The 254,570-nt window shown below is 46.2% G+C and overlaps 1 long non-coding RNA gene and 1 other non-coding gene across 2 annotated transcripts; one reads left to right on the top strand and one right to left on the bottom strand.

The window, feature by feature from the left end:
- Positions 1-98,159: 98,159 nt before the first annotated feature.
- On the bottom strand, positions 98,160-254,151 carry LOC134894161 (uncharacterized). The gene is made up of 4 exons (XR_010171756.1): positions 253,734-254,151; positions 125,497-125,610; positions 119,829-119,943; positions 98,160-98,771 (listed from the first exon to the last, which is right to left on the bottom strand). It is a non-coding gene; the product is annotated as an uncharacterized LOC134894161 (long non-coding RNA).
- On the top strand, positions 207,741-207,859 carry LOC134936438 (5S ribosomal RNA). The gene has a single exon (XR_010180492.1). It is a non-coding gene; the product is annotated as a 5S ribosomal RNA (ribosomal RNA).
- Positions 254,152-254,570: the final 419 nt, after the last annotated feature.

The following is a 254,570-nucleotide window of genomic DNA, read 5'->3' as shown; positions in this document are numbered from 1 at the left end:
ATCATCCAGTCTATACTAGCAGACACAGTACGGTAGTCCACGGCTGTAGCTACCTCTGTGTCGGCAGTCGCTCGTCCATAATTGTATACCTACCTGTGGTGGTTTTTTTTTTTCTATCTTCTTCATACTAGTAGTTTAGGAGTCTGCAGTGCTGACAGTGTCCAGCAGGTCTGTCATTATACAATATATACCTGTCCTGCAGTAGTGATATATATATATATATTTTTTATATCATTATCATCCAGTCTATACTAGCAGACGCAGTACGGTAGTCCACGGCTGTAGCTACCTCTGTGTCGGCAGTCGCTCGTCCATAATTGTATACCTACCTGTGGTGGTTTTTTTTTTTCTATCTTCTTCATACTAGTAGTTTAGGAGTCTGCAGTGCTGACAGTGTCCAGCAGGTCCGTCATTATACAATATATACCTGTCCTGCAGTAGTGATATATATATATATTTTTATATCATTATCATCCAGTCTATACTAGCAGACACAGTACGGTAGTCCACGGCTGTAGCTACCTCTGTGTCTGCAGTCGCTCGTCATCCATAAGTATACTAGTATCCATCCATCTCCATTGTTTACCTGAGGTGCCTTTTAGTTGTGCCTATTAAAATATGGAGAACAAAAATGTTGAGGTTCCAAAAATAGGGAAAGATCAAGATCCACTTCCACCTCGTGCTGAAGCTGCTGCCACTAGTCATGGCCGAGACGATGAAATGCCATCAACGTCGTCTGCCAAGGCCGATGCCCAATGTCATAGTACAGAGCATGTAAAATCCAAAACACCAAATATCAGTAAAAAAAGGACTCAAAAATCTAAAATAAAATCGTCGGAGGAGAAGCGTAAACTTGCCAATATGCCATTTACCACACAGAGTGGCAAGGAACGGCTGAGGCCCTGGCCTATGTTCATGGCTAGTGGTTCAGCTTCACATGAGGATGGAAGCACTCAGCCTCTCGCTAGAAAAATGAAAAGACTTAAGCTGGCAAAAGCACAGCAAAGAACTGTGCGTTCTTCGAAATCACAAATCCACAAGGAGAGTCCAATTGTGTCGGTTGCGATGCCTGACCTTCCCAACACTGGACGCGAAGAGCATGCGCCTTCCACCATTTGCACGCCCCCTGCAAGTGCTGGAAGGAGCACCCGCAGTCCAGTTCCTGTTAGTCAGATTGAAGATGTCAGTGTTGAAGTACACCAGGATGAGGAGGATATGGGTGTTGCTGGCGCTGGGGAGGAAATTGACCAGGAGGATTCTGATGGTGAGGTGGAGACACCTGTTGTCCGTGGGAGGAATATGGCCATTGACATGCCTGGTGAAAATACCAAAAAAATCAGCTCTTCAGTGTGGAAGTATTTCAACAGAAATGCGGACAACATTTGTCAAGCCGTGTGTTGCCTTTGTCAAGCTGTAATAAGTAGGGGTAAGGACGTTAACCACCTCGGAACATCCTCCCTTATACGTCACCTGCAGCGCATTCATCATAAGTCAGTGACAAGTTCAAAAACTTTGGGCGACAGCGGAAGCAGTCCACTGACCAGTAAAACCCTTCCTCTTGTAACCAAGCTCACGCAAACCACCCCACCAACTCCCTCAGTGTCAATTTCCTCCTTCCCCAGGAATGCCAATAGTCCTGCAGGCCATGTCACTGGCAATTCTGATGAGTCCTCTCCTGCCTGGGATTCCTCCGATGCATCCTTGCGTGTAACGCCTACTGCTGCTGGCGCTGCTGTTGTTGCTGCTGGGAGTCGATCGTCATCCCAGAGGGGAAGTCGTAAGACCACTTTTACTACTTCCACCAAGCAATTGACTGTCCAACAGTCCTTTGCGAGGAAGATGAAATATCACAGCAGTCATCCTGCTGCAAAGCGGATAACTGAGGCCTTGGCATCCTGGGCGGTGAGAAACGTGGTTCCGGTATCCATCATTACTGCAGAGCCAACTAGAGACTTGTTGGAGGTACTGTGTCCCCGGTACCAAATACCATCTAGGTTCCATTTCTCTAGGCAGGCGATACCGAAAATGTACACAGACCTCAGAAAAAGACTCACCAGTGTCCTAAAAAATGCAGTTGTACCCAATGTCCACTTAACCACGGACATGTGGACAAGTGGAGCAGGGCAGACTCAGGACTATATGACTGTGACAGCCCACTGGGTAGATGTATTGACTCCCGCCGCAAGAACAGCAGCGGCGGCACCAGTAGCAGCATCTCGCAAACGCCAACTCTTTCCTAGGCAGGCTACGCTTTGTATCAACGCTTTCCAGAATACGCACACAGCTGAAAACCTCTTACGGCAACTGAGGAAGATCATCGCAGAATGGCTTACCCCAATTGGACTCTCCTGTGGATTTGTGGCATCGGACAACGCCAGCAATATTGTGTGTGCATTAAATCTGGGCAAATTCCAGCACGTCCCATGTTTTGCACATACCTTGAATTTGGTGGTGCAGAATTATTTAAAAAACGAGAGGGGCGTGCAAGAGATGCTGTCGGTGGCCAGAAGAATTGCGGCACACTTTCGGCGTACAGGCACCACGTACAGAAGACTGGAGCACCACCAAAAACGCCTGAACCTGCCCTGCCATCATCTGAAGCAAGAAGTGGTAACAAGGTGGAATTCAACCCTCTATATGCTTCAGAGGTTGGAGGAGCAGCAAAAGGCCATTCAAGCCTATACAACTGAGCACGATATAGGAGGTGGAATGCACCTGTCTCAAGCGCAGTGGAGAATGATTTCAACGTTGTGCAAGGTTCTGCAACCTTTTGAACTTGCTACACGTGAAGTCAGTTCAGACACTGCCAGCCTGAGTCAGGTCATTCCCCTCATCAGGCTTTTGCAGAAGAAGCTGGAGACATTGAAGGAGGAGCTAACACAGAGCGATTCCGCTAGGCATGTGGGACTTGTGGATGGAGCCCTTAATTCGCTTAACAAGGATTCACGGGTGGTCAATCTGTTGAAATCAGAGCACTACATTTTGGCCACCGTGCTCGATCCTAGGTTTAAAGCCTACCTTGGATCTCTCTTTCCGGCAGACACAAGTCTGCTGGGGTTCAAAGAACTGCTGGTGAGAAAATTGTCAAGTCAAGCGGAACGCGACCTGTCAACATCTCCTCCTTCACATTCTCCCGCAACTGGGGGTGCGAGGAAAAGGCTCAGAATTCCGAGCCCACCCGCTGGCGGTGATGCAGGGCAGTCTGGAGCGACTGCTGATGCTGACATCTGGTCCGGACTGAAGGACCTGACAATGATTACGGACATGTCGTCTACTGTCACTGCATATGATTCTCTCCCCATTGAAAGAATGGTGGAGGATTATATGAGTGACCGCATCCAAGTCAGACAGTCCGTACTTATACTGGCAGGAAAAAGAGGCAATTTGGAGGCCCTTGCACAAACTGGCTTTATTCTACCTAAGTTGCCCTCCCACAAGTGTGTACTCCGAAAGAGTGTTTAGTGCCGCCGCTCACCTTGTCAGCAATCGGCGTACGAGGTTACATCCAGAAAATGTGGAGAAGAAGATGTTCATTAAAATGAATTATAATCAATTCCTCCGTGGAGACATTCACCAGCAGCAATTGCCTCCACGAAGTACACAGGGAGCTGAGATGGTGGATTCCAGTGGGGACGAATTGATAATCTGTGAGGAGGGGGATGTACACGGTGATATATCGGAGGATGATGATGAGGTGGACATCTTGCCTCTGTAGAGCCAGTTTGTGCAAGGAGAGATTAATTGCTTCTTTTTTGGTGGGGGTCCAAACCAACCAGTCATTTCAGTCACAGTCGTGTGGCAGACCCTGTCACTGAAATGATGGGTTGGTTAAAGTGTGCATGTCCTGTTTATACAACATAAGGGTGGGTGGGAGGGCCCAAGGACAATTCCATCTTGCACCTCTTTTTTCTTTCATTTTTCTTTGCGTCATGTGCTGTTTGGGGAGTAGTTTTTGGAAGGGCCATCCTGCGTGACACTGCAGTGCCACTCCTAGATGGGCCAGGTGTTTGTGTCGGCCACTTGGGTCGCTTATCTTACTCACACAGCTACCTCATTGCGCCTCTTTTTTTCTTTGCGTCATGTGCTGTTTGGGGGGTGTTTTTTGGAAGGGCCATCCTGCGTGACACTGCAGTGCCACTCCTAGATGGGCCAGGTGTTTGTGTCGGCCACTAGGGTCGCTTAGCTTACTCACACAGCTACCTCATTGCGCCTCTTTTTTTTCTTCTTTGCGTCATGTGCTGTTTGGGGGGTGTTTTTTGGAAGGGCCATCCTGCGTGACACTGCAGTGCCACTCCTTAGATGGGCCAGGTGTTTGTGTCGGCCACTTGGGTCGCTGAGCTTAGTCATCCAGCGACCTTGGTGCAAATTTTAGGACTAAAAATAATATTGTGAGGTGTGAGGTGTTCAGAATAGACTGAAAATGAGTGGAAATTATGGTTATTGAGGTTAATAATACTTTGGGATCAAAATGACCCCCAAATTCTATGATTTAAGCTGTTTTTTAGGGTTTTTTGAAAAAAACACCCGAATCCAAAACACACCCGAATCCGACAAAAAAAATTCGGTGAGGTTTTGCCAAAACGCGTTCGAACCCAAAACACGGCCGCGGAACCGAACCCAAAACCAAAACACAAAACCCGAAAAATTTCCGGTGCTCATCACTAGTACTAATAAGTCTCCTGTGCTCAAGCATGGACACCACTAAAACCTGGACTGTAATGATGGAGTTTAGGAAACTCTGGTATAGATTGCTATTACCGATGCAAATATGTGATCATAATAGAATGGATGTAAATGGTATTACAAGGAGATGAATCTTCTGTGCTATTTTTATTGGATTATAAAATTGTTACAATTCTTATTAAAACCACTTATCGGTGATTACTTGACATAGCAGATGGGAAACACAAGGTAAGGTTATTAAATAACGAGACTGATGCTGTAATTTGCATCTAATTAAATTAAGTACATTTTAACTCAGATCCCCTTCTATGTACTCCCCTTCTGAATCCATACAATGCTGCATCAACAGGGCAAGATATACTGTACAGTAAGAGTCAAGCAAAAAAAACCATTACATTCAGTGATAAGCCACATACAACAACATAGATCTCAACAATTTCCATGGGCATCCATTATAATATACAGGCGTTCATATAAGTCAAGTCTTGTGTAGAACACATACATAATGCTTGGGCATAAATATAAGTGATACACAATTAAAATCAGAGGTAAACGAAAACGGTGTTTGGCACTGACCCATCAGGAAACGTAATGAGAGGCCTTTGTTTTCATCTTTCTTTCTTTAACTCAGTAACTGTTCCAAATGGTTTCCCTTGAGTACAGATTTGACTATAGGGAAAAGAAAGAAGTCACACGGTGCTAGGTTTGGCGAGTATGGAGGATGTTTCTCGGCCAGCTACTGCTTCACAGAGAGAGCAGTGTGGGCTGGTGCGTTGTCCTGATGGAGGATGAAACCATTTTTGCACAACTCTGGCCTCTTCTGATTTTTTCATGCAAAATTTCTAGCACATTTGTGTAGTAATGAAGATTCACTGTGACACCTTCTGGTACCCAATCTGCCAAAATAACACTCTTGATAGCAAGGAAAACAATTAACATGGCTTTGAATTTGCTTTGACGTGCTTTCTTCATTCTTGGTGATGATGGTATATTCCAGGGCATTTTGTCTCAGGATCGTACTGGAAGATCCATGTTTTATCACACGTAATAACTAGAGATGAGCGGGTTCGGTTCCTCGGGATCCGATTCCGAACCCCCCCGAACTTCACCCATTTTACACGGTTCCGAGGCAGCCTCGGATCTTCCCGCCTTGCTCGGTTAACCAGAACGCGCCCGAATGTCATCATCCCGCTGTCGGATTCTCGCGAGATTCGTATTCTATATTAGGAGCCGCGCGTCGCCGCCATTTTCACTCGTGCATTGGAGATTGAACGGAGAGGACGTGGCAGCATTCTCTCCCCTGAAAAGCTCCGTAATCTGTGCTCAGTGTGCTGCAAATATCTGTGCTCAGTGTGCTGCAAATAATCTGTGCTCAGTGTGCTGAAAATATCTCTGTTCTCTGCCTGAAAACGCTCCATATCTGTGCTCAGTGTGCTTCAAATATCTGTGCTCAGTGTGCTGCATTGTGTGGACTGGGGACCACCAGTATAATAATATATACTATTCTATAGCTTCTTTACTGCTTGTCAGGACACATGTGTCACAGTTACACCGCTCTGTACTGATATATATATATATATACAGTGATAAAGCTAAATATTTATCTTATATAAAACCCTTTATGAGGTCTAAGAACACTGTACGCTATTTACGTATGGAGTACCGTAAGGGTACGCACGTTGCGTAACAATCGCTTAGCCGTGGTCGAGACGCTCAAGCGTCACGTTCGCTCACGGCCAAGAGATCACAGGCAGGCACGCTATTGGCTGCCGACTAACGTAATGATTCGCTATAGCGTAGCGGACGCTCGGGACCACGAGGAGATCACCAGCGGCGCTGACGCTCACAATGTTAAACCTTTATATCTAAACCATAAACAATGTAATATGCAGTAAAACCTTAGTGTAGAGATAGAGTGTAGATGCAACCTTGTGTAGCCTGATTATCTTAAAAGCTGTTCGAGCGTCACTGACGCTCTGAAAATACTTAACACTATGAGAAATACACAGATACCTGGGCTTAGGGTCCAACGCCTTATATATATATTATGAATGTTATACTTGCAAAAGAATTAATACAATACAAGTCATACACTACAATATAACATAGACTAACTAACCAGATAACTACACAGGAAATACAATATAATACAATTACGTTTGCAGGAAGATTAAGAGAGAAAGGGGAGAAGAGAGAGAGAGAGAGATGGCCCACAATAACAAGAAATACAATATGATTGCGGAGAAAAACTTACGCACAAAGGGGAACGATCGCATGCGCCTCTGGACATCCAGCTCCCGATTATCAGCAATGAGAACCGTTGAAGAGTGAGAGCTGGATGTGATCGGCTTGTCTATTTATGCCCCACACACAATACAATTCAATGGTCCCTACAATCTCATTGTTCATTGGACACAGGAACTCCTCCTCGCATTATAACAAAAGGTCATAGGTTGATTCATACAGGTGGGCTGTGACGATTTCCAACTGCTCAGGTGGGTGGGAAACTAGGTTTCCCGCCGCATGGATAAGTAATTGCAAATAATAGTAAATGGACATAAACTTCTTATGTCCATAACTATTCGCACGAGCGATTTATACGCTTCAAACCAACACCGGAATATTGCTAATTAAATACTCTTCCGATGGATACTAAACACCACTGTATTACTCCTGTCTGACCCTTCGTATCAAACAAAGAGGGATTTCTCCGTACATGAACATTCTACATTAACCAAACTTTCAGATTCTATCAAAGGGACCATAATCTACAAAATACATTATATGTGAAAATATGTAACGAAAGAGTCGCCCGCTAGACGCATACAATCTCTACCGTAAATGCGCATACCGTGCGCCTGCGGGTGCCCGCAACAGCGAGTATGCGCACGCACGGGAGAGCGCACGCATGCGCAGCAGGGACACATATGAGGTGCAAATATGGCAGTGTGCATCGTGATATTTTTCTGACTTTGACAGTCCACCCTTTGGCAGTCAACAATAACTGCCATTTCCTAAAACATTTCAAAAAGAGAAAAATATATGTCAGGGGTTAATACATTTCCATGGTTGGGTAAGGGAGGAGAGAGGAGAAGGTGTGAAGAGGGTATGACCTAGTGAGATAGCAGAAGCATGTGTGTATGAATCCGTGTTTGGGGGTCATGTATCATCGTGCCGTACGTGTTTTAAATCAAGCTTCGAGGTATTGCGAAGTATACATTTGAATTCCTTCTTATCCCGTGGTACGGGTCTGTGGATGGGCTGTCAAACTTTACCGAGCTCTTTTCGGGTTTTGGTTGCAACAAAATGGGGGAGCACATTTTAGTTGATGATACATGAATGGGGGAATATGTGATTGCTGATATCTGTGCCTGTATTCCCTATCGACTATGTGTGTAATTACCTGAAGGTTGTAGAGATGAAGAAAAGACATAATTACGGTAAATGCAGTGGTATTCTATGTCAGGTTAATGAACATTTGTCGGTTGAAGTCTTGTTCGGTGTCTGTTGAATGCAGTCTTCTTTGTGCTTTTGCCAAAAGGCGTGTGGGCAAAAAGCTTGGTCAATGTCCATAGGCTTACAAAAGTGTTGGGCTAGCGTAATTTTAAAATTTCTAGGGAAACTGGGGGTCTATGGCATTGTTCATCAAAATCTGTGTGTAAGGTTGTCAAAACTTCTTCTTTAATCCATCAGTTGTCTGTATACCGGATCATCAAATTCCTCGTCAAAAGTGGGTCTTTTTACCTTGGAAAAACCAGAAAAACAGGTGAAAGAAACGGACCGTAGAAATCGCATTTTCATCACATCATTGTTTCTACATTTGGGTCATAAATCAAATCCATTGGAATTACAATTTCCTCACTCCTTAAACTCATTACCCTGGTACGACGTTTGCACTTCATTAAAGCCTGACCGCATCTAAATATCAAGCCAATGGATATGACAACACCTAAGATACATAGAAGAAACTTCCCAACATCCATTATGACTCCTTGAGCCCATTCTCCTAAACCAGAGAACCAATTTCGCGGGTTCAACCATGACACCCAACCAGTCAGCTTATTACCTACAGCAGCAAGAGTGAGATTGTGTCTCCTGCGAAATTCCCACTTCAATTGGAGAATATCGTCCATCTTTTGGTCTATGACCTCGACCGGGTCCTCGGTGCTATTCGTTATATATGTGCAGCATTTCACGCCGTACTGCGTTGCCAGTGTGACACAATATCCACCTGTTACTGCCGTGAGATAATTGAGAACCATTCTATGCTGGACCAGTTCTGTTTTATAAGCTTGAAGTTCTCTTCCAGTATACCTGAACGTGTCATCATACATTTCTGTGATATTGTCTAACAAATTTGCAAGCGCAGATATGTATTTATAATTCAACACTCCTCTGGCGGTGCGAGTGATGTCTAACGCGATTAGAAACTGAATCCCGGTGGATTCATGGATCATGTCAGAGGCCGGATGCTCTGTTCTTTCTATCAGGTGCCGTTTAACTACGTGCTCGTAGTGGGTATGAGTATAAGGAGCTTGGGCAACACGGTGAATATCTTTCATTTTGGCATGTGATACAGTCATTACTTCAGGCAGTACTTTTCCAATATAACACAATCCTTCAGAGTTTGGGGCAAGCCACTTATACGCCTTCCTCCCGCATATGAAATATGCATCATCGGGGAGAACATATGGGACGGAGTAGGACATAACCATATTACACATCTTCCATGTGATATCTCCTAACCCTAATGCTCCCATCTGTTTAGTACACGTATCAGTTTGTACGATATGTGCGCAGTATCCTGGTGATACCTCTCCAACTCTCGTAATCCTACTTCCTAGGGTATACCTATATCGGAAAGATTTTTCTCTACTGGCTATGTGGCGTATAAGTTCTGTATCTGTAGGCATTCTATCTGCTCTATATGAAAAGGTCATGGTTTGGTTACTCCATGACACTTCCCAATTTCCCGGCTTTCGGGGATTGGTAATGTTAAAACATATTAGGGATCTATCCACATGATATTGGTGGAGCTTCAAACTAGGAGGACTGGAGATATTAAACCTCCTGTCCACCGGTCTCCCACCCTTTAGCTCAAGTACCTCCCCTATCGTTAAAGGAAATGGTACTAGTCCTGATTTGCTATGACCTTGAGGTACTTGAGAGCATACCCAACAATCTGTTTGATTTAACACACTACCCACTAAGGAGTGATAGTCACTCAATGGATGCCGGTCCATGTGGATATTAAAACTGGATTGGCATTTCTTGATGCACCCATCCTCAACTACGTTGTCACAGAGCCTACAGATACAGTTCTCTTTTCAGCTAACACTGTTTACAAATAACATGGCTGCTAGATCGTTTCCGGTACTCGCCTTTTGCTTGGTGGTTGTGTTGTTATTGGAAATTTACACCTCTGTCTCAGTCATCGGGATCTTTCTGGATCCTTTCTCGACCTCACTGGTACTCTCGCCGGAACAGACTGCTCTGGTCAACATCATGGTCAACAGGAAAATCCATATCACAGTCTCTTTGGGCAAGTCCATCTTACAGGAGGAGAAAAGAAGAAATTTGTAATGGGGGTACAGAAAATCAGTTTGAGGGGGAGAGAAACTTGTTACGATAATTAAGTTCTCTAGTCTTTGTCGTTCTTCCTGTTCTGTTGTTATCTCAAAGGTGCTGTCTCTCAGTCTTCCAAACGAACACTCCGGTGATGCAATCTTTCTTCCAAACCAGCGATCTTTCTGTAAGGAGCAAAAAATCTTGCATTACCATTTGTCTAACTGAGGTGTGACATACCATCTTTAAAACATAAAAACATGAGTGAGAAGAGAGAGAAAACAAAAAAAAACAACAAGAGAGAGAGAGAACCGTTCATATATGTATATATCACATAAATCAACAATAAACAACAACAGGGAAAAACATTTTTCAAACATTTTTAAAACATTGTCAGATCATCAGGCTGTCATATCTACATGTCCAATGGTTTCCTTGCGCAGTCCCTCCCCCCAGCACCTCCATATTCCACTGTCTGTATCTGGCCAGAATACATTGATGCGGATAGGTCATGCTGGGGTTTGGTAGACTTCTGCAAAGACCAAGCAGACATGCAATGTTTGAGTCCTACCAATAATTGTCAGAGATGGGGAGAGAGAAAAAAAACATTTCACAGATACATTTACAACGTTTCACCCGGTCATTCCTGTGTCTTCAGGGAATGACCTCCCAATTTATTAACTATAACCTCAGGCTTACCATCAGTCCTAATGATCACCTTTCCTGACTACATATCATGGGTGTGGCTTAAAATTCTTCCTATATGATCCCTGATTGTAATTTGGTGTGTCATTTTCATTGTCTAGGGGGTTTGACCTTACGTGGGATGTTACAGTTACTGGCATAATGCCCTTCTCTTTTACAATGATAACAAACCCTGGGCTTCCTCCAAGTGTCAGTGAAATGGGGCCTTGGTTGATTTGATGCCTCCTCAAACGCTTGGATGCTCATCACCATCAACCGTTTTCCCTGTACTTCCCTGCTTCCTTGGATATCATGGTTATGTTGTTGTCTAGGGGGTTTATATACCTTCTGTAAATTTCTTGATCTACAATCTCTTGCATAATGGCCTTCCTTCTGGCAATTATAACAGATTTCCACATTTAAATTTCTCGCAGGGGTTTGGGGCTTATGCTGGAGTGGTCTTGTGGTTAGGGCCTGTTTACTTGCGGCCATTAACTTATCACTTTGTGACTCCCTGTGCCTGGTGATATTTCGATCATGATCAATAGCGGCCTCTCTTAATGCGGCCACTGAGATATTTCTCCAGTTTGGATTGGTGATCTGTATCCTTGTTCTCAATACCTCCTTTAAACCATTCATTAGCACAGATACTGCTACTTCTCTGTGCGGTGCACTTGTTTCAATGTTTTCTATACCCGTATACCTAGTCATGTCCTGTAATGCCCGATGGAAATAATTAGAAGTACTTTCCCCTTTGTTTTGTCTTATGGGGAAGATTTTGTTCCACTCGACAATGGCTGGGAAATATACTTCCAACTGTCGGTTGATCTGCTTAATACATTCCTGATTGTGTTCCTCCGTACAAGGTACCTCCGTGTCTAATTTACAATCAGCAATAAATTTCGCAGGGTCAACACTGGAGGGCAAACATGCCCTCAGCACTGTCCGCCAATCTTTGTTGGTGGGTTCTGTTGAGTTTCCTAGTTCTTTAATGAACTTTTGACATGCGACTAGATTTTTCCTAGGATCAGGAAATTCAGACATAATTGATCTCAATTCGGTCCGGGACCAGGGACAGCGCATTGCACTGTCCTGGACGGGAATGGTTCCCTGATCGTCAGTCTTCCCTTTGGGGACTGTGATCACCCTGACAGGACTAAACTCAATTACATCACCTTGTTTTGGTCTTACAATATTGGGTACATTTGTTTGTGCGAGATATAAAACATTGTACGTACCTGTGGACACGACCTCACCTGACCCTCCGTTAGGGGGTTTGATTATTGCCTTTACCGATTTGGTCGCGTCCACCTGGATGTCTTGTGTGATGGCTGCTGGAAGAGGTGCCGACATCGTGTTGGGTTCACTTTCTTGTTTGTATTCCTGAGGGAAGTTTGACATGGGGTGCAACTTGCACGGGTTAATAGTTGTACATTTAACAGCATTACAATTATCATTGTTATGTTTATTACACTTATTCTTATCATCTATACTACAGTTGCTAAGTGCGTTTTTATTGTTCAACATTGTGCCTTTCTCCGCAACCATAATCCTTTCCATTGCCATGTCTCTCCTCCCAAGATGAGAGTCAGATATGTCAGTTAACTCTCTTTGCAATTCACTTTCCTGTTGCCATAACTGCAAATAATCACAATGTTTGATCCGTCTCTTTGCTGGTTTAATAAGACCTATCCTTCTCCTTAGATTTAGTAACACTTCTGGGCTAAAGCTACCTATTCTTGGGAATTTCTCCCCGTCATGTACAGTCATTCTTTCCCATTCATCACATAAAATTTCTGTGTGTCTTCCGTATTTTTCACACATTACATACCTTGCCGACCCGACTGGTCGGTTTACAGAATCAACCCGAACCGAGGTTGATCGCCCCCTTCCTGAACAACTGGCCCCCATAATTTGCAGGTGTTGCTTGCTCTACCTCTGACCTTTATATCAGGGTGTTCAGCGAACCCTTACAAAAAAACGAAATATTCAAAGATAGGTTGACGGTGAAGTTTACCGAGCACCTCACTCACTCGCCCACGCCGACCAATATGCCCACACACTGATATAGTGCTGGCGTACTCGACCCAGGGCCCCTATTAACCTTAGTTTACTGGAACATGTAGGTATGATCCGAAGAGCATTAACCCTTTCCAGTAAAGGTGGGGTTGTCGGATAGTTCTAGAGTGACCAGCGAACTTCCCTTTTTGAAAAAATAAAAAATTACACAAATCACGTTAGAATGTACAAATAGCGTTTGTGACCGGGTTTGTACACAAATGGTACTGGTCAGGTTACTAACTAATGCACACAATTACGTGCGGTACAGTCGTTCAGCACATAAGCAACTAATCTTATGTACGGAGCGACCAGTGGAATCGACATTCGGCAGCTGCGAATTCCTTCAGCCTGAGCTTTATTGTCCTATATGGGTGTTGCACCAACCCTTCTTGGTGTTGTGCCTTGTCTCTATAGCGGACTTCTTTGTACCTAGACCTCCTGGTCTGTTATACGACCTCCTGGTCTGACCTCCTGGTCTGCTATACCTCCTGGTCCGCTACACTCTAATGCTCAAATTTTATGTTTAACCAGGGATGCCTCCCTAGCCACTGTGCATGTCACTTACACGTATGTACCTTCACGAGAACTCGATGATTTCTGTGGTTCAATCCCCAAAATTGTAAAAACAAACACTCACTCACCACATATACACTTTTGTTTCTATTTCTATTTCTGCGCAGAAATTTTCTTTAGACCAGATGTGTTGTAAATTTGGAGAAGGATCTGTTAATTTAAATTTCGAATACTAAAATAAACTTGCGCTATTTATCACCTGTTGCGCTATTTATCGCCTGTTGCGCTATTTATCGCCTGTTAAAAATCAACACTATCGTGTGACTTGAGTTACGTGGGCGTACCCAGACGCTCCGTTGCGTAATTTACGCTGCGTGCGTCGGCTTTTGCGTACGCAAGTCTCAGCCCTTTGTTAGAGACACGCGTACACAAAACCAATGTCCACCGTAACACAATGTACACATTTATCAATGTAGATGATCCTCGATCCTCTACTGAACCCCACACCAATCTCTCCTTGTACCTTTAGGTAGAGCTGCGTGTGTGCTTTACACTTTATCCCTTAATATTACTTTTACACTTTAACTATAAAATAGCGACAAATCTCTCTTAGCACGTTTTATCAATTTTAAAATGGCAAACAGGAGAGTGATATATGAAAATACACGAAAAAGAAATGCAGATATGCGTGTGTGCGTACGCAAGATAGAAAAAAAAAAACAGTTTTATAAGACACTAGCGTGTTGTTCTTACCTCCGGTTCCGGATTCCCTCAGCACCCTTTACTAAGCGAAGCAGACGCTTATCCCGTCAGCACTGCGAAGAATATGATCTCCCGCCCTTTGCTGATGGATAATGTCTGCTGAAATGACCTAGCAGAGATATGTGAAGGACAGGACGAGCCGCCAATTGATAAAGCTAAATATTTATCTTATATAAAACCCTTTATGAGGTCTAAGAACACTGTACGCTATTTACGTATGGAGTACCGTAAGGGTACGCATGTTGCGTAACAATCGCTTAGCCGTGGTCGAGACGCTCAAGCGTCACGTTCGCTCACGGCCAAGAGATCACAGGCAGGCACGCTATTGGCTGCCGACTAACGTAATGATTCGCTATAGCGTAGCGGACGCTCGGGACCACGAGGAGATCACCAGCGGCGCTGACGCTCACAATGTTAAACCTTTATATCTAAACCATAAACAATGTAATATGCAGTAAAACCTTAGTGTAGAGATAGAGTGTAGATGCAACCTTGTGTAGCCTGATTATCTTAAAAGCTGTTCGAGCGTCACTGACGCTCTGAAAATACTTAACACTATGAGAAATACACAGATACCTGGGCTTAGGGTCCAACGCCTTATATATATATTATGAATGTTATACTTGCAAAAGAATTAATACAATACAAGTCATACACTACAATATAACATAGACTAACTAACCAGATAACTACACAGGAAATACAATATAATACAATTACGTTTGCAGGAAGATTAAGAGAGAAAGGGGAGAAGAGAGAGAGAGAGAGATGGCCCACAATAACAAGAAATACAATATGATTGCGGAGAAAAACTTACGCACAAAGGGGAACGATCGCATGCGCCTCTGGACATCCAGCTCCCGATTATCAGCAATGAGAACCGTTGAAGAGTGAGAGCTGGATGTGATCGGCTTGTCTATTTATGCCCCACACACAATACAATTCAATGGTCCCTACAATCTCATTGTTCATTGGACACAGGAACTCCTCCTCGCATTATAACAAAAGGTCATAGGTTGATTCATACAGGTGGGCTGTGACCATTTCCAACTGCTCAGGTGGGTGGGAAACTAGGTTTCCCGCCGCATGGATAAGTAAGTGCAAATAATAGTAAATGGACATAAACTTCTTATGTCCATAACTATTCGCACGAGCGATTTATACGCTTCAAGCCAACACCGGAATATTGCTAATTAAATACTCTTCCGATGGATACTAAACACCACTGTATTACTCCTGTCTGACCCTTCGTATCAAACAAAGAGGGATTTCTCCGTACATGAACATTCTACATTAACCAAACTTTCAGATTCTATCAAAGGGACCATAATCTACAAAATACATTATATGTGAAAATATGTAACGAAAGAGTCGCCCGCTAGACGCATACAATCTCTACCGTAAATGCGCATACCGTGCGCCTGCGGGTGCCCGCAACAGCGAGTATGCGCACGCACGGGAGAGCGCACGCATGCGCAGCAGGGACACATATGAGGTGCAAATATGGCAGTGTGCATCGTGATATTTTTCTGACTTTGACAACAGTAAATGTAATATATATACTATTCTATAGCTTCTATACTGCTTGTCAGGACACATGTGTCACAGTTACACCGCTCTGTACTGATATATATATATATAGTAATACAGGTTGAGTATCCCTTATCCAAAATGCTTGGGACCAGAGGAATTTTGGATATGGGATTTTTCCGTATTTTGGAATAATTGCATACTATAATGAAATATTATGTTGATGGGACCTAAATCTAAGCACAGAATGCATTTATGTTTCATATACACATTATACACATAGCCTGAAGGTAATTTTAGCCAATATTTTTTATAACTTTGTGCATTAAACAAAGTATGTGTACATTCACACAATTCATTTATGTTTCATATACACCTTTGCCCTCATTCCGAGTTGATCGCTCGCAAGGCGATTTTAGCAGAGTTGCTCACGCTAAGCCACCGCCTACTGGGAGTGTATCTTAGCATCTTAAAATTGCGAACGATGTATTCGCAATATTGCGATTACAAACTACTTAGCAGTTTCAGAGTAGCTCCACACTTACTCGGCATCTGCGATCAGTTCAGTGCTTGTCGTTCCTGGTTTGACGTCACAAACACACCCAGCGTTCGCCCAGACACTCCCCCGTTTCCCCGGCCACTCCTGCGTTTTTTCCGGAAACGGTAGCGTTTTTTCCCGCACGCCCATAAAACGGCCTGTTTCCGCCCAGTAACACCCATTTCCTGTCAATCACACTACGATCGCCGGAGCGATGAAAAAGCCGTGAGTAAAAATACTATCTCCATTGTAAAATTACTTGGCGCAGTCGCAGTGCAAATATTGCGCATGCGTACTAAGCGGAATTTCACTGCGATGCGATGAAAAATACAGAGCGAACGACTCGGAATGAGGGCCCTTATACACACAGTCTGAAGGTCATTTAATACAATATTTTTAATAACTTTGAGTATTAAACAAAGTTTGTGTACACTGAGCCATCAGAAAACAAAGGTTATACTAGCTCAGTCTCACTCAAAAAAGTCCGTATTTTGGAATATTCCGTATTTCGGAATATTTGGATATGGGATACTCAACCTGTATATACTATTCTGTAGCTTCTATACTGCTTGTCTGGACACATGTGTCACAGTTACATCGCTCTGTACTGATATATACAGTAATATATATACTATTCTATAGCTTCTATGCTGCTTGTCAGGACACATGTGTCACAGTTACACCGCTCTGTACCGATATATATATATACAGTAATAGATAAATTAGATATACTATTCTATAGCTTCTATACTGCTTGTCAGGACACATGTGTCACAGTTACACTGCTCTGTACTTATATATATATATATATATATATATATATACATACAGTAATATATATACTATTCTATAGCTTCTATACTGCTTGTCAGGACACGTGTCACAGTTACACCGCTCTGTACTGATATATACAGTAATATATATACTTTTCTATAGCTTCTATACTGCTTGTCAGGACATGTGTGTCACAGTTACACCGCTCTGTACTGATATATATATATATATATATACAGTAATATATATACTATTCTATAGCTTCTATACTGCTTGTCAGGACACATGTGTCACAGTTACACCGCTCTGTACTGATATATATATATATATATATATACAGTAATATATATACTATTCTATAGCTTCTATACTGCTTGTCAGGACACATGTGTCACAGTTACACCGCTCTGTACTGATATATATATACAGTAATATATATACTATTCTATAGCTTCTATACTGCTTGTCAGGACATGTGTGTCACAGTTACACCGCTCTGTACTGATATATATATATATATATACAGTAATATATATACTATTCTATAGCTTCTATACTGCTTGTCAGGACATGTGTGTCACAGTTACACCGCTCTGTACTGATATATATATATATATATATACAGTAATATATATACTATTCTATAGCTTCTATACTGCTTGTCAGGACACATGTTTCACAGATACACCACTCTGTACCATGGGGTATAGACGGATCCGCAGGAGCTTGGGCACACTATAAAGACTTAAACTGGGTGTGAACTGGCTCCTCCCTCTATGCCCCTCCTCCAGACCTCAGTTAGACTTTGTGCCCAGGAGTGATGGGTCACACACTAGGGGAGCTCTCCTGAGTTTCTCTGAAAGACTTTATGTTAGGTTTTTTATTTTCAGGGAGACCTGCTGGCTACAGGCTCCCTGCATCGTGGGAGTGAGGGGAGAGAAGCAGGACCTACTTCTTCTTAGTTTAAAGGCTCTGCTTCTCGGCTACTGGACACCATTAGCTCCAGAGGGTTCGATCACTTGGTGCGCCTAGCTGCTTGTTCCCGGAGCCGCGCCGTCAATCCCCTCACAGAAGCCAGAAGAAAGAAGCCGGGTGAGTATTGGAAGAAAAGAAGACTTCAGTGACGGCAGAAGACTTCAGTAACGGAGGTAACAGCAGCGGTAGTGCTGTGCTCCATGCTCCCACACTCCAACGTTTCTCAGGGTGCAGGGCGCTGGGGGGGAGCGCCCTGGGGGCAGGTTACTGAGGGACTAAATGCTGGCGGGGGGACATATTTTGATGCCTGGGCAGGGGGTATGTTCACCCCGCCAGTGGGCCGCAGGGGGGAGCGTCAGCGGTAGCGCTGCGCTCCCTGCTCCCACACATACCTTCGGCCTGCAGGGTGCAGGACGCTGGAGGGGAGCGCCCTGGGCAGCTGCGAACGGGAGGGAGCAGCAGCGGTAGCGCTGCGCTCCCTGCTCCCGCACTCCACCGGCCTGTAGGGTGCAGGGCGCTGGGGGGGGGGGGGAGCGTCCTGGGCAGCATATAACGGGATATGTATAAGGTACTCAGTAGATCACTGGCGGGGGGACATACTTTGGTGCCCACCCCGCCAGTGCGCCGCAAATGGGAGGGAGCAGCAGCGGTAGCAGGGCGCTGGGGGGGAGCGCCCTGGGCGGCATTTATGGATGGATCCCGGGCACGGGGACATACCCGGACACCGGGTGTCGTCGCCCCGCCAGGGTACCGCATCGTGCAGGCTGCGCTCCATGGCTCCCACACACCAACGGCTTCCGTGGGTGCGGGGCGCAGGTGGGGCGCCCTGGGCTGCGTTTGAACATAAGGTGATTTATACAGGGGGTTACCCCCTGTATATAGAGTCCCCAGCTGGATTTAGATTTATATATTTATATAAGTTGAGCGGTCTTAAGCGCGCCCGGAAGGGGCGGAGCTTAGCCCTCACAGGGAATCAGCGCTATTTTCTCAGGTTCCCCGCCAGGACTTGCTGGATAGTGAGTTGGAGGGGGGGCACAGTGTTTTAAAGCTATATGGGTGTCATATAGCCTTAGGTTTGATAATGGGCGCATAATCACTCTTACATTACATATTTTCAGTGCTTCCCTGTTTGTACCCACTATTGGTTAGTCGACATGTGTCGGCAGGTGTGGGGACTTGTGACAAGCTGCTGGGGGGTTAACTGTCGGCTTCGCCGGCGCATGGCAGTACTTGATTAGGGAAATTAAGTATGAGCAAAGTGGTGTTTGTGTGATTAAAACAGTAAACACGATAGCGGAGATACAGTTGTTTGGGGATGCCCTGTCGGCATCAACGGTATTTCCTGGGTAAAAAAATTGTCAGGCTGTTATTGCCTTGTACCTATATATTTATATATTTTTATTGGTATATGTGGGGGAGTCTTATCGGAATTGTATTTGTATCCTTCCCTCGAACCCCTCGGGGTTCCGTGATTATTTTTTGCCCGCTTACTATTCCTTGCTGTCGACATTTACTACGTTTCTGTCGACTTTAACGTTCCTGGTAGATCCACATCAGGGGGATGTCAGTGCATGGTCATACACATTCACAACACATTACAGTCACTAGGGACCTGACGGGTCTGGACAATCCACTTGCGTATAAGTTATATCTATATGTATGTATATGTAGATATAAGTTTATATATGCATGGTTAGGATATGGGTGTTGTATTGTGTATTACATGATGTATATCCATGAATGCTGAAATAATAGTATTCTTATCATGTACTGGTCGCTCTGTTGATTAAGCTCTAGATTGGCCGTGACAAGTTGGTTCGATCCTCTCAAGGAGTCCGAATATTCTTCTCTTCAAGTCGCGGAGAGAAAATGATGACAGTCAACTCCTGGCCGACGCAGAGCCCGGTCGCAAGGGATCATACACCGGCAGCTAAGTGAAATTTTATTTCTATACTTTGACCTTGTTGCGCTGTATGCACATGAGGGAGTGTTGTATTCGGGTAGGCATCCGATAGAATTACCCTACCCAGTGTAGGTAGGCTTGTCTATGTTTGTTCTACCTTATAACATTGCAGCAGGCTGCCACGTGACAGAGGTGTGACCGGAAGAATGCGGAGGATCTCTCCGGGAGATGAGGGAGGAACGTATACAGCTGTTTGGTGGCCTATGGTCAGTCAATCTCGGCGGACTCCTCTGGTAAGTCTAACTTCGTGTGTTAGCCTCTTTCACAATGGTTGGAGACGCATTCTTTTGTGGGATGTGGTCATTTTAACCGGTTCGATACAGTCCTTTTTCTTGTTCTGGGTAGTCAGGGGAAGGTGAAAAGGTAAGAGTTCTGCAGCTTTGTTGGGTTCGCAGAAGTGGATGTCGTTTTCTGTTTCCTCCACATCCACCACTTGTCGCTGAGTCTATCGGGCTGGTCCCCGCTCCGGCGGGCACTTGTCTACTATGGTTCAATTGGTCCAGAAATAGACTGGGACCTGTGGGTTTTTTATAGAATCCAAAGGGGAACATTTGGAGTTACGGTTGTTTCCCCTTATTGTTATCTAATAGTTCTTGCCATTCCATTCTGGAAGGGAAGATGGTACACGACGCTGTACAGAGGGGATCAGGACATTGTCCGGTGGGCCCTGTATAAAGGTGCAAATCGTTGGTTCTCTCTGACTGTTCTTCGACACAGGGATTGGCTATTGTTTCCAACGACACTGAGGTTGGAGGTGGTTTTCAGAGTAGATAATGACCGGTAAAAGTTCAGTGTTTTTCCATGAGAAAAGAGGTCTGAAGATCCAGGGTTGGATCGGTTTTACTGTGACACTTCATCAAGGTGTTCCGTTACTTAACCGGTTGGCTGCGGCCGGAGAGGCCTTTTTTGGTGAGAGGCTTTATTGCCAGAGTGGTTTTCAAGAGACCAGTTGGAAATGTGGTCCGGGTCTCACCTGCACACGCACATGTATATAATCATAACGGCCAGGACATCGCTCCTGTGGTGTCTGCTCGGTTCTCTCCTTCTAGAGGGATGAGGGCAGGGCCGGTGCTAGAGTGTTTGGCGCCCTCCTGCAAATAATAAATTTGCGCCCTCCCATCCATAAAAAAGGGATAGCGCGCACTGCAAAAAGGGATGTGCTCACAAAAGGAAGGGCGTGACCACAATGGTATCCACAATTGAAATTACGCAACACAGTATTACAATCTTATGCACATTAACCCAAACGTAGTGTCCCTGATTCATATTATGCCACATAACAGTGCCCCTTATTCACATTTAAAATAAATGACAGGGCCAGTTCTAGATCTCGAAGAGCTCAGGGCAATAGTTTCCTCTGGCCATGCTCAGAACAGGGACAGTGCGCGCCGAAGGCGCGTGCCAAAAATATAGGGCCACAGAATAGTACCAGTTCACATAACCCCACACAGTAGTGTCCGTTAGTCACATTACACCACACAGCAGTGTCCGTTAGTCACGTTACACCGCACAGTAGTGTCCGTTAGTCACATTATCCTGTACAGTAGTGTCCGTCATTCACACTACACCGCACAGCAGTGTCCATTAGTCACATTACACCGCACAGCAGTGTCCGTTAGTCACATTACACCGCACAGTAGTACCCTTATACACCTTACGCCATACAGGAGAGCCGCTATTACACGTTACGCCAGAGTAGAGCCCATTATACTCATTATGCCAGGTACAGCCCATTATACACATTATGAAGGTCATTGAGACCCCGCTGCAATAGCGGCCCTCACCGCAGTTTGCCAGTGGCAGCAAACTGCATGCGCAGTGGGATGAGGCCACACACATTGCGGTCGCTTCCCCAATGGATGCAACCACAATGTGATTGATAGGCAACAGCGTAGCGGAGTTAAGGTGTTGCGGGGGTGACGCCGGTAAAAAAGGGGGCAGGCCAGGACGTCACACACAGCCGCTCCCATAAAAAATGGCTGCTGACCAAGCTGCACTGCCAGGGGTCATCCTTAGATCAGATGCGTCCTCAATCAAATTGCGGATGCATCGGGAGGCGGCGCCACACATGCTGGGCGGCCTTGCCTTGTGCTGGGCGGCCCTCAGCATGTGCAGAGATGAACGCAGATCTGGCTGCATATACACCATCTGCGTTCATCTCTGAATGACCCCCTATGTCAGGTACAGCCGTCATTCCCACCACAATGCGGCCCAAGTACCTGCAGGAGGTCCCGGCTCAGGCGCTGCTCCTTCTCTCCCTTCTCCGCCTCCGGTTTCTTGCAGGCTCCGTTACTTCAGCGGCTGTAGGATGTCAGAGGTGATGACGAGGGGGGAGCGGGTACTAATTACCTGGGACTTATGGAGTGGCCCAGCATGGACCCTGGTCTGCTGCACTCCCACCACCATCCCTCTTTACTGGGCAGCAGCATAAGGCTTTCATCCTGGGAGCACAGCATATGCTGCTAATGCTGAGCCTCTGCCTGTTCCTGTATAGGTGGGGAGGGGGGCGGAGGGTGATCACACTGATAATGTTCCTACACTGAATTCACCCTGCCTGAGGGGCTGGCCGGGGGCTCAGGGATCATCAGGCGCCATTAAGATTTAAAAAAAAAAAAAAACGTTTTCCATGAGGGGGCGTGGCCACGCCTCCCGCGATTAGGCCACGCCCCCAATACAGTTTGGGACGGCGGCGGGCGGCAGCGGAGCTGTGTGAGGGGTGAGTCTGCACAGTGCCACTGCCTGCAGTCTCACTGGGGAGGAGGAGGGGAGAGAGCCACGCTACCCGCTGCCAGCGCTGCTAGCTGTCATCCAGACTGACAGGCGCAGCAGCAGGGTAGCAGAGCAGGGAGAGCGCCTCTTCACCTCAGCGCCTCCCTGCATTGCATACCCTTGCTGAGCGGGTAGCGCCGGCTCTGGATGAGGGTTCGGGTTCCGGGTGTAGATCCTGGTGTCCGTGCATACAGATCTCCGGGACGGAGGAGCAGTACTTGCAAGGGACGTGTTTCCAGGGGATAAGGTCGAGTTGGAAAGCTTGTGTGCTATAAACTTCTGGAATTAAGAGTTAGTTTCGACACACATAGTCTTCGTGTTCTGCCCGTGTTAGTTCTGCTAGATGACTTGTCAGCAGTGACACAAGTAAACCGCTATGGCGGAACAAGGAGCAAAGCGGAAATGGCACAGTTTTGCCGTTGGGTGGAGAGTCTGGTAAACGCTATACTAGCAGTCTTCGTTCCGGAGGTGAACGACAGAGAAATAGATTTCCTCTGCTGAAGCGGTCTCCATCCAGAAAAATTCGGTCGTCATCAAGAAGTTTTCACAGACGTGACAAGTCTTTGGTGATTGTCGCAATTGGATATGTTGGCATCTCGCCTCAATGAGAGGCCTCAGGGATATTGTTCCAGGTCAGGGGATGCTTAAGCTATAGCAGTGGACAACCTCGTGACACTGTGGTTTTTAGTTGGTCTAGGTGGCCTCTCCGCTTTCATTTTTGTTTGAAGGTGATAAACGTAGGATGAACAAAGGTTCAGGCGATCCTCTTGGATCCGGTCTAACCAAGGAGGGGTTGCTTTCCAGGTTTTCATGATTTACTCATAGAAGATTCCTGCCCTTTTTCTCTACGTGAGGATCTGTGACAACAAGATCAGGGCGCGTTTGAGGACTTACCGCGGCTGCGTCTGACGTCGTGGCGGTGGAATGCCATATCCTAAGCAGAAAGGGTGTTCCCAGTGTAGTCCTTTCCTCAATTCTTCAAGCTAAGAAAGAAGTAACGGCTAAGCTTTACCACTGTAGTGGGCGTAACTATGTGTTTTGGGTGTATCCAGGAAGGTTCCTATGGAAGTCTTTCAGCTAGGTCGTTCTTATCCGTACTTTACAAACCAGTGTAGATGCAAGTTTAAGGTTGGGAGTGTGGCCTAATACTTTCTTTACAAAAATTTCTCTCTTGGAAAGTGGTCATGCTCTTGGCTTTGACATCCGCAAGGCGGGTGTCAGAAGTGGTGGTTTTGTTGTATCACAAGAGCCTTGTTTGATCTTTCATGTGGATTGAAAGGAATTGAGAACTCGGTTAGTAGTTCTGCCGAGAGTGTTTTCTGGGGTTCGCAGAATTTGGCCTATTTTGATGCCGGCGGTTACTTAGGCATTAGCTGATTCAAATTCTCTCGATGTAGCCAGGGATTTGAATATTTAGGTCGCCTTTTTGGTTCAGATTGGAGAAACAGGGGCTCTGTTTGTCTGATATGTTCCCAGTATGGTTTGGGTGACTGTGTTATGCAGTCGGTTACACGTTGGATCTGTGATGCTATTTGGTATGTTCGGTCTACGGCTGGATCGCTGTCACCGTTGTCGGTGGAGGACCATTTTACTGGGAAGATGGGCTCCTCCTTGGAGGAGGCCCGAGGAGTCTCGGCGGTTCAACTCTGCTGAGTGGATACTTGGTTGGGTTCAAATGCGTTTGCTATGCTCTACAGGTTTGATACCCTGGTTGAGGGGGACCTTTTGTTTGCTCAATCGGTGCTGCAGAGTCGTTTGCACTCTCCCGCCCGTTCTGGAGCTTTGGTATTGACTCCATGGTCCTTTTGGAGTCCCCAGCATCCTCTAGAACGTATGAGAAAAGAGGATTTTGGTACCTACCGGTAAATCCTTTTCTCTTAGTCCGTAGAGGATGCTGGGCGCCCGTCCCAGTGCGTACTGTGTCTGCAGTTGTTTTTGGTTACACTTTAGTGGTGTTTCTTCTCTGTCAGGCTCTTGCTGATGATGTTCAGGCCATGGCATGAGGTATCTTATTATTGGTTGTGTTGGCACACAGGTTGTGTTACATATTCTCTCAGCATGTGGCTGTGTCTTTTTCATGCCGTAGACTGGTTTTCTATTGAATGCCACGTTCTGCGGTCTGTTCGTGGTGTGAGCTGGGATGACACTCACCGTGTTTATAAAATTCTTTCCTCGAAATGTCCATCTCTCCTGGGCACGGTTTCTAACTGAGGTCTGGAGGAGGGGCATAGAGGGAGGAGCCAGTTCACACCCAGTTTAAGTCTTTATAGTGTGCCCAAGCTCCTGCGGATCCGTCTATACCCCATGGTCCTTTTGGAGTCCCCAGCATCCTCTACGGACTAAGAGAAAAGGATTTACCGGTAGGTACCAAAATCCTCTTATTCTATAGCTTCTATACTGCTTGTCAGGACACGTGTCACAGTTACACCGCTCTGTACTGATATATATATACAGTAATATATATACTATTCTATAGCTTCTATACTGCTTGTCAGGACACGTGTCACAGTTACACCGCTCTGTACTGATATATATATATATATATATATATATATATATATACAGTAATATATATACTATTCTATAGCTTCTATACTGCTTGTCATGACACATGTGTCACAGTTACACCGCTCTGTACTAATATATACAATAATATATATACTTTTCTATAGCTTCTAGTATTACAGTGCAGCATTTTGATGACCAATAGTATACATATATAGTACAGTATAGTAGGCCATTGCTATTGATATATTACTGGCATATAATTCCACACATTAAAAAATGGAGAACAAAAATGTGGAGGGTAAAATATGGAAAGATCAAGATCCACTTCCACCTCGTGCTGAAGCTGCTGCCATTAGTCATGGTCAAGACGATGAAATGCCATCAACGTCGTCTGCCAAGGCCGATGCCCAATGTCATAGTAGAGAGCATGTAAAATCCAAAAAACAAAAGTTCAGTAAAATGACCCAAAAATCTAAATTAAAAGCGTCTGAGGAGAAGCGTAAACTTGCCAATATGCCATTTACGACACGGAGTGGCAAGGAACGGCTGAGGCCCTGTCCTATGTTCATGGCTAGTGGTTCAGTTTCACATGAGGATGGAAGCACTCATCCTTCCGCTAGAAAAATGAAAAGACTTAAGCTGGCAAAAGCACAGCAAAGAACTGTACGTTCTTCTAAATCACAAATCCTCAAGGAGAGTCCAATTGTGTCGGTTACAATGCCTGACCTTCCCAACACTGGACGGGAAGAGGTGGCACCTTCCACCATTTGCACGCCCCCTGCAAATGCTGGAAGGAGCACCCGCAGTCCAGTTCCTGATAGTCAAATTGAAGATGTCACTGTTGAAGTACACCAGGATGAGGATGTGGGTGTTGCTAGCGCTGAGGAGGAAATTGACAAGAAGGATTCTGATGGTGAGGTGGTTTGTTTAAGTCAGGCACCCGGGGAGACACCTGTTGTCCGTGGGACGAATATGGCCATTGACATGCCTGGTCAAAATACAAAAAAAATCACCTCTTCGGTGTGGAATTATTTCAACAGAAATGCGGACAACAGGTGTCAAGCCGTGTGTTGCCTTTGTCAAGCTGTACTAAGTAGGGGTCGTTAACCACCTAGGAACATCCTCCCTTATACGTCACCTGGAGCGCATTCATCAGAAGTCATTGACAAGTTCAAAAACTTTGGGTGACAGCGGAAGCAGTCCACTGACAACTAAATCCCTTCCTCTTGTACCCAAGCTCCTGCAAACCACACCACCAACTCCCTCAGTGTCAATTTCCTCCTTAGACAGGAACGCCAATAGTCCTGCAGGCCATGTCACTGGCAAGTCTGACGAGTCCTCTCCTAACTGGGATTCCTCCGATGGATCCTTGAATGTAACGCCTACTGCTGCTGGCGCTGCTGTTGTTGCTGCTGGGAGTCGATCGTCATCCCAGAGGGGAAGTCGGAAGACCACTTGTACTATTTCCAGTAAGCAATTGACTGTCCAACAGTCCTTTGCGAGGAAGATGAAATATCACAGCAGTCATCCTGCTGCAAAGCGGATAACTCAGGTCTTGGCAGCTTCTGTGGTGTTAAACGTGTGTCCGGTATCCACCGTTAATTCACAGGGAATTAGAGAATTGCTTGAGGTACTGTGTCCCCGGTACCAAATACCATCTAGGTTCCATTTCTCTAGGCAGGCGATACAGAGAATGTACACAGACGTCAGAAAAAGAGTCACCAGTGTCCTAAAAAATGCAGTTGCGCCCAATGTCCACTTAACCACAGACATGTGGACAAGTGGAGCAGGGCAGACTCAGGACTATATGACTGTGACAGCCCACTGGGTAGATGTATTGCCTCCCACAGCAAGAACAGCAGCTCGTTCCTAGGCAGGCTACGCTTTGTATCACCGCTTTCCATAAGAGGCACACAGCTGACAACCTCTTACGGAAACTGAGGAACATCATCGCAGAATGGCTTACCCCAATTGGACTCTCCTGTGGATTCGTGACATCGGACAACACCACCAATATTGTGCGTGCATTATATCTGGGAAAATTCCAGCACGTCCCATGTTTTGCACATACATTGACTTTGGTGGTGCAGAATTTTCTAAAAACGACAGGGGCGTGCAAGAGATGCTGTCGGTGGCCCGAAGAATTGCGGGCCACTTTCGGCATTCAGCCACCGCGTGCCGAAGACTGGAGCACCAGCAAACACTCCTGAACCTGCCCCGCCATCATCTGAAGCAAGAGGTGGTAACGAGGTGGAATTCAACCCTCTATATGCTTCAGAGGGGTGTAGTACGGCTGACCGGCGGTCTCCTGACCGCCGGTCAGCTTACCGACGCCGGGATCCCGGCAGCATACCGACGCCGGGATCCCGGCGGGGAGGGGCGAGTGTAGCAAGCCCCTTGCAGGCTCGCTGCGCTCGCCACGCTGCGGGCTCGGTGGCGACCTGCTGTCGCCACGGGTTCTATTCCCACTCTATGGGTGTCGTGGACACCCACGAGTGGAAATAGTCCCTGTTGGTCGGCATGCCGACCATCGGGACAGTGACCCGTCAGGCTGGTGGAGGAGGTCATGTGACTGTCGGTCAGCTGACCGGCGGTCACATGAATACCACCCCTTCAGAGGATGGAGGAGCAGCAAAAGGCCATTCAAGCCTATACATCTGCCTACAATATAGGCAAAGGAGGGGGAATGCACCTGACTCAAGCGCAGTGGAGGATGATTTCAATGTTGTGCAAGGTTCTGCAACCCTTTGAACTTGCCACACGTGAAGTCAGTTCAGACACTGCCAGCCTGAGTCAGGTCATTCCCCTCATCAGGCTTTTGCAGAAGAAGCTGGAGAGACTGAAGGAGGAGCTAAAACGGAGCGATTCCGCTAGGCATGTGGGACTTGTGGATGGAGCCCTTAATTCGCTTAACCAGGATTCACGGGTGGTCAATCTGTTGAAATCAGAGCACTACATTTTGGCCACCGTGCTCGATCCTTGGTTTAAAGCCTACGTTGTATCTCTCTTTCTGGCAGACACAAGTCTGCAGAGGTGCAAAGACCTGCTGGTGAGACACTTGTCAAGTCAAGCGGAACGTGACCCGTCAACAGCTCCTCCTTCATATTCTCCCGCAACTGGGGCTGCGAGGAAAAGGCTAAGAATTCTGAGCCCACCCACTGGCGGTGATGCAGGGCAGTCTGGAGCGAGTGCTGACATCTGGTCCGGACTGAAGGACCTGCCAACGATTACTGACATGTCGTCTACTGTCACTGCATATGATTCTGTCACCATTGAAAGAATGGTGGAGGATTATATGAGTAATCGCATCCAAGTAGGCACGTCAGACAGTCCGTACGTATACTGGCAGGAAAAAGAGGCAATTTGGAGGCCCTTGCACAAACTGGCTTTATTTTACCTAAGTTGCCCCCCTCCAGTGTGTACTCCGAAAGAGTGTTTAGTGCAGCCGCTCACCTTGTCAGCAATCGGCGTACGAGGTTACTTCCAGAAAATGTGGAGAAGATGATGTTCATCAAAATGAATTATAATCAATTCCTCCGTGGAGACATTTATCAGCAATTGCCTCCAGAAAGTACACAGGGACCTGAGATGGTGGATTCCAGTGGGGACGAATGAATAATCTGTGAGGAGGGGGATGTACACAGTGAAAGGGGTGAGGAATCGGACGATGAGGAGGAGGTGGACATCTTGCCTCTGTAGAGCCAGTTTGTGCAAGGAGAAATTGATTGCTTCTTTTTTGGTGGGGGCCCAAACCAACCAGTCATTAAAGCCACAGTCGTTTGGCAGACCTTGTCACTGAAATGATGGGTTTGTTAAAGTGTGCATGTCCTGTTTATACAACATAAGGGTGGGTGGGAGGGCCCAAGGACAATTCCATCTTGCACCTTTTTTTTTATTTTTTATTTATCTCTGCATCATGTGATGTTTGGGGCTAATTTTTTTAAGTGTCATCCTGTCTGACACTGCAGTGCCACTCCTAGATGGGCCAGGTGTTTGTGCCGCCCACTTGGGTCACTTAGCTTAGCCATCCAGCTACCATGGTGCGCCTCTTTTTTTCTTTGCATCATGTGCTGTTTGGGGACTATTTTTTTAAGTGCCATCCTGCCTGACACTGCAGTGCCACTCCTAGATGGGCCAGGTGTTTGTGCTGGCCACTTGGGTCGCTTAGCTTAGTCATCCAGCGACCTCGGTGCAAATTTTAGGACTAAAAATAATATTGTGAGGTGTGAGGTGTTCAGAATAGACTGGAAATGAGTGGAAATTATGGTTATTGAGGTTAATAATACTATGGGATCAAAATGACCCCCAAATTCTATGATTTAAGCTGTTTTTGAGGGTTTTTTTTTTTTTAAAACCACCCGAATCCAAAACACACCCGAATCCGACAAAAAAATTTCAGGGAGGTTTTGCCAAAACGCGTCCGAATCCAAAACACGGCCGCGGAACCGAATCCAAAACCAAAACACAAAACCCGAAAAATGTCTGGTGCACATCTCTAGTAATAACCTTATCTAAAAGATGCAAATCTGCTTGAATTTGTTCTAAAATGTCTGTACAAATTAGCTTTTTCAATTTTCTTTCTGTTCGGCAGTCAGCAACCTTGGAACCATCTTAGCACAAACTATTGTCATGTTAAGATATTTATGAAAAACTTGCCTAACAGTTTCTTTTTGACGATGTTTACCACTACTGCTATCATTCGGAGTCAACAGTCAATTCAAACAATTTTCTACATTTTCATTTGTTTTTGATCTGCAAAGCTTTCCGGGACGTTAACCACTTAACTGGCATGGTCAAATCACAAGCGACCACCCCACCCCACTGTGTTCCCCAGTTTTTAACGAGGAGATCCACTCTGCAGATGTGCATAATATTTAAAAAAAATACTTTTTAAACTATGAATACTATTTTTTTAAACAATGTTATGAACATTTTTGAAGGGAAAAATCGTCAGTTAAGTGGTTAAATTAACAACCACTTACTTCAGAGAGAGATGTCTCACTATAAGCATTGGGGCAGGGGCCCCTTCAAAATGTTACTGTGGAGCCCACAAAGTTCTAGTTACGCCACTGAAAACAATACTGAATTGCAATATGGCTGAAGAATATGAAATGCAGCAGCCTTATGGGAAGAGTAGTGGCAATAGAGTAATAAAACAGACATGGAGTTGGAAGAAAATTGGGTATGCGTTGCTTCAAATTTGCATTGTTAAAACTTTATTGTTAAATTAATATCCTGACATTAGACACTTCCTGCTTGCCTCACACAGCCCACTGTGAGGAGGAGCAGTTACAGACAAAATCAGAGCTGGAGAAGGCACCCAATGGTAAGTGATATTTGATCTTAGTAATATCTGGGTTTTCTAGCACCACCTAGGCTCATAATATAGCCTGCTTTCAGGCAGAAGTCAGAGATATCCCTTGTGTGTAGTACATATTGAAAAGTGATATCTACTGTACTGTTATTATCTCTGCCTTTTATGTTTTTCCCTCTTCTCTCCCCTTAGTACATGTACCCCTAATTCACCAGCTACGTGATCACTGGGCCCAGGGCCGTAACTATGTGTGTGCCAGCGGTGCCTTGCACACAGCGCAACTGCACTGTGGGCGCACCATCTGGCATCACCACCCGCACGGCCACTGCCCGCTCCCTCAGCTCTCACTGCCTCCCGCTGACTGCTAACCGCCGCAGCAGCGTTGCCCTGATCAATTTATGTAAATAAGCCGCGGCTGCTATTTTAAGGCCGGGCACTGGATGAGGATTTCTGGGTTGCCGTGCTGCGCCTCCCCTCCCTTCCCCATTCCCCCGGCTGGGCTGTGCCGCTATTCCCAACCCGGTGGGGGCGTCAGTCAGACACTTACATTATCATGGCATACTGTAGCCCATATATATGATCCCGAGGAGAGCCGCTGCATAATGTACTACAGAGGCAGACTGCCTCCAGCTATGTCCGGCTGAGACCTCTCCCGGAGAGGTCTCAACTGGACATGGCTGGAGACAGTCTGCCTCAGTAGAACAGTATGCAGCGGCTCTCCTCTGGATCAGGCTCTCCGGTTCGTGTTTATTCTGTAGCACCTGGGCAGTGACATCAGCTGTTCCTGGCCTCCCGCACTGTCACATGACTGATGCTGCAAGGATGCGCTGTTGCCTGAACATCGCTTCCTGGGAAACAGAACGTGGAGCCGGAGCTGAAGAGACAGAGAACAGGAAGAAGACGGCCTCTTTCCTATGTAAGCATATAACTACCGGGGATCGGGGGAGCGAATATAGCAATGGGGGAGGGGGAGCACACAGCGGAATATAAGTGGAGGGAGCTTTATTGTGTTGGCTACAAATGAGAGAGATGGAGGGGGCGGGGGAGGCGAGGAGCACAAATACAGAAGATGGGGGTTGGAGAGGTAAGTGGCACAATAAATAAACCCCAAATAACAGGTGTGCTGTAGTAAGGTAGTATCTCTTCCGGTCTCTCCTCTTCCCTCTTTCTTTTTCTCTCTTGCTTCCCTCTCTGTCTCTCTCTCTTCTTGACACTTTTTCTCCCTGACACAATGGGGTAAATTTACTAAGAATCATATTTTCCCGTTTGAGGTCAAAGTTCAATCACGAATGACATCGAAAGTGTAAATATGCAACTTTTTGAATTGATTACGACTAATTTACTAAGCTGCCGTATTCTGCATTTTCGGGCTTTCCGATGTCGATGTTATTCGGTTTTTTTGGCAGTGTTTTACGTGAGTGACTTGTAAAACACTGCCGACTTTAATACAATGAATCTCGGCCGGATCTGAGAGATCCGTGCTGGGCTTCATTGTGCACCTTGTAAAAAAAAAAAAAATGTTTAAATGTAAAAAAAAAATTGCGTGGGGTCCCCCCTCCTAAGGCAAACCAGCCTCGGGTTCTTTGAGCCGATCCTGGTTGCAGAAATATGGGGAAAAAATGGACAGGGCTTTCCCCATATTTAAACAACCAGCATCGGGCTCTGCGCCTGGTCCTGGTTCCAAAAATACGGGGGACAAAAAGCGTAGGGGTCTCCCGTATTTTTGAAACCAGCACCGGGCTCCACTAGCTGGACAGATAATGCCACAGCCGGGGGTCACTTTTATACAGTGCCTTGCGGCCGTGGCATCAAATATCCAACTAGTCACCCCTGGCCGGGGTACCCTGGGGGAGTGGGGACCCCTTCAATCAAGGGGTGTGTCCCCCCAGCCACCCAAGGGCCAGGGGTGAAGCCCGAGGCTGTCCCCCCCATCCAATGGGCTGCGGATGGGGGGCTGATAGCCTTTGTTCAAAGTGATTGATATTTTTTTTAGTAGCAGTACTACAAGGCCCAGCAAGCCTCCCCCGCAAGCTGGTACTTGGAGAACCACAAGTACCAGCATGCGGCAGAAAAATGGGCCCGCTGGTACCTGTAGTACTACTACTAAAAAAATACCCCAATAAAGACAACACACACACACCTTGAAAGTATAACTTTAATACATCCATCCACACCTCCATATACACATACTTACCTTATGTTCCCACGCAGGTCGGTCCTCTTCTCCAGTAGAATCCATGGTGTACCTGTACAAAAAATTATACTCACATAATCCATGGTTGAAGGCTCCTCTGCTTGTAATCCTTTTGTAATCCACGTACTTGAAAAAAAAAAAAAAACGGACACCCGACCACGAACTGAAAGGGGACCCATGTTTTCACATGGGACCCCTTTCCCCGAATGCCAGAAACCCACTCTGACTGATGTGTCAAAGTCAGAAAAATATCACGATGCACACTGCCATATTTGCACCTCATACAGGTCCGCGCTGCGCATGCGTGCGCTCTCCCGTGCGTGCGCATACTCGCTGTTGCGGGCACCCGCAGGCGCACGGTATGCGCATTTACGGTAGAGTTTCTGTGCGCCCAGCGTGCGACTCAATTGTTATATATTTTCACCATATAATGTATTTTGTAGATCATGGTCCCCTTGATAGATTCTGAAAGTTTAGTTAATATAGCAAGTTCATGGACAGAGAGATCCCTCTTTGTTTGATACGAAGGGTCAGACAGGGGTCATATAGTGGTGTTTAGTATCCATCGGAAGAGTATTTAATTAGCAATATTCCGGTGTTGGTTTGAAGCTGATTGATCGCTCGTGCGAATAGTTATGGACATAAGAAGTTTATGTCCATTTACTATTATTTGCACTTACTTATCCATGCGGCGGGAAACCTAGTTTCCCACCCACCTGAGCAGTTGGAAATGGTCTCAGCCCACCTGTATGAATCAACCTATGACCTCTTGTTATAATGCGAAGACGAATTCCTGTGTCCAATGAACAATGAGATTGTAGGGACCATTGAATTGTATTGTGTGTGGGGCATAAATAGACAAGCCGACCATATCCAGCTCACTCTCTTCAACGGTTCTCATTGCTGATAATCGGGAGCTGGATATCGAGGCGCATGCGATCGTTCCCCTTGTGCGTAAGTTTTCTCCGCAATCATATTGTTTTTCTTGTTATTGTGAGCCATATCTCTCTCTCTCTCTCTCTCCTCCTCTTTCTCTCTCATTTTCCCTTAAACGTAATTGTATTGTATTTCCTGTGTAGTTATCTGGTTAGTTAGTCTGTGTTATATTGTAGTGTATGACTTGTATTGTATTATTCTTTTTGCAAGTATAACATTCATATAAGGCGTTAGACCCTAAGCCCGGTAGTTGTGTATTTCTTATAGTGTTAAGTATTCTCAGAGCGTCGGTGACGCTCGAACAGCTTTTAAGTTAATAAGGTTACATTGTGTTGCATCTACACCCTATCTCTACACTAAGGTTTTACTGCATATTACATTGTTTATGGTTTAGATATAAAGGTTTAACATTGTGAGCGTCTGCGCCGCTGGTGATCTCCTCGTGGTCCCGAGCGTCCGCTACGCTATAGCGAACCATTACGTTAGTCAGCAGCCAATAGCGTGCCTGCCTGTGATCTCTTGGCCGTGAGCGAACGTGACGCTTGAGCGTCTCGACCACGGCTAAGCGATTGTTACGCAACGTGCGTACCCTTACGGTACTCCATACGTCAATAGCGTACAGTGTTCTTAAACCTCTTAAAGGGTTTTAAATAAGATAAATATTTAGCTTTATCAATTGGCGGCTCGTCCAGTCCTTCACATATCTCTGCTAGGTAATTTCAGCAGACATTATCCATCAGCAAAGGGCGGGAGATCATATTCCTCGTAGTGCTGTCTGGATAAGCGTCTGCTTCGCTTAGTAAAGGGTGCTGAGGGAATCCGGAACCGGAGGTAAGAACAACACGCTAGTGTCATTTAAAACTGTTTATTTCTATCTTGCGTACGCACACACGCATATCTGCATTTCTTTTTCGTGTATTTTCATATATCACTCTCCTGTTTGCCATTTTATAATTGATAAACGTGCTAAAAGAGATTTGTCGCTATTTCATAGTTAAAGTGTAAAAGTAATATATTAAGGGATAAATTGTAAAGCACACACGCAGCTCTACCTAAAGGTACAAGGAGAGATTGGTGTGGTGCTCGGTAGATGATCGAGGATCATCTACATTGATAAACGTGTTAGTTGTGTTACGGTGGACATTGGCTTTGTGTACACGTGTCTCTAACAAAGGGCTGAGACTCGCGTACGCAAAGGCCGACGCACGCAGCGTAAATTACGCAACGGAGCGTCCGGGTACGCCCACGTAACTCAAATCACATGCTAGTGTTATATTTTAGCAGGCGAAGAGGTGGCAACGCGATAAATAGCGCAAGTCTATTTTTAGTGTCCGAAATTTAGACTAACAGATCCTTCTCCAAATTTACAACACATCTGGTCTAAAGAAAAAAATTTCTGCGCAGAAATAGAAATAGAAACAAAAGTGTACATGTGGTGAGTGAGTGTTTTACATATAAGTTTATACAATTTTGAGGTTGAACCACAAAGAAGTCGAGTTCTCGTGAGGTACATGCATGTAAGTGACGTACATGGTGGCTAGGGAGGCATCCCTTGGTTAAACATAAAATTTGAGCATTAGAGTGTAGCAGACCAGGAGGTCACACTGTAGCAACAGACCAGGAGGTCTTATAACAAGACCAGGAGGTCCAGTTACAGCAGACTAAGAAGTCCGCTATAGAGACGAGTAGCACAACACCAGGAAGGGTTGGTGCGGAACCCATATAGGCCATAAAGCTCTGGCTGAAGGAATTCGCAGCCGAAATTTTCGATTCCGCTGGTCGCTCCGTACATAAGATTAGTTGCTTATGTACTGAACGATTGTACCGCACGTAATTGTGTGCATTAGTTAGTCTGACCAGTGCCATTTGTGTACAAACTGGTCATAAACACTATTTGTACATTCTAACGTGATTTGTGTAATTTTTTTATTTTAAGGGAAGTTCGCTGGTCACTCAGGAACTATCCAGCAACCAATAGTTACTGGAAAGAGTAAGTGTTCTGCGGATAACCCTCGCATGTTCCAGTTAATAGAGGTTCAGGTCGCAGGGGCCCTGGGTCGAGTACGCCAGCACTAGAGCAGTGTGTAGGTCGTATTGGTCGGCGTGGGCGAGTGAGTGGGGTACTCGGTAAACCGCCACCGTCAGCCTATCTTGAACATTTTGGTTTTGTAAGGGTTCGCTGAAGACCCTGATTGAAGGTCAGAGGTGGTGAAAGCAACGCCTACAGGTATGGGGGCCAATTGTTCAGGTAGGGGGCGATCAACCTCGGTTCGGGTTGATTCAGTGAACCGACCAGTCGGGTCGGCAAGGTACGTAATGTGTGAAAAATACGGTTCACACACAGAGGTTTTATGTGATGAATGGGAGAGAATGACTGTACATGACGGGGAGAAATTCCCAAGAGTAGGTAGCTTTAGTCCAGAAGTGTTACAAAATTTAAGGAGGAGGATATGTCTCATTAAATCAACAAAGAGACGAATCAAACATTATGATTATTTGCAGTTATGGCAACAGGAGGGTGAAATACAGAGAGGATTGGCTCAGGCGGCGGGATCTAACCCTATCAGAAAACTGATAGCCACGGCCCCACCGCCACCATACATATCAGGAGAGAAATTGGTTGCGGAGAATGACGCACTAGGGTGTAACAAACAAACACTTAGCAACTGTGTAAATGTTAATAAGTTAACCAATGCAAGTATTAACCCGTGCAAGTTGTACCCTGTTTTGAACTTTCCCCAGGAGTGTGATCAAGAGGACGAATCGGCAACAATATCAGCGCTCTCTCTAGCAGCCACCATAGCAGAAACAACAGTAGGCACGGCTCCATCCCCGAGATTAGTAACAAAGGCCCCTAGTGGAGGGATAGGTGAGGTCGTATCAACGGGTAAGTACGGCACCATACACTATGCTGAAACTGTTTCACCACAGGCTGTAGAATCTACACAGAATGATGTTGTTAGACTTAATCCTGTTAGGGTAATAGCAGTGCCAAATGGGAAAACGGACACTTCAGGAGTCACTCCTGTTAGGAACATTGCCATGTACAGCCCGTTTTCCCGAATGGAATTAAGAACCATAGTGTCTGAATTCCCTGACCCTAGGAAAGATTTAGTTGCTAGCCAAAAATACATCAGAGACCTAGGGAACACTTTAGAGCCAAATAACAAAGACTGGCAGATATTGCTGAGGGCATGTTTACCTTCTAATGTCGACGCAGCTCAATTTTTAGCTGACTGTGGATTAGATCAGGATGTACCTCTTACAGATGTGTACAACAAAGATAATGTAAAAAGAATAAGTTTACAGTTAAAGGAGTATTTCCCAGCTGTAGTTAAATGGAACAATATATTCTCCATTAAACAAAAGGAGTCAGAAACAGCTGCAGAATATTTTCACAGGGCATTATTAGAGATGGCAAAATACACAGGCATAGAGGACATTAAAACAAACATAAACCATCGAGAAGTAGCAGTATCTGTACTAATGGATGGTTTAAAAGAAGCATTAAAGACAAGGGTACAGACCACGCAACCATGTTGGCGAGGTCTGTAGGTGGCTACTTTGAGAGAGGCTGCTATTGATCACGACCGGAATATCACCAGACACAGGGAACTACAAGGTGATAAATTAATGGCCGTAAGTATACAGGCCCTGACCACAAGGCAGCCTTTGTATAAATCACCAAACCCTGTGGGTAAGTCAAATGTGGTAACTTGTTATTCTTGTCATAGACAGGGACACATGGCACGAGACTGTAGAGTGAAAAATTCACAAAACTCATACCAACCCCCTAGACAACGACACGACACACGACATTGGGATCAGGGTCCGCAGAAACGGAGTTATGAGCCACATGCAGGGGAAACAAAAAGATACCCCCCGAACAGAGACTGGCAAGCCTCTGGTAGTTCCCATTTAACCCCTTCACAGGTGGTTGCTGCCAGCGGGATTCAGGGAGGTCACCATACCCAATAGGGGTGTGGCCATACCTGTAATCTGCAGCCAGTAAAATTGATTGCAAGTCTTGGAAGTGAACCCGAAATTGCAGTTAATGTAGCTGGTAAATCATTAAACTTTCTTGTGGATACGGGGGCGGCCAAATCAGTGATAAATTCGACAGTGGGCATGAGAACCACTGGTAAGACAATTCCAGCCATGGGAGTAACGGGAGTAGTCCAGCATTACCCTGTTAGCAAACCAGCCGAGATTACAATAGGGCCTTTACATACCAAGCATTCCTTTTTGCTGGCTGCATCGGCACCGACTAATCTCCTGGGAAGAGACTTATTGTGTAAAATGGGGTGCGTCATTTATTGTACTCCTGAAGGTGTATTCTTGGACATACCTGAGAATCACGCTCAGGAAGTGCGAGACATGTTAGACTCCCCATCAAAATTAATGTCACATACCATTATGACAAATAGGACTCCATCCCAAGTAGAAGAAATGACATCCCAGATACCAGAGTCACTTTGGACTAAAGATGGACAGGACACTGGATTAATGGCAAACGTAGCTCCGGTAGTTGTACAAGTAAAAGATGGTAGGATAGCTCCAAAAATCCCACAGTACCCTCTGAAGCCAGAGGTGGAGTTAGGAGTGTATCCCGTAATAGAGCGCTTGCTACAACAGGGCATTCTGGTAAGAACATCCAGCACTGCCAATAGTCCCATCTTCCCTGTGAAAAAGAGTGGGGGGAGGGGTTACCGGCTAGTGCAGGATCTAAGGGGGATTAACAAAATAGTTGAGAGTCAGTTCCCCGTAGTGCCAAATCCAGCTGTCATCCTTATGCAAATCCCTCCCACTGCAAAATTTTTCACTGTTATTGACCTCTGCTCCGCTTTCTTTTCGGTACCTCTGCACCCTGACAGCCAATATTTGTTCGCATTTACATACAGAGGAGTCCAATACACATGGACTCGATTACCACAAGGTTTCATAGATAGTCCAAGTATATTTTCTCAGGCTTTGCATGATTGTTTACAGTCTTTCCAACCAGGGAGTGGATCAATATTGATACAGTACGTGGATGATTTACTCCTGTGTTCAGATTCATTGGAAGCATCCCTGAAGGATACGAAACAGCTCCTGTTTCATCTTTCAGACACAGGACACAAGGTTTCCAAAGACAAGTTACAATTATGCCAAACTAAAGTAAAATATTTGGGACACTGTCTAACACAAGGACTGAGACACCTGACCGCTGATAGAATTCAAGCAATTAGAGACATGACTCTGCCACAAACCCAGCAACAGATCAGAACGTTTTTAGGAATGTGTGGGTATTGCCGTAACTGGATCCCAGGATTTTCCATTCTAGCGTTACCTTTGCAGGAGATGGTCTCCTCAAACAAGCCTGATCGGATTTCGCATACAGACGAGTCCGAAATGGCATTTGAGAGACTTAAACAGTGCCTAACGCAGGCACCAGCATTAGGTATGCCAGACTATGGGAAACCCTTTGAGCTGTACGGAACAGAAAGTGCTGGTTGCGCGGCAGGCGTCCTAACCCAAAAGCACGGTGATGCCAGCAGGCCAGTAGCATACTACAGCGCTCAGCTAGACACGGTAGCGCGATCCCTCCCCACATGCTTGCGAAGCGTTGCTGCGATAGCATTGCTAGTAACGAAAAGCGAAGATGTAGTGCTAGGTCACAACCTCACAATTCATACACCACATGCAGTGTCAGCCTTGCTAAATTCTGCCCAAACCAGGCACGTCTCATCAGCGCGGTTTACAAGATGGGAATTGGCACTAATGGCCCCCGTAAACATCACCATAAGGAGATGCAGTGCATTAAATCCTGCAACATATCTCCCAGGTGTGCCTGGACAGGCACAAAGGGTGGAGGATGAGAGTGGTGGGGAAGGAGGATTTAATACAAAGGAGGACACACATGATTGTATGGAATATGTGAACCAAAATTTCACCGCAAGGCCTGACATCAGTGACAACCCACTGGAAGATGTAGATCTAACTTTCTACACGGACGGTAGTTGTCACAGACAGTCAGACTCGGGAGACTTGTGTACTGGATACGCAGTCGTAGATGACCAAGACACCATAGAAGCAGAACCGCTAGGCCCACCTCACTCAGCCCAGGTTGCTGAACTGGTCGCCCTAACCAGAGCATGTGAATTGGCTAAGGGCAAATCAGCCAATATCTACACCGACTCTAGATACGCATTCGGGGTAGTCCATGATTTCGGAGCCCTATGGCGCCTCAGAAATTTCATGACGGCAGCTGGTACACCGGTAGCGCATGCAGCTCACATTAAAAGGCTTCTAACAGCAATACAGGAACCCGACAGAGTGGCTGTTATCAAGTGTAAAGCACACACATATAGCCAGGACCCAGTATCACTTGGTAACAGCCGAGCAGACGAAGCAGCTAAGTTAGCAGCTGGTACCCCCAGACAGACAGACACCACACAATTGATGGTATTTAATACCATCAACACACAGAAGTTGTGTGAAATGCAAAATTTGTGTTCCACACAGGAAAAGGCAGTCTGGAAGGCAAAGGGATATGGCCAGGAGTCCTCAGGACTCTGGACGGATGGACAAGGTAAACCAGTGGCCCCCAGAGCATATCTTCCATGTTTAGCTGAGGCAGCTCACGGGCTGACTCATCTGGGCAAGGAGGGAATGTGCAAGTTGGTAAGAGCATATTGGTGCGCCCCAGGATTTTCATCTCATGCGAGTAAGAGAGCAATGTCATGCCTTACCTGCCTGAGAAAGAATATCGGAAAGGCAATACCAACAGAACCATCTCATATCCCACCTACAGGCGGCCCTTTTCAGGTAATACAGATTGACTTTATTCAATTACCCCCTTGTCGAAATTTGAAATATGTACTTGTTTGTATAGATGTATTCTCAAATTGGGTCGAAGCGTTTCCTGCGGCCACAAATACCGCTATGTTTACTGCTAAGAAAATTGTGCAGGAATTTGTATGTAGATATGGTATCCCTAGAATAATCGAAAGTGATAGGGGTACCCATTTTACAGGTGATGTCTTTCAAGGATTGTGTAAGTTGATGGGAATTGATAGCAAGCTGCACACTCCATACCGTCCACAGGCGAGTGCGAAGGTGGAAAGAGTGAACAGCACTATTAAAAATAAACTGAGCAAAGTTATGGCAGAGACAGGATTGACATGGCCAGAAGCTTTACCCATTGTACTGTACAGCATCAGAACCACTCCCAGGTCCCCTCTTAATCTGTCTCCCTTTGAAATCTTGTTTGGTCGACAACCGCATGTTATGATTAACCCTCAGGATGATTTGAAGTGTAACAATGAAGTGACTGTAAAGTACCTGGTTAACATGAGTAAACAGTTAAGGAACCAAAATGATAATTTGAAGTTAGTGATTCCTGATTTACCATATAGTAATTGTCATGACATTGAACCTGGGGATTATGTAATGATACGGAATTTTCTACGCTCAGGTTGCCTTATTGACAGATGGGAAGGACCATACCAAGTCTTATTGACTAGCACTACAGCATTGAAGGTTGCCGAGAGAGAGACTTGGGTTCATTCGTCCCACTGTAAGAAGGTTGCTGATCCAGAGAGGTCCCGTGATAAGGAACAGACGGTAGAGGAAGTTGTATCACTGGAGTGTCTGTTCCAAGAGGACTGAGGCGGCACCTGAGCATTGAAGATCACAAGATCGAAAGCAGTTGTCGATTCCCTGTTCCCTTTTATTGTTTTTCTCCACTTCCCATCCCCTCTCCCTCAATTATTTTTTTCCCCCTTCTCATTCTTCTCCGTTTCCTCCTATAAGATGGACTTGCCCCAAGAGACTGTGATCCGGATTTTCCTGTTGACCATGATGTTGACCAGAGCAGTCTGTTACGGCGAGAGTACCATGGAGGTCGAGAGAGGTTCTGGAATGGGTTCTGATGACAAAGATGGAGGCGTAGATTTCCAAGAACAACATAATCAACAAGTAAAGGCGAGTATCAGAAAACGATCCGATAGCATTGACAATAGAAGGAATTGTGAAGGATTGTTAGCTGAAGAAAACTGTATCTGTAGGCTCTGTGACAACGTAGTTGAGGATGGGTGCATTAAGAAATGCCAATCCAGTTTTAATATCCACATGGACCGGCATCCCTTGAGTGACTATCACTCCTTAGTGGGTAGTGTGTTAAATCAAACAGATTGTTGGGTATGCTCTCAAGTACCTCAAGGTCATAGCAAATCAGGGCTAGTACCATTTCCTTTAACGGTAGGGGAGGTACTTGAGCTAAAGGGTGGGAGACCGGTGGACAGGAGGTTTAATATCTCCAGTCCTCCTAGTTTGAAGCTCCACCAATATCATGTGGATAGATCCCTAATATGTTTTAACATTACCAATCCCCGAAAGCCGGGAAATTGGGAAGTGTCATGGAGTAACCAAACCATGACCTTTTCATATAGAGCAGATAGAATGCCGACAGATACAGAGCTTATACGCCACATAGCCAGTAGAGAAAAATCTTTCCGATATAGGTATACCCTAGGAAGTAGGATTACGAGAGTTGGAGAAGTATCACCAGGATACTGTGCACATATCATACAAACTGATACGTGTACTAGACAGATGGGAGAATTAGGGGTAGGAGATTTCACATGGAGGATGTGTAATATGGTTATGTCCTACTCCGTCCCATATGTTCTCCCCGATGATGCATATTTCATGTGCGGGAGGAAGGCGTATAAGTGGCTTGCCCCAAACTCTGAAGGATTGTGTTATATTGGAAAAGTACTGCCTGAAGTAATGACTGTATCACATGCCAAAATGAAAGATATACACCGTGGTGCCCAAGCTCCTTATACTCACACCCATTACGAGCACGTAGTTAAAAGGCAACTGACAGAAAGGACAGAGCATTCGGCCTCTGACATGATCCATGAATCCACCGGGATCCAATTCCTAATCGCGCTAGATTTCACTCGCACCGCTAGAGGAGTGCTGGATTATAGATACATATCTGCGCTTGCAAATTTGTTAGACAATATCACAGAAATGTATGATGACACGTTTAGGTATACTGGAAGAGAACTTCAAGCTTACAAAACAGAACTGGTTCTGCATAGAATGGTTCTTAATTATCTCACGGCAGTGACAGGTGGATATTGTGTCACACTGGCAACGCAGTACGGCGTGAAATGCTGCACATATATTACGAATAGTACCGAGGACCCGGTCGAGGTCATAGACCAAAAGATGGACGATATTCTCCAATTAAAGTGGGAATTTCGCAGGAGACACAATCTCACCCTTGCTGCTGTGGGTAATGAGCTGACTGGTTCGGTGTCATGGTTGAACCCGCGAAATTGGTTCTCTGGTTTAGGAGAATGGGCTCAAGGAGTCATAATGGATGTTGGGAAGTTTCTTCTATGTATCTTAGGTGTTGTCATATCCATTGGCTTGATATTTAGATGCGGTCAGGCTTTAATGAAGTGCAAACGTAGTACCAGGGTAATGAGTCTAAGGAGTGAGGAAATTGTAATTCCAATGGATTTGATTTATGACCCAACGGTAGAAACAATGATGTGATGAAAATGCGATTATACGGTCCGTTTCTTTGACCTGTTTTTCCGTTTTCTCCAAGGTAAAAAGACCCACTTGGACGAGGAATTTGATGATCCTGTATACAGACAACGGATGGATTAAAGAAGAAGTTTTGACAACCTTATACACAGATATTTGATGAACTATGCCATAGACCCCCAGTTTCCCTAGAAATTTTAAATTTACGCTAGCCCAACACTTTTGTAAGTCTATGGACATTGACAAAGCTTTTTGCTTGCACCTTTTGGGCAAAAGCACAAAGAAGACGGCATTCAACAGACACGGAACAAGACTTCAACCGACAAATGTTCATTTACCTGACATAGAATACCACTGCATTTACCATAAGTGTTCTTTATCTTCATCTCTACAACCTTCAGGTAATAACACACATAGTCGATAGGGAATACAGGCACAGATATCAGCAATCACATATTTCCCCATTCATGTATCATCAACTAAAATGTGCTCCCCCATTTTTGTTGCAACCAAAATCCGAAAAGAGCTCGGTAAAGTTTGACAGCCCACCCACAGACCCGTACCGCGGGATAAGAAGGAATTCAAATGTATACTTCGCAATACCTCGAAGCTTGATTTACAACACGTACGGCACGATGATACATGACCCCCCAAACATGGATTCATACACACATGCTTCTGCTATCTCACTAGGTCATACCCTTTTCACACCTTCTTCCCTCCTCCCTTACCCAACCATGGAAATGTATTTACACCTGACATATATTTTTCTCTTTTTGAAATGTTTTAGGAAGTGGCAGTTATTGTTGACTGCCAAAGGGTGGACTGTCAAAGTCAGAAAAATATCACGATGCACACTGCCATATTTGCACCTCATACAGGTCCGCGCTGCGCATGCGTGCGCTCTCCCGTGCGTGCGCATACTCGCTGTTGCGGGCACCCGCAGGCGCACGGTATGCGCATTTACGGTAGAGTTTCTGTGCGCCCAGCGTGCGACTCAATTGTTATATATTTTCACCATATAATGTATTTTGTAGATCATGGTCCCCTTGATAGATTCTGAAAGTTTAGTTAATATAGCATGTTCATGGACAGAGAGATCCCTCTTTGTTTGATACGAAGGGTCAGACAGGGGTCATATAGTGGTGTTTAGTATCCATCGGAAGAGTATTTAATTAGCAATATTCCGGTGTTGGTTTGAAGCTGATTGATCGCTCGTGCGAATAGTTATGGACATAAGAAGTTTATGTCCATTTACTATTATTTGCACTTACTTATCCATGCGGCGGGAAACCTAGTTTCCCACCCACCTGAGCAGTTGGAAATGGTCTCAGCCCACCTGTATGAATCAACCTATGACCTCTTGTTATAATGCGAAGACGAATTCCTGTGTCCAATGAACAATGAGATTGTAGGGACCATTGAATTGTATTGTGTGTGGGGCATAAATAGACAAGCCGACCATATCCAGCTCACTCTCTTCAACGGTTCTCATTGCTGATAATCGGGAGCTGGATATCGAGGCGCATGCGATCGTTCCCCTTGTGCGTAAGTTTTCTCTGCAATCATATTGTTTTTCTTGTTATTGTGAGCCATATCTCTCTCTCTCTCCTCCTCTTTCTCTCTCATTTTCCCTTAAACGTAATTGTATTGTATTTCCTGTGTAGTTATCTGGTTAGTTAGTCTGTGTTATATTGTAGTATATGACTTGTATTGTATTATTCTTTTTGCAAGTATAACATTCATATAAGGCGTTAGACCCTAAGCCCGGTAGTTGTGTATTTCTTATAGTGTTAAGTATTCTCAGAGCGTCGGTGACGCTCGAACAGCTTTTAAGTTAATAAGGTTACATTGTGTTGCATCTACACCCTATCTCTACACTAAGGTTTCACTGCATATTACATTGTTTATGGTTTAGATATAAAGGTTTAACATTGTGAGCGTCTGCGCCGCTGGTGATCTCCTCGTGGTCCCGAGCGTCCGCTACGCTATAGCGAACCATTACGTTAGTCAGCAGCCAATAGCGTGCCTGCCTGTGATCTCTTGGCCGTGAGCGAACGTGACGCTTGAGCGTCTCGACCACGGCTAAGCGATTGTTACGCAACGTGCGTACCCTTACGGTACTCCATACGTCAATAGCGTACAGTGTTCTTAGACCTCTTAAAGGGTTTTAAATAAGATAAATATTTAGCTTTATCAGATGTCTAAGTGGGTTTCTTCAGCCAATCTTTCAGGTCAGCGGTTGACCGAAAGTGACCTCACCGCTGACCTGAAAGTTCCCACCATTGGTTACAATGGAGCGCATAGGCGCTACATTGTAACACTGCCGTGTGCCGCATGTCAGACAGTACAGGATCACACAGCCGATCAGGAGGGTGCCACAACGTGGCGCTCCCTGATTGGCTGAAGAAACCCACTTAGACATCAGTCAGAGTGGGTTTCTGGCATTCGGGGAAAGGGGTCCCATGTGAAAACATGGGTCCCCTTTCAGTTCGTGGTCGGGTGTCCGTTTTTTTATTTTTTCAAGTACGTGGACTACAAAAGGATTACAAGCAGAGGAGCCTTCAACCATGGATTATGTGAGTATAATTTTTTGTACAGGTACACCATGGATTCTACTGGAGAAGAGGACCGACCTGCGTGGGAACATAAGGTAAGTATGTGTATATGGAGGTGTGGATGGATGTATTAAAGTTATACTTTCAAGGTGTGTGTGTGTTGTCTTTATTGGGGTATTTTTTTAGTAGTAGTACTACAGGTACCAGCGGGCCCATTTTTCCGCCGCATGCTGGTACTTGTGGTTCTCCAAGTACCAGCTTGCGGGGGAGGCTTGCTGGGCCTTGTAGTACTGCTACTAAAAACAATATCAATCACTTTGAACAAAGGCTATCAGCCCCCCATCCGCAGCTCATTGGATGGGGGGGACAGCCTCGGGCTTCACCCCTGGCCCTTGGGTGGCTGGGGGGGGGGACCCCTTGATTGATGGGGTCCCCACTCCCCCAGGGTACCCCAGCCAGGGGTGACTAGTTGGATATTTGATGCCACGGCCGCAAGGCACTGTATAAAAGTGACCCCCGGCTGTGGCATTATCTGTCCAGCTAGTGGAGCCCGGTGCTGGTTTCAAAAATACGGGGGACCCCTACACTTTTTGTTCCCCGTATTTTTGGAACCAGGACCAGGCGCAGAGCCCGGTGCTGGTTGCTTAAATATGGGGGAACCTCTGTCAATTTTTTCCCCATATTTTTGCAACCAGGGCCGGCTCAAAGAGCCCGAGGCTGGTTTGGTTTAGGAGGGGGGACCCAACGCATTTTTTTTTTGAAAATTTATAACATTCCCCCCCCCTTCCCACTGAAAAACATGGACGAATCTCATGGATCCGTGCATGCCTATACAAACACGGGATAAAAAAGCAGGTCTGTTTTTTTTTAGCACTTTTTCACGATTTGTATTTTAGCACGGCAGTGTTTGGCTATTGTCGGCAGTGTTTGTGTTTTGCACTTTTTAGTAAATTCCCGATTTCTACCAAATTGCAGGCGTATTTGACCGATGGTGTATTGATTCGTGATTTTTTTCCTAGGACTTCCAAAATATTACGAATGCCCTCATCACTGCCGTGATTTTTGCTTAGTAAATTACCGAGATGACACTTTGAAGAAAAAACGGCATCTCGGTCAAAATCGGGACCTTAGTAAATATACCCCAATCTCTCTCGGACATTGTCTCTTTCTCTCCCCCTGACACTCTCTCTCTTCCTATATTTCTTTTCTGCCTGCCGTAATGTGTAAAAGGGAGTTCTGCCTGCCGTAACGTGTAAAATGGGGCTCTACTTGGCGTAATGTGTGACAGGGGCTCTACCTGGCATAATGTGTGTAAGTGGCGCTACTGTGCGGTGTAATTTTAATATTTGAATAATGGAGACTACTGTGCAGCGTAATATAAATTGGTATTATTTTGTGTCCACGCCCCTTCCCCATGAAGCCACACTCCTATATTTTGCCTTATTTGCTTTATTTTTACACTGCAATTTAGGTTTCAGTTTGAACACACCCCACCCAAATCTAACTCTCTCTGCACATGTTATATCTGCCCCACCTGCAGTGCACATGGGGGGTAATTCCAAGTTGATCGCAGCAGGAAAATTTTTAGCAGTTGGCCAAAACCATGTGCACTGCAGGGGAGGCAGATATAACATGTGCAGAGAGAGTTAGATTTGGGTGGGTTATTTTGTTTCTGTGCAGGGTAAATACTGGCTGCTTTATTTTTACACTGCAAATTAGATTGCAGATTGAACACACCACACCCAAATCTAACTCTCTCTGCACATGTTAAATCTGCCCCCCCTGCAGTGCACATGGGCCCTCATTCCGAGTTGATCGCTCGGTAATTTTCTTCGCATCGCAGTGAAATTCCGCTTAGTACGCATGCGCAATATTCGCACTGCGACTGCGCCAAGTAATTTTACAATGAAGATAGTATTTTTACTCACGGCTTTTTCTTCGCTCTGGCGAACGTAGTGTGATTGACAGGAAATGGGTGTTACTGGGCGGAAACACAGCGTTTTCGGGGCGTGTGGATAAAAACGCTACCGTTTCCGGAAAAAACGCAGGAGTGGCCGGAGAAACGGGGGAGTGTCTGGGCGAACGCTGGGTGTGTTTATGACGTCAAACCAGGAACGACAAGCACTGAACTGAACGCAGATGCCGAGTAAGTCTGAAGCTACTCTGAAACTGCTAAGTAGTTTGTAATCGCAATATTGCGAATACATCGGTCGCAATTTTAAGAAGCTAAGATACACTCCCAGTAGGCGTAGGCTTAGCGTGAGCAACTCTGCTAAATTCGCCTTGCGAGCGATCAACTCGGAATGAGGGCCATGGTTTTGGCCAACTGCTAAAAATTTTCCTGCTGCGATCAACTTGGAATTACCCCCATGGTTTTGCCCAACTGCTAACAAATTTGCTGCTGCGATCAACTCTGAATTAGGCCCTAGGCCCACTGCCTGTGGTGGATGTGTCTGTCCTGCCGTTATCAGCAACAATGCACCAAAAACCAAACCGATTTCCAATACGAAGTTCAGCTGCTGATGTGCCCTATAGACATAGAAACCTGATTACACTCTGTAACTGAATGTTTGACTATGTTTTTCATATCTTTATTCTTAGTAAATTACAAACGTGATATGTTGCAAAGACAAGATTATTTCACTTGAATTAATTTATTGATAACTATTAATCTTTATTTACAAGGCACCACAAAGTTTCTGCATAGACACGCAAGAGATATGCTGTATACAAAAAGAAAGTCAGAATTACAGAGCATGAGGACAATACACAACAGATAAGCACAGCATAAGCTCAAAGCCAATGAATAAAAATGAATATAACATCATGCAGTAGGTGGGTAACAGGGGCATACCGGATTACAAACATACACAAAAATAACAAGCAGGCAGAATAAAAATGATTGGATGTGATTCCAAACAAATACTTTTTATAATAAAATATGATTTTCTTTCTACATATGATGGGGAGATGTGATGCTAATGGTGTGTACACACGGTGCTATTTTTTTTCTTTCGATTTTGACTATATAGTCAAAATCGCAAGAAAAGTTAGTGCAAATCGCAAGGTGTTATGCCGCTTGCGACCCCGATTCGATCCCGATGCACGGTCCCGCGGGGTCGGCATCACAAGAAAAGATAGACTGTGCAGGCAAGTCAATCCTTGCTAGATCGGTGTACTATCTAGTTCATATCGCAAGTGTTTCCACTAGCTTGCGATACCGATCTGCGTCATCCCAGCCACTCCCCACCATCCATTTTCTTCATTCACTGCGTGGAGGCTGAGAAGATAGCACGTGTAGCAGTGGGCTGCTGAAAAGATCTGGAAATACGGTAAGTATCAGCAGCGGGGTGGAAGGGGCAGTGTATCTGGCACTGGGGGCAATGTATCTGGCGCTGGGGGGTGCAGTGTATCTGGCACTGGGGGCAATCTGGCGATGGGGGGTGCAGTGTATCTGGCACTGGGGGGCAATGTATCTGCCACTGGTGGGATTGTTTCTGGCACTGGGGGGCAATGTGGATCTGCACTGGGGGGCAATGTATCTGGCACTGGGGGGGATTGTTTCTGGCACTGGGGGCAATGTGGATCTGGCACTGGGGGGAAATGTATCTGGCACTGGGGGCAGTGTGTTCCTGGCACAGTGGGGGAATTGTGTATCTGGCACAGGGGGCAATGTTGATCTGGCACTGGGGGGATGTGTCTCTGGCACAGTGGGGGCATTGTGTATCTGGCACTGGGGGCAATGTATCTGGCACTGGGGAGCAATGTATCTGGCACTGGGAGCAATGTATCTGGCACTGGCGGGCAATGTATCTGGCACTGGGGGGCAGTGTGGGTCTGGCATGGTGGGGGCAATGTATCTGGCACTGGGGGCAATGTGGATCTGGCACTGGGGCAGTATGTTCCTGGCACAGTGGGGGCATTGTGTATCTGGCACTGGGGGGGGGGCAATGTATCTGGCACTGGGGGAATTGTTTCTGGCACTGGGGGGCAATGTGGATCTGGCAAGGTGGGGGAAATGTATCTGGCACTGGGGGCAGTGTGTTCCTGGCGCAGTGGGGGCATTGTGTATCTGGCACTGGGGGCAATGTTGATCTGGCACTGGGGGGATGTGTTTCTGGCACAGTGGTGGCATTGTGTATCTGGCACTGGGGGGAAATGTATCTGGCACTGGGAGCAATGTATCTGGCACTGGGGGGCAGTGTGGATCTGTCACGGTGGGGGCAATGTATCTGGCACTGGGGGACAGTGTGGATCTGGCAGGGTGGGGGCAATGTGTATCTGGCACTGGGGGCAATGTGGATCTGGCACGGTGGGGGCAGTGTGGATCTAGCACTGAGGGCAGTGTGTTCCTGGCACAGTGGGGGCATTGTGTATCTGGCACTGGGGGCAATGTTGATCTGGCACTGGGGAGCAATGTATCTGGCACTGGGGGGATGTGTTTTTGGCACAGTGGGGGCATTGTGTATCTGGCACTGGGTGGCAATGTATCTGGCACTGGGGGGCAATGTATCTGGCACTGGGGGCAATGTATCTGGCACTGGGAGCAATGTATCTGGCACTAGGGGGCAGTGTGGATCTGGCACGGTGGGGGCAATGTGGATCTGGCACGGTGGGGGCAGTGTGGATCTGGCACGGTGGGGGCAATGTGGATTTGGCACGGTGGGGGAAATGTGGATCTGGCACTGGGGGCAATGTATCTGGCACTGGGGGGCAATGTATCTGGCACTGGGTGGCAGTGTGGATCTGGCATGGTGGGGGCAATGTATCTGGCACTGGGGGCAATGTGGATCTGGCACTGGGGCAGTGTGTTCCTGGCACAGTAGGGGCATTGTGTATCTGGCACTGGGGGGTCAATGTATCTGGCTCTGGGGAAATGTTTCTGGCACTGGGGGGCAATGTGGATCTGGCACTGGGGGGAAATGTATCTGGCACTGGGGGCAGTGTGTTCCTGGTGCAGTGGGGGCATTGTGTATCTGGCACTGGGGGGCAATGTATCTGGTACTGGGGAGATGTGTTTCTGGCACAGTGGGGGCATTGTGTATCTGGCACTGGGGGCAATGTATCTGGCACTGGGAGCAATGTATCTGGCATTGGGCGGCAATGTATCTGGCACTGGGGGGCAGTGTGGATCTGCCACGGTGGGGGCAATGTATCTGGCACTGGGGGCAATGTGGATCTGGCACGGTGGGGGTAGTGTGGATCTGGCACTGGGGGCAGTGTGTTCCTGGCACAGTGGGGGCATTGTGTATCTGGCACTGGGGGCAATGTATCTGGCACTGGGAGCAATGTATCTGGCACAGTGGTGGCATTGTGTATCTGGCACTGGGGGGAAATGTATCTGGCACTGGGAGCAATGTATCTGGCACTGGGGGGCAGTGTGGATCTGGCACGGTGGGGGCAATGTATCTGGCACTGGGGGACAGTGTGGATCTGGCACGGTGGAGGCAATGTATCTGGCACTGGGGGCAATGTGGATCTGGCACGGTGGGGGCAGTGTGGATCTAGCACTGAGGGCAGTGTGTTCCCGGCACAGTGGGGGCATTGTGTATCTGGCACTGGGGGCAATGTGGATCTGGCACGGTGGGGGCAATGTGGATCTGGCACTGGGGGCAATGTATCTGGCACTGGGGGGCAGTGTGGATCTGCCACGGTGGGGGCAATGTATCTGGCACTGGTGGCAATGTGGATCTGGCACGGTGGGGGCAGTGTGGATCTGGCACTGGGGGCAGTGTGTTCCTGGCACAGTGGGGGCATTGTGTATCTGGCACTGGGGGCAATGTTGATCTGGCACTGGGGGGATGTGTTTCTGGCACAGTGGTGGCATTGTGTATCTGGCACTGGGGGGAAATGTATCTGGCACTGGGAGCAATGTATCTGGCACTGGGGGGGCAATGGATCTGGCACTGGGGGCAGTTTGGATCTGGCACGGTGGGGGCAATGTATCTGGCACTGGGGGACAGTGTGGATCTGGCACAGTGGGGGCAATGTATCTGGCACTGGGGGCAATGTGGATCTGGCACGGTGGGGGCAGTGTGGATCTAGCACTGAGGGCAGTGTGTTCCTGGCACAGTGGAGGCATTGTGTATCTGGCACTGGAGGCAATGTTGATCTGGCACTGGGGAGCAATGTATCTGGCACTGGGGGGATGTGTTTTTGGCACAGTGGGGGCATTGTGTATCTGGCATTGGGTGGCAATGTATCTGGCACTGGGGGGCAATGTATCTGGCACTGGGAGCATTGTATCTGGCACTGGGGGGCAGTGTGGATCTGGCACTGGGGGGCTGTGTGGATCTGGCACGGTGGGGGAAATGTGGATCTGGCACGGTGGGGGCAATGTGGATTTGGCACGGTGAGGCAGTGTGGATCTGGCACGGTGGGGGCAATGTGGATCTGGCACGGTGGGGGCAATGTTTCTTGCACTTGGGGCAATGTTGATCTGGCACGGTGGGGGCAATGTATCTGGCACTCGGGGTCAATGTATCTGGCACTGGGGGGTAGTGTGTTCCTGGCACTGGGGGGCAATGTGTATCTTGCATGGTGGGCCATTTGTGTATCTGCACCCCCCATATGTTGTTTAATATTAATAGTATTTTTAGGCATTTTGTATGTGAAAGTTGTATTTTGATGCCGGGGTCCACATTAGTACCATGGGGTATAGACGGGTCCACTAGGAGCCACTGGCACTTTAAGAGTTTAACAGTGTGGACTGGCTCCTCCATCTATGCCCCTCCTACCAGACTCAGTTTAGAAAATGTGCCCGGAGGAGCCGGTCACAGCTAGGGGAGCTCCATAGGAGATTTTCTAGTTTTATTTTTTTCATTAGAGTTTAGGCACAGGGAGGCTGCTGGCAACAGCCTCCCTGCTTCGAGGGACTTAGGGGGGGGAGTACTGTCCAACCCTGAGAGGTTAATGGCCACTATATCCGCTGACAGGACACTGAGCTCCTGAGGGTGATGATCGTTAGCCGCCCCAGGCGACCTTCCACTCCCGCAGTATGCCGCCACCCCCTAATGTGGATCTGGCACGGTGGGGGCAATGTGGATCTGGCACTGGGGGCAATGTATCTGGCACTGGGGGGCAATGTATCTGGCACTGGGTGGCAGTGTGGATCTGGCATGGTGGGGGCAATGTATCTGGCACTGGGGGCAATGTGGATCTGGCACTGGGGCAGTGTGTTCCTGGCACAGTAGGGGCATTGTGTATCTGGCACTGGGGGGTCAATGTATCTGGCTCTGGGGAAATGTTTCTGGCACTGGGGGGCAATGTGGATCTGGCACTGGGGGGAAATGTATCTGGCACTGGGGGCAGTGTGTTCCTGGTGCAGTGGGGGCATTGTGTATCTGGCACTGGGGGGCAATGTATCTGGTGCTGGGGAGATGTGTTTCTGGCACAGTGGGGGCATTGTGTATCTGGCACTGGGGGCAATGTATCTGGCACTGGGAGCAATGTATCTGGCACTGGGCGGCAATGTATCTGGCACTGGGGGGCAGTGTGGATCTGCCACGGTGGGGGCAATGTATCTGGCACTGGGGGCAATGTGGATCTGGCACGGTGGGGGTAGTGTGGATCTGGCACTGGGGGCAGTGTGTTCCTGGCACAGTGGAGGCATTGTGTATCTGGCACTGGGGGCAATATTGATCTGGCACTGGGGGGATGTGTTTCTGGCACAGTGGTGGCATTGTGTATCTGGCACTGGGGGGAAATGTATCTGGCACTGGGAGCAATGTATCTGGCACTGGGGGGCAGTGTGGATCTGGCACGGTGGGGGCAATGTATCTGGCACTGGGGGACAGTGTGGATCTGGCACGGTGGAGGCAATGTATCTGGCACTGGGGGCAATGTGGATCTGGCACGGTGGGGGCAGTGTGGATCTAGCACTGAGGGCAGTGTGTTCCTGGCACAGTGGGGCCATTGTGTATCTGGCACTGGGGGCAATGTGGATCTGGCACGGTGGGGGCAATGTGGATCTGGCACTGGGGGCAATGTATCTGGCACTGGGGGGCAGTGTGGATCTGCCACGGTGGGGCCAATGTATCTGGCACTGGTGGCAATGTGGATCTGGCACGGTGGGGGCAGTGTGGATCTGGCACTGGGGGCAGTGTGTTCCTGGCACAGTGGGGGCATTGTGTATCTGGCACTGGGGGCAATGTTGATCTGGCACTGGGGGGATGTGTTTCTGGCACAGTGGTGGCATTGTGTATCTGGCACTGGGGGGAAATGTATCTGGCACTGGGAGCAATGTATCTGGCACTGGGGGGGCAATGGATCTGGCACTGGGGGGCAGTGTGGATCTGGCACGGTGGGGGCAATGTATCTGGCACTGGGGGACAGTGTGGATCTGGCACAGTGGGGGCAATGTATCTGGCACTGGGGGCAATGTGGATCTGGCACGGTGGGGGCAGTGTGGATCTAGCACTGAGGGCAGTGTGTTCCTGGCACAGTGGAGGCATTGTGTATCTGGCACTGGAGGCAATGTTGATCTGGCACTGGGGAGCAATGTATCTGGCACTGGGGGGATGTGTTTTTGGCACAGTGGGGGCATTGTGTATCTGGCACTGGGTGGCAATGTATCTGGCACTGGGGGGCAATGTATCTGGCACTGGGAGCATTGTATCTGGCACTGGGGGGCAGTGTGGATCTGGCACTGGGGGGCAGTGTGGATCTGGCACGGGTGGGGAAATGTGGATCTGGCACGGTGGGGGCAATGTGGATCTGGCACGGTGAGGCAGTGTGGATCTGGCACGGTGGGGGCAATGTGGATCTGGCACGGTGGGGGCAATGTTTCTTGCACTGGGGGCAATGTTGATCTGGCACGGTGGGGGCAATGTATCTGGCACTCGGGGTCAATGTATCTGGCACTGGGGGGTAATGTGTTCCTGGCACTGGGGGGCAATGTGTATCTTGCATGGTGGGCCATTTGTGTATCTGCACCCCCCATATGTTGTTTAATATTAATAGTATTTTTAGGCATTTTGTATGTGAAAGTTGTATTTTGATGCCGGGGGTCCACATTAGTACCATGGGGTATAGACGGGTCCACTAGGAGCCACTGGCACTTTAAGAGTTTAACAGTGTGGACTGGCTCCTCCATCTATGCCCCTCCTACCAGACTCAGTTTAGAAAATGTGCCCGGAGGAGCCGGTCACAGCTAGGGGAGCTCCATAGGAGATTTTCTAGTTTTATTTTTTTCATTAGAGTTTAGGCACAGGGAGGCTGCTGGCAACAGCCTTCCTGCTTCGAGGGACTTAGGGGGGGGGGGAGTACTGTCCAACCCTGAGAGGTTAATGGCCACTATATCCGCTGACAGGACACTGAGCTCCTGAGGGTGATGATCGTTAGCCGCCCCAGGCGACCTCTCACTCCCGCAGCATGCCGCCACCCCCTAACAGAGCCAGAAGATTCCGGTGGCGAGTGAGTCACCGGCGCCCCGGCAAGCGGTGAGACGGTGTGAAGATGGCGGCAACAGGGTGGGATCGCAGCACTAACTGCGCTCCGGAGGCTCAGCGGTACACAGTGCGGCGCTATGAGGGGCGCCCTGAGCTAACGCCTATATCCTACACTGGTCACTCAGGCTGTCAGGAACCTCGGTAACGCTGCCAGCACCATACCTCAGGCCAGTATAAAGATGTGAAAGCGGGAAGCAGCGCCATGTTTCAGGGGGCGGAGCTTCTCAGAGCGGACCCAGCAGCGTTCAGCGCCATTTTCCTCCCTACAGATCCAGCTACAGAGACGCTGACAGGGAGAGCTGTCCCTCCACTCGACTCCAGCTATCCTGTGCGGTACAAAGGAGTTGTAGAAAGGGGAAGGGAGGCTGTAAATTCCTGTGTAGTCTATTAAGGGTACACAGTCAGCGCCAGGTTTTTTGTTATATCTACCTTATTAAGCGCTGTGTGTGTGCTGGCTCCAAGCTCTGTGTTTCTCTGAAAGTTCTTGGGGAAAAATGGTGTCTGACATTTTCCTGTGTGAGTGTGGTGTATGTTTCTCACATAACCATGTCCAGGGACTCTGGGGGTCATTCCGTGTTGATCGCTAGCTAAAAATGTTCGCTGCACAGCGATGATGCAAAAAAATTTCACTTCTGCGCATGCGTATGTGGCGCAGTGCGCACGCGCGATGTACTTTCATAATGGCCAATGTATTTTCACACAAGGTCTAGCGAAGCTTTTCAGTCGCACTGCTGGTCGCAGAGTGATTGACATGAAGTGGGCGTTTCTGGGTGTCAACTGGCCGTTTTCAGGGAGTGTTCGAAAAAACGCAGGCGTGCCAGGAAAAACGCAGGCGTGGCTGGGCGAACGCAGGGCGTGTTTGTGACGTCAAATCAGGAACTGAATGGTCTGAAGTGATCGTAAGCGCTGAGTAGGTTTGAAGCTACTCTGAAACTGCACAAAATTATTTTGTAGCCGCTCTGCGAACCCTTCGTTCGTACTTCTGCTAAACTAAAATACACTCCCAGTGGGCGGCGGTATAGCGTTTGCACGGCTGCTAAAAACTGCTAGCGAGCGATCAACTCGGAATGACCCCCTCTGTGTCTTATGCTGCAGAGGATATTTCTTCTCCAGAAGAATCTATTCCATGTACCCAGGAATGTAATGCATTGTCTCAGATTCCTATTAATGAGCCAGAATGGCTGACTTCTGTTAAGGGAATGATCTCTCAGATCTCTACTAGGGTAGCTCATACTGAGACGGAAACTCAGGTTTTAAAGAATTCTATGACTGTTTGGTCAGGTTCTGTTCCTATTCCTTCTCAATCCTCTAACATATTCCCAATGAAACGTGCACTTGCCCAGATTATGCAAAATGACACGGATACAGAGTCTGACACGGCAGACAGTGATGGGGATGTGCTGAGGGGGGCAGCATCCCTGGCTAAGGGGGTGCAGCTCATAATTGAGGCCATTAGAGATGTGTCACACATTACTGACACACCACCTGAGCAGGTTGAGGAGGCTTACTTCACAGACAATAAGAAAGCCTCGCTAACCTTCCCCGCGCCTAAAGAATGAAATGCTTTATTTGAAAAATCCTGGCAAACCCTGGAGAAAAACTTCCAGATCCCCAAGAGGGTTCTGGTTGCTTTTCCCTTCCCGGATGAGGAAAGAAAAAGATGCACTGCTTCAGGGGTGGCATTAAGGCCTACTATTGCCTGTGCATGGATCTCAAAAGATATAGTAAAGTGGTCAGGCACGTTACTAGAAGACTTAGATACAATGGATAGAAGTGACATTGAACTGTTTTTATGTAACATACAGGATTCTGAGGGGTTCATGGTGGAATCCATGAAGGACCTGGGTACGCTGAATGCACGGATATCTTCCATGTCTGTCTTAGCTCGCAGGGGACTCTGGCTACACCAATGGTCGGCGGACGCAGAATCCAGGAGAAGTGTGGAGAACCTACCATACACAGGTCAGGCTCTGTTTGGGGAAGCGTTGGATGCATGGATTTCCACGGCAACCGTGGGTAAGTCACCGTTTCTTCCCTCAGCTACACCTTCTACGAAGAAACCCTTTTCTTCATCCGCATCGCAGTCCTTTCGGGCCGCTAAGACAAAAAAGTCCAAGACCCCTACCACTTTCTTTAGAGGTGGGCATGCAAAATCCAAAAAGCCTGCACCTGCAGGCTCCCAGAACCAGAAGCCTGCTTCTGGTTCCTCAAAATCCTCAGCATGGCGGTGGACCGCACAGCATGGAGGACGGTCTGGTGGGTGCGAGGCTCAGACGTTTCAGCCACGTCTGGGTGTCGTCCGGCCTGGACCCCTGGGTACAGGATATTGTATCCCAGAGGTACAGACTGGAGTTTCAAGAACTCCCGCCTCACCGATTCTTCAAATCAGGCTTGCCAGCGTTACTGACAGACAGGGCTGTCCTACAGGAAGCCATTCAAAAATTGGAAAGGTCAGCGGCCATCGTTACAGTTCCACCGCATATGCAAAACAAGAGTTACTGTTTGAACCTTTTCGTGGTACCGAAACCGGATGGCTCGGTCAGACCGATTTTGAACTTGAAATCGTTAAACCCTTATCTGAGGGAGTTCAAGTTCAAAATGGAGTCTCTGAGAGCGGTGATCTCAGGTCTAGAGAAGGGGGAGTTTCTGGTATCGCTGGATATCAAGGATGCGTAAGTCCACATTCCGATTTGGCCGCCGCACCAGGCTTATCTCAGGTTTTCACTGTTAGACAGTCACTATCAGTTTCAGGCACTGCCATTCGGTCTCTCCACGGCACCGAGGGTTTTCACCAAGGTGATGGCAGAGATGATGGTTCTCCTCCACAGGCGGGGAGTGAACATGGGGGGTCATTCCGAGTTGTTCGCTCATTATTTTTTTCTCGCAGCGGAGCGATTAGTCGCTAATGCGCATGCGCAATGTCCGCAGTGCGACTGCGCCAAGTAAATTTGCTATGCAGTTAGGAATTTTACTCACAGCATTACGTGGTTTTTTTCTTCGTTCTGGTGATCGTAATGTGATTGACAGGAAGTGGGTGTTTCTGGGCGGAAACTGGCCGTTTTATGGGTGTGTGCGAAAAAACGCTACCGTTTCTGGGAAAAACGCGCGAGTGGCAGGAGAAACGGAGGAGTGTCTGGGCGAACGCTGGGTGTGTTTGTGACGTCAAACCAGGAACGACAAGCACTGAACTGATCGCACTGGCAGAGTAAGTCTCGAGCTACTCAGAAACTGCACAGAGAAGTCTTTTCGCAATATTGCGAATCTTTAGTTTGCAATTTTGATAAGCTAAGATTCACTCCCAGTAGGCGGCGGCTTAGCGTGTGCAAAGCTGCTAAAAGCAGCTTGCGAGCGAACAACTCGGAATGACCCCCATAATTCCATATCTGGACGATCTGCTGATAAAGGCGTCGACCAGGGAGACCTTGTTACAGTCCATTGCTCTCACGACTCGTCTGCTCAGGGAACATAGGTGGTCATTCCGAGTTGATCGCTCGCTAGCAGTTTGTTGCAGCCGTGCAAACGCTATGCCGCCGCCCACTGGGAGTGTATTTTAGCTTAGCAGAAGTGCGAACAAAAGGATTGCAGTCCGGCTACAAAATAATTTTATGCAGTTTCAGGGTAGCTTCAGACCTACTCAGCACTTGCGATGACTTCAGACTGTTCAGTTCCCGCTTTGTTGTTACAAACACACCCTGCGTTCGCCCAGCCACTCCTGCATATTTCCTGGCACGCCTGCATTTTTCAAACACTCCCTGAAAACGGTCAGTTGACACCCAGAAACACCCTCTTCCTGTCAATCACTCTTCGGCCAGCAGTGCGACTGAAAAGCTTCGCTAGACCTTGTGTGAAACTACATTGTTCTTTGTAATAGTACGACGCGCGTGCGCATTGTGCCACATACGCATGCGCAGAAGTGCAGTTTTTTTGCCTCATCGCTGCACAGCAAACTAATGCAGCTAGCGATCAACTCGGAATGACCCCCATAGTTGGATCCTGAACCTTCCGAAGTCACATTTGGAGCCGACAAGGAGATTGTCTTTCCTGGGGATGATCCTCGACACGGAAGTGCCAAGGGTGTTTCTACCGGAGGAAAAAGCGTTGGTGATTCAAACAATGGTCCGGGATGTCCTGAAGCCGCCGGGTATCGGTTTATCAGTGCATTCGCCTTCTGGGGAAGATGGTTGCCTCCTACGAGGCTCTACAGTACGGAAGATTTCATGCTCGATCCTTCCAACTGGATCTCCTAGACAAGTGGTCGGGGTCTCATCTACATATGCACCTGAGGATACGTCTGTCGCCAAAAGCAAGGATTTCACTCCTCTGGTGGCTGCAAATGTCCCACCTTCTGGGGGGCTGCAGGTTCGGGATTCAGGACTGGATTGGGGCGCAATCACTCAGGGGGGGACCTTCCAAAGAAGGTGGTCAAGTCTGGAATCCAGTCATCCAATAAACATTCTGGAGCTAAGAGCCGTGTACAACGGTCTTCTCCAAGCGGCACATCTTCTGCGAGATCATGCCATTCAAGTACAGGTGGACAATGTAATGACGGTGGTCTACATAAACCGACAGGGTGGAACAAAGAGCAGAGCTGCAATGTCAAAGGTAAAAAGGATCCTCCTCTGGGCAGAAAAGCTGGTGCTGTCAGCAATCTTCATTCCAGGAGTAGACAACTGGGAAGCAGACTTCCTCCGCAGACACAATCTCCATCCATCGTAAACTGCAAGAAAATATTTAGTAGCAATTCTGTTACTCTTTCGTTCGCTATTCTGCTAAGCTAAGATACACTCCCAGAGGGCGGCGACCTAGCGTTTGCAATGCTGCTAAAAGCAGCTAGCAAGCGAACAACTCGGAATGACCACCTTAGTCCCTTGTCGAAGATCCATTTTAGTGAGAATCTGCCTTTGTTTTTAATGAACTGTGGCTTCAACTCTACTGAGAGTGAAGTGAAGCACTAGGTGAGTAATACTAATAGATGTTTTATTATTAATATTATTATTATTATTATTATTATTATTATTATTAATAATAATAATTTTGATGTGAGGGTATATTAGCATTCATTTTGTAGAGTTGTATTCATTTACAATGTATTATATTCATTTGGTAAGATGGTCAAGATTGATTTACTTAATGATGTGGGTATTTTAACATACAGCTCACTGCATTACTGCGTTTTATTATTTTCATATTACATTTATATACCTAATATATACCTATATTTTTATGTTATTCCAAAATCAAACTCTTTACAATCCTGCATTTGCCCCTGACCTACTCAAAGCTAGAGAAAGAACTGGAAGACAAGAGTCAGAAACGTTCCTAGAGTGGAGCGGTCTCCAAGTGTAATTGCTATGGCATGTATTAATCGCAACTACATAGAACCCCTATACAAGTGGCTGAGGAAGGTGATGGGCTTGTGGCTGAAGAAGGTGAGGGGCTGGGCAGTGGATGGTGGTAGGGCTGGGGCAGAGGATGGTGATGGGACTGGGGGCTGAGGATGGTGATGTGGCTGTGGGTTGAGGATGGTGGGGGGGGGCTGAGGAAGGTGATGGGAGCTGTGGCTGAGGAAGGAGAAGGGGCCGTGGCTAAGGAATGTGATTGGGACTGTGGCTGAGGAAGGCATGCACCTAGAGTTGACTATGCAGCAGCTTGACATCATAGGTCACATAACCACACATTGTCCCTGTCTGCGCTGAGGCAGGCTGTGACGGAATATGATGGGGCTGAGGAAACTGATGGTGATGGGGGCTGAAGAAAGTGATGGGGCCTGGCCTGGTCTGGACTCTCTGGAGGAAGGCAGTCACTGGTCTGGACTTTCTGGAGCGACTGGAGGCTGGTCTCCTGCGATTAGCTCTGCAGCTATCTGTGACAGCCCAGCAGGTGAGGTCAATCTTCTGTAGGGAAATACAAGATACCTTGATTCAGTCATTTAAAATAAAACAACATTGATTCCCCCAAATCAATATTTGTTTTATTTTAAATGATTGAATCAAGGTGTCTTGTATTTTTTTGTGTAGGCCAATGTGTGTGTGTTTTTTTCCCTGTGGGGGCCAATGTGTGTGATTTGTTTCCTGTGGAGGACATTGTTTGTTTTTCCTGTTGGGGCTTTTGTGTTTTTTTCCCATGGAGGTCAATGCTTTTTCCCCTGTTGGGGACAATGGGCCTAATTCATGGTTGAACGCAAATGTAAATTAGCAAAAAGCAAAAGCAAAGTTCCAATCAATTCCAAAGTGAACGCAAATCTGCACACAGAAAAAAAACACACCCACAGTGCAAACTAACACAAAAACAAAACAAATACACAAAATAGGAGTCACCCTGAAAGCCATGCAAACTAGCGTTAGAAGCAATTATACTGCCGTTTCTTTGAAGAGTAGCATTCATTTACATTAAGAGAACCTCTGCCTTAGAGGTCTATTTATTAACATTAGTTTTAATAAAATAATGTGAAAAAGGGTGTTTTCACACCCTTTTCACATTATTTTAGTATCGCCTGAATGTATTAAAGGGCATTTGGAGCAGTTTTCATGAAAAACTGCTACAAACCCTTAAATTCACTTTTTTTTTAGTAAGCCACATCGCATTCCCCATACTTATAATGGGAAATGTGATGTGGCCAAATGTACAAAAAAAAAATGTGAAAAAATACCGCAGTGTGCCCTGTGATAATCTCGCCAGCTCAGGCTGGCGAGATCACAGGGCAGCACTGCAATCTGCACCCTTTTGCCCAGCTTTCTTTGCAGAGAAAAGCTGAGCGGGATCCAGCTCCAGAGATCAGCTATGTCTGTCCGATGGACACACAAGCTGATCAAAGTGTAAAAAGAAAAAAAAAGTAAAACAAAAACCCATACTCACCAGACCCTCCAACATGACCCGCCCCACTAGGTACAAAATGCTCTGTTCCTGGACTTCCCTCTTAATTTATGATTTCCATCACCTGTGTTGAACTAGTTAAATGATAAGAAAGCTGTTTCTTCACAGGTGATTGCAATAATAAATTAAGAGGGAAGTCCAGAAACAGAGCATTTTGTACCTAGTGGGGCGGGTCATGTTGGAGGGTATGACTCACCTGTCCAGGAAGCCGGTGTCCACTGCTCTGCTGAGCACTGCCGGGCGCCGTGTCCCCCATATGCTGCAATGTGACCCCCAGTGCAGTAAAGTGACGCTGCAAAGCAGCAGCGCACTTTACAGCACCGGGGGTCACCGCAGGAGCAGTGCGGACCGGACTGGTAAATATATTGATCTGCTGGGGGGGTCCGCGGCACGCGGGGGTAGTCGCGAAGGGGAAGGGGGGTCGTCCGGGTGGCGGCGGTAGCGGCGACGTCGGTGGGGCGGCGATTGCCATCACTTGTGGTGAAACACCTTTCTTATCAATTAAGTAGCTCACCACAGGTGATGGCAATCATACATTACCAGGAAAGTCCAGGAACAGAGCATTTTCTCCCTCATGGAGAGGGTCAGGTAGGCAAGTATGACGCTACGACTTTGCAAAAATGACCAATTATAATAAGTGATAATAATGAACTCAGATACTATATTATCTATAGGGATCTATAGATAAAAATACTTGTATATTTTACATGAATTACAGAGATCATGCTGTCTACAATGTATTTTATACTGCAGGCAATAACGCCTCACTTTTGGCTTAAAGAAGACAAAGCATATAGCTTAGCTGTTCACATTTCTTAGTTTTTTTAAATGATGTTCATCTTTCCAGGAATGTATATTTTAGCTGTTTCTGCTCATGATGTAGGCATATGTTCTAGAGGAAGTCAGTATGTAAACAAGGAAGGAGGGAAAATGACATATGCACCGAGAGTTGTATCAACTGAATCAAACTCTATTTATTGTTTTAACTTCAGACTTTAGGTCTTTCGGAAAATGTAATCAATGATTCATTGATCTCTGGGCGTTTGTTAAACACGTTTAAATAAAAAAAAGATGTGAGCCCTGATTAAATTCCATAAGAGTATGATTAAGAACACTGCTAGGCCTTAAAACAAAAAAAGAAATATAATTATTGCTCACTATGTAGCAAATGTAATTTCCATGTCATGTGTATTAAACAGAATTTTCAAGTACATACGACAAAGATTTTTAATTTAAATGTATGGCGAATATTCACCAGATCTGTCTCCTTTACCTGGATCATGCAGTGTGAAGGAATGGAAACACTGACAGAATATGGTACCCTTGAATTTAATTAGACATAGCAGGAAGGCATATCAATGTAATAGACTTCAATTAGCCTTTTCCGTTTAAAGGAAACACCACACAGTAATGCTTATCACATGTGATTAAGCATTTCTGCTTCAGATTTAAGTTTGGTTCAGTGATGACATCTTTGGGATAATTTCCACTCATCACAAAAGCACATCAGTGCCATGCCTAACCAGTTACAGACGTTTATGTGATTGGTAGTCCACTGGATCGTGATCAACTATTATTTGTGAAAGACTGAAACCATGGATGCAGTAACAGTGTTATACTGTACGTAGGCTAAGAGTGTAGAATTTAATGATATGTCAGTTTATTGCTGTATACCATACGGTTCCGGTATGAATGGTCGACCATGTTATGGTCGACAGTCATTAGGTTGACCACTATTGGTCGACATTGGCATGGTCGACACGTGAAAGGTCGACACACGAAAAGGTCGACATGAGTTGTTTTTTTTTTTAAAAACTTCTTTTGGTGTCGTTTTCTGCGTAAAGTGAAGGGGAACCCCAGTTAGTGCACTGCGTCCGCTCGCATGGATCGCTTCGCTTGCCATGCTTCAGGCAAGGTGCCTCGCTCCGCTACCGCTGCGCTCGGCACAGATTACCGTTCCCGATCATAGTCCACGTGGATCGTAAAGTATGGAAAAGTTCCCCAAAATATTTTTTTTTAAATAAGACTCATGTCAACCTTTTCATGTGTCGACATTTCATGTGTTGACCATTTTCATGTGTCAACCATGTGTCCATGTCGACCATGTCAATGTCGAACAATAGTGGTCGACCTAATGAAGGTCGACCATAACATGGTCGACCATCCAAACGGATACCATACCATACTTACCTACTTTGTGGCTGCTCCCTCCAGGAGGGAGCAGCCAGGTCACACAAGAGGGGGCGTTGAGGAGGCGGTACTGGAGTGTGGTGATGTGTTTGCATCATCGTAGCCACGCCCCTACTCTGTAATGCCCACATTATTGGTATTGCAGCGCGGGGGGACGGGGCTATGATGACGCAAATTAGCGCAATCACGTCATCGCCCCACCCCTTTTTTCTATTTAACAGGCTGAAAGTGGTGGGGGCGTGGGGTGCAGCGGGAGGAGTGCGAGGTGCGGTGGGGGGCGAGCGGGATGCGGGAGACTTGCCCCCTTCCACGGGGGGCCGGGAGTGCCACCCTAATTTCGAGAGCCTCCCGGCCTTTCCGGGAGAGTGGGCAAGTATGCTGTATACTATACCTTATGCTTCTGGTTCCTGGTGAATTCATATAGCAGTGTATCTGACATCACAGGTCAGAATAGCAGGTACTGTATGTAACGGTAATACTTGATAAACCAGATTACATATTGCATACTTATTACTTAGGGCAGTATGGTTGGTGTAATGGTTAGCATTACTGCCTCACAGCACTGAGGTCATGGGTTTGATTCCCAACAAGGCCCTAACTGTGTGGAGTTTGTATATTCTCCCTGTAATTGCATGGGTTTCCTCCCACAATCCAAACATCTACTGGTAGGTTAATTGGGTCCGAACAAAATAACCCTAGTATGAATGTGTGTGCGTGTACATGTGGTATGTAATATAGATTGTAACCTCCACTGGGGCAGGGACTGTGAATGGGCAAATATTCTCTGTAAAGCGCTGTGGAATATCATACCTCTCACCATGACCGTCAATGCTCTGCTCCTGGACTTCCCTCTTAATTTATGATTGCCATCACCTGTGCTGAAACACCTTTCTTATCCATTAACCTGTTCAACACAGGTGCTAGCAATCATACATTAAGAGAAAAGTCCAGAAGCAGAGCATTGTGTCCCTCCTGGAGAGGGTCATGTTGGGAGGTATGGAATATCAGACCCTCCAACATGACCCGTTCCACTAGGTACAAAATGCTCTGCGCCTGGACTTCCCTCTTAATTTATGATTTCTCTGACGTCCTAAGTGGATGCTGGGACTCCGTAAGGACCATGGGGAATAGCGGCTCCGCAGGAGACTGGGCACAACTAAAAGAAAGCTTTTGGTCTATCTGGTGTGCACTGGCTCCTCCCTCTATGACCCTCCTCCAGACCTCAGTTAGAATCTTGTGCCCGGCTGAGCTGGATGCACACTAGGGGCTCTCCTGAGCTCCTAGAAAAGAAAGTATATTTTAGGTTTTTTATTTTCAGTGAGATCTGCTGGCAACAGACTCACTGCTACGAGGGACTAAGGGGAGAAGAAGCGAACCTACCTGCTTGCAGCTAGCTTGGGCTTCTTAGGCTACTGGACACCATTAGCTCCAGAGGGATCGAACACAGGGCCCGACCTCGATCGTCCGGTCCCGGAGCCGCGCCGCCGTCCCCCTTACAGAGCCAGAAGCAAGAAGATTGTCCTGAAAATCGGCGGCAGAAGACTTCGGTCTTCAACAAGGTAGCGCACAACACTGCAGCTGTGCGCCATTGCTCCTCATGCACACCTCACACTCCGGTCACTGATGGGTGCAGGGCGCTGGGGGGGTGGGGGCGCCCTGAGCAGCAATATTAACTCCTTGGCTGGCAAAATAATCACAATATATAGTCCTAGAGGCTATATATGTGAAAAATACCTCTGCCAGGATCCATAAAAAAGCGAGAGAAGCCCGCCGAAAAAGGGGCGGGGCTATCTCCCTCAGCACACTGGCGCCATTTTTCCCTCACAGCTCCGCTGGAAGGATCGCTCCCAGGCTCTCCCCTGCAGTTTCAAGACTACAAAGGGTAAAAAAGAGAGGGGGGGGCCACTAAATTTAGGCGCAGCAGTGTGTGCTGGCATACTCTCTCTCTCTGTCTCCCCAAAGGGCTTTGTGGGGTCCTGTCCTCTGTCAGAGCATTCCCTGTGTGTGTGCGGTGTGTCGGTACGGCTGTGTCGACATGTTTGATGAGGAGGCTTATGTGGAGGCGGAGCAGATGCCGATAAATGTGATGTCACCTCCTTCGGGGCCGACACCTGAGTGGATGGTTATGTGGAAGGAATTACGCGACAGTGTCGACTCCTTACATAAAAGGTTTGACGACATACCAAATATGGGACAGCCGGCTTCTCAGCCTGTGCCTGCCCAGGCGTCTCAAAAGCCATCAGGGGCTCTAAAACGCCCGCTACCTCAGATGGCAGACACAGATGTCGACACGGATACTGAATCCAGTGTCGACGACGATGAGACTAATGTAACTTCCAATAGGGCCACACGTTACATGATTGAGGCAATGAAAAATGTGTTGCACATTTCTGATGTTACCCCAGGAACCACAAAAAAAGGGTATTATGTTTGGAGAGAAAAAACTACCAGTAGTTTTTCCTCCATCTGAGGAATTAAATGAAGTGTGTGAAGAAGCGTGGGCTTCCCCCGATAAGAAACTGGTAATTTCTAAAAGGTTACTAATGACGTACCCTTTCCCGCCAGAGGATAGGTCACGTTGGGAAACATCCCCTAGGGTGGATAAAGCGCTCACACTCTTGTCAAAGAAGGTGGCACTACCGTCTCCGGATACGGCCGCCCTAAAGGAGCCTGCTGATAGAAAGCAGGAGGCTATCCTGAAGTCTGTATATACACACACAGGTATTATACTGAGACCAGCTATTGCTTCAGCATGGATGTGCAGTGCTGCAGCTGCGTGGTCAGATTCCTTGTCGGAAAATATTGATACCCTAGACAGGGACACTATATTGCTAACCGTAGAGCATATTAAAGACGCAGTCTTATACATGAGAGATGCACAGAGGGATATTTGCCGGCTGGCATCTAAAATAAGTGCAATGTCCATTTCTGCCAGGAGAGGGTTATGGACTCAGCAGTGGACAGGTGATGCAGATTCTAAAAGGCACATGGAAGTTTTGCCTTATAAGGGTGAGGAGTTGTTCGGGGATGGTCTCTCGGACCTCTTTTCCACAGCAACAGCTGGGAAGTCAGCATTTTTACCCCATGTTCCCTCACAGCCAAAGAAAGCACCGTATTATCAGGTACAGTCCTTTCGGCCCCATAAGGGCAAGCGGGTTAAAGGCGCGTCCTTTCTGCCCAGAGGCAGAGGTAGAGGGAAAAAGCTGCAGCATACAGCCAGTTCCCAGGAGCAAAAGTCCTCCCCCGCTTCCTCCAAGTCCACCGCATGACGCTGGGGCTCCACAGGTGGAGCCAGGTACGGTGGGGGCCCGTCTCAAAAACTTCAGCAATCAGTGGGCTCGCTCACGGGTGGATCCCTGGATCCTTCAAGTAGTATCTCAGGGGTACAAGCTGGAATTCGAGACGTCTCCCCCCCGCCGTTTCCTCAAATCTGCCTTGCCAACAACTCCCTCAGGCAGGGAGGCAGTGCTAGAGGCAATTCACAAGCTGTATTCCCAGCAGGTGATAGTCAAGGTGCCCCTCCTTCAACAAGGACGGGGTTACTATTCCACAATGTTTGTGGTACCGAAACCGGACGGTTCGGTGAGACCCATTTTAAATTTTAAATCCTTGAACACATATATAAAAAAATTCAAGTTCAAGATGGAATCGCTCAGGGCGGTTATTGCAAGCCTGGGGATTACATGGTATCACTGGACATCAAGGATGCTTACCTGCATGTCCCCATTTACCATCCTCACCAGGAGTACCTCAGATTTGTGGTACAGGATTGTCATTACCAATTCCAGACGTTGCCGTTTGGTCTATCCACGGCACCGAGGGTATTTACCAAGGTAATGGCCGAAATGATGATACTCCTTCGAAAAAAGGGAGTTTTAATTATCCCGTACTTGGACGATCTCCTGATAAAGGCGAGGTCCAGGGAGCAGTTGTTGGTCGGGGTAGCACTATCTCGGGAGGTGCTACAACAGCACGGTTGGATTCTAAATATTCCAAAGTCACAGCTGGTCCCTACGACACATCTACTGTTCCTGGGGATGGTTCTGGACACAGAACAGAAAAAAGTGTTTCTCCCGTAGGAGAAGGCCAAGGAGCTGTCATCTCTAGTCAGAGGCTTCCTAAAACCGAAACAGGTGTCGGTGCATCACTGCACGCGAGTCCTGGGAAAAATGGTAGCTTCCTACGAAGCAATTCCATTCGGCAGGTTCCATGCAAGAACTTTTCAGTGGGACCTGTTGGACAAGTGGTCCGGATTGCATCTTCAGATGCATCGGCTGATAACCCTGTCTCAAAGGACCAGGGTGTCTCTGCTGTGGTGGCTGCAAAGTGCTCATCTTCAAGAGGGCCGCAGATTCGGCATACAGTACTGGGTCCTGGTGACCACGGATGCCAGCCTTCGAGGCTGGGGGGCAGTCACACAGGGAAGAAACTTCCAAGGACTATGGTCAAGTCAGGAGACTTCCCTACATAAATGCCCTAAGTCAGGCAAAACCCCTGCTTCAAAACCAGCCGGTACTGATCCAGTCAGACAACATCACGGCAGTCGCCCATGTAAACAGACAGGGCGGCACAAGAAGCAGGACAGCGATGGCAGAAGCCACAAGGATTCTCCGATGGGCGGAAAATCACGTGTTAGCACTGTCAGCAGTGTTCATTCCGGGAGTGGACAACTGGGAAGCAGACTTCCTCAGCAGGCACGACCTCCACCCGGGAGAGTGGGGACTTCATCCAGAAGTCTTCCAACTGATTGTAAACTGTTGGGAAAGGCCACAGGTGGACATGATGGCGTCCCGCCTAAACAAAAAGCTAGAAAGATATTGCGCCAGGTCAAGAGACCCTCAGGCGATAGCTGTGGACGCTCTAGTGACACTGTGGGTGTACCGGTCGGTTTATGTGTTCCCTCCTCTTCCTCTCATACCCAAGGTACTGAGGATAATAAGGAGAAGAGGAGTAAGAACTATACTCATTGTTCCGGATTGGCCAAGAAGAGCTTGGTACCCGGAACTTCAAGAAATGATGTCAGAGGACCCATGGCCTCTGCCGCTCAGACAGGACCTGCTGCAGCAGGGGCCCTGTCTGTTCCAAGACTTACCGCGGCTGCGTTTGACGGCATGGCGGTTGAACACCGGATCCTGAAGGAAAAGGGCATTCCGGAGGAAGTCATTCCTACGCTGATTAAAGCTAGGAAAGAAGTGACCGCAAACCATTATCACCGCATTTGGCGAAAATATGTTGCGTGGTGTGAGGCCAGGAAGGCCCCAACGGAGGAATTTCAGCTGGGCCGTTTTCTGCACTTCCTACAGTCAGGGGTGACTATGGGCCTAAAATTGGGTTCCATTAAGGTCCAGATTTCGGCTCTATCGATTTTCTTCCAGAGAAAACTGGCTTCACTACCTGAAGTTCAGACTTTTGTTAAGGGAGTGCTGCATATTCAGCCCCCTTTTGTGCCTCCAGTGGCACCTTGGGATCTCAACGTGGTGTTGGATTTCCTAAAGTCACATTGGTTTGAGCCACTTAAAACCGTGGAATTAAAATATCTCACGTGGAAAGTGGTCATGCTGTTGGCCTTGGCTTCGGCCAGGCGTGTGTCAGAATTGGCGGCTTTGTCTTGTAAAAGCCCTTATCTGATTTTCCATATGGATAGGGCAGAATTGAGGACTCGTCCCCAGTTTCTCCCTAAGGTGGTATCAGCCTTTCATTTGAACCAACCTATCGTGGTGCCTGCGGCTACTAAAGACTTGGAGGCTTCCAAGTTGTTGGACGTAGTCAGGGCCCTGAAAATTTATGTTTCCAGGACAGCTAGTGTCAGGAAAACTGACTCGTTGTTTATCCTGTATGCACCCAACAAGCTGGGTGCTCCTGCTTCAAAGCAGACTATTGCTCGCTGGATCTGTAGTACGATTCAGCTTGCGCATTCTGCGGCTGGACTGCCGCATCCTAAATCAGTGAAAGCCCATTCCACGAGGAAGGTGGGCTCTTCTTGGGCGGCTGCCCGAGGGGTCTCGGCTCTACAACTTTGCCGAGCAGCTACTTGGTCGGGGTCAAACACATTTGCTAAATTTTACAAGTTTGACACCCTGGTTGAGGAGGACCTAGAGTTTGCCCATTCGGTGCTGCAGAGTCATCCGCACTCTCCCGCCCGTTTGGGAGCTTTGGTATAATCCCCATGGTCCTTACGGAGTCCCAGCATCCACTTAAAACGTCAGAGAAAATAAGATTTTACTCACCGGTAAATCTATTTCTCGTAGTCCGTAGTGGATGCTTGGCGCCCATCCCAAGTGCGGATTGTCTGCAATACTTGTATATATTTATTGTTTAACTAAAGGGTTGTTGTTGAGCCATCTGTTGAGAGGCTCAGTTATTGTTCATACTGTCAACTGGGTATAGTATCACGAGTTATACGGTGTGATTGGTGTGGCTGGTATCAGTGGCGTAAGTTCGTCACAGTTGCCCGGAGGCAAGAAATATATTGGTGCCCCTCTATTTCCTATATTAAGATAAATATATGTATGTATGTGTGCATATGTGTGTATCTATCTATCTATCTATCTATCTATCTATCTATCTATCTATCTATCTATCTGTCTGTCTGTCTGTCTGTCTGTCTGTCTGACTATCTGTCTATCTATGTGTGTGTGTGTGTGTGTGTGTGTGTGTGTGTGTGTGTGTGTGTGTGTGTGTGTGTGTGTATATGGAGTGTTCTGAAAAAAAATTATATACTGTATTTATACATTTGATTGTCTTTTATTTTAAATCACACATTTCTTAGCAGTCATACCCAGGATTAGAACCCATGACCTGTTACACTAACAGCAGACACTTTGCTGATGGAGTTGCTCCTGTAGAGGAAGCATGAGAATTCTAACTATATGAAGTTACATGAAATTGTCAGAGGAGTATCTTCATATAGTTAAAATTCTCATATTTCCTATACAGGAGCAAACAGCTTCATCAGTAAGGTGTCTGCTTCCAGTGTAATAGGTTGTGGTTTCTAATCCTGGGTGTGATACTTGTAAAATGTGTATATTCAGTATAATAAAGAGGGTGTGATTTGTAAGGTGCAGGGACCAGTGAGGAAGTCGGCCACTGAAAATTAGAGATGTGCACTTGAAATTTTTCGGGTTTTGTGTTTTGGTTTTGGGTTCGGTTCCGCGGCCGTGTTTTGGGTTCGACCGCGTTTTGGCAAAACCTCACCGAATTTTTTTTGTCGGATTCGGGTGTGTTTTGGATTCGGGTGTTTTTTTCAAAAAACACTAAAAAACAGCTTAAATCATAGAATTTGGGGGACATTTTGATCCCAAAGTATTATTAACCTCAAAAACCATAATTTCCACTCATTTTCAGTCTATTCTGAACACCTCACACCTCACAATATTATTTTTAGTCCTAAAATTTGCACCGAGGTCGCTGGATGACTAAGCTAAGCGACCCTAGTGGCCGACACAAACACCTGGCCCATCTAGGAGTGGCACTGCAGTGTCACGCAGGATGGCCCTTCCAAAAAACACTCCCCAAACAGCACATGACGCAAAGAAGAAAAAAAGAGGCGCAATGAGGTAGCTGTGTGAGTAAGATAAGCGACCCTAGTGGCCGACACAAACACCTGGCCCATCTAGGAGTGGCACTGCAGTGTCACGCAGGATGGCCCTTCCAAAAAACACTCCCCAAACAGCACATGACGCAAAGAAAAAAAGAGGCGCAATGAGGTAGCTGTGTGAGTAAGCTAAGCGACCCTAGTGGCCGACACAAACACCTGGCCCATCTAGGAGTGGCACTGCAGTGTCACGCAGGATGGCCCTTCCAAAAAACACTCCCCAAACAGCACATGACGCAAAGAAGAAAAAAAGAGGCGCAATGAGGTAGCTGTGTGAGTAAGCTAAGCGACCCTAGTGGCCGACACAAACACCTGGCCCATCTAGGAGTGGCACTGCAGTGTCACGCAGGATGGCCCTTCCAAAAAACACTCCCCAAACAGCACATGACGCAAAGAAGAAAAAAAGAGGCGCCATGAGGTAGCTGTGTGAGTAAGCTAAGCGACCCTAGTGGCCGACACAAACACCTGGCCCATCTAGGAGTGGCACTGCAGTGTCACGCAGGATGGCCCTTCCAAATAACACTCCCCAAACAGCACATGACGCAAAGAAGAAAAAAAGAGGCGCAATGAGGTAGCTGTGTGAGTAAGATAAGCGACCCTAGTGGCCGACACAAACACCTGGCCCATCTAGGAGTGGCACTGCAGTGTCACGCAGGATGGCCCTTCCAAAAAACACTCCCCAAACAGCACATGACGCAAAGAAAAATGAAAGAAAAAAGAGGTGCAAGATGGAATTGTCCTTGGGCCCTCCCACCCACCCTTATGTTGTATAAACAGGACATGCACACTTTAACCAACCCATCATTTCAGTGACAGGGTCTGCCACACGACTGTGACTGAAATGACGGGTTGGTTTGGACCCCCACCGAAAAAGAAGCAATTAATCTCTCCTTGCACAAACTGGCTCTACAGAGGCAAGATGTCCACCTCATCATCATCCTCCGATATATCACCGTGTACATCCCGCTACTCACAGATTATCAATTCGTCCCCACTGGAATCCACCATCTCAGCTCCCTGTGTACTTTGTGGAGGCAATTGCTGCTGGTCAATGTCTCCACGGAGGAATTGATTATAATTCATTTTAATGAACATCATCTTCTCCACATTTTCTGGAAGTAACCTCGTACGCCGATTGCTGACAAGGTGAGCGGCGGCACTAAACACTCTTTCGGAGTACACACTTGTGGGAGGGCAACTTAGGTAGAATAAAGCCAGTTTGTGCAAGGGCCTCCAAATTGCCTCTTTTTCCTGCCAGTATAAGTACGGACTGTCTGACGTGCCTACTTGGATGCGGTCACTCATATAATCCTCCACCATTCTTTCAATGGGGAGAGAATCATATGCAGTGACAGTAGACGCCATGTCCGTAATCGTTGTCAGGTCCTTCAGTCCGGACCAGATGTCAGCATCAGCAGTCGCTCTAGACTGCCCTGCATCATCGCCAGCGGGTGGGCTCGGAATTCTGAGCCTTTTCCTCGCACCCCCAGTTGCGGGAGAATGTGAAGGAGGAGATGTTGACAGGTCGCGTTCCGCTTGACTTGACAATTTTGTCACCAGCAGGTCTTTGAACCCCAGCAGACTTGTGTCTGCCGGAAAGAGAGATCCAAGGTAGGTTTTAAATCTAGGATCGAGCACGGTGGCCAAAATGTAGTGCTCTGATTTCAACAGATTGACCACCCGTGAATCCTTGTTAAGCGAATTAAGGGCTCCATCCACAAGTCCCACATGCCTAGCGGAATCGCTCCCTTTTAGCTCCTCCTTCAATGCCTCCAGCTTCTTCTGCAAAAGCCTGATGAGGGGAATGACCTGACTCAGGCTGGCAGTGTCTGAACTGACTTCACGTGTGGCAAGTTCAAAAGGTTGCAGAACCTTGCACAACGTTGAAATCATTCTCCACTGCGCTTGAGACAGGTACATTCCACCTCCTATATCGTGCTCAATTGTATAGGCTTGAATGGCCTTTTGCTGCTCCTCCAACCTCTGAAGCATATAGAGGGTTGAATTCCACCTCGTTACCACTTCTTGCTTCAGATGATGGCAGGGCAGGTTCAGGCATTTTTGGTGGTGCTCCAGTCTTCTGTACGTGGTGCCTGTACGCCGAAAGTGTCCCGCAATTCTTCTGGCCACCGACAGCATCTCTTGCACGCCCCTGTCGTTTTTTAAAAAATTCTGCACCACCAAATTCAAGGTATGTGCAAAACATGGGACGTGCTGGAATTTGCCCATATTTAATGCACACACAATATTGCTGGCGTTGTCCGATGCCACAAATCCACAGGAGAGTCCAATTGGGGTAAGCCATTCCGCGATGATCTTCCTCAGTTGCCGTAAGAGGTTTTCAGCTGTGTGCGTATTCTGGAAACCGGTGATACAAAGCGTAGCCTGCCTAGGAAAGAGTTGGCGTTTGCGAGATGCTGCTACTGGTGCCGCCGCTGCTGTTCTTGCGGCGGGAGTCCATACATCTACCCAGTGGGCTGTCACAGTCATATAGTCCTGACCCTGCCCTGCTCCACTTGTCCACATGTCCGTGGTTAAGTGGACATTGGGTACAACTGCATTTTTTAGGACACTGGTGAGTCTTTTTCTGACGTCCGTGTACATTCTCGGTATCGCCTGCCTAGAGAAGTGGAACCTAGATGGTATTTGGTAACGGGGGCACACTACCTCAAGAAATTGTCTAGTTCCCTGTGAACTAACGGCGGATACCGGACGCACGTCTAACACCAACATAGTTGTCAAGGCCTCAGTTATCCGCTTTGCAACAGGATGACTGCTGTGATATTTCATCTTCCTCGCAAAGGACTGTTGGACAGTCAATTGCTTGGTGGAAGTAGTAAAAGTGGGCTTACGACTTCCCCTCTGGGATGACCATCGACTCCCAGCAGCAACAACAGCAGCGCCAGCAGCAGTAGGCGTTACACGCAAGGATGCATCAGAGGAATCCCAGGCAGGAGAGGACTCGTCAGAATTGCCAGTGACATGGCCTGCAGGACTATTGGCATTCCTGGGGAAGGAGGAAATTGACACTGAGGGAGTTGGTGGGGTGGTTTTCGTGAGCTTGGTTACAAGAGGAAGGGATTTACTGGTCAGTGGACTGCTTCCGCTGTCGCCCAAAGTTTTTGAACTTGTCACTGACTTATTATGAATGCGCTGCAGGTGACGTATAAGGGAGGATGTTCCGAGGTGGTTAACGTCCTTACCCCTACTTATTACAGCTTGACAAAGGCAACACACGGCTTGACAAATGTTGTCCGCATTTCTGGTGAAATACTTCCACACCGAAGAGCTGATTTTTTTGGTATTTTCACCAGGCATGTCAACGGCCCTATTCCTCCCACGGACAACAGGTGTCTCCCCGGGTGCCTGACTTAAACAAACCACCTCACCATCAGAATCCTCCTTGTCAATTTCCTCCCCAGCGCCAGCAACACCCATATCCTCCTCATCCTGGTGTACTTCAACACTGACATCTTCAATCTGACTATCAGGCACTGGACTGCGGGTGCTCCTTCCAGCACTTGCAGGGGGCGTGCAAATGGTGGAAGGCGCATGCTCTTCACGTCCAGTGTTGGGAAGGTCAGGCATCGCAACCGACACAATTGGACTTTCCTTGTGGATTTGGGATTTCGAAGAACGCACAGTTCTTTGCAGTGCTTTTGCCAGCTTGAGTCTTTTCATTTTTCTAGCGAGAGGCTGAGTGCTTCCATCCTCATGTGAAGCTGAACCACTAGCCATGAACATAGGCCAGGGCCTCAGCCGTTCCTTGCCACTCCGTGTGGTAAATGGCATATTGGCAAGTTTACGCTTCTCCTCCGACAATTTTATTTTAGATTTTGGAGTCCTTTTTTTACTGATATTTGGTGTTTTGGATTTTACATGCTCTGTACTATGACATTGGGCATCGGCCTTGGCAGACGACGTTGCTGGCATTTCATCGTCTCGGCCATGACTAGTGGCAGCAGCTTCAGCACGAGGTGGAAGTGGATCTTGATCTTTCCCTAATTTTGGAACCTCAACATTTTTGTTCTCCATATTTTAATAGGCACAACTAAAAGGCACCTCAGGTAAACAATGGAGATGGATGGATACTAGTATACTTATGGATGGACCAGCGACTGCCGACACAGAGGTAGCTACAGCCGTGGACTACCGTACTGTGTCTGCTGCTAATATAGACTGGATGATAATGAGATGAAATTAATATATATATATATATATATATATATAATATCACTAGTACTGCAGCCGGACAGGTATATATATTTATTATGTAATGACTGATGACGGACCTGCTGGACACTGTCAGCTCAGCAGCACCGCAGACTGCTACAGTAAGCTACTATAGTAGTATGTATTAAGAAGAAAGAGAAAAAAAAAAACCACGGGTAGGTGGTATACAATTATGGATGGACCAGCGACTGCCGACACAGAGGTAGCTACAGCCGTGGACTACCGTACTGTGTCTGCTGCTAATATAGACTGGATGATAATGAGATGAAATTAATATATATATATATATAATATCACTAGTACTGCAGCCGGACAGGTATATATATTTATTATGTAATGACTGATGACGGACCTGCTGGACACTGTCAGCTCAGCAGCACCGCAGACTGCTACAGTAAGCTACTATAGTAGTATGTATCAAGAAGAAAGAGAAAAAAAAAAACCACGGGTAGGTGGTATACAATTATGGATGGACCAGCGACTGCCGACACAGAGGTAGCTACAGCCGTGGACTACCGTACTGTGTCTGCTGCTAATATAGACTGGATGATAATGAGATGAAATTAATATATATATATATATATAATATCACTAGTACTGCAGCCGGACAGGTATATATATTTATTATGTAATGACTGATGACGGACCTGCTGGACACTGTCAGCTCAGCAGCACTGCAGACTGCTACAGTAAGCTACTATAGTAGTATGTATCAAGAAGAAAGAGAAAAAAAAAAACCACGGGTAGGTGGTATACAATTATGGATGGACCAGCGACTGCCGACACAGAGGTAGCTACAGCCGTGGACTACCGTACTGTGTCTGCTGCTAATATAGACAGGATGATAATGAGATGAAATTAATATATATATATATATATATATATATAATATCACTAGTACTGCAGCCGGACAGGTATATATATTTATTATGTAATGACTGATGACGGACCTGCTGGACACTGTCAGCTCAGCAGCACCGCAGACTGCTACAGTAAGCTACTATAGTAGTATGTATCAAGAAGAAAGAAAGAAAAAAAAACACAGGTAGGTGCGGTATACATATACAATTATATATATATTATATACAATTATATATATATATGCAGACGAATTGGCGGCACTCAGAGACTCAAACAAAGCTGCAGATAGCGTGCTTTATTATCAACGTTTCGGGCCTTGACCCGTCGTCAGGAAATAGCATATATATATATATATTAAACTGGTGGTGATTAATTAAACTGGTGGTCAGGTCACTGGTCACACTATCAGCAACTTGCAAGTAGTACTCCTAAGCAGACAATCACAATATATACTGGTGGTCAGTGTGGTCACAATGGCAGTGTGGCACTCTGGCAGCAGAGTGCCAGCAAAAGTGTGCACTGTACGTTAAAATATGTACTCCTGCTCTCAGACTCTAACTGCTCCCCACTGTCAGTGTCTCCCCCACAAGTCAGATATACAGTCACACTATCTATCACTTCAGCAAGTAGTAGTACTCCTCCTAATGCTCCCCAAAATTACTAAAGTAGATAATACTGTGTCTCTCTCTACTCTAGTCTCACTCTCTATAAACGGAGAGGACGCCAGCCACGTCCTCTCCCTATCAATCTCAATGCACGTGTGAAAATGGCGGCGACGCGCGGCTCCTTATATAGAATCCGAGTCTCGCGATAGAATCCGAGCCTCGCGAGAATCCGACAGCGGGATGATGACGTTCGGGCGCGCTCGGGTTAACCGAGCAAGGCGGGAAGATCCGAGTCGCTCGGACCCGTGTAAAAAAACACGAAGTTCGGGCGGGTTCGGTTTCCGAGGAACCGAACCCGCTCATCTCTACTGAAAATACAGCGACAGCTATCAATTAACTTAATTCAATGGTGTCACAGAATGGGAGGAGAGGTGCCCCCCTCCAGAGCAGGAGCCTGGCGGCAGATGACTCCGTTGCCTCCCAGAGTTCTGCCTCTGGCTGGTATGAGTCTTACCCGGGATTCAAAATCCTTCCTTATTGTGTCAGCTCTTCCGGGCACAGTATCCTAACTGAGGTCTGGAGGAGGGTCATAGAGGGAGGAGCCAGTGCACACCAGATAGACCAAAAGCTTTCTTTTAGTTGTGCCCAGTCTCCTGCGGAGCCGCTATTCCCCATGGTCCTTACGGAGTCCCAGCATCCACTACGGACTACGAGAAATAGATTTACCGGTGAGTAAAATCTTATTTTCCATCACCTGTGCTGAACTAGTTAATTGATAAGGAAGCTGTTTCTTCACAGGTAATGGCAATAATAAATTAAGAGGGAGGTCCAGGAGCAGAGCATTTTGTACCTAGTGGAGTGGGTCATGTTGGAGGGTATGGAATATGTGTGCGCTATAAATAAAGGCCCATACACATGGTGAGATTCGGGCTATGCCCGATTCTCACTATGCGACAGGGGCTAGGTCGGCATCACAAGCACATAATGAGTGTGCTTGCGATACTGACTATGTGCGATTTTGACTAAGTGTCAATTTTTACTATCTCTTCTATAAAGATAGTCAAAATTGACTTGCCTGCACAGTCTATCTTGGCTTGCGATGCCGACCGCATGGGTCCGCGCATCGAATCGGGATCGCAAGGTGACTTTTCTTACGATTTTGACTATATAGTTAAAATTGTAAGAAAATATCTCACCGTGTGTACATGGCATAACAGTAATAGATCATACCTTCCAACACGGGGGTGGTCTTCAGGTTGCCGAATGTCGGGATCCCGGCGCACAGTATACCGGTGCCGGAATCCCGACACCTGGCATACCGACAGATATTCTCCCTCGTGGGGGTCCACGACCCCCCTGGAGGGAGAATAAATAGCGTACCGTGCCCGCAGCGAGCCCGCAAGGGGCTCATTTGCGCTCGCCACGCTGTCGGTATGCCGGCGGTCGGGCTCCCGGCGCCGTTATGCTGGTCACCGGGAGCCCGGCTGCCGGCATACCATACTACACCCACGGATGCAAGTCTCCGAGGCTGGGGAGCTGTCACACAGGGGGAAAGCTTCCAAGGAAAATGGTCAAGTCAGGAAGCCTGCCTTCACATAAACGTTCTGGAATTGAGAGCCATTTACAAAGGTCTTCTACAAGCGGTACATCTTCTTCAAGATCATCCCGTGCAGATCCAGTCGGGCAATGTAACAGCAGTCGCGTACATAAACAGGCAAGGCGGAACGAAAAGCAGAGCGGCAATGACAGAGGTGACAAGGATTCTCCTCTGGGCAGAAAGACATGTTAGAGCTCTGCCAGTAATTTTCATTCCGGGAGTGGACAACTGGGAAGCAGACTTCCTCAGCAGACAGGAACTCCATCCAGGAGAGTGGGGCCTCCACCAAGAAGTCTTCGCAGAGGTGACAAGTCTTTGAGGAGTTCCTCAAGTAGACAGGATGGCATCTCGTCTAAACAAGAAGCTTCAGAGGTATTGTTCCAGGTCGAGAGACCCTCAAGCAATAGCAGTGGATGCACTGGTGACCCAGTGGGTGTTTCGGTCTGTATATGTTTTCCCTCCACTTCCACTGATTCCAGAAGTTTTCAAAATAATAAGAAGAACAAGAGTTCGAGCAATCTTCATTGCCCCAGATTGGCCAAGGAGGGCTTGGTATCCAGATCTTCAGGAGTTGCTCATAGAAGATCCTCGGCCTCTTCCTCCTCGAGAGGACCTACTACAGCAGGGGCCTTGTGTATCAAGACTTACCGCGGCTACGTTTGACGGCATGGCTGTTGAGCGTCGGATCCTAGCCCGAAAGGGTATTCCCAAGGAAGTCATCCCCACTCTTATTCAGGCCTGGAACACTCCTTGTTCCAGGTTACTCCGTGAGGATCAGTACCGCAGTGTATTTCAATCTCCCTCCAGAGCCGTGCATAGGAGCCCAGTTTGACTGCTGCGGCTCGGAGATCCCAGCCCGCAGCTTTCTACTTACACAGCTCCAGCCTCAGCCGCTCTAACACTGCCTGGCGGCACGAACGATAGGCTGGCTGTTGGTCAGTGCATTCGGCCTGACCCCTGCTATTACTCCGGCTTCACCAGTCTTCAGTCTCCGTGTGGGAGACACGGAGCTTTCAGATGCAACATTGTCTGGGTGAGGACGGATAAAACAAGCTCCCTGCGCGCCGCAGCACCGTTCTTTATTCATCGCTGAGGCTCTGGTGTTCAACATTTCCCTGGCCAACGGGATAGCACCAGGGAGCAGGCATCGAAAGCTCCTGCCCAGCGTCAACAGGTGCATGTATTTCCATTCATCATTTCATTCGTTCATACTGGCTGAATAACGTATTCAATTTGTGCCATATGCAAAATTCTTTAAGCACACAACTGTGAGTTATCCATTTGGAAATCACCTTGCAGCTGCACATTTTAGTGTACACATTGAACTCTGCACAATCCGGGACCCTCTTGATAATATTGGTGATCGAATCTCCATTATTTGTTTTTAATTGGTGCTAAAATCATATATCAGGTGTTTAGCCATAATATATTGTTTATCAACATTATTGTGATGTTTTAACATTGTATCACATCCCCGGGAGTTTGCTGTATTGTATGTTATTTACATTTAATAAATGTTTCTCATTATCTGATTGTCAAGCGCCACTTGGTTTTTTGTTACTTCCACATAAACCAACCTATTGTGGTGCCAGTAGCTACTGACACTTTCACTGAGTCAAAGGCTCTAGATGTGGTTAGAGCTTTGAAGATTTATGTCGCAAGAACAGCTCGGTTATGGAAAACAGAGGCTCTGTTTGTCCTGTATGCTCCCAGCAAGATTGGGTGTCCTGCTTCTAAGCAGACTATTGCGCGCTGGATCAGAGGGACAATTTAGCACGCTCATTCTACGGCAGGCTTGCTGGTACCGATGTCGGTGAAGGTCCATTCTACTAGGAAAGTGGGCTCATCCTGGGCGGCTGCCCGGGGCGTCTTGGCTTTACAACTTTGCTGAGCAGCTACTTGGTCAGGGTCAAACACATTTGCTAAATTTTATAAGTTTGACACTTTGGCCGATGAGGACCTCAAGTTTGGTCAATCGGTGCTGCAGGGTCATCCGCACTCTCCCGCCCGTACTGGAGCTTTGGTATAACCCCATGGTACTGAAGTGGACCCCAGCATCCTCTAGGACGTATGAGAAAATAGGATTTTAATACCTACCGGTAAATCTTTTTCTCCTAGTCCGTAGAGGATGCTGGGCACCTGACCCAGTGCGTACTTTACCTGCAGTTTTTTCTTTATAGTTACACAAGTTGTGTTTCATTTGTTTTCAGCATGTTGCTGTAAATCAGGGCTGGCCAAACCGGTCCTCGAGATCTACCAACAGTTCATGTTTTCCAGGCCTCTTGGAGATCTGTAGAATTGTCAGTTAGGAATGAATGCAGCACATCTTAATTAGTAATGACTACACCTGTGCACCAGCTTGGTGGTCTGGAAAATGTGAACCGTTGGTAGATCTCGAGGACCGGTTTGGCCAGCCCTGCTGTAAATGGTTCATGTCTGTTGGCGTGTGTCATGTTGAATGCCATGTTGTGCGGCATGGTTGAGGTGTGAGCTGGTATGAATCTCACCTTTAGTATAAAAGTAAATCCTTTCCTCGAAATGTCCGTCTCCCTGGGCACAGTTCCTATAACTGAGGTCTGGAGGAGGGGCATAGAGGGAGGAGCCAGTTCACACCCTTGAATAGTCTTAAAGTGCCCATGGCTCCTGCGGAACCGTCTATACACCATGGTACTGAAGTGGACCCCAGCATCCTCTACAGACTAGGAGAAAAGGATTTACCGGTAGGTATTAAAATCCTATTTTTATTTAATTTAATTGTCACTTGACAATGACTTCTGATGAATGCGCTGCAGGTGACGTATAAGGGAGGATGTTCCTAGGTGGTTAACGTCCTTACCCCTACTTATTAAGGATTGACAAAGGCAACACACGGCTTGACACCTGTTGTCCGGATTTGTGGAGAAATAATTCCACACCGAAGAGGTGGCTTTTTTGGTATTTTGCCAGGCATGACAATGGGCTTTCTCATCCCACAGACAACAACTGTCTCCACTGGTGCCTTATTTAAACAAACCACATCACCCTCGGAATCCTTATTGTCAACTTCCTCCTCAGCGCCAGCAACACCCTTATCTTCATCCTGGTTTACTTCAACAGTGACATCTTCAGCACTTGCAGAGGGCGTGCAAATGGTGAAAGGAGCCACCTCTACCCGTCCAGTGTTGGGAAGGTCAGGCACACGCAACCGCCGACACACTTGGACTCTCCTTGGGGATTTGTGATCCCATCTTAGAACGCACAGTTCTTTGCTGTGCATTTGCCAGCTTAACTCTTTTCATTTTTCTGGAGGGAGGATGAGGGCTTCTATCGTCATGTGAAGCTGAACAACTAGTCATGTACAAAGGCCAGGGCCTTAGCCATTCTTTGCCACTCCGTGTCATAAATAGCAGATTGGCAAGTTTTACGTTTCTCCTCGGACCATTTAAATTTCTTTTTTTGGGTCATTTTACTGAATTTTGGCTTTTTGGATTTTACATGCCCTCTACGATGATATTGGGCATCAGCCTTGGCAGACGATGTTGATGGCATTTTATTGTCTATGTCATGATTTGTGGCCGCAGCTTCAGCACTAGGAGGAAGTGGTTCTAGATCTTTCCCTATTTTATCCTCCAAATTTTTGTTCTCCATAATTTTTCTGGAGTTATATAACCATGGGGGTAATTCCAAGTTGATCGCAGCAGGATTTTTTTTAGCAGTTGGGCAAAACCATGTGCACTGCAGGGGAGGCAGATATAACATGTGCAGAGAGAGTTAGATTTGGGTGGGTTATTTTGTTTCTGTGCAGGGTAAATACTGGCTGCTTTATTTTTACACTGAAATTTAGATTGCAGATTGAACACACCACACCCAAATCTAACTCTCTCTGCACATGTTATATCTGCCTCCCCTACAGTGCACATGGTTTTGCCCAACTGCTAAAAAAAATCCTGTTGCGATCAACTCAGAATTACCCCCCATATGCGGCACAGGAGAGCGTATCCCTACACCACACAGGGCAAACCCTATAAAAATGATTTGGATAATAATAACCCTTTTATTTGAAGTTATTATAATAATGCAGCACAGGAGGGCGTACCCCTAAACCACACACACACGGCAAAGCCTGTAAAAATTATTTGGATAATAACCCTTTTATTTGGAGTTATTATAATAATATGCAGCACAGAAGAGCGTACCCCTACACCACACAGGGCAAACCCTGTAAAAATCATTTGGATTAAATATTAATAACCCCTTTACTTGGAGTAAATAATATACAGCATAGGACAGCACCACTGGAGTTATACGGCAGTACAGCTGGTGTTATACAGCAGTACCGCTGGTGTTATTCGGCAGTACCCCTGGACTGGACTTATACGGCAGTACCCCTGGACTGTACTTTTATGGCAGCACCACTGGACTGGAATTATACTGCAGTACCGCTGGACTTATACGGCAGCACCACTGGACTGGACTTTTACAGCACCACTGGATTTATTGCCCCTGGACTTATACGGCAGCATCACTGGACTGGACTTATACGGCAGCATCACTGGACTGGACTTATACAGCAGCAGCACTGGACTTATGGCAGCACAGGACACCACCACTGGAGTGATTGGGCTGATGCAGCACAAGACACCACCACTGGACTGGACTTATATGGCAGTACCGCTGGACTTATACGGCAGCACCACTGGACTGGACTTATACGGCAGCACCACTGGACTTATGGCAGCACAGGATACCACCACTGGAATGACTGGACTGATGCAGCACAAGACACCACCACTGGACTGATGCAGCACAAGACAGCACCACTGGACTGGATTTATATAGCACCACTGGACTTATGGCAGCGCAGGACACCACCACTGGACTTATGGCAGAACAGGACACCACCACTGGAGTGACTGGACTGATGCAGCACAAGACACCACCACTGGACTGATGCAGCACAAGACAGCACCACTGGACTGGACTTTTACAGCACCACTTGACTTATTGCCCCTGGACTTATACGGCAGCATCACTGGACTGGACTTATACGGCAGCATCACTGGACTGGACTTATACGGTAGCACCACTGGACTGAACTTATACAGCAGCAGCACTGGACTTATGGCAGCACAGGACACCACCACTGGTCTGATGCAACACAAGATAGCACCACTGGACTGGACTTATATGGCAGCACCACTGGAGTTATTGCAGCACAGGACACCACCACTGAACTTATGGCAGCACAGGACACCACCACTGGACTGATGCAGCACAAGACAGCACCACTGGACTGGACTTATACAGCAGCACTGGACTTATGGCAACACAGGACACCACCGCTGGAGTGACGGGACTGATGCAGCACAAGACACCACCACTGGACTGATGCAGCACAAGACAGCACCACTGGACTGGACTTATGCAGCACCACTGGATTTACGGCAGCACAGGACACCACCACTGTGACTGGTCTGATGTAGCACAAGACACCACCACTGGACTGATGCAGCACAAGACAGCACCACTGCAATGATACAAAAGAGCAGGTCGCCACCCCACGCGCCACGCCACTTTCTCACACATACAATGAGGAGACACGTCCTCTCGCTACACTCTCCAGGACTGGAGTGACAATGGCGGCGACGCGCGGCTCCTTATATGGAATCCAAAACCTGCAAGAATCCGACAGCAGGATGATGTTTTTTTGCCTCGTTTTGGTTTCCGAGCCTGGCTGAAAAACCCAAGCCAGACTTAGTTCCGGACTCGGAGCGTGAAGTTCGGTGGGGTTCAGTTCTCAGTGAACCGACCCGCTCATCTCTAATTTTTATGTGTATGAACTTTCAGATTTCTTTCCACAACCAGGGAGGGTAAAGTTACTCCTCGCTATATGAAATAAGCCATTGCTAGATTCATTGATATGTATTTTTTAATGGTGTTCTTGAAAAGCATGGTATTATATTACCATATGATTTATTTCTATTGTATTCCACTAAATATGTTCCTCCGGCATATTATTCTCTTGCACTTTACAATGAGGAACAAACAGTAATAAAACAAGACTGGGTAATAACAGACAGACAGGGACAGGGACAAGTGTATGTATACAGATACTAAACTGCTAAATACTAATAAACTTGGGGCTTGTGTGTGTGTGTGTGTGTGTGTGTGTGTGTGTGTGTGTGTGTGTGTGTGTGTGTGTGTAATATATATATATATATATACAGCATGAATCAAAAGTGGCAGTACACCCTATTGTTTCAAAAACTGTGTAGGAGATGGCAAAACAAGAATACTCCAGTAAGGTATGGGTGAGTTGGGCTATCACACACACACACACACACACACACACACACACACACACAAAACTTTTGCCATGTGCGCCACAAGGGCTAGAACTGGCCCTGATTGTAAACACCACTGGGACAGGGCCTGATTTCAATGACCAATTATTCTCTGTAAGGTGCTGCAGAATATGTGTGCGCCATATAAAAAACGGCTAATAAATAATAAATAAAGAGCGTTTGTCAAAGCTGGGAAACTGGTTGAGAGTCTGGCTGGGTTAGGGGCACCTCAAAATCTTGGATGTGAGCAGTAAGTGACCAGGGTGAACTAGCGGCGTTGGTCAGAGAAGGAGAGAAGACGGAAGGGGGTGTGGAGAGTGTTATATTTTATAATGACAAAGTGTTTTGTTTGAGTATTTATTCAATTAAACTTTATTTCAAATTGTTTCTTTGTGTCTTTTTTTATTACTATTTAGGTATAATGGGAATAATGGGAAGGGGTCTTAAGGATACCACCCCAGGGTCCCAATCTTTTTTTATTATTTTAGGTCCAACAGCTCGGTGTCTCCCTGTTATATTGGCCTGCGGCTGGTTTTAAGCATAGCAGTGGACCTGATGCTTGTGGTCTTCATGTTGTGATAGAAACAATCCCAGATTGTGCAGTGCTGGATGGGAGTTTGGGAGTTGTTCATGCAGATCTTGACTAGCATGTGATAAAGTAGAAAACAGTACTATTAGTACAGAGGAAAATGCATGTTATTATCAACAAGGCGAACAGTGTGGCTTGTCCGCAGGGTTTACTCAGTCTAGCACATTGGTTCTCAAACCCCACAGTGCAAGTTTCCTAGTTCTCCAGAATCAAAAGTTAATTAATTATCTTCACCTAGGGTCTTTAAAAATGTGTCAGTAAGCAATAAATACACCTGTGCTCCTGCTGGGTGATCTTGAAAACGTGAGCTCTTTGGGGTACTGGCGACCGAGTTTGAGAACCTTTGGTCTAGCACAGGCATGTCCAAACTACGGCCCTCCAGCTGTTGAGAAACTACACATCCCAGCATGCCTTGACACAGCTTTAGCATTCTCTGACAGCAAAACTGTGTCAGGGCATGCTGGGATATGTAGTTTCACAACAGCTGGAGGGCTGCAGTTCGGACATGCCTGGACTAGCAGTTACTCAACCTGCCATCTTTTTATGTGTATTCTCCAAGTCACCAGTTTGGAAAGGGACTTAGGGGCTGATTCAGGTTAGATCGATAATCGCTATCCAACCGCAAAAATTGCTAAAAGTATGCAAATGCATGTGCAGCGCCCGTCCTGCACATGTGTCCATATTTTCTACGGGGGGCCGCAGAAAATGCGATCACCTCTGCCTGTCAATCAGGCAGAGGTGTTCGCGGGGCGGGGTGGTGGCAACGCTCCATTTCCTAGGCGGAGACAGAGCGTTGTGGGGGCAGAGGCAGGAAAACGAGAGCGGCGGCGTGGAAATGGGGGCGTGGTGTGGGCATGATCGCGGCTGCATAACGTCACATGCAGGTGCCGCGATCAGAAAGATGGCAGTGGATCTCCTATGGGTGCAGCCAAGCTGCACAGGCAAGAGGCAACCTTAAATTCTATGATGAAGCAGTCACAATTTCTGCTTAATCAAAGGGGGTGAGGCGGCGGTCAGCATGCTGGGCGGCCTTGTCCTGCAATGGCCAGCCCCCAGCATGCGTTCACATGGATTGCAAATTCTGCTACTTTGCAGAACTTTCAATCCAATCTGAATCAGGCCCTTTGATTGCTCCTGTTTGGAAAACCCCTACAGCAGCGTTTTTTTTACAACTGCTGTGCCGCAGCACACTAGTGTGCCGCAAGCAGTTGTCAGATGTGCCGCCACCCGCCCACCACAGATGCCTACCACCCCAATGCCAGCTGCAGCAGTCACTGCTTTGGGCTTGGGTACCGCAAGGCTCTTCCGCGGCGTGGACCTACTGTATGCTGGCGCGGCGTGACTCATAGGTCACGCCTGCCATGTGACGTCACCTTCCAGCCTGCCCGCCCTGCCAAGAGCTGCTCCGTGGTACTCGGCTCCGTCCTCACTTATCCGATGCCGGCTCGGATGGAATGCTCCATGCTGCTCTTCACTGCTCCAGTGGTGAGAGGGAAACTTAACATAGTAACATAGTATTTGAGGTTGAATAGAGGCAAATTGCCCATCGTGTTCAACCTGTTTTAAGTTGTGATGATTCTACATACTTGCAAAATAATGTTTTATGACTGGTTAGCTGCTATAACTCATGTTACCCCCAGATTAACCACGTTGATATTTTAAGTATTATTCCTACAGGACTTTGTATATGGTATCCCACTGATTGCTTTATCAGAACAGTGCCTCCAACCCTCTAATCAGATAAACCTGGGGGTCAAGAGCATTTGCTAGAATCTAATTACTATTATTAATAACATATTTGGCCATTTGGTTGTCACCTGCCATCAGATGTTATGTTTATGTGTTGCGTTTGCTTTTGATGTGATATGATTCAGTTTACACTGTGATGAAGGATCATGTATTAGATGATGGAACATCTTACCTGCCATGATACAGATGTATAATAGATCTGATCTGGAAGATACGTTACTTAACTCTCTGATGTGTTGTCTTCTGGACTGACCATCAACAACTGGCATTGGCTCAGCATGCACAATTATAGAACCTATTTGCCTCAGCCTTTATGATGTCATAACGGAACAGTGGTGCTCTCATCACCTCCAACAGCCAATCAGAAACCGTTTTAAAGGGAATATAATTTGTAATGTGTCTGCCTGATTTAAAATTCTTTCTATAGCTTTTGTATTAAAGGCAAGAGCAGATGTTCATGTGCAATTATTTACTGCATATATACATTTTTTATAACATGAACTTTCAGATTTCTTTCCACAACCAGGGTAAAATTACTCCTCGCTATATGAAATAAGCCATTGCTAGATTCATTCATATGTATTTTTAAATAATGTCCTTGAAAAGCATGGTATTATAGTATATTACGATATGATTTATTTCTATTGTATTCCACTGAATATGTTACTCCAGCATATTCTATTGCACTTTACAATGGGGAACAAACAGTAATAAGACTGGGTAATAACAGACAGACGGAGAGGTAAGAGGGCCCTGCTTGCAAGCTTACTATCTCAGATTTTTTAGTACATGTAACAAAAACATTTTCCTGAATTTTAAAGTTTTTATTTACATTATTTTTGTTTTCAAAAGGATGGCTTGTCTAACTTTGTAAACAATTCTTCATCTTAAGTCCTGATGATACATTGAATTTATTATTTAATATTTAAGTTGAAAGTTTGGAGATATTCTTTCGATTGTTCTGCATCCTGGGCTTAATTTAGACCTGATTGCAGCATCAACATTTTTCTCTAATGGGCAAAACCATGTGCATTACAGATGGTACAGATATAACATGTGCAGAGAGAGTTAGATTTGGGTGGGGTGTGTTCAAACTAAAATCTAAATTGCAGTGTAAAAATAAAGCAGCCAGTATTTACCCTGCACAGAAACAATAAGTTAATACTTGTATTTGTTGAAATAATGAAAAGAAAAGAAAAATGTGGGTGGCCTATCACTTTCTATTGCAGATCAGAGTTACTTAAAGCCAAGTTTCCCAAACTACGCCATTACAGTCCAGGTTATAAGGCCATCCATGCTTACGTCCAGAATGTTAAATCAAATTGCCTGTACTAATTAATAAATGAAATCACCTGTGCTCAAGCATGAATATCCTAAAAATGGCAAACTTTGGGAAACTCAGAAAAAATAGTATGTAAAAAAAAATACATAATTAGCTACATTATCTATTATATAATGATAGAATGATGATAATTGTACCATTATGGGCAAATAATCTCTGTAAAGCGCTGTGGAATATCATACCTCTCACCATGACCCTCTCCAGGAGGGACACAATGCTCTGCTCCTGGACTTCCCTCTTAATGTATGATTGCCATCACCTGTGCTGCAACACCTTTCTTATCCATTCACCTGTTCACCACAGGTGATGGCAATCATACATTAAGAGAAAAGTCCAGAAGCAGAGCATTGTGTCCCTCCTGGAGAGGGTCATGTTGGCAGGTATGGAATATGTGTGAATATAAATAACAGTAATATATAATAATAATAATAATAAATATTTAGCAAACGTAAAATATTCTCTGCCTTATGTGTGCAATTGGTCCTCAGGGACGTTTCTTGGGGCAGGCTAGCAGTGCAACCGCACTGGGCGCCCGCCGCGGCACTAACTGTTGCTCCCTGCTTCCCCCTCCTATTTCTCCCCGAGTAACCCGCTCGGGGGGCGGAGTTTCACGGAATGACGCGGTTGCGTCGTTACGTCACGACGCAACCCCGTCACTCCGCGAAACTCCCCCCCCCCCCGAGCGGAGTACAGAGGGGGATCCAAGTTAGGAAGCGGGAAAGGCCGGCGCGAGGAGCGACTGGTGAGGCGGGCCGAAGAGCGGTAATCGCCTCTGTAAGTATTCTCTCTCTGTCCCTCAATGTGTAAAATGGGGACACCTGCCGTAATGTGTGAAATGGGGACTCTTGCCTGCCGTAGTGTGGGGATTTAATGTATCAAGGGCATTGCGGTGTGTGGCATAATATGGTGCAGGGGGCATTACTGTGTGGGGCTTAATATGGTAGAATTTTTTTTTCCTGTGGTGGTCGTGATCTGTTGGAGCAGGGTCAAAAACTGGATTGTGAGGTAGTCTTTTCAGACGAGGCCATGCCCATTTAAATGAGGCCAGACCCATTTAGATGAGGCCACGCCCCTTTACGGGTGCACGCGCAAGTTTTTCTTTTCTTCATCTAGGTGTGTGTGGGGGGGGGGGACATTCTTTTTATGTCATGGGGGGGGGGCGCATTTTTAAATCTCGCACTGGGAGCCAAATTGGCTAGAAGCAGCCCTGTTGGTCCTTACTGCAGTCCCACCTCCTACACTTGGAAGCTATGTGCTTGTATTACATTTGCATAGTAACTAACATAATGGCCTATTTTGTAGCAATATCACTAGTCTGTGTGTCGTGGCAGTACTTTATTTTTTTATTATTTCCAAACTTTCAGCTATTTTTTTTATTGAACCCAATGTGAACAGATGAGAGAATTTCCCTAACAGTAATAGCAATACATATACAACCTAGTATTAGAGCATGAAATATTTCTCTTTATAGGGGTATAAGAAATTCTACATTTGTATAAAATTTATCTTCTGTAAAACTTGCATACAGAAATTTGTCATTGAGAAAAATTTAGGCCAGTAAAACAGGCTTGTACGTCTATCTGGAAAGTAATATCATGCTTTGTCACTGTTATGTATAGCCTTAAGTAAACTAAACTTTTGACTTCAATTGTGAAATGAATCATTTGCCTTAAATGGCTTACTTATTCTATTCTTAATAAGGCAATTGCGATGAATATTTCTGGCAAGTTAACAATAAATTCTAAACAAAATAAGTCCTGTCCTCCTTCTGTATCATGGGTTATTTTATAGCCTTGTAAAACATGTGTTGCTATAGACTTCCATAGTAATGACAGATATGGTGATACTGTACTTGCTTTGTAGTCTTCCATTGTTCATCTGCCTAACACTCTGTGGGCGGGATTCAATTATTTTCACCCCTTTCACACCGGTTCTGTTTCTGCCCTCAGGGGCGTGGTATAATTATTTCAGCTCGCTACCCCCGGAGTAGGGAGGCACCCAACCCTTTACACAGCTAAACCTGATGACTATGGGCACAATTTGCGCAATAACGGAGATCATTTTAGAAATGAAATTGGGCGTGATATATCATTTGAATCCCACCCTATGTCTCACTTCTTACACATGGCTGCCTTCATAAATGCAAATGGTGGGGAAAGCAGAGTGAGATATTTTTGAGCAGTCCATCCAAATCTAATGAAGAGACTCCTAAACTTTGTAAGCAGTTTCTCTTCTACACAATTCAGTTGACTTATATCTTACATGTAAGTTGTGAATAAAAGTCCAACAACTGCATTTGTGAAGTGACAAAAGTGTATTTGTTGACAATGCACAGATATTTATGGAAGTGATCAGATTTGTACAGAGAATGTTATCTCAGCACACTTGCATGGCATGCTAGGAGAAAACCACAAGCATTGCAGTGACCAGGCTTCTCAGGTACAAGCAGAATGGACCTTGTTTAGGTGTGTTATGCCAGCCTGTACTTATACAGTATGTCCAGGTAAGTTGTAGCTGGCATGTTAGTTACAGTTTCTACCAATGACTGAATATAAATGCGATAATAGCAGGTGTCTCTTCAACGTGCAGTGCTGGACTGGCCCACACGGGTGTAGGGGAAATTCCCGGTAGGCCCCACTCCTATAGGGGTGGAGCAGGATCATGGATGAACTGGGATGGGGTTTTTTTTCCTATGGAGACTACACCCATATTAGCACTCCTGCTAATCATAGTGGGTTGTCCTGATACACCCCTGTAGCTTTCTTTATAAAGGCGCCCTGTTCTTTGCATGTCCTTTCTAAGGGTTGGCCAAGTCCATCTGTGTTAGCTGGCCACACCCCATCTGAGGGATGACCACATCCCTTAAGCTTAGGCCCATGTCACTGCATTCCCTGGTGGGCCCTTCATGGCCCAGTCCGACACTGTCAATGTGCTACATTGGTATAACTGTATCCAGTCTTTTAAACTAATACCCCTTTTTCACCTAAAATCCAGGTCCAACCAGGGTAACAACGCGCTTTCAAGCCGTGTTACATTGGCTTGAAACCCTGTTCACACTGCAGACTGGATCTGGGTTAGTGGCGGGTCTTCCCCCCCCGCTGGCACTTGGAGTTGACATCATCTTCAAGTACCAGTGAGCTGGATCTCCATAGGCTTTTTTTTTCACTGGATCCAGGCTATTTTGAAGGACCCTTTTCCACTAAGGATTGACCCAGGTAGACACGGCAATAACCCGGGTTATTGTGACAGTGAAAAAGGGGATTAATACACATTTGGCATATCAAACAAGAAAACTAGCTAACTGAAAGTTTCACTAATCTTCTGTAAGCAAATAACTTACAGAAGACGTAAACCGATTCTTGTTGAGAATGTTGAAATAAATTAAAATAAATACTTTGTTAGAGTATGCTTACAAATACTGCCCTAGATACCTTAAATATAAAGTATATACAACATTTGTCAGTTTAAATTTAAAAAGAAAAATAATGATGTGAAATCAACAAAAGCATTAAAATATATTTCTGGTTATTCAGGTTGGAAACTCTGATATAAACATTGTGAATGTTATTTAGCCTGGTAGACAGTATAACAAAACAATAAGTTTATTATCCTACTGAGCTTCCTACATTTTATTTTGGTAAATCATTTTGCCCATCGGATCAAATGTTTTTTGTGTGTTTGATTTGTAAACTTTAGGTACAATTAACAAAATTATTTTATTGTTATCAGACAATATACAGGAATGCATGTAAGTCATTGGTTACCAATTATGTCCGGTCGCACCCTGGGGTGCCTCAGGACACTTGCAGGGGTGCCTCAGGTTGGTGGTCCAGGAACAATTCAAATTATTTATGGTCAATGTAATAGGCAAAACCAGTGCTGGTGACTGCCAATCAGAAAATATGTGGATAAACAGAAGAAAATCCTGTTCCTCACCACGTAATTGAACATAAGGATGACATATAACCACAGTTTTCTTAATTTAATATTTTTTTCTAAATTTCTCATAATTGAACATAAGCATGACATAATATTGTTTTCTAAATTTCTCATAAAATAATACTTTTGTCCTAGGGTTGCCATGAAAACAAAATCTAATACCTTAGGGCGCCGTGATTCAAAAAAGTTTGGGAACCACTGTAAGTCTTTGATGCATATCACAAACAGTGTACTGTAGGAGCTACAGCAAATGTGAGGCTCTGGTGTGCAATCTAGTCAAGGTAATACAGTCAGTAAGAAGTGATGTATTTATCAATAACAATTTCATTTTTGCAAACGCATTTGAGATTCCAGAATTGTCATTCTGCAGTAATTTGCAAATGCAGGGTGACTGAGAAGAATGCAAAGATACTACTAAATGCAACCACCATAATACACACATACATCTATCATCAAATTGCGCCAATATGATTGCCATGCCTTGTGCCACACATTGTTATGCTTATGATTATCTGCTACATTATACCAAATCCTTTGCAACAAAAATACTAATCCTAAGTACAGTACCTAGTACACTAAAAGTGAATTTGTATGAGACTTAGATGCAAAAATTCAGGAAAAAACATACAATCTTGGGAATTGCTATCTGCAGCGGACTGTCTATGTCATGCATTTTGCACCATGTGGCATAGAAAGCATACTGTACTGTAGTAGGTGCACGAGGACACATCTGTAGGTCATCAAATCACATGATGACTTCATATTGTGGTAAAATAATATTGTTTTTTTCTTGTGTACCTTTCTTGTGACATTGGTGGCATCAGTTAAACAATGAGTCTGTTTCTATAATACCAGACTGCATGACTTTTTGGCTGGGTCTACTCTAAGCACTTACCCGTATTCAGTCTCCGTGTCCTGTTTATCCATGCGCATACAATACTGTATTGAAGTGGGCGGGTGTCATGGATCCAGATCACTCTGAGTACTTGGAATCAGGTTATTGATTTTATTGTTTCTCAATATTCTATCAATAAGCAGTTTATACTACTCCCTTTCCTGGCGAGTACAGTACATACTGGACTTTAATGCCTAAACATTAAAACCTGACAGGTGAAATGAATAACATTGATTATCTTGTTATAATGTCACCTGTCAGGGTTTGGGATATAATAGGAAGGAAGTGAACAGTCAGTTCTTGAAGTTGATGTGTTGGAAGCAGAAAACAATGGGCAATCATAGGAATATGAGCGACTTTGAAAAGGGACAAATTGTGATGGCTAGATGACTGGACCAGAGCATCTCCAAAATGGCAGGTCTTATGGGATGTTCCTGGTATGCAGTGGTTAGAATATACCAAAAGTGGTCTAAAGAAGGACAACTGGTGAACCGGCGACAATATGGGTGCCCAAGGCTCAATGATGGAGAGTAAAACTAGCCTGTCTGATCAGAACCCACAGAACACATAATGGAACACAATTTGCTGAAAAAGTTAATGCTGGCTATAATATAAAGGTGCCCTGTTCATCGTAACTTGCTGCGTAGCTACAGATCAGTCAAAGGGCCCTTGCTGACCCCTGCCTACTGATAAAAGCACCTTTAATGATCACGGAAGCATCAGAATTGGACCATGGAGCAATGAAATAAGGTGGTCTGGTCTGATGAGTCACATTTTTGTTTACATCATGTGGATGGCCTTGTGTGTTCTTTACCTGGGGAAGAGTAATTAGCGTACTCCACTGTCAACATTGACAAGTGTGGATTCATTTTTGTTAAGATAGGTCTGTATGATGATATTACAGAAGAAGAAATTAGAGTTGCTTTACAACACGTTAAATTAGATAAATCTCAAGGTCCTGATGGACTGAGTGGTGAATATTATAGAATATTACGTGATAGTTTTACACCGATACTTAAAAATCTATTTCACTTACTCTTTAAAGGTAAAGCTATTTATAATAATTTTAATGAGGCCCACAACATTTTATTACCAAAACCGAATAAAGACCTAGAATTGGTGGAGTCATTTAGGCCAATAACACTTCTAAATGTGGATTTTAAATTACTGTCAAAAATTGTCAACACGATTACAAGCCATAATGCCATCGATGCTTACACAACATCAGTTGGGATTTACATACTGAAGACACTCAGTTTTTGGTATTAGATCAGCTTTGTCGGTGGTTGTGGCAACAAACTCTTTAAAGAAACATGACAACATGCTTTTGAGTTTAGATGCAGAAAAAGCATTCAATAAAATTTCATGGAAATACCTGTATCAGATATTAGAAAAGAGAAATTTTGGCTCTTGTTTTACCAATTTGATTAGATTTTTCTATAATGAACCTAAAACTTTTTTCCAACTACCAAAAAATATATCCTTATTATACTCAACATATCGAAAATAATTAACAAAATCACGGACGAACTTAAAAAATTGAGTAATTTACAACTTTATTTTATGGGTAAAGTTCAATTGATAAAAATGGCAGCTTTCCCTAAATTACTCTTTCCGCTACAGGTCTTACCATTGATTCTTACTACTAAAGATGAGAAGTCTCTCAATGCTACATTTTGGCAATTCATTTGGAATGGTAATAAGCCAAAAATTAGTCTAAAAATTTAGCAAAAAAGAAAATATGAAGGTGGTATTAATTTTCCCCATTTATTGTTTTATAATCAAGCTGCTATATGCAGATACATAAAAGATGGGATCTCTATTCATAATATTTACACTAATGCTACCCTAGAGCAACAGCTTATTCCTGAGATTTATCTTATTGCTTTTCTACATATGGCTAAAAAAGATATCCCACATTCCTGTCTCGATCCTTTATTAATGTCCACAAGATCGGTGTGGTGTAGGCTGCGAAAGAATTGGAAATTACAATACCAACATTCTTTATTTCTTTCTTTTCTGGGTAAAGAGGAAAGGCACATCAACCTTTTCATTCATAGAAGGATCTAGGTCTATCCTTTATTAGAAATTTAACTATCTCCTCAAATGTCTCAGGAACAAATTTTTGAAAAATATAACTTTACAAAAAAAATAAAATTTTTGCCATATTTCAGGCCAAACATTGGGGGTCATTCTGAGTTGATCGCTCGCTAGCAGTTTGTAGCAGCCGTGCAAACGCTATGCCACCGCCTACTGGGAGTGTATTTTAGCTTAGCAGAAGTGCGAACGGATGTATCGCAGAGCGGCTACAAAGTTTTTTTGTGCAGTTCAGAGTAGCTCAAAACCTACTCAGCATTTGCGTTCACTTCAGACTGTTCAGTTCCTGTTTTGACGTCACAAACCCGCCCAGCGTTCGCCCAGCCACGCCTGCGTTTTTCCTGGTACGCCTGTGTTTTTCCGAACACTCCCTGAAAACGGTCAGTTGACACCCAGAAATGCCCACTTCATGTTAATAACTCTGCAGCTACCAGTGCGACTGAAATGCTTCGCTAGACCCTGTGCAAAACTACATCATTCGTTGTGCCCGTACGACGCGTGTGCGCATTGCGCCGTATACGCATGCGCAGAACTGCCGATTTTAGCCTGATCGCTGCGCTGCGAACAAATGCAGCTAGCGATCAACTCGGAATGACCATCCTTATACGCGATGTGTCTTGCGCAGCTCAACACCTACCGACTGGTGTAATGGTTTAGATAATGCTTTTTTACTACCTTCGCATCCTTCAATCCAGTCTTTTACTTTTATTCATTAGTCTGCTCTCCTTTATTCTCTCGAGAATTTTGTACGAGGATTTCAGCCTGGCATGAACAATTTCCTCATATACAACTAGATACAATCATATCTACTCACATTTTCAATGAAATCTTTATGCAGTCTCATATAAAGAAATGTTACTCAAAATATTTTATAGAGGATATTTATCACCTACGAGAGCAAATCGTATAGGTATTACTGACTCCTCTAACTGTCTAAAATGTTGATCTATGGTGGTCATTCCGAGTTGTTCGCTCGTTGCCAATTTTCGCTATGCTGCGATTTGCTGCTAAATGCGCATGCGCATGGTACGCAGTACGCATGCGCTAAGTTATTTAACTAAAAACTTAGCAGTTTTGCTGGTGTTGGTACGTCACTTTTCAGTCGCACTGCTGATCGGCAAATGATTGACAGGAAAGGGGCGTTTCTGGGAGGTAACTGAGTGTTTCCCGGGAGTGTGCTAAAAAACGCAGGCGTGTCAGGGAAAAACGCGGGAGTGCCTGGAGAAACGGGGGAGTGGCTGGCCGAACGCAGGGCGTGTTTGTGACTTCAAACCAGGAACTAAACGGACTGAGCTGATCGCAATCTGTGAGTAGGTCTGGAGCTACTCAGAAACTGCAAAGAATTATTTAGTAGCAGTTCTGCTAACGTTTCGTTCGCACTTCTGCTAAGCAAAGATACACTCCCAGAGGGCGGCGGCCTAGCGTGTGCAATGCTGCTAAAAGCAGCCAGCGAGCGAACAACTCGGAATGAGGGCCTATATCAGCTAATCTTTTCCATAATCTTTGGGGCTGCCATGCAATCAAACAATTTTGGAAACAAGTTCCAACATATCTAACATTGGCCCTCATTCCGAGTTGTTCGCTCGCAAGGCGATTTTAGCAGTATTGCACACGCTAAGCCGCCGCCTACTGGGAGTGAATCTTAGTTCCTTAAAATTGCGAACGAAAGATTCGCAATATTGCGATTACACATCTCGTAGAAGTTTCAGAGTAGCTTCAGACTTACTCGGCATCTGCGATCAGTTCAGTGCTTATCGTTACTGGTTTGACGTCACAAACACACCCAGCGTTCGCCCAGACACTCCTCCGTTTCTCCAGCCACTCCCGCGTTTTTTCCGGAAACGGTAGCGTTTTTCCCCACACGCCCATAAAACGGCCTGTTTCCGCCCAGTAACACCCATTTCCTGTCAATCACACTACGATCGCCTGAGCGAAGAAAAAGCCGTGAGTAAAAATCCAAACTTCATAGCAAATTTACTTGGCGCAGTCGCAGTGCGGACATTGCGCATGCGCACTAAGCGGAAAAACGCTGCGATGCGAAGAAATTTTCCGAGCGAACGACTCGGAATGACCTCCATAGTCTCTAACATATCACAGGATTGTTAATTAACACCTGAATGGGCGGTATTGGGAATTTTAAGTGCAAACATGAAACTATCTTTTCCATCAAAGAAACTTTTCATTTCGGCAGTAGCCCATAAGTGTATCTTACATCAGTGGATCTCTCCTACTCCTCCTAGTATTACAATGTTCCAGGGAAAAAAAAATTATCTTTAAAATGTACTGGATAGAAACTTTGTTGTACAAAGAAACCTGTAAAAAAAAAAAATGTTCTTATTATGGGACAAATATATAGATTCTCTACCACATGAAACAAAAGTGCAGATACATAAGTGCTTTTTAGGCTTTTATTACTTCGAAGACTGCCTGATGACCAGATTCTTTACTATTTTGTCTTATTCTTCTTCTCTTCTTTCTACTTCCCTTTGTTTCCCTTACATTTCTTCTTTTTTTCAGCTCTTTCTTCTCTCTTTTATATTAGACATATGCAATCAATAACTGTTAAAATAAAAACAAATTATTTTGTATGTTTGATGTTCAATTCTGATGATATGCTTCAAGTTACATTTTGTTTTAATAGAAAATTGGAAAGATTGGTCTTTTATGAAACATCTGCATTTCTATATCGCAACATACCACAGCTTATGTTAAAATATTTACATTGTTTAAACAAGTAAATCTTATGTACAATTTAAATTTGTGTAAAAGCATTTGTTCCTTTTACAAGTGGCGATGTATGTATATGGACAACCTTTCCACAATAAAAATTATTTTTTTAAGTTTAATTAAAAAACACGAGTGTGAGATGCAACATGGGGAATCACATTGTTTAGAGTTAGGACCACTCTTAGCAGAAGCGCTGTGAAGTGGCGAGTGGCTTATCGTATTTGCAAATGTAACTCTGACTTCTGCATTTAACAAATAAAAAGCTGATCAGCATATGCTGATGACTTATTATTGTATTTTAATAATCTTCATGTAGTGCTCCCTGGTTTTCTAAAGCTCCTTCATGATTTTGAACTTATATCAGGGTTTGTGATTAATAAATCTATGACAGAGGCCTTGTACTCTGGTGCTTTAGAAAATTGGAATGGCTCATTCCGTTCTAGGTGGGCGGAAACCTCACTGATTTATTTGGGACTAAATCCCTTCTGACCTCTGTGCAGCTAACCTTCCTAGGGTTATTACCTGCATCCTAGTCAGGGACGTGCAGTCAGGGGAGGCAGGGGAGGCAGTGCCTCCCCTGTCATTCTCCTCTGTCATTAATGAATACAATAATATAAAGAAGATACTTATGACACATATTCTGTGTCCTAAGTATATGCTTTATATTATTGTATAATTTCTACATTTGAAAATAGGTAAAACATTTTTTTAGAGTCACCGAGAGCGGTGCCTCCTGTGTATAATGGCAAAGAGCCGGAAGCGGGGGGTGGGCAGGGGGCGCGACCAAGGACAGGGCTGTAAAAGCCCATTGAAAAAAACAGGTTAAGCGGCACCAGTGTGAGTGCCTCAGTGACAGGGGCGTGCTTTCAGCCCATATGAAAGCACGCCCCTGTCGCTGATGCACATATGATTGGGCACTAGAAATTGATCTCACCCGCTGGCCGCTTCCGTTCCTCCGGCCAGACCCTCTGCAGCTCCGCCGAAGAGACCCTGGTGGCCTCTGCTCCCCTGACCTCTCCTGCCTAGCGGTTGCATAGATCGACGGGCGCTGGTGAACTCAGCACTGCTAATCACCAGCTCACAGCCGGCGCCTCTCATCAAGCTTCCCCCCCTCTCTGTTGGTGACGCTCATCTCCCCCCGGCTCACCGATGGTCACGCACCCCCCCCCCCTCCCGCTCACCACCGCTGGGTGCCGCACATCAAGCCACCGCCGCCCACCGCTGCCTTCCCCCTCGGCTCAGCTATGGTGCCGCTCACCCCCCACCCCCCCGGTCAGCGATGGTCCGGCAAATCACCCGCTCATCGTTGGGTGCCGACCCCCCCCCCCCGCTCAACGGTGGTCCAACAAATCCCCCCCACTCAGCAATGGTCCCGCAAATCACCCCCCCCCCCACACTCAGCGATGGCCCCGCAAATCACACCCCTCGCTCACCGCTGGGTGCCGATCCCCCTCCGCCCCGCTCAGCACCCACAGCTCACCCCTCATCACCCCCAGGCACACACCCCCAGCTCATCACCCACAGCTCACCTCTCATCACCCCCAGGCACCCCCCCCTGCTCATCACCCACAGCTCACCTCTCATCACCCCCAGGCACCCTCCCCCCTGCTCATCACCCCCAGGCACCCTCCCCCTGCTCATCACCCACAGCTCACCTCTCATCACCCCCAGGCACCCCCCCCCTGATTATCACCCACAGCTCACCTCTCATCACCCCCAGGCACGCCCCCCCCTGCTTATCACCCCCCCAGTTCAGCGCAGCTCCCTGCTCATATCCCCCCCCCCCCCTCACTGCCGCCCGCCGTTTCCCGGCCAGCTAAGCTGAGCTCTCAGCTGGAGGGAGCGCAGGGGAAGCTGTAATGCCGGGCCCGGGGCTTCACTGACACTATTCTGCGCTCACCCCCCGCTGGCGGCTCATTGAGTGTCGGCTGGGGGAAGCTGCAGTGCTGTGCCTGGGGCTCCACTGAGACTGCTGCGCTCACCCCCGCTGGCGACTCATGTGATGTATGTATACACCACATGAGCCGCCAGTGGGGGTGAGCGCAGCATAGTCATACACCAGATGAGCCATCAGCGGGTGTGAGCGGGTGACTACAAGGACCTGTATATGGCAGGTTGCCCCTCATCATTTTCCATGGGTGCATGCTATTTTGCCTTCTCTCCCCTCAGCTCCATCCCTCCCCCCAAGCGGCTCTTCCGTAGTGTAACGTGTATAAGTGGCTATCCTGTGGTGTAACGTGTATAAGCGACTCTCCTGTGGTGTGATGTGTATAAGCGGCTCTTCCGTAGTGTAGCGTGTATAAGCGCTTCTACTGTGGTGTAACGTGTATAACCGGCTCTTCTGTGGTGTACCGCTCCTGATAGGCTGCCGGTCCGCAGAAGATTTGAAATAGTAGCGCCGCAGTCATAGGAGCCGCAGTGCCGCCAACAACAGCCTCCTCCTCCTTACACAGCTGCCACCCTCTGCCTCCTCCTCGCTATACCTCCGCCACCCTCAGCCGCGCGGCCACCCTCAGTCCTTCTCTGCACCTCTGCCTCCTCCGAACCATGCCGACCACAGCATCCTCATCCACTGCACTGCAGACAACAGCATCCTCAGCACCACCGCTACTAAAGAGGTAATCTTACCCTGCTGCCTTTCTCTCTCCCTAGTCCCTACTGTATGCCCTTGCTGTCCCTCTCTCTCACTCTCCCTGTCCTTCTGTCACTTTCCCTGTCGCTCTCTGTCACTCACCCTGTTCCTATGTCCCTGCTGTCACTTTCCATGTCCCTCTCTCTGTCACTCTCCCTGTCCCTGCTGTCACTTTCCCTGTCCCACTCTCTGTCACTCTCCCTGTCCTTATGTTCTTGCTGTCACTTTCCCTGTCCCTCTTTCACTCTCCCTGTCCCTGCTGTCACTCTCCCTGAATTATTTCTCATTCCATGTGAATTTCGGCTCATACCGTGTGCTATAATGTGAATTTCGGCGCATACCGTGTGCTATAATTTGAATTTCGGCTCATACCGTGTGCTATAATGTGAATTTCGGCTCATTCAGTGTGGTATAATGTGAAATGGGCACCAATACTAGACAGTATAATGGGTCCTACTATTGTGGTGTATAAGGGGTATATGGTGTGGTAAACTACACTGAAGGACACGCCCCCTTATCCGTAGCACACTCGCCTTCGGTGCGTACATAATTGCAACCTTCACTTTTCCATATCCCCACTTCAAAATTCCACTTCAACCACTGTGAGGGATGGTATCAGAATCCTGGCGCTTGAGATGACAACTGTCAGAATACCGACAGCGTCATCCCGATGTGCAGGATCCCGACAACCCCCCCAAACCCTGCAGCCTGTTTCTAAACTGCGCCAGGTAGAGCCCATTCCTAGACTGGTACTGCTGGCCAGGGATGACTCTACTTGTCTCCAGCCTCCACCACAAGCAGCAGCGCAGCTGTTGGGAGACCTGCTGCTGCTGGCGGAGAATGGAGGTGAGCAGAGTCTGTCCCCATTGAGAAGTTCGATAGACTTTTTGGAAAGCAGCCACTAACCCCTATTGCACACTGTAACTGAAGCCGCTGCGGCCGCTGTAATAAATCCTTTACCTACGTACTCTGTCCCCAGTTAGCGTACACAGTCCCGTACTGTGCACGCACTTTGCGTACACACGCCGGAATAGCTGTGCAGCTTACACTCCATGCATACACACAGACCGACACGCTGAGAGCACGAGGCAGCTCTAGGTGTGGCAATTACACTATACAAACGCTGAACAGAAACTGAATGCGACACCAGTATTTGATTGTATGTTGTGGTCCAAAGCAGCAACAAGTAATAATATATTTGTAAAAGGGGATTACAATAAGTTAAAATATAAATGGTACAACACAATACAATTCAATCACAGAGAGAGAGTCACACCCAATGATACATACGTTTGTTCGCCTGCGCAACCCGGATACGGTCCTCTAGTGGATCTGGCAAGATGACCTTAGAGCAAGAGAGAGAGAGAGTGACCGGCCCAGGTGCAAGGTTTATATACCCTTTCCCAAAATACAATACAATGGGGTTGTATGCTCTCCACCGATTGGTTGGAGGGATGGTCGTTTACAGTACAGGAGAGGTCATTGGTCGGTTTGAAGAGATGGGCGATGCCTTGATCCAGGGGTGTATACAGCTGGTCAGCTCTGGATTCCCACCGCATACCAAGTACATAATAAACACAAATACACCTTTAATCTGCCTTTGCGAATAACTATTCGCAACGACATGCGATCTTCTCCAAACCAACACCGGATTATTACTCATAATTATCCAAACACGTAGATACCATGCATGATGCTCTGATCAGTTACTGTCCCCTCGCATACTGTAAAGGTGTATAATTCCCTTGTTGTGCCTTGTAAATAAGTAAAAGTTGCATGAGGGGAAAGTGGAGACTATGTGTGATGTGTGTACAAAGTTTGGGAAATATGTAATGTGTGACAGATATTTCCATGTTCATTAGGTTACTTTGTTATGTTATCTCCAAGCAACATGATCCTACACATGAAATGACCAACCATTCTCAAGATACAAACAAATATATATATATATATATATACATATATATATATATATATATATATAATTCCAAGAGTTTTGACTATAAATGTTATACCTCTGATCTATAAATGTAAGTTGTCAGCTGTTAGTGATTTGTATCAGCAAGGCTTGTGTTCTTTGTATAGTATATTTGTCTCCTATTGTCCTGGTTTCTATTAAACAATGACAGTCTGATTTTGGTTGTCTTCAGTATACACTCTGAAACAATAAGGATAACTAGAGATATTTACTTTCCTCACAGATCAGGGTGCCTGTTTCATGATCACAAACCTTTGCGTAAACAAGACATGTCTTGATATATTCAAGACATTGTTTTAGAAGAATGTGTATGTGTGGTTTGATTAGCTTGTGTGTGAACAGTAACTTGCCTTTGAAGATTACACAGTCTGTACAAATTCTGTACTATAAGGATAGAATATGGAACATGGCTTTGGGGGCCTTTCTATGTGATTGCGTATGTCACCGTATTTACCCATACCCCACGCTAATACGCAGGGCTTCATGAGCCAATGTATGCAGCGTCCAGGTTTGCGCACGCACGGCTAATACGCAACCGCACAGAAGCCACTCTAAATGGTGTCTGTATGTGTAGTGCGGGTTTGTAATATTTTCCGACTTCGACACCATGCTGCCCAAAAGGAGGCTCTAGAATCTGCCCCCTACTGCTGTAGTGCAGGTAGGAAACACAAGCACAGCAGGCACAGCCAGGGGTGGTGATGACATGATGTAGTTCTATGAATTTTATGAGTAAAGGGGCCCCAAATCGGTGTGTTGCTTAGGGGGCTAAACTCGCCTCTGGCAGCGGACATAGCGGCGGCTTTAGTGGGCATGCCTCACCAGCCACTGACCTCACTGCACGCCACTGATCCTAGTTGACTTTCAAGCTTGGAAACATTTACCACTTACTTATATAGGCAGATGTCATTTAATAAAGATGATTTCCTTCCTCAGGTTATTGTACCTTAATCTAATGTTACCTTTATTGTTAAAGGACTGATTTGAAAATATTAGCTAAGGCCATTTACAAATTCATCTGGACAGACAAAAAGAATATATTTATGTAAATTTTGTGAATCTCCAGACTGGGAGGTAATAATCTTCCTTGCATTAAAAATGATATTCTTGCTGTAAACTATCTACATGCTTTTGATTGGCTAGGAAACTCTGCCAAATTTGCTAATAAAAGTTTGGAACAGGCCTTTTGCCCTGACATTTCCCTCTTGAGTCTTTTACCCAGTGCTAGGGTGTTCAGCGCCCCCCTGCAAACTATAAATTTGTGCCCTCCCATACTTTACAAAGGGACAGCGCACATAATGCTCCCTGTAGTGGTGCCGCTTACACACGTAACGCCCCCTGTGGTAGTTCCACTTATACACAAAGCCCCCTGTAGTAGTGGCACTTACACATGTAACTCCCCCTGCAACAGTGACGCTTACATACGTAAGTGACAGGCGTGACAGGCACAGCAGCCAGCAGCAGCAGGGGCCCAGGCGCAGCAGCAGGGATGCAAAGCAGGGAGAGCGCCTCTCCAACCCTGGCGTCTTTCCTGCTTTGCATCCCTTTGCTGAGCTGGTAGCGCCGGGCCTGCATGAGACCCATGACTTTCCAATCTTCATTCGCTAGCAATGTATTACTAACTACCCCATGTGCAGCATGTCGCTAATCCTGCTCCAGGATGGGTATTTTAGCTCACACTACTATTTTTGCTCCCTCTATATTATAATACAATGTATTGAGCATCCTCAGTCTCTGGCTCACCTTTATTAAATGAGTGGAGCCTACAGGGTCTCCGCTTAGTTTTCCAAATTTTGGATGAGCAGACACTTAAACTGCTCCTCTGTTACTGACTACAGGAGACGTTTTCCCACCTCACTATTTATTTATTTTTATATGACCTAATCTGTAGCTTTGTGACTATATTACTCTCTAAGTCAATGGAAGCTGATAGAACCCATGTGCTGAGCTGCACCGCTGCCCTGAAGGAAGCTGTTCCCTTTTGAGTATTCATATTAAACGTTCTAATAAGTTAGACAAGGTGCAGTCCGGTATTGCCAAATGGGCAATAGATTTTCCCACCATTCGTCTTCAAACTATTCTCACTGCTTATACGCGCCTTAACAAAACTCTTATCTCTGCCTCTTACACAGAAATGCACTACAAGCTCCTACACTGTACTTACTATAACCCCAAATTACGTTGTTTAATTAGTGTTCTGATTCTAATTGCTTTAAATTTCACGCACCTGGACCTCTACCACTGCACGTGGAGCTGCCTAGAGGTTAAAACATTTTGGTCCATTATTCATACATATATTAAAGATTCTTTGGGTATATCCATTAATATTTCTCCTTAATGAGCACTCTGGGACATATACTTAACCTCCTAACAGCCCAAGCCTCCTGTGGGACAGTGTATTTTATTAGCTAAAATCGCTGCAGTGGAGAAGAAAACCATTCTCTCCCAGGGTTTCCTCAGATACCTTGACACTAACTTTGCTAATGCCACGTATTACCACGTATTTCTTACCTGTTGCATATGGATTGGCTAGAAGTCTCAATTAATAAGGAAAAACGGGCTGTGAAATTCTTTGCAACCTGGTTACCGTATGTACGTATCTTACCGTCCCCTATGAAGGACACCCTCCGCCGAACAGTTATGTTAACCTCCTGGTACAACTTAGTACAACTTGGTAATCTCAATGGCATGTCCCCCGTTTTAGGTCACATTTTTGTATTGTACTGCATGTCTATTGTTATGTGCAGTTCTTCAATAAAATCCTTAAAAATAAAATACAAATAGAAAGCGGTCTTTTTTTGCTGGTTTACAGCAGTGTACAGGGGGAGTCTTTTTCATGTCTATGTAACCCTCCCTCCTCAGCACCTGCTCCAGCCCATAAATCGATTTCAGCAACTTCCATTTTACGAAACATGTTAGTTATTAATGTCATTAAATGGGGTGACACAATGCTCTGACAGCAGCGCGACCACACACGTTGCACAGTATATCATCAGTGTTAGGTGCCACGGTCCGCGGCGCCGCTCGGTCTGCTTCCGAGCGACGCTCACGGCCGCCGCACCTCCCTCCCTGCCCGCCCGGCGCCTAGCAATGCCAGGACGCCATGCGTACTGTAGCCGCCAGGTCCCTGGCAACGCTAGGACGCCGGGCGCCCTCAGCCGCTGGGTCCATAGCAACGGGGACGCCATTGGCGGACCGCGTTCCCCGTTGCCAGATAGGATTGATTGGTTGCTCGTGCAGCAAGGCAGCTGCACGGAAACTAGTAATTAGGGTCTGGGGGCTGGTCTTGCTGGCCCTCCTGTCATTGGCCAGCAGGGTCTTTTTTTTATAGGAGCCAGCACACTGCAGTCTCGCCGGTGATAGCTTCCTGTATGCTGTTCTTGCCTTGCAACGTCTGTTCCTGGTCAGCTGTATCGATCCTGCTCCCTGTGCTCCTGAGTTCTGGAGTTCTGAAGCCGGTCCTGGGAATCCTTCCTGTCCAAGTGAACCTGTTGCGGTCATCTGGGGGTTCTCGCTTGTTGGGGTTCTCTCCCGGTTTCGTGAGTAGCGGCTTCTGCCGCGTGTTGCGGCCTAGGCCGCTTAGTCCTTGTTTTACTTTTGTATTGGTGGTTTTTGTGGAGGTTTCCGCTTTTCACTGTCCTCCCCGGAACTTGGCAATGCCGTGTGGGGGAGAGGACAGTGGTATCTTTTGTAGTTCTTTTCCTTTGGCGGCGTGCCGCACATATATTTAGTTTTAGGGTAGTTAGTAGCCCCTAGCTTCTGTTTGCTTTAGTTAGAGGTCCCCTTGTTATTATCCTGTCTCGGTTCACGCCTTGTCTCACTCTAAGACCTGGGGGCATCGGAGTTGGGCAGACCTAATCCGCCCTTCAAACGTGGCTGCCGTGGGCCCAAGAAACCATAGTTACTCAGGCATGAACTGACCACACGGGTAAAACAACGGAGGTAGGGTGCTAGGGGCTATTCCCGTACCATCCCTTATTTCAGCGTCACGTCCTGGTGCTCTGGACTCTCTACACAACATCTCTCTAGTTCTGAGCATCAGGAACGTAACATTATCACCGGCCCAAAAAATAAAAAATAAAAAATAATAATAATATTAAGAGTTATTTGTTTTTGGTGGGCCTTGAAATTCGGCCTCATGAATCCGGCAGTATTAGGACCGAATCCCAGCCAGCTTTTGGCCAACCAGATTCAGGAACTAACTCAGATGGTTCAGGATCTTACTCTTCGGGTGAGATCGCAGGAAGATCTTTTGCGAGCCTCCCCGAGTATAATTCCAGAACCAAAGATACACCTTCCTGACCGTTTTTCAGGTAACCGAAAGGATTTTTTTTAATTTCAAGGAAGCTTGTAAGCTTTATTTTCGTTTAAGGCCCCGATCCTCTGGTACTGAGTCTCAACGGGTCGGGATTGTGATGTCTTTACTACAAGGCGATCCGCAAACCTGGGCTTTTGGGTTAAAAGCCGATGATGTTGCCTTGCTATCTGTAGATGCCTTTTTTAAGTCTCTAGGCCTTTTATACGATGACCCTGATAGAGAAGCTTCGGCTGAGAGCCACCTGCGTGCACTTAAGCAAGGGAAAAATCCAGCAGAGGCGTATTGTACCAAGTTTCGCCGTTGGTCGAACGACTGTGGCTGGAATGACCCGGCCCTGCGCAGTCAGTTTCGCCTCGGTTTGTCTGAAGTTATTAAAGACAGTCTCCTGCAGTACCCCGCTCCAGAGACTTTAGACAAACTCATGGAGCTTGCTATTAAAATTGATCGTCGTCTCCGGGAGCGGAGGGCTGAAAGAGGAGCTAGTTTCAGGCCTAGTCCATGTGTGTATACTTTCCCTGAGGACGTCGAGGAGCCCATGCAAATGGGTCTCTCCCGGCTGTCCCCAGAGGAAAGAACCAGAAGGCTAAATTCTGGTCTTTGCTTGTATTGTGGTGGCAAGGGACATATCGCACGTAATTGCCCGAATAAGCAGGGAAACACTCTGACCCAGTGAATTGTGAGGGGGTTCACTTGGGTCTGCAGTTGATCTCCTCTAATGATTCCTTATTAGTTCCTGTAAAAATTTCCTTTGGTAGCCTCAGTTCGTTGGTGTCGGTGTCACAATCCTGACTGTAATTCTCATATTTGGTGACTTACCCCTGCTTTCTGTCCTGGATCCTGTGTCTTTTCACTCACGGAGTTAAACAGCTTGTCAGCACTGAGTTTCCTGAGTTCTCTGCCTGAGAGGTAATCAGCTCCACCTGTGGTGATCTCCTGTGTGAGGCTGAATTCAGTAATCTAAAAGCAAGCATCCTGTGTTTTGCAGAAGTCCAGGCTTCAGTGTTCTCTTGGCCTGCTAGGCCTCATTCTACATCACAGCCTTGGCTAGAGTAGTCACATGACAGTGACATCACCTAATCCTGCCCACCAATCATCAAGGACCAGGAAGTATAAATCAGGAGGCTGAGTTGGAATCTGGGCCATTTCCTCGTGTCACATACAGCCTTGTGAGAGTCTTTATGCTGAGCTCCCTTAAGGTAACCATTGTACCTAAGTTCCTGTGGAAACTCTGTTCCCTTGTTCCTGTATGGTTACTTGTGTGTTGCCATTTGATTTCACCATTTCCCTGAGTCTCAATGTAAAGGCACAGCTGCAATGTTTCGTCTTAAAGGCACAGTACTGAATTCCATGTTCTCCACTGAAAACCACAGCTGTCGTGTTTCAGTTTTACTACTGTTGTAGTTGGGATCTCCAGAGCTCAGTACTTCCGTGCTTCCAACACCTCAGTACCTCCGTGCTTCCAACACCTCCGTGCTTCCAGCACCTCAGTACCTCCGTGCCTCAGGACCTCCGTGCCTCCGTGCCTCAGTACCTCCGTGCTTCCAGCACCTCCGTGCCTCCGTGCTTCCAGCACCTCCGTGACTCAGCATCTCCGTGCCTCAGCACCTCAGTACCTCCGTGCCTCAGGACCTCCGTGCCTCCGTGCCTCAGTACCTCCGTGCTTCCAGCACCTCCGTGCCTCCGTGCTTCCAGCACCTCCGTGACTCAGCATCTCCGTGCCTCAGCACCTCCGTGCCTCAGTACCTCCGTGCTTCCAGCACCTCCGTGCCTCCGTGCTTCCAGCATCTCCGTGCCTCAGCACCTCCGTGCCTCAGCACCTCCGTGCCTCCGTGCCTCAGCACCTCCGTGCCTCAGTACCTCCGTGCTTCCAGCACCTCCGTGCCTCCGTGCCTCAGCACCCCAGTGTCTCTACGCACTCCAGTGTCTCTACGCACCCCAGTGTCTCTACGCACCTCAGTGCCTCTACGCACCTCAGTGCCTCTACGCACCTCAGTGCCTCTACGCACCTCAGTGCCTCTACGCACCTCAGTGCCTCTACGCACCTCAGTGCCTCTACGTACCTCAGTGCCTCTACGTACCTCAGTGTCTCCAAGTACCTCAGTGTCTCCAAGTACCTCAGTGTCTCCAAGCACCTCAGTGTCTCCAAGCACCTCAGTGTCTCCAAGCACCTCAGTGTCTCCAAGCACCTCAGTGTCCCCAAGCACCCCGTGCCCTTTAGCACAGTTGTACCTGTTATTCTTCACTGATTCATCAGCGCCTTTCCAGTTCTGTCTTTCAGGAGACCTTCAGCGCCCACACGTGCTTCCTGTCTGCCGACCTCATCCTGCATGAGGAGAACTTGGATTCGGCCATCTCTGCCGCGGTTCCTCTTCCCAGTCACCGGAAGAGACCCCGAGTCCACAACACTTCCAAAACCAGGTCAGTGGTGGTATTCGTGTAGTCCTCCAGTCGCCCGCGCAGACTTCGCTAGCACCGGGTTCACAAAAACCTTAGTCATGACAGTAGGAAATGGCCCCATGGACCCGGCCGAAAGTGTTAGTCTGACGCATGACCTCCTAAGCAAAATTGCAGGACGCTTGGAAGGTCTGGAGTCGACTCAGCATCAATTGGCACAGTGTCTGCAGCGGAATTCTTTCTCCAGAGATTCTCTGACCTTCTGCTCTAAGACTCCTGACCTACTGCAGATATTCTACCAGATGTTATTACAGTTACAAGAACTTTTGCCTAGTATTCTCTCTGTGATGCCTGATCTCCTCAGGAATACTACCAACGTTGTTGACCCTGTTTTGTCCCATCCAGTTAATAGAGTCTCTTCCTCTGCGCAAGGGAAAGTTTTTCATCAGAGCTATCCACGGCCCAAGCTCTCTGAAGCTGAACGTCAGCGGCGTAAGGAGCTACATCTCTGTCTTTACTGTGGAAATTCTGGTCATTTTGTTAAAGACTGCATTCTTCGCAAGCCAGGGAATGGTGACAAATCGCAGTATCACAGTGCTCATGTCTACAAGTCATCCACAGTAGCCGATCCTGCTACTGCTGACGGGGGTATCAAGATGGCTACTCGGAAAGAGACTCAAATTTATGACTGGGGTCCGGTGATTAAAAGACCTTATCCCAAGTTGGGTGTCCAGAGAAGAATATTCAAGCCATTTAGAGTCACAGAGGAGTCAGAGTGTCCAGCCCCAGGGGGGGCGTCCGTGTCTTCAGCCCCAGGAGGGGCGTCTTCAGAGTGTCCAGCCCCAGGAGGGGCGTCTTCAGAGTGTCCAGCCCCAGGAGGGGCGTCTTCAGAGTGTCCAGCCCCAGGAGGGGCGTCTTCAGAGTGTCCAGCCCCAGGAGGGGCGTCTTCAGAGTGTCCAGCCCCAGGAGGGGCATCTTCAGAGTGTCCAGCCCCAGGAGGGGCGTCTTCAGAGTGTCCAGCCCCAGGAGGGGCGTCTTCAGAGTGTCCAGCCCCAGGAGGGGCGTCTTCAGAGTGTCCAGCCCCAGGAGGGGCGTCTTCAAAGTGTCCAGCCCCAGGAGGGGCGTCTTCAGAGTGTCCAGCCCCAGGAGGGGCGTCTTCAGAGTGTCTAGCCCCAGGAGGGGCGTCTTCAAAGTGTCCAGCCCCAGGAGGGGCGTCTTCAAAGTGTCTAGCCCCAGGAGGGGCGTCTTCAGAGTGTCCAGCCCCAGGGGGGGCGTCCGTGTCTTCAGCCCCAGGGGGGGCGTCTTCAGAGTGTCCAGCCCCAAGAAGGGGTTCTTCAGAGTGTCCAGCCCCAAGAAGGGGTTCTTCAGAGTGTCCAGCCCCAGTGAGGGGTTCAGAGCGTCCAGCCCCAGTGAGGGGTTCAGAGCGTCCAGCCCCAGTGAGGGGTTCAGAGCGTCCAGCCCCAGGAGGGGGTTCTTCAGAGGGCACAGCCCCAGGAGGGGGTTCTTCAGAGGGTCCAGCCCCAGGAGGGGGTTCCGAGGGTACAGCCCCAGGAAGGGGATCCGAGGGTCCAGAGCCAGAGGGTCTACAGAGTGCTGCCCAGCCAGAGGGTCTACAGAGTGCTGCCCAGCCAGAGGGTCTACAGAGTGCTGCCCAGCCAGAGAGCCTTCAGAGCGCTGCCCAGCCAGAGAGCCTTCAGAGCGCTGCCCAGCCAGAGAGCCTTCAGAGCGCTGCCCAGCCAGAGAGCCTTCAGAGCGCAGACCAGCCCCGTGAAGAGAGGGCTCTTGCCTCAGCCCAGCCCCTTGAAGTGGGGGCTCTTGCCTCAGCCCAGCCCCTTGAAGTGGGGGCTCTTGCCTCAGCCCAGCCCCTTGAAGTGGGGGCTCTTGCCTCAGCCCAGCCCCGTGAAGTGGGGGCTCCTGCCTTGGTTCAGCCCCGTGAAGAAAGGACTCAGTCCGTCCCGGTTCCAGCCGGTCCAGCAATACTCCAGGCCCAGCCTGGTCAGTCCGTCCCGGTTCCAGCCGGTCCAGCAATACTCCAGGCCCAGCTTGGCCAGTCTGTTCCGGTTCCAGCCGGTCCAGTGTTACTCCAGGACCAGCCTGGTCAGTCTCCTTTGGTTCCAGCCAATTCAAGCATCCCCGGATCCAATCCAGTCCTACTCGTCCAGTCAAAGATTTCTCCAGTTTCAGCCTCTAAGCTTTCGTCTGATGGTTTACCACCTATTTACTTCGATGGAGATTTACTGCAATATGCCGCTTTGGTTGAACAATTTCTGTCTCGGATGGAGTCTGATCCTTCAGGTGCAGTAACTCCTTCCAACGTTACTCGATATCTGTTCCTGGCATTCAGAGGAAGAGCTTTGGAGTGGGCCAACATGCTTTTTGAGAGTAATGATCCTGTGTTCCATGACTTACAGAATTTTAGTAATGCTGTGGTTAAAGAATTTGGTCCTAAACCTATGGAATCTGACTCGGTAAAGAAATCAGGCTCTAAAGGGAATGCAGAAGGAAGTTTGTGCTGTCCTCCCAGGGATAATCTAAGAATCTCCTTCAGTAAGAATCCGACCATTAAAATTGCTCATGTTGGAGTCTCTCCTAGCCCAGAGAATTTAAATCTCCAGTGCACCTCATTTTCATCTGCAAACTGTGTATCTATAGGAGATTCATATCTTCCATTAGACTTGGACTCAGACTCTGAATTTGATCCAGTCCATGATGCTACTCCTTTCTTGGGAGCCCCCATGTTTTCTAAGGAAGGTTTTTCTTTACAGGAGATCCCGCGGTCCTTGGTCAAAACCAAACGTTCCCATAAGAAGAAGAGGCATCAACAAAGGTCCTAAATTCTTCTGTATGAATTTCTCAAGTTCCCCTAAGATTGGATGGGTGTCCGGAGTCCACCCTCGAAGAGGGGGATACTGTCACAATCCTGACTGTAATTCTCATATTTGGTGACTTACCCCTGCTTTCTGTCCTGGATCCTGTGTCTTTTCACTCACGGAGTTAAACAGCTTGTCAGCACTGAGTTTCCTGAGTTCTCTGCCTGAGAGGTAATCAGCTCCACCTGTGGTGATCTCCTGTGTGAGGCTGAATTCAGTAATCTAAAAGCAAGCATCCTGTGTTTTGCAGAAGTCCAGGCTTCAGTGTTCTCTTGGCCTGCTAGGCCTCATTCTACATCACAGCCTTGGCTAGAGTAGTCACATGACAGTGACATCACCTAATCCTGCCCACCAATCATCAAGGACCAGGAAGTATAAATCAGGAGGCTGAGTTGGAATCTGGGCCATTTCCTCGTGTCACATACAGCCTTGTGAGAGTCTTTATGCTGAGCTCCCTTAAGGTAACCATTGTACCTAAGTTCCTGTGGAAACTCTGTTCCCTTGTTCCTGTATGGTTACTTGTGTGTTGCCATTTGATTTCACCATTTCCCTGAGTCTCAATGTAAAGGCACAGCTGCAATGTTTCGTCTTAAAGGCACAGTACTGAATTCCATGTTCTCCACTGAAAACCACAGCTGTCGTGTTTCAGTTTTACTACTGTTGTAGTTGGGATCTCCAGAGCTCAGTACTTCCGTGCTTCCAACACCTCAGTACCTCCGTGCTTCCAACACCTCCGTGCTTCCAGCACCTCAGTACCTCCGTGCCTCAGGACCTCCGTGCCTCCGTGCCTCAGTACCTCCGTGCTTCCAGCACCTCCGTGCCTCCGTGCTTCCAGCACCTCCGTGACTCAGCATCTCCGTGCCTCAGCACCTCAGTACCTCCGTGCCTCAGGACCTCCGTGCCTCCGTGCCTCAGTACCTCCGTGCTTCCAGCACCTCCGTGCCTCCGTGCTTCCAGCACCTCCGTGACTCAGCATCTCCGTGCCTCAGCACCTCCGTGCCTCAGTACCTCCGTGCTTCCAGCACCTCCGTGCCTCCGTGCTTCCAGCATCTCCGTGCCTCAGCACCTCCGTGCCTCAGCACCTCCGTGCCTCCGTGCCTCAGCACCTCCGTGCCTCAGTACCTCCGTGCTTCCAGCACCTCCGTGCCTCCGTGCCTCAGCACCCCAGTGTCTCTACGCACTCCAGTGTCTCTACGCACCCCAGTGTCTCTACGCACCTCAGTGCCTCTACGCACCTCAGTGCCTCTACGCACCTCAGTGCCTCTACGCACCTCAGTGCCTCTACGCACCTCAGTGCCTCTACGCACCTCAGTGCCTCTACGTACCTCAGTGCCTCTACGTACCTCAGTGTCTCCAAGTACCTCAGTGTCTCCAAGTACCTCAGTGTCTCCAAGCACCTCAGTGTCTCCAAGCACCTCAGTGTCTCCAAGCACCTCAGTGTCTCCAAGCACCTCAGTGTCCCCAAGCACCCCGTGCCCTTTAGCACAGTTGTACCTGTTATTCTTCACTGATTCATCAGCGCCTTTCCAGTTCTGTCTTTCAGGAGACCTTCAGCGCCCACACGTGCTTCCTGTCTGCCGACCTCATCCTGCATGAGGAGAACTTGGATTCGGCCATCTCTGCCGCGGTTCCTCTTCCCAGTCACCGGAAGAGACCCCGAGTCCACAACACTTCCAAAACCAGGTCAGTGGTGGTATTCGTGTAGTCCTCCAGTCGCCCGCGCAGACTTCGCTAGCACCGGGTTCACAAAAACCTTAGTCATGACAGTCGGCCTTCGTCGACAGTGGAGCTGCGGGAAATTTCATGGATCTTGGTTGGGCTCAGGCTTTGGGCGTTCCACAGATACCTTTGGAAAAACGTATCACCATGCACGGCTTGGATGGTGGTCCGCTTTCTAATGGGGTAATCACTCACCGCACACCTCCAGTACAACTGACAGTGGGGGCCCTACATTCGGAGAAAATCGAATTTTACCTTACCCATTGTCCGGAGTTTTGGGTCACCCCTGGCTTGCCTTTCATAATCCCACCATAGATTGGCGGTCTGGGGAGATTTCCCGATGGGGTCCCTTTTGTGTTAAGGAATGTATTTCCCGTCCAGTCCGGGTTGCGGCAGTCACCCCAGAACTTATTCCTTTGGAATATCAGGACTTTGCCGACGTTTTCTCCAAGGGTAATGCGGATATTCTGCCTCCTCATCGGTCCTATGACTGCGCTATAGACTTAGTTCCCGGTGCCTCTTTGCCTAAGGGGAAACTATATGCCCTGTCTGGGCCGGAAACTACGGCAATTAATGATTATGTACAGGAGAGCCTAATAAAAGGCTTAATTAGGCCCTCGAAATCTCCATTGAGTGCAGGGTTCTTTTTTGTTGAGAAAAAAGATGGGTCGCTCAGACCATGTATTGATTATCGGGCTCTGAATAAAATTTCTGTTAAAAACACCTACCCCTTGCCACTGATTTCAGTACTGTTTGATCAGCTCCGGACTGCCGTTATCTTTTCCAAGATCGATCTTAGAGGGGCTTACAATCTCATCCGAATAAAATCTGGGGATGAGTGGAAGACGGCTTTCAGCAAACAGTCGGGACATTATGAATACCTGGTGATGCCGTTTGGGCTGTCTAATGCTCCTGCTGTATTTCAAGATCTCATTAACGACGTCCTTCGCGACTTTCTAAGAAAGTTCGTAGTCGTTTATTTAGATGACATTTTGATTTACTCTGAGTCTTTTGAACAACATATTACCCATGTGCGACTGGTCCTTCAGAAGTTACGGGAAAATAATTTATACGCCAAACTGGAGAAATGTGATTTCCACATCACAGAAGTGTCCTTCCTGGGGTATATTATTTCTCCTAAGGGGTTTTTCATGGAACCAAAAAACTCCAGGCCATCCTAAATTGGGCACAACCCACGAACCTAAAAGCAATTCAGCGCTTTTTAGGGTTTGCAAATTACTATAGGCGTTTTATTCATACCTTCTCAGATTTGGTTGCTCCTATTGTGGCATTGACTAAAAAAGGAGCGGACCCTTCCAATTGGTCGCTTGAAGCCAAGTCTGCCTTTCTGGCCTTAAAGCAGGCCTTTGTCTCAGCTCCAGTACTCAGACACCCTTACCCGGATCTCCCCTTTATTGTCGAGGTAGATGCCTCAGAGGTTGGAGTGGGGGCTATCCTTTCTCAGGAAGACCCGGAGTCTCAGGAATTACACCCATGTGCCTTCATGTCCAGAAAATTCTCCTCCGCAGAATCCAACTATGATGTTGGTAATCGAGAATTGTTGGCAGTTAAATGGGCTTTCGAGGAGTGGAGGCACTGGCTGGAAGGAGCAAGGCATACCATTACGGTGTTAACTGACCACAAGAACCTGCAGTATATTGAGTCAGCTAAACGGCTTAATGCTCGACAGGCACGTTGGGCGCTGTTTTTTACTCGTTTCAGGTTTATTATCACCTTCAGGCCCGGTTCCACGAATACAAAAGCCGATGCCCTGTCACGTTGTTTTCTTCCGGTTCACAATAACCACCCGGCTACTACCCCCATAGTCCCATAGTCTGTCATCCAGGCTGGCCTCACACAGGATTTATTTACACAGCTAGTCCAGCTTCAGCAGCAGGCTCCCAAAGTCACTCCTGCAGATCGTCTCTTCGTCCCTGAATTTCTGAGAGGCACTGTTCTAGCTGAGTTTCATGATAATAAGGTTTCTGGTCATCCGGGTATCACTAAGACCTTGGAGTTAATCTCTTGCTCAGTGTGGTGGCCTAATCTTTCTAAAGATGTAAGGGAATTTGTCCGTTTCTGTCAGGTTTGTGCTCAGTACAAGGTATCTTGATCGTTGCCGGTCGGGCAACTCATGCCTTTAGCTGTTCCTCTCAGGCCATGGTCACATATATCCATGGATTTCGTGGTGGACCTTCCTCTTTCAGCTGGATTTCGAGTCATTTGGGTGGTAGTAGATCATTTTAGTAAGATGGCCCACTTTATTGCTCTCCCCCGATTACCCTCTGCTCAAGGGTTGGCAGTTTTATTTCTCCGCCATGTGTTCAGGCTCCATGGTTTGCCCAGGGATATTGTCTCTGATCGGGGACAGCAATTCATCGCCCGTTTCTGGAAACGTTTTTGTGCCTCATTAAATATGAAACTCTCATTAACATCTGGGTACCATCCACAGTCTAACGGACAAACTGAACGTGTTAATCAGTCGTTAAAACAGTATTTACGGCTATATTCGGCCAAACTTCAGAATGATTGGTCTGAATTTCTTCCTTTGGCCGAGTTTGCCTATAATAACTCTTGTCATTCTTCCACCAAGGAGTCCCCATTCTTTTCGGTCTTGGGCTTTCATCCTAGAGCCAATTCTTTTTACCCTCATTTTCCAGTCTCCTCGTTGACCTTAACTTCCCGTCTCAGAATGATTTTTGAAAAAAGGTGCACCTTGCCCTTAAGAAGGCTGCCTTCCGAGAAAAATGTTTTTCTGATAGGTTCCGACGCCCATGCACTTTTAAGGTGGGAGATAAGGTGTGGTTGTCAACCCGCAACATCAAGCTCCGACAACCCTCGGCTAGATTGGGACCCATATTTATTGGACCGTTCCTTATCGTTAAGAAGGTCAACCCAGTTGCTTTTCGGCTACGCTTGCCTAAATCACTCAAAATTGGCAATACTTTTCCCTGTTCCCTTCTGAAGCAGTATTTTTCTTCCAGGAGATTCCCTCGGAAGACTTCCCAGGGTAGACCTCCGGTGGATGTTCAGGGGCAACAAGAGTTCTTGGTGGAGAAGGTTTTAGATTCCAAAGTTTCTCGGGGCCGGCTTTATTTTTTGGTTCACAGGAAAGGCTATGGCCCGGAAGAAAGGTCTTGGGTCCTGGATAACGATTTACATGCCCCTAAAGTTAAGAGATTATTCTATCAGGAATTTCCTCAGAAACCCGGCTTTAGGGTTTTTTTAACCCCTCCTCAAGGGGGGGGGGGTACTGTTAGGTGCCGCGGTCCACGGCGCCGCTCGGTCTGCTTCCGAGCGACGCACCTCCCTCCCTGCCCGCCCGGCGCCTAGCAACGCCAGGACACCATGCGTACTGTAGCCACCGGGTCCCTGGCAATGCTAGGATGCCAGGTGTCCTCAGCCGCTGGGTCCATAGCAACGGGGACGCCATTGGCGGACCGCGTTCCCCATTGCCAGATAGGATTGATTAGTTGCTCGTGCAGCAGGGCAGCTGCACGGCAACTAGTAATTAGGGTCTGGGGGCTGGTCTTGCTGGCCCTCCTGTCATTGGCCAGCAGGGTCTTTTTATGGGAGCCAGCACACTGCAGCCTCGCCGGTGATAGCTTCCTGTATGCTGTTCCTGCCTTGCAACGTCTGTTCCTGGTCAGCTGTATCTGGTCGATCCTGCTCCCTGTGCTCCTGAGTTCTGGAGTTCTGAAGCTGGTCCTGGGAATCCTTCCTGTCCAAGTGAACCTGTTGCGGTCATCTGGGGGTTCTCGCTTGTTGGGGTTCTCTTCCGGTTTTGTGAGTAGCGGCTTCTGCCGCATGTTGCGGCCTAGGCCGCTTAGTCCTTGTTTTACTTTTGTATTGGTGGTTTTTGCGGAGGTTTCCGCTTTTCACTTTCCTCCCCGGAACTCGGCGGTGCCGTGTGGGGGAGAGGACAGTGGTATCTTTTGTAGTTCTTTTCCTTTGGCGGCGTGCCGCACATATATTTAGTTTTAGGGTAGTTAGTAGCCCCTAGCTTCTGTTTGCTTTAGTTAGAGGTTCCCTTGTTATTATCCTGTCTCGGTTCACGCCTTGTCTCACTCTAAGACCTGGGGGCATCGGAGTTGGGCAGACCTAATCCGCCCTTCAAACGCAGCTGCCGTGGGCCCAAGAAACCATAGTCACTCAGGCATGAACTGACCACACGGTAAAACAACGGAGGTAGGGTGCTAGGGGCTATTCCCGTACCATCCCTTATTTCAGCGTCACATCCTGGTGCTCTGGACTCTCTACACAACATCTCTCTAGTTCTGAGCATCAGGAACGTAACAATCAGAGATATAAGGCTGACAAGGTCTATTTACATACAACAAGTTTGATGCAGGAAGCAATTTAAATAACCCACACACACTGAATTGGCATTCTAATTATTTTGTATTGTAATTTTGCTATAACTCTCCCCTTAAGCTGCAAGAAAGAAAGAAAATGAAGCATTCAAGCTTACTATGAAATAAGCAGTTTATTTAAGCCAATGTCAAAAAAGACAATTTGACAATTTGTAATTTTTTTCAGTTTATTAAATGACGTGAAAACGTGATTTCTGAAAACATTTTACAATGTCTTTCCTTTCTTTTTCCACTTTATAAAGAAGTGTAAAAGTCTAAAGGAGAACACACATCTAAACACATATTTACAGAAGTTAATGATTGCCTGTGATTTAGTTAACTGGATGATGTGATGCAGTCTATAGCTGCCATTAATATGTAGCTCCCATGCCCAGGATCCAGAGAGGAATGAAGTATAGTGGTAAGCTAAACCCAAATCATATGATGTCCATACATAAATTCTGCTACCTGTGTAACTTCTCTCTTTCTCTCTCTCTTTTCTCTTTCTCACTTTGGGGTCTATGTATTAAGGGTCATTCCATGTCAGTTCACCCAGGCATGACACGCACCGACTCAGATTTTCATGATACTTTGTACACTTGATACTGTACCACCACATATCTACTAACCAATGTCATTTTTTTCTTCTCTAGACCTCACAGTTTTTGAGATATAGGGGGGTCAAAGTTTAGAAAACTTGCTGGGAAATTCCACTCCTGATGCTCCATTTTTTCATAGGTTTACCTGGAAAACAAAATCACATTTCAGTACCTAATCCACATATCACTTTAAAATGTTCACCCTTTGTCAATCAAAAGTTGGATATTCCAGTAAAAATGTTTTATCAATCTTGCCTGACTCCAAGAGTTCATTATACATTCCTTTACTTCATACCTATGTTAATTTGCCATTTTCACAATTTTTTTCCCCTGGAAAGAGGGAGATCTATCTCTTAATTGTGACTGCAGGGAGAGTATTGTGGAGATCTGCTCAACACAAGGCTACTTACAGTACTTGCTCCAGAAAACACACATTGGTATGTACAGTATGTAGGGCTCAGTGTGCAAGAATATGAACATTTCATTGATTCTGAAATGGTCGATGCATTCACTACACATTCTGTGTCCAGTGCCTGTATTTAGGGTTGATGGGTGATTACAGCCTGTAAAGAAGCCCTGACCGTCTTTATTCCGGCCTTCACTCTGTCTAACAGCCCCCCTCATTCATTCTATGCCTCTCAGATTCTTCCATTCACTGGCAGCCGCCCTTAGCTCTGCCTTCTTAGTCTGTATGAGCTGGCGGATGGTAAGACCAGACAGGCACTGCGGAGAGTACACAGTAGGCTCTTCTTGGCAGCAGGAAAGGGAGCGTGACTTGACATCGACTTTACGCTCCCGGTAGCCTATAAACATTGCTATTGATATCACATGCTTCCTGGTTTTAAGTTACTTGCACATTGCCTTTTAAAGGTAAGACATCCACCAAGCATAATAGATATAATCAGGGCCATTTCTAGACATCTTGACTTCCAGTGCGAACAGTACAAAGATGCGTCTCCCCCATAGTTAGTTTAAAAATTAAACATTTGCACACCCACTTTTCTCTTACGTCCTAGAGGATGCTGTGGTCCATTTTAGTACCATGGGGTATAGACGGTTCCGCAGGAGCCTTCGTCACTTTAAGACTTTTCAACAGTGTGAACTGGCTCCTCCCTCTATGCCTCTCCTCCAGACCTCAGTTTAGAAAATGTGCCCAGGAGACTGGATGCACACTAGTGGAGCTCTACAGAGCTTTGCTGGAAAAATACTTTCTTAGGTTTTTTATTTTACAGGGAAGCTGCTGGCAACAGCTTCCCTGCTTCATGGAACTTAGGGGGGGAAGAAGGAACCAACTTCTCAATTAGTTAATGGTTCTGCTTCCGCTGACAGGACACCATTAGCTCCTGAAGGGTACTGAACACAGCCCAAGCCTGGCCAGCGTTCACTCCTACAGCACTGCCGCCACCCCCTAACAGAGCCAGAAGTCAGGCTGGTGAGTATATTACTGGAGTCCTGCAGAGAGGGGATCCTCCGGTCATCGTTGGCGGCATACAGGTACACGTGCACGCTGCGCGCCATGTCTCTCAGCACAAGGGTGCAGAGCGTGGGTGGGGGGGGGCGCGCTCTGAGGGCATGTTTTAAAACCTTACTCTCACTGGCAAAAAGGGTACATACATGTACAGCCACTGATATGCCATCCCCAGCCAGTATAAATATTACATTGCTGAGGCTGAAGGGCGTGGCTTCTCCTCAGACTTGCCAGAACACTCACTGGGTGCCATTTTCTCCTGCAGAAACTCCAGTATGAAGCTCCTGAACGTTGTTTCTTCTCATGACAACGCTGAAACAAGTACAGGGTGTTATAGAGGGGGTAGAGAGTGTTCATTATAATTAGGTCTGTGGGCCTATTATTGGTATATACGCTGTAAGTGGGTAATATTTCCACAATTCACAATAAGGCGCAGTATGTGGACTGGCAAATCCTTCTGTGTCTCTCTGACAGACTTTAGTGTGGGTCTGTCCCCAATAGCTCCCCTGTGTGATAGGTGTGTGTGTGTGTGTGTGTGTGTGTGTGTGTACGTACAAGAGTGTAACATGTCAGACATTGGGGAGGGTTCTTCCCAGGAAGAACCCATTTTAGATGCACAAGAGGGTAATGTGGATCTGGATCCTAAATCCAAAAATATACTGGTAGGTTAATTGGATCCCAACAAAATTAACCCTAGCATGAATGTGTGTGCGTGTACATGTGGTAGGGAATATAGATTGTAAGCTCCACTGGGGCAGGGACTGATGTGAATGGCCAAATATTCTCTGGAAAGCGCTGCGGAATATGTGCGCGCTATATAAATAACTGGTAATAAAATAAAATAATAATCCTTGGGTATTGCGGATAGTATCCCAAGGGTACAAATTAGAATTTCAGGGCCTGTCCTCATGCCGATTTTTCAAATCAGCCTTACAAGCTTCTGTTCAGGACAGAGCAAAAGTGCTGAACGCAATACAGAAATTATGTCAAGACAACATAATTTCCTTAATTCTTGTGTCACAACAGGAAAAAGGCTTTTATTCAAGCCTGTTTGTAGTGCCAATACCGGATGGCTCGGTCAGACTGATTTTAAACCTAAAGACTCTAAACCTTTATTTGAAAAGGTTCAAATTCAAGATGGAATCCCTGAGAGCGGTGATTTCCAGCTTGGAGGAAAAAGAATTTCTGGTATCGATGGACATCAAAGATGCTTATTTACATGTTCCCATCTACTCTCCGCATCAGGCATACCTGAGGTTTGCGGTGCAGGACTGCCACTACCAGTTACAAACATTGCCTTTCGGGCTCTCCATGGCTCCGAGAATATTCACCAAGGTGATGGCGGAGATGATGGTTCTTCTTCGCAAGAAAGGAGTCAAAGTCATCCCATACTTGGACGATCCCCTCATAAAAGCGAGATCCAGGGAGAAACTAGTGCAGAACATTGCACTTTCCCTGACAGTGCTTCAACAGCATGGTTGGATCATGAACCTTCCAAAATCACAATTGGAACCCACAATGAGGTTATCAGTTCTGGGAATGATATTGGACACAGAAGCACAGAAAGTGTTCCTACTGGTAGAAAAGGCTCTGGAGATCCAGAGAATGGCCAAACAAGTTTTAAAACCAGCATGCGTATCGATTCATCAGTGCATCCGCCTGCTGGGGAAGATGGTAGTGGCCTACGAGTCTCTACAATTTGGCCGATTCCACGCCAGGGTGTTCCAATGGGACCTACTGGACAAGTGGTCCAGATCCCACCTACACATGCACCGGAGGATAATCCTGTCAACAAAAGCCAGTATTTCACTCTTGTGGGGGCTTCAAAGTTCTCACCTCCTGGAGGGACGCAGGTTCGGGATTCAGACTTGGATCCTGGTGACCACAGATGCAAGCCTCCGAGGTTGGGGAGCAGTCACGCAAGGGGAAAGCTTCCAAGGACGATGGTCAAGTCAAGAAGTACTCCTTCACATAAACATTCTGGAATTGAGAGCTGTGTACAACAGCCTTCATCAAGCGGCACACCTTCTTCAAGGTAGTTCCATACAGATCCAGTTAGACAATGTAACAGCAGTAGCTTACATAAACCGCCAGGGCGGAACAAAAAGCAGAGCGGCATTGGCAGAGGTGACAAAGATACTCCTCTGGGCAGAAAGACATGCAATAGCTCTGTCAGCAATTTTCATTCCGGGAGTGGACAACTGAAGAATGGGGTCTCCACCCAGAAGTCTTTGCAGAGGTAGCAGATCGTTGGGGCGTTCCTCAAGTAGATATAATGGCATCACGTCTCAACAAGAAGCTTCAGAAATATTGTTCCAGGTCGAGAGACCCACAAGCAATAGCAGTGGATGCACTGGTGACCCAGTGGGTGTTTCAGTCGGTGTATCGGTTCCCTCCACTTCCACTAATACCAAAAGTTCTCAATATCATCAGAAGAACAAGGGTTCAAGCAATTCTCATTGCTCCAGACTGGCCAAGGAGGTCTTGGTATCCAGATCTTCAGGAGTTATTACTGGAAGATCCTCAGCCTCTTCCTCTTCGCGAGGACCTGCTTCAGCAGGGGCCGTTTGTTTATCAAGATTTACCGCGGCTGCATTTGACGGCATGGCTGTTGAGCGCCAGATCCTAGCCCATAAGGGTATTCCCAATGAAGTCATTCCCACACTTATTCTGGCCAGGAAAGGGGTAACGTCCAAACATTACCATCGTATTTGGAGAAATTATGTATCTTGGTGTGAATCCAAGAAGTCTCCTGAGGTGGAGTTTAAATTAGGACGTCTTCTCCTATTTCTACAGGTGGGTGTGGATGCTGGCTTGAGATTAGGGTCTATCAAGGTCCAAATTTCGGCCTTGTCACGACCTGCCTTGGGCTACTTTCTCTAACTTACTGACTACGCTGGTAAAGGATTTACCGGTAGGTAATTAAAATCCTATTTTTGACCCTGCACTCCCAGACATTGGCCACCACAGGAAAAAAAAGACCCTGATTCATGCCCCTTACATTATTTGGCATTTGTCCTCCTTATAGTAATGTCCCTTACACATTATGCGACACACCAATATTCCACTGATAACATTAAGTGCCCCTTGCACTATGTTATGCCCCACACAGTAATGCTCTTTGTTCCATATTGTGCCCCACATAGTAATACCCCTGACACCATATTATGCCTCACAGTTATGCCCTTGACACCATATTATGCCTCACATAGTAATGCCCCTTACACCACATTATGCCCCACACAGTAATGCCCCGAAACCATATTATGCCTTGCACAGTAATGCCCCTTGCACCATGTTATGCCTCAAACTGTAATGCCCCTGACACCATATTATATCCCTACACAGTATTGCCTCTGACACCGTAGTAAGCCCGAGGTGAGAGAGAAAAAGAAGGCTCTTGTGTGGGCGCACTCTTAGTTAATTGAAAAAAAAATTCAATAGATTTTAATTAGTCATAAACAGATAATGTTAAAACATAACTTTTAATGGATATTATTTAAAATTCATATGATTACCCATTGAAAAACATCGGATCCAAAATAAATCAGTGATGAAATAAAATATAAATGAAAAATGTGGAAATGTTCTGGTCCTGTCTCACGGAATGTGATAAGAAAGGTTGTAGACACTTCAACGTCCTACACCCATTTCAGCCTGACCAGTACAGGAAATCTGTATTAATGAGACCGCAATGTGGTCAATTATATATTATATCTGTATTGAACAGGTCAAAGAAATAATGCATGAGACATTAACTAGTTCATGCCGGTCACCAAAGAAAATTGCACAAGTGTATTATAATTGTGAAAGACTCAAACGGTCTTATTTAATTATAGTATGCCCCACAGTTATGCCCCTGAGATCATGTTATACCACACAGTAATGATCCGTGCACAATATTATGCCCCACGCAGCAATGCCCCTTGCAACATATTATGGCTCACACAGTAATGCCCCAACATCATATTATGCCCCACATTTACGCCCCTGACACCATATTATGCCGCACACAGTAATGCTCCTTGTACCATATTATGCCCTACACAGTAATGCCCCTTGCACCATATTATGCCCCACAAGGTTATGCCCCAAAGGCGCGCACTGAAAAAGTGGGTTTGGCCACATACTGAAAGGGGTGTGGTCACAAAAAATGGTTGTGTCAACATGATACGCCACCCGTTTTTCATAACTCTGAGAACATTCCTTTCCATTGCATATGCACCTTACCTATATGATGGTTTCGCACAATGTGGAACCTCTGAAGAAATGCATTCTTCTTGGGAAGATGACATATTCAGTTGGTATTCACTATTCATGTAGATCATATCATCCAGAAGATGCCTGTTTGTGTAGGAATAGAACATGGTCATCACCATACAATAGCGGTTCAACCAGACTCATGCCCCATCTGTCACTTTCTGCCCCCTGCACAGAGCCGGCCCTAACCAATATGATGCCCTAGGCAAGATTTTGGCTGGTGCCCCCTATCACCACCGCTGGTTCCGCCTCTGACCTTGTACCCCCTATATTTTAAATAGGAACAGTTTGCACATTTGGCGCACAGCCCAAAAAGGGGTGTGTTTTTGCTGGCAAGGGGCATGGCCAGGCAATAACCCCAATTCCAATTACGCCACACAGTACTGCAACTTTATTCATATATGATCATGCAATAGTGTCCATAATTCATATTACATCCCACAGTAGTATCACTTTGCCTTATAAACTTTACTCCTCACAGTAGAGACCCTTATTCACATTACATCACACTGAATTGCTCCTTATTCACATTACACCACACCCTATTGCTCTTTATTCACATTAGACGACACAGTAGTTCCCTTTCTATACGCAACGCCACATAGTAGAGCACCTTATACGACACACATTAGTAATGCATTTACACACATTCCACACAGTAATGCCCTTACACATATGAGACACCTTATTAATGTCCTTATAAACATAATGCACCTTACACATTATGGCAACCTTTATTAATGCCCTTTTACACATAATGTCCCTTACACATATGCCGCACATTATTAATGCCCTTATACACATAATGACACACATAGTGTCCCCTACACATTTGCTGCACATTATTAGTGCCCCTATACACATAATGACACACATACAGTAGTACCCTGTTACACATATGCCGCACATTATTAATGCCCTTATACACATAATGACACACATGGTGCCCCTTACACATATGTTGAACATTATTAATGCATTTTAACATGACACACATAATGCTCCTTACACATATTCCGAACACTACTGCACAACCAACCCACTCACATGCACACAGCACTCACACTGACCTGTGACCTCTGCCTCTGCTTGGATACAGATGTGTCCTGATAAATCTTGCCTCAATGCTAACGTCGGGCACACCTTTTTTATGAAAATGCATCTTATTTGTATTGCTATGTGGCTAGGATGCACATGCAGCTTCTGCTGATTAAAATTATATGCAGCATGCCTATATACTGTGTGAGACTGTGGCTGTATCTGCATATGAAATGCTACACACAGAATATAGGCATGCTGCATATCATTTAATCAGCAGAAGCTGCTGATGCCCCTAGGCATATCAAATGCCCTAGGCAATTGCCTAGTTTGCCTATGCCTATGGCCGGCTCTGCCCCTGCATCTCATAGCCACACCATCTCCCCCTTGCATCTCTTAGCCACACCATCATCTCCCCCTACATCTTTCAGCCACACCTTCATCTCCTCCTGCATCTCTCAGCCACACCAACATCTCCCCCCTGCATTGTCTCAGCACACCATCACCTCCCCCTGCATTGTCTCTCAGCACACCATCACCTCCCCCTGCATTGTCTCTTAGTACACCATCACCTCCCCCTGCATTGTCTCTCAGCACACCATCACTACCCCCTGCATCATCTCTCAGCATACCATCACCTCCCCCTGTGTCATCTCTCTGCACGCCATCATCTCCCCTCCTGCATCATATCAGCACACCATCACCTCCCCCTGCTTCATCCCTCAGCACACCCCCCCCCCTGCATTGTCTCTCAGCACACCATCTTCTACCTCCTGCTTTGTCTCTCAGTACACCATCACCTTTCCTTGCGTCGTTTCTCAGCACACCATCACCTCCAACTGCATCGTCTCTCAGCACACCATCACCTCTCCTTACATCATCTTTGAGTCCACCATCACATACTCCTGCGTTGTCACTCAGCCAGACCATTATCTCCCCCTCAGTCATCTCTCAGCCACACCATTACCTCCCCCTGCATCATCTCTCCCTTCATTCTATGTCACTCTGTGTGCCTCCCCTCCCCTTCCTTGCTTGACTCTGTGTCCCCCCTTCATTGTATACCTTTTTGTGTCTCCCCCACTTACTCTACGCCTATCTGTGTGTCTCCCCCCCGTCAATCTATGTCTACCTGTGTGTGTTACTCCCCCCCCCCCCTTCCTCCTCACCTTCAGCTGGGAGACGGGAATTGTCAGGAGCGTTGAGGCCAGGCAGCAGGCTGAAGCTCAAGGAGAGTGGCACTGGCATCACGGTAATGCTCCCATCAGCAGTCTTAGCAAAGTGGGAGTCTGGGAGCTGCTGCTGCAGTAATGCCACCGAGCACAACAGGCCTTGCTTGGTGGTACAATTGTAATGGGCGGGCGGCTGTTGCACAATGATGGCAGGTGGGCAGGTGGAGTGTGGGTATGATGCCTTGGCCGTTGGTGCCCCCCTCTGCTGGGCCTGCCACAGCGCCCAGGGCATGTGCCCTGCTTGTCCTGCCCTGCTCTTGCACCATATTATGCCCCACAGTTACAGTATGCCCCTGACACCATATTATGCCTAACATAGTAACGCCCATGTTCCTTACAAATTATGCCACACTAACTACTCATTTTGAGGGGTTTCAATTAAATCGTTTAATGCCGCCACCACCACCTCTAGCTGCAGCATTTTGATTCTGAAAACCCCTTTCCCCTGTGGGTCAGCGGTCCCGGCACTTCCAAGGATTGCTTTTCACACCAACCTCCTTTTCCTGAGCCTCTAGTAAATGTCCCTCCCAAAATGGCTGCCGCCTCTTCTAGCAACCTTCACATCTGTCTCATCTGAGGCGGTGCCCATTTTGGGAGGGACATTTTCAGCAGTATTCCATGCAGACGGTCAGAACGCATGGAATACTGTGCAGACTCTGGCTGCAGGTGCCCCGTGCGATTGCATTGCTCGCCCCACCCTAGAAATGGTCCCGGCTATAAAACACCTAGGAATGCAGCTAACACAAGTTGGTGAGTGCAGAGCTTCTGTGATATTTGTTTACACAATGTGGTCACATAACACATGTACCCCAAATATAGGAGTAGCGAGTGTAGTGGATCATTGCCTTTTGTTTATATGATTAATTTTTTACACATCTTCACATGCACCCCAGTGTTTGCCCATAGAATCCAACTTGTGCTCATTATATCCAGCTAGTCAGAATGTTAAATCCTTAAACTGGGCATACACTATACAATTATGTGGCAGATAATCCTCAGATCTGGCTGGTTAGAATGAAAATCTGGTAATGGATGAGCAAATAACAATCATTTGCTCCCAAAAACTGGAAAATGGACATAACCTGTCCGTGATTTAACCAATTTGTATGAACCACAGTTTTTGTCTGTTTTTCAGTGTTTGGGAGCAAATGGACGATTGTCATTTGCTTTTATCCATTACCAGATTTTCATTCCAACCAGATAGATCTGGCAAATTATCTTCCAGATAATTGTATAGTATATGCCCAGCATTAGCAGTGGCGGCTCAAGAGGTGAGTGGGGCTGCAGCACAGTCCAATATTCAAATAGGGGTGCCACACCAACTGCCACTCCAAATGCTGCCAAACATCTCTGACAGTTGGTGTGGCTCCCCTATTTAAATATTGGATTGCACTGCAGCCCCACCACTTGAGCTGCCACTTGTCCCAGACAGTGGGGTAAATGTATTATAGCAGCACACAGCATGCCGCTATAACACTTCCTGCTTTGCATAATTACCAAGGCGCAGCAAGAAGGGATATCGACAAGATGTATTAACATCTTGTCTGCTGAAGTGGGGCAGTGAAAACTCCCACCACCGGCGAAGCCCCCCTGAGTATCACTGCCCGGCAGGCTCCATTGCGCGTGCTCAGGATCTCGCTACTTACGCAAGATCCCCTGTGCAGTCTACAGCAGGCACTCGCCACAGCCAGGGACAGCTCCTGCTGTGGAGAATGGGCATCGCCACCTGCCGCTGTCAAAACCATCAGCTGTAAGTGTTGGAACAGTCATCGCTGCTGACTGCTCATATATTGCCCTGGATATCGGCGTGCCATATTTTAGATAGCAGCGCTGATATGGACAGCGCCCCCTGTCACTGAGGCGGTTCCGCCTGTGTCTTACATGGGGTAGAAGTGGTATCAGTGCACATAACGGGTGCTGATACCATTTCTCCCCCATACCGATATTTAATACATTTACCCCAGTGTGGCAGATGTATTAAGCCGAGAGAAGTGATAAAGCAGTGATAAGTGTAAGGTGATAACGCACCAGCAAATTATTACGGGTTTGAAAAATGACAGTTAGGAGCTGACTGGCTGGTGCGTTATCACCTTGCACTTATCACTGCTTTATCACTTCTCCAGGCTTAATACATCTGCTCCAATGAGCTTACAGTCCCACAGCACTTGGGATATGTTGCTTTGTCACCCAATCACCTCAGACAACAGTAAACATTTCACCTCTTTTCAGCCCCTTAGAAGTCGAATTGTGAAAAAAAACCTGCTTAGTGATTGCTTACATCATGGAAGGAATATACTCCCCGAATTTCTTGTTTCTAGGTCCAGGGGTTTGGGCTGCGCGTTGATGAGTCAGTCAGTCAGTCAGTCAGTTAGTCAGGAAGACATATTTTAGGGAGGACATATTTTACCCCTTTTCATACCCTTAGAGGTTGAATTTAAAAAAATCCCTGCTTAGTGGGTGCTTACGTCATGGAAGTAATTTACTGCTCGAATTTCATGCTTCTAGGTCCAGGGGTTTGGGCTGGGTGTCGATCAGTCAGGACACTTGCTTTTACTGTATATATAGAGTAAATTATGACTTCCTTTTACTGTAAGTACAAAAGTCATGCCACATTAAAACATTGTCTCTTGTAACTGTAATTTACCTAAAGGTGAAAGCCAAATACACACATACATCTATACACAAATACAATGTCACACACCTTACATTTACACCAGACACAGTTATCCCAGAAGCTCGCTCTCTCCTTTTGTGTCAAAACTTAATAAAAGACCTATCTGATTCTTCCAATTTACATACAATTCTGAGTTTACTGCTACAGGTTGAGTATCCCATATCCATATATTCCGAAATACAGAATATTCCGAAATACGGACTTTTTTGAGTGAGAGTGAGATAGTGAAACCTTTGTTTTTTGATGGCTCAATGTACACAAACTTTGTTTAATACACAAAGTTATTAAATATATTGTATTAAATGACCTTCAGGCTGTGTGTATAAGGTGTATATGAAACATAAATGAATTGTGTGAATGTACACACATTTTGTTTAATGCACAAAGTTATAAAAAATATTGGCTAAAACTACCTTCAGGCTGTGTGTATATGGTGTATATGAAACATAAAAGCCTTCTGTGCTTAGATTTAGGTCCCATCACCATGATATCTCCTTATGGTATGCCATTATTCCAAAATACGGAAAAATCCGATATCCAAAATACCTCTGGTCCCAAGCATTTTGGATAAGGGATACTCAACCTGTATTAGAATATGTGGCGTCCTCACCATTAATTGCCTCGTCAAAGGGTTCAGAACTCCTTCTGCCTCCACTTGAATTGATTTTTCCCAATTTCCCACCATCCACTGTTCATCCTCTCAGCTCACGAGTGTCATTCAGACAGCTTTCTGTGCTCTCCATCCTGAATGATGGGCCACCCATGCAACTCTTTAGTTCTTCTTTGTTAAGATATAACTAGCAAAATACAGAAAAAATAAATATACCACCCACTGTGAGTAGCACATAAACATGCTAATTGTCACTTTTTATTTATGCTGTCCAAAAATTAATAAAAGGGTTTAGGACCATAATTGCACTGTTATTTTAAACTCATTGTTAATTTTCCATATAATAATGCAAAAAGCTGCTTGATCTTTATATATAGCACTGTTCAAATGTCATGTGGTACATTTTCAAACTAGTAATGCATACATTATTACTTGCCCAAAATACATGAAGGAACTACGATCTAAGTTATATTCGAAGATCAATTAAGTAGTCAAATAAGTTGTATTTATTATGTATATAAAACAAATATCAAAATGTTTGATTACCTCTAAGATTCAGTACTCTGACACATAGGGGCCTGTATATATATATATATATATATATATACACACACACACACATACATACAGTATATATATATATATGTATGTATACTGTATGTATATATACTGTATGTATATATACAGTGTGTATATATATATATATATATATACATACATACAGTGTATATGTGTATATATATATATATATATATATATATATATATATGAGTCCAGAGGTGTTCTTTCTAGAGATGTGCGGTGGGCACTTTTCGTGTTTTGTGTTTTGGTTCTGGTTCCATGCTCGTGTTTTGGATCTGGATTGGTTTTGCAAAAACCACCCTTTCGTGTTTTGGTTTTGGATCTGGATAATTTTTGAAAAAACATAAAAACAGCTAAAATCACAGAATTTGGGGGTAATTTTGATCCTACGGTATTATTAACCTCAATAACATTAATTTCCACTCATTTCCAGTTTATTCTGAACACCTCACACCTCACAATATTGTTTTTATGCCAAAAGGTTGCACCGAGGTGGCTGGATGACTAAGCTAAGTAACACAAGTGGGCGGCACAAACACCTGGCCCATCTAGGAGTGGCACTGCAGTGGAAGACAGGATGGCAGTTTTCAAAAATAGGCCCCAAAGAGCACATCATGCAAAGAAAAAAAAAGAGGTGCACCGAGGTCGCTGTGTGACTAAGTTAAGCGACACTAGTGTGCGGCACAAACACCTGGCCCATCTAGGAGTGGCACTGCAGTGGCAGACAGGATGGCACTAAAAAAGAAATAGTCCCAAAACAGCAGATCATGCAAAGAAGTAAAAGAGGTGCAATGAGGTAGCTGGATGACTAAGCTAAGCGACGCAAGTGTGCAGCACAAACACCTGGCCCATGTAGGGTTGGCACTGCAGTCCCACTGCACTAATGGCGGATACCGGACGCACGTCTAACACCAACATAGTTGTCAAGGCCTCAGTTATCCGCTTTGCAACAGGATGTCTGCTGTCATATTTCAACTTCCTCGCAAAGGACTGTTGGACAGTCATAGTACAAATGATCTTACGACTTCCCCTCTGGGATGACGATCGACTTCCAGCAGCAACAACAGCAGTGGCAGCAGCAGCAGCAGTAGGAGGAAGTGGTTCTTGATCTTTCCCTAATTTATCCTCCAAATTTTTGTTCTCCATTATTTTTCTGGAGTTATATAACAAAATGCAGCAAAGGAGAGCGTACCTCTATACCACACAGGGCAAACCCTGTAAAAATTATTTGGATTAAATATTAATAACCCCTTTATTTGGAGTAAATAATATAAAGCACAGGACAGCACCACTGAACTTATATGGCAGCACCACTGGACTGGACTTATACTGCAATACCACTGGACTGGACTTATACTGCAATACCACTGGACATATACACCAGTACCACTGGATTTATATGGCAATACCACTGGACATATACAGCAGTACCACTGGACATATACGGCAGTATCACTGGACAAATACGGCAGTATCACTGGACTGGATTTATACACCAGTACCACTGGATTTATACGGCAGTTCCACTGGACATATACGGCAATATCACTGGAATTATATGGCAGTACCACTGGACATATACGGCAGTATCACCGGATTTATACAGCAGTACCACTGGACATATACGACAGTATCCCTGGACTTATACGACAGTACCATTGGACTGGATTTATACGCCAGTACCACTGGATTTATACGGCAGTATCACTGGACTTATACGGCAGTATCACTGGACATATACGGCAGTATCACTGGAATTATATGGCAGTACCACTTGGCATATACGGCAGTACCACTGGACATATACAGCAGTATCACTGGACATATACGGCAGTATCACTGGAATTATATGGCAGTGCCACTGGACATATACGGCAATATCACTGAATTTATACGGCAGTATCACTGGACTTATACGGCAGTATCACTGTACATATACGGCAGTATCACTGGAATTATATGGCAGTGCCACTGGACATATACAGCAATATCACTGGATTTATACGGCAGTGTCACTGGACTTATACGGCAGTATCACTGTACATATACGGCAGTATCACTAGACATATACGGCAGTATCACTGGACATATACGGTAGTACCACTGGACTTATGCAGCAGCACAGGGACACCACCACTGGACTGATGCAGGACAACACAGCATCACTGCAATGGACTTGACTTATACAGCAGCACAGGACATATGGCAGCAGAGGACACCACCACTGTGACTGCATTGATGCAGCACAAGACACTACCACTGTACTTTATGCAGGACAACAAGGCACCACTGCACTAGACTTATACATCTATGTCACAACTGAGGGCCTGAGCTGACAGGAGGCAGCCTCAGTTGTAGGGGCTGAGATGTAACGGAACCTGGGAGGTTGTATCAGACCCCTAGACATGTAAGTAACATGTAGAATAACTGCCCGAAGGCGTGACCACGACAACCAGGATAAAAGTCAATGATGTTTATTATGACAAATTCCGTAACACAGCAGCAGTAAAGGAAACATAAAAGTCAACAGAGGATAAATACAATTCCTGGGTACTACAGGGTGGCAAGGGCCACAGGCACTGGTAGTGTGAGACAGTTCTTATAATCTTCTAGTTGGAAAGTCCTTACCAGGCCTGACTGTAGCAATGGAGAGAACCCAGGATCGTACCAGCTGATGTTCCAGGAAAGGCTGGGCTGCTGAAGGTAAAACGGCTGCTGTGGATACTGGCTGGAACCAGACTGTTGTTGGTACGGAGTGGATACTGGCTGGAACCAGTTAAATAATAAACGAACTTGAGAGCGATTAAATAATAATGAAGTTTGGAGTTTGAGAGCGGTGAAATAATAATACCGGTGGAGAGTGGTAAACTGCAGAAAAGGACACCGGCCCTTTAAGAGAAGCTATACACTGCTGGAAGCTGGGCTGGAAGCAGGTGATTGTTTGAGAGCGGTGAAATAATAATACCGGTGGAGAGTGGTAAACTGCAGAAAGGACACCGGCCCTTTAAGAGAAGCTGTACACTGCTGGAAGCTGGGCTGGAAGCAGGTGATTGTTGTAGCTGGAAACAGGTGAGTCCAGAATGGATCGGGGAGTCAGGCTACACCGCAGATGGAATGCTGGTGCGGGTCTCTATAGCAGAAGTCTGGAGACAGGAGCTGGAACCTGGAAGACAACCACAGGAGAGAGACAAACTGGAACTAGGTTAGACAACCAAAGCACTGACGCCTTCCTTGCTCAGGCACAGCATACTTATACCTGCAGCAAGGAAGGGGTTGGCTAGGCAATTATGCAAATCAAGAATACAGACAGCAGATTGGTGGAAATAATCAGATGACAAAATCCAAGATGGCTGCGCCCATGCAGACACTTGGAGGGAAGTTTGGTTTGTAATCCATGTGAGAATTGAAACAGTAATGGCGACGCCGGCCACAGGAGACAGGAGACGCCAGACTGACAAGCGCACATTTAACCACGCGGGCACAGCGGAGGCCGCGGCTGATGAAATCACCACTCTGACATTCTGCATGTGGAAACTCAGGAACAGCGGGATCCGGTCCTGGAACGCTGAGCCAGCCTTAGGAGGCATCTGAAGGGTAAGTAGTGGCGTCCAGATACCCGGATCGTGACAATCTACACTGGGCAGGGCCGGTTCGAGGGCCCTCGGCGCCCCGGGCAGGGAATGGGGGTGTGGCTTAATACAGGGGGCGTGGCCAGTTACGCCCCCTGTTCAGTAGAAGCGCCGCTTAAATGCTGAGCGGTGCGCGATGACGTCATCACGCACCGCACAGCAAAAGGTCCTCTCCACGAAGGGAAACTAGACGCGTAGCGTCTAGTTCCCTTCGCGGAGAGGACCGTTGCTGTGCGGTGCGCGATGACGTCATCGCGCACCGCTCAGCAAAGGTCCTCTCCGCGAAGGGAAACTAGACGCTACGCGTCTAGTTCCCTTCACAGGGGACCACAGCCGGGATCACAGCCGCAGAGTCGGGGGACACAGCGGGCAGCGGAGGGCACAGCAGTGGCGGATCTTACCATGGTGCGGCGCCCTCCGGATGGCGCCAGCGCCCTCCGGAAGGCGGCGCCCCGGGCAAAAGTCCTGCTTGCCCGTGGCAAGATCCGCTACTGACACTGGACATATGGCAGCAGAGGACACCACCACTGTGACTGGACTGATGCAGCATAAGACACTACACTGGACTGAGCAGCACAAGACAGCACTGGAATCGCCGCCCCACTTTCCCTCCCACAAAGACACTGAGGATGGAGACACGGCCTCTCGCTAAACTCTCCAATGCCGGAGTGAAAATGGCGGCGATGCGCGGCTCCTTATATGGGATCCAAAACCCGTGAGAATCCGACAGCGGGATGATGAGGTTTTGCCTCGTTCTGGTTTCCGAGTCAAGTGGGAAAACCCGAGCCGGGCCTGGATCTAGTTCTTCTAATAAGACCAACGAGTGCCTATATTGGAATTGCTGCTATATATATATATATATATATATATATATATATATATATTTATAAATATATATATATATATATATATATAAAATGTGTGATATATATATATATATATATATGTGTATGTGATATATATATATATATATATATATATATATGTGTGTGTGTGTGTGTGTGTGAAAAATCAGGATCCGAACCCCCCCGAACTTCACCCATTTTACACGGGTCCGAGGCAGACTCGGATCCTCCCGCCTTGCTCGGTTAACCCGAGCACGCCCGAACGTCATCATTCCGCGGTCGGATTCTCGCGAGATTCGTATTCTCTATAAGGAGCCGCGCGTCGCCGCCATTTTTCACTCGTGCATTGGAGATGATCGTGAGAGGACGTGGCTGGCGTCCTCTCAGTTTCTATGTTCAGTGGGCTGCAAATTGTGCTGCAAATATCTGTGCTCAGTGTGCTGCAAATATCTGTGCTCAGTGTGCTGCAAGTGCAAATATCTACGTTCTCTGCCTGAAAAACGCTCCATATCTGACTGTGCTCAGTGTGCTGCAAATATCTGTGCACAGTGTGCTAATTGCTTTATTGTGGGGACTGGGGACCAGCAGTATTATGTAGTAGGAGGACAGTGCAGAGTTTTGCTGACCAGTGACCAGTGACCACCAGTATTATACGTTCTCTGCCTGAAAAACGCTCCATATCTGTGTTGCATTGTAGTATATAGTAGGAGGACAGTGCAGAATTTTGCTGACCACCAGTATAACTATATATATAGCAGTATGGTACAGTAGTCCACTGCTCTACCTCTGTGTCGTCAAGTATACTATCCATCCATACCTGTGGTGCATTTCAGATTTGCACACTTTGCTGACCACCAGTATATACTATATAGCAGTACGGTACAGAAGGCCACTGCTCTACCTACCTCTGTGTCGTCAAGTATACTATCCATCCATACCTGTGGTGCATTTCAGTTTTGCACAGTTTGCTGACCACCAGTATAACTATATATATAGCAGTACGGTACAGTAGTCCACTGCTCTACCTACCTCTGTGTCGTCAAGTATACTATCCATCCATACCTGTGGTGCATTTCAGTTTTGCACAGTTTGCTGACCACCAGTATAACTATATATATATAGCAGTACGGTACAGTAGGCCACTGCTCTACCTACCTCTGTGTCGTCAAGTATACTATCCATCCATACCTGTGGTGCATTTCAGTTTTGCACAGTTTGCTGACCACCAGTATATACTATATAGCAGTATGGTACAGTAGGCCACTGCTCTACCTACCTCTGTGTCGTCAAGTATATTATCCATCCATACCTGTGGTGCATTTCAGTTTTGCACAGTTTGCTGACCACCAGTATATACTATATAGCAGTACGGTACAGTAGGCCACTGCTCTACCTACCTCTGTGTTGTCAAGTATACTATCCATCCATACCTGTGGTGCATTTCAGTTTTGCACAGTTTGCTGACCACCAGTATATACTATATAGCAGTACGGTACAGAAGGCCACTGCTCTACCTACCTCTGTGTCGTCAAGTATACTATCCATCCATACCTGTGGTGCATTTCAGTTTTGAACAGTTTGCTGACCACCAGTATATACTATATAGCAGTACGGTACAGTAGGCCACTGCTCTACCTACCTCTGTGTTGTCAAGTATACTATCCATCCATACCTGTGATGCATTTCAGTTTTGCACAGTTTGCTGACCACCAGTATATACTATATAGCAGTACGGTACAGTAGGCCACTGCTCTACCTACCTCTGTGTCGTCAAGTATACTATCCATCCATACCTGTGGTGCATTTCAGTTTTGCACAGTTTGCTGACCACCAGTATATACTATATAGCAGTACGGTACAGTAGGCCACTGCTCTACCTACCTCTGTGTCGTCAAGTATACTATCCATCCATACCTGTGGTGCATTTCAGTTTTGCACAGTTTGCTGACCACCAGTATATACTATATAGCAGTACGGTACAGTAGGCCACTGCTCTACCTACCTCTGTGTCGTCAAGTATACTATCCATCCATACCTGTGGTGCATTTCAGTTTTGCACAGTTTGCTGACCACCAGTATATAATATATAGCAGTACGGTACAGTAGGCCACTGCTCTACCTACCTCTGTGTCGTCAAGTATACTATCCATCCATACCTGTGGTGCATTTCAGTTTTGCACAGTTTGCTGACCACCAGTATATACTATATAGCAGTACGGTACAGTAGGCCACTGCTCTACCTACCTCTGTGTCGTCAAGTATACTATCCATCCATACCTGTGGTGCATTTCAGTTTTGCACAGTTTGCTGACCACCAGCATATACTATATAGCAGTACGGTACAGTATGCCACTGCAATACCTACCTCTGTGTCGCCAAGTATACTAACCATCCATACCTGTGGTGCATTTCAGTTTTGCACAGTTTGCTGACCACCAGTATATACTATATAGCAGTACGGTACAGTAGGCCACTGCTCTACCTACCTCTGTGTCGTCAAGTGTACTATCCATCCATACCTGTGGTGCATTTCAGTTTTGCACAGTTTGCTGACCACCAGTATAACTATATAGCAGTACGGTACAGTAGGCCACTGCTCTACCTACCTCTGTGTCGTCAAGTGTACTATCCATCCATACCTGTGGTGCATTTCAGTTTTGCACAGTTTGCTGACCACCAGTATAACTATATAGCAGTACGGTACAGTAGGCCACTGCTCTACCTACCTCTGTGTCGTCAAGTATACTATCAATCCATACCTGTGGTGCATTTCAGTTTTGCACAGTTTGCTGACCACCAGTATATAATATATAGCAGTACGGTACAGTAGGCCACTGCTCCACCTACCTCTGTGTCGTCAAGTATACTATCCATCCATACCTGTGGTGCATTTCAGTTTTGCACAGTTTGCTGACCACCAGTATATACTATAAAGCAGTACGGTACAGTAGGCCACTGCTCTACCTACCTCTGTGTCGTCAAGTATACTATCCATCCATACCTGTGGTGCATTTCAGTTGTGCGCAGTATATATAGTAGTAGGCCATTGCTATTGATATATTACTGGCATATAATTCCACACATTAAAAAATGGAGAACAAAAATGTGGAGGGTAAAATAGGGAAAGATCAAGATCCACTTCCACCTCGTGCTGAAGCTGCTGCCACTAGTCATGGCCGAGGCGATGAAATGCCATCAACGTCATCTGCCAAGGCCGATGCCCAATGTCATAGTAGAGAGCATGTAAAATCCAAAAAAATAAAGCTCAGTAAAATGACCCAAAAATCTAAATCAAAATCGTCTGAGGAGAAGCGTAAACTTGCCATTTACGACACGGAGTGGCAAGGAACGGCTGAGGGCCTGGCCTATGTTCAAGGCTAGTGGTTCAGCTCACATGAGGATGGAAGCACTCATCCTCCTGCTAGAAAACTTAAAAGAGTTAAGATGGCAAAAGCACAGCAAAGAACTGTGCGTTCTTCTAAATCACAAATCCCCAAGGAGAGTCCAATTGTGTCGGTTGCGATGCCTGCACCTCTTTTTTCTTTCATTTTTCTTTGCATCATGTGCTGTTTGGGGACTATTTTTGGAAGTGCCATCCTGTCTGACACTGCAGTGCCACTCCTAGATGAGCCAGGTGTTTGTGTCGGCCACTTGGGTCGCTTAGCTTAGTCACACAGCTACCTCATTGCGCCTCTTTTTTTCTTTGCATCATGTGCTGTTTGGGGACTATTTATTTGAAGTGCCATCCTGTTTGACACTGCAGTGCCACTCCTAGATGGGCCAGGTGTTTGTGTCGGCCACTTGTGTCGCTTAGCTTAGTCACACAGCTACCTCATTGCGCCTCTTTTTTTCTTTGCATCATGTGCTGTTTGGGGACTATTTTTTTGAAGTGCCATCCTGTCTGACACTGCAGTTCCACTCCTAGATGGGCCAGGTGTTTGTGTCGGCCACTTGGGTCGCTTAGCTTAGTCACACAGCTACCTCATTGCGCCTCTTTTTTTCTTTGCATCATGTGCTGTTTGGGGACTATTTTTTTGAAGTGCCATCCTGTCTGACACTGCAGTGCCACTCCTAGATGGGCCAGGTGTTTGTGTCGGCCACTTGTGTCGCTTAGCTTAGTCACACAGCTTCCATCTTGCACCTATTTTTTTCTTTGCATCATGTGTTGTTTGGGGACTATTTTTTAAATCTGCCATCTTGTCTGACACTGCAGTGCCACTCCTAGATGAGCCAGGTGTTTGTGTCGGCCACTTGGGTCGCTTAGCTTAGTCACACAGCTACCTCATTGCGCCTCTTTTTTTCTTTGCATCATGTGCTGTTTGGGGACTATTTTTTTGAAGTGCCATCCTGTCTGACACTGCAGTGCCACTCCTAGATGAGCCAGGTGTTTGTGTCGGCCACTTGGGTCGCTTAGCTTAGTCACACAGCTACCTCATTGCGCCTCTTTTTTTCTTTGCATCATGTGCTGTTTGGGGACTATTTTTTTGAAGTGCCATCCTGTTTGACACTGCAGTGCCACTCCTAGATGGGCCAGGTGTTTGTGTCGGCCACTTGTGTCGCTTAGCTTAGTCACACAGCTACCTCATTGCGCCTCTTTTTTTCTTTGCATCATGTGCTGTTTGGGGACTATTTTTTTGAAGTGCCATCCTGTCTGACACTGCAGTTCCACTCCTAGATGGGCCAGGTGTTTGTGTCGGCCACTTGGGTCGCTTAGCTTAGTCACACAGCTACCTCATTGCGCCTCTTTTTTCTTCTTTGCATCATGTGCTGTTTGGGGACTATTTTTTTGAAGTGCCATCCTGTCTGACACTGCAGTGCCACTCCTAGATGGGCCAGGTGTTTGTGTCGGCCACTTGTGTCGCTTAGCTTAGTCACACAGCTTCCATCTTGCACCTATTTTTTTCTTTGCATCATGTGCTGTTTGGGGACTATTTTTTAAATCTGCCATCTTGTCTGACACTGCAGTGCCACTCCTAGATGGGCCAGGTGTTTGTGTCGGCCACTTGGGTCGCTTAGCTTAGCCATCCAGCGACCTTGGTGCACCTCTTTTTTTCTTTGCATCATGTGCTGTTTGAGGACTATTTTTTTTAAGTGCCATCCTGTCTGACACTGCAGTGCCACTCCTAGATGGGCCAGGTGTTTGTGTCGGCCACTTGTGTCGCTTAGCTTAGTCACACAGCTTCCATCTTGCACCTCTTTTTTTCTTTGCATCATGTGCTGTTTGGGGACTATTCTTTAAATCTGCCATCCTGTCTGACACTGCAGTGCCACTCCTAGATAGGCCAGGTGTTTGTGTCGGCCACTTGGGTCGCTTAACTTAGTCACACAGCTACCCCATTGCGCCTCTTTTTTTCTTTGCATCATGTGCTGTTTGGGGACTATTTTTTTGAAGTGCCATCCTGTCTGACACTGCAGTGCCACTCCTAGATGGGCCAGGTGTTGGTGTCGGCCACTTGGGTTGCTTAGCTTAGTCACACAGCTACCTCATTGCGCATCTTTTTTTCTTTGCATCATGTGCTGTTTGGGGACTATTTTTTTGAAGTGCCATCCTGTCTGACACTGCAGTGCCACTCCTAGATGGGCCAGGTGTTTGTGTCGGCCACTTGGGTCGCTTAGCTTAGTCATCCAGCGACCTCGGTGCAAATTTTAGGACTAAAAATAATAGTGTGAGGTGTTCAGAATAGACTGAAAATGAGTGGAAATTATGGTTATTGAGGTTAATAATACTATGGGATCAAAATGACCCCCAAATTCTATGATTTAAGCTGTTTTTGAGGGTTTTTTTTTTTAAAAACACCCGAATCCAAAACACACCCGAATCCGACAAAAAAATTTCAGGGAGGTTTTGCCAAAACGCGTCCGAATCCAAAACACGGCCGCAGAACTGAATCCAAAACCAAAACACAAAACCCGAAAAATTTCCGGTGCACATCACTAGAAAAAAGGTGTTTGCACACTTCAGATCTATAGTTTGAATTGTACATATTTTACGATATTTGTTAAGTAAAATAGAGCACAAATATAACTTTGTATGATTATCAGATTACACATATATACAATACAGTATGTTATGCATTTGACACATTTTCCCTATTTACCTGACAATGTAAAATGCAATGTAATTCATACAGAAAGATGCATTTTCTGTAAATACTTGGCAATGTAGAATAAATGCTTGCTATTGTTTCTTGTTATGGACGTGACATACACATATTACGTTTGCCAAGAGTATAGATAGATAGATGATTGAGCAAAGGTGACCGTTAATATTAAGGAGGCACTTTAAAAGAAAAAAATTCCTTGTGTACAGGGAGTCCTGCATTCTCATTTGTTGCTAAGTGAAGAACAGGTTCTGCCTGTAAAAAGCTGAGGTAAGCTGTAGCTGAGAGCTGCTTACCTCAGAAATCGTTCTTTACCTACCATTTTTTTTAGTCAACAGAAAATCTGTAGTGTAGTCGTTTATTAGTTATATAATCATACAATATTGTCACATGGGATTTTTAGTTCACGTTACGTGCCGTGGCAAATTCTAGATTTTGATGTTATTATTATTGAGGTCAGTGGAATATAAGTAGAGTAACTGATGTTAGTCCACACAAGACTTACTAAAACAGGAACGTATATTTATTGGAGCACAACATGTAACAGCATATAGTGTACAGCAGTAACAGTGAGGTCTATTTACTAAGCCTTGGAGAGAGATAAAGTACCGACCAATCCGCTCCTGTCATGTTATAGGCTAGGCTGCGTTTGAAAAATGATAGTTTGGAGCCAGTTGGTTGTTAGTTTGGGCCCGATTCATGCTTGTAAGGAATTGCACAGCCAGCAGGAGGCGTCCCCCTGTTAACATTAGAGAGGATCTGAGTGCTGCATCTTAGGACGCAGCCTCGGATCACCATCATGACCATGGGCCGTGATTTGCGATGGTTACAGGCCTTAGCTAAAGTTTATGTAGTTTGGCTGTACAATCTAGACACCGGGGGCCAGGAAGTCTGCATCCAATGACCCTGGACCCATAACTCCTTCAAAAAGGGGATGACACATGACATAGTAAGAGTGGATCCTGGAGGTAAAATGCACGAAGAAACATAGGTACATATGCACACAATAGGTAGTGCAGCATGTGTAAATGGCTGTGCGCTGCCTCCCTAATCTTACAGGCAGCATGTGGCATGGACTTCAGCATGGGGTGTGGACTTCAAATTACCATTATTCTGCACCTGCCCCTCCTTCCTCCCTGTGCCACTGCTGTTGCCCTACGACAACTGGCATCAAGAGGTGAATGCTTTCATTGCTTCCTGGACTTACACCATTGCACCTGCCCAGTATTTATGTGCATCGGGTGGCTAGTACAGATTTTGTTTTTTTGTATTTGTAAATTGTACCACTTGCAATACAACATTCTTGTAGACCATGGTTGGAAACTGCTTTATAAGCATGTATGTACTCTAAACTGTTGAAGTAACCCAAAGTTTACTTAAAATAACAGATGTATCCTGACTCATTACACACTTTGGCACAAGTCGCGTCAAATAGCTTCTACAGTATATGCAGCCAGGGTCCGAGTGACTCTGCTGAGACGAGCATCTTATTTGCTCAATATGGGCGTCTTATTTGCACTGCTATAACAAACAGAAGCAACATAGCTAGACTGCTAATGTACACTGACCATGAATGAGTGCCTGCGGTACTTGTACATTTGTGTGTGACTGAGGGGTCTATTCATAAAGCAGTGCAAAGGGTGGAGAAGTGAACCAATGGAGGAGTTGCCCATGGTAACCAACCAGTGTTGAGGTAACATTTTATAATTTGCATACTATGAAATTATACAGAGCTGATTGGTTGCCATGGGCAACTTCTCCACTGTCTCACTTCTCCACTCTTCTCACTGCTTCATGAATAGACCCCATAGTCTCTCAAATCTGTTCAAAAAGGGTTCAGATACGAGAGGCTACAACTATTCCACTCTCTACATTCTGTAATTCGTCCTCTGTAACAGTACAGTACTTCTGTTATATCAATTCCTGAGTGAGAAAAGTCACGGCCTAACATCTCAGCTAGTCTATGAGCGGACATGTAACTAGGACACAAAATGTAAAAAAGATTTCCTTGTTGGAGCATCTCATATGGAACAAAGACACTCAGTATAAGAGGCATATCTGTAGGGGTCGGTATCAGGATTCTTGCGCTTGGGATGGCGAAAGTCAGAATACCGACAGTGACATCCTGATGCGCAGTATCCCGACACCTACTAAGTAAAGTATGCTAACCCTAACCTCCTACCCTCCTAACCATCCCTCTCCGCAGCCTGAACCATTTTGTCGTTTACTTGCATATTCACCACTGAAGTACTGCTGAATAACATATGTAATACCATGTCCCTTATCCTTTGGACTTCATAGTCTGCCGACTTTTGGGATCCCTATCAGTCTTGTGAAATGCTTGTCAGAAGTCTGTGCATTGTTATTGCCAATCTAAAAAATACACTCGTTCACTACATCTGTAACACTCTATTGGGGCGTATTTGAATACACAACTGATCCATATGTTCATTTTGGGATGTAATCACATCACCAGCGGTCGGGATCCCGTCGGTCACTATACTGACGCTGGAGTCCTGACCACTAGAAATGCCGACAGTCAGCATGGCGACTAACAGGGACTATTCCACGACACCTGTGGGAATAGAACGCTTTTTTTCTACATAATCTATGTATAAGATTCTTCATTTTTGTAGTCTGTGATAAATATAACATTGAGGGGAAGATGAATCATGCCTTGGAGAGATAAAGCACCAAACAATCAGCTTCTAACTGTCATTTTGCAGATTTGAAAACTGTCAGAAGCTGTACTTTATCTCACTCCAAAGGTTGCTATACAATATCTCCCACTGACTCTCAGTGCACATGTTCATTTGACTTGAGGTATTGGCTCAAGCATTGCAACCTCATAGACCGGAATCCCAGTAGCTAAGATATGACCCCTCTATCCTTTTCTTCATCATACAACTTTGTTAAAATTGCTACTACTCCTCCTCTACCAGCAATTGCGGGAAAAGCACCTGTCTGACACATGAGCACAAAGAACATAGGAATAATATAATATATGAATAACATGTAGCCTATGTTTGGACACATGGCATATAATAAATTAAAATTGTGAACATAACTTTAATGTTATTATTTAATGATAATTCACCTTTATTATCAGCTTTGGATCCTTTGGCCAGGAGGTCTGTAAATGTGCACATGCAAAGGCTTGATACCCAGTGCATGTGCACAAATGAACAAGTTGGACGAATTCTAGGGACTGCATTGGCTGCAGTCCTACAAGCCGGGTCGGGCTGGCATGATAGCAGAGGAGTCGCTTCCCACTCTGCTGTCATAGTCTGGACTGGGAGTCCCAGTGAGTGATAGCACCTCCTGTCTGGCTGTGATTGAGAACCTAATACCAGTGAACTGAGGTGGTGGATTTTACTGGGGTGAACTGCAGCCTCTAGGTAAAATCCACTAATGCTTATTATATAAGCAGTCCTTTCTTCGCCACCATACCTTTTTCCACCTTTCAATAAATATTTAAATTAATCTGACCCTTTTCCCCACCAATATGTGTCTGTTTTTATTTTAGACATGCTATTTTCTCTATTCACCTGGTGTAAAAATGTGGGTTAATAGGAAGTTAAATCAAATCAAATGGTTGATGCAGCTCCTGTCATTTATGAGGGGTGTGCAATAATTTTCCGGATGAATGTTGTGTGGGTAGAGTAGATATAATCTGGCTGGTTGTGAACTGTAATCTCTGACTAAAATTATTGTGAAATTTCAAGGCACAAAACACTGCATACCAAAGAAGTCAGCATGTACCAGTGCCACAAATCAAGAGCAAGATATGTGGGATTTGTTTTGAGTCACCAGAAACTACAGTGGAGGCCTTCAGCCAGCATAAACCAAAAGAGTAGTCTTTGACAGCAAGAGAGTTTTGATCAACTGTGTGCTGCTTTTGTGGATTAAGCACCGCCCTAACCCATTGTGTTTGAGTGGTTTGCAGAATTTCGGTGTGGGAGACGATCCATGGAAGATAAGGAGTGCTGCAACTGACCTGTGTCGCCATCACATTGCTACCGTGCAGACCATACTTGAGGTGGACGCCATGGTGACCAGTAACAGAAAGAGATAGGCATCTCATCGGGATCTATCCATTTGATACTCTACGAAAAGCTTGGCCTGGGTAAGGTTACAGCATACTGTGTGGTCCATCAGCTGACTTCAGAGCATAAGGAGGCTTGGATGACTTGGTTCTGTAACATGCTGGCCAGGTTTGATGGCAGTCGCTCAAACTCTGTCTAGGAAATCATCAGTGGCGATCAATCCTGGAGTTACAGTTTCGCCCCAAGATCAAACAACAGTTGGCTAGGTGGACCCCAGTTGAAGGTATGCTGCCACAGAAGTTCCAACGTGAGCGCAGCATGGCCAAGCATATTGTGGCTGTTTTTATGGCCAAGACTGGTCATGTAGCTACTGTACCACTTATGCAGCTGCACACGGTCACTGGGGACTGGTACGCCAAACCAATGCCTGCTGCAAGTGCTGGAAGCCATTTCCAGGCGCCGTCCAAGAACTCACACTCAAGGTGCTCTCCTCCACCTTGACAATGCACCTACCCACAAGCCCAGGATGGTGCTGAATTTTCTGGCCCATGAACAGATCAAGGAGCTCAGTCATCCGCAATACAGTCCAGACCTGGCCCCCTGCAACTTTTTGTGATACCAGTACCACAAATCAAGAGCAAGATATGTGTGATTTTTTGGGTTTGAGTCACCAGAACCTGCAGTGGAGGCCTTCATACAGCATAAAGAAGACATACCTGCTTCGGAGTGGTCCAGCTGCTTTACCAAGTGCTTTGACCGCATGCATCTTTGCATAAACTCCTCTGACGAATACTTTGAGAAAATTTATTGTTCACTTTGTTTGTAAATATAATACTTTTTGTGCATCTGGAAACTTATTGCACACCCCTCATAAAATACAATTGATCTTGCAGGATCTTAAAATGGTCTTTTTGCCTTGCATGTTATTTACAATGTTGCTTGGCTTGCAGAGTTGAAAGTTAACATTACATTATTTCTTTTGTTTATATTTATGATTGTTATTATTATCATCACTGTTGAGATTCAGGTTTTAGAAATGGTGTGAAAATAGATTAAGCTATGTTACAAAATAATAGAAAGCAATACCACAAATACAATGCCCATTTATAAATAGACCATATAAACAAATTATATGACTGTCTCAGCAATAAAATATCTGTATTACGTGAAAGGCATCCAAAATCTAACAGCTAGAGCAGTGGTTTTCTAAAACAGTGTGCCGTGGCACCCTGGGGTGCCTCCGGACACTAGCAGGGGTGCCGTGGGTTGGTGGTCCAGGACCAATTCAAATTATTTATGATCAATGTAATAGGCAAAACCAGTGCTGGTGGCTGCGAATCATAAATATGTGGCCAAACAGAAGCAAATCTTGTCCCTCACCACACAACTGAACCTAAGGATGACATATAAACCCAATCAACTTAATTTAATATTTTTTTCTAAATTTCTCAGTAAGAAACTTTTGGCCTGGGGGCGCCGTAAAAAAAATCTGATCCTCTAGGGCTCCGTGATTCAGAAAACATTGGGAACAACTGAGCTAGAGTATGGCCATCATTGTCTTGTCTGTAGGTTAGAGCTACATTCCAGAACCCAAAAATAATACAATAGTAATACAAACAAATTTAAATCCTCAACTAGTAGAGGCATCTCTCGCCACATAAAACCATATTTCCTACCGCTAGAGGACAGAGCTGTCTTTTAGGGCATGTCCTTATTTCATACTAAAGTGTGCTTTGACTGAATTTTCCACATGCTGCATTTACACAGGCTGCCAAATGCAATGAGAATCCTAATGGCCATAAACATAACTGACGTCTATAAAAACTGGATTATCTGTTACAAACTCATCATTGAAAGTGGATTATCTATTACAAACTGCTCATTTTAAAAGTGCAAATTCAGTGCTCTAAAAGTAAAATGTGTTCAAAATCAGCTTTGATGCATGCCTAATGGATTTAAAGCAAAATTGTATGTTCTAGTTTTGTTTATTGAACTTGCACTATTAAAATGATGTATTTAATAGTGTCTATTGAGATACATATGCAATTGCAAGTTCTCAAAAGAACCCTGAAGCTCTCAGGCCAGCCTAATTCCAATTAGGAAAAACAATCAGTATCTTAATAGTTATCCTGATGGGATTCTACAAAGCACATAATTGAAATATAAACTATCCTTATGTGAAATTAACTCATTTGAAACTATTATGATCCCTTTATTGTATGAAAGCACATATGACTGGCATTGTGGTGTGATTCTCTGTACATAATTACATTTGATCAAAATGACTAATGCTGGGCATACACTGTCAGATCAGACTCGCCATCAGACAGACAGACAGACAGACCACTTATCTGACATGGGCATACACTGCCGGTAAGAGGTGGAGCAAGGGTATGTTTTGGCGCCCCTCCCCTGTACTGAATTGAGTGTATGTTACATTTGAAAATAAAAACTATTTGAAAATCCTAAATTGGTAACAGGGTCAGTTCTAGACTTGTGGAGCTCAAGGTGAAAGTTTTCTTTGGATGCCCCCAAGGGGCGCACCAAAAATATTGGGGTGTGGCTTCATGGGGAAAGGGCATGGCCACAGAATAGAACCAATTCAGATTACACCGCACAGTATTGTCCGTTATTCACATTACACCACACATTAGTGTCCGTTATTCACATTACACCACATAGTAGAGCCCCTTATACACTTTATGCCACACAGTAGAGCCCCTTATACACGTTACACCACAGTAGAGCCTCTTATACATGTTACACCACAGTAGATTTGCTTATATATGTTACACCACAGTAGAGCCGCTTATACAGGTTATGTCACTGTAGAGCCACTTATACACATTACACCACAGTAGAGCTAGTTATATACATTACACAAACAGTAAAGCCGCTTATACAGGTAATGCCACAGTAGAGCCACTTATACACGTTACACCACAGTAGAGCCAATTATACAGGTTATGCCACAGTAAAGACGCATATACATGTTACACCACAGTAGAGCCGCTTATACACGTAACAACACAGTCGAGCCGTGTATACACATTATGCCACAGTAGAGCCACTTATACATGTTACTCTTCAGCTTCTAATGCAGAGAGAGGTGCTGCAGCAGTAGCTGGGGCAAAGAGAGGTGCTGCAGCATCAAAGTAGAGACAGGTGCTGTAGCAGCTGGTGCAGAGAGAGAGGTGCTGCAGCAGCTGAGGCAAAAAGAGGTGCTGCAGCAGCTGGGGCAGAAAGAGGTGCTGCAGCAGCTGGGGCAGAGAGTGGTGCTGCAGGACAGAAGTTATAGTACAAGCAGAAAGACATATAAATAGGGTGGCAGAGCTCAGGCATGTGCCAGCTGTCAGTGTCTCCTGCTGTCGCCTCTGGCCTTTGCTGTTCCCTGCCTAGTCTCTGAGTCAGTGTGTGCCTCTCTGCTTCTCCTTCTCCTCCTCTGCAGCTGCCTGTACAGCGGCGGTATAGCGGGCAGAGGGATGGGGGCAGACGGCACTCCCGCTAACTTTTCCGGCACCCGGAGCTCGCGTGCCACCGGAGTCACCCTCACTACACCCCTGCTGCCAGATAATTGCCTGTCTGTCTGATGATGTGTATGTGTCGGGCATACTGAAAGATTTTTCATGCCTAACAGACTGGTTGATCGGGCTGATAATTGCACAATGTATAGCCACCTTAGGATTCATAACCATGTTACAGTATGTAACATTATTTAAAATTAATTTTATCATAAGTACTAATTATTAGCACATGTCTTAGTAAAATTCATTGAATAGTTCAGCTTGATTTATGTAACTGAATTAAGATGCTTTTTTCTCCAATGGAAAATAAATTCTGAAACACAGCTTGTAGTGGTTTTGGCAACTACCCCATATTGTATTTTAGGTTGTAGTTTATATAATACCATATAGTGTACCAAGGCTTTAACATTGCCCAGTGTCTACTTACCTTGATGAACTAAGAAAGTGTAAGTGTGTGTGTAGTTATTGTCTGATTTCCACTATAGTTCTCATATAGTTCCTATATACCAGCTGAAGTCATAGGAAACGGCAAGCTGTAAGAACTCCTTTTCTAATGAACTTAACACAGATCAAAGTAATTTTTATGTGGTTATAATTAACTTGTTAATTTTACTTCTCTTGTTGCTTAGAATTTTTTTCTTTTTTCATTCAATGAGATTTTCTCCTTACTCTAATCCTTACTTATTGAACAAAGTCCCATAGAGATCATAAAAGAAACAAAAACAATTATTTAAAAGGAAATAAAAGTGAATGCTGTTTTCTAAATAGTCCTAAAAAGAATGACAAACATGACGATTAGGAAGCATGAAGTGGGATGTTATGAAAGAAAAGAAAATGCCCCCAACAGAACATGCTTAGCAGCTGCTAAGCCTATACAATTTGTGCAGGTCTTAGAACGTCTGCAGAGTACTGTACGTCTTATTTAAGGCCCTTGTCTCATCTGCCCCAGCCTGAAGAAGAGCTGTTGACTGAAGAGGTCTTTTATGAAGAATCTATTGTTTGATAAACACTTTAAACCTTCACAGTTTTTTAACAAGAGGAATTTTAACAAGGGTCCTTTCTTTATAAAATTGGGCGAGCTGGTCACAAAGTAAGCTTACTTGCAGAACAGACATCTTTTTGTTTCATATAAAGTGTAAAAATATAGAATTGTCTATCTCTGCTATACAAATGTGTTTCCTTAATTATCTTAACTTGTGACATCACTCCCCCATCTATCAGAACCAAATGTAAAAATCTCTTAAAATAAATCTTACATAGTCACTTTAAATTCTCAATTTAAGTAAGTCAGACCAATATGGTCTTGCAGACTCACATACACCTTACATGTGTGTTCACTTATCTATTATGCATCATGGCACAGTGCATTTTTTCACGTTTTCATGTTCTGCAATACCGTCATTTATAGTGACTGTTGTGCTTATCTATTCTGTTCACATTCTGCCTTCTCCATAATACACTCCTATGATACTCCTATTCAGCTGTACATAGCTTTATTACTCTTAATATATGTAAAACAATCTTTTCATAGTCTGCTTTCTAGAAGTTCTCCTTATATGGCTCCCATCCTCATTTCTTAACTCCTCCTCTCATAAAAGTACATACCTGATTCACAGCAATATAGAAATCCAGCTAACCTCATGAACATCACATGCCTCTCCTCACCCACCAAATCACTAAAATGTGTCTTATGGAATGCACGCTCTGTTTGTAACAAAATAACATCCATCCATGACCTCTTCATATCTAACAACTGCACTTGCTGGCTATAACTGAAACATGGATCACACAATCAGACAAGGCCTCCCCAGCAGAACTGTCATGTGGTGGTCTCCAATTCCCACACCTCCAGGCCTGGGGAGGAGGTGGGGTTCTACCACAGGTTCCATCACTCAAAGTCACATCATTTAAAGTAGTGATGAGCGGGTTCGGTTCCTCTGAATCCGAACCCGCCCGAACTTCAGTTTTTTCTTCACGGGTCCGAGCGACTCGGATCTTCCCGCCTTGCTCGGTTAACCCGAGCGCGCCCGAACGTCATCATCCCGCTGTCGGATTCTCGCGAGACTCGGATTCTATATAAGGAGCCGCGCGTCGCCGCCATTTTCACACGTGCATTGAGAGTCATAGGGAGAGGACGTGGCTGGCGTCCTCTCCGTTTAGAGAAGAGAGAGACACAGTAGAGACGAGAGAGACACAGTATTTTGGGGAGCATTATTACTATTAGGAGGAGTACTACTATACTACTATACTACTTGCTGAAGTGATATAGATTAGATAGTGTGACTGTGTATTGTATTAATTATCTGACTTGTGGGGGAGACACTGACAGTGGGGAGCAGTTAGAGTCTGAGAGCAGGACTCAGGAGTACATATAACGTACAGTGCACACTTTTGCTGCCAGAGTCAGTGCCACACTGCCATTGTTGTGACCACACTGACCACCAGTATAATAATATATTTTGTGATTGTCTGCTTAGGACTCGGAGTACTAGTTGCAAGTTGCAACGTGACCTGACCACCAGTTTAATAATCAATCACCACCAGTTTAATATATATATATAATTGTATATAATATATATATATATATAATATTGTATACCACCTACCCGTGGTTTTTTTTTTTTTCATTCTTCTTTATACATACTACTATAGTAGCTTACTGTAGCAGTCTGCGGTGCTGCTGACCTGACAGTGTCCAGCAGGTCCGTCATCAGTCATTACATAATAAATATATATAGTACCTGTCCGGCTGCAGTACTAGTGATATTATATTGATTTCATCTCATTATCAATAATTTATCATCCAGTCTAGACTCTATATTAGCAGCAGACACAGTACGTTAGTCCACGGCTGTAGCTACCTCTGTGTCGGCACTCGGCAGTCCATCCATAATTGTATACCACCTACCCGTGGTTTTTTTTTTTTCTTTCTTCTTTGTACATACTACTATAGTATAGTAGCTTACTGTAGCAGTCTGCGGTGCTGCTGAGCTGACAGTGTCCAGCAGGTCCGTCATCAGTCATCATTACCTAATAAATATATTATCTACCTGTCCGGCTGCAGTACTAGTGATATTATATATACATACATATATATATTGATTTCATCTCATTATCAATCATCCAGTCTATATTAGCAGCAGACACAGTACGTTAGTCCACGGCTGTAGCTACCTCTGTGTCGGCACTCGGCAGTCCATCCATAATTGTATACCACCTACCCGTGGTTTTTTTTTTTCTTTCTTCTTTGTACATACTACTATAGTATAGTAGCTTACTGTAGCAGTCTGCGGTGCTGCTGAGCTGACAGTGTCCAGCAGGTCCGTCATCAGTCATCATTACCTAATAAATATATTATCTACCTGTCCGGCTGCAGTACTAGTGATATTATATATACATACATATATATATTGATTTCATCTCATTATCAATCATCCAGTCTATATTAGCAGCAGACACAGTACGTTAGTCCACGGCTGTAGCTACCTCTGTGTCGGCACTCGGCAGTCCATCCATAATTGTATACCACCTACCCGTGGATTTTTTTTTTCTTTCTTCTTTGTACATACTACTATAGTATAGTAGCTTACTGTAGCAGTCTGCGGTGCTGCTGAGCTGACAGTGTCCAGCAGGTCCGTCATCAGTCATCATTACCTAATAAATATATTATCTACCTGTCCGGCTGCAGTACTAGTGATATTATATATACATACATATATATATTGATTTCATCTCATTATCAATCATCCAGTCTATATTAGCAGCAGACACAGTACGTTAGTCCACGGCTGTAGCTACCTCTGTGTCGGCACTCGGCAGTCCATCCATAATTGTATACCACCTACCCGTGGTTTTTTTTTTCCTTTCTTCTTTGTACATACTACTATAGTATAGTAGCTTACTGTAGCAGTCTGCGGTGCTGCTGAGCTGACAGTGTCCAGCAGGTCCGTCATCAGTCATCATTACCTAATAAATATATTATCTACCTGTCCGGCTGCAGTACTAGTGATATTATATATACATACATATATATATTGATTTCATCTCATTATCAATCATCCAGTCTATATTAGCAGCAGACACAGTACGTTAGTCCACGGCTGTAGCTACCTCTGTGTCGGCACTCGGCAGTCCATCCATAATTGTATACCACTTACCCGTGGTTTTTTTTTTCTTTCTTCTTTGTACATACTACTATAGTATAGTAGCTTACTGTAGCAGTCTGTGGTGCTGCTGAGCTGACAGTGTCCAGCAGGTCCGTCATCAGTCATCATTACCTAATAAATATATTATCTACCTGTCCGGCTGCAGTACTAGTGATATTATATATACATACATATATATATTGATTTCATCTCATTATCAATCATCCAGTCTATATTAGCAGCAGACACAGTACGGTAGTCCACGGCTGTAGCTACCTCTGTGTCGGCACTCGGCAGTCCATCCATAATTGTATACCACCTACCCGTGGTTTTTTTTTTCTTTCTTCTTTGTACATACTACTATAGTATAGTAGCTTACTGTAGCAGTCTGCGGTGCTGCTGAGCTGACAGTGTCCAGCAGGTCCGTCATCAGTCATCATTACCTAATAAATATATTATCTACCTGTCCGGCTGCAGTACTAGTGATATTATATATACATATATATATATTGATTTCATCTCATTATCATCCTGTCTATATTAGCAGCAGACACAGTACGGTAGTCCACGGCTGTAGCTACCTCTGTGTCGGCACTCGGCAGTCCATCCATAATTGTATACCACCTACCCGTGGTTTTTTTTTTTTCTTTCTTCTTTGTACATACTACTATAGTATAGTAGCTTACTGTAGCAGTCTGCGGTGCTGCTGAGCTGACAGTGTCCAGCAGGTCCGTCATCAGTCATCATTACCTAATAAATATATTATCTACCTGTCCGGCTGCAGTACTAGTGATATTATATATACATACATATATATATTGATTTCATCTCATTATCATCCAGTCTATATTAGCAGCAGACACAGTACGGTAGTCCACGGCTGTAGCTACCTCTGTGTCGGCACTTGGCAGTCCATCCATAAGTATACTAGTATCCATCCATCTCCATTGTTTACCTGAGGTGCCTTTTAGTTGTGCCTATTAAAATATGGAGAACAAAAATGTTGAGGTTCCAAAATTAGGGAAAGATCAAGATCCACTTCCACCTCGTGCTGAAGCTGCTGCCACTAGTCATGGCCGAGACGATGAAATGCCAGCAACGTCGTCTGCCAAGGCCGATGCCCAATGTCATAGTACAGAGCATGTCAAATCCAAAACACCAAATATCAGTAAAAAAAGGACTCCAAAACCTAAAATAAAATTGTCGGAGGAGAAGCGTAAACTTGCCAATATGCCATTTACCACACGGAGTGGCAAGGAATGGCTGAGGCCCTGGCCTATGTTCATGGCTAGTGGTTCAGCTTCACATGAGGATGGAAGCACTCAGCCTCTCGCTAGAAAACTGAAAAGACTCAAGCTGGCAAAAGCACCGCAAAGAACTGTGCGTTCTTCGAAATCCCAAATCCACAAGGAGAGTCCAATTGTGTCGGTTGCGATGCCTGACCTTCCCAACACTGGACGTGAAGAGCATGCGCCTTCCACCATTTGCACGCCCCCTGCAAGTGCTGGAAGGAGCACCCGCAGTCCAGTTCCTGATAGTCAGATTGAAGATGTCAGTGTTGAAGTACACCAGGATGAGGAGGATATGGGTGTTGCTGGCGCTGGGGAGGAAATTGACAAGGAGGATTCTGATGGTGAGGTGGTTTGTTTAAGTCAGGCACCCGGGGAGACACCTGTTGTCCGTGGGAGGAATATGGCCGTTGAAATGCCTGGTGAAAATACCAAAAAAATCAGCTCTTCAGTGTGGAGGTATTTCAACAGAAATGCGGACAACAGGTGTCAAGCCGTGTGTTGCCTTTGTCAAGCTGTAATAAGTAGGGGTAAGGACGTTAACTACCTCGGAACATCCTCCCTTATACGTCACCTGCAGCGCATTCATAATAAGTCAGTTACAAGTTCAAAAACTTTGGGTGACAGCGGAAGCAGTCCACTGACCAGTAAATCCCTTCCTCTTGTAACCAAGCTCACGCAAACCACCCCACCAACTCCCTCAGTGTCAATTTCCTCCTTCCCCAGGAATGCCAATAGTCCTGCAGGCCATGTCACTGGCAATTCTGACGAGTCCTCTCCTGCCTGGGATTCCTTCGATGCATCCTTGCGTGTAATGCCTACTGCTGCTGGCGCTGCTGTTGTTGCTGCTGGGAGTCGATGGTCATCCCAGAGGGGAAGTCGGAAGACCACTTGTACTACTTCCAGTAAGCAATTGACTGTCCAACAGTCCTTTGCGAGGAAGATGAAATATCACAGCAGTCATCCTGCTGCAAAGCGGATAACTGAGGCCTTGACAACTATGTTGGTGTTTGACGTGCGTCCGGTATCCGCCGTTAGTTCACAGGGAACTAGACAATTTCTTGAGGTAGTGTGCCCCCGTTACCAAATACCATCTAGGTTCCACTTCTCTAGGCAGGCGATACCGAAAATGTACACAGACCTCAGAAAAAGACTCACCAGTGTCCTAAAAAATGCAGCTGTACCCAATGTCCACTTAACCACGGACATGTGGACAAGTGGAGCAGGGCAGGGTCAGGACTATATGACTGTGACAGCCCACTGGGTAGATGTATGGACTCCCGCCGCAAGAACAGCAGCGGCGGCACCAGTAGCAGCATCTCGCAAACGCCAACTCTTTCCTAGGCAGGCTACGCTTTGTATCACCGCTTTCCAGAATACGCACACAGCTGAAAACCTCTTACGGCAACTGAGGAAGATCATCGCGGAATGGCTTACCCCAATTGGACTCTCCTGTGGATTTGTGGCATCGGACAACGCCAGCAATATTGTGTGTGCATTAAATATGGGCAAATTCCAGCACGTCCCATGTTTTGCACATACCTTGAATTTGGTGGTGCAGAATTTTTTTAAAAACGACAGGGGCGTGCAAGAGATGCTGTCGGTGGCCAGAAGAATTGCGGGACACTTTCGGCGTACAGGCACCACGTACAGAAGACTGGAGCACCACCAAAAACTACTGAACCTGCCCTGCCATCATCTGAAGCAAGAAGTGGTAACGAGGTGGAATTCAACCCTCTATATGCTTCAGAGGTTGGAGGAGCAGCAAAAGGCCATTCAAGCCTATACAATTGAGCACGATATAGGAGGTGGAATGCACCTGTCTCAAGTGCAGTGGAGAATGATTTCAACGTTGTGCAAGGTTCTGATGCCCTTTGAACTTGCCACACGTGAAGTCAGTTCAGACACTGCCAGCCTGAGTCAGGTCATTCCCCTCATCAGGCTTTTGCAGAAGAAGCTGGAGACATTGAAGGAGGAGCTAACACGGAGCGATTCCGCTAGGCATGTGGGACTTGTGGATGGAGCCCTTAATTCGCTTAACAAGGATTCACGGGTGGTCAATCTGTTGAAATCAGAGCACTACATTTTGGCCACCGTGCTCGATCCTAGATTTAAAGCCTACCTTGGATCTCTCTTTCCGGCAGACACAAGTCTGCTGGGGTTGAAAGACCTGCTGGTGAGAAAATTGTCAAGTCAAGCGGAACGCGACCTGTCAACATCTCCTCCTTCACATTCTCCCGCAACTGGGGGTGCGAGGAAAAGGCTCAGAATTCCGAGCCCACCCGCTGGCGGTGATGCAGGGCAGTCTGGAGCGACTGCTGATGCTGACATCTGGTCCGGACTGAAGGACCTGACAACGATTACGGACATGTCGTCTACTGTCACTGCATATGATTCTCTCACCATTGAAAGAATGGTGGAGGATTATATGAGTGACCGCATCCAAGTAGGCACGTCACACAGTCCGTACTTATACTGGCAGGAAAAAGAGGCAATTTGGAGGCCCTTGCACAAACTGGCTTTATTCTACCTAAGTTGCCCTCCCACAAGTGTGTACTCCGAAAGAGTGTTTAGTGCCGCCGCTCACCTTGTCAGCAATCGGCGTACAAGGTTACATCCAGAAAATGTGGAGAAGATGATGTTCATTAAAATGAATTATAATCAATTCCTCCGTGGAGACATTGACCAGCAGCAATTGCCTCCACAAAGTACACAGGGAGCTGAGATGGTGGATTCCAGTGGGGACGAATTGATAATCTGTGAGGAGGGGGATGTACACGGTGATATATCGGAGGATGATGATGAGGTGGACATCTTGCCTCTGTAGAGCCAGTTTGTGCAAGGAGAGATTAATTGCTTCTTTTTTGGTGGGGGTCCAAACCAACCCGTCATTTCAGTCACAGTCGTGTGGCAGACCCTGTCACTGAAATGATGGGTTGGTTAAAGTGTGCATGTCCTGTTTATACAACATAAGGGTGGGTGGGAGGGCCCAAGGACAATTCCATCTTGCACCTCTTTTTTCTTTAATTTTTCTTTGCGTCATGTGCTGTTTGTGGAATGTTTTTTGGAAGGGCCATCCTGCGTGACACTGCAGTGCCACTCCTAGATGGGCCCGGTGTTTGTGTCGGCCACTAGGGTCGCTTATCTTACTCACACAGCTACCTCATTGCGCCTCTTTTTTTTCTTTGCGTCATGTGCTGTTTGGGGAGGGTTTTTTGGAAGGGACATCCTGCGTGACACTGCAGTGCCACTCCTAGATGGGCCCGGTGTTTGTGTCGGCCACTAGGGTCGCTTATCTTACTCACACAGCTACCTCATTGCGCCTCTTTTTTTCTTTGCGTCATGTGCTGTTTGGGGAGGGTTTTTTGGAAGGGACATCCTGCGTGACACTGCAGTGCCACTCCTAGATGGGCCCGGTGTTTGTGTCGGCCACTAGGGTCGCTTATCTTACTCACACAGCTACCTCATTGCGCCTCTTTTTTTCTTTGCGTCATGTGCTGTTTGGGGAGGGTTTTTTGGAAGGGACATCCTGCGTGACACTGCAGTGCCACTCCTAGATGGGCCCGGTGTTTGTGTCGGCTACTAGGGTCGCTTATCTTACTCACACAGCTACCTCATTGCGCCTCTTTTTTTCTTTGCGTCATGTGCTGTTTGGGGAAGGTTTTTTGGAAGGGACATCCTGCGTGACACTGCAGTGCCACTCCTAGATGGGCCCGGTGTTTGTGTCGGCCACTAGGGTCGCTTATCTTACTCACACAGCTACCTCATTGCGCCTCTTTTTTTCTTTGCGTCATGTGCTGTTTGGGGAGGGTTTTTTGGAAGGGACATCCTGCGTGACACTGCAGTGCCACTCCTAGATGGGCCCGGTGTTTGTGTCGGCCACTAGGGTCGCTTATCTTACTCACACAGCTACCTCATTGCGCCTCTTTTTTTCTTTGCGTCATGTGCTGTTTGGGGAGGGTTTTTTGGAAGGGACATCCTGCGTGACACTGCAGTGCCACTCCTAGATGGGCCCGGTGTTTGTGTCGGCCACTAGGGTCGCTTATCTTACTCACACAGCTACCTCATTGCGCCTCTTTTTTTCTTTGCGTCATGTGCTGTTTGGGGAGGGTTTTTTGGAAGGGACATCCTGCGTGACACTGCAGTGCCACTCCTAGATGGGCCCGGTGTTTGTGTCGGCCACTAGGGTCGCTTAGCTTAGTCATCCAGCGACCTAGGTGCAAATTTTAGGACTAAAAATAATATTGTGAGGTGTGAGGTATTCAGAATAGACTGAAAATGAGTGTAAATTATGGTTTTTGAGGTTAATAATACTTTGGGATCAAAATGACCCCCAAATTCTATGATTTAAGCTGTTTTTTAGGGTTTTTTGAAAAAAACACCCGAATCCAAAACACACCTGAATCCGACAAAAAAAATTCGGTGAGGTTTTGCCAAAACGCGGTCGAACCCAAAATGCGGCCGCGGAACCGAACCCAAAACCAAAACACAAAACCCGAAAAATTTCCGGTGCACATCACTAATTTAAAGTACATTCTATCAGGACTTACACTCCTTTCTCTATGCAGCTATCTATCGCCCACTTGGGAAACCCAAATAATTTCTGGAAGATTATTCTGCCTAGCTCCCTCACTTTGTATCCTCTGACATCTCCACCACCATCATGGATGATTTCATTATCGCTATTAGTAGTCCAAAATCTGTTGCTCAAACCTCCGCACTACTCTGTCTAACCTCCTTTCTCGGTCTCTCTCACTTATTGCTGCATTCTTATCTCTTCTCAAGCCTCTAACCCCAAGCGACTTTTGAATACATTTAAATCACTTCTCAATCCTCTCTCCAACCCACCAGCCACTATCAGTGCATAGTATCTTGCTTCCTACTTCAAGGACAAGATTGATAAGATCCGAGATTAAATGGTATGCTCAGTAAGCGACCTGCTTAATTCCCTAGCTGAACTCTCTGGCACTTTTTCTTTATTTGATCCCACAAATGAAGATGAAGTATCAACAATCTTCTCATTCTGTTACTCTACTACCTCTCCTCTTCATCCTATACCCTCACAAACAGGTAAAGTTCTGTCTTTGTCTCTGTAGTCATCCCAACTCTAACTAAAATCTGTAATCTCTCTCTCTACTAGTATATTTCCTTCACCGTTCAAGCATGCAGTGATTACTCCCATTCTGACTGAAACTCTCTCTCATGCTTCCATCCCATCTGTCAGGTCCCATGCCACTCCAAGCTACTGTACTTGAGAGACTTGCCTACACTCGCCTCATACACTTTCTTAACTCGGACAACTTATTGGACCCACTTCAATCAGGATTTCATTACCAACATTACACAGAGACAGCACTGACTAAAGTGGTGAATGATCTGGTCACTGCTAAGTCCAATGGCTACTACTCACAATTTATTCTTCTAGATCTCCCTGCTGCTTTTGACACTGTTGACCACTTTCTTCTAATACAAATACTACAATCCTTAGGTTTTAAGGACACATCCTTTTCTTGGTTCTTATCCGACCCTTCTAATTGTTCTTTCAGTGTCCACTTTTCTGAATCCACCTCTTCTTTGCTTCGCTTCTATCAGTTGGAGTACCACATGACTCAGTCTTAGGCCCCCTGCTTTTCTCAATCTATAACTCATCTCTTGGCAAACTAATTAGCTCTTTTGAATTTCAGCATCATCTGTATGTGGATGGTACTAAAATCTACCTATCCTCCCCAGATTTGCCATAATCTGTGTTGGTCCGTGTCACTGAATGTCTTTTTGCCATTAAACTTCACACGTCCAGATGCATCCGCACATCATTCAAGCACACTTATCTAAATCAATAATGACACTGACAACCAAATGTGGCGTGAAAGGGGTCGGCTTTTATTGACTGAGAGGAAGGCCTATTAAAGCTAAACTTGGATGAAAACTCCCTCTCTAACTAAGGTGGCGGGGAGAAGAACGGTTAAAATATTTATCACACATAGCATAAAGCAGACAGCACCTGAAAATAAAATATCTCAAAATTCCAATTTGAAATAATATCCTAAATGTTGGAGGGCCTTCTGCCCAGATGTTCCGGGATCGACCTTCTGCCACCATCCCTGAGGGCCTTCTGCCCAGATGTTCCGGGATCGGCCTTCTGCCACCATCCCTGACCATCCCGAATCCAACCTAACCATGGGCCATCTGCCTTTTCCTTCATGGCCAGGGGTCGACCTCCTGCCACTACCCCTGACCACAACACAACTCGTAAGGACAGAGCTAAACTCCGCCCCTACGGAATAAAAAATTGGGCCACCAGCCCCAAGATCCACGTATGCTGCTCACCAACTAGTAGCATATGGGCACACCTGGTACGGTGATGCCCATGGTAAAATTATAAAAGTAATCAAAACTCAATTCCAATAACGTAAGAAAATTAAACCTAATAAATCAAACTTAATAACCGTTCTGAACCGGCCAACTGCCAGGTTCCTCCAAACCTGCCACCGCCACCAAAACCCTAAACTCAACGAACCAACAGGACCTCGAGACCCCTATGATGTCTCATCAACAGCCAAGTAAGGCGCCGAATTCCACAGCGCATACCGAGGCCCCTTACATGCACCATCAGTAAAATGGATAACCCAAACTATCCACATGCAATAGGCGCTAGTCCCAAAAATCGTCCCACCTGAGGCCCCAGCGCCCCCCCAATCGGCGCCTGAGCTGCAGCTCCGGGAACCCCACAACATCACTGGCCACATATGAAAAGGATAGCAAGAAAACATAAGAATGGCCAAGCAACCAAACAATTAGCGGATCCAACAGCTGCCCTGTAAAAGAATGGAGTAGAAAGGCATGATTAAGTGTAAACTCCTACCTAACATGAGGGGAAAAGCCTAACCGTGACAGGATGATGGGGAGGGGGAGTAGTGGGTCGCCCAATTTGACTTGAGGCAAAAAACAAAACAGCCGTCAGCCGGCAAAAGCCATAATTAAAAACCGACGGTAAAACAAAAATTCCTCAAGGCCCCCACAATCGCAAAGGCGATTGCGATGAGCGGCTAATCCTCAAAGGGGCGCACTGCCAGGGGAAGGCCTGATATAGTACATAACTGCACCAAACCTCCGCCTACCCAGTGCCCGGACCTCGACTTCGGACCAACCCGCCACAGCGGCGGCGGAAACCGCGCCGATGCGGAAGAGTGAGTCCCATAATCGACCGGTGACAGACCCAGGTCCAAGAAACAGTGTTCCAACAAACCGACAGGAAAATGGTACCAAGTCAGCGGGGAGCCGTCACTATGAACGAGCCACCCGCCAGGCGAAAGAGGCAGAAAGCCCAAACAAGCCCTGGCCGAGACCACCGGGCAAAAGCGGCGTATACTGGCCTGACCCATTCGGACCCACTGCCCCCTCGCCGGTCTTGTAACACTGATTCTTGCACCACAAACCGTTGGGTATACGACGCCCTGGCACGTCAGGATGGGCGAAGCTGCCGCACAGGAGCGCGCCACCAGCTCGCCCACCCTGAACGCACCATGAAAATCCAAACAAAAGCCAACCTGAAAAGGCGAACTTCGCAGTCCAAGGAGCCGATGCTCCTCAGCGACCCCAAAATTCGACTCAACAGGGAACCCGCGCCAGGAAAAGGACGTAGTAAAGTTCCTCTCTCCGCAAACAAGGGCAAAAATTAATTCAGGAATGGTCTTTTCCCTATGGCCCCCTTTCCGCAGGAAAACGGCTCCAGCGCTCCCAAGAAGCCATATAAGGCGCACATGTTGTAACCTGACACACCTAATCAGGACCTTCATCACCCCAATAACGTGCCAAGGGAGCTAACCATCCAACGCATAACCGCTCAAACGGGAAAGGGGGCATAAGCAATGCCGCTACGGACATCCGGCCCGTGCTTGGCCTGCAACGTGGTGATGCACACCAAGCATGTAGAAACTATTTGGGCAAGAAACCTAAATACCGGCAAGGAGGTAGACCCCAGTCTCATCATCGCAAAGACAACTCCCATGTTGTCACACTCAAATAGAACCTCCTCAGTACGCAGGCAGTGGTCCCATACTCCCAACGCCAACCTAACAGGAAAATGTAGAGCAAACACATGTGTCCTGTGAAGCTATTGACAAACCAGGCCAACTCGCAGCGCACCACCTATGCGAGAAATAAGCGCAGAAGCAAAAGGTACCTGCTTCGTCCGTCAAAATTCCAAGACCATACCGGGAACCGCCGTTTTTAGCTACAAAAATACCCGGAATAGAAAGGCGCCCCAAATGCATGTATCCCTACGGAATCGCACGCGATCCCTAAATTACGTATGCTTGTAATTCCTGCTGTCGCATTTCTAATTCCCTACAAAAAACACCCTGCCGGTGAAGTCAAGCGAACCCACCATAATTGCAGCCTTCTGAAGTGTGAGTCAGTCTGCCACTAGCGCTCACAATGCCCCATCTATCGTCCGTAAGCTGCACAGGCCCGCCTGAGTATCCTTTGGATACCCCAATGCGCCAAAGAATCCATAGGACCCTCCGACTTTGTACCCGCATAGTCGCTCTAAAACTCAAATAATACGAGTAGTGTAGTAGAATCAGGGTAAAAGAAAAATCCTCCAGGTAGTGTCGAATTTGGATACCCCAATACCCCCAAAGAGTCCGGAGGACCCTCTGTCTTGTTACCCGCAATTGGCACCCAAAAAACCTCAAACAAATAAAGTGAGTAGTTTAGCAGAACCATACCTATACGAATGCGGGGTGCAGGCTAACGGAAATTCCTCCAGGTAGTGCATAATACCCGGCTACCCTGAGGCCCACTGTAAACACCAGTGTAAGAATGAGCTAAACCATGCGAAATACGCGCAAGAAGGTGAACAACCCATAGGCAAGAATCTGGTAACATAAAAACTCTATCCGTCAACCGAAGCCCGTAAAGCAACACGCCGACGGGTGTAAAGGAAGGAGGAGGAAATCTGACTTGATATACAATGAGCCCATGAGCGTACCGCTGGCAAACGATCTGACCATCTCCAATGCCGAGTCAAGGACATGAAAACCACCCTACAATGCACCCCCCGGGATGACATGAGTAACTGATGCCCCATAAAATGATAGGAAGGATCCCGTATAAGACCGAAGGTCTCCTCGACATTTAACGGGATTACCCCCCATGGTGACAGCCCGAAAAGCCCCAACATGCGTCCAAATGGAACCGCGAGACAGACCGTCGCCCAAAACAAGGCCGGGAAATCAACGCGGAGAGTGACTGCCACATAAAAACCGGCCAGAACAGACTAAGAAATAGGTAAGAGGAAGACAACAGTAAAAACTGATTGCAGAAACCCTGCGGTTTAATAGGATGGAGAATTACCCAACAATCAAGCCCGCCGGACCGCGGTATTGCCGAGTCGCCGCGCAGCAGCCACCCTAGTCACCGGATTGCTGCAGCCTCTACAGCGTGGCTCCCACCGCACATAATGCAGGAGTGCCGGAACGACACCCCCTTACCAACTCACCCTGGCCAATGTGACCTGCAAAGCGTGTACCGCACACGACGTGCCTGCCCTACCGCTATAGAACCCCGAGCAAGAAAGCGACCGTTACCTTCAGTCGTGACTTCTGCGGCATGGATAACGTCAAAATGTGTCGCTGCTAGCAAAACTCCTATCATAACCGGCAAGTGCAAAGATAGCAATCTAATTATCTCTCCGTAACCGGTCCCGAGCCCGGGGTCTAAACCCCAGCATTACCGCTGTGTTCGCGCAGGGGACGGGACCGTATACGACACCTGGAAAGAATTAGAGCTGTAATGCCAGCGCAAAAATTCGCCGTCTCCTACTAACCCTGTGAACCCCGCCGTTAAGGCGAGGACCTTTGACGACTGGTAAACCAGGAAGGGTAAGTACCCGCCGTATGTTCCTAGTCCTACTGCGCTTAGTGGAGCCCTTACCTGTATACCTGCATGCACCCGAGGAGGAGGACCGGGTACCAGAGTCCGCTCAACTACGAGGGCTACCCACACTCACCCCGGACCAGGCCAGATCCTAAGAAGACTCACCCGCCTGCGCAGCCACAGCCGCTGTTCCGCCTTGCCCCCGTCCGGACGCTTCCGTTCCTTCCATGGCAATTGAGGACCATGGCACTGTGGAAACAAAAGAGACATCGTTCCCGGTCGCAGGCGCCCAGGTCAGGCCGGAAACCAGGCCCAGGGACCAAGAAACTTATTGATGCTATAACAGGGTTAACCCTGCCAGCATTAAGGACCCCCCTGAGCACTCACAGTCACCTGCCTAAGAGCCCTCCGACAGGTAACGGCTGGGCAAGCGCCTAGCCCCCCCGCTGGATGACACACCCACCCGAGCCCGCCGGCCGGATCGCTGCCGCAGAGCTCCAGCGGCTAAACATCGTGCCCTAGCGCCGGATTTTTTAAGAATCTGGGGCCTAAACTTTCTCAGTGGGCACACTGCCCAGAAGTCTAGGCCCCGTGCAGCCCCCCAGTGCGGGCCGTTGTAACCCGGCCCCCCTTAATGCAGGCCGGAACATACGGACCGGTAACGGCTGGGCAGGCGTGCTGATGGCCTGTCCAGGCCAAGCCCGCCTGCCCCCCGCTGGATGTAGCGGCCGCTCGGGCGCGGCACGCCCACCCGAGCCCGCCGGCCGGATCGCTGCCGCCGAGCTCCCGCGGCTATAACCTACCTGACGTCCACTGCCGAGCGGAGAAGGCACTCCTTGCACAGCGTGCGCCCAGCGGGCGGGGCCGCCCGTGAACAGCAGCGGGTCCCCTTTCAGGAGGCGCATCAGGCCCGCCCGGACTCGCTCGGCCGACAGAGGAGTCTGCCAGGCGAGAAGGCAGGCCAGCGCTGAGCCCCGGCGGACATGAACACAAGGAAGGCCCTACAGCCTTCATCTGTACTGAAATGAAAATGAAAGTGTGATAGGAGGGATAAAGATATAGGTAGAAGGGAAAGGTATGGGAGAAAGGAAAGAGAAGACAAAGTTTATACAGTGAGAGAAGAGTCAAAAGAATGAACAGCTAGAGAGCAGAATAAAACACAGGTACAATATAATTCACAATGTACTCATCAATGTACTCATCATAAACTGCAAAGAGGCAGAAACTTCTAGGCTCAATTCCTATATCCCTACAACACTACCCCTGACTTTATCACAACCAATCAAATCCCAACAGCACATGCACAATGTTCCACTCCCAAAAGCCTTAACCCCTGACAGGCCACAGTGATACTTTGCCTGACATGCTAAAATGCCCAGTCCAGTGAGTTTATGCTGCTCTGGCACACAAGGTGCCCTACACAGTCTTTCCTCTTGGATGTCATCTTGCAACCTCGAACTTAATATTTCCAAAACAGAATTATATTTCCACCGACTAATAGTAGTTACCAACCTGATGTAACTCAATAATCAATCCTACCACACAAGCTTGCTGCCTAGGTAACATCCTCAACTCTGAACTGTCCTTTGTTCCCCACATTCAATCTGTTTCTAAATCATGCTACATAATCAAAAACATAGTCAAAATATGACCTACCTTACACAAGACACTGCAAAAACTCTGTTTAAATTGCTCTACAGTCTTAGCCTTTACCACCTCTGATGGGTGGCTATTCCACTTATCCACAACCCTTTCTGTGAAGTCATTTTTCCTTAAATTTCCCCTGAACCTGCCTCCCTCCAGTTTCAGAGCATGTCTTCAAGTTCTAATACTTCTCTTCCTTTGAAAAATGTTTCTCTAACGTCCTAGTGGATGCTGGGGACTCCGTCAGGACCATGGGGATTAGCGGCTCCGCAGGAGACAGGGCACAAAAATAAAGCTTTAGGATCAGGTGGTGTGCACTGGCTCCTCCCCCTATGACCCTCCTCCAAGCCTCAGTTAGGTTTTTGTGCCCGTCCGAGCAGGGTGCAATCTAGGTGGCTCTCCTAAAGAGCTGCTTAGAAAAAGTTTTTAGGTTTTTTATTTTCAGTGAGTCCTGCTGGCAACAGGCTCACTGCATCGAGGGACTTAGGGGAGAGAAGTGAACTCACCTGCGTGCAGGATGGATTGGCTTCTTAGGCTACTGGACACCATTAGCTCCAGAGGGAGTCGGAACACAGGTCTCACCCTGGGGTTCGTCCCGGAGCCGCGCCGCCGACCCCCCTTGCAGATGCCGAAGATGGAAGAGGTCCAGAAGCAGGCGGCAGAAGACTTTTCAGTCTTCCTGAGGTAGCGCACAGCACTGCAGCTGTGCGCCATTGTTGTCAGCACACTTCACACAGCGGTCACTGAGGGTGCAGGGCGCTGGGGGGGCGCCCTGGGCAGCAATGTATAATACCTTTTTTATGGCTAAAAATACATCACATATAGCCCCTGGGGGCTATATGGATGTATTTAACCCCTGCCAGGTCTCAGAAAAACGGGAGAAGAAGCCCGCCGAAAAAGGGGGCGGGGCCTATTCTCCTCAGCACACAGCGCCATTTTCCCTCACAGAAATGCTGGTGGGAAGGCTCCCAGGCTCTCCCCTGCACTGCACTACAGAAACAGGGTTAAAACAGAGAGGGGGGGCACTGATTTGGCGATATGACTACATATATTAAAATGCTATAAGGGAAAAGCACTTATATAAAGGTTGTCCCTGTATAATTATAGCGTTTTTGGTGTGTGCTGGCAAACTCTCCCTCTGTCTCCCCAAAGGGCTAGTGGGTCCTGTCCTCTATCAGAGCATTCCCTGTGTGTGTGCTGTGTGTCGGTACGTGTGTGTCGACATGTATGAGGACGATGTTGGGAGGCGGAGCTAATTGCCTGTAATGGTGATGTCACTCTCTAGGGAGTCGACACCGGAATGGATGGCTTATTTAAGGAATTACGTGATAATGTCAACACGCTGCAAGTCGGTTGACGACAGGAGACGGCCGGCAAACATATTAGTATCTGTCCAGGCGTCTAAAACACCGTCAGGGACGTTATAATGCCCATTTTACCTCAGTCGGTCGACACAGACACAGACACTGACTCCAGTGTCGACGGTGAAGAAACAAACGTATTTTCCTTTAGGGCCACACGTTACTTATTAAGGGCAATGAAGGAGGTGTTACATATTTCTGATACTACAAGTACCACAAAAAAGGGTATTATGTGGGGTGTGGAAAAACTACCTATAGTTTTCCTGAATCAGATAAATTAAATGAAGTGTGTGATGAGGCGCGGGGTTCCCCCGATAGAAAATTATTGGCGGTATACCCTTTTCCCGCCAGAAGTTAGGGCGCGTTGGGAAACACCCCTTAGGGTGGATAAGGCGCTCACACGCTTATCAAAACAAGTGGCGGTACCGTCTCCACATACGGCCGCCCTCAAGGAACCAGCTGATAGGAGGCTGGAAAATATCCTAAAAAGTATATACACACATACTGGTGTTATACTGCGACCAGCGATCGCCTCAGCCTGGATGTGCAGCGCGAGGGTGGCTTGGTCGGATTCCCTGACTGAAAATATTGATACCCTTGACAGGGACAGTATTTTATTTACTATAGAGCATTTAAAAAATGCATTTCTATATATGCAAGATGCACAGAGGGATATTTGCACTCTGGCATCAAGAGTAAGTGCGATGTCCATATCTGCCAAAAGATGTTTATGGACACGACAGTGGTCAGGTGATGCAGATTCCAAACGGCACAAAGATGTATTGCCGTATAAAGGGGAGGAGTTATTTGGGGTCGGTCCATCGGACCTGGTGGCCACGGCAACTGCTGGGAAATCCACCGTTTTTACCCTAAGTCACATCTATGCTGAAAAAGACACCGTCTTTTCAGCCTCAGTCCTTTCGTCCCCATAAGCATATCTGCCCAGGGATAGAGGAAAGGGAAGAAGACTGCAGCAGGCAGCCCATTCCCAGGAACAGAAGCCTTCCACCGCTTCTGCCAAGTTCTCAGCATGACGCTGGAGCCGTACAGGACCCCTGGATCCTACAAGTAGTATCCCAGGGGTACAGATTGGAAAGTCGAGACGTTCCCCTCGCAGGTTCCTGAAGTCTGCTTTACCAACGTCTCCCTCCGACAGGGAGCCAGTATTGGAAACAATTCACAAGCTGTATTCCCAGCAGGTGATAATCAAAGTACCCCTCCTACAACAAGGAAAGGGGTATTATTCCACACTATATTGTGGTACTGAAACCAGAAGGCTCGGTGAGACCTATTCTAAATCTGAAATATTTGAACACTTACAAAGGTTCAAATCAAGATGGAGTCACTCAGAGCAGTGATAGCGAACCAGGAAGAAGGGGACTATATGGTGTCCCGGGACATCAGGGATGCTTACCTCCATGTCCCAATTTGCCCTTCTCACCAAGGGTATCTCAGGTTCGTGGTACAGAACTGTCACTATCAGTTTCAGACGCTGCCGTTTGGATTGTCCACGGCACTCCGGGTCTTTACCAAGGTAATGCCCGAAATGATGATTCTTCTTCGAAGAAAATGGACGACCTCCTGATAAGAGCAAGGTCCAGAGAACAGTTGGAGGTCGGAGTAGCACTATCTCAAGTAGTTCTACGACAGCACGGGTGGATTCTAAATATTCCAAAACCGCAGTTGTTTCCGACGACACGTCTGCTGTTCCTAGGGATGATTCTGGACACAGTCCAGAAAAGGTGTTTCTCCCGGAGGAGAAAGCCAGGGAGTTATCCGAGCTAGTCAGGAACCTCCTAAAACCAGGAAAAGTGTCAGTGCATCATTGCACAAGAGTCCTGGGAAAAATGGTGGCTTATTACGAAGCGATTCCATTCGGCAGATTCCACGCAAGAACTTTTCAGTGGGATCTGCTGGACAAATGGTCCGGATCGCATCTTCAGATGCATCAGCGGATAACCCTATCTCCAAGGACAAGGGTGTCTCTCCTGTGGTGGTTACAGAGTGCTCATCTTCTAGAGGGCCGCAGATTCGGCATTCAGGATTGGATGCTGGTGACCACGGAGGCCAGCCTGAGAGGCTGGGGAGCAATCACACAGGGAAAAAATTTCCAGGGAGTGTGATCAAGTCTGGAGACTTTTCTCCACATAAATATACTGGAGCTAAGGGCAATTTATAATGCTCTAAGCTTAGCAAGACCTCTGCTTCAAGGTCAGCCGGTATTGATCCAGTGGGACAACATCACGGCAGTCGCCCACGTAAACAGACAGGGCGGCACAAGAAGCAGGAGGGCAATGGAAAAAACTGCAAGGATTTTTCGCTGGGCGGAAAATCATGTGATAGCACTGTCAGCAGTGTTCATTCCGGGAGTGGACAACTGGGAAGCAGACTTCCTCAGCAGGCACGACCTCCACCCGGGAGCGTGGGGACTTCATCGGGAAGTTTTCCACATGATTGTGAACCGTTGGGAAAGACCAAAGGTGTACATGATGGCGTCCCGCCTGAACAAAAAACTGGACAGGTATTGCGCCAGGTCAAGAGACTTTCAGGCAATAACTGTGGACGTTCTGGTAACACCGTGGGCGTACCAGTCGGTGTATGTGTTTCCTCCTCTGCTTCTCATACCCAAGGTACTGAGAATTATAAGACGTAGAGGAGTAAGAACTATACTCGTGGCTCCGGATTGGCCAAGAAGGACTTGGTACCCGGAACTTCAAGAGATACTCACAGAGGACTCATGACCTCTGCCGCTAAGAAGGGACTTGCTTCAGCACGTACCATGTCTGTTCCAAGACTTACCGCGGCTGCGTTTGACGGCATGGCGGTTGATCGCCGGATCCTAAGGGAAAAAGGCATTCCGGAAGAGGTCTTTCCTACCATGGTCAAAGCCAGGAAGGACGTGACCGCACAACATTATCACCACATGTGGCGAAAATATGTTGCGTGGTGTGAGGCCAGGAAGGCTCCACGAAGAAATTTCAACTCGGTCGATTCCTGCATTTCCTGCAAACAGGAGTGTCTATGGGCCTCAGATTGGGGTCCATTAAGGTTCAAATTTCGGCCCTGTCGATTTTCTTCCAGAAAGAATTGGCTTCAGTTCCTGAAGTCCAGAAGTTTGTCAAGGGAGTACTGCATATACAACCCCCTTTTGTGCCTCCAGTGGCACTGTGGGATCTCAACGTAGTGCTGGGATTCCTCAAATCACATTGGTTTAAACCGCTCAAATCTGTGGATTTGAAATATCTCACATGGAAAGTGACCATGATGTTGGCCCTGGCCTCGGCCAGGCGAGTGTCAGAATTGGCAGCTTTGTCTCACAAAAGCCCATATCTGATTGTCCATTCGGACAGGGCAGAGCTGCGGACTCGTCCCCAGTTTCTCCCTAAGGTGGTGTCAGCGTTTCACCTGAACCAGCTTATTGTGGTACCTGCGGCTACTAGGGACTTGGAGGACTCCAAGTTGCTAGATGTTGTCAGGGCCCTGAAAATATCGGTTTCCAGGACGGCTGGAGTCAGGAAAACTGACTTGCTGTTATCCTGTATGCACCCAAAAAACTGGGTGCTCTTGCTTCTAAGCAGACGATTGCTAGTTGGATGTGTAGTACAATTCAGCTTGCACATTATGTGGCAGGCCTGCCACAGCCAAAATATGTAAATGCCCATTCCACAAGGAAGGTGGGCTCATCCTGGGCGGCTGCCCGAGGGGTCTCGGCATTACAACTCTGCCGAGCAGCTACGTGGTCGGGGGGAGAACACGTTTGTAAAATTCTACAAATTTGATACCCTGGCTAAAGAGGACCTGGAGTTCTCTCATTCGGTGCTGCAGAGTCATCCGCACTCTCCCGCCCGTTTGGGAGCTTTGGTATAATCCCCATGGTCCTGACGGAGTCCCCAGCATCCACTAGGACGTTAGAGAAAATAAGATTTTACTTATCGATAAATCTATTTCTCGTAGTCCGTAGTGGATGCTGGGCGCCCATCCCAAGTGCGGATTGTCTGCAATACTTGTACATAGTTATTGGTACAAAAATCTGGTTATTATTGTTGTGAGCCGTCTGTTCAGAGGCTCCTACGTTGTCATACTGTTAACTGGGTTCAGATCACAAGTTGTACGGTGTGATTGGTGTGGCTGGTATGAGTCTTACCCGGGATTCAAAATCCTTTCTTATTGTGTACGCTCGTCCGGGCACAGTATCCTAACTGAGGCTTGGAGGAGGGTCATAGGGGGAGGAGCCAGTGCACACCACCTGATCCTAAAGCTTTATTTTTGTGCCCTGTCTCCTGCGGAGCCGCTAATCCCCATGGTCCTGACGGAGTCCCCAGCATCCACTACGGACTACGAGAAATAGATTTATCGGTAAGTAAAATCTTATTTTCCCTCCTGAACTTTGTTAAGACCCTTGATATATTTGAAAGTTTCTATCATGTCCCCACTTTCCCTTCTCTCCTCCAAACTATACATGTTAAGAGCTTTTAGCCTTTCTGGGTAAGTTTTGTGATGTAGGCCATGCACCATTATAGTTGCCCTTCTTTGTACACTCTCTAATGTATTTATATCCTTCTGGAGATATGATCTCCAGAACTGGACACAGTATTCCAGATGGGGCCATACCAATGACCTATACAGTGGCATTATTACTTATTTTTTCCTGCTACTGAGTCCACTCCCTATGCAACCAATCATCTGACTTGCCTTTCTCATTTCTTTGTTGCATTGCTTTCCTTCCTTCAAGTCACTTGAAATAGTGACTCCTAAATCCCTTTCCTCCTCAGTAGTTTTCATTATAGTACCCTTGATACTATATTTAGCCTTTGGGTTTTGAGACCCAAGTGCACGGTTTTGCATTTTTTAGCATTAAACTGTAGTTGCCACATTCTTGACCATTTCTCAAGCCTACCTAGGTCATCAATCATTTGTTTTACCCCTCCCGATGTGTCTACCCTGTTGCATATCTTTGTATCATCTGCAAAAAGGCATACTTTCCCTTCAATACCATTTGCAATGTCACCAACAAAGATATAAAAGAGAACTGGACCAAGTACAGATCCCTGGGGTACTCCACTGGTAACATTTCCCTCCAAAGAATGCACTCCATTTACTACAACTGTCTGTTTCCCATCCTGCAACCAGGTTCTTATCCATTAAACTGTTTTATAATCCACCCCCATGCTTTCAAGTTTCTTTAGCAGTCTGCGATGTGGGAGAGTGTCAAATGCCTTACTAAAGTGTAGATATGCTACATCTACAGCTCCCCCTTGATCTATTATTTTCATCATAGAGTCAATAAGATTTGTTTGGCATGATCTTCCACCAGTAAATCCATGCTGTTTTTGATCCTGTAAATTGTTTGATTTAAGATAATCCACAACTCTTTCTTTTAATAGTTTTTCCATTATTTTCTCTACTACTGATGTAAGGCTTACTGGTCTGTAGTTACTTGCTTCTTCCTTGCTTCCACTTTTGTGCAGTGGAACTACAATTGCTCTTTTCCAGTCCTCTGGAATGGCACCTGTATTTAGTGACTGGTTAAATAATTCTGTTAAAGGTGTAACCAGCACATCTTTTAGCTCTTTTTGTATCCTTGGGTGTATCCCTTGTGGCCCCATTGATTTATCCACTTTTAGTTTTGAAAGTTCTGTTAGGATCTTCTCCTCTGTAAATGTACTTTCATCTACCTTATTTTTATGAATGTCCTTGCAACTTAACTGTGACCCCATCCCTTCTCCTTCTGTAGTAAATACTGAGCAAAAATAATTATATAGGTGATCTGCCATTGCCTTGTCTCCCTCCACCAAATGCTCACTCTCTGTCTTAAGTTTTATTATTCCTCCATTTTATTTTCTACTTTCACTTATATACTTAAATTTTTTTTGCCCCCTTTATCTACTGACTGGGCCATTTTCTCCTCAGCTTCTGCCTTTGCACGTCTGATCACTTTCTTAGCATCCTTCCATCTATCAAGATACACCTCTTTGTCGTTATTATTTTGAGTCTGTATTTCCTAAAAGCCATCTTTTTTGCTTTCACACTAGTTGATACTTCTTTGTGAACCACATTGGCTTCCTTTTCCTGGTGCTTTTCCTAACCCTTTTGATACAAAGACAATAAAATACAACAGTGTAAATTCCTGGCGCAAAGTTGTCAGCCCAATCTAGATCCTCAACAGATCTGTCCAAATAACAGATCAAAAATGATAATCAATAGAAAAAAAGTGAAAGGATAGATCAAAGGCGATAACACAATCATAAAATTTGATATACGTCACATGTTCTGTTGTCCCTTCGGGCAATCACTGTCTCAAATGTCTCGTAATATCCAGATGTCAAACATGAAAAAAAGAGATAATACAATCTATGGGTAATATTGCTTAAAACACTGATAAAAATAGCCTTTAAGTGTCCAGAAAAGGAGGCCTAAAGTGCCAAAAACCAATTTGATAGTAGATAAGGATAGTATCTCGCCACCGCTCTGCAGGTATTTTTGGACGTACCAAAACTCACATCAAGATAAGTAGGGACAGGTATATAAAGGTATCTTTTAATACTGTATCCACCGTATTATAAGGCAGGAAAGGAGCTATTTCAAAAAAGGGTATTCCATAGAGAAAACAAGATGAACAAAAAGTGATAGAAAAATCACTACCTGGTTTCACCAACGACGTTTCGACCTCCCTGGTCTTTTTCAAGGTGCAATGGAATACCCTTTTGGAGTATGTTTAACATGACAGTACTGGCATAAAACCGGATTATGCCAATTTTTGTCTATTACTTCTGACCTGCATGTTTTTGTACAAACCAGAAAGTGGAAACTACATAGAAAAACATCTTATTGCTGTTTTTATGAACTTTTAATAAAAACGTTTTGGATTATCGTGGATGTTATCCTGACTTGAAAGATACCTTTATACGTGGGAACAATCCCCCTCCAAAAGTGAGTGGGGTACGTTTTTTGAAATAGCTCCTTTCCTGCCTTATAATACGGTGGATACAGTATTAAAAGATACCTTTATATACCTGTCCCTACTTATCTTGATGTGAGTTTTGGTACGTCCAAAAATACCTGCAGAGCGGTGGCGAGATACTATCCTTATCTACTATCAAATTGGGTTCTGGCACTTTAGGCCTCCTTTTCTGGACACTTAAAGGCTATTTTTATCAGTGTTTTAAGCAATATTACCCATAGATTGTATTATCTCTTTTTTTCATGTTTGACATCTGGATATTATGAGACATTTGAGACAGTGATTGCCCGAAGGGACAACAGAACATGTGACGTATATCAAATTTTATGATTGTGTTATCGCCTTTGATCTATCCTTTCACTTTTTTTCCTTTTGATACAAAGGTCTGTTGCACTTAGTATTGCACTTTTCAGTTTTTCCCACCTCTCCTGCACTCCTTCCAAGTTCCTCCTGTCCGCCAATGAATCACTTAAACATCTCCCCATTTTTGCAAAGTCAGCATTTCTAAAATCCAACACCTTTGTTTTTGTGTGACAGGAGTTGGATCCTGTTTTTTTTTTTTGTAAATAATTTTATTCATGGGATCACAAATACAAACAGATACCAACAGATAGTGATTTCAGCAGGGTACATTATATGCGTATCATAACCGTTGGCAATTATAAAGATAACTGGAAAAAAAAACAGTGACCCATTTTTGACCCAGAAAGCGGGTGGTATAAAATAGAAAAAAGGCCAGTCAGCAGCGTAGCAAACTGAGGAACAGTGAAGAGTAAGAGTAGAAGAGGGTCGAGAAGAGAGAAAATCAGAGAAGAAGGGAGAAAAGGAGAGGAATGGACAGAATAGGATAGAATAGATTAGATTCCCCGGGGGGGTCCCCTCAAATATTGTGCAGGGTATCACATATTAAAGGGTGAAGGGGCATGCTGGGCGGCCAGCCATTGACTCCAAACCTTCTCAAATGACCCAGGGGAGCAATTTATGATGCTAGTCATGTAATCCATGCGGTAAACGTACCAGATACGTGCAACTATAGATTGCATGGAAGGCGGGATAGGGTTTTTCCAATCTGCAGCTAGTTGACAGGTTATTGCGGATACTATATGACGTAATAATTTATTTTGAGAATTCGTCAGTGTTGGTAGGTTTAAGGGGAGGAGAATATATTTAGGGTCAGAAGGAATAGAGACCTGCAACAAACTAGATATAAAGTGAATCACTTCCCCCCACGTATGCACTATTTTAGGACATGACCACCATATATGTAGAAAAGAGCCTTCTGCGCCACATCCTCTCCAGCATCTATCCGTCATGTCCGGGTACATTTTGCTTAAGCGAGATGGTACATAGGGGGTAATTCTGAGTTGATCGCAGCAGGAACTTTGTTAGCAATTGGGCAAAACCATGTGCACTGCAGGGGAGGCATATATAACATTTGCAGAGAGAGTTAGATTTGGGTGTGGTGAGTTCAATCTGCAATCTAAATTGCAGTGTAAAAATAAAGCAGCCAGTATTTACCCTGCACAGAAACAAAATAACCCACCCAAATCTAACTCTCTCTGCACATGTTATATCTGCCCCCCCCCCCCTGCAGTGCACATGGTTTTGCCCAATTGCTAAAAAATGTCCTGCTGCGATCAACTTGGAATTACCCCCATAGTACCATCTATATAATAATTTCTAGACATTCTCCTTGATTCTAACGCATATGGAACTAGATGCTGCGTTACTCCAGGCCTCAGACCTTTCCTCGTCGTCTAAAGCCGAGCCTAGGTCCGTTTCCCATGCCCTCTCATGAGGATCACGCTGAGAGGGAGTATTCCCAGTGAGAGTAGTATATATGAGGGAAATTAAGCCTTTGGTTGAGTGACGTCTGAAACATATAGTCTCAAACGTGGTCAGGGGTCTGCTAGAGAGGACGCGGCCCATTGAGGAGTGAAAATGTCTAAATTGTAAAAAGTGATAGAAATACCTAGAGGGAATATCAATAGTGTCTTGAATCTGAGAGAATTGTGGAAAACTAGTATCCTTGGTAATATCATTCAGATATAAGATACCCCTATCTTGCCAAGGAGCAAACAGTGATTTATTTGTACCAGGAGGGAATGCAGGGTTGTGTAATATTGGGATGACAGGGGATGGGGCCGGGGCCAAGCCATATTTCTTATTGGCAGAGTCCCAAATCATTAGTGAGCGGGAAACTACGGGATGGGATACTATAGTTCTGGGGCGGCAGGATTTTGAAAGCCAGAGAAGAGAAGAGAGAGTAGAGAGACCCATTTCGGCGGCTTCTATAGACACCCAGACCCTTCTAGATTCGGGGTTGCACCATTGTACGCAGTGTGAGAGCTGTGTGGCTAAATAATATCTTCTGAAGTCTGGAATGCCTAGGCCGCCACTAAATGTTGGGCGCTGTAAGAGTTTCAATCGAACATGGGGATGTTTATTCGCCCATATGAATTGTGACGTATGAAATTGTAAGAATTTAAAAACTGATGGAGGAACAAATATCGGGAGGGTCTGAAACAGGTAAAGTATCCGAGGGAGCACGTTCATCTTCACCGAGTTTACCCTACCTATCCAGGAGATAAAGAGGCTGGACCAAGAAGACAAATCTGACTTAATGCGATCTAGAAGCCTAGGGAAATTAGCTTGGTAAAGTTGGTGATGGCTATGTGTTAGAAAAATACCTAGGTATTTGATCTTTTGCTTGTGCCATTGAAATGGAAAGGAATTTTCCAGTGAGAGCTTAGTCGGGCCAGGGATATAAAAATTCAATACCTCAGTCTTACTCGTATTGAGTTTATAACCTGAATATTTAGAGTAAAGGTCTATCTTAGAGAGGAGCGGCTGTAACGACTGAGATGGCGATCCCAGAGATATTAGGACATCATCAGCGTATAACGCAATTTTATATTCAGAAGGGCCTACCCGCACTCCAGCTATATCTACATTAGCTCGGATCCTTGCTGCCAGTGGTTCCATAACCAGGGAAAATAGTAACGGGGAGAGCGGGCATCCCTGTCTGGTGCCATTAGTGATGTTAAATGCGGAAGAGGTGAGGCGATTAACAGAAACCGTGGCAGTAGGGGTTCTGTAAAGCGCCGAAATACCTTCTAGGAATTTGCCAGAAAAGCCCATCCTCCGGAGCACTGAGAAAGCGAAGGGCCAGGAGATTCTGTCAACAGCCTTCTCGGCATCCAATGCTAGCAACAACGAGGGTAGCTTCTGTTTATGGATAGAGTGAATCAAATCTATGGCTCTCCTGGTATTATCGGAGGCCCTGCGGCCAGAAATGAAGCCCACTTGGTCCGGGTGTATCAGATGCGTAAGCAGGGGAGCTAAGCGGTTGGCCAAAATTTTTGCATATATCTTAAGATCTACGTTCAGCAAAGAAATCGGGCGATAGTTGGAACAACGTGTCGGATCCCTCTCCGGTTTCGGAATCACAATTATGTCAGCTTGTATGGTCGCTGGCGCAAATGATGCTCCCCCTAGAACACTATTAAAGAGCGAGGTGAGGTATGGGGCCAATTCCATATGGAATGTTTTGTAATATTGAGCAGTAAAGCCATCTGGACCAGGGGCAGCTGACGATCGCATGGATTTGATAGCGGCAACCGTCTCTTCCAGCGATATGTCCGCATTAAGAAGAGAAATCTGTTGCTCAGTCAAACTCGGCAAGGGGGCACCTAGCAAGTATGAACATGCTCCCCGGGGACCATCGGAGGGAAGAGGGGGGGCAGGGAGATTATATAAGGAGCTATAGTAGTTCCGAAATTCCTCCACCATCAATTTAGGATCATAAGTAAGTGTGTCTGATGTAGAAGAATGACATTTTTCTATCAGTCCTACAGCTCGCTTATTTCTCAGCTTATTAGCTAAGAGACTATCAATTTTATACGCTTTATCGTAAAATTTTTGACGGAGCTTCTGTAGTATAGCTGCCGCCCTCCGCGATAAAAGGGTGTTTAGCTGACCCGTGGGGTTATTTATTTGGGAAAGTAGGGAGTCGCATGGGGCAAGTTTATGTTGGGCTAAAAGTGCAGAAATTTTAGATTCCAATGAGGAAACTTCCTGTGCTGCTTTCTTACGTATGGCTGAGGCCTTAGACATAAACTGGCCGCGAATAGTGGCTTTATGTGCTTTCCAAACCAGGCTAGGAGAGACTTCTGGGGAGGCGTTTTCCTCAAAGAAAAATTTCAGGTTCACTTTAGTGTCTAAGAGGGTGGAGGGGTGCGAAAGAAGAGTATCATCAAGACGCCATTTATGGGATTTATTAGGGAATCCATAGAGGTCCACCAGGATATACACCCCTGCATGATCTGTCCATGAACAGGGAGTGATGCCTGAATCAGATATTAATGTTGAGAGTGAGTTAGATACATGTATCATATCTATTCGAGAGTAATGCTGATGAGGTGCAGAGAAGTGGGTATAATCTCTGGCGTTAGAGTGTTTAAGATGCCAGGTGTCTCGTAAATCAAGCTGTGTGAGGGAGGACGTCAATGTGAGGGCAGCATCAGATGGGAGTGCATCCTTCTTAGTTTTAGGAGGAATAGATTTATCTAAGGAGGGGTCAACCACAGTATTAAAGTCCCCGCCTAAAATAATGTGACCTTGCGCTACTCTATTAAGCCTCAAAAAGAGTGTGCGAAAAAAACGTGATTGATCTTGATTAGGGGCGTATACAGAGACTAGCATTAGGATATCAGTGCAAAGGGTACCAATAACTATCAGGTACCGGCCGTCAGGATCGGCTATGGTTGTAGTGTGGACAAATGGGACGTTACGGTGGATCAATATAGCCACCCCCCTTTTCTTACAGTCAGCAGAGGCAAAAAAGGTCTGGGTAAATTGCTTACCGTAAAGTTGAGAGTGTGTACCTGTGAAGTGGGTCTCTTGGAGGAAAACTATATCGGCCTTCTCTCTCTGACAGGCGGACAACATCACTGTACGTTTCTTGGGAGAATTAAGCCTGTTAACATTTATAGAAAACAATTTAAGCGCCATGTGATACCAAAGAACAAAAGAGGAGCCGTGGAAACCCAACCGCGGGAAGAAGGAAAAGGAAAGAAGAAAAACAGCAAGAAACAAGAATCAGAGACATAGAAAAAGGAAAGTGATAGAAAACCCATATGGGAGAAAACCCTGAATTATGGGGTCCCAATCGGGGACCGCTACGCAAATACAAAACATCATATTATGAAGTAGCAAATAAAGGGAGCACGGGTAGTGGAAACAGCAAGCTAATGCAGGAGAAGCGGGTCCCTCCGGACCGCAATGGTTGAGTCGGCTAGAGCCAAATGATACAATAATGTAACCCAAAATATGAAAACAATAAACAAAAACGTACTGTGTCATAACCAACAACAACAACAAAAAAAATAGAAAGGGGAGGGGGGAGGGGGGGGAGAGGAAAGTGGAACAAGGGGTGACAAGGCAAACAATATAAGCCTAGCACCAGGATAGGCATAACAGATAATAAACATTAAAGCTTGGTGAGCAACATCAGAGCCCACGATAAGCACATTTAAAGATGGAAGATAATAACAAGAGTCCCCTCCTGTCAGGAGACGCATTCCTGAAGTATTGAGAACTGTTCAAGTGGATCCAAAAAGAGTTCGTCAAAATCAAGGAGGGTCATTGGTGTCGTTGCGACGACGAGTTACCCTTGTCCATTCAGGCGAAGGGGCTTGGGAGCATCGTGACCCAGAGGAAGAGGCAGTCCCACCATCGGATGACGGTACAGGGAGGAGGCCAAGTTTAGCCAACAGATCTTGACCTGGATTTAAGGTTTTGACAGAGTGGGTAGAATTGTTCGCTGTAACTTGTAACATGAAGGGAAATCCCCATCTATATCGTATTTGTTGTTGGCGTAGTATACGAGTAACAGGCTGGAGATCTCGTCTCTTTTGAATGGTGGAGGGGGCCAAATGCTGAAAGACTTGCAGTTGCATATCTCGGAAGTTGATCACTGGAGAGTCTTGTAGTGACATCAGAATATGTTCCTTTGAACGAAAATAATGCAGACGAACTATGACGTCCCTGGGCGGCTGTGTCGGGGCAGGCTTCGCTCGGAGCGCTCTGTGGGCTCTAACTCACAGACAATCAGCATCTGAAAGGTCAGGTAAGACGTGTTGAAAGAAGTCTTTCAGGAAGGACGGTAGTGCTGAGCTAAGGATTGATTCCGCCACATTGCGGATGCGCAAATTGTTGCGATGGGAGCGATTCTCTTGGTCTTCTTGACGTTCTTTGAGGTCCTCCAGCTCATCATTTAGTCTGGAGAGCTCAGAATCAAGACGTTGTTGAGAGCGGCAAAGGTCGTCTATCTTCGATTCAAGAGCATCTGTACGGTTACCAAGGGCCGTGAGATCAGATTTGAACTCGGCGATAGCTGTGGAAAGTTCTTGCTTAAAAGCGGACTGTACCCCTTAAAGTAGACTGGTCATAACTGCTTGGATCTGTGGGTCAATACCCATCTAAGATGAACAGGGGGAGGAAGGAGAATCCGTGAGCAATGCAGGAGTTGGGAGGCCCTTTGATTTTTGTCCAAAAAAATTTGTGGGGCCCTGCGTGTTTTTCTTGTTTCTTTGCGCCATTATGGGGAAGTGAAGAGGATAGGTGGGATATCACAAATGTAAAAAGAGACACAGACATTGTTTGTCAGATGTACGTTATGTAGAGAAGGGAAAGGTATAAAGAAAAACCATCACGGTCCAGGTAGGACAGATTATATTGCTAGGCCAGCATCTCAGACATTGCAGAGGGGGAGATGAGGGCCAGTGACCCTATCACTATCCTCCCAGGGCAGCTGACAAATATTGGGTGGCAGTGATAGCAATGGACAACAGCAGGACACCAAAGTCGGGGGGAGTAAGGACCAGGCAGTGTCGGAAGGAGGGACAAGGATAAGTGGTCCCACAATCGTGTCTGGTCATCCATATGTGAGTGTCCCCAGATGCTGTCCACCACAGTGTGGCACCGAAATTTGTCCCCTGTCAGGTCTGTCGGCAGGCAGTGTGCGGCGCCGGGCACCGGCAGATATACCACGGCTCCAGAGGCTTATATTACTCTCAGGGCGGCTGGCAGACATGTGGTATTGTAAGCTGGGAGCTATACTGTGGCTCTGGGCAGCGCAGGGGCTGTGCAGCACCTAAAAAACAGTTATTTGATATTTATATGGAGATGGATCCCGAGTGCCACCTGCAAGATGGCCGCCATCACTGAGCTTCAGCTGGTCCGTAACATCAGGTAAGTCAGCCCAGGAGTCTTCTGGACTGAAGCATCCCACCAGCCCCACCGAGGGATATGTTCAGCGGGAGAGTCCCGGTCAGTGCGAGCCGCTCGGGTGCTCACTGCGGCCGTGCAGCTCTCTTCGCCTCCTCCAAGATGGCCGCCGTCACCGGACGTTCCCAGGCACCTCGCGGCTACATTCAGCGCATGGTTCCCGGCTCCAGGGGCCCATGTGCACGTTCTACAGCCCTCGGTAAGAGTCCATGGGGGGGGGGGGAGTATGGGCAGCTAGGGCCGCTGAGATCCGTGCGACTTCTGCAGGCCCGAATCGTCCGGCCGGGAGGGATGTGAAATCGAGGTCCCGGCTTCTGTACAGGAGGAAGGCCGCAACCTGCAGGAGCAGGAAAAACCTGCTCCCCGGCTCCACAGCCTTTCCACTCTGATTGCCCTGCCTCAGGGACAAAATAACTGGGCTCTAGTAGCCAAATAAACTCTGATGGCTGTATTATGATGGGGTAAATAAGAGGCTTTTAGTAGGAGCTCTCCAGAGACACCTCTGCTCAGTCAGGCTGCAAGCCATGCCCCCGTTGGATCCTGTCTTTATACTTAACCATACTGCTTGATGATCACTGGATCCCAGGTGCTCACCCACGTATATTTTGGATATCCTGTCACCATTTCTAAGAATTAAATCTAATATTGAGTCTTTGCAAGTGGGCTCCCTCACCAATTGCTTGAGAGATGCTCCCTGAAAGGAATGTAGAAATTTGCCACTTGTAGCTGAACTTGCAAAAGACCCCTCACAATTTACATCAGGTAAATTAAAGCTTCCCGTGATTATGACTTCTCCCTTTAAAGCCATTTTAGTGATGTCCAACAATAGGTTCCTGTCCAAATCCTGCCACTGGCCTGGTGGTCTATAGATCACCCCAATGCGAATAATGTCCTTCTCCCCTGTTTCTATGGTGACCAAAAGGGCCTCAGTTTTATCTTCAATATTTTGTATTAAAGTAACATTGATGCTTTTTTCACATACATTGCTACCCCTCCTCCTATTCTTCCAATTATATCCTTCCTAAATAAATTGTATCCTGGTATAGTTATGTTCCAGTCATGATTCTCATTGCACCATGACACAAAATCCAGGTTATCCCTTGTCATCATCACAATTAGCTCTGGAATTTTGTCTCCCAAGCTCCTAGCATTTGCACACATAGCTTTACGAATTTTGTCTGTGCATCTGTTATTAGTAGCCATGTCCAGATAGTACAAAATAAATGACAAGTTTAAAGTTGAAATTACCTGTTTGGGGATGTTGCTCAGTGTTTGGTATTTTTTGTTTTTAAGTAATCAGGAATCACACTCTGTCCTTTATACCACGACTACACCTCACTCAAAGATATAAAACCTGACCCCAAATGGCCAAATGATCAAAGGAGGTAAACACCACACAGCATGCAATAATAAATTATGTTTCACTGAGCAACTTCCCCACACATGCACTGCCAATTACAAGCCAATCATTACATCAAAAAACATACATGAGTTTGCATAAGAGAGAACTGTAGTGAGCAGATTGGGATGTCTTTTCATAGTTTAAAAAGACAGATAACATTGGTACAGGTGAGAATTCAGACATTTTTGGTAAGCTATAGACAGAAATTTGAGTAGTTTCGGATGAAGTGGAAAGATCTAGTAGCGTTCCTAACACAGATTTAAGTTATAAGTGTGTGGGTTACTCAGACTGGAGTAGTTTGATGTGTAGAGGAATTGGACTCACATTTGTTTAAAAGCTGTCCTTCAGTGGTCCAGATTGTGGGTTGATTGTTGTCCTTCTGTTTACCTTCGGTTTAACATCGGTGTAACGTGGAAACTATGTTTAAAATTGTAGTTATCCTTTGAATAATGTCTTTTGAATTAATGGACACAAGCCTTCCTGATGCTCTTTAAGTAATGGGCCAAGCATGTGAACAGACTGATTACACCCAAACTCCAATGAACCCTCCCCCAGCAATGGCTAGTAGTAAAACAGTTTAAAGAAAACAAGCTAACAAACCAACCAACTGAGATTTATCAGAGTCATGCCCTCATTCCTATACTCAAGAGATAACATTCCAATTTATCAATAGCAACCCATCATGTGCATAAGCAATCTAATACAAAAGCAGATGCCTTATGCCTATAGCAATGCTATAATTCTTATCACCCAATTTGCTAATTAGTATTTCAGTGCAATCAGTAGTGATAATCTGCAGCTCTCATTTTCAATATACCTAGGCAAGTATATATTCATAAGCAGTCATCCATGCTCTTATTATCTCCTGCATTGATTATTGCAAAAGTCTTCTCATTGGTCTTACCAAAAAGAAACTCTCATCACTACAATTTATTCTGAATGCTTCTGCAAGGCTAAGCTTCCTCCCTAGACGTTCATCGTCTGTGGAGTCGCTCTGTTAGTCCCTCTATTGGTTACCTGTATTCTATCGTATTCAATGTAAAATACTTTTGCTCACACAGAAGGCCATTAACCATACTACAGCAATTTACATCTCTTTGCTTATCTCAAAATATCTCCCAACCCGACCTCTTCATCTTCACAAGATCTACGTCTCTCACCCACACTCATTATTTGCTCCCATTCACAACTGCAGGACTTTCTTCGGGTTGCACCCACTCTCTGGATTGCCCTCCCATGCACAATAAGACTCTCCTCTAGTCTCCAAACCTTCAAGCGTTCCCTTAAAACTCGCAGTCTTTTGGAACTTTATGCAACAGATAACACCTATCCTTGTGTATCAATGCTAACCTCCCTATAGTTTGTAAGCTTGCAAGTAAGGCCTTCCTAGTTCTATTACTGTCTGTTATTACCCAGTCTTGTTTTTTCACTGTTTCCAATTGTTTTGTTTTATGCTATCACTGTTTCCAATTGTAAAGCATAACAGAGTTTGCTGCACTATATAAGAAACTGTTAATAAATACATTTTCTTATGCAATTGCATAGCTGAATATACTACTTATCCTGTTGCTTTTACCAGAAATTCCTCAAAATTCCAATCAGTATCATAATAAAAGAAAACAAAAGATTTTTGCCACAAGAAAATTATATTCATCTAACTGTGAGTCTGAGGGAAATGTTACAAAAAAAAGTTCTAAAAAGACAAACAAAACAGGTAACAAAATAAAGAAATAATAATAAAAAACCATCACATGGATTCCTGGGATACGTTCAACATGTCGCCAGTCGAAATCCCGGCGCTAGAATTCCAACACGTGGGCAGAATACTGGCACTGGAACTCTGTCATAATTCCCGAAAGCTGGCATCCCGACCGCAAGCATACTGGGGACTCTTAGGGTTAGGCCGCGGGGTTAGGTTGGGTGTTAGGTTTAGGCACCAACTTGGAGGGTTAGGGATAGGCTGCAATTAAGGGAGGGTTAGGGTTTGTCTTCTGGATGGTTGGCTTAGGTAAGCATACTTACCGAACACCTGTCGGGATCTTCTCCATCGGGATGCTGCTGTCGGTCTTATGACGCCGGCATCCCGAACACCGGTAACACATTTTAAGCTCCTTATTTCAGGGAATTTTCCCACATTCCCTGGTACTGCCCATAGCCAGCTCCATGCAGGCAAACTAGTCCCTGATGTGCCAGCCCTTTTTTCTTCTGATACTGATCCAGTTCTAGGCTCACTAGTAGGTGGGAAAATGTGAAACGGTATCACAGAAAGGAGTAATATTAAATTGCAGATGCGGCTTCACCTTTATAATTTGTATTAGATAAGGCTGAGAGTAAAGGAAAGTTTGTTCACAGGAGTCTTTACAGGCCTCAAATTGTGTCCTCCTTAAAGCAATCGGTAGGGCTAGTCCCATTCAATTATAACACAAATGACCAATGCTCAAGTTTGTTATCTAGAAATGGTTCAGCGGACCTAGCTCCTAAAAACCTTGGTTTCTCAGATTTATTGAATGCCGACCTATTTAGGCCACAATTTATTGCTGAGGCAAAGCCTGCAAATCTTCTGATGATTTGAAAAAGGCCCAAGTGGGCTTTCATCAGGGGAATTGGATTTCAAAAGCAATGGATCCTGCCCAGAAATACTATGGCTCCACATGACCAAGAGGAGATAATATCAAGGAGCAAGTCTCATCTGCCTGGACTTTAAAACATTGGCAATATCTACCACTCCCTTCTTTAACTCATTTTACCTTAAAAGATTCCAGGTGTGGTATAGAAGATCTACAATGTCTAGGCTGACAGTCATAAGGTTGACCCCATATGGTCTGTGAGGATACAGATTCTCTGATCACTCAGGTAAACCGTTTAGTAAAATGGCAAATGCACTTTATTGTAAATATACACACACAGTACACAATAACATTAACAATTGCAAGCCAGGATGGTATCTTACATACTAAATCCCACAATAGTATGGGATTACAGTCTCCTGGTGTTACATGCCAGCAGTAGTTCTGCGTCTCCTGCTCTGGAATACCAGCTCACAAAACCCCCTTCACCACGGATTCTCGCCACTGACGGCACTGCAATGCCTAGTCAGAGGTCCAGCTACTCTCCATCACTGTCCTGTCCAGATGCAACGTAATGGTGTAGAATCACAGATGTATGAGGGAGTATCTGTATAGCAGTGCCAACAAGTCTGCACGCCCAGGAAAAGCTTGTCATCCAGTGTCCACAATGCATCCAGATACAATCCTCACTCAGCACACTGGCAGCTTCATCCTCAGTGCACGTCCAGTAGCCTTTTGAAACCAGAGGATAACAAATATGCTTCTAGGCCTCAGCACACTGAAATCGCTATCCTACCAGTAGCTTTCAGAAGCAAAACTCATCATTCCTCTCAGGCCAGGAACTCCACTGCACTGCCTCAATAGCCCCCCGTTTTCTATTATAAAACCTTTGTCTTTCCAACCATGAGGCGACACTCCCTGGCTCTGTATTGGGTGAGTTACATTAAGGGGCTGACTACAGAACAGTTTCAGATCAGACCTACTTTCACATGTTCAGGCATGTCCCCTGGGCCACACTAGATGTTAACTAAATTAACCTTACTTAATTAATCTGATTATGTAGCCTGGAATCCATTGTGCGGGGAAGAATGAGGATGGTGTATGGGCTGACATCTGAGACTGGCTGTATCTACCCAACAGCAAACACACAGGTTATCTGAGCAGTCACATGGGGAACATTATTTTACAAACTACAACATAATAACCAATACATTTATATCTATATATATATATATATCTATATATATCTATATATATATATATCTCGTCATATGCATTCTGTGCAAAACATCAGGTTAGAGATATTGGGGGTCATTCCGAGTTGATCGCTAGCAGATTTTGTTCGCTGCGCAGCGATCAGGCAAAAAAATCGGCACTTCTGCACATGCGGCGCAATGCACACGCGTGTCGTACTATTACAATGAATGACGTAGTTTCACACAAGGTCTAGTGAAGCTTATCAGTCGCACTGCTGGCCGCAGAGTGATTGACAGGAAGAGGGCATTTCTGGGTGTCAACTGACCGTTTTCGGGGAGTCTTCGAAAAAACGCAGGCGTGCCGGGAAAAACACAGGCGTGGCTGGGCGAACGCAGGGCGTGTTCGTGACGTCAAAACAGGAACTGAACAGTCTGAAGTGATCACAAGCGCTGAGTAGGTTTGAAGCTACTCTGAAACTGCACAAAATTATTTTGTAGCCGCTCTGGGATCCTTTCGTTCACACTTCTGCTAAGCTAAAATACACTCCCAGTGGGCGGCGGTATAGCGTTTGCTCGGCTGCTAAAAACTGCTAGCGAGCGAACAACTCGGAATGACCCTCTTTATTCCCTAATAAACACAAACACATTTAACAGGAGGGATTATGTTTCACTGATAGAGATGTGCGGCGGGCACTTTTTGTGTTTTGTGTTTGGTTCTAATTCCCTGCTCGTACTTTGGTTTTGAGTTGGTTTTGCCAAAACCACCCTTTCGTGTTTTGGTTTTGGATCTGGATGATTTAAAAAAAAAAAAAACATAAAACAGCTAAAATCACAGAATTTGGGGGTATTTTTGATCCTACGGTATTATTAACCTCAATAACATTCATTTCCACTCATTTCCAGTCTATTCTGAACACATCACACCTTACAATATTGTTTTTAGGACAAAAGGTTTCAACGAGGTGGCTGGATGACTAAGCTAAGTGACACAGGTATGCGGCACAAACACCTGGCCCATCTAGGAGTGGCACTGCAGTGTCAGACAGGATGGCACTATTAAAAAACTAGGCCCCAAACAGTATATCATGTAAAAGAGTAAAAGAGGTGCAATGAGATAGGTGTATGACTAAGCTAAGCGACACAAGTGTGCGGCACAAACACCTGTCCCATCTAGGAGTGGCACTGCAGTTGCAGACAGGATGGCACTTAAAAAAAATAATCCCCAAACAGCACATGATGCAAAGAAGAAAAAGAGGTGCAAGATGGAATTGTCCTTGGGCCCTCCCACCCACCCGTATGTTGTATAAACAGGACATGCACACTTTAACAAACCAATCATTTCAGCGATAGGGTCTGCCACATGACTGTGGCTGAAATGAGTGGTTTGTTTGCCCCCCCCCCCCCCAAAAGAGAAGCAATCAATCTCTCCTTGCACAAACTGGCTCTACAGAGGCAAGATGTCCACCTCTCTATCATCCTCCGATTCCTCATCCCTTTTCGTGTGTACATCCTCCTCCTCATAGAGTATTAATTCGTCCCCACTGGAATACACCATCACAGGTCCCTGTGTACTTTCTGGAGGCAATTGCTGGTAAAGGTCTTCCTGGAGGAATTTATAATTCATTTTGATGAACATCATCTTCTCCACATTTTGTGGAAGTAACCTCCTATGCCGATCGCTGACAAGGTTACCGACTGCACTAAACACTCTTTCGGAGTACACACTAGAGGGGGGGGCAACATAGGTAAAATAAAGCCAGTTTGTGCAAGTGCATCCAAATTGCCTCTTTTTCCTGCCAGTATACGTACGGACTGTCTGACATGCCTACTTGGATGCTGTCACTCATATAATCCTCCACCATTCTTTCAATGGTGACAGAATCATATGCAGTGACAGTAGACATGTCAGTAATCGTTGCCAGGTCCTTCAGTCCGGACCAGATGTCAGCACTCGCTCCTGACTGCCCTGCATCATCACCAGCATGTGGGCTAGGAAATCTTGTCCTTTTCCTCGCAGCCCCAGTTGCGGGAGAAAATGAAGGAGGAGCTATTGACGGGTCACATTCCACTTGAGTTGACAATTTTCTCACCAGCAGGTCTTTGAACCTCTGCAGACTTGTGTCTGCTGGAAAGAGAGATACAACGTAGGCTTTAAACCTAGGATCGAGCACGGTGGCCAAAATGTAGTGCTCTGATTTCAACAGATTGACCACCCTTGAATCCTGGCAAAGCAATGAAGGGCTCCATACACAAGTCCCACATACTTAGCAGATTCGCTCCGTATTAGCTCCTCCTTCAATTTCTCCAGCTGCTTCTGCAAAAAGCCTGATGAGAGGAATGACCTGAGTGAAGCTGGCAGTGTCTGAACTGACTTCACGTATGGCAAGTTCGAAGGGTTGGAGAACATTGCACAAGATGGAAATCATTCTCCACTGCGCTTGAGTCAGGTGCATTCCCCCTCCTTTGCCTATATCACAGGTGGATGTATAGGCTTGAATGGCTTTTTGCTGCTCCTCCATCCTCTGAAGCATATAGAGTGTTGAATTCCACCTTGTTACGACCTCTTGCTTCAGGTGATGGCAGGGCAGGTTCAAGAGTGTTTACTGGTGCTCCAGTCTTCGGCACGCGGTGGCTGAATGTCGAAAGTGGCCTGCAATTTTTTGGGCCACCGACAGCATCTCCTGCACGCCCCTGTCATTTTTCAAAAAATTCTGCACCACCAAATTAATTGTATGTGCAAAACATGGGATGTGCTGGAATTTGCCCAGATGTAATGCACGTACAATATTGGTGGCGTTGTCCGATATCACAAATCCCCAGGAGAGTCTAATTGGGGTAAGCCATTGTGCGATGATGTTCCTCAGTTTCTGTAAGAGGTTGTCAGCGGAGTGCCTCTTATTGAAAGCGATGATACATAGCGTAGCCTGCCTAGGAACGAGTTGGCGTTTGCGAGATGCTGCTACTGGTGCCGCTGCTGTTGTTGCTGCGGGAGGCCATACATCTACCCAGTGGGCTGTCACAGTCATATAGTCCTTAGTCTGCCCTGTTCCACTTGTCCACATGTCCGTGGTTAAGTGGACAGTGGGTACAACTGCATTTTGTAGGACAGTGAGGACACTTTTTCTGACGTCTCTGTACATTCTCGGTATCGCCTGCCTAGTGAAGTGGAACATAGATGGGATTTGATGAAGGATGACTGCTGTCATATTTCATCTTCCTCACAAAGGACTGTTGGACAGTCAATTGCTTACTGGAGGTAGAACAAGTGGTCTTCCAACTTCCCCTCTGGTATGACGGTCGACTCCCAGCAGCAACAACAGCAGCGGCAGCAACAGCTGCAGGTGTACCACTCAAGGATCCTCCGGAGGAATCCCGGTTAGGAGAGGACTCCTCAGTCTTGCCAGTGACATGTCCTGCATGACTACTGACATTCCTGACTGAGGAGGAAGTTGACGTTGAGTGAGTTGGTGGTGTGGCTTGCAGGAGCTTGGGTACAAGAGGAAGAAGGGATTTAGGTGTCAATGGACTGCTTACGCTCTTACCCATAGTTTCACAACTTGATACTGACTTCTGAAGAATGCGCTGCAGGTGACGTATAAGGGAGGATATTCCTAGGTGGTTAACATCCTTACCCCTACTTATTACAGATTGACAGAGGCATCACACGGCTTGACACCTGTTGTCCGGATTTGTGGAGAAATAATTCCACACCGAAGAGGTGGCTTATTTGGTATTTTGCCCAGGCATCACAATGGCTTCTTCAGCCCATGGACAACAGGTGTCTCCCCCGGTGCCTGATTTAAACAAACCACATCACTATCACAATCTTCATCGTTAACTTCCTCCTCGGCGCCAGCAACACCCATATCCTCATCCTGGTGTACTTCAACAGTGACATCTTCAATTTGAATATCAGAAACTGGACTGTGGGTGCTCCTTCCAGCACTTGCAGGGGGTGTGCAAATGGTGGTAGGAGCCACCTCTACCCATCCAGTGTTGGGAAGGTCAGGCATCGCATCCGCCGACACACTTTAACTCTCCTTGGGGATTTGTGGTACCATCTTAGAATGCACAGTTCTTTGCTGTGCTTTTTCCAGCTTAACTCTTATCATTTTTCTAGTGGAAGGATGAGGGCTTCCATTGTCATGTGAAGCTGAACCACTAGTCATGAACATAGGCTAGGGCCTTAGCCATTCCTTGCCACTCCGTGTCGTAAATGGCATACTGTATTGGTGTTATGATTCCAGCACTCTGGTCTGAGGAGGTCCTATTGCAAGGACCGGAGCACTGGAACGTAATGCTGGGGAAGGAAGCAGGAATAGAAAGTAGCCCCTGGCGCCCTAACTCCGTTGTCTCGCCCGTGCTGTCAGAAATCCCCTGCGAGACTATGGTTGCTTGAGCCCATGGCAGCCGCGTTTGAAGGGTGGATTATGTCTGCCCAACTCCGATGCCCCCTCAGGTCTTAATGGGAGACAAAGGGAAATCCGAGACAGGGTGATAACAAGGGGCCCTCTGACTAAACAACCAGGCCAGGGGCTACAAGCTAACTGACAAAAGCTGAGGTATGTGCGGAAACCCGCCAGGGAAAAGGACAACCAAAATCCACTAGTCCGTTACTCCTACCCAGCACCGCTGGATACCAGAGTGGATCTGTGGGAGCGGAATCCTCCGCAAAAGCTCCGAAACACAAATAATAAATAATAAATGATAAAGCGGCCAAGCCGCAACACACGGCTACGCCGTGACTCACGAACACCACTGGATGTTCAAAGGTGCTCAGTCAGGACTCCAGGAACAGATGACGACTTCCGAGTACAGGACAACTGAGAACAGGAACGACCGGATACAGCAGGACTGGAAACACTCTCAGCAAACAGATACAGCATGCAAGAAGCTATTACCGGCGTCTGTGAGAAGCCAAGGAAGTGTATTTAACAGGGAGTCCTCCAATCAGCTGTTTAGAGGCTGATTGGATTAGATGCCATACAGCTGCCTAGCTGCATGGCCAGGAAACAGGTGTCCTATTAATTAAAATGGACCCAGCAACGGGGAACGCGGTCCGTCAGTGGCGTCCCCGTTGCTAGGGTCCGTGCGGCTCCGTGCGCCCGGCGTCTAGCGTTGCCAGGGAGTCGGCGGCTGTACGCGCACGGCGTCCCTGGTTGCTAGGCGCCGGGCCGCACCGACGAGCGGACCCCGGCACCTAACAGTACCCCCCCCTTGAGGAGGGGTCAAGGAACCCCTAAAGCCAGGTTTCCGAGGAAATTCCCGAAAAAATGCCCTCTTGAGCCTCGGGGCATGGAGATCCTTATCCAGGACCCAAGACCTTTCCTCTGGACCATAGCCTCTCCAGTGCACCAGAAAATAAAGCCGACCCCGGGACAATTTGGAATCGAGAACCTTCTCCACCAAGAACTCCTGATGACCCTGTACATCTACTGGTGATTTCCCCTGAGAGATCTTCCGAGGAAATCTACTGGAAGAAACGTATGGTTTCAACAGGGAGCAATGGAACGTATTTCCGATCCGGAGAGCTCTTGGTAAACGTAACCGGAAAGCAACTGGATTGATTTTTTTAATAATATGAAATGGTCCAATAAATTTGGGGCCCAATCTAGCTGAGGTTTGTCGAAGTTTAATGTTACGAGTCGACAACCATACCCTATCTCCCACCTTAAAAGTGCAAGGACGCCGGAGCCTGTCAGAAAATTTTTTCTCTCGAAATGCCGCTTTTCTGAGAGCAAGGTGCACTTTTTTCCAAATGACTCTGAGATGAGAGGTTAAGGTTAGCGAGGAAACAGAGGAATGTTGAAAAATAGAATTAGCTCTGGGGTGAAAACCAAAAACTGAAAAGAATGGAGACACATTAGTGGAGGAATGACAAGAATTGTTGTAAGCAAACTACGCCAAAGGAAGAAACTCGGACCAATCATTCTGGAGTTTGGCTGAGTACAAACGCAAATACTGTTTTAATGATTGATTAACTCGCTCGGTCTGCCCGTTGGATTGGGGATGGTAGCCGGATGTTAAAGACAATTTCATCTTTAATGAGGCACAAAAAGACTTCCAGAATTGTGCAATGAATTGTGGACCCCGATCAGAAACAATATCAATGGGCAACCCATGAAGTCTGAAAACATGGCGGAGAAACAAAACTGCCAATCCCTGGGCAGATGGCAGTCGGGGAAGAGCAATGAAATGGGCCATCTTGCTAAAACGGTCCACTACCACCCATATGACTCGGAATCCGGCTGACAGAGGGAGGTCTACCACAAAATCCATGGAAATATGAGACCATGGCCTGAGAGGAACATTTAAGGGCATAAGTTGCCCGATAGGCAAGGAACGGGGAACCTTATGCTGTGCACAGACCTGACAAGAAAAAACAAACTCCTTAATGTCTTTAGAAAGACCAGGCCACCATACTGAGCGGGAGACTAATTCCAAAGTCTTAGAGATCCCCGGATGCCCGGCAACTTTGCTATCATGAAACTCAGTCAAAACAGTAGCTCTCAAAAACTCAGGGACGTAAAGACGACCAGCAGGAGTATTTCCAGGAGCTTGATGTTGAAGCTGCTTTAACTGGGTAAATAAATCTTGTGTGAGGCCTGCCCAAATGACTGAAGACGGAAGTATGGGAGTAACAGGACTGTTATTATGAACTGGAAGAAAACTGCGTGACAGGGCATCCGCCTTGGTATTCTTGGAACCCGGCCTAAAGGTGATAATAAACTTGAAACGAGTAAAAAAATAAAGCCCAACGAGCCTGCCGGGCATTCAGCCGCTTAGCTGATTCGATGTACTGAAGATTTTTGTGGTCAGTCAATACTGAAATGGTATGTGTTGCTCCCTCAAGCCAATGCCTCCACTCCTCGAAAGCCCATTTAATAGCCAGTAACTCCCGGTTACCAACATCGTAGTTGGATTCAGCGGATGAGAATTTCCTGGACATAAAGGCACAAGGATGTAGTTCTAGAGAGTCCGGATCCTTCTGAGATAGGATAGCCCCCACTCCAACCTCCGAGGCATCAACCTCAACAATGAAGGGCAATTCAGGGTTGGGATGTCTGAGGACTGGGGCTGAGACAAAAGCTTGTTTCAAGGCCTGAAAGGATAACTCAGCTTCACGTGACCAGTTGGTAGGATCCGCTCCCTTCTTAGTCAGTGCCACAATGGGAGCAACCAGGTCGGAAAAAGCATGAATAAATCTTCTATAATAATTCGCAAACCCTAAAAAGCGCTGAATTGCTTTTAAGTTGGTGGGTTGCGCCCAACTAAGGATGGCTTGGAGCTTCTTAGGTTCCATACAGAATCCCAGAGGGGAAATAATGTACCCTAAAAAGGATACCTCCGTGACATGAAACTCACACTTCTCCAGCTTGGCATATAGGTGATTTTCACGTAATTTTTGAAGAACCTGACGCACCTGGGTAACATGTTGTTCAATAGAGTCAGAATAGATCAGGATGTCGTCTAAGTAAACGACCACGAATCTTCCTAGAAAATCACGGAGCACATCGTTAATGAGATCCTGGAAAACTGCCGGAGCGTTAGACAAGCCGAACGGCATCACCAGATACTCGTAGTGACCCGACTGAGTACTGAACGCCGTCTTCCATTCATCTCCCGACTTGATTCGGATGAGGTTATACGCTCCCCTCAGGTCAATTTTAGAAAAAATCACAGCCGAACGCAGCTGATCAAAGAGGACAGAAATCAGCGGCAGAGGGTAAGTATTTTTAACTGAGATCTTATTCAGGGCTCTAAAGTCAATGCAAGGTCTGAGTGATCCATCTTTCTTCTCCACAAAGAAGAAGCCTGCACTTAAAGGGGATTTAGATGGCCTGATAAATCCTTTCCCTAGGCTCTCCTTAACAGACTCATTCATGGCCGCAGTTTCTGGCCCGGACAATGCATATAACCTTCCCTTTGGCAATGTGGCACCAGGAATTAGCTCAATAGCACAATCATAAGGCCGATGGGGAGGCAGAATGTCCGCATTGCCCTTGGAAAATACATCAACAAAGTCCTGGTATTCCACGGGAATGGGTTCGGGAATGGCAGCAGCTATTCTGACAGGAAATGTAATACATTCCTTATTACAGATGGTACCCCATTGTGAGATCTCCCCCGACTGCCAATCAATGATGGGATTATGAAAGGCCAGCCAAGGGTGACCCAGAACCACTGGAACTGCTGGGCAATGGGTAAGGAAAAACTCAATTTTTTCGGAATGAAGAGCTCCTACCGTAAGTAGTACAGGGGGTGTACAGAGGGAAATAACCCCATTGGACAAGGGACTCCCATCTAAACCATGCATGGTGATACACCTACCCAAAGCTAACTGAGGAATACCCAAGGCCTTGGCCCACGTTAAGTCCATAAAGTTCCCTGCAGCTCCACTGTCAACAAAAGCCGACACCGAAGAACTGAGGCTGCCAAAGGAAACTTTAGCTGGGACTAAAAGGGAGTTATTCGAGGAGATAAGCTGCAGACCAAAGTGAACCCCCTCACAATTCACTTGGTCGAGGCGTTTCCCGACTTATTCGGACAATTACGGGCAAAATGTCCCTTACCCCCACAGTACAAACAAAGACCAGAGTTTTGCCTTCTGGCTCTTTCTTCTGGAGACAGCCGGGAGAGACCCATCTGCATGGGCTCCTCTATGTCCTCAGGAATGGAAAATACACATGGAGTAGACCTGACAGGTGCTCCTTTTTCAGCCCTCCGCTCTCTGAGACGACGATCAATCTTAATAGAAAGCTCCATGAGTTTATCGAGAGTCTCAGGAGCGGGATACTGAAGGAGACTGTCTTTTATAGACTCAGATAAGCCGAGGCGAAACTGACTGCGCAGGGCTGGGTCATTCCAGCCACAGTCGTTCGACCAATGGCGAAACTCCGTAGAATAAACCTCTGCAGGATTTCTACCCTGTCTGAGAGCGCGTAACTGACTCTCAGCGGATGCCTCTCTATCAGGGTCATCATACAAAAGCCCTAAAGACCCCAGAAAGGCGTCTACTGACAACAATGCCGGATCCTCTGCTTTTAAACCAAAAGCCCAGGTCTGAGGATCCCCCTGGAGCAAAGAAATAATAATTCCGACCCGCTGAGATTCAGTACCTGAGGAGATTGGTCTTAAACGCAAATAAAGTTTACAGGACTCTTTAAAATTAAAAAACTCCTTCCTATCACCAGAAAAGCGGTCAGGCAAGTGCATTTTTGGTTCAGGGACTACCCTCGGGGAAGTTCGTAAAAGATCTTCCTGCGACTTCACCCGAAGGGAAAGATCCTGAACCATCTGAGTAAGTTCTTGAATCTGGCTAACTAGGAGCTGGCCAGGATTTGGCCCTAAACCAGTGGGATTCATGAGGCCGATAAATCTTACAAAACTGAATAAGGAAAAAATCAAACCCTGTTTAATTTTAAGTTTGGGTGGGGCCGGTAATAATGTTATGATTCCAGCACTCTGGTCTGAGGAGGTCCTATTGCAAGGACCGGAGCACTGGAACGTAATGCTGGGGAAGGAAGCGGGAATAGAAAGTAGCCCCTGGCGTCCTAACTCCGTTGTCTCGCCCGTGCTGTCAGAAATCCCCTGCGAGACTATGGTTGCTTGAGCCCATGGCAGCCGCGTTTGAAGGGCGGATTATGTCTGCCCAACTCTGATGCCCCCTCAGGTCTTAATGGGAGACAAAGGGAAATCCGAGACAGGGTGATAACAAGGGGCCCTCTGACTAAACAACCAGGCCAGGGGCTACAAGCTAACTGACAAAAGCTGAGGTATGTGCGGAAACCCGCCAGGGAAAAGGACAACCAAAATCCACTAGTCCGTTACTCCTACCCAGCACCGCTGGATACCAGAGTGGATCTGTGGGAGCGGAATCCTCCGCAAAAGCTCCGAAACACAAATAATAAATAATAAATGATAAAGCGGCCAAGCCGCAACACACGGCTACGCCGTGACTCACGAACACCACTGGATGTTCAAAGGTGCTCAGTCAGGACTCCAGGAACAGATGACGACTTCCGAGTACAGGACAACTGAGAACAGGAACGACCGGATACAGCAGGACTGGAAACACTCTCAGCAAACAGATACAGCATGCAAGAAGCTATTACCGGCGTCTGTGAGAAGCCCAGGAAGTGTATTTAACAGGGAGTCCTCCAATCAGCTGTTTAGAGGCTGATTGGATTAGATGCCATACAGCTGCCTAGCTGCATGGCCAGGAAACAGGTGTCCTATTAATTAAAATGGACCCAGCAACGGGGAACGCGGTCCGTCAGTGGCGTCCCCGTTGCTAGGGTCCGTGCGGCTCCGTGCGCCCGGCGTCTAGCGTTGCCAGGGAGCCGGCGGCTGTACGCGCACGGCGTCCCTGGTTGCTAGGCGCCGGGCCGCACCGACGAGCGGACCCCGGCGCCTAACAATTGGCAAGTTTATGTTTCTCCTCAGACCATTTAAATTTCTTTTTTTGGGTCATTTCACTGAACTTTGGCTTTTTGGATTTTTCATGCCCTCTACTATCACATTGGGCATTGGCCTTGGCAGACGACGTTGATGGTATTTCATCATCTATGTTATGACTAGTGGCAGCAACTTCCACACTAGGAGGAAGTGGTTCTTGCTCTTTCCCTATTTTATCCTCCAAATTTTTGTTCTCCATTATTTTTCTGGAGTTATAAAACAATATGCAGTACAGGAGAGCTTACCTCTACACCACACAGGGCAAACACTGGGAAAATTATTTGGATTAAATATTAAAAACCCCTTTATTGGGAGTAAATAATATACAGCACAAGACAGCACCACTGAACTTATATGGCAGCACCACTGGACTGGACTTATACGGAATTACATGGATTTATACGACAGGATCACTGTAATTATATGGAAGGATCACTGTAATTATACGTCAGGATCACTGGAATTATACGGCAGGATCACTGGATTTATACGGCAGTACCGCTGGACATATACGGCAGTATCAATGGACATATACGGCAGGATCACTGGACATATATGGCAGTATCACTGGACTGGACTTATACGGCAGAACTACTGTAATTATACGGCAGGATCACTGGACATATACGGCAAGATCACTGGATTTTTACGGCAGGATCACTGGAATTATACGGCAGGATCACTGGATTTATACGGCAGGATCACTGGAATTATATGGCAGGATCACTGGAATTATACATCAGTATCACTGGATTTATACGGCAGTGCCGCTGGACATATACGGCAGTATCAATGGACATATACGACAGTATCACTGGACATATACAGCAGTTTCACTGGACTGGACTTATACACCAGTACCACTGTAATTATATGGCAGGATCACTGGACTTATACAGTAGGATCACTGGATTTATATGGCAGGATCACTGTAATTACATAGCAGGATCACTGGAATTATACGGCAGGATCACTGGATTTATACGGCAGTACCGCTGGACATATACGGCAGTATCAATAGACATATACGACAGTATCACTGGACATATACGGCAGTTTCACTGGACTGGACTTATACACCAGTACCACTGTAATTATAAGGCAAGATGACTGGACTTATATGGCAGGATGACTGGAATTATACGGCAGGATCACTGGATTTATACGGCAGGATCACTGGAATTATACGGCAGTATCACTGGAATTATACGGAGGGATCACTGGATTTATACGGCAGTACCGCTGGACATATATGGCAGTACAGCTGGATATATACGGCAGTAACAATGGACATATACGGCAGGATCACTGGACATATACGGCAGTACCACTGGACATATACGGCAGCACAGGGACACCACCAGTGGACTGATGCAGCACAACACAGCACCACTGGACTGGACTTATACAGCAGCACTGGACATATGGCAGCAGAGGTCACCACCACTGTGACTGGACTGATGCAGCACAACACCCCCCCACTGTACTGATGCAGGACGACACAGCACCACTGCAATGGACTGGACTTATACAGCAGCACTAGACATATGGCAGCAGAGGACACCACCACTGTGACTGGACTGATGCAGCACAACACAGCACCACTGGACTGGACTTATACATCAGCACTGGACATATGGCAGCAGAGGACACCACCACTGTGACTGGACTAATGCAGCACAATACACCACTGAACTGATGCAGCACAACACAACACCACTGGACTGGACTTATACAGCAGCACTGGACATATGGCAGCAGAGGTGACAACCACTGTGACTGGACAGATGCAGCAAAAGACACTGAGTATACTGAGGATGGAGACACGTCCTCTCTCTACACTCTCCAATGCCGGAGTGAAAATAGCGACGACACATGGCTCCTTATATGGAATCCAAACCCTGCGAGAATCTGACAGCGGGATGATGACGTTTTGCCTTGTTCTGGTTTCCGAGTCAGGCGGGAAAACCCGAGCCTGACCCAGATCCGGGCTCATGACGTGAAGTCCGGTAGGGTTCGGTTCTCTGAGAACCGAACCCGCTCATCTCTAGTTTCACAATAATATGTGATGTCCAGTTCTATTGGAAATACAGGCAGCATGCTGTATAGGTGATAACACAGTACTTTCCTGCCCCTTTGCATTTACGCACTGAATCCAGAAACAGGCTGACATAAAGTACTCATCGCAAGCCAGCTGGGACTGGGTCCGTGACATGGTCGATATGCATTAGGTCAACACTGACAAAAGGTCAACATGGACAAAAAATCGACCTATGAAATGACACAGGAAAAGGTTGACATGGACAAAAGGTCAACAGGTTAAAAAAAGTCCACATGACAATGGTTGACACAAAAGTGGTCAACACACTTTTTTTTTTGCATTTTTGGGGTTAGTGTGGATAGTTATTCCATCTGGGACCACCATTTGTAGAAATATGTACCCTCGTAGGCTCGCTTTGCTCACCTCGCTTCAGGCATGGTGTCTCACTTCGCTCAACACAAGGTTAATAAAGGTTATGATTTGTGTCATGTATAGTCAAGGATGGAAAAAGTAAAAACACATGAAAATCCCCAATAAACATATGTCGACCATATGTGTGTCAACCAGTGACGGTTCCAGAGGTGGGGCTGCAGCATAGTCCAAATTTCAATAGGAGCGCCACACCAAGTGTCACCAACTGTTATCCAAAACTGACTCACTGGCAGTTTGCGTGGCTCTCCTCTTTGAATTTTGGATTGCACTGCAGCCCCACCTCTGGATCCACCACTGGTGTCAACCATTGCCATGTCACCCATTTGAATTTGTCGACCTTTTGTCCATGTCAACCTTTTCCAGTGCTGACCTTTCATAGGTCAACATTTTGTCCATGTCGACCTTTTGTCAGTGTCAACCTAATTATGGGGTCAACCTATTGACTGTCGATCTCGACATTGTCTGTCTATACATTGGAACCCAAAGATTCCCTACCTGCCTTGAAGCAGATTGTCAGAGACAAGTGGTTGCCCAGGGTCATTCATTTAGGGTTAAACATTCCTTTAAAAAAAAATCCCACAACAAACATGTCCTTGTTCATGGAATTGCAGTCCTATTTATTATACAAGGTTCTTATACTGGCATCACAACAAAGCAGAGACAGAGCTAGCAGAACCAAATACAGGGTGAGGCTAAATAAAAACCCAAAAAACTCCCAGATTTTAAAGTTTAACAAAAAAGGCATGTTAAATGCTATCTAAAAAAGTGCATGGAATATAGTTTATTTTCAGTTGGTTTTGAATATGATATCATCATTTCTTAGCATATAGCAGCCTTCAGTTCATTAATGGTTCTTGGTCGATGTTTGTAAACCTCAGCTTTCAGATGGCCCAGTTGGATTAGAGGCCTTTCATGAAGCTAGTGAGGATTGTCTTCCGCTAGCATAGCCAGACAAATAAGCGTCATCAAGAAATTGCAGCAATAGTGCCAAAAATGACCCACCGAGTGATGCAAAACTTCAAAATCGACTGTATCATAAATGAAGGCCACCTTCTGGACAATGGTGGTCATTCCGAGTTGATCGCTCGCTAGCAGTTTTTAGCAGCCGTGCAAACGATAAGCCGCCGCCCTCTGGGAGTGTATTTTAGCTTAGCAGAAGTGCGAACGAAAGGATCGCAGAGCGGCTACAAAATTTTTTTGTGCAGTTTCAGAGTAGCTTCAAACCTACTCAGCGCTTGCGATCACTTCAGACTGTTCAGTTCTTGTTTTGACGTCACGAACACACCCTGCATTCTCCCAGCCACGCCTGCGTTTTTCCTGGCACGTCTGCGTTTTTCCAAACACTCCACGAAAACGGTCAGTTGACACCCAGAAACGCCCACTACATGTCAATCACTCTGCCGCGAGCAGTGCGACTGAAATGCTAGACCTTGTGTAAAACTGCATCTGCCGTTGTGAAAGTACAATGCGCGTTCGCATTGCGCCACATACGCATGCGCAGAAGTGACTTTTTTTTGCTTCATCGCTGCGCAGCGAACATTTTCAGTTAGCGATCATCTTGGAATGACCACCAATATCATATTCAAAACCAATTAAAAATAAACTGTTTTCCATGCATATTTAGGTTATGTACTAAAATGTTGAATAGCATGTACCATGCTCTTTTTGTCAAACTTTTTTTTTTACCTCACCCTGTACCAAGGATTGGATCAGGAAACAGGATGTTTTTTGTTTTTTTAAGTGGTCCTCATTGAAACATTTTCTAAAACAACAGACGTGCTAAATGGATGGTCTACAATGCACACCTTACCTATTAATAAAATACTGCTGTTGCATAAAGATAATATAGAATTTGACGGCAGATAAGAACCACTTGGCCTATCTAGTCAGTCCCTTTTTTTTAACCATATTTGTATCTCAAACATTATTTGATCCTTATTTCTTTGTAAGGATATCCTTATGTCTATGCCGTGCATGATTAAATTGCTCTACTGTCTTAGCCTCTACCACCTCTGATGGGAGGCTATTCCACTTGTCCACTACTCTTTCTGTGAAGTAATTGTTCCTCAAATTTCCCCTGAACCTACCTCCCTCCAGTTTCAGTACATGTCCTCGTGTTCTAATACTTCTCTTCATTTGAATAATGTTTCTCTCCTGGACTTTGCTAAAACCCTTGCCATATATGAAAGTTTCTGTCATGTCCACCCTTTCCCTTCTCTGCTCCAAACTATACATATTGAGATTTCTTAGTCTTTCTGGGTATGTTTTGTGATGTAGGCCATGCACCATTTTAGTTGCCCTTCTGTGTACAGTCTATAATGTATTAATATCCTTCTGAAGATATGGCCTCCAGAATTGAACACCGTATTCTAGATGAGGCCGTACTAATGACTTATACAGTGACATTATTACTTCTTTCTTTCTGCTGCTGATTCTACTCCCTATGCAGCCAAGCATCTTACTAGCCTTCCTCTATTTTAGTACATCCAGATATCAATGTAGTGGGAAAGGACATAAATTTAATACCAACACTTCTTGGGAGTCTGGGGATTACCACAACAAACCAAAATAGTTAGACCTGTGTCTATTAGGTTGAGGAGGTTTTTCCCAAGAGAAAGCAGTGAGAGGCATCTGGTCTATTCATGAATCTGTAGTACATATACATATGTTAGAACTAAGGGCAGCAAAACTAATAGTTTTCCATTATAGTTGTCTTTGGACAATGAGAATTCACATATAAACAGAATGGGGTGCACTTGTTTAATTACCCATTGCAGTGAAGCCTTTGGCATTTGGAATTGGGAGAGAGCTGAATAAATTATATTACATGTAGATGCAGGTACACACTGCAAGCACTAAGACAATAATTAAATACCTGTTGAACTCTGGGAAAAATATAAATTTTATAAACTGACTTACAGTATTATAAATGTGATCAAACTGTGGAGACCCATCTAACATGGAAAGGGAGCAATTTGGGAGGCTTTCTGCCTAACCCGCTATATGTTGCTAGATGGTAATCCTGAGGGTCACTCAGATGTGGATGGAATTACTATTGCTTCTGCTTACATTGAAGCAGCAGCAATAGCACTAATATGGTAATGCAGCAGGAGGTGTCACTCCTTCTGCATGCATTACTGATCCAAATTGCATCCAAGGATTCAGTATCAGATCATCACCAACACCAACACCACTGGCCGACTGCATGACCCATGGGGTTGCGTAAACCGGCTGACGCAGCTGCTACATAGGGGCCAGGATATCTCCATCCTCTGATGGAGTTCCTGGCCTCTTCCCTCCCTTGCAACGGCGGCGTCACAGCTCTGTTTGGAGAAACGAAGGTCGTTGCCGTTCCCTCACCACCCCCAAACAACATCAGACTGTTAATCACTGACAGTCTAATCCCGTCCTTGGTCCGTCTTCGCAGGACCTGTTCGCGCATGTACAAAACATGTCCTGCACATGCACAAAGTACAGTACCAATTATCGCTACTGTGCTATGGATGCAGCAACTCCAAACACATCTGAATGACCCCCCCTCCCTCCCCTCCCCATTCCTTACAGCAAGGGTGTCAAACTCGCAGGCATCTACCACATCTTTTTGTGGCCCAAGGGCAGGGTACCTTTTACGGCCATGTTGGCAGGGGTTAACTTGGGGCGGAACTGCATCCCCGGCGTTTCGCCTCCATCTATCCACGATAGAGTTGCCTCAGTATCTGCTGCGCCCACCGGCACCCATGAGTCATGGCCAACAGCAGTGTGAAGCAGCCATTAGGGAGCCGCTGAGCCCTCACATCCAGCCACAGCCCTAAAAGCTACAGCCCAGACCCATGAAGTAGCATGCCCACAAAGGAGCATCCTGCAAATGTAAGTCTCTGGGGCATGCTGCACAGGGAATGGGGGTACAATGGGGGAATTATGTGTATCAGGCACTATACTGGGGGACAGTATGTGTAACTGGCAGTACAGTGAAAGACATATGTATTAGGTATTACTCTGGGGGACATTATTTGTAACTGGCAGTATACTGGGAGACATTATGTGTAACTAGCACTGTACTGGGGACATTATGTGTAACTTGCACTATATTGGGTGACATTGTGTATAACTGGCACTATATTGGGGGACATTATGTGTAAGGGGCACTATACTGGGAGACATGTGTCACTGGCACTATACTGGAAGACTTTATGTGTGACTGGCACTACTTTGGGAGACATTATGTGTAACTGGCACAATACTGGGAGATATGTGTAACTGGCACTATATTGGGGGAAATTATGGGTAAGGGGCACATTAATTGGGAGACATTATGTGTAACTGGCACTATATTGGGAGACATTATGTGTAACTGCCAGTACATTGGGAGACATTATGTGTTACTGGCACTACACTGGGGACATTATGTGTAACTGGTACTATACTGGTACTATATTGGGAGACATTATGTGTAACTGGCACTATAGTGGTCACATAAAAATTTAAATATTCTGAAATATGAAAAAATCCATTATCCAAAATGATCCTGGTCCCAATCATTTTGGATAAGGGATACTGGGGATGTACAGCGGCCCTGGTGCCCTCCTCAATGAGTTCAGATAGACACTGTACCACCACGTACAGTACTAACATTTCGGATTCTTTAATTCTTCATCAGAGTACTCTGATGAAGGATTAAAGAATCTGAAACGTTAGTACTGTACGTGGTGGTAAAGTGTCTATTTTTTGGTTTCAATACTTTTTTATTTTTTACAAACAAATGTCATAGACATGAATAGGAAAAACATAGCGTGTAAGGAACAAAGTTATAATCCCTTGCAGTAGTGAAAATGATCAGAACCAAATACAGGAATGTAATAGAAACTGGTAGCGTACAATTACATAGTGTAATGCCATCAATAACATACAACGGTACGTTTAGAAATCTGGGCTATGCATCCTTCTACATACACAGTAACAATAACAATAGAAAAGTGAAAAAGAGGGGTGGGGGTGGGAGGGTGAGGACAAGGATATACCATGGGAAAAGGCAAAGGGGGGGGGGGGGGGCAAATATATATCTACCTAGCATCTTAAGATACATTGATATTATGCCATATAGACGAACTGGTGTCGGTGTCAAGCGAAGATATGTATGTACCCCATTTAGAAACAAATTTGTCATAGGTCAAGTCTGGACTTAATGAAATTGTTCTTTTGTCAAAGTAAATCAACTGAAGTAATTTGTATTTGAGTTCCTGTATAGAGGGAGCAGATTTCTTAATCCAATGTATTAATATGAGTTTCTTAGCTAGGGTTAAGGTAATGATAAGGAAGGGTGAAGTACAGTGGTTAGCGGGGGGGAGGTTCCATTCTTTAAAATTCAGACAGAGGCAGGCCAAAGGACTCAGTAGTAATCTTAAATTCATTGAGGAATTGATGAATAGAATAACTTTACGCCAACATTTTAGTATTTTGGAGCAGGACCAAAAGCAGTGAAAGTATTTTGCATTTGCCATAGAACATTTAGGGCATGAACCTGATTCCGATGAGATCATGTGCCTCCTTTGAGCAGGTGCAATATAAAGTCTTTGTATAGACTTAAAGTGAACCTCCTGCAAATAAACTGAGTGGAGGATACTCATAATCTTATGGGAATGAGAAGAATGGATAGGAAAGAGAAAAAAGAAAGACTCTGTGTTGGGGCACACTTTGAAAATTGTAAATTTATTAAAACTTAACTTTTAATTTAGTTCCGCATAAAAAAAGGAGGGTTGATACAAAAAAATGTTCAAATACACAGAATATACATATATTGGTAACAATCTCCACAGAAGAATGTGTTCAGATGTATAAAGTATATAAATACAATAGTTGATACAGGTTGAGTATCCCTTATCCAAAATGCTTGGGACCAGAGGTATTTTGGATATGGGATTTTTCTGTATTTTGGAATAATTGCATACCATAATGAGATATTATGGTGATGGCACCTAAATCTAATCACAAAATGCATTTATGTCACATATACACCCTATACACACAGCCTAAAGGTCATTTTAGACAATATTTTTTTATAACTTTGTGCATTAAACAAAGTGTGTGTACATTCACACAATTCATTTATGTTTCATATACACCTTATACACACAGCCTGAAGGTCATTTAATACAATATTTTTAATAACTTTGAGTGTTAAACAAAGTTTGTGTACATTGAGCCATCAGAAAACAAAGGTTTCACTATCTCAGTCTCACTGAAAAAAGTCCGTATTTCGGAATATTCCGTATTTCGGAATATTTGGATATGGGATACTCAACCTGTAACTTCAATGTCAGCTACTTCTATATGATCCTACATATTAATTGCAAGAAAGGCTTCAGATACTCGTTTTACCTATCAGCACAGTTCCTCCAATACGGAGATGACGTCATTAATATTGACTTCCGGTCTCCAACCAATCCGCAGTGAGAATGACACCAAGCCTCCTCTGTCCCCTCCCCTTTCTACCTTAAATACGGCAGCTATTCCTAATGCCCTGACACAGTGAACAAGCCACCCTGGTAAAACGGATGTCTGTGCTCAGTGATGCTGGACCTTTCCTAATTCAAATCACTCTCTGGTATCCCCTGGTATTGTATGTGTCCACTGGGACTCTCTACATTACTACAAATTATTTAATTAATATAATTTTTTTCTTCTCTTTGTTTGCTAAAGTGATCCTTAAATCTCTTTTAGATTGTCATAGACCACTTTTTCTTTTCCATATTAAATGCATATGTCTTTAGCATTTTTACGTGAATAGCAGGATTTCGCACCATTTGTTTCTAAGCCTACTTATTTGCAATTTGTGCATGCTACTTATCAGCACTATACCAATAGCTATTCCGTTACCTAGTTATTTTATAACTACCATTTTGTAGCCTAATTCAGGCTCTTTTTCTTTTAATTTTCTGTACACTGGTCTCTTGGCTTTGCAAAGTAGCCTGTCATAAATCGACTTTTTTGAGTACATCATATTGTTTTCAACCCTTTATTTTTCAATAGGTGAGCCTAACCTACCTCTCTCATCCACTGTCCGCTATAACACATAAGACAGTGGACAGCAGAAGGTGGGGTCCCCTCCCTATCCTCTACTTATCTCACCTATAATTCTGTACCCTCTCATCCAGATGCGAGACCACTCTCTGCAATGCCCACAGTAACAGAGAATCTGCGCTATTAACTGGACAGCAGAAGTACTCTTGTTGCTCATCCTCTATTACACTCTCTCATTTGTGTCCTACTATTTCAATTACTGCCATATTTCAGCGGAAACGCCCAATCTCATCCGATCTTGGAAGCTAAGCGTTGATAAGCCTGATTAGTACCCAGCTGGGTGACCACTTGGGAATATCAGGTGCAGTAAAGATTTAACCTCTGATCACAAACAGCAGAAGTGTTAGAGCAACTTCTGAACGTTCAAAGTCTGTACCTATTTCTTGGCTACTCCCTTAATAACCTTAGATCATTACTATTATTTTTTGGCAATCTTTGTTTTTGTTTTTTTATGAATTTCGTTTGGAATCAAATTCTTACAAATGTCCTTTTACCCTAGGATCTTCTCTGTAGCAAACATAGCTTCTACCAGGGGATTACCATTAGTTAATTATCATTTAATTGGGAATTATATAATTATACTTACTTGTGCCCTCTATCTTGATCAATTAGGCCAATAAGATTTCTAATAACCTACTATCACTTCAATTGTGATTACATTTCAATTTCATTTATTTGTGCCCTTTATCTTGAGCACCCAGGCATATATTTGTTTTCTATATATATTTCACCACAGGTGCTCCTAATCTACTATCAGGTTTATCCTGATCTTTGCTAATTAATTTTGAATCAGATTCCTCTTTCCCTGTGTGGAATTTATCAACTATTGTATTTATATACTTTATACATCAGAACACATTCTTCTGTGGAGATTGTTACCAATATATGTATATTCTGTGTATTTGAACATTTTTCTGTATCAAACCTCCTTTTTTTATGCGGAACTAAATTAAAAGTTAAGTTTTAATAAATTTACAATTTTCAAAGTGTGCCCCAACACAGAGTCTTTCTTTTTTCTCTTTCCTATCCAATTTATTACTGACTCTGGTAGCACCACCAACCTATAATAATTATCAGGTACCTTTTCAAAGGATCTTTATGCTTAGAATTGTTGGTTAATTTAACAGTTTTCTACAAGTTTTGTACAAACCCATGTTCATTGCTATAATAACCTTCCTGTGCGGAACCAAACCAAACCTCTCTGTTAACCTAGGGAATGAGAAGAATGAAGATCGGCTCGAGTGAACGTGAGGATGTCACTATTCCAATTTTGTACAAGAACATCAAGGTGATTATCAGACTGACGGTTAAGAAGAAGGGAATATAAGTGTTTAGATTTGAATTTTCGCATGTGGAGGGAATGTAATAGTGCATCTAGGGAATGAGGATGAGTACATAGAGTGGATGAGGGGAGTAAGGCTCGTACAAAGTGCCTCACCTGGAGATATAAATAAAAGTGGGGGGGGGTGTGGTCTGGGGTCTGAAGGAGGCAGACGTGTTTGGGAAGAGCTCCTGAGACCCATAACATAAAACACCTATTCCCCTGATATCCGCGCCTCCTAGGCCACCCTCAGTCATCTACCGTCCTCCTGGTGCCCCTCGGCTGAGACCCCTGTGGTGCCGCGGAATCGGGGAGCAGTTTTAACTGCTCCCGCGGATTGCGGCCTGCGGGGCTGGAAGAAGCCGGGGCCTCGATTTTAGACAGCAGGCCGGGGACGGCTTCGGGACCCGCTACGTAGGCTGTGCACATTGTACGGAGCCCTACAGACTCACCTGCCGCCGGCCGCTCGCCGCGGCTAGCTGTTTTCCTCTCTGCCCACAGCTCTCAGTGAGGCGGGGACCCGGCAGCTCGTCGGATGAAAAGACAAGAGAAGGCGCCCGGCGGCCATCTTGGGTTCAGTGAAAGGTACTGGGTTGTACTTTCACTGCAACGACGTGTGTGAAGGGGAGAAGTGAGACCCGAGGGGCTGGACAATATAGGCTAGGTCACAACATAATACCCTATAACTACAGTCACAGTACTCCCCACACCCATCCATCCACCCATCCATTTAATAATTTCTCTGTGTCTGTTGGCTGACTCCCTGCCCGGTGGCCTGGGGTTCGGTGGCTACACCCTGATCGGACCATATCAGAAGCACCACCACTACAAGTGAAAGAATGGGCCCTTAGCCTAGTGCATGCCTGCCTGATGCCACCCTAAGACCACGAGGGGGGTTCTTGCACGCTGACGGCCCTCATGCTATATAATACCGAGGAAATGTGAAAATGTAATTTTAAACAGCCATATCTAAAGACCGATCTCATGGTGAAAGGGGGAAAGAAAAACAAGAAGGCCAAGACTAAGCCGGACGAGATCCCACCCCCCGTGAACCGATGTTCATCAGATTTACGGCGGTTCCTAACTTCTCCTACCTCGACCCCTTCTGCTTCTTCTAATGTCCCGACCTTCTCGAGTGTACGCGACCCGGTGGACGACATGGCCTCCCCTGGGTCTCCGGAGCCCTCACAGGCCCTCTCCTTATCAGCGGAGATAAGTGAAATATTGTCTCATGTACGATCACTTCCTACGAAACAAGACTTTTCGGCCTTGGAGACCCGTCTGCTATCCACCATTACTCAGGAAGTGACAGCGCTCCGACAAGATATGTCTCAAATCGCGACTCGAGTTGATGTACTAGAACGCCATGAATCGTCTGCTATGGACTCTTTGACTAAATTTCGGGAAGTACTATGCCACCAACGAGACGATATCTCCTTCTTAAAGTCGCGCATTGAGGATATGGATAATCGCGGCCGGCGAAATAATATTAGAGTCAGGGGCCTGCCGGAGAGCGTCCAGCAAGCAGATCTGGTAGACGCCTTATCTAAGATATTTGGGGAACTTATTGACCTGGATCCGAATAAGGACATTATATTCGATAGAGCTCACAGAGCCCTTCGTCCTCGAGGCTTGCCCTCCGACAGACCACGGGACGTGATTTGTAGGCTCCACTATTACGCCCAAAAAGAGGAGATAATGAGGTCGGCCCGTCAACTAGACAACATTGTATTTCAAGGCGACAAGATCCAGATATTCCCTGACCTGGCCTGGTCAACCTTACAACAACGTCGCGCCTTGAAACCTCTTACAGACTCCCTCAGGAAGCTCGAGCTGAAGTACAGATGGGGCTTTCCATTCTCCCTCCAGATCTCTCATGGCGGCAAAATTGCGAGTCTTTCTAGACCGTCGGACTTACAGGCTTTCTTCACGACTTTAGGTATCCCCCCGGTTCCGGTTCCTGACTGGGACGCCTTTCACCACCTTCCGGACTTACCTGTTGTACTCCCTCCAGATGACGCGTGGCAGCAGGTTCGCACCCCGCGGATGCGGGGATCCACTCCTGGCCCGCGACTTTCGAAGCCTCCTTGAATGAGATGCCTCGTCCCGAGTGGATGTAAATTCGCTTGTTGCATACGTTATACATTGAGTCTTTCTCTTTCTTCATAGTGCAATGTGTTGTTCACCAATGTGATCGGTTTTTGCTTTTTTGTTTTTGTTTATATTTTCTTTCTTCCCTTTTGCTGTTATATTTTTGTTTTTATTCTTGTTTATGTAGATGGATAACAGTGTACAGACACTAAAGTCTACTGAAACCCGGCTAGATAATTTGAGGTTTGTCTGTACGCTCTTATGCCAATATATATACTTAAATATTTGTATACTATATTTTTCATGTTTCACATATGCCTAGTGCATACCTCGGTAATACCGTATATTTAACGAGTTGTTTTTTTGTTTTTTGTTTTGGGAGTGGTCGCTGTCCTGAACCCCCCGCAGGACCCCAATATGCTGCATCCCCTGTTTCTTTGGACCGGGAGTCGGCAGGATTCCGCTCCTGTCCTTTTTGCAGCAATTTTGGTAGTAATGCCACTTCGGCCTAATGTTAAAGTACTTTTTGGCGGAGATTTTCCCGCCGCAGTCTTTTCTTTCTATTTCTTTGCTTTTCCTTTTTTCCTATCTCCCCCCCCTGTTTTTTCTCCCCCACTTTTCCCAAGGTCTGCCGATGGGAAGACTATCGTGAAACGACTGGATCTGACTGATAATGGGGGTGAGTGATCTACACGTAACTACCCTTAACGTCAAAGGGCTGAATGTCCCTGAAAAAAGGTCTAAACTTCTTAAATGGCTTAGAGACGAGAAAATAGACGTTGCTTTTATTCAGGAAACACACTTCAAGATGGGACATGCACCGTCCCTGAAATGTCACTACTACCCGCATGTTTTCCTGTCCAATAATTCGGCTGGTAAGACACTAGGTGTAGCCATCCTGCTTGCTCGCCATCTGCCTGTTCTCAATGTAGCCTCCCACAGAATAGCTGAAGGTAGGGGGTTGCTGGTGAAATGCGACATACATGGCCAACGTTTCTCCTTTTTAAATATATACGCCCCTAACGCTAAACAACCGACCTTTTTATCCTCCGCTCTAGAAGACGCGGAACCTCTATTGGAGGGGGTGGTAGTGATGGGGTGTGATCTGAATTGGACCCTGGATCCTCGCCAGGACAATTCTAAAAAGATATCCTGCAAGCCTGAGGGGGAGCATAGGAGAATGAGGCGTGCTCTGCTCGACCACCAGCTGATCGACACTTGGAGATTGACACACCCCACTGATATAGATTACACCTATTTCTCACATCCACACCAGACATATTCCAGGATTGATTATTTATTTTTGAGTCACCGACACTTACACCTTCTGTCCGATGCCTCTATAGGACAGATTGTATGGTCCGATCATGCCTCAGTCAACCTCACCATACGCTTACCTCCCAACGCACATCGCCAATGGTCCTGGCGTTTAACGACACTTTCTTACAGGATGCAGACTGTAAGTCCCGAATTGATAACGCTTTGGACTCTTATATTTGTACCAATGACTTAGATGACATCTCCAAAGTCTCAGTATGGGAAGCACACAAATGTGTCATCAGGGGGGTTTGTGTTCAAATAGGATCCTTTCGCAAAAAGCAGAGGGAGAGACTTAGAGAGGATCTACTGACTAAAATACAATCTCTGGAACTTCTACATAAAAAATCCCAAACCCCACAACACTACGCCGATCTCGAAACTGCTAGGGCGGCTCTGAATAAGTTACTCTCAGATAGAGTCAAGTTTTCTTATCGGAAGTGCCGTAGCAGATACTATCAATGGGGCAACAAGCCTGGAAAATTATTGGCCAAAGCACTTATGTCACAACTGAGGGCCTGAGCTGACGGGAGGCAGCCTCAGTTGTAGGGGCTGAGATGTACCGGAACCTGGGAGGTTGTATCAGACCCCTGGACATGTAAGTAACATGAATAATAACTGCCCGAAGGCGTGACCACGACAACTTGGATAAAAGTCAATGATGTTTATTATGACAACTCCGCAACACAGCAGCAGTAAAAGAAAACGTAAAAGTCAGCAAAGAATAAATACAGTTCCTGGGTACTACAGGATGGCAGGAGCTACAGGGCACTGGTAGTGTGAGATAGTTCTTATGATCTTCTAGATGGAAAGTCCTTACCAGGCCCGACTGTAGCAATGGAGATAACCCAGGATTGTGCCAGCTGGTGTTCCAGGAAAAGCTGGGTTGCTGAAGATAAAACAGCTGCTGTGGATACTGGCTGGAACCAGACTGTTGTTAGCACGGAGTGGATACTGGCTGGAACCAGTTAAATAATAAATGAACTTGGGAGCGATGAAATATGAACTGAAATGTAGAACTTGAGAGCGGAGAAATAATAATACCGGTGGAGAGTGGTAAAGTGTAGAAAGGACACCGGCCCTTTAAGGGAAGCTGTACTCTGCTGGAAGCTGAGCTGGAAGCAGGTAATGTTGTAGCTGGAAACAGATGAATCCACAATGGATTGGAGAGTCAGGCTACACCGCAGGTGGAATGCTGGTGCGGGTCTCTATGGTGGAAGTCTTGAGACAGGAGCTGGAACCTGGAAGACAATCACAGGAGAGAGACAAACAGGAACTAGGTTTGACAACCAAAGCACTGACGCCTTCCTTGCTCAGGCACAGTGTATTTATACCTGCAGCAAGGAAGGGATTGGCTAGGCAATTATGCAGATTATCAATACTGAGAACAGATTGGTGGAAATGATCAGCTGACAGAATCCAAGATGGCTGCGCCCATGCAGACACTTGGAGGGAAGTTTGGTTTGTAATCCATGTGGTAATGAAAACAGTAATGGCGGCGCCGGCCACCGGAGACAGGAGGCGCCAGGCTGACAGATGCACATCCAACCACGCGGACACAGCGGAGGCCGCGGCTGACGTAATCGCCACTCAGACACTCTGCATGCAGAAGTTCAGGGACGGCGGCGGAGGCCGCGGGAGACGCCATGCCAGGTGTAATATGGCGTTTACTGTGACAGCGTCCCAGAGTGACAGGAGAGGATACAGGAATGTACACATCAGGATAACAGATGGAATCCGGTCCTGGAGCGCTGAGCCAGCCTTAGGAGGCATCTGATGGGTAAGAAATGGCGTCCAGATACCCGGATCGTGACAGCACCCCCCCTTTAGGAGTGGCCCCAGGACACTTCTTTGGCTTTTGAGGAAACTTGGAATGGAATCTCCGGACCAAAGCAGGAGCATGGACATCAGAAGCATTGGTCCATGAACGTTCCTCAGGACCATAACCTTTCCAGTCAATAAGATATTGTAGTTGACCGTAACGGTGACGTGAGTCCAGGATCTTGGCCACTTCATACTCAACGCCTCGTTGAGTTTGGACTTTCGGAGTTGGAGGAAGTGAGGAATGAAACCGATTCAAGATCAGCGGTTTCAACAGGGAAACATGGAATGTCCTGGGTATTTTTAAGAAGGGAGGCAACTGGAGTCTGTAAGCAACAGGATTGATGACTTGTTCAATCTTGAAAGGACCGATATAGCGAGGTGCAAACTTCATACTGGGAACTCTTAACCTCAAATTCTTCGTGGATAACCATACCCGATCACCCACCTTGAGAGCAGGAACTGCTCGACGCTTCTTATCCGCAAACTTCTTGTACCTGAACGATGCCTTGAGCAGAGCTGATCGTACGCTCTTCCAGATATTGGCAAACTGATGCAAGGTGATATCCACTGCGGGGACAGAAGTTGCTGGAAGCGGTTGGAACTCAGGGACTTTAGGGTGGAATCCAAAGTTAGTGAAGAATGGTGTTGAAGCAGATGAAGAATGATACTGGTTGTTATGACAGAACTCGGCCCAGGGAAGTAATTGAACCCAGTCATCTTGAGAGGAGGACACATAGATGCGGAGGAAGGCCTCCAAGTCCTGATTCACCCTCTCGGTTTGACCATTGGTCTGAGGATGGTAAGCCGTGGAAAACTTTAGCTTGACTTGGAGGACTTGACATAAACTTCGCCAGAATTTGGCTGTGAATTGAACTCCTCGATCTGAGATAATTTCTTCAGGAAGACCGTGGAGTCAGAAGATCTCTTGTATGAATACTTGAGCCAACTTGGAAGCTGACGGAAGACCGGTGAGAGGAATGAAGTGTGCCATCTTGGTGAACCGGTCAACTACCACCCAGATGGTATTGAACTTGTTGCACATGGGTAAGTCTGTAATGAAATCCATCGACAAGTGGGTCCATGGTCGACGGTGAACGGATAGTGGAACCAGTTGCCCCGCCGGCGACTGGCGGGATACTTTATGTTGGGCACACTTTGGGCAAGATGCAATAAACTCCAAGACGTCCTTTTTCAGAGTTGGCCACCAATAGGACCTAGAGATAAACTCCAGGGTTTTTTGGATACCTGTATGTCCGGCAAAACGGGAAGCATGGGCCCAATGCATGAGCTTCTTCCTTAGCATCGGCTTCACAAAACTTTTCCCTGATGGGGGCGTAGAGTCCATCCCTACCGTGGAGAATGCCAACGGATTTATAATAGGATGCTTGTCTGAAGACTCTGACTCATTTTCTTGCTCCCACGAGCGGGAAAGGGCATCGGCCTTGCAATTCTGAGAGCCCGGACAGAACTGGAGTTTAAAGTCGAACCTGGAAAAGAAAAGTGCCCATCTGGCCTGACGAGGGTTGAGACATTGTGCGCCCTTCAGGTATAAAAGGTTCTTGTGGTCTGTAAGTATGGTGATTGAATGAGAAGCTCCCTCCAACAGATACCTCCACTCTTCTAGAGCGAGCTTGATGGCTAGCAACTCCTGGTCGCCAATGGCATAGTTGCGCTCAGCTGGGGAGAACTTCCGGGAGAAGAAACTGCAAGGGTGTAAATGGCCATCTTTAGCCCTCTGAGATAACACCGCTCCTACTCCAACGGAGGAGGCATCCACCTCTAAGATGAAAGGAGAGTCGATGTCAGGCTGTTTCAGAACAGGCGCAGAGATGAACCTTTGTTTTAAAAGATGAAATGCTTGCATGGCTTCTTCAGACCACTTGGACGGGTTAGCACCCTTCTTAGTGAAAGCAGTAATAGGCGCCACAATGGTGGAAAAGTCTCGTATAAACTTTCGGTAATAGTTGGCGAACCCTAAGAACCTCTGGATCCCTTTGAGGGTTAAGGGTACCAGCCAATTTTGAATTTCTTGTAGTTTCTCAGGATCCATCTCTAGTCCGGAACCGGACACAATGTACCCTAGAAACGGAATGGACTTGACTTCAAAGACGCATTTTTCTAATTTGCAATAGAGATGATTGACACGGAGACGGGACAGAACCTCTTTAACCCAAAAACGATGTTCCTCTAAATCGTTGGCAAAAATGAGGATATCGTCTAGATAGACCACGACATGACGGTATAGAATGTCTCTGAAGATCTCATTGACAAAATGCTGGAAGACAGCTGGAGCATTGCTCAATCCGAAGGGCATGACGAGGTACTCATAATGTCCGTCACGGGTGTTAAAGGCGGTCTTCCACTTGTCACCCTCACGGATCCGGATGAGATTGTATGCACCTCGCAAGTCCAGCTTTGTAAAGATGGTAGCTCCGCTAACTCTGTCAAAGAGCTCAGTAATCAGGGGTAAAGGATAACGGTTCTTGATGGTAATGTCGTTCAAACCTCTGTAGTCGATGCACGGCCGCAGACCACCATCTTTCTTTTTTACAAAAAAGAAGCCTGCGCCGGCTGGAGAAGAAGAAGGTCGAATGAACCCCTTTGCTAGGTTCTCTTTAATATATTCCTCCATAGAATGCGTCTCAGGCAGAGACAACGGATAAGTTCGGCCTCGAGGTGGAACCTTCCCTGGAACGAGATCAATCGGACAGTCCCATTCTCTATGAGGAGGAAGGATATCAGCAGAAGCTTTACTGAACACATCCGTGAAATCTTGATATGGAGGAGGTGGAACATCAGACGACCTGGGGGAGGAAGAACAGACAGGCAATACTTTAAACAAACATGTCTCAGCACAGGAGGAACCCCATGCCAGGATTTGCGTAGTCGTCCAATCAATTGTAGGATTGTGAAGACGGAGCCATGGAAGGCCCAGGACCACAGGATGTGTGGCTCTTGGAATCACTAAAAAAGAAATAAGTTCGGAATGAAGAACTCCCACTCTCAGACGAACTGGTAGAGTCCTTAAAGAAATAACTGCATCAAAAATTTTGCTGCCATCCACGGCAGTTAAAGAAATGGACGAAGGAAGTCTCTCGGTGGGTAGGGACCACCGTTTAACATAGGCTTCGGTAATAAAGTTCCCAGCTGCTCCGGAATCAAGGAGGGCAATGACGTTCCGATAACGTTGAGCAACTTGAAGCGAGACTGGGAGATTACAATCTTGAGGAGATGGAGAGGAGATCATTACTCCTAGCCGGCCCTCTCCTTGGCGAGCTAGGATTTGGAGTTTCCCGGACGTTTGGGACAGGCATTAATGGTGTGAAACGGAGCTGCACAATAGAGACAGAGAAACTCGGAGAGACGTCTTCGGCGCTCAGCAGGAGTTAAACGGGAACGGCCAAGTTGCATGGGCTCATCTTTAGATGGTGACAGTTGACGAGGAGGAGGAGCAGAAGATTTTGGAGCAGATGATCTTCCACGCTCAGTTGCTCTCTCTCTGAAACGTAAATCAACTTTCGTGCAGAGTGAGATTAGCTCATCTAACTTAGAAGGTAAGTCTCTGGTAGCTAACTCATCTTTAATACGCTCAGATAAGCCATGCCAGAATGCAGCATACAGGGCCTCGTCGTTCCATGCCAGTTCGGATGCCAGGATCTGGAACTGTATCAGATATTGTCCTACAGTACGTGACCCCTGGCGTAAACGGAGAATCTCGGATGAAGCTGAGGTTACCCGGCCTGGCTCGTCGAAGATGCGCCTGAATGTTGACACGAAGGCAGTGTAGGAAGATAGCAGGGTGTCGGACCTCTCCCATAACGGTGATGCCCAATCAAGGGCTGAGCCACTGAGAAGAGAAATAATGTAGGCAATTTTTGTACGGTCACTGGGAAAATTGCCAGGTTGTAGCTCAAACTGAATCTCACACTGGTTGAGAAATCCCCTGCAGAATCTTGGAGATCCGTCAAATTTTGCTGGCGTTGGAAGATGAAGACGTGGAGCAGAAATGGGTAAGGTGGGTGGGGTTATAGCTGGAGTCACTGTGGTTGACGCACCAGACGCGCCTGATCCACGGAGAGTTGTCTGAATCCCATCCAGCCGAGTAGAGAGATCCTGGAGACAGCGGATGATGTGGCCCTGTGCAGCCTCCTGATGTTCTAGTCGGGCTGCCAGTTCTTGCATCGGCCTGGCCGCTTGATCCTGGTCTCCGGCTGGATTCATTAGGTCAGTGCTTACTGTCACAACTGAGGGCCTGAGCTGACGGGAGGCAGCCTCAGTTGTAGGGGCTGAGATGTACCGGAACCTGGGAGGTTGTATCAGACCCCTGGACATGTAAGTAACATGAATAATAACTGCCCGAAGGCGTGACCACGACAACTTGGATAAAAGTCAATGATGTTTATTATGACAACTCCGCAACACAGCAGCAGTAAAAGAAAACGTAAAAGTCAGCAAAGAATAAATACAGTTCCTGGGTACTACAGGATGGCAGGAGCCACAGGGCACTGGTAGTGTGAGATAGTTCTTATGATCTTCTAGATGGAAAGTCCTTACCAGGCCCGACTGTAGCAAAGGAGATAACCCAGGATTGTGCCAGCTGGTGTTCCAGGAAAAGCTGGGTTGCTGAAGATAAAACAGCTGCTGTGGATACTGGCTGGAACCAGACTGTTGTTAGCACGGAGTGGATACTGGCTGGAATCAGTTAAATAATAAATGAACTTGGGAGCGATGAAATATGAACTGAAATGTAGAACTTGAGAGCGGAGAAATAATAATACCGGTGGAGAGTGGTAAAGTGTAGAAAGGACACCGGCCCTTTAAGGGAAGCTGTACTCTGCTGGAAGCTGAGCTGGAAGCAGGTAATGTTGTAGCTGGAAACAGATGAATCCACAATGGATTGGAGAGTCAGGCTACACCGCAGGTGGAATGCTGGTGCGGGTCTCTATGGTGGAAGTCTTGAGACAGGAGCTGGAACCTGGAAGACAATCACAGGAGAGAGACAAACAGGAACTAGGTTTGACAACCAAAGCACTGACGCCTTCCTTGCTCAGGCACAGTGTATTTATACCTGCAGCAAGGAAGGGATTGGCTAGGCAATTATGCAGATTATCAATACTGAGAACAGATTGGTGGAAATGATCAGCTGACAGAATCCAAGATGGCTGCGCCCATGCAGACACTTGGAGGGAAGTTTGGTTTGTAATCCATGTGGTAATGAAAACAGTAATGGCGGCGCCGGCCACCGGAGACAGGAGGCGCCAGGCTGACAGATGCACATCCAACCACGCGGACACAGCGGAGGCCGCGGCTGACGTAATCGCCACTCAGACACTCTGCATGCAGAAGTTCAGGGACGGCGGCGGAGGCCGCGGGAGACGCCATGCCAGGTGTAATATGGCGTTTACTGTGACAGCGTCCCAGAGTGACAGGAGAGGATACAGGAATGTACACATCAGGATAACAGATGGAATCCGGTCCTGGAGCGCTGAGCCAGCCTTAGGAGGCATCTGATGGGTAAGAAATGGCGTCCAGATACCCGGATCGTGACAACTTAGACAACAACGTGCTCTTACTTTCATTCATACAATTAAAGACAATCATGGCCAACCCCAACATCAGACACCTCACATAGCCAGGGCCTTTAAGACATATTATTGTACTCTGTATAACCTCTCCGGCCCAACCGGTAGAATTGACAGGTCGTCCCATCAAAAAGCCATAGCTGACTATTTAACGACATTACATTTCCCCACACTGACCGCAACAGAAGCAGAAGATCTAGACACCCCTTTCTCCACGGAGGAGGTTCAGAGAGTTATTGAATCCTCTCCTAATGGCAAGAGTCCCGGCCCCGACGGATATACTATTGCCTATTACAAAGCTTTTAAGGAGAAATTAATCCCCATGCTCACAAGAGCCTTTAACACTATATCTGACCAATCACCTTTCTCCCCACAATCTCTCGAAGCCCATATTGCAGTTCTACCCAAAGAGGGTAAAGACCCCAGTCTTTGCTCGAGCTACCGCCCAATCTCCCTATTAAATATTGATATAAAGCTTTTCGCTAAATTGATTGCAAACCGCCTTAAACTACTGTTGCCTGGCTTGATACATGGAGATCAAGCTGGGTTTGTTTTGGGCCGAGAAGCCAGGGACAATACCACCAAAGTGCTCAGTATGATTCACTATGCGGGTCAGCTCTCATCCCCATCTATCCTCCTGTCAACCGATGCAGAAAAAGCTTTTGACAGAGTGGACTGGGATTTTATGACCGGAATATTGAGGCATCTGGGACTTGGTGGCACCTGTCTCCACAGAATCCTATCCCTCTATACCTCCCCATCTGCCAAAATTAGGATTAATGGCACCCTTTCTGACTCCTTTCCAATTTTCAACGGTACGCGACAGGGATGCCCGCTATCTCCATTGCTCTTTGTCCTCTGCATGGAAGCACTAGCCCGAAGCATTAGGGCTAACCCAAATATTTCGGGCCTGTTAGTAAGAGGAACCGAATACAAACTGGCATTATATGCCGATGATCTACTCGCAATAATCACGAATCCGGTCACCTCTCTGCCAAACTTAATGGTGGAGTTTGAGAAGTTTGGAGTCCTCTCTAACTTCAAAATAAATTATTCCAAATCTATTGCCATGAACTTAACTACACCTCCTGCAATAGTAGAAAGCCTGAAACAAGCCTTCCCCTTCACCTGGCATGATCATAAATTAAAATATTTGGGGGTATTACTGACCAATGACTTATCCAAAGTGTTCTCCCTAAATTTTAAACCCTTATTGTCTAGGCTTCGTTTAGACTTCCTGTTGTGGAAAAAGCTGAGACTGTCCTGGTTCGGAAGGATCAACGTAGTTAAAATGAATGCCCTCCCCAGGATTTTATTCTTTCTCCAGACCCTTCCGATACACATCCCCCTGCTATGGCTTCGAGATGTCCAGAGGCTTATCCGTACATTTGTATGGGGAGGTAATACACCTAGATTTAAACATGATATTTTGTTCAGGAGAAAACATCAAGGGGGGCAACAACTCCCACATATCCCTAACTATTACCACGCAGTACACCTGAATAGGATACTGGAATGGACACGTGCCAAGGATCGTAAACAATGGGTCCTTCTAGAGGAGGGCTGTCTCCCATATTATATAGAAATTGCACCTTGGCTTCCTTCCCTCCCGAAGGTGTCACACCCCACGGTCTCTCCCACACTCAGTTTATGGGCCAAGCTGAGATCCCAGAGTTATATATCCTCCAAATGGTCTCCCTTAACCTCTTTTCTCTATAACTCGGATTTTGCCCCGGGCCTCCAAGGGACTGCTTTCGCCCCATGGGCAGAAGCTGGGATCTTTAGAGTCGGTCAGCTGGTGAGCTCGGGTAGGGTGCGCTCTTTTTCAGATGTTCAGTCCTCTTGGAACCTACACAGTGCTGAGTTTTGGAGGTTCCTGCAGGTCCACCATTTCGTATCATCTCCCAAGAACTTCTCTGATGTCACTAGAGACCTCACCGGGTTTGAGAGACTATGTATCTCCCCCAGTTCACCCACGCATACTATTTCACAAATTTATACGTTGATAATGGAAAATTTCTTCCCACGACCTCCTGCCTTTGTGGCTTCCTGGGAAAGGGAATTGTCGGGGATACCTACTCAAATTAACTGGGAATCCGTGTTTAAAAACGCTCAGGCGAGTTCTTTATGCATTTCGACACTAGAGACCCTTTATAAACTTATATATAGGTGGTATAGGACCCCACGTGTCCTTAACAGAATGTTTCCCTCTCTTTCGAATATGTGTTGGAGATGCAAAAATGCCCCAGGGAGTTTTATACATATTTGGTGGGATTGTCCTCTTATAACTCCATTTTGGGCAGAAGTATTTAAATGCACCGAACAGATAGTAGGTGACAAAATCCCGAGAGACCCAGATTTCTGGCTCCTTAATCACACCCCCGCAGGATCACACTCCTACAAACATTCCCTGTTAAGACACCTTTGCAACGCTGCTAAAGCAGTGATCCCAATTCTTTGGAGATCTACCACTCCACCCTCAATTAAAATGTGGTTCACAAAGATTGATCACTTCTTGGACATGGAAGACCTGGTTTCCTTCTCATCTGGGAAAACAGTTAACTCCATAGCTATTTGGTTTCCCTGGTACGACTTTAAAGACACATCGCAGTATAAGTCCTATATTGCGACATAACCCCCCCCCCCCCATGTTGGTAAACAGGCCCATATTCATATCTGTATCATTATCTATACCCATACCCATATTCCGATAATGCTGTTTAAGTACTGCGGACCAGACTCAGGATTGGTGGAGATCACCCATACGCTCCCCAAATAGTCTGCCCGTACCACGCAGATCGACACACCTGACCCTGCCCACCCTAACCTTTCCTTACTTATCCTCTTTTCCTCTTCTCTTCTCTCTTTCTTTTTTTTTTTCTCTCTTTCCCATTCACTGATGCTGTTTGATATTGTGCTCTTCCCTTATAAGCTTTAATGATGACAGGAATGCAGACAGATATTTTTCGGCTAAGGGCGCTTTATGTGTGGTGTACTGATGGATATATGCTATGCGATATTTTTGTATGCCCTTCTTTTGTCTTTTGAAAATGTCTCTGTAATGTTTTTGAATACTGCTTTGACTAATAAAAACAGTTTACACAAAAAAAAAATAAAAGTGGGAGTTAGGGAGATCATATGTGTCTTTTAGAGAAGAGAAGGGCAGTACACATCCTCCTGGGTCAAATAGTTTTGTGGCTAAGTTAAGCCCTTTTTGGTGCCAAAGACGGTATGCGGGATTAGAAAGGGATGGAGTGAAATTGGGGTTGCCCCATAGCTGTACAAAGGACGAGTGTGTGTGTGGTGACTTGAAAGATTTACTGAGTCGGAGCCAACCATTATAAGTATCTCTGAAGAGAATATGATTAAAAATGTGAGGGGGTATAAGCTTAAGTGGGGTAAGAAGTAAGGCTCCTGGTGAGAATGGATAGAATATGTTCTGTTCAAGGGTCTTATCTATATATACTGAAGTATCCATAAGCCAGTTAGCAATGATTTTGAAATGCGTAGAAAATGCATATGATGTGAAGTTCGGGATACCTAAACCACCATTGGTTTTATGATGATACAGTTTCTTTATGGCCATTCTTGGACGTTTTCCGTTCCATAAGAAGGTAGACATGATTTTTTCAAGAGTAGAAATGTAACGTCTTGAAATAAGGCATGGCAACATTTGCAGGGAGTAATACATTTTGCGGAAAACTACACTTTTCAATACAGCTGTTCTACCCAATAGAGAGAGCGGGAGTTTGAACCATGAGTCCAGTTGGGCGGAGAGGAAGAAAATTAGCAGAGTAGAGTAAGCGAGGATTATTAGGGACTTGGTTGCCCAAGTACTTAATTTGGGAGGTCTGGATATGGAATTGAGATATAGTAGGGAGGGAGTATAGAACTTGGGGTAGAGTTGATATAGGGAGAAGTTCCGATTTGGTTATATTAATTTTATAGCCGGAAATGGGGCTAAAAGAATTAATTATATGTAAAACGGCTGGGAGGGAATTTTCCGGATCAGAAACAAAAAGAAGCATGTCGTCCGCAAAAAGGGAGACTTTTAATTCAGAGGAAAAAATTTTAATACCTTGAAATTATGGACATGAACGTAGGGCGATGGCAAGGGATTCAATAGCTAAAATAAATAAAAGGGGGGAAAGGGGGCATCCCTGCCTGGTTCCTTTAAGGATTGGGAAGGGTGGTGACAGAAATCCGTTACAAGAGACTTGGGAGGAGGGGGAATTATATAGTGTTTTGATACAGGAAATAAAGGTAGGGGGGAATCCGAATCTTTCCATGGTGAGGAGCAGGTGCGACCAGTGTACTAAATCAAAAGCTTTTTCAGCATCAATTGAGAGAATGACATTTCCACTGGCCGCACCTGTTCCCTTGCACCCCGCCTCCACCGCAGCCAAAACCTTGCAAATGTTTGTAAGGGAATATCGTCCTTTGACAAATCCAGATTGATCTTTATGGATTAGGGAGGGGAGAAGTGGATTTAGGCGTGTCGCAAGGATTTTGGTAAGAAGTTTATAGTCACAATTTAATAATGAAATAGGCCTATAGGAGCCAGGGAGAGAGGGATCTCAACCCGGCTTAGGCAAAAGCTTAATTATTGCACAGTTAAAATATAGGGGGAGGGTACCATTGGATAGGATATAATTAAAAAAAGATACTAAGACTGTACTAACCTTTGGTTCCAACAATCTATAAAAGTCCCCACTGAAGCCATCAGGGCCTGGGGCTTTTTCTGGCTTCAGAGATTTAATAGCTTGTTGTATTTCAGTAAGAGTGATTGGTTGTGTCAAAGAAGAGGTAAGTTCAGAAGCGAGTTGAGGGTAAAGGAGAGTAGACCAGTAAGAATCGGAGTGGTATATAGGTAGGGAAGAATTGGTGGGAGACGAGACAACTGTAGCCGGTTGGGGGTGGGAATAGATATCAGCGAAATATTCTTTCATTATGTGAGTGATTTGCATATTCGAAGTAGTGTGTGATCCATCAGGGAGGAGTAGAGGGTGAATTCTCATCGGTGGTCTGGTACCATTTAGGATATTGGATAAGAGCTTGCTAGTCTTATTACCATACCTATGGAAGCGGTAGTTAGAGGTAAACTGGTGTTTGTCTGTTAAAGATTGAAGTACTTCTTCAAATTTCGTTTTAGCTGTTAAATAGGAATTTCTATTATTGGATGAAGGGTTTTGGCTGAACGCCGAATAAGCATCAGTGAGCAATTGCTGCAATGTTACATATGATTGAGAATTTTTCTTCTTTTCTTTAGATTCATATGTAAGGATGGTGCCTCTCAGTACAGCCTTTGCCGTCATCCAAACCAGAGATGGGTCAGTGGCAAGGAAATGTTTGTTAGATTCATAATAGCTGTCCCAGGAGCTATTTAATAATGCTATAAATTTGGCGGAATTACTTAAATGAGCCGGAAATCTCCATGTTCTATGTGTAGATCTTTCATTCTGAGTTTTTATAGTCAGCCATACTAATGAGTGGTCTGAGATGACTATCAGTTCCATACCAGAATCAATAACATGTGTGAAAAGAGTAGAAGAGAGTGAGAGATAGTCGATGCGAGAAAGAGTGTGGTGAGCAGCGGATAAGCAGGAAAACTGTCGCTCTGTTGGGTTTAGAGCTCTCCATACATCAATCAATTGTAAGGATGAGAGGAGGAAGGGGACCCCTAGTTTAGGTAAAGATATGGGTTTATTTTTAGGGTGAGACCTATCTAAGAAAGAGTTAGAAATCAAGTTGAAGTCTCCACCTAAGATAAGGTTGGATGAGGCATGGGGAAGCAAACGTGTTAAAAGAGTTTGGAGGACGGGTTTGGAATATGAGTTGGGTGCATAGAGTGCATAGAGTGTATGTTGTTGAATATAATTTGATAAAAAGTATAAGGAATCTACATCTGGGTCACTTTCAGTGGTTAAAATATCAATTGGGAGTGATTTGGATGCCAATATGACTACACCTCTGGATTTTGTGTTGTATGAGGAGGATGCTAGTAGACGCCAATTAAGCATCTGGAGCTTAACAGTTTCTTGTTGTGTGAGATGAGACTCCTGAATAAAAACTATATCTAGTTTTTGTCTATGTAAGTAAGTCAGTACCTTTTGGCGTTTGGCAGGTGAGTTGAAACCACCCACGTTGATCGAGCCGATCTTCAATTCAGTCACATCAGGCATAACTGGTCTTGCAGACATCTTATTAGTAGATGCAGGTAAACAATCATTAAAGCATAGACAATCTCAATTCAAAAGGGTAGAAACAAGAGGGAAACACAAGAGGGAGGGGGAAGACAAGACAAAAGTATAACTAGTAAAATACACAAAATCATCATGGGTGTGAACCACATGTCTGATATAGAGTTATCTTGCTTATAAGCACCGTGCTTCTGCAGTATAAAACATAAAAACCTGTAGAAAAAAAGAGAACAATCTAGTGCCAAGTACAGTGTACCTGGATCTAGTTACCCGTAAATCAGAGCAGTACAGGTGTCCTAGTACCCTAGTAACAAAAGCTAAGTGGAAAACCTCTGGGTATGGTAAATAAGAAGTGAAAACCTATGGGCATAACAATAAGATTTCAGAGTACTGGGAGGAGAAAATATTCAAAAGGCATAAATCTGAGTCTGGAGGGGGGGGGACACGTAAGGGTAGCGGGGGGGATATGGGGGGGGAGGGTTAACGGATCTTGTCTAGAAAGGTCAATATATTGGAGGTACCATATTACCCGTGTGAAACATTTAGTCACTCATGCAAAATCCAATACAAAACAGGTAAGAGGGGCAATAAGTCAAAATGCAAATTGCATTATATCAGAGGTATCATAAAACTATCATAGAACATTGAGCCTAATATGGAGAGTCCCAGAAAGGACTGGTGAGAACAAATAGAGATGGGTAGTGTGTCCTGAAATGAGGCATATTCAGATTATAAGTTACTGTTCAGTAGCAGTGGGATCCGTGATGTCATCTGGTATCTGTAGATTATCTTCCCTTAAAAAAGCCTGGGCATCCTCCGGGGTATTAAAGTCATAATGTCTGGCCGCAATAAAGATACGCAGGCGTGCAGGATACGTAAGGGCAAACTTTCTTTTTGCCACAACAAGGGCTGAGCATATAGGAGAAAAGGCCTTTCTTGCTCTGGTAAGCTCAACAGAAAAGTCTTGAAACAGGCGTATGCGTTTGCCCTCCCATGACAGATCCTGGATTTGACGGGAAGCCCTCCAGATAGTCAGTTTGTGCAGGTAATGCAAACATTTGAAAACTATTACTCGTGGCCTCTTATCATGAGGTTTGGGGGGGGACCAACTCTGTGAGCCCTCTCAATCACTAAATCTTTGCATTCTGACTCAATTTTCAAAAGCCTTGGGAGAGTATTAGTGACAAAAGCCATCAGATCAGAACCCTTCACAGACTCCGGTACTCCAACCACACGAATATTGCATCTCCTAGATCGATTTTCGATATCATCAACTTTGTTCCAAAGCTGATAATTCTCTTTTTGAAGCTTTATAATAGAGTATTGGGCGTCTGCCAGGTCGTGGCTAACTGTGCCCAGATGGTTTTCAGTGTCTGTCACACTGCAATGCAGATGCTGTAGTTGGTGTGTGATGTCTGAAACAGCCTGCGTTAATAAAGGGGACATGGTGTTCTTAATAGCATCCACTATATCCCTGTAAGTGACAGGGGAGTCAGGGGATCTCCGTACCTGCGGGGTGTCAGTGTCTTCCAGCGCCTCAGCTGCAGCTTTCTTATGCGCTGGATGTGTGGCAGCGGTGTCCACGTCCGGCGCCATATTTGGTTCTGCGCTGCGCTTCTCTTGGCGTGGCTGTAGCGGCTTTGCAGTCAGTGGGGCAGCCAAGAATTTCTCCATTGAAGGTACCCGCAGGGTTGGGGGGGAAATGGAGAAGTTTTGGAGGCTCGGGAAAGCCTTTAAAAGGTTTTAGTATCGGGTGTAGGACGGAGCAGCCGGATCACGTTGCCTCCTGCATGCACCCGGAAGCGGAAGTCTACAGTGTCTATTTTTTCTACAAGTCCAGCGAGTGCCACCTCCACTGCTATACCTATATTTATATATATTTATTTTTTTATTTTATTTTTTTCTTGCGGCCCATGCAAGACTTAGACCTTGATAATTCGGCCCAGTTGGGATTTTGAGTTTGACATTCCTGCCTTAGAGCAAACTAGATTGCAGGTCGATTCCTGAAAACTACTGTATGCTGACTCCTCATTCTAGTAAATGCATTACAGTAGGAAGGTCATTGAACAACACCTCTTTTATTATACTATACATTTAGATATAAACTGCTCTTTATCCAATTCCAAATAAAAATGATCAATATATGTCTATGAGTAGACAACATGGCTCTAGCAGAGCATCATAGTATAAACTTAATTTTTGTATTTAAAAGTCCCAGTGGGATCAGGTTCTGCTCTATCTCTGTCAGATATATGATGAGATCAGCAGCCTGACCAACAGGAGTGTAGGGTTATACACAGGGTCGTAGCCAGAACTTTGTTGGCCACATACCAACATTTTGAAGGGGCACCTGTCCCAATGCTTCTAGAGAGACCCATCTCCGCAGCAGTTGTTACTTTTATGTCCCATAATAGACATCTATTTAATTTTCTGAACCATAGTAGCGCTTTAGTTAATGTTATGTCACATTGTAGGGCTGCCAGCACACATTATACAACACAGTACTCCTAATTCAGAATGTGACATGCAGTGCCTCCCCTTCATATTGTGCCACATTACAGTGCCCCAATTCATATTGTGTAACATAATACTGTAGTATCCTCCACATTACAATGAGCAGATCAGATTATGACACATTACAGTGCCCTCCAGTTCATACTGTGCCACATTACAGTGCCCCCAGTTCATTTTATGCCACACTATAGTGCCTCCACTTCATATTGTGCCACATTACAGAGCCCCAGTTTATATTCTGCCACACTATAGTGCCTTTACTGCCTATTGTGCCACATTACAATGCCCTAGTTCATATTATGTTACATTATAATGCCCTCAAGTCCATTTAATATCACATTACAATCAGCAGGTCCAGGGGCATACCTAGATATATTGCAGACCCCAAGGTAAAAGTTTGTAAAGGCCCCCATGTACCACCCAATGGAGAAAAATGTATATAACACAAGTAACTATGACACGGACTATGTAACCATGACCTCTCAGCTCTGGGCTCCATAGCAGCTACACTCCCTCCACCTTTGGTAGCTACGCCCTTGGTTATACACACACTGCCCGGAATACGATTTTCTATGGTAACTAGAGGGAGCAATCAAAGAGCCATATCAATAAAATACCTTAAATAAATAAGCATATGGCACAGTAGGAATAATTATCATGTATGGCAGGCACCGTAGTTATTACCGTATAAACGAAATCAGGATTTCTCTGCAATACTCTATTAGACAAATGGCCACACAGTAGATATTTCATTTATGTTTGTATAAATAATTTGTCCAACCTGTTCTTTTCCTGGTGTGACTCTCATCTGAGTTCCAGCACAGATCAAGAGTGAAAAGACACACATAACAATGGAAATAATAAAATAGTGGAACTGACTGCCAGTTTTGTAACTGAAAACTATACTAACAACATCACAATATCTAGGACATTAGTTTTAACTTTTTCCATCAGCTCTCTAAGCAGCTACTGGAATGGAGCCATATATATGCAAGTACATTGGATATTTAGACAACCGAGCATTGGACCACATGCAGTAGCCTGGATAAGAAGCAAAACAATTCAAAACATTAATCCAGGTATTAAATTCAGTGCCTGTTCTTTGGTGCCCATTTCTATTAATCTGGAAGCTTATATATTTTTATCTTGATTAATGCAGGAAACACTCCAACTTAAATATAGTGCAGCGATGTAGGATATACCTCATCTTGGGTGTTCCATTAATTCCACTTGGCTCAGGAACATTTAACGACACCGATACTACACTATGAATGTGTAGCTATTAACAGTAAAATGAATTGAGCCATCTGAAGCTTAACTTTCTGTATTACATTTCTCATTCAGCATAAAGACTCACACAACTGGAAAAAATTAGATATGGTAAAATTCGGTTGTTTACGGGAGTATATGAACAGTACTGTCTTGTACATAAATAACTAAAATCACTAAAAAGTGAAACATGTATAGAACCTAGGCAATGAAGATAGTAATGACAAAAACTACCAGTAAATATTATTTTAGAAGTGTTTTAGCATGATATCATGTAAGAGTGGTCCTATTGGGAAGTACCATGTAACAGTCCTAACTCTTAAATCCATGTCTTCTCTTTTGTAATTCTTAGTTCTTAATTTGCAATGACATAGTTTCCAGCCGACTCTTTTTTCCAAAGATAATTTGGCTTTTGCAATAATATACAATATTTTTTCTTGATAATATCCCAATTTTGCTTACAGCACAGCTTCACCACACCATAGCAAAATACACAGAAAGAATGACTTGAACTTAAAAACTCCTGCTAAACCTAAGGACCCGATTCAGCATGTAACTGCTGAAAGAACCCTGGGGTACCTTAGTGCACTTGCAGGGGTGCCTTGAATTGGTCGTCCAGGATCAATACAAATTATAAATGGGCAAAGTAATAGGCAAAACCAGGGCCAGATTAAGGGCCACATGGGCCTGGAGTTGAAAATCTTCAAGGGTCTATATACTGAGAAGGAGGGAAGCTCTCAGCGCCTGATTCAAAGTTTCATATGAAGCAGTCACAATTGTTGCCATTTTCAGTGTTCATGTTTATCAAACACAAAAACATGTGTGACTGCAGTGTTAAAGCCAGTGCCCCCTGATTTGTGATTGTGCTATTTATACAAAAGTTTATATGTGGCTATCCGGCACTTAGTGTGAACAGTAGCAGCGTGATCAGGTGCCTTTCCCAATAGTGATATAGATACACAAGCAAAGTGGATGGCACTCCAACTCAGTCATCACAATAAAATAGACACCAGAATGGGTATGGGACTCAGGGTCAACAGTGCCTAGGTCGACACCCATTAGGTCAAAACCTATTGGTCGACAGTGACTAGGTCGACACATCAATTGGGCCAACATGAACAAGGTCGACATGTAAAAAGGTTGACAAGAGATTTTCTCTTTTTTTTGTGTCATTTTCTTCAAAAAGTGACATGTAACCCCAATTAGTACACCGTGTCCCCTCGCATGGCTTGCTTTGCTCGCCATGCTTCGGGCAAAGTGCCTCACTCCGCTACTGCTGCCAATTGTAGTCCACGTGGATCACAAAGTATGAAAAAGTTTTTTTTTTAAATTGAAAAACTCATGTCAACCTTTTTGCATGTTGACCTTGTTCAAGTCGACCTATTTATAGTGTCGACCTAGTCACTGTTGACCAATGGGCACTGGCGTATCTATAATGGGTGCAGTGTGTGCGGTGCACACGGGCCCCTGGGTCCAGAAGGGGCCCACACCGCACACACTGCACCCATTTCTCCTATACTTTCCTTTCCGGCATCCATTGGTGCCTGTGTGTGGGCCCCCTCCTCTTCCATAGCTGTCACCACCGCTGCTAGCGCACTGAGCGTTAGAGACTTTGTCACAGTGCCAGAGTCTACAGCGCATGCGCAGGACTCCGGTAAAATGGCACGGCGCCCATTTTTCAGAGTCCTGCGCATGCGCTGTAGACTCCGGCACTGTGCCAAAGTCTCTAGCCCTCAGTGTGCTAGCAGCGGTGGTGACAGCTATGGAAGAGGAGGGGGCCCACAAACGGAGTCTGCACACGGGTCCCCTCCTCTCTAGAAATGCCGCTGCCAATGAGTGTTGACCTAATGGATTGTCGGCCTAAGAGGTGTCGACTCAGAGTCCAGATACCCACCAGCCAGGGCCGGATTAAGCCTTTGGGAGGCCCGGGGAACTTAAAATAGGGGGGCCCTACATGTGTGGGAGGGTCACGTATACCTATGGGGGTAGAGAGGGGGTGACTTTCAGGGGGGGTCAATAACAATTGGGGGTGGGGGAGGAATAATGTACAGTTAAAGTAATAATAAATAAATAAAAAATACATTGGTTGCAGGGTTGGGTATGTGCACAAAAAAGTAGTTTTTTTTACTGGGGGGATTGGGTGGTTTATGAAACTTTTTTTATTGCTTCTAAGGGGGTATGGGGTTACTATTGTAAGGGTTTAAGTCCACTGTTGGTTCTATTGCCAATGGGGGGGGGAGGGATGTTATTTTCTGCACTTCTGCAGATTGTAACAATGAACTCACTACTGTGTGGGGTAGGCGTTCACCTCCGACTGCCGTGCTTGCTTGACCACACTCCTTATCAGTGCAGAGGTCTGTTCAGTCTCCTGTCCAGGTCGCTGCGGAGTCCGGGTCCCTCTCTCCTCGCTGGGAAGAGGCGTGGTCCCTCAATCCAGACAGCTGCTACTACTGTAGCTAGCTGTCAGTGTAACCCTTCGTGCAGCGTGGTCGTGACTGTTTACGCTGTGCAGGCAGCAGGGGCAAATGGATCTAAGCAGCTCCAGCTGGGGGGCCCCTTTAGGGAGAAGGGCCCGGGGTACTCACCCCCTGTGACCCCCCCCTTAATCCGGCTCTGCCACCAGCATACCTCCATAGCACACCTACAGTGCTCCCTCACCCGTCAGCGGGTCCCAACGGAAATGCTTTGGCCTAGCGGTGTGCTGATATATATAAAAAAAACACAAACGCCTCTTTTACTTACAAACACACACCTCTTACACACACACAAATGCCTCTTTCACTTGTGTTCACACAACCTTCATTAAAACAACAGAGACACACACCTCACTTACAAACATGCACACACAAGACACAGTGCTGCCAACATTTATTAAAGACACTCCTACACACACACACACATACACCACAACTACACACCACCCCACATGGTGCAGCTGGAGGCAAGTGCTGCCGGTGCCTACCTGTGACTATCAGCCCAACAGAGGAACAGGTAGCTTCACTCGGCCAGCTCAATTGGATGGGCCTGGGAGGAGCTGTGTGCTGGAGCTCCCCCTAGCTGCAGCCAGTGCCAGTACTCTGTATATACAAGGATGCAGCTTCAGTGTCACTGACACAGCTCCACCGTCAGAAAACAATTATCAAAAAAAAAGTAGCAGCGAGCAATCGTCAGGCAGTGGGAGACAGTGGAGGAGATGTGCCCCCTCGAGGTCAGGAGCCCAGCGGCAGCCGACTCCATTACCTCCCTCAGTTCTGCCACTGCCATATCAACATCTTATTCTGATTGTGTCCAGATGTGCAGCCAGTGGCGGATTTAGCGGGGGGCGATTAGGGCGAACGCCCCCCCTACACATACCGGCAGCGGGATGGATGGCCGGGTCCCACCACGGTGCCGGACTGGAGAGCGGTGCAGCGCGGCGGGAGAAGGGGAGACGAAGAGAGACAGTGTAGGCGTGCGCACGGGGGTTGCCTGGTGCGCACAGGCATCCCCCCCTGCACACACGCCTGCTGCTGCCGCTGATTCCCGTCTCCTTGACGCTGAAGCGAGGAGAGCGCTGCACGCGCCTCACCTGCCCACTGTGTCCCCGTCTCCAGCATTCATTTTAATTGTCTGTGGCTGTCATCCAATCAGAGCTCACGGACCGGCTCTTGATTGGCTGCTGGCCCGTGAGCTTTGATTGGCTCACAAGCCGTCGCTATATTTCAAATGGCCGCCGGAGACATGGACTCAGTGAGTGGAGGCGCAGAAGAGACACGCGGTGCGCTCACTCCCCCTCAGCATCAGAGACGGGAATCGGCGGCAGTTTCACTGGCAGCAGGAGGGTAAGCACCACTGTGGGCATTTGCATTCTGGCACCACTGGGGGCATTTGTATTCTGGCACCACTGGGGGCATTTGTATTCTGGCACCACATGGGGCATTTATATTCTGGCACCACTGGGAGGATTTGTATTCTGGCACCACTGGGGGAATTTGTATTCTGGCACCACTGGGGGAATTTGTGTATCTGGCACCACTGGGGGCATTTGTGTATCTAGCACCACTGGGGGCATTTGTGTATCTGGCACCACTGGGGGCATTTATGTATCTGGCACCGCTGGGGCATATGTATCTGGCACCGCTGGGGTCATGTGTATCTGGCACCGCTGGGGGCATTTGTGTATCTGGCACCGCAGGTGGCATTTGAGTATCTGGCACCGCTGGGGTCATTTTTGGATCTGATGTGAATTTCGGCTCATTCTATGTGCTATAATGTGAATTTTGGCTCATTCTGTGTGCTATAATGTGAATTTCAGCTCATTCAGTGTGCTATAATGTGAATTTTGGCTCATTTTGTGTGCTACAGATAGGTCCACTTTTATCTTGACTTTTAATAGGATTAACTGAGACTGGCCAGTCGAACTTAATCCCCTGCTATAATGACTTAATCCCCTGCTGTATTGTTCTCTGTATTGTATTGCAGCTGAGAACAATAGATGAAGGGTTTATACTAATAAATCATGTTGAGCCTAGGCGCAGAAAATTTTTCAAGATAACCGTGGACCCATCTGTATAATGTGAATTTCGGCTCATTCTGTGTGCTATAATGTGAATTTCAGCTCATTCTGTGTGGTATAATGTGAATTTTAGCTCATACCGTGTGGTATAATGTGATTTTCGGCTCATTCTGTGTGCTATAATGTAAATTTCGGCTCATACAATATGCTATAATGTGAATTTCGGCTCATACCGTCTGGTGTAATGTGAATTTCGGCTCATTCTGTGTGCTATAATGTGAGTTTCGGCTCATACAGTATGCTATAATCTGAATTTCGGCTCATACCGTGTGGTATAATGTGAATTTCAGCTCATTCTGTGTGAGGAATGCAGGAATGGTGATTCGCCAGTCTGTTACACCAGTGCGCAGGGTTCTCTTCACTAACTGGCAACATTTTATTAGTAATGGCAACAATAGGAAATTTTTGAAGCAAACAGGAAGGGCATCTCTAAGTGGGAGGAGCTATGATTAGGGGGAGGAGTCATAATTCTTAAACCGCCCCCCCTAAAAGTTAAGTCTAGATCCGCCACTGTGTGCAGCTAGGTCCACACATCATATAAAGAAAATATGTGCTGGTATGAAATCCGACAGCCAGAATCCCGACACATCCCGGTAAGTAGTTTTACCGTACCCCTACCCCTAATTCCTACCCTAACCCATCTGTCCTGCATCCTAACTGTAACCTCCCCCTACATGAACAGAGATCAGTTTTTACATTTGCATGTATTGTGAAATTTTATGTACATTTTCTTAACTATAACTTTGCATAAGAGTCATTGATGTCACCTTTGCACCATACAGTGAGGAATATAGGCCACCTACCTAAAATGTTTGGTTTCATTAGCTAAAAGTGGTTCTCACAATTTCTATCTCCATGAGCAAAAAAAAATATTGGATGGATAATATTCCTTTATTGATTTTATTAAAATACCTTAAATAATTACAGCTATTTTTTTCTTCAAAATAATGTCAAAATAATTTAAAAAATTTCATTCTCCAGTTTTATTAAAATCTGTGTGATAACAATGTCACATTTGGTATATGCTTATAGATATATATAATGTATGTGTGATGTTATTGCCACCATGTGGCCAAAGAATGATTAACATGAATGAATATGAGGAACGTTTATTTTTCAAACTGTTTAATTTTACAATGTTTAATTTAACGACCTGTATAAGAGAAAACATTTTATTTAATTACCCACGTTTTACTAATACATAACTCAGGAAAGCAGACATTAATATCTGTGTATATAATGCTTTGCATGTTTTATATGATATGCAAAAACAGTTGTATTATTTTAAAATATAGATTCAATTTTCACAGGATAGTTACGACTTTTCGTGGTCAAAGTGGCCAAAATGAGTGGGATGTGGTATTGCAAAAGTTATGGTGTTGCTTCATGTGGGTCTAGATTTTTCCTTATTCAATATTATGACTTAGAAATGAAATCTATTGTTTGAAGAATTGAAAATAATCCTTCATATTTTATAAGGAAAGTTTCCTTTTATCTGGATTTTTTTGAGCATGTATGTTACTAATGCTCTATTAAGTAATGTCAAGCTTATACGAAGCTTACTTATTATTTCAGGCCGCAAGATATAATTCACGTATATAATAAAACAGTAGTTAAATAAATGCCAGAGATTTGTGCCCCATTTATCAAGCTTTGAAAAGTGATACATTTCACGGCGATAAAGTACCAGCCAATGAGCGCTTAAAGCTGCATACACAGGGGTTAATTCAGAGTTGATCGCAGCAGCAAATTTGTTAGCAGTTGGGCAAAACCATGGGGGTCATTCCGAGTTGATCGCAACCAGCAACTTTTTGCTGCTGGTGCGATCAACTAATCCCCGCCTATGGGGGAGTGTATTTTAGCTTAGCAGGGCTGCGATCGCTTGTGCAGCCCTGCTTAGCTAAAAAAGTTTTGTGTAAAACAAGACTAGCCCTGGACATACTTACCCTGTGCAACGATCTCAGCGATGATGGGACTGGCTTTGACGTCAGACATCCGCCCCCTGTTCTCCTGGACATGCCTGCGTTTTCCTTACCACTCCCCGAAAACGGACGCCAATGGACAGGTGATGCCTCGGAACGCCTTCCTTCTGTCAATATTCTTGCGAGCGCTGCTACGACCGCTTTGTTCATATCCAGCGTCGTAGCCCGGCAACCCCCGTCACCGGGCAATGAAGTGCGTGCGCAATGCACACACCACGCATGTGCATTCCAGACCCGTTAGCACTGCAGCGAAGAACCGCTGCATGCGAACGGGTCGGAATGACCCACCCATGTGCACTGCAGGGGGGGGGCAGATATAACATGTGCAGAGCGTTAGATTTGGGTTTTCAGTTTGTGTTCAAACTGAAATCTAAACTGTAGTGTAAAAATAAAGCAGCTAGTATTTACCCTGCACAGAAACAATATAACCCACCCAAATCTAAAGGTGTGTACACATGGTGAGCTTTATCTGTCCAATCTATCTGGTGAGAACAAAAATCTGGTAATGGATGAGAGCAAATGACAATAGACCATTTGCTCCCAACCACTGGAAAATAGACAAATCAAACAAATAGGTTAAATCAGTTTGTTTGGAAAAATGTGTTAAATCAATAGTTTTAATCCATTTTCCAGTGTTTGTGAGAAAATGGTTGATTGTCATTTGCTCTCATCCATTGCCAGATTTTTGTTCTCACCAGACAGATTGGACAGATAAATCTCACCATGTGTACACGCCTTTACTCTCTCTGCAAATGTTAGATCTGCCCCCCCCCCCCCCCGCTGCAGTGCACATGGTTTTGTTCAACTGCTAACAAATTTGCTGCTGCGATCAACTTTGAATTACCCCCATGGTGCGATTTTCTCTGCAATATGGACTATATAGTCCGTGTCACATGGAAGCATAGTGCATATCCAGTAGCGGATCTTGCCACGGGCAAGCAGGACTTTTGCCCTGGGCGCCGCCTTCCGGAGGGCACAGGGCGCCATCCGGAGGGCGCCGCACCAGGGCAAGATCCGCTGCTGCTGTGTGCCCCCCGCTGCCCCCCTGCCGTTGGCCGCTGCCCCCCCCCGTTGCCGCTGGGAAGGGAAACTTCGTTGAGAGTTCCTTTACTGTGCGGTGCGCGATGACGTCATCGCGCACCGCACAGTAAAGGACCTCTCCACGAAGTTTCCCTTCCCAGCGGCAGCGGGGGGGGGCAGCGGCCAGTGGCAGGGGAGCAGCGTCTAGTTTCCCTTCGTGGAGAGGACCTTTGCTGTGCGCGATGACGTCATCGCGCACCGCACATCATTTCAGTCTGTACAGGGGGCATAAATGACCACGCCCCCTGTACGAAGCCACGTCCCCTAATGCCGCCCGGGGCGCCAGAAGCCAAACGGAACCGGCCCTGTGCATATCGCACCGTATGGATGCACTTGCGATGCCGATGCGCAGTCCTGCGGGATCGGCATTGCAAGAAAATATAGTGTGTGCAGGCGGGGCCGATACTGACTACATACCCCCGGGCACAATGTAGTTAGTATCGGCCGTCAGCCTGCATCAGTGAGTGTGTACGCACCTTAACTGCCATGTTACAGGCTGTGTTTTAAAAATGACAGTTAGGAGTTGATTGGTTGGTACTTTATCACCGTGCTATGTATCACTTTCCAAGGCTTTATAAATCTGGGCCCTGATTTCTGTATAATAAATCCATCAGATATTTGAGATAGTCTGCATTATTTTACCACAGGTTATTTTGGGAGGGCTGCAATACAAAGTTCTGTCAGATTCTGAAAAACTGTTAGACCCGGACTAGGGTTTGTACTAGAGAAGCAGTGGCGTCATAAGGTGGATGCGGGCCGCACCCAGGTGTCACCAAAATGAGGGCTCCTGCTCAGTGACAGGAGCTGGGTGCTGCACTTAAAACATTATGTGCAGCACCTGGCTCCTGTCACCTTGTAGGAGCCGGCACTGCAGCCATAGCAGCCGCTGGGGCAGCCCGTATCTCCCAAACCCCCGGAATGCTGAAAACGGGGGTCCGGCCGTGAGACCACACCTACTCCGCTAAGCCACACCCCTCCAGTAAGGCCACACACACCGTTTTGAACCAGCCAGCACCAGTTGAACCCCCTACTCTGGAGCCTTGGAGTAAAGCAAGGTGGTTTAATACAGTTATTCCGCATACATGTTATGGCAAAGATGAATAATAAGTCAACAAGATATTTAACACAGTTCTTGAACAATGGTAGGAAGGTAGTCAGCTGGATATTTGTCCACAGATGAGATGAAGTAGGTGGATGTCCCATTACTAGATGCAGAGAACTTGCTTGTTACTTGAACTCAGGTGTACTGTAGAGCTGAGGAGTTGGATAGCTGAACTGCCGGGATTCAGCAGAATGCTTGAACACAGGTGATTTGCAGAGCAGGACCACTGGAAAGCCGGGATGTGGCTAAGTACTTGCACACAAGTGAACTTCAGAACAGGACCACTGGAAAGCCGGGATGCGGCTAGGTGCTTGCACACAGGTGAACTGCAGAACTGGACCATTGGAAAGCCAGGAAGCGGCTAGGTGCTTGCACACAGGTGAACTGCAGAACAGGAATAGGACTGGAACAGCCGGAGCACAGCTGAATACTTGAGCACTGGTGAACTGCAGAACATGGTAGCAGAATAGCTGGAACACAGCTAAGAGAAGAGACAATGAGAGCAGCTGATGTTACCCTTGGGTCCTTGCACTGAGTCCTGGAACGGACAGTCACTGCTGGAGATTTGAACAGGCAGTGGACAACAAAGCACTGACGATGGAAAGTCTTCAACTCATCAGCTTTATACCCTGGACTGTCAGTAGATTGGCTGGAGGAGTCAGCTGAGACTGAGCCTGGCCGGGAGGACTGAACCCTGTCATCTGACCAGAGTCAAGATGGCAACGTCCATGACTGGTCTTGGAGGGAACTTGGTTTAGGCCCAAACACCAGGAAGCAGAGCACTATGGAGACTCCCTCAGATGATAATACACAGAATACTAAGAGTGCTGTGCAAAGACAGCATGAATAGACTTTAGTGACAAATTGCACAATGGGCAAAGAGAGAACAGCTGCTGATCACTGAATCCGAATTCAGCATGAAATCCCGACTGTAGAGATCCTGGTGGTCAATATACCGACGTCGGAATCCTGACAGTAGAAATCCCGGAGCTGACGTCATGAACCCTCCCTTGAAACGGCTGGACACGCCTGCGTTCGCCCGGACACTCCTTAAAAATGGTCAGTTGACACCCACAAACGGCCTCTTCCTGTCAATCTTCTTGCGATTACCGGTGCATTCACTTTCTTCATTAGATCTGTCGCTGTCCGGCGATCCCCGCCACCGGCGCCCGAGCATTGTGGAGCATACGCATGCGCAGTTCAGACCCAATCACACCGCTGAAAAAAATGCTAGCGTGCGATCGGGTCTGAATGACCCCCACAAACCATGAGAGAATTAGTCAGGATTGTGACAGCCACCATAGTGCTGAGATCTTATACCAGAGGCTTTAGGGATCTGCCCTGTAAAACACTACACAGATTTAGGTGTCTGCATTTCATTGTGGATCCAGATCAGGTTTGGCATTAAGTAATAGTCACTAGAATGCATTATTAATATTTTGTGCATTATATTATACTATCTGTTCTACCCGTTCTTCGCACAGGCGTTTCTGATGTTTACGGTTGTAAATATAAATGAATGTTAAAAATGTGGTAAATCTAGAGATGTAAATTTAAGACGTCTTATGTAAGTATATATTAATCCATGGTTCTTAGCGTTACCAGAGGAGCACCTGTAGCAGATTTGGTGAAAAGTGAAAGAACCATTTTTGTAGTTTATTAAATTCTACACACTGGAGGTGCAATCGAAATTTTGATTAAATTGTCCGTTTGGGCGTTATCGTTCACGCAACGCAAGCCATGCATCGGCAATGACGTAATTATGTCAACCCCCTTTTTCACCCCCTTAGGGGAAGTTTATTACAATTCTGCTTACATAGTTTTCCTATTTCCCACCTGAAGAATACCTGTTAGATTTCAGCTTCCTAACATATCGGGAAGTAAGAGAATTAGTAATGAGTCAGTCAGTCAGTGAGGGCTTTCGCATTTATATATAGAGATTAACTACAATGTTTTCTATACTGTATTGTATATTGCTTACAAAGATGCTCTCTGTATTGTATATCAGTCAGTCATTAAGAACCTCTTTGTAGTGTATGTTTATTAAAATGATCTTTGTATTGTATATCAGTCATTAAAATGCTCTCTGTGTTGTATAGTGGCAGTAGAATGTTCCGTATTGTATTTTTATTTCAAACAGCAATTTATTTGCTTCTCCCTTTAGTTAGAAACACCCTGACCAGATAGGCAATATTTATGCCATATTAATGCAAATTTATCAGAGCTGTATTGCAATTGACAATTGGTACATCATTAATTGCTTTATTCATGGTGAGCCTGTACTTCGTTTTCAGTATGTATGCCTTGCGGACGGGATGCCGGCAGTCACAATACCGATGCCAGCACCCTTATCTCAGAAATCCTGACAGGGGCGAGGTGATTATGTTAACCCCTACGCCCTATCCTTCCCTTCCCGCAGCCTAACTGTAACACCCACTACCCCCACAGCCTAACCCTAAACCCCAAAACCTAACCATCCCCTCCGGTCCTAACATGGCCGCTATACTTACGCTATGCTTACGATCGCGATGCCGGCTGTTGGGATTCTGGTGTTGGTCTCCTGACCCTATTGGGATTCGTGTCGGCATTCTGACAGATGTCGGGATTTTAACAGCATCCCTGTTCTCAGCTGTACTATTTTCTTGCTGAATGTTGGACCAGTGTTTGTGTTCATTTCTAATTTTTGGTTTGGTCTTTCTTTGTGCACTTTAATCAGTAGTAGAGTGACAGCCCTTCCAGGGGTAGACCACCTAAGGGGTCCAGGAGTTCCCTATGTCCTCCTTTTTGCTGGAATTGGTGTAGAGAATCTCTAATCAAATTTAGTTTTAAAGTCCAAACGGGGCTTTACGGCACAAGCGCCAGCGCCAGCATTTGCTGAGAAGAGCCATGGGGAACTCGTGAAGGTGGACTAGCAACATGCTCCTCTGGCAAATTTTGTCATGTGACCCAATAATCATTGCCTTGAACATGCAGTATGCAGTACAGTATATCTTTAGGACTCAGTTGCTGCTACACCATTGCTACTTTAATATTTCTGATAATAATTTAGATTATTTAAAGGCAGTAATGGTATAAATGTGATTATGATCCATAGAACATTTATTATTAGATGGGGCGCTGCTTAGTAACACTAACACATATTTGGGCTGATTCAGAGTCGAATGCTGCTGCAACCGTTTCAGTGTCTTTTGCTGTAGTCGAGTCTGCAACTTTATGCTTACGTTAGTAATAGCCTTCCCTGGTGTACAAATGCACAAGGACTGGGATGCCCACTTGTTATTATTTAGACGCTGCCATCAATCGCACCATGGAAACTTACACCAGCATCATGCTAGATGCATAGTATGGCCTCCAATGTAAGCAACTAAGCATCAGAGTTCACAACCAGTTATGTGACATGCCCATAAGATAGTACAGATGTGATAGCCCACGGCTGTGCAGGTGAATGGGTAGGACATGGGCTTGGCTTGTCGCAATCACAATGCAGGTGCACGTGTGACCGGTTCATGGCAAAGATGAGGGCTGTTACATCTGTACATCTTCATGCTTCTGAATAGCCCCCTCCCAGTCACTGCCCAGGAATGCCCACCATATTTCCCATACACTTCTGAGACTGTGGGTTTCATTTGCCACTGTGGTTCTGCGTACACACCGTGGAACACATGCACGCTGTAACTCATTAAATACTTAGGCCCAGATTTTTCAAACCTTGGAGAGTGATAAATAGCACAGTGATAAAGTACCAACCAATCAGCTCCTGTCATTTTTCAAACACAGCCTGTAACATGGCAGTTAGGAGCTGATTGGTTGGCACTTTATCAATGTGCTATTTATCACTTTCCAAGGCTTGATAAATGAGGACCTTAGACACATGCACAGTTAAAAAAACATTGATAATTTGTGCAAATATAGGCAGGCTCATTGGGGGTCATTCCGACCCGTTCGCATGCAGCGGTTTATCTCTGCGGTGCAAACGGGTGCGGAATGCGCATGCGCATGGCAACAGGGGTCACCGGGTTACGTCGTTTCTAAAGAAGAAAGCCGTCGCAGGACGGACCGCAAAGAAGATTGACAGGAAGAAGGCGTTCCAGGGCGGATCCGGACCGTTTGGAGACGTTTTCATGGAGTGGTGAGTAAAATGCAGGAGTGTCCAGGAGATGGGAGGGCGGAGGAGTGACGTTAAAGCCGGGCCCATCATCGCTGGATCCATCGCACAGGGTAAGTAGGTCTAGGCCTAGTTAACTTCTGCTTGAATTTTTTTTAGCTTAGCAGGGCTGCACAAGCGATCGCACCCCTGCTAAGCTAAAATACACTCCCCCATAGGCGTGTACTAGTTGATCGCGACAGCAGCAAAAAGTTGCTGGCTGCGATCAACTCGGAAATGTAACAGGCTCAACTGGTGGAGAATGTGGTTGCAGGTGTAGGTGTCGGTGGTCGTACCTGGATTCTTCACCCGTGATCACTTCTTAGACCGGATCAGCTTCTGGAACCCTAGGCAGAGCAACAAGGAACCCCAACCCCAGCGGACCCCAAACACAGGTCACCACACGTTTGGACGGTGACAAAGAATTTATTATACTGGATCAGGAAGAGTGGTCACCGCTATAACTTTAAAGGGTTAATGGCAAAGGGCCTTTACAATATAATGTAAACAATAAAGTGGGGTCATAGTGTGCAATCACAACAAAACATTACACCTTCTACTTTGATAGTAATTTACTAGTAACTTGCAATACTCTATATGCTGTCACGGTGGCAGTATAACCTTGGTTGGCCCTGTATACTGCTTATATCTAAGGCATGTGCCTAGCACAATATCTACGCTAAGTAGCGGAAAAGTCAATTTTAACTGTACTCATTTATACCCCATAGTCACAAAGGTAGCAAGTAAAGCTGGCAATTAGAACTCAAAGCACAATTCACTTATAAAGCACAGTTCTGGAGTGCGGAATAGCAGTAGCAGGTACACAGTATAAGGCAAGCAGTTCGGTACAGGTGAAAGCGGCATGCAGGTCCCTAACACGGCTCAGTCAGTAGAAGAGTACGCAGAAGCTGGCAGGTTTAGGCTATACAGTATAGTGTCTGATGTGCATAAGGGATCCCCACCTGACTGACACGCTGACGTTGGCAAAAGTCACTTTATCTGCACTAGACTTTCCCTAAATAGCTGACGTTAAGTGTAACTTATTGAAGGTGCTGGCTTAGCTTTTGGATAAAAGGTTGATGGAGCTTAGCCCCTCTTCTCTGGGGATGACAGTTCCTAAGCTGACGGCTACTGACTAGACCCTCGGGGTCGACTGGTAGTGCAGTGTGCTAGAGCACGTGATACTGGCTAAAGCTAGCGCCTCCGTAGTGAGCAGGGGATTGATCTGAGGTAAAATACAGGTTGATACATATCCGGGGGCAGAGGCCTGTGTCTCTCCTTGACTGGGGGATGGGTTCCAGTGGGTATGTGGTGCTGGACTCCATTAGCCTTTCCGAAGTCTGATGGAAATTGACTGAATGCTTTGGCATTCTTGCGCACCACCTGCAGTACACCTTCTTGTTGACTCTCTGTAGTATCCGGGCCGCTAATCTGGATTTCGCTCCACCATGGAGTCTCACCGGTGGTCATACTGGTTTGACTGACCGCAGCTCCCTCTGAAACTCTGGGTAGAGCCTCACCAATGACATCTCGAAAGTCGACCAACACCACACTAGCCATGGGACAATGCCGGAACAGACGAACTGGATAACTATGTGGACTCAAAATCCTGACGGGTACTCTGCCTCTTGTTACAGTAGCAAGTGTTCAGGACACCGCAAACAGCTGCTGTCCATCGAAGTCACAGGGTTCTAGGATTGCCTCATAATCTTTTCCCCCAGGGCCGATCCGCGCCTTGCACCACACCACGTGCTCCGAATTGGGTCTAAGGATAATATGCTGACGATCGGTGATCCTTGCCTTTCCAACTTCTCCCCTTGCATTAGTGAATCTCTTATGCCCTCAAGCAACCGGACCATTTGCTGGAGATTCTTCCACTCCTTCGGGGCATTAGATCGCATTTCCAGTTTAAGGGCTTAAACTAATTCATCCGGGCAATTCTGCAGAACCTTCATTCCCAGGATGACCGGGGGAAGATGTTGGTTATATGTTATAGTGACCAAACACCCTTGTCATTTCAGATTAGCCTTGCCGATAGCGAGATTAACTTCCCAATAACTGCGGAACTTGATGGGCTGTCCATTACTAGCCAATAGATGTAACCAAGTGTTTGGTGGGTTCATTATTTCAGATTCTTCCCAGTGTTACTGGAATTCGGCCAACTGGATTGTCGTCACCTGTGAGCCCGTGTCTAGAAAAGCGGACACTTCTACCCCATTAACTCGGATCTTCAGGTGGGGACACTCGCCAACATATTGAGGCCACCACCATGGCTTCAATGTACCTATTGACGCATCTCCTCCCGAGGGTCGGTCCCTTGCTTCAGGGTTGAGTCGTTTAAAGGATCATTAGAACATCGCCGTTCGATGTGCCCGCTTTGATTACATCTCCTACATATAGGTCTTCCTTGATCATCAAATTGGTCCGTGGGGCGCGTCCCCGATTCTCGTGGCACCTCCCATCGTGATCATCCTCTTCTACCTTGGTCCCGACGCCAACCTTGGCGCTTAGCTTCCGCTTGCTCCAGCCGTATCTCCTTCAGCTCTTTCATCATTTCATTAACGACGCTGGTGAGGGCTCCAATTTGATCTTGACCAGCCTGTGATTGCTGACTGATGGTCCTTTTACCTTTTACAGATAAAGGATTCGGCCATCGGGCTTAGTTGAGACTCTCCAGTCACTCCACCCTCAGATGGTCCCAACACCGCTATCTATTCTCCATCAGTGTTTCGGTTTAAACCCAAAATGTCCATCATAGCCTCCTTAAATTCAGAGAAAGTGCAGAGAGGGTTCTGACGCCTCCACATTCGCAACTGTGCTTTTGTCGCCTCTCCTCTTGCTCCTTCTATGAATAAATTAATCATAGTCTCCTCTGTTTGTTCAGCTTCTTGAGGGTCTCTGGCCTGTATTGCCCGCCTGGCTTCTTGTAGGCCCAGGGCAAACTCCTGGAGATTTTCATTTGGTTGCTGCTTCCGAGCATATAGGCGACCCTTTAATTCTGCAATGGTCTGTATATTAAAGATACCAGCCAACTTTTCCAAGATACCTTCAGCTGTTTTCCGTTCTTCGTCCTACCAAGATCTGACTTCACGTAATGCTTCCCCTTTGAGTTGTCTGATAACTACCTCCACTCTTTGCTCCTCATTAAGGGGATAAAGCTTGATCATCGATCTTATTTTGTCCCGGAATTCTTTAAAAGGACTCATGCCTATTGTCTTCGAATCTCCCGAGTATATGGGAAGCCATGGGGCCCCAAAATAATAGGGCATCATAATTGGTGCAGCCGGTGACGACGCAGCTGGTGACAACTGACCGGGCGAGGCGGGTAACTTCCTTCTAACTGCAGTTGATGTGGGCGTCTGAAGTTCCTGTGCTTCCACATCCTATATCCTGTTTGCAGACGCCAAGTTGAAACAGGCTCAACCGGTGGAGAATGTGGTTGCAGGTGTAGGTGTCGGTGGTCGTACCTGGATTCTTCACCCGTGATCACTTCTTAGACCGGATCAGCTTCTGGAACCCTAGGCAGAGCAACAAGGAACCCTAACCCCAGCGGACCCCAAACACAGGTCACCACACGTTTGGACGGTGACAAAGAATTTATTATACTGGATCAGGAAGAGTGATCACCGCTATAACTTTAAAGGGTTAATGGCAAAGGGCCTTTACAATATAATGTAAACAATAAAGTGGGGGGCGTGGCTTTGGAGGACATGGAGTAGCACACAGGCTGTGTGTCTCTCCAGCTACAACATCCTGGAATCCCATCCTGTGTCCCCCCCCTGGGCCTGCATACCGCCCCAGTACCTGCAGGGAAGGGTGGAGGTGCCCCTGTGCTGCTCTGAGACCCGTCTGTGCCCCATCCGCAGTGGCAGAGCGGCTCCAGTGTGCGGAGGTCCGGGGCCTGCTGGACCACGTGAGGCGCCGCCATCCCCGCGCTGAGCGCCTGCACCCGGCTCCCGTCAGAGCGCTGCCTGCACCGGAGTCCGCGGCTCCCCCTCTGCCGTTGCCGGGGAGATCGTAACAGCCGCTTCTCCTCCCTTGCTCTGTCTGTGCTGGGAGCGTCTTCGAGCGGTCCCCGGCCGCGGCGCTGTCACGTGACCCGCTGCCGTTCTCCCCGCTTGCTCCGGCGGCCCCAGTCAGCCTGTAATCTCCCGCTCTGACCTCCTGAACTCTGCTGCTGGGGGAAGAGGTACACGGCACAGCTGTGGGATATAAGTGCCTGTGCCCTCTCCACAATATAGTTGCTGTCCTGCCCTGTTCTGTTTCCCATAGGGACAGGGTACAATACAAGTGCTGCCTTGCTGTGCTCTGCTCCGCACAGGGACCGGGAGAAGTGATATATTAACCCCTGAAGGGCCTACTTGTTGCTCTGTTTCAGTATCCCACAAGGCATATCTGGCCAAGATCCACGCTGCATGTGTCCCTCATGCAGAGGAATATCCTGTCGTGATTTATCATCCTGGGCTAGCAGAGGCTGATTATTCTGATACGCTATATGCTCACTGGACAGTTTTGATATACTACACTTACCCGCGGGCAGCGACTGGGCAATTCTGATATACTGCACTGCATTATTCTTTGGCCGCCCCTGGACAGTTTGTGCTATACTTTTTACTGTGATTTCTTGCCATCTGCCGTCCGCTCGGCTATAATGGTCAAACCGCATCAATCTGCCGCGGCTGCGGCGAAGTTAGAGAAGTTTGCCAGAAATCCTCCGACACGGTCCCAACAGGGGGGTGGGGTGCAGTCGACCTCGGCGCCGCCTTCTCCGTCGGCGAGCTCATCTCTGGAGGCCACCGATTCTGCTTTGCAAAAGGTGCTGGATGCGGTCACGGCCAGTGAAGCCCGCTTGGCCGACAGGATCGGTCAGGTCCAGGCGGACTAATCCATTATACACCACGACCTCCAGCGGGTGCGGGAGAGGGTCGGTGAAGTGGAGACGCGCATCTCCACGCTGGAAGATACGGTTATGCCTCTCGATAGACGCACTTCTGCTCTGGAGTCTCAGATGACGGAGGTACATAAAAAGATGACGGATATGGAGGGGAGATTGCGACAAAATAATGTCCGTTTTGTCGGACTTCCGGAGAAAGAGGAGGGTGCTTCCCTTGAAAAATTTCTTGAACGTTGGCTGTTGGATGCATTTGGAACAGAGGAATTCACCTCACACTTTGCAGTGGAGCGCGCCCATAGGGTCCCGATGCGTCCACTACCTCCAGGGGCACCTCCCCGTACGTTTATTGCCAAACTCCTTCATTATCGGGATAGAGATGTGATTCTGAGACTGGCCCGCACTAAGGGTCCTCTTAATTGGAACGGTTCCCCAGTTTCAGTTTTTCCGGACTTTGCCGTCGACGTCCAAAAGGAGAGAGCTCAGTTTGTCCCTGTGAAACGCAGGCTGCGTGAACTGAATATCCCCTATGCCATGCTCTTTCTGTCTAAACTGCGGGTAGTTTCAGATGGAGAAACAAAATTCTTCATGACCCCTCGTGATGCATCAGTGTGGTTGGACAGACGCTTTCCGGCACGGCGGGCGTTAGCCGCTGATTGAATTTATACATTTGATTTCTATACTTGTATGTATACGGTTTCTTTTATGTCTGTTATGTTATTGTTGCACTGGCTCGGAAGGGTTGTATAGTTATTTGCTATGTGCTCACATAGGGGCTCTCTGTGGCTCTTATAGGCCTTCACTGGGAATGGGTAGCTCTGTGGAGACGGGAGACTGTTAGACGTTAATTATACACTGTTCTTAGGCCTTATACTCTCGGTGTTTGTTTTGCCATAAAGTCTTTAAGGGGTAAACGGTTATTTAATTGGGGTGGGTGTAGTGGGTTGGGGGGGGGGGGATTTGATTTGAGTTTAGCTGGGAGATTCTCCTGTCTCAAAGTCATTATATTCTTGGCCCCCCTATTGGTTATAGGAATTTGGCCTTATTTGGTACTGGCGAGGTATGTTAAGGTGTTCTCTGCCTTAGCTGTTACGGTTAGAATTTAGGGTATTTTGTTGTTAGGGAACCGGGTATGCTGCTAGTTTTAGGTGGTATACGGGGTAGGGGTGGGGGTTGTTTTAGACTGTTACTATTGCTGTGTTTTTACTTTTCGCTGTGCAATGTACTTATTTCTGCTATGTCTATGTCGCAACTAACTGCAGGCGTATCTCCTTTGGTATTCACTGGAGGTGGCTGGCCGCGGGTACTCTGCAATATTACAATAATTCTTTGCCATGGCTTTGGTTAAGTTTCTGTCATGGAATGTGCGAGGGATCAATGACAAAATTAAGCGCTCCCTGGTGCTTCGACAGATCAAGCTTTATGCCTCGGATATAATTTGCCTGATGGAAACCCACTTACTGGGTACTAAGATTGTGTCCCTCAAAAAACCATGGGTGGGCTGGGCTTACCATTCCATGCATACTGCAGCGTCCCGGGGAGTGTCGATCCTCATTAGGAAGTCTGTTCCTTTTGCGCTTGATTCTGTGCAAACGGATAAATGGGGTAGATATGTATTTCTCAAGTGCAAAATTAACTCCGTCCCCCTACTATTGCTGGCTATGTATGTTCCTCCTCCATACTCGCATGAAGTCCTTAAAAAGGCATCTGCCTTTATGGCTGTATCCCCTGGGGTAGCTGTTATCTGTATGGGGGACTTCAACAACGTTTTGAACCACGAGTTGGATAGGTTGTCCACGGCATCCTCCAACCCACAGCCCAAGCGTTCCCCATTTGCAGACACTGTTTCGGAGCTGGGACTGGTTGACCCGTGGAGATTGAAGTATCTAGATTTGAGGCAGTACTCCTGTTTTTCAAGCTCTCACTCTTCCTTCTCTAGGATAGATTTGGCTCTTTTGTCCCGGAAGCTTTTGCCCAAGGTTCAAAATGTCAGATATGAGACTAGAGGTATTTCGGATCACTCCCCTATATCGCTACATATTGATTTGAACTGTCAGCGAGGCCAAGCAGTGTGGAAATTTAATCCCTTTTGGCTGACGCATATGGGTGAGGGATCCGACTTGGAGGCAAGCTGGTTAGAATTCTTTGTTATGCATAACGAAACCTCGGATGTGTCTCTGCTATGGGACACTTTCAAGGCTTTTCTGAGAGGAACACTGATTAAGCGGGTAGGGAGTCTTAAATCCTCCTTTAGAAAACGTGAATCTGAATTGGAGGCCCGGGTGGCTGCTTCAGAGACGACGTATGTTCGCGATGGCCTGGACGCCTCTAGGTTGGTGTGGCTCCATGCGCGGGGTGAATGGAGGGAATACCTGTGGGGGAAAACCCAGCACAGACTTCTCTTCTCCTCGCATGTCCAATATGCTACTGGGGATAGACCAGGTTCTTATTTGGCCAATCTTGCAAGGGGTGACCGCTCCTCTCATACTGTGGTGGAGATTTTGGACTTGGCTGGGTCTGTATTGGACCGTACCCCTCAGATCGTGGCGGAATTTGTCTCATTCTATCAGGCACTCTATAGTTCCAAATTTACCTGTTCCTCACTAGAACTGTGTGACTACTTAGATGGAGTCGATTTGCCCCGTATCTCCAGTGATTCCAGGGCTCTCCTTGATGCTCCTTTGTCGTTGGAGGAGATTGAGACTGCGATCTCTGCCTCCCCCGATGGTAAGGCCCCTGGCCTTGATGGCATCCCACCGGAACTGTATAAGAAGCATACAAAATTTTTTGCCCCTCAATTGCTTAAGTTATTCAATGAAATTTTTGCCCAGGGCGCGCTTCCCCCGTCTATGTCTGAGGCTTTGATTATAGTGATTCCCAAGCCAGATAAGGACCCCAGGAGGGTTGAATCCTACCGTCCTATTTCCCTGTTGCCCACGGATATTACAATTTTAGCGAAGGTCCTGTCTTCCAGACTTAACCGGGTTATCTCCCAAATTATTCACCCTGACCAAACGGGCTTCATGCCTGGCAAATCCACCGCTGTGAATTTGAGGCGCCTGTTTACTCATTTCCAGGTTTCTCGGGGGGAGGACTGCTCTGCCGTTATAGCCTCCTTAGATGCCGCAAAGGCCTTTGATTCGGTGGAGTGGGCCTTCCTCTGGGAGGCTATGAATAGGTTTGGCGTGGGCCCCAACTTTATCAGTTATGTTAAATTATTGTATTTTCTGCCCATGGCCAGAGTCTCAGTGAATGGGTTTGTTTCGGACTCCTTCTCCCTATCCAGGGGAACGAGACAGGGCTGCCCTCTGTCCCCGACTTTGTTTGCCATTGCTATTGAGCCACTGGCATGTTTGATTAGAGCAACTCAAGATATTGTGGGTATTAGGGTGGGCGCAAGAGAGGACAGGATAGCGCTATACGCTGATGACCTATTGCTTTTCGTGGATGATTACGTTTCCTCCCTACCTAAACTCCTTGACTTAATAACCAACTACGGTCGCTTCTTCGGGCTCAAAATTAACTGGGATAAATCCACCATTACTCCCCTTAGAGGCCCGGTCTCGGTGGTCCCAGTGATTCATACCCCCCTTAAATGGGTAGATTCTTTTAAGTACCTGGGTATATGGGTATCAAATTACCCTTGTTCCTATGTTTCCCTTAATGTCTTGCCGCAGATGGTGTATCTTCGATCGAAGGTCAAGATTTGGGGGACTCTGCCCCTGACTGTTACTGGTAGGGTCAATTTGGTCAAAATGATATACTTACCTAAACTCCTGTATGTCCTCCAGCAATCCCCTATATATATTAACTTGAAGACATTTAGACAGATTGACGGTTTGCTCTCTTCTTTAATATGGGCCAGCAGGAGAGCGCGGTTGAGACTTGACGTTCTGTCCAGGCCGAAAGTGCTGGGAGGCTTAGCTCTCCCTATATTTCGATTTTACTATTATGCCGCTCAGTTGGCACATATATGGGAGTGGGTAAATGCCCCAGATGGTCTCACTATATGCTCCCAAATGCTTTTACAGGTCTACCCTGACGGCACTCCATTACAGTTGCTTCTCTGTGGGAACCCTAACTTGTCCAAGATCCCTATAATAAAACAGGCTGTCCTTGTATGGAAACAGGTACATGTTATCCTATTAGGCCAAGGTATTGACCCGGATACTCCTCTGGATAATGCCTTTGGCTTCCCAGAATTGGCTTTGCTGCAGGTTGGGGCGGTGTGGGGGAGGTGGGGGGTGACATCCCTGGGCCACCTGTATAACGATGGTATATTGAAATCCTTCTTGCTGCTTCAACAGGACTATAGTATACCTTCTTCTCATTTTTACCGATACCTGCAGCTGAGACATGCACTTAACGCACAATTTCCCAATACTCCTCCAATGATTGCTGACTCCCCGGTCAGGTCTCTCCTGCGGTCCCTGGGTGGTGGACATCTGGTGTCCAACATTTATACAGGCATGCTTCGATCTCACTATACTGACCCGTTGTCCCTTCTCAGGAACAAGTGGGAGTCTGACTTGGGTGCCATCTCTGATGAGATCTGGGAGGGTGCTTTAAGTTCTCCCCGATTATCCACTACCACCACTAGATATCAACAAATCCAACTGTTTATCATACACAGAGTTTACATGACACCGGTGCGCTTGCGACATGTGGGGGGTACCCACTCCTCCAGATGTCCTAAGTGTGATAGCCTGGATGCAGACTTTTGGCACATTATCTGGCTATGCCCCAAGATAGCCGTATTCTGGTCAGGTGTTATTAACGCCCTGGTGTCAACGGGTATTCCCTCGTCGATATGCTCCCCGACGACATGTGTGTTATCTGCTGTGGAGGAGGATGCCCTGGACCCCCCTGCCAAAAGATATGTAATCAATCTGTGCGGCCTGGCCAAGGTGTGTATTGCCAGGCTTTGGCTGGCCAAAGATGCGCCCACAATGCGATCCTGGGTCTCACTTGTAAATGATACGGCCTCTCATGAGAAATATGTATACTTAGCTAGAAAGGCGGGGAAAAAATATCAGGACCTGTGGGGTAGATGGCTTGAGTCTCCGCGCTCTGGAATCCACAATGTCTGAGCACCCGCTACTAATGGCTCCGTGTCTGGCTGAGTGGAAAACGAGACATGCAACGGGGGGTTAGACCGGGTATGTTATTCTAGATTTACATCGGGTGAGCTGCCTCTCTTTGTCTAGGTAGTCCCCTAGCGCCCGCGGTCGGCCATTCCTCTGCCAGTGCTGCTGCTGTGTCATCTGATTAATAACTATGTTGTGTTGCCATAGACGACTATGTACAATATACAGTGCTCTGTAAGATCCATGCTAACATGCGATATTAATTCCAATTTATAATCTATGTCTTGGAATTTAAGCCTGCACTTGTTTTACTGTGTTAGCTGAACCCTAATTGAACTGGGAATCTGCGTATTCCCTGAGTCGGGGTTGTGTGTGCCTTTTTTTTTTTTTTGTACCTATGTCTTAGTGAAAAGTTGAAAAATCAATAAAAAAAGTATTGAATTTAAAAAAAAAAACAATAAAGTGGGGTCATAGTGTGCAATCACAACAAAACATTACACCTTCTACTTTGATAGTAATTTACTAGTAACTTGCAATACTCTATATGCTGTCACGGTGGCAGTATAACCTTGGTTGGCCCTGTATACTGCTTATATCTAAGGCATGTGCCTAGCACAATATCTACGCTAAGTAGCGGAAAAGTCAATTTTAACTGAACTCATTTATACCCCATAGTCACAAAGGTAGCAAGTAAAGCAGGCAATTAGAAATCAAAGCACAATTCACTTATAAAGCACAGTTCTGGAGTGCGGAATAGCAGTAGCAGGTATATAGTATAAGGCAAGCAGTTCGGTACAGGTGAAAGCGGCATGCAGGTCCCTAACACGGCTCAGTCAGTAGAATAGTACGCAGAAGCTGGCAGGTTTAGGCTATACAGTATAGTGTCTGATGTGCATAAGGGATCCCCACCTGACTGACACGCTGACGTTGGCTACAGTCACTTTATCTGCACTAGACTTTCCCTAAATAGCTGACGTTAAGTGTAACTTATTGAAGGTGCTGGCTTAGCTTTTGGATAAAATGATGATGGAGCTTAGCCCCTCTTCTCTGGGGATAACAGTTCCTAAGCTGACGGCTACTGACTAGACCCTCGGGGTCGACTGGTAGTGACAGGGTGCTAGAGCACGTGATACTGGCTAAAGCTAGCGCCTCCTTAGTGAGCAGGGGACGGATCTGAGGTAAAATACCTGTGGTGGCATTACACTCCCGATTCCCTTTGTCAGCTCACCAGCTCTCCGGGTGGTCCCAGTCTCTACAGTGGCTTGCGGCTTTCCTAGGTGTTAGACAGGCACTCTCCCCTTTTCAGCGGCTCCGTCTCCCCTGCACCCGGCAGCTCCCTTCTCTGTGGTGCTGTCTGTGCTTCTGCTTCTCCTCCTTGCAGCGGCGGCTGGCGGGTCTTTTCAGTGGCTCCATCTCCCTCTCACAGAGTCGCGCTGTTCTCCTCTGCGGCGGCTGGCGGGTCCGGCTGTCAGTCACGGCTCCCAGCACCCCGCTCTCCTCTGCAATCCCTCTTCCGCAGCGGCTGGTGGGTCTCTTCAGCGGCTCTCCTCCACCTCTTCAGCCGCCCCCTTTCTCCGCGCACCGCACGCTTCACCTCCCAGTCCTCCTCGGGCGCGAACCCCGCCTCCTCACCTCTCTCCTCCAATCCCCTGCTTCCTTGACTTTCCGCTCTGAGCAGCGGCAACAGAAAAATTCATAGGTCCTTGTGCCCCCCGTGTTTTAAGGCTGCAGCTCACATCAACAGGGACTAGGAGGAAGGGGTATTAACCCCTTCAGTGTTCCTGGGCTGATCCACTAAATAAAAGGGCTCATTAAGGTCAATTTGAGCGGACTATATCAGAGTGTCACACACACACACAAACTAGTTTTCAGGGTTCTGCCCAACATTCCTGCAAATAGGACAAAATAATTAATTGACACCAAATTTAGCTTGTTTTGACAAATACAAGGATAACAAACACTGTATTATGACTTTATGGGTGTGATTCTGATTTGCTCGCACTGCTGAGTTTGGACACAGTGGAGCAATTTTTCTTGTTTGAATGGGCTCAGAAATGTGTTAAAA

The sequence above is a fragment of the Pseudophryne corroboree genome, chromosome 1, assembly GCF_028390025.1.
Source record: "Pseudophryne corroboree isolate aPseCor3 chromosome 1, aPseCor3.hap2, whole genome shotgun sequence".
Lineage (NCBI taxonomy): Eukaryota > Metazoa > Chordata > Amphibia > Anura > Myobatrachidae > Pseudophryne > Pseudophryne corroboree.
This window is presented reverse-complemented; position numbering and strand designations above follow the sequence as displayed.